This window comes from Colossoma macropomum, unplaced genomic scaffold (genome assembly GCF_904425465.1).
Source record: "Colossoma macropomum unplaced genomic scaffold, Colossoma_macropomum, whole genome shotgun sequence".
Classification (NCBI taxonomy): domain Eukaryota; kingdom Metazoa; phylum Chordata; class Actinopteri; order Characiformes; family Serrasalmidae; genus Colossoma; species Colossoma macropomum.
Window position 1 is genome coordinate 33,799,659 of NW_023494790.1, and position 288,358 is coordinate 34,088,016.

Here is a 288,358-nt window from a genome sequence, read left to right on the forward strand (position 1 = left end):
GAAAAAAACACACAAAACAAGAGGGTGCGAAATGATTCATTTTCCTACAGAAGTGTATGATAATCTAGTAACAAACTGTGGAGAGACATCTTTTATTTCGGCACTTAGAAAACAATCACAATGAATTTTGCGTCTTTATCCATAGAGAACAAAATTTACAAAGCCATTCAAACAGTCGTTTTTGGAGTCTTTTTTTAAGTCGTTTTGTTTTGTTTGTTCCTTTTTTTGAGTTTTCATTTTGTTTTTTGTAACTCAACTTCAAAAATTGAGAATATTCAAAATACACTTTTACTCACTTCGCTCTTTTTGTTATTTACAAATATTTACAAGAAGAAGAATCTGTTTTCGCTGATGTATTTTGTATGTGTATTAAAAATCTCTACTCGCCCTCCTTCCTTCTTTTTAACTTTGTTGCTGTTTTTTTTTTTTACACGTGATGCCCCCCACAAGTCTCACGGTCTCGTCCTCACCCTGTCGGGAACAAAAACCAAAAAAGCCTCAGATGGACGTGCTGTGGGTGGGCTCAATGGCTTCTGGGATGGGTCCTCCTGGTACCGGCGGGTAGGACATTGGCATGGGTGTCTTGGCGGGGCTCTGCCGGAAGAGCCCCCCGTTGGGGGCCCTGTGTTTGCATTGGATGGAGGGCATGGTGGAGCTGCTGAGCGGCAGGGGCAGTGTGCTGCCAGGCCCCGGCGCCAGAGTCCGGCCCACCCCATGGGCCTGCTCCGGGAGGAAGGTGCTCACAGACAGAGCTGTGCCCGGGAAGTCCCGGCCAGCCTCCCGTGCCTGGCTGGGCTGCATGCTGCCGATGTCCAGGGCAGAGATCTCGATAGATGGGCCGGGGATCTGCTTGTGCGCCATGTCCTCGTCCATAAGACTGTTCATACGCCGATGCACCTGCTCCAGGTTCACCTCCTTGTCCTGGAGAGGGCGAGAGAAGAGAGAGAGGGGGGAGAGAGGGAGGGACAGAGAGGCTGAGATCGGCTGGTCCTGCTGCACGGCTGTTTTGCTTTCATTTGCTTTTGTTTTCTGAAGCTCCATGCAACTCATTTCATACTCTTGCTGCTTTCGGATTTTTGTTTTTTTAAAGTCCTTAATGAACGGCCAATCGGAATCATCCTGGGCAGGATAAGATTTGATTGAGGGGATGGTATAGAATGTGCACCTTGAAATCAAATTTGGCCAGTGGACGTCTTAAACACGTCTTAAAGCTGAGTGAGGCCTAGCGGTCAGTACAGAATGGGAAACTGAGATAACACTGGAGCCAAACTGCATCGATAATAAAAGCCATAAAATTAACAGGAATTCTCGTGAAGGCCAGGAAAGCAGTACATTTGAGCGGAATGTTCTCCGGGACGTTTTGCCGAATACTAGCATGCACCAGTGATTCCAGAACATGACTTTATGCTTGGTTGCACATCACAAGGACAAGTAGGCATAGATGTCCCTTCTACAATCCATGCATGCAATTCTTTAGCTTATTCTACTATGATTTACCAAGCATTGTGCCTGATTTGAGTAACTAACCTACTCTTATGTACAATTTGATCAGTGGTTCATGATTATTCTTTTGTGGTCAATTCCAAAATGTTGTTGAAGAACTTTTGGTAACGCTTTATTTGAAGATACATTGCATAGGAACCTCATAACACATGCACAAGCATTGAACAACATTAGTAAAAGTGGAAACAACGGTAACACTTGAAGGGTGTCTACATAACACATTCATAACACTTTACATAAACTTCACAACATGTTCATGAATGTTTAAATCAACATTCATTAAGCATACCTGTTTTGCATGACATTAATATGGACTACTGTCATTTTATTGACAGGCCTTTTTCAAAATAAAAGTTGTTTTGTATTATTTTCAGTGAAATGCCTCATTTCTGGAGAGCCAAAATAAAAAAAGACGTTGCTTTACCCCTTTGGTTGTTAAGTGCTTTAACATGCATTTAACATGTTTCACCTGTACTTTCAATTTCTTTTAGGAGCCTATCCCAACAGTCACTTGATGGAAGGCAGGATACTCCCTGGACAGGTCTGAAAATAATAGTTTTTAACAATAAAAAAATGAGGACTTTTATTTTGAAAAAGGTCTGTCAATGACATAGTAGTCCATATTAATGTCATGTAAAACATGTATGCTTTATGAATGTTGATTTAAACACTCATGAACCTGTTATGAAGTGTTAATGTAAGATCTTAAGAATGAGTTATGTAGACACCCTTCAAGTAAAGTGTTACCATGATTCCTTTGTGGTCAGTTCCAAAATGTTATTGAGGAACTTTTGGTAATGCTTTATTACATCGCATAACACATGCATAAGCATTGAATAACATTGAGTAAATGTGCTAAAATATTACTCCAGTAAAATAAATCCCCTGTTTTGTATTTCTACTTGAATGCAAAAGCACATGTACGTAGTATCAAAGGTAAAAGTTCTTTGAGTTATGACTGTTTTGTTGATTACACTGATCAGGCATAACATTATGACCACCTCCTTGTTTCTACGCTCATTGTCCATTTTATCAGCTCCACTTACTATATAGGTGCACTTTGTAGTTCTACAGTTACAGACTGTAGTCCATCTGTTTCTCTGCATACTTTGTTAGCCCCCTTTTACCCTGTACTTCAGTGGTCAGGACCCCCATGGACCCTCACAGAGCAGGTACTATTTGGGTGGTGGATCATTCTCAGCACTGATGTGGTGGTGGTGTGTTAGTGTGTGTTGTGCTGGTACGAGTGGATCAGACACAGCAGTGCTGCTGGAGTTTTTAAACACTGTGTCCACTCACTGTCCACTCTATTAGACACTCCTACCTTGTCAGTCCACCTTGTAGATGTAAAGTCAGAGACGATAGCTCATCTGCTGCTGCACAGTTTGTGTTGGTCATCCTCTAGTCCTTCATCAGTGGTCACATGACGCTGTTGGCTGGATATTTTTGGTTGGTGGACTATTCTCAGTCCAGCAGTGACACTGAGGTGTTTAAAAACTCCAGCAGCACTGCTGTGTCTGATCCACTCAGACCAGCACAACACACACTAACACACCACCACCACATCAGTGTTACTGCAGTGCTGGGAATGATCCACCACCCAAATAGTACCTGCTCTGTGAGGGTCCATGGGGATCCGGACCACTGAAGAACAGGGTAAAAGGGGGCTAACAAAGTATGCAGAGAAACAGATGGACTACAGTCTGTAACTGTAGAACTACAAAGTGCTCCTATATAGTAAGTGGAGCTGATAAAATGGACAATGAGCGTAGAAACAAGGAGGTGGTCATAATGTTATGCCTGATCTGTGTATTTTGATTTATGTTCTGCTAAGGAGAGCCATTTGGCTGCTGGCATGAAAAACCGAGTTAACTGTTCATGTCTGCAGCAACACAGGCCTATTTCTATTTGCACTTAAACTCAAATATAAATACATATATCTGCAAAATTCTCACGTTCCGTTACTTGTGATTGTTGCTTCATAAAAGTGTTGGAAATGAAACAAACATCTGTCACTTAGTTTACAATGCAATGTTATTTACCTTATAAAACCATTTGGCATGAACTTAACATATTTTATTAACATATTGCACTATAAGCATGCTATTCAATGTTTATATACGTATTATAAAGTGTCTATGAAGGTAGCCTTCAAAATATTACCTAATGCTCACTATTTAAATCATTCCACTAAAAGCATCCATTAAAACTGAACCTGCATCATCATGATAATGAATGTGTTGTAACACGCGCGTAGATGCTGACATAATTTGTTTTCTTCTGTACTAAGTAAGTAATGGCTCACAATTGGATCTGGGCATTAAATCACAGCTTTCTGTGTGAGTGTTTAAACGTCACTACTGAGCAGTGCTGGGCAGGACAGGGATAAACAAAACGACGACTCTATTTACACAGAAACCCTTTACAAGAAATTACGCTCTGCTTCTTAATTATTGCACAGGGAGGCGGAACGGCGAGGTAAGAGTTATGACGTTTGCACCTTTCCAGTAAACCAATCGCTTTTATAAAGAACACAAAGGCTACGCAGCTTGACTCCAGTCCATCTGAATCGAGGCGATCGTTTCTGTTACTGTCTCCTTGAGACATGAAAGCATCTTTAAACATTTACACTAAAGCACCACAGAGCCAGAATTACAGAGGCACAGCAGGGAGTAATCAAAACTCAGGGACAGGCAGTGGGAGTTAGACTGGGGATAACAAAGAGACCGAAATGGGGTAAATTAGTCAGCCGTGTCAGGATGAAGCAGATTTTTCATTATGAGGATCGCCGTTATTATGGAATGCACTTCTGATCTAATTCTGTTTGACTTATCTAATGGCAGGAGGAAGGGGATAAGGTGTTCTATTAGCCAAAGACGTACAATACCAGAAAGGTATTTGTTCATACAAGGAACAAGAGAGAAGCGCTGTCTGATGACTCACTACAGTTTTCGGGATTTCACAGACACAGCATCTAATTAAGACCCTGTTTGCTGTGAGGGTGTGGAAAAATACACAGTGCAATATTAAAAAGTACTTGTAATGCTCTTATTAAGTCTTAACAAACCAGTGGACGCTTATTACTGCTTTATTAAGCAAGAACTAGGACCAATTAACACCTTTTCAGGTGTGTTAACTATAAATCTGCATTTTTGCCATAGAATAGAGGGTCAGTTTGTCTTTATTTAGTGCTAATTGGCAATTTACTACTGAAGCACTGATAAGTGTCAAACATCTTTTGTTCATCAAGGTACAAACAATGTAAATGTTCCCTCAAAGATACAACAGTGGTCCAATTGTGCACCATAAGTAAAGTTTTCCCAGGTGAAATGTAGGTATTTAAATACATAATAAAATAAAAGCCTGGAGACGAGACGGGGTGTGTGGAGTCAATACAATTAAAATATAATTTCAAAGGATTATTGCACAATTACGTTCCCTGACTTAAGGTACTGAGATCCCTTGAGGGTACCACCCCAGTGACAAGAGGGGTACTGCCCCAGAGACAGTTTAGTACCTTTATTTCTGAGAATGTATGATGAAACTCAACGTTGGCTAAAGTGGAACTCTTTGCCTTAGAGTAAAGTTTGAGCTAATTGTTGATGTACTATTGCAATATTGATAAGAATCAAAAGAAAACAAAAAACGAGTGTTTTGATTCTGATGAAATGCAGTGTAACTAGTTGAATAAATCATTTATAAGTACACTCCATTTAAACCCAGTGCTCAGGTAAGGGTTGTGTACAAGATTATGATCTACAATTCATAAATAGAAGTGCTCTAGAATAAGCTTAATTCACCACAAGATATTGCTTGATAAAGTAGTAATAATAATATAATATAATGATAATAATAATAAGGTAGTAATTAGTAGCTAGTTAATTACCAGTTACTGACTTAATATGACTTAATAAGTCCGCTACACTGGTGTTACCAAAAAAAGCAGTTTTCTAAAACACCACATTGACTGTGTTTCGTTGGCGGCCATCGGCTTTTCTCCAAATTTTCTTAAGCAATACCTCATGACATATCAGTTAGATGGCACCACACAAATGATCTCAAATGCTGACCAATTTGGACAGCTTCTATGTTCAATCATTAGAAACCCCTATCTCATTAGTCCAGCCTATCTGATGCACAGCTTTTTGTATTAGAAGAGAACAGAATACTTTAATGTCCATTTAATTTACAGAAAATGTAAATTTCTCTTTAGTGCTGGCATATAGAAATAATTTGCAAACAAAACGCAATAAAAATGTAAGTGAAATGTAATTCAGCCCCTAATATGTAGAACAACATGCTCATTGCAAAAAGGAAGGAGAAAAAAATCAATAGTTCTGACCACAGAGCTGCTCTTGGCTGGGTATTTTTAGGTGGTGGACCACTTTTAACCCAGCAGCGAGACTGACGTGTGTATAAACACCAGTGTCTGGTACACCACTGTGCTGAGAATGACCCACCACCTAAATAACATATGATCAACAGCAGTCCTGTGGTCAGAAACTGACCAACGATGAAAGAGATAGAGAGGGGCTCACAAACAGATGGGCTATAATTTGTAAATCGCTGTTGTTGGAAGAAAACCTTGCATCTCCAAAATGGTAACTTTACAGGATAAGAAAAAAACATACTTTGCTTTTAATGTAAGTCAATGGAACCAGACTTTTTTCCCAAGTTATTTTGGGTCGTTTTTTAAGTCCATTCATCATGAAATTTACATACAATGTAAAGGGTAACAGGTGTTTTCAAACTATGTTAGAACTTGAAAAACATCAAAAAATGGAGATACAAGGTTTTCTTCCGACAACAGCAATACATACACCTATATAGAGGAAATATAAGGTAGGTGGAGCTAACAAGGTAGCCAGTGAGTGGACATACAAGGTAGGGGTTTTAATAAAGTGAACAGGCCTAGAACATTACTAATAATTAGCCATTCACCCTTAACACATAAGACGTCTATCAGTGACTTTACCCAATATTTCTGAGCTAGAATATTCAGCATGGATCAGCTATTTGACCTGAACGACTTGTTTTGGTGCTTTGTGCTCGAAGGGCCTGGCCTCCATTTAGCTTAAGCTCCTCATCGACCTAACGCTTCTTAAAATGCATGAAAAAAATACGACCTATCGTGCAGGTCACATTATTGGCACTTTTTTGGGATCCTCTAACAAAGTCGGTCCAGGTGTGTACATCACAATTGGATTTGAAAAGCTTTGGCTGTTGTCTTAGATAACGGCCTTGTTACAATATATTTATAATCTCGTTGCACTAGCAGGGCACTAACCAATTAATCCACATCTGTGTTTAATAATCCAAAATGTAATTTAATTACTGAAAGTTACACTAACTGAAAAGAAAATCTGGCGTGTCATATGGCCGACTAGGGTGGCAACGTAATATTAGATCAGTTTGACTGCAGTCATTTCATCAGTGTATAACCACATCAGCTAAATTCAATCTGGACGTCATGCAGGCCTAAATCCCACCATGAAGAGTGGGAGTCCGGAAAGCGTCCATCTACCGTAAGAGGCAGTGCTTTTTTACAGTCTCTTAGGTTTAAGATGTAAACTAGATGTTAAGTAGTGCAAAATCTACGAGGTACTAGGTAATTATTTTGAGTAGCATGATTTACAAGACAGTTTAACTACATTGCACTGAAAGGTTCTAGGTATAGTTCTAGGTATATCTAGGCAAGTGTGTGGTACAAACTCTAAAGTTCTTTTGAGTAAAATGGGGGTTAGTACAGGTTCTAGCTATTATGCAGAAAAACACAGTATGGTAAAATATCTTAAAATTGTATAATTACTTAGAGTAGCAATGGTAAGTACAACCAAACAAGCACCAAATTTCACTGTAAAATGTCATGTTTAAACAGAAGAGCAAAGTGAAAAATGCCAGTATGTTTGTTTTTACAAGCTTGATACTCCAGGTAATCAATATTTAACTCCACTCTTTATCAGCTTACTGGCTAGAACCTGTTGAGCATTGCACTGTAAATTACTTTGACTGGTCATTATCATTTTACCCAATATAATTCCACAACACTTTGGAGACTGTTCTCCACATATACCCATTGAGTACCTAGAACTCAAACTCACTGGGTAGAACTGTTGGGCGTTGAACTTATTTACAACATCTCAGAAATCACCATCATTTTACCCAAAATAATGAGCTAGAACTTTGGAGTTCGTATCACACACTTGCCCCTTCATACCTAGAACCTAGAAAGCATTACCCTATATTAGAGCAGCTAAGAAGCTGAAAGAAGCCAGGAGGCAAATGATTGATGTTAGATGGTTCCTAGACATTTCTAATGACCCCTCATTTTTTCCCCTCCCACGACCCCGTTCACAGTCGGCCCCTTCGGACAGCACGCAACGTATCAGATCTTACGAGCTCTATTCTGACCTGTGTCAATAGCCTCTGCTTCATCCCAGTCTCTCTCTCTCTCTGTCCAAATGTCCTTCCTCCCCTCCGATGAAGCAGTAGAAATATCATTATATCTCAATGGATCTGAAACCCTTGCCACTCTGTAATCCTTAGTAACCTGCACGAGATCATAAACATATCAAGAAAGAAATAAAATAAAAAATAAAAAAATAGTAAAGAGAAATTCAAACTGGTCACCATTGACATAGAATTGCAATAAGATGTCACACGGTTGCACTGCTGGGTGGGGGTGGGGGTGGGGGGGGGTAAATGACTGTTGGGGGTTCTGATTCAGGCTTATTTTTTGTGGCTCTTATTGCTTGGGGGGTACTAAACACACAGGCCCATGCAAGCATCCTCTTTGCTCACACTTTAGTTTATGGATCCACATCAAGTCTTCCCAGGCTATCGCATGCACTGTTTGCTGTCTCTAGAGCAAGGGGCACGGGTTTGAAAGGCTCAGACTCATCAGAAAGTGAAATGAGAGAGAAGAACCTTTTTTTTGCTGATTTGAACACATGGACAGATCAGCAAAACGGGCATTTTAATTGCCAATGTGAAGTGTCAATAATGAAGATAAAGAAGGTCTTAATGGAACAAAAAAAGGCATATGGAACATTCCTACCGGTGGGGAGTGAAAGTATTGGGCGACCATTCTCAAATCACTTCTTACAGTGAATTAGTTTTTTAGTTATTGGGATTTGAAAGAAGGTTTTTTAGACCCAGTTCATGTAGAATCTGGTGAATGTTACAGTCATATTAGCCAAAATGACTTTATGCTAATTCACTTTGCACCAAGATCCTGAAAAAAGTTGGAAATTACAGATATTGAAGTAGAAAACACAGAATATTCAAATACAGAATTGGAAAATTTTCAAGGGCCCAACAGAATTTAAGCATTTGTTTCAATGTAGTCAGAGCAGATCAGGTACAGAGACCCTAAAATGTTCCCCCAAAACCCAATAACATGCACTGTATTAGTAGTAAAAGCCACTCTGTCTCTGTCCCTGGCTTAGTGTGGGGGGAGGGGGGCATGGATGCGACAAAAACGGAATGACCTGCTCTTGGGTTTTTATCTTTAAAGATGGAAGGGACCAATTTTGATTTCAGCAGAGCACACCTATAACTGAGTGTACTGGAGCTCGACTAAGTCTGGGCTCGCGTCTGCGGCTGGATCCTTAAAGTAGAGTGTGGCAGTGTCGTCGCCCTGCGCGGGCCTCCTGGCCCTGTGCTCGGTCACCTCTTTGGGCTGCTCTTGCCGGCAGCGGTTGCTGCTCCACCACATCTCCAAGGCGGCCACCAGGCAGGCCAGCACCAGCCCGGCGGCCAAGATGCAGAAAACTCCAGCAAAGCTGTGCAGCTTAAGCGAGCGGCCGTCGGGCTGCGACCCCCAGTGGCCGCTCAGGTCGCAGCGGCCCGAGCGAGGCCACCATTTCTGCTTCAGCACATCAAGGTCGCCTTTCTCTTGCAGCTCCAGGATCCTGCGGGGAGGAGGGCAGCAAGAGAAGGGTATTGCGTTGTAGCATGGCAGCAGATGCTCAATGTGCCGGCCTACTAACCAGCAAGGTGAAAAGATCAACCATTGAAGTTTCAGGTTATGACCAGAATTCTGAAAAATGGAACCGGACCAGAACTAGTCTTGTGGCAGTGTTTCTCGCTAAAGCCTTGGACCTTGCACATTCCTCGCACGCTTATGACGTGACTTATGTCATTAGGTAATTATAAAGCCCTGCAGTTGGTGAATCAAGTGTACTTGTGCAGATAAGGCACTATGTAATGCATGGGTTCTCCATTGGTTGGTGGCCCAAGATGAGGTTCCATCTTTCAAAATTTCACCACAACCTTCCACTGCAAAAGCCCATCCAGCTAGTAGAATAAGCTTATATGTAAAAACAAGCTGTGCGACTATGTACCTTACTAGAGGAGGTTTCAGGCCCAGATGCTACTAGACATTAACATTTTGCTTGTTTCCCGTCATCAATCAAAGGTCTTTCATTGAAGCAACACACTGTTCTATTCCTTACTGCAGCCCAACTCTATGAAGGACTATGAAATTGTGAGAGCAATGTTTGATGTACAACATAACACACTCTTTGTCCTCGGGGGACACGATTTGTAACCAGCATTTGGAACCTGACGTGACGGCATTACGCCCCTTAGAAGCATTTAATCCCTCCTCCGGCTTAATTAAATGTCAACTTTTTGTAGTCGCTCACTGACGGAAATGAAAATGAAACAAACAGGAGTGGAATGTAAGGAAATGTTTAATTAGAGGCTTTAGAAAAACAGAGACCCTGACTGCAAGCTGTGCCACCATTATCAGCCTCCGCCCTGTGGGCAAGCCGCGCAGCCGCAGCAATTTCCGGGATGAAAAGAGGCACACGGTAAACCATGGGGGGGAGGAGGTGGGGGGTTGGTAGACAAATGGGAGCAGGATGGGAATGGAGGATGATGATGGGACAGAGATGGGGAAAGTAAGACGAATCCCTCTCTCTACAGAAGATGACATGCTGGTTCATGGGCCTATTAGCCCCCGAGCTGCCTCCTAGCTGTCCCCAAGGGAGTAAGCATGTGGCTTTGGCTGCTCTGGGGGCGCTAGGTGGAAGAACTCCTTTTACATTAATTTAGCATCGGCTTACTCCTCACAAATACTGCCTTATAGTTTATGAGGATGTCTTTATAGGTTTAGTGTGTCCAGGTTGCCAGGTAGAGGGTTTCTAGACATGGCGATGGGCCCTATTATTAATGCTAATATTTAGCCCTAAGACTAAGACTGAGACTAAGACTTTCCATCTTGCTCTATATATCATTTTATTTTGCAATAGTATATCTATATATCTTATTGTGTTTATGTCTTTGGCCTTATTTATCTTTATTTTCTTTTTTGTTTATGTCCTTGCTGTCAATTCTAGAGCTGCTAAATGTTTTTTCATTGGTTTTAAACAATAAATATCTATGTGTCTAGCAAAGCTAGTTGGGGCCAATTAGCGTGATAGTGTTATTCCTCTTAGCAAATTTCCCATTTTTGACTTAATTATTTCTTTTCACAGCAAAAAATGATATCTTGGCAAGTGAAATCATCTTGAATCTAATTGATACCTAATATTTCTAGTTTTGAGAATGTTATAAGAACTTATGTTTACACATATCTACATTGTTTTAAGTCATTCAACAAGTGAAAATGTTTAATTCTATTGAAAAATAATTTGCTTTTTGTCTTGAAATAAGCAAAAAGTCCAGAATTAAGTTAAATAATCTTATTGTATTCTTACAACAATTTCCTAATAAAAAATATCAGACATTTAAACTACGTCTAAGATATTTTCACTTGCCAATCTATATATTTTTTTTCAGTGTAGACCCACTTATTAGTGGCTAACCCAGTCATCTGTGTTACAACCGAATCTATCTATAGCAGCTAAAGTTACAAACTAAGCCAGAGTTCAGAACAGGTGGGAACTAAATAACAGTTTTTGATCAAGTTGTTTTACTTCTGTCTGCCTGCTGAAGATCATGATGTAATCAGACTGGATTACACTATTACATGCAATAATTAATGCCTGACTGGAGTCAAGATCTTAGTTTCCCTTCTCTCCTCTACAGCGCTAATCCTTACTGCTGTAATAAAGCTCACTATTCTTAGCCGCTGTGTCTGGTCATTGCGGACGGTCACAAAAGTGCTCCTTCCAACATTTTGAAGAAGTAATTGGGTAAGAACCTGTGGGGGTTGCATTGACATGCTATAATGGAGAAGTCTGGCGATCATTAAGACTCCGGTGAGGACCTGAGAGAGTTACGTAAGCCTTCGACGAACGGTAATCGCATGCGGTCTGTGTTGCAAGCTGTTGAGTCAGGCTAGGATATTCTGGATGGATCAATACGGAATACGTGAGAAGGCAGTCGAGAGATAAGGGCTGCTCTCCTGGTTCCTCAAATACAGACAGAAGCAATATGATTATGCAGTCTTAATTGGTTACAAGTGATTATGTGGAGATTTGTATAATCTGCCCGCATCTGTTATGTTCGCAAAGGGATCAATTTGTAATGGGTAAAAATCGGACCCATGAAACTGCAACTGATGAAACAAAGCTCTGCACTTAATGAAAAGTGGTGGCAATTTATAAGATATCCATACCTCCCTGTCATGTTCTACCAATTTAACCACTTGATTGAGGTTATTAAGATGCTTGTTGTTTATGAATGCATATTTCGAATGCCGCAAAAGACAGGAATCGTGTGATTGCTTCATCTTCCATCTGTTGCGAAAGTGCTTAAACATTTCTGGCAAAGCTGCAGTTATGCAGTAATTTGCTTGCATTGCACACGTTGTTTTCCACAGCCTTGTAAAACACTCTTCACCAGACCCTGTGCTAAACTCCTCTAAGTCGAATTCTGCTAATTATGATTTTTTTTCTGGGCCACCTGGACAATCAAAGCTATTGTCTATAAGCAGCTAATCTTGTCTGGAGCCCGGAATCTGGAGGTTAGATGTTAAGAATGGAGAAAAGAAGTGGGAGGAATGAAAGAAGGCATCAATGGTATAGTAATGCTGGCCGGGTAGATATTTACTTCTGAGAGAAGAGGTCTCTGTAAGGGCTGCCGTGCTGCAAGGCAATTCCGTAGCCCTTACTGCTCATGCTGTTGCCCGATACGGTGACGGTGCAGTCATCGTCCGTCAGTGCCGCATACTCCACCACCGCCATGTCCCACAGGAAGGCATATGGGCCTTTCTTTGCCTGTGGAATGAGACAACAAGCTGTTAATGCTATTATTAGCCAAGAATATGCTAAACATTTATTGGGGATTTTCATTCATTTTTCAAAATTTCAGCACTTTCAAAGGTTAAGATGTTAACAAAGTTATTCAGAGTGCTTTGATATGAAATTATCTCTTCTAGAGAAACTTTAACACAGTTGTTAACATGCATGGTAAAAGGAACCAGACCAGAAGCTACAGTGCTAAAAGCTATAGCAAAATTTAGGAACCAGCTTTTGTTTCTTTAATTTCCAGTCAATATGGCCATTATGTACAGTTTATTCATTTTTCAGCAAAGCGCAAAACATATTTAACAGAAAATTTACACATAATTAGCTGAACATAACATTGTTTTTAAGTATTTAGTCGTTCCACACATTGCTTTTTAATTCAGCTTCTTTTCAGGAGAATTGCTTTCAGTTTTTCAAACAAATCTGCAGGGAAATTTTTTCCTTTTCCAGTTCAGTCTTACAAGTTTGTTACATGTGCTTCTCACAGTCCGACTAACGCCGATTAAGGGTGGGCGGATCGATCCAAATATCGATTCCAACGTTGGTATTGGTATCGGATCGATACTAGCATGATGGGATTGATACTTCTCTCCTGTACGTTCAGTACGCTGCTCTCATTTCATCAAAAAGTAGACATGTCTGTGCAAATACTGCTCCTTTCACATCTTGCATGCACACTTTGTTCCTCCTCCCCTGCTGTTTTGTTGTCGTGCTGTCACGTGACGCAGCGGTGCTAAGAGCGACACTTGTAGGCTGCAGTCATTAGCAGAGAGAAAGAGGAGCATCGTGTGGAGATATTTTATGGCTGTAAATGAAAACCTTGCAAACCGTGATGTGTGTAAGAAGGATATTCTCCACCAATTTATGCAAACAAATGAAAAAACAGGAAACAGAGCTGCAAAGAAATGAAGAGAGGAGGAGAGAAATCCCTCAGACAGACCTAGCAATAGAGTCAGAGGTCACTGGCCTTTCAGAGAGGCAAAGATTATCCAGGAAGCTTATATAGTGGTATATTATATTACTGTTCCTGAACAAAATCCTCGAACTGAAAAATAATTTAAGTTTTAAAACATTTTGTTCTCCAGGAATAATTTTGTTAAAAACTCAAAAAAAGCCAGAGAAGTGCAATGAAAGAGAGAAACGGGTTTCTTATTATTTCATTAGAAGACCACAGGCCAAAGGAAAGAAAAATATTTTACAACATTCTTTGTTTTCCAGTAGTAAATTTGTGCAGAATTCATGTTTGCAAATTAAGTTCATTACAGTAATAAAAAAATATTTTTTTATTTGCCTAAAAACTTTGATGCCCTGGGTTTAAACATGAACATGATTAACCAATTAACAGTGAAAAGCAAAAAAAACACTTAGTGGTCATCAAAGTGTATTCAGATTTAGCATATTGATGATAGATTCAACTCATAAATCATGACACATTGCTCTCCCCTACATGAAAGTACATAAGCTGCTTTTATAAGTAGAAAGTATCGGTATCGGTGTCGGTATCGGTATACTAGCCCTATATTTACTTGGTATCGGATCGATACCATATTTTGCAGTATCGCACATCACTAATGCCATTCAGAAATCATGCCAATCTTACTCCACATTTCATAGGTCCGGTGTTCTAGAGGAAATCTTCTTCTTATTTGGCTGTTATCTTTTCTCAGTGAGGCTTCCTGATAGCTACATATCATGTTGAGTTGTCTTCTCAAAGTGGAAGGATAGACGTGAATGTTTTCAGATATGAAGCAAGAGTGGAAATTGATTTTCTCTTCTCTCTCAAAGATGAAAGCTTTAAGCATTCTTTATCTGATGGGGACAGTTTGGTGGTCTACTAGGTCTTGTTAGGAGTCCCATTTTCTCTATATCTTTCCTGATACTTCTGGGGTTTTTTTTCACTTATATTTCTTTGGCTTTCTCCTTCCTTATGCAGGTGGATCATTTAATATCTAATCTCCCGACAAATGAATAACATTACAGAAAGTCATTGCAAAAGTCAGAGTGAAGGGGTACGTGAGGCATTGTTCTAAAGCAAATTTGCATGCAAAGTTGCACCATGCATGCTGAACCCCCCACCCCTGTTAACCGGACATTTGTTGTACTGTTGCTGTTTGTTCGTTAGTTACAGATGTGTGTATCTGTTGACTCTGTGTTATTGTGTTGGAATGTGAGGTAGTATGTTAGTGTGGGGGTGTATCTGCACCAAAGAGAAGAGTTATATGGCTAGAAGTGACATTCCTCCTATTACAGCTGTTTTTCAGCAGCGCTGGGCTGGCAGTTTTTCCCTTGCTGCCTGTTCAATAAAAGAGCATTTGCCTGCAAGTGCAATGCCTCTTGCCTCTTCTTCTATGCCAACATCACACTATTATCAATATCACATATAATTACTCAGAAAACATGTTTGTTTGACTTTGGATAGTAAATAAAATTGCTATATTTGCATTGTTGACATTGGCAATGTGTGGATCCGTTAAATACTGAAAAAAGTAATATTGTAATTTTCTATTATGTATATGTTTTCAAATTTTTTCCTGATGCTGAGAAATGAATAATCTGTACATAATGGCCACATTTACTGGAAATGAAATAAACAAAGGTTGGTCTCTGACTTTTGCTACTAGTGCTTTTAGCACTGTAGCTTTTAGAGGTGTTAAACTTTTCAGATGTCTGGTTCCTATCACCACCACTATAAAAAAAAATCTGAGTTAGTTGTCCCACAGTGCACCACAATAAACCACTCTGAATGACTTTGTTTACACCTCAACAACTTGACTCTGCAGAACTTTTGAAAAGTGTGGCTTTAACAGCACTTATAAGTAATGCAAGCTAGCCGAGCCAGTTAGCATCACTAAACATCGAACGCAACATGGAAGTGAAGGGGGATAAATTATGGAGCCCTTTTTATGAATGTGCTGATCTTAGAAGCAAAACATTTCACTGCTGCCTCTGGAATGAAATGATTCCCAACAGTCGCATTCTCAGAGCACGTTTTCTACGCTACTGAAGGAGACCTTTATAGTAATTACAGTACAGGGTTTCAACCATTAGGACTGAGGTGGTGAAGTACGACTTAAGCAATTAACCTATCATGCTGGTGGTTGGAGGAAAAAGTGATCTCATGCAAGAAATCCGTTACACTGCAGTAGCTCTCAGATCAGAAAACTCTGTTTAGGCTTCCATTACTCAAGCTCATTATCCATTACAAGAAAACAGTTTTTCCTTGTGTTTGTCATCAAAAACTCTTTTGTTTTCTCTTTCGTTCGCTTGAACAAAGAGCACAACTACCCATTGTTTGAATCAAAAGCAGCTGTTGTCACATTAGTGGCCTGTATGTGAGGAAAGAAACGTTTTGTGCGAAACGGAAAAGGTGGCGAGACGAGCAGCACGACTGATTCTGCACTGAATTCTTAACATTCGCAAAGCTCAGTAAAAGTTCCGGCAGTCGTTGAAAAACAAACTGCTTAAAAATGATTACAGTCATTAAAATGCTGAAACTGTTCCTCACAATAATTGCCGTCAGAAGTTTGTTAAACAATGTGCGTCTGAGAAATGCGTCTTGTTCTTGTTTTTGTGGAGATTAACCAGTCTGCAGATTAACCTGTATAATTGACCGAGCTAGCATGCTACTCCAAGTTTTGAGTCACCGAATTTATTTGCTTAGGAGAACAGAATATTTGTTTGTTCAGACCTCATAACAGAGTTGTTAGAAGGGAGCCAGAGCAAATACATCCTAATCTTCTGACTCACTGATGCTGGCATCCATCATGCAGGTTAATGTAGATATAACAACAGTGACAACAAGCTGCTTTTCACTCTGTATAATGGTTCTGCATTAGAAAATTATCCAACAATACAGTTGCTGCTGTAGGAGGGGTCCTGAGGCTTGGTGCCCCACATGAAAATGAAGCATTCTATTGCACTCTGAGAATAAAATACAAGGACTTTTGCTAGAATGATTTAATTCACTGATCTGAGTTATAATGCCAACACAAGTCATGTGGAAGATTGTACTGCTTTCTAAGCATTTTGACTCATTATTAAACTATTGCTTACCATGCCAAGATCAAACAATCAATCTCCATATGAAACCCCTTCTTAACAGGTATTATAAACAGAGGCCATTCTAAAAAGTCTGATTACCACTTGAATTCTATTTGCTAAAAGTTTTATACTGGCTCCAAAAGGCATGTGATGCTTGGACCCCAAAGATTGCCGTTTGCAATGTAATTTGTAAACCAGCGTGCCTGGAGAGCCAGTGTCTTGCACAGTTTGGTGATTTTCTGGCTTAGACACACCTGATTCAACACAGCAGCTAATTTTCAGACTCCCTGTTGTAAACTGTCATGACAGTCCACAGAAATCAACACACTCTACATAAGATATGATTGTCTTGTTTGCAAATGATGATATTTTATATATATTAATCTTTTGAACTTTTGTTAAAAACTATTGAAAAAAGGAGTCGGAATATGCCAGTGAGGTTTTCTTCCAACAACAGCGAGAAATATATATATATATATATATATATATATATATATATATATATCGCTGTTGATGGAAGTAAACCTTGCATTTCCAAAATGGTAACTTTTCAGGAGAAGGAAAAAACATACTTCTAATTGAAGTCAATGGAAGCAAACTTTTTTCCAAGTAATTTTGAGCCATTTCTTTTGGTCCATTCATCATGAAATTTAAATTTACACAGAATATAAAAGGCAACATGCATTTTCAAATTATGTCAAAAACTGAAAAAAACACTGAAATGTTGTTCTTCCAACAACACGAATATATATATATATATATATTGGCAACATCCATTACGACGAGGAAAAGAGGATTCTTCATTATCTTGTTGGCAGCAGGACTCATCCCCCTACCCCAAAACCTCTTCAAGTCAACTCGATTCATGGAAGTGACATATTCATCACTGAAATGGGTGAATTGGTGCGTTTGCATGTATGCATTCATAGGGTCACTGTAGTTGACTTCTACCATGCTCCATCAGATGTCTTCACTATAACCATATCATCTCGCCACAAGTTGACCAACCATGTAGATTTAACGTGAAAAAAGACAGGCAGTGTTTTGGCGATACTGTGGTTCTCACTTTTAAGCCACACAGCATACCTTGCGGATGCCCTCTGATGGGCTGGAAACAGAATAGTCCTGGCCATTATTCTTGCTGATAGTCCTCCACAGCTCTGCATAAGTGCTGTCCTGCTCCAGGGGGTTGGTACCTTTGGCTCGGAAGTAGTCGTACACTGCTGAGTCCCGCACTGTGCCATAATCCAAGTCCATTTGTCTCGCCAAGTCCTGAAAAGTCCTGCAAGACAGACAAAAAGTGGAAAAATGGGTCAAAACAGTTGGATGAAGCTTGTTACCACAATGCTACCACTTATGCTTGGCCATAGTAGCTCAGCTGGAAAAAAGAGCAGCTAAGATGAAGGCCAAGGCCTCGTGGTGGCGGTGGTGTTGAAGACCAGGGGAAGAATGGCAGCGTGCAGTGTGAAGGTTTTCATATGGCAGATAGACTACAGCACACGATGACCTTTCAAAACCAGCACACAGAGTGAATGCAAAGCTAAAAAGATCAAGATGTTTTTATTCATTTATTCATCCTTTCCTTCTTCCTTTCTGCTGTCTACTGAATGACCATTCTTGCAATAGAAAGAAACCTTCAAAAATTGGGTTAGCACTGGATTAATGACCTCCAATCTAATTTCCACCTGCATAGAATACTGACAAGTCTGGCTGCAAAGTTTTTGACACAGTAAAGCTTTTTAATATTTTTGTGCCTTGCTTTCTTTTTTTCTAATGGAGAGATTTTTTTTAGCTAAAATATTTTATTGATTTTAGTTCAAACATGCTGTAAATTTAAATTAAATTTGAGCTTAAGGACTGAATGGCAGATGTACGTCTATTTGCTGCTTGTTTAGTTTTCTCTATCTCAATAAATGTGGCAGACATGGCAGTCCGAAAATGGATTGATTAACATAATTAATAAAATAGAAAGTTGAATCAACTCAAAAAGATCCAAACAAACTGTCACCTTTTTTTAAAAGTAATTCTAACACCAAATTTTTACAGTGAAAAACTTTTTTAAAACTTTTTTTTAGTGTTTAACTTTTCTTTTTACTTACAGTGACATCTGATTATCTGATGTGCTATGTCATTCCTGTATACACCCACTTTATTCGGTACACCTGCCTTGTATCGGCACTCATTGTCCATCTTATTAGGTCCAGTTACCATATAGGAACACTTAGTAGTTCTACAATTACAGACTGTAGTCCATCTATTTCTCTGCATAGTTTGTTAGCCCCCTTTCACCCTGTTCTTCAATGGTAAGAACCCCCACAGGACCCTACCAGAGCAGGTATTATTTGTGGATCATTCTCAGCACTGCAGTAACACTGACATGGTAGGTATACTTATAAGTAGCCAGAGAGTACACTCCTGGGCAAAAACAAAATGCGCCAAGCCCAAAATATAATGGGTTTTACTAATTGGTTTTGGCTGGTCCAAGTCCAAATTTAAACCCTATAGAGAATATTGGGTCTCACATTAAACACAAACTAGCTCGGCAATGTTTTTCAACTGTTTGAAACCACCAATATTGAGCCTTGGTTCCTCCCAAGGTTTCTTCCCCGGCTGTGAGGGAGTTCTTCCTTGCCATTGTCACCCCTGGCTTGCTCACCTGGAGGATTTACATTTCATGTTAAAGCTTTGTCTTTAATGGATTTCTGTGAAGCTGCTTTGTGACAACATCAGTTGTAAAAAGCGCTATACAAATAAATTTGACTTGACTTGACTTCACCAATATTGAGTGGAAAAATACTGACTATTCTTTCTGTAAAAGGTTGTCTGCAAAGTTGCACACAAAACAGAAGTGTTATCCAATATTAAGTTACTTTATCTATTTGTATAATGATTTGTTGTTAAGACTATTAATAGCTTAATGTTTCGCCATTTCAAGCTTGGCCCTATTATTTATGTTGCCCAGCAATGTACATGTTGTCACTATTACAAGATGTTCTTTAGAAATCTACACAGGTTACTTGTAGTATGCTGTATGCATCCTCTCTCATATGTAGAAACAGTGGACAGAATGGAGTCAAGTGCTCCAATATGAGTCTTGTCTACAGTGATGATAAGTCAGCTGAGTTTATAACACAGAGACAGCTTAAAGTGCCCATTAAGATCCGGCTGATCTAATTTAAGTTTGATGAAGGCATGCCTCATGAAGGAAATGTGAATATATCAAACACAACCATGCTATGTGTAGGGTAGATAAGGTTAAACGTAGGTTAGAGGTAAGACAGTTAACCCCTTACATGGCCAGGGCCAAAGTTTTATTACACACATCTATAAACTAAGAATAGCTCAACCAGTTTGCATTTAAGTCCTTGCAGTTACTGAATAATAAGCCATAGTATGTAATAGGCCTGAGAGTTTAAGGGGTTAAGGTTACGGGCAGCTAAATTTGGGGTAGGTCTATGTTATCTGTGGTGTAGTTAGGGTAGGTGGAGGTTATGTGCAGGGTAGGTCAAGTTGGGGAAAGGAGTAGGGGTAGGTAAAGGGTAAAATAGTTAAGGTTAGGGTAGATGTATGGGAAGATAAGTGTAGTTAAGTGTAGGGTAAGTTATTTGTAGGATAGTTAAGGTCAGGGGTAGATGTATTGGTAGACATGTAGGGCAGTTGAGGTTAATGGTTGGAAGTAGGGGTAGTTGTGGGTAGAGTAGTTAAACGTAGGGGCAGGTGTAGGGTAATTGAGGAATAGGAATTTAGGAATAGGTTGCAGCAGCATTGATGTATTCATCTACAGTTGTATGTGCACCAGACTCTATGTTATGTAACCCATAAGATTCCACTCAGACTCTAGCAAAATTGTCTAGGGTCCAGATCCCACTGCTCAACTCTTGATGAGCTGAATCCAGACCAGGCACAATCTCTAGCCCTCCTCACGTCGTGTCCAGATTTGGATTCGGAGGGTAACAGACAGGCCTGACTCATGCAGCATTGATCAACAGGACATGAAACAAAGTCACACACGAGTGAAGCAACAAAGAAGGGTTTTGACCTTATCTGCACTCAAAACAAGACAGTCCCCGTCTACTATATCAGTATCTGTTTCTGTGGTTCTGTATGTGCTCAGCATATTTGTATCCATATTTAGAAAGCAGCAGAGCTATTTAGATACATAGATAGCAGTAGATTATGCAGTCGCCACTGTCTCTAATGATTTCTAATGGTATTAAGCAGGCATTAAGTAAATGGAATTAATTCCATGTGCATGTTTGCCACCTACCATGACTTTCCAACACAGCAGAGTGTTTTCCTACTTGTCACTAACTGGCAGTATTTAACTCCATGGTGGCTTTTTAAACGTTACTGTAGAGTATGTTTCCCTTTCAAGAAGATAGGGACTAGATAGGGACTCTTAAGGCCTCAGCAGAGGGGCAGCTCTGAATTTAGAGTTATCGACGGACCACCCTGTCTTCCTGTTGCACTGTGAATAGTATAACCCACTTGGCATGAACTGAATTTTAAACTGTTCAGTACGCCTAATGGGACCGCTCATACATTTCTCCAAAATTCGTGGAAAGCAGCATGATTAGGCCGCCGCGGGGCCCATTCTCCAAAACAGCACCTCCATCAATAAAACAGGAGAACGACGGGAGAGAGCAGCACCATTCACGCTGCAGAACAGCCTAAACATCCTGGAGAGCGAGGGGGGAAAAAAGCTCCAGCAATTAAGGCTGAAACGAGATGAACGGCACATTAGCTCCATGCAAATGGCGGTGCGTGTCGGCCGGCAGAGGTGAGAGAGAAAAAAGAGGCCGGGTGTCCTGCTGAGGTTTTCACATTGTCTGAAATTCATTGGATGAAACAAAGAACAAGTGATTTTAAACAAGTGCAATTAAACAAAGAAATAGTGCAAGTTATACAAAGCCTTTTTAAAGAGCTAAAGAGTGCAATACAAGGAGATAGCTGGCCACTGTTCTCCCACTGAGAGAACAGTCAAAGCCAGAGAGGAGACTGTGGAGCCGGGCTGGGCCACTGCCTACTGGAGAACACGCCTGAGCTGCCCCAGATTAGCCGAGCGCTCTCCAGCGTTCTGAAAAGGTCTCGTGCTGGCATTTTAGCACCCTGGAGAGCGCTCGGTTGTTCTCAGGCATGTTTTCCAGTAGGCGGCAGCCCGGCCTATTGCCACAGTCTCCCATCTGGGCTTGCGCTATTTTGCACCAGCCAAGAGCCAACCAAAGGCAGAGCTTCACAACTATCCATGGTGAGCGCCTCTTCTCTTCATAGGGTGCAAAGTTGAAATGCTACCAAACCAAGGCTGAGCTGCAGCTGCACCTCGAGCTTCCAGACTCCTCCTACACTTCTCAACACTGTTTGCACTTTTATGTGGTTGTATTCAGCCCAGCAATGACCCACAGTCAAACTCCTGGACAAGTCCGTCTGGCCAACAGATGTGCGGTAGAGAAAACAACCAACAAATCAAGTCAATACATGCACACACAAAATCATTTCTGTAGCGAGAACTGTACACGTCTTTATAAATGTCTGTGTGGGTTTAGGTCAGCTGTCATGACAAGCTTATGTAAGTGTCATGTAGCCTTATGAACACTGCCCTACAGCAAAGTTTTAGCATAAATACATTTTTACATTAAAAATAAATGAATAAATGGCCCAACAAGAGTATCTATCTATCTTTGAATGTTTTTAATTATATTTACAGTTTTGTTTACCTAAAATAGCCATATGAAATTGTAAACCTAGCTGAAGCAAGAATTAATTAGGTAATAATTAAGACCCTGGAAGGCTTAACCCCTTAAAATCCCAGTCTTATAACACACTAAGTCTTATTATTCAGTAAATACCAGGACTTCTATGCAAAGTAGCTGAGCTATTCTTAGGTTATAGAAGTGTGTAATGTGTGTAACTTTGGGCCCTGGCCTTCTAAGTTGTTAAATTACCATGAAGGATAAAGTTAAATCACAAAAATGCCTTTGTGTACAACACATTAAAAACACAGCACTCAAAGCACAGTGTTTTTTTAGCACTGACTAGTTCGAAAATGCAGTTACTGAAAAAGTTTGCTGTTCATTTTCGAACACTAGGCACAGGAACTGCGAAAGCCATAGACACCAGGCATATATATCAGCACTAGTTTATTGAAAGCCATACAGAAGGTTGTCTAGCCATTTTCTTGTATAGTCAGCTTTTACCTGAGCAGAGCACATCTCTCTGAAGCACTGGAGAAAACTACACTCTAAGAAAGACTTTTATTTTAGTCATTGTCCTTAATAACATCATCTAGTGACTGAGCTTGGTTACAAATTCACAGGAAACAGGCCATAAACAAAAGGTTTACATGGTAATAGCTGGTTCAAGAGAACTTAGGTAGGATGCGGAAATCCCTGTTAAGAATAATGTCCATTTACTGTAAATCTAAACATGAAAATGTAAGTTTAGCATGTATAGAAAGATGATGGAGAAATCTATACACAGTTAGGGGAAATCAATTTTGTTGCTATAGCACACAAAGCAAAATCTGCAGAGAGACATTTTGCCCCACTATCAGTGCAAAACATCCTCTTGTCTGAGAAAAGAAGCCCTCAGTGCATCAGCTTGTCACAATGTATTATTTATGTGTAAAATAATTTCTAGGCTTTTATTATCAGAGGGCAAGATTAACAATATTATGTCATTAAAAGAGATTAATGCCTTTATCAATTTGTGTTAATGATTAATGATTAACAAACTATGACAAGACAAATTACAGAAAAACAAACATATGCCATGTCAATATTTTATTAAATGAACAATGATTACATAGCTATTAAATAGTTATGAATATTTCATTAAGATCATGATTAAGCTCTAACTAAATAATAATTTAGGGCAATACGCTTCTGAGGGTCTTTTACCTAAAAATGAAGGGGCTCCTTGCATAAATGGTCTAACTTTACATTTTCACAACAAAATAAGTCAAATCAAAAATTTCTTTTAAAGACAAATATATTGCTCTCTCCATATTTATTATATATAATATAATAATATTATATACCTATATACCTATATTTATTATTCAACTCAATTAAATATAAATGCTTAGATCACAGACGTCACTTCAGTGTGAAAAACTGGACAGACCAATTGGCCCCAAAAGGTTTCCGAAGGATTAAATCTCAAAAATGCTGTTATTTCGGAATTTCTGAGTTTGTTATTGCATAGCCATTCGGTACATTGTTGAGATCATCATCATTTGGTCAGGAGAAAAATTTAGAGGGGGATATCTTACTCTGGGGCACTTCTTTCCCAATACCCCAGATGAGAGCCCATCTTAAATACAGCAGTAGAGTTGGGGACCTACCGTATAGTGTTGTCCATGCGGGATACAGTGAGGTAGGCCGCCAAGTTGGCTGTGTAGGATGAGCACACGATCAGGGTAAAGAGCCACCAGCTGCCCATCACAATCCGCAAGGCCACCGAGCCCACCGCAGAGTCTCCACCTGGAGAGGTAGATAGCATACTTAGACCTCCAGCAAAAATGCTAATGTAGCTAACAACAGTTTAGCCATATGCAAAAGGGATTATGCTAACATGCATTTATTACTACCTGTATTGGTGTTTTGGGACTATGCTAATGTACATTCATTGCTAACAGCACCGGTGTCTTGGGATTTTCATTACTAGCTATATGGCTATGAGTGTTCCACCATCCACAGCATGACAAATCTATTTACGATTTATCTCAATGGTGGTTATGAGGTCTGAATATGCCAGGATGATGACAATGTCCAAAAAAAGTTGCATTGGTTTGAGAGTACCAATGTTCTATGGGTAGAGTGGTTTCAAATACATCAAATACATTCAACCACTGCTAATCCCTGTGGTGTCAACCAATTCATTGATGTATAGGCTAATACATACACCCAAGCTGGCATTAGTTTAACTCCTACAATGGCTGTCAAATGAAATTGTAAACAGTTACTCTACCCTTATTCAGCAAAAATTCAGATTTTTTTAGCCAGAGAAAAAGAGGCCAAGCCAGGTTTAGCTTGTCCCCATTTGAAACATCATGTCTGTCACTGGGGTAATCTCCATTGTAATCACAGTTACTATGGTTATATAGCTGCAATAAAGTAATCATTTTCCATGTTTTTTTTTTTTTTTCATTAAGGTAAAGACAATGTAAATGATCCATCAAAGGTACAAGAGTGGTTTGGTGGTCCGACTGTGTCCTTTATAAGTTTTACCCAGTTGAAAATTAAGTATTTATACCTTTTCATAACCTAATATTTTAAAACAGGACAATAAAATAAAAGAATTTCAATGGATTATGGTAGAATTATGTTCCCTGACTAAAGGTACTGAGATGTACCGTTGAGGGTCCCACCCCAGTGACATGAGGGGTACTGCCCCAGTGACAGTTTATTTCTGAAAGTGCAGTTCGCCGCACCTTCAAGATACACCATCAGAACGGGGTTCATATTTAAACCAGAAACATCTCACTCTGTAGATTATTGCAGCACTGCTGTAGGACACAAGTAGGTGTGTTTACAGATGCAGTGATGGTTATATTTTTCCAGAGTGTCCTTTTAAGTATACTGGGCCAAATTGTAGCCTACATTTGCTCCAAACGCTAAAATGCTGACAAAAGAGTCTGGTCCCCCAAATCACATACACTTGCAATGCACCTTGGCCTCAATTATTTTTTTCAATTCTGCTCATTCTAGTGAACCTACGTTAAATTAAACTGAATAATTTTCAATTTAATTGAACTCATTTCCCCTAGATACAAAAGATTTGTACATAATCCTGGCCCTGAACTCCTGAGACAACCCCCCCAAGAAACAATTGTGAGAGGAAGCCCCTTAAGGAAGGAATTAACTAATCAAAATATGATAATTACAACCCAGACATGCACCAGTGAATAATTCGTAAAAAATATGTGATTCCACATGGCTAACCTTTGTCTTCAGAGTAAGATGGAACAACTGCTGTGAAGAGCGAAACGCAGGCGCTATACTGGGCTCATTATCTAGCTCACAGATGCTAATTCCACCTGTCAAACTGAGTTCAGTAAAAGGATAAATGTCGAAAACTTGCGTTGAATTAGATGCAGAAGCCTCGCTGTGACTTGCTGTGTGGTTATGTATTCTCAGTAAGCTGAAACGGTGGCAAGCTAAGGACTAATGGGACAGCGCCCCTCCTGATTTAATCACTGGCTGTTTGGCATAAAAGCGTTCAGCGGACGTATGCCAGGCAGTAATAGATGCAGCTGGAGCATCGCGCCGTACTTGCTGAGCTAGTCATTTTATTGCATTTTGCCTTGCTTGGATCAGACCCAGAGCTTCCTTTCTTTCTCCACTCAAAGGCACCTCCAGCACACTCCTGGGTGGTTAACATGCATTAAACACCATCAGACTGCTCCACACATGTGTACCACACCCAGGAACAGACCACAATGCAGTGCCATTTTGAGCTGGAAAGCTAGACGCACATTAGAGGCGGATTGGCCCTCTGTAAAGTAAACAGCAGGGATAGTGCATCAATTATAATTAAGAAATTGCTCCTTAATGAACATAAAGAAGTCTACTCATTAGCCTGTTCATTATTAAGTGGTTATCTTACAGCTTCATTCAATTTGACCTTCTGGTACAAGTATGCCTATAATTGTTCGAAAGGAGGGGGACTCCTTTAAGGAAGGAGTAACCTGTACCTGTTAAGCTGTCTGACAGAGCTTTTCTGCCCTGTCAAAACATCCCCTGACGTCTTGATGTCACTACTAAGCCCATACGATCCTGCCGAAGGTGCCTGCAGAAGATTTGTACAGTTACCTTGCTGCATGAAGGCGCCGTACACAATCCATATAGCACTGTGCAAGGAGCTGGACATGGAGGGGGGCTGATGAGGTCCTGGAGGGTTCTGGGAGCGCAGAGACTGCATCCGGGTCAGCAGGAAGATCAGGACCCCAACCACAGGAATGGCCGCTGCAATGCAGGCCCACACGGCGAGGTCAAATGGCGCAAACAGCGAGAAGATGTTGATCTTTTCCTCAGGTTTGCGCATTAGGATCCCCACCGAGTAATCCATGTAGCGTTTGCTGAAGTCCACCACGTTCTCCCGCTCGGGCGTTATGGTGATGGCTGACACGGCCAGATCGGCCCTCTGCAGAGACAGAAACAGATTCACCTCAGTCAGCGGCAAGAGGAGTCCGAAAACCCCCCGGGACTCCCACATGGCGGAGGCCTATCTCGGTTTAAGGATTCCTAATTAATTAGACAGAAGGGGCATGATGCACCATCAGCTACTTTAAGCATAAATTTCTAATTACCCTCAGTGATTTCCATGCCAAATTGAGGTCTAAAACCTTATCATCCACCTTCTAATTGAGGTGCAAATACTAACAGAGGGATAGCAGAAAGCTACACTCATTCATGACTAATTTTACTTTGCATTCATAAACTGCCTGAGGGGACAACATCTTTCGCTCTGAAGTGCCTGAAGAACTCGCCTTGTTGATCAGTTCCCCAATCATGCCGTTCCACGAGCCATTGGGAAGCTGTGAGCCATACTTGCTGTCTGCCACCTGGTAGATGTCATATTTGAATCCCAGGATCTTGGCCAAGGCATCCAGGACATCGATGGAGAAGCCTTTGTACTTTTTGGGCTGCCCAAGAATGTTCTCTGCTACCATGACAAATGGATCCTCCTTTGGAGAGAAGATACTGATCGTTCGTCACAAACATCTTGTGCAGAATTTGCATAGTTATGACAACCACCTTGGTGTGATGTCCAAAGACTGAAGAATAGTACACCGATCAGGCGTAACGTTATGACCACCTCCTTGTTTCTACGCTCATTGTCCATTTTATCAGCTCCACTTACTCAATAGGTGCACTTTGTAGTTCTACAGTTACAGACTGTAGTCCATCTGTTTCTCTGCATACTTTGTTAGCCCCCTTTTACCCTGTTCTTCAGTGGTCAGGACCCCCATGGACCCTCACAGAGCAGGTACTATTTGGGTGGTGAATCATTCTCAGCCCTGCAGTGCTACACTGATGTGGTGGTGGTGTGTTAGTGTGTGTTGTGCTGGTACAAGTGGATCAGACACAGCAGTGCTGCTGGAGTTTTTAAACACTGTGTCCACTCACTGTCCACTCTATTAGACACTCCTACCTTGTCAGTCCACCTTACAGATGTAAAGTCAGAGACGATAGCTCATCTGCTGCACAGTTTGTGTTGGTCATCCTCTAGATTTTCATCAGTGGTCACAGGACGCTGCCCACAGGACGCTGTTGGCTGGATATTTTTGGTTGGTGGACTATTCTCAGTCCAGCAGTGACACTGAGGTATTTAAAAACTCCAGCAGCACTGCTGTGTCTGATCCACTCAGACCAGCGCAACACACACTAACACACCACCACCACGTCAGTGTTACTGCAGTGCTGAGAATGATCCACCACCCAAATAGTACCTGCTCTGTGAGGGTCCATGGGGGTCCTGACCACTGAAGAACAGGGTAAAAGGGGGCTAACAAAGTATGCAGAGAAACAGATGGACTACAGTCTGTAACTGTAGAACTACAAAGTGCACCTATATAGTAAGTGGAGCTGATAAAATGGACAATGAGCGTAGAAACAAGGAGGTGGTCATAACGTTATGCCTGATCAGTGTAATGATCGAAACTGAAAGCATTAGTTTGGACAGCATTAGAACTTATTATTTGAGATTGAAAAAATGTCTCTTACCAGCAGGGTCACCACTTTTACCGTCACCCCTTGCATGCCATTCTCAATCCGACTCTCCTTCAAGCTCCCGTTGAGGCCATGCACTGAGTCCCATGTGGCTAACTGCAAGAAATACAGATAAGGAAACAGCTCACCCAACCATCAGTCTGAATGTTTAGATAAGAGCTCTAAAATACTTTTTTTTACTCTGTTTTCTTTAGTCAGGTCCATTTCCACCCACTAGCTAGGTTCTCCCATCACATGATGCTACCAAACTGGGAAGGTAAAGGATAGCACATGCTTCCTCTAATGCCTGGATGAGACTGCTCAATATTTATGCCTTTCACGATGGTCACTATGTCAGATATAGACCATCATAGTACCATAAATTCTTGTCATGTCTCGTTTGAGAGACTGGAAACACTATAAGTTTGAGACCGATTAATCACTTGCGTAGGTTCATAGGTCATCAGGGAGGACATAGTGTCAGTCAGAAGTGCTATGTGTGATGTTGCCAGTTTTTTTTTATTCTGAAAAGAAAAAGAAAAGAAAGAAAAAACTCTTGTGGACCTGTTCTTGTGTGCCATGAAGAGGAGAGTATGGGCTGTCAATCCTTCAAAGAGAATGTGAGATAACAAATTTGTTAGCCCTTTAAATGGCCAGGGTCGAAAGTTTTATTACACCCTTTTATAACCTAAGAATAGTGTCTGTAGTTACTGAATAATAAGCTTTAGTGGGTAATGAGTCTGGGATTTTAAGGCATTAACATATTTTGAATGTATTTGTGTAACATGTTAACACATTCTTGTTTCTTGTCGTGTTTACGTATTCGCGCTAGAGAGCATTCTGTAATCCTACTGGTTAACATCAAGCAAGAGATGATGGCAGAAAAGTACATTTCTGACAGGCTAGACTTTTCGTTGGGGTGTTGTGGGGCGTTCCAGACACAACATTGTTGTTCTTCAATTATGTCGCACTACAAGACCTGTTCCTCATTCCCAAACCTCATATTTGGGCCTGGAAAAATTGTCGGCTGCGACAAAATCTTGTCAAAATGGGGCTGAATTTGTGTAGTCTGATCCCGGCATTAAAACATGTGAAACCAGCCACTGCACTGCTAATGCAACATCACTGGACAGATCAACACACTTTGAGGAGAAATCTGCTACATCACCCAACAGACACTTGCTTTGACTGGCATCGCTATGTGTGATGGGGGAGAGGGAAGACAATCCCTCCCGCCCAGAGATAGCAAGTTCATTTATGCTCACTTGGACTCCCAGTCACGGATGACTGTGGCAAAAACGGTCTTAATCTTAATCAACCTACAGGAAACGTGATGCTTTGAGAATCACAAACATCATTTCCGTCCTTCACTGTTCGTCAATGAAGCAAATTAACTGAAGCACATAACTCTTTTGTTGGCTGGGCACAATAAACCGACATCTTTCATTTTCTAGGAAGATTAATTTTAAGGATCCAGCAGATCTCAGGTTATGACAGACAAATGACACAACTCCTTCTTTTATGAACAGATATATATTTTTTTAACAAAATCACCATGGAAACCAGACTATAAAACCTTGCACTTCAAAGAAAGCCCTCGTCCCTCTGGATGTCTGGAAAACGTAGCCTGCTCTGCCCCGCAAACCAGAGGCTTGCTCACAAAAGTGCTGCCCTCCGCTGACTCGCTTCTTCCCCTGTTTCTTCCTCTATTTTAGTTGCGGCTGGTTCTCATTGTTCTATGTCTTTTTTTCTCCGTGACATGACAGGCAGTCTAATTGCAAAAGAACGAAAGCAGTCTGGGAGGCTGAAGACTGACATCTTTTCCTACTGGCCATGCCATGTTAGTGAGCTCAGCTTGATAGAGCGTGCTAAGTGCTAAAATGCTGGCTGCTATATTGGCGCTTCACAATCCCAGGCTTTGAATAATTTTCTTATTTCCCCAACCAGGTGTGTAACCCCAAACAGGTGTGTACTGCAAACACAGACCATGATACAGTCCAAAATGGCTTGCTCATCATGTGTGAGGATCGCAAGGCTTAAGTAGTTTTAAACGGATCGAGTGCGGAGTTTAATTAGATTACATTTAACCCATTAAAATAATCCATGTAAAGAAATCAATACCCAATCTCCACATTACGATACTGCAAGTGGCCCGTCTGCACTCGACATACTCAACTCTGTTAAATGATCCGATTCAGAAGATTAAGCTCTGTATGAATTCACCTCCAGAAACAAGGCATAATGAGGCTTAATCTCCAGCTCATAATAATGACACAGATTAACAACCGAGAACAGGCTAATTTAAATGCAGCACATGTATGATGTGAGTATTCTCCTTTGAGCTGTCTTGTTAGCGGTAAGTACGGATAATTCAGGCACACGGGCTCTGAATATCGCTCAGAGGTAATGAGAATGGAAAAATGAACATTTCCATTCACGTGTTTAGCCCTATGGTTAAGAACGTTTCTCTTTCTAGAAATGAAGGTGACAAAAAGGCTCATTTGCATGCCACAGAAGAACCACTGTTGATTGCCCAAAGAAAGAATAGTTCTTTAAAGAACCATTTTTGTATATCGCTGCTGTTGGAACAAAACCTCATATCTCAATTTTTGTTGTTTTTCAGTTTTTTGACAATTTGAAAACGCCTGTTGCTCTTTACATTGTGTGTAAATTTCGTGATGAATGAACCAAAAGAAATGGCCTGAAATTACTTGGAAAAATGTCTGGTTCCATTGACTTACATTAAAAATATAGTAGTTTTTTCCCATTTTGAAAAGGTTTTGTTCTGACAGCAGTGATGTGAGATGTGTGGGTGTGAAGAACCTTTTGAGTATGTAGCCTCTTTCTCTAGGCCCCATAGTGACCATTTTGAGAACAGAATTGAAACTGATGAATAATTTAAATCAACATAAATAAAATATTTACTACTCTGTAACTCTGTAAACAGATTACCTGCACTGTTAGCTTTCTGTGTGAAATATTGTGACTTTACATTGAGCTGCTAGCGAGCAATGAAGTATAAAAGCTTTCTTGATATAAAAAGTGCATGATTGCCACAACAAACACTTAAACAGTACGAACACACTTTCATAAATGTTGACTTGCTTGCTTACTTACAAAAACAAAAATCCAGCTTGCTTTTCTAAATCCTGTACATTTCCACTGAATTTGTTATATTCCATCAATGTTGATGAAAGAACAAAAATGCATAGTTCAACTTTGACTTCCAAAACAGGCAGAAATTTCATTATATGGTTGATAAGAAAAAGGGTTACAGATTGGTCCACAAAATGTAAACGTTCTGGAGCTGGGTTGCACCAGGCTTGCGTAAGTTTATACTTAAGTTTGAGCACAAAGTCTTTACTAAGTCCTTAGTTAACACAAGTTGGTGTCCCACTATACTTTTACTAAATTTGGTTGCATCACAAATCTGTAAGTCGTGTCTTAACGAGTATCAACTAACTAATGTTTAAGATTAAGTGACACTTATTAGTCCCACAACAGGGAAATTTCACCTCCACATTTAACCCATCCATGCAGTGAAACACCACATTACACGCACACTAGGGGGCAGTGAGCACACTTGCCTGCCCTATCCACAGCACCCAGGGAGCAGTTGGGGGTTAGGTGTCTTGCTGTTAGGAGTCATGTACTTTGGCTCAGGGGGTCGAACCAGTGACCTTCCGGTCACAGGGCTGGTTCCCTAACCTCCAGCCCACGACAGCCCCACAAATTAATTTGTTGAGGTGATGGAGTGTGAATGTACTGATTGGTGATCTGAGGAGTTACGGTATGGGTATGTCACTTTAACACGACTATAACATGTCCAGACCCAATCAGTAAATCAGTAAAACCATGGAAATACGATGGCAGATGTGAACAGGTTAAACCGAATAATTATCTACCACTGTCTGTTTATTCTTTAATATTTCCCTGAGAAAAGTACAAATATGTAGCTTTTTAAATGACGGTTTCTGGATAATCGACACAACAGCAGCCTCAGTTTAGACATTTGGGCAGCTGCTGAGTCTCTCTGAGCTGGAGCTGTGGGTGTTCGGTTTCATGCTTGGAGTTTAAACCAAGGCGATGATTAGAGCTGTAAGTAAAATGTGTATAGCATGTAGTTTTTAGCTTAGTTAACCAAAAAAGTAAGTAAGTAAGTAATAAAGTTTATTTATAGAGCGCTTTTTACAACCGGTGTTGTCACAAAGCAGCTTTACAAGGAAATGAGCATTACTGAAAGAAATCCGGGTCCGAGCCCCCATGAGCATCGCCAGTGGCAACAGTAGCAAGGAAAAACTCCCTAAGAGAAACAGGAAGAAACCTTGAGAGGAACCAACACTCAGAAGGGGAACCCATCCTCCTCTGGTTGACACCGGATAGTAAACATTGTTAGTATAAAGTATTATAGTACAAAAAGGTGGAGCAAACAATTAATTTGAATAGTTTAGTTCATGCAGCAGCAGCATCAGTGGGGTCAGGTTGTGGGGGTGAGGTCTGCACGGCGAGCAGTGTCACCCGAGTCACGTTTTTGGTCTTTTTGTGCTTTCTTTGTGCTTTTCGGATGGTTTCCCCAAAACTTACACCTGCTCAGGGGGAGGTGTAAATATTTAGTAACTACTAAGCTCAACGTTAAAACTAGTTTGTGGTGCAACCTGTTTTCATTTAGTAATGCATAAACCTGAACTTAGTAAACACTTACCTTACAACTAGCCTACATTTGAACTTACGCAAAGCTGGCGCAACCAGCCACTGGAGCTGGTTCTTACATTTTGTGAAGGTTCTTTAGACCATTATGAGACTGTTCCTGTTCTCTTTTTTTTAAAAAAGAAACAAAAGCAGTTCTTCTACACTCTTAAGACCGATGGGTTCTTTATTAAAGACAAACACTCAAAATTATTATTAACAAAATTATTTGAGTTAAACACTTAAAAAACCCTTTGCTTGATAAACGGGTTCTTTGCCTCATGAAGGGGTTTTTCAGATTGTTGGAGAATAAGCTGTAGATGGTTCTATATAGCACCTTTTTTGAAAAGGGTTCTAAATAGCACCAAAAAGGGTCCTTCTATTTTTATGATGTCAGGCTTGTTACAATAGAAGAACCCTCTTTGGTTCTATATATAGCACCTTTTTGAAAATGGTACCATATAGAACCATCCACAGCAATTCTATTTAACAATCAATCTGAAGAACTCTTTAATGATGTAAAATACCCTTTAATCATGCAAAGGGTTATTTGAGTGTTCATTGTTCTATAAGGAACCATTTCCTTTCCTAAAGAACCCTTGAAGAACCATCTTTTTAAGAGTATATAGTAATGCTCAAAGAACCTTTTGCAGCACCTTTCCTTTTCCAAAGACTGGGCTCCACTGCTTTTTATGACCATGATGTTCTATGATAGGGTACTGTGAGGTATTACTGATCATTATCATCTTGTAGACAGATCATAAACACACCTGCCTAAGGCCACAAAATACCATTTATCTAGCACATAATGTCCAGCCAAGGGATTCCTCCCCACCAGGGATTTCTTAATTACATGCATGAAGCCCTACTAGCACCTAGCCTGCTCTTCAGTCAGTCACAAGGCACTGGCAGAAACCACAATACTGAAAACTCTCATTTCCTTACTGAGCAACAGCCTAAAGTGAAAAAACTAAAGACAAATGACTTTTATAGAGGTACAGTGGTAAGAAGGCGTTCCGAGGCAGGCGCTATTAGCTTTCCCAAAAATGGAATCCAAAGCTGAAAAGTGCCACAAGCAGCATCTTCTCCACTGGCTTTTATTGCTGTTTGCTTTATTAAAGTACGACTATGAGCCGCGGATGACATAAAGCAATTTTTCACAGTGGAAGTGGCCTAGCAAATTGCTTTTACGTTCGGCTAATTGCTACGTTTGTCTAATGAAATTAGCATTCGCAAGCAGTGGCACAACAACAGCAGCGAGACTTAATAAAATTGTGTGTTTGTGTGTGATTGCAGATTGGAATTCTTTCTTTAACTCCCTGACAATTCTGAACATGGTCTTACTTGTTACACGCACCAAAGCTCATATATCATGGGTTCAGAGAAAACTTTCCAATTCAAGTGGCTTTTGGTCCACAGTTTGCTTTAATCTCCCTCCAGGCCTCTTCTCTTACGAGTACTGCTATTTGATATTGTGCTCCGCTCCTATTCTTCAAAAGACTTTGAGCAGAAATCCATAAGAGCTACTGCCTGTCATGTGCGTGAGGCAGAGAGCCACAAAAGCACATGATCTATAAAGCCAATGAACCAATGATCATCCTGTCGCGCTGCACTGTGATCCAACTGGCCGCCTCTACATCCATCCTTCACCGTCGTGTTCGGTGCCAAGGTCAACCTTTGGAAGCTGTGGGGTTAAACGCTATGAGGCAAGCCTGTCCTGTTCGTCACGAGAGCCCGTCAGCTTGGAGAGATGATCTAGAAGAGCCCGGGGCCGAGAGAGCAGGGCACCGATTCATCAGGCACTGTCAGATTTTTCCTCTTCGTGCCAAACTTTGCACTACAATGACAAATGAAATTGAGGGCTTGATGGATGGCCAACCTGAACAGAGACTTGAAGGAACTAAAGAGGGTGACATGCAGCTCAAAGAAAACACAAAAATATATCCTCTATTCCTTATCATGTCTTAGTGTTGAAGAATGAGTGATATATTTGTAAACAACCTAACATGATTGATTAGGTACTTATCACATTTGGATAAAAATAAATCTAGGAGTATTGATGCAGTTGTATTATATTACCCATGCGTATGTGCACTTTACAGGTGCACAGTTTGTGTTAACCATCCTCTAGCCCTGCATCAATGGTCAGTTCCTGACCACAGAGCAGCTGTTGGCTGGACATTATTTGGTGGCAGGCTATTCTCAACCTAGCATTGATAAAAACCCAGCAACACCTGGGGAACTTTTTATTGGACAGCCCCTAATATGCATTACCGGATGCTAGTGGAAATTTCTCTTCAGTCAATTCTGACCTGTCAGGGACATGCGCATCACCAGAAAGTTGGAAATCCTGTTAGTAAGTACTAATAAGAAAGCATCACATTCCATTAAGTCTTTATTTTGGGCTACATGTCTGGATTAGGCTAGCATAGATTAATTTTAGCCTACTGCACGCTTAGTGATTGATGATAAAATATCAATGGCAAAAATGAAGCAGTTGCATGATGTCACGTGCCAGCATTTTGATGACGTTTTCGTTTTTACAGTAGTCATGAGTGACAAATGCTTCAGGAGTGTTTCATATATGCTTCTAATGACATTGCAGCAAGGGGTAAAAAATAGACTTGAGGCTTTGAAAATGGCAATCACACCTCCATGCCATCATCATTTGCGTGACCACGCATGGCCACGCTGACTTGTAGTGATTACTGCTTCTGAACTCGTCTTCATAAAGCATTAGAGAGTTGGATGCTGATCTAGGTTCAGATTCCCCTCTTGACCTTACTGATAGGAGCAGATCTTTCATCAGAACTCCTATTATGAATAGCTTTCTGAACCCAAGCTCTGGTCTGAAATGCACTTTCCTTAACCATGCTCTTCTGGAATGCATGGTTATGGCAGTGACTTGTCTATCACTCTCGTCAGCATGCTACTACTACAGTATAGCAGTGATTGTAGCAGACCTATGTAGGGAGAATCATATATCCATGGCATACCATTATCCTACTCACTGTGCCAACAAACCCCTGAAGGAACCAACCTCTTTCTCTCATATATGTATCAATGACTCGTAGTCATTAAATGTGATTTTGAAAATTTGATTAAAACTTGCATAAAAATAGCATATCAAAAGTCTAATAAGCTCATTATAAAGAGAGGATCTCAATTAGAAAAAAACATATTATGTGGTAATTCTTTGGTGGAACTTTAATTTTTAGGCCATTAAGACAAGGAAAGTCAAAATTGCTCAAAACTGAATATTAAAACAAGGCATAACCATAAGCATTTTTACATTTTGTTTGATCAAAACTAATCAAAATGAAGTAATAACTTTCAGTAATTACGTTGACTTTTACAAATAATAATGCCTTAAGCCCTTTTCTGCCAAATGACAAAAAAAGGACCATCTGTGATTTTGTCTGCTTCTCTCTTTTATCTAATTCAGTATACAGAGAGGCTCTATGTAGTCATTGTTATGAAAAAGCCTCTGTTGAAATTAGACTGGGACCAAACCAAGGCTCTGTGTGCTTATCTAAGCTTGGGTACATCCTGATAAGTCCTAGTGTGTTTTAAATGGTGCACTGCAGGATTGCTATCTGCAAAAACATGCAGAATACACATGGAGCCTGTTATGCTTCCTTCCCTCATGTCCATCTTTATCTTGCTATCAGCCCAAAAGAGATTACATCCAACAGGCCCAGCTGTGATCCTGTCAGGTGATCCCCTATGGAGGGTCCATAGGGGAATGCCTGCGATGTGTCAGTGCCCCTCTGCATCCCCAAGTCCCTGTTTAAGGATTTCAAAGACAGTACACTGTGCACTTGAAATTTTAAGTCAGTGTTTTGTACAGCTTTTTAAAATTTTCTCAATTTAGTTTAGTCAACAGTGCACAAGTGTTTGCTTGACTGTCAGGAGCAAGGAGATCATGGATTTGAAATATGTTATAAGCACGAGAAGGAAGACCACCCCCCTCCCCAGGGGGTGGGGCATGGTTTGCCAGATGAGTTGTAGCCTGAGGGTGTGAACTGGCAATGGCATATTGGGTGGGGGAACCTGAGTAAAAATCCAACAAAAATTCAGTAAATTCAGCATATTAGGAGGCAACTATATTCACTTCCTAATGCAGAAGGCGGACTCCAAATTTCAAGACCTGAATACTTCATTCAAAGTGCAAACAACAAACTTGATCCACTTGTATGACATCTGCGAGATGATTATCTGGCATTGTCCGACAGATGGTTGGGTGCTGCGGTTGGTTTAATTCTGAAACTCTACAATATGCCTGCACTTCACAGTCACCATCCAGGCCTAACGGTCTGATTTTGAGAGTTCAAGCTAATCACTTCTCAGCTAAGAAATGACTCATAATCAATTTACAGAGCCATATGCGTACCACGCCACATGCTCCGTGCTCTTATGTTGACCCATTTTGCCAGTAATTACTGTTCATTCTATTACCACGAGGATACAGTATAAAGAAAAAATCCCTCTGTGACTGTGAAAAAAGGGGTCCGTCACACTATATTGCATTAGGAAACAAGATTCACAGCGCTCTGAGCTTGCGTCTTTTTCAGAAGTGAGATAAATTAGGGTAATTATGAGCCCGCTCATCAGCCCCTCTTAACAGGACTGTAACCACAGAAGAAGGTTAATGGTTGGGCAGGGAGAATGCTGAGAGCTCCACGGCTGCTGTCCCTCTCAGAGTCTCTGTTCGGTACAGCTCTCCAATTATTTCCTATAAACATCAGCTACTGGGATATGTGCTACACATGAGCACCATACTAAGCAACAAGGCACAGTCTGAGCAACTTCAGGTTTGTCAATGAGACTAGCCGCTGGTCAGCAGGGTGTTTTCAGTGAGGTAGTGCCTGGTAGAGGGTAAGAGTACAGTCTGAGCAAACAAGTACCTGCCATATTATATTTCACATTGACCTCTACTCTGGGTGAAGTTTACAGCAGAGATTTGATTGGGTACAGCTTATAGCAGAAAGCCTGTCTGACTGGATACAGCTTATATTAGAGGCCAAATCCACACCTGGCATTAACATGCACTTTGTGTGATCTGATTAAAAGTGGAGTCCAGTGGGGCTCAGAGATGCATTTATAATCTGATCACTCAAACCACCTTTGGACGTAGTTAGGGATGCATTTGACCATGTAACATTTGTGGTGTAAATGCTAAAGAGTCCTGAAAAGTCCCCAAGAGAAACAAAGTAATGCAATGAACTGCATCATCATCTTTCATCTAAGCTTGTACATGCGCCGGACCAAGGACTCCCTTCCTCCGGTCACAAAATCCAATCGTAAGAGGTCACTTGAGGTACATCTGAGACACACAGAAGCGTCAAGTGTAAACAGCTTTACATCTCGCTGTCCACTTGAGATCAGATCAATCGAGATGGATCTTATGAACAGGGCCAGAGAGCCTGTCTGATAGGTTATAGTCTACATCAAAAAGCCTGTCAGTTTTAGTGCAGCTTGCTGATCTTATCAATTCATTGCAGGGAGGCTGTCTGATTGGGCACAGCTTATGGCAGAAAGCCTGTCTGATTTGGTACAGTTCATCCAAAAAACAGCCTGTCTAGATGGGTAGAGTTTACAACAGACAGTCAGTTTGACTGTCTCACTGCAGAGATTGCATACAGTGCAATGCTGAGATCCCAAATGATTGGGTATAGTTGGCTGCAGAGGGCTCATATGTATTGGTACAGTTTTGTAGAGCTGTCTAAATGGAAATAGTTTACAGCAATGAGCCAACCTGATTGGGTATAGTTAACAGACAAAAGCCTGCATGACTGGGTAACATTAATGGCAGGAAGCCCATCTGACTTGGTGCAGGTTTGTACAGGGAGATTAACTCAAAAGTGGCCGCGAATATTCTGTAATAACTCTGGCTATGACGAAGCAATCTGAATAAACAACATGCAATGTGCTCCTCAGTATATGGAGCTTCAAACATGCTGGAATGCCCCTGTGTTGGAGCGATGAGGTAGGCGCCGGACAGCCATTTTGATGTTTAACCCCCGTTTACAACTTCCTAGAGCATGCCCCCAATACCCCTTCACTCAGTCACTCGACTTCTCATCGGGATGGTGGTGTACAGTATACAGTATGAAAGGAGCATAGCAGAAATTGAGTCCTTCTTCGGCAACAGGGTAATTTCAAAGGGGCTTTGGAGACCACGGTCACCGGATCTTCTTCCTGTGGGGTATGCTCAAAGGAAAAGTCTATCGGAACAAGCCTCACACTGTGGAAGATTTGAAGGAAAACATCCAACGTGAAACTGCTGCTATTCCCCCCGATATGCTTCCCGATACATTCAGGAATATGGAGCGCCATGTCGAAATGTGCCTGATAGAAAACGGAGATCACTTCCAGCATCGCATGTAATGCAGTCGATCACACATACGTCAAGGTATGTACCGTATTTTTTTGGTTCAGATTGCTTCATCCTAAAGGGATTTACAACAGAATATTCTGGGCCTCTTTCGAGTGAATCTCCCTGTAGAACCCATGTGATAGGGTACAGTTCATTAGGGAGGGACTTGTGTACAATTTACAGAGGAGCTCATGTCTTATTGGGTACTGTTTACTCATCTGAATAGGTACATTTCAAAAGAGAAACCCCTTCTTATTTGCTGCAGCTTTCTGTAGAACCCATTTGATTGAGCACAGTTCAATGTAGAGAGCCCATCTGATTAAGTACAATCTTGTAGAGGTACATAATTTTGATGTAGTTTAGGAAACTTGTCTGATTTGGTAGTTTTGTAGTGAGCCCATCTAGTTGGTCAAGATGTACTGCAGAGAGCCCATCTGACTGGGTACAGTTTACAAGTGTTGTAGTATTTGAGTTCAGTCTTGGTCTTGAGACCATAAATGAGCAGTCTTGGTCTCGACCTCTTTGAGACTCGGTCGGATAAGGTGGACTGATATTTTTGTCAAGTCTGATGCCTCCATCTGAGGTAACTAGAAGCTGAACTATTATTCAATATCAACAGAACTATACAGGAATAAACAGGACAAGACAGTCCTGTGTACTAAATTCTCTGCTGTGTGCCACTCTTCACACTGCATCGCTGATACACCTGCGCAGACACGTTGCTAGGACACAGACAGAAGCAGCGTGAGCAGGAAGACAAGCGAAACTGAAAGTTTCATATGACATATTAAGTAATATTAAGCTCATATGACATGTTATATATATAATATAATATATAATATACATTTAACTACAAACAAATTTCTTTTTTTTTCTGAAGAAAAAATCTTAATCTCGTCTCGGTATTGTCTTGGTTTCGGCAGTCCTGGTCTCGGTCTTGACTCAAAGTCAATTACTAAAAGTCATGACTCGGACTCGATGTGTCCCTTTCTCAGTCTTGACTTGGATCTAGTGGCCTTGACTACAACACTACAGTTTACTGCAGAAAGCCTATCTGATTTAAAGCAGTTTTGTAGAACCGTTTGATTGCGTGTAGTTTACAGTAGAGAGCCCGTCTGATTGGGTGCAAATTGCTGCTGACAGCTTGTCTGATTGTGAACAGTTTACATCAAAGACCCATTTGATTGGGTACACTTTACATCACAGAGCTCCTTGTATACTTTGTGTAATTTAAATCAGAGATCCCTTTCAATGGGTATAGTTTACATCCGTCTGATTGGGTAAAGTTCACTGAAGAGAGTCCTTCTTATTAGGTGCAGTTTACATCAGAGAACCTTTCTGTTTGGTTATGGTATATTACAAAGATCCCATCTGATTGGTTATGTTCATGTAGAGTATCCCAGGTGTAGTTTACATGACAAAGCCCACTTACTTTTGTTACAGTTTACTGCTGGGGTTCTGGGTTTAGCATGTGTAAAGCAACAAGACACATAACTCGCACCTCATTACATCTCTGTGCAGATCTGATGTAGGTTCCAAATTGGGAGACTTGATTCCATAGCAGTGACTTTCTACAGGCAATATTGCCTCCTGAAAATCAAGGCTACCCAGACTGGTAAATGCATACATTTAAAAAAAAAAAAGTCAGTCTGGCTAGGACGAGAACAGGGATGAGAAAATAACACCTCAATCTCCATTAAGTTTAATCTGCGAGCCGTTCTATCTGCTGGGGAGCGGTACTCAGAGAAAGTGCGAGGGCAGGAAGAAGGGCCTCCGCAAGTAAGTTGGAGAGATTGGAGATTGAGATAAGACAAGAGAGGATAACACATCAAGACAGACGGCCCGAGCGACTGAGGATATCTGTTCGCGGCCAGGCAGAAGTTTCCGGCTTTCCTTTAGCCTCTGAAAGGCTTCTAATTTAGCTAGGAGATGTAGTGAATGTGTCTGCGCTTTAGAACCATGACATATGTCAAATAAACAGCAGCAGTACTCATTTGTCTCCATAGCGAGCAGGGATGGAGTTGGCTGGATTAATGTCTTGTTGGGAGGCGCTGGCTAGGCCAGTAAGGCTGGGGCTCTAATAATGAACAACAACGAGGCTGAGTGCACTTGACGTGCCATTAGCTGTCTTTGCCTTTCATTACGGCTAATAAATGTGCCGGGCGTATGAGGGGACGCCGGTGCCCCTGTGGGAGAGAGTGTGTCTGTGTGCATGTGAGCTAAATGGCCATAGCTCTCAGGATCCTAATGGCCATAATGCGATACGCTGGGTTCATAATTCAAGTTGGGATGCTGGGTGATTAAATCTTCATTACCAGTGGACTGCTTCAGTTCGCTCTTCTGTAATTTACATTACTCTTTATTTTAAATGATAGATGGGACCCAAATCCTTGGTGGAAACAAAAACAAAAACACAGACAAAAAAGTGTCCAAGAAAAGAGAAGAAAAAGGGATTATGAAGGAACAGATTGAGATTTATGGAAGGTGCCTCTCATTGGGCTTAGCCACCCTGCTTGCCTGGTAACTACACAAAAATCACTCTTAACTTTGTTTCACAGAGCACGACCAGCTCTGAGTGCAACTTGTACCTGGGCCACCTACTCTAAACACTAATTCTGCCACAGCTGTGGACAAATGTGCTTCAAAATCCCTGGTGGGAGGACTTTCTGGTCAGAAACTGGTGGCAGGTTTACAGGGCGTGTTCAGCCTAGCGTGCTGCATGTCTCTGCATGAGCTCTGCAAAGAGTGGACAGGCACTGCTGTCCTCTCAGGAAGAACTGTTGACACAGCATGATATCTGCATGTCGTGCAGCCTTTGCTGCTTTGCACTGGGCTTGGACTACGAGGCCCACTGCACTGTCACCCCTCATCTTCAACAGAACAGGGAAAAGAGGGCAGTCCTGACAGGTGACCTTAAACCTCCTGATGCTCACTCATCACAATTAGTATTGTAACTACTTAGAGTGAGTGCAGGGGGGCAACCCCACTAGAGACCATGGCACTGGGGGCTCTCATACAGAAGGTGAGATTGTATAGATTGTACCCCCCCGTGATTTACAGAAAGATCCCATCCCTGCTACTTATAATGTATTTCATCCATGGTAACCATTTTTAAATAGATCCTTCACAGCCTACAGCATGATACATTAATTATGTATCATTTTTAAATCTTAAACAGTAGTCCAATGTAAACATTTAGGCTTAAGTTACATGCTAATGGGTGGAGTGGGATACCTTGAGAGCATCAACTTGTTTGAGACACAACAGTAGCGAGTAAACAAGCAATTTGCTTTTGTAATTCTAACTAATTTTTTATATGGTAAGGCACATTTAAGGTTCTAGTTACACCACTGATCACTAGAACTCTTTTAGCAGCTAATTAGCTGCTAGCCAGTAATACTTTTTGCATGTAGGACTACAATTCTGCAGCTTTTGTAGAAAGTTCAGCATGAGGTGTTGAAAAAGTTTGGCACTGCACCTGAAATGGCTTCACAAAATCTTTAGTTCTAATGCATTTTGAGTTTAGCTCTACTAGCAAAGCATCATGCACAACAGTTGCCTTCATGAAACGTGAAACATATCAGCGCAAGAGTTCATAAAGGCATTCGAGCTGGAGTCTTTTACTTCTTTTTCAATATAGTTTTCTGTTTGCTCCTAGGACTGCGCAGCCCTCCATAGATTCATATCTAAGAGGTTCTGAGATCCTAACTTTTGACAGCTAGTACTTTTTCTTGTTTATTTCAACATACCCGCTTTATGTCTTTTCCGAAGGTCTCGCTGAAGCTGGTGCCCAAAATCTCGAACTGAACATGCGAGTTGGATCCATTGTCCATAAAATCCATAACTCCAGTGAGCCCGGTAATACGACCCTACAGAGAAAGGAGAAATGAACAGGGCAGTTTAGATGCTTGAGGCTACCTCTTATGTCATGATTAGCTCATTACAAGCATCAGACAATGACCATGCTGAACACCATTTAAGCACTACTGTTTCAGTGAGTAGAATGACTGGAGAGGCTGAAGTTTCTGAGACCCATCTATCTATGCCAGGAACCTCCAGGGACAGATTAGAGGCTTTCTGCAGCTCTCTGTGCCTCACAGAACAAGAAAGAGGCATGAAATTGAAGAGCACACACAAGCCAGTGTGCTATCCCTGGAAGCTCAGAAAGCTCCTCAGGATGCAGAAATGGGGCAGTTGGGGCCAGTGTGAGAGCCCTTGGCTGACCCTGTCAGAAAAGCATGTGGGAGGACATAACCAGCTCTTGGTTCTCCTGCAATTTGTGCAGCCACAGGTGGTGTAGTAGGAGGAATTCAGGAAAAAAATAAGGTGCTGGTTTTGGGGGCGAAGCTGTTATTTGCATTTTGAACAGTCACATTTCTGAGTCCCTGATTTAAAGCTAAAGCTATGTATTTTTTTATTCTGCAAATTCAGTAGCATGTTACACTGAATCATTTAGTCTGATCTGTGCTCAGGACAAATACAAAAGGCAGGTGGCTAGGGTCAGGCACTGGGAGGAAATATCTGATTTCTGTACCTTCTGGATGGTCTCTAGCATGGACCAGCCTCCATTCCAGGGCTTGGTTGACTTCCGTATACAGTTCAGACTTGCCATGCTGTGCCACTTTCTGTCCTCCAGCTTCCTGTAGAAGGCGTTGGCAAGCATCAGCACACTGTCGTAGAGGTACAAATTGGACACCTGAAATTAATGGAACACAGGTGGTTGGCAAACATCACATTCAGTGGAAAAAGCTACAAACCTTGATTCAAAGAGTTTCTCTGGATTTGAGCTTATCCTAAATAGACTGATGTATAGTGAAAATGTGTATTGTTGTCTGATAAATCAGCCTTTCAGTTCTGTTTATGGAAACAATACATTGTGGAAAAAGAGTTCAAGAAAAAAGTGTAAGTTAGGGTTAGTCAAGTAAGTTCAAAAGTCAGGGTTTGTCATGGTATGAGGGTGTATAAACTGGTAACTTGCACAACTGTGAAGCCACCATTAACACTGAAAGATACACATTGTGGAACAACATATACTGCCTTCAAGACGACGTCTTTTTCAGCGAGGTCCATGATTATTTCAACATGACACTGCCAACACATTACAGGGAGCACAGGTGCTAGACTGGCCTCTCTGCAGTCCAGAACTGTCTCCTACTGAAAACATGTGGAGTGATATGAAGCACAAAATAACACATAAATAGCAAAGCATTTTGCATTCAAAGCTGGATCATTTGAAGTCTTCAGTCCCCAAAGGACTATGAAGTTTGTTAAAGGGGACCTATTCTGCTTTTCCAGATTTTCTTCAGTGTTATACAGATTTTTACTTGTAAACGGTCTGCACAGTTACAAAGCTCAAGTTCATGCCAGAAGGAGAAACTCTCTCCCACAGAAACCACTTTTTTCAGCTGCCTGAAACACCTTGTTGGAATTCCAGCCCTTTTCATTTGTTACAAAAGGACACAATCTCATAACACAATCCTTATTGCCTGCCTGCCAGCAAGCTTGGCATGCCCTCACACAATCCACAGCAACTACTGGAGGCCGAAAAGAGTTTGTTCGGTTCTATAGCTGTGTGAAGAAGACACTGACCTGACTTTCAGGATCAGACCCTGGCTTAAACTGTTGCAGCCGAACCACAGCAGTGTTTACAGCTGTTCAGGAGAGAAGGTTCTGTCTGTAGACTGCAAGACTGGGGCAGAACGCATAGGAGCAGAACTGCTCTGGCAGTTGACCGATCAAAACAGAGTGAGTGAGCCAACCAATCAGGGCACATTGGGCTCATTGAGCTCTAACATAGCTTTTCAGACAGACATGTACAGTAAAAATAATGTTCTTATGGAACACTGAATCATGTAAATCTATTCTAGTAAATCCCAAAAATAAAATTATGAACATTGAAAATGAGCATAATAGATCACCTTTAAAAGGAAAGGTGATGTAACACAGTGGTAAACATACCTGTCTGAACCTTTATGGAACATGTAATATCCTTTGTAATGCCTTTAGTAAGCCTTAACAGTCCAGAAGTTGGTTGTTAACTGGCTGCTTATTATTGCTTTATTTAGTATTAACTAACGTAAATTAAGCATTATCTATAGCACTTTTATTTGTGTATTATACATCATAATCTTCTGCATAACCATTCCTTGACCATCAGGTCAATACCTCAGTAGTAAATCAGCAATTACCTCTTAAAACAAACAGATCCCTATTTTAAAGCACTCGCACGCTTTGGGGTCATCATTTAAACTTAAGAAAGTGCTAATTCACTCTATTGCTTAATAAAGTTGTAATGAGCAGCCAGTTAATTACCTTTACTGCCTTGTTAAAAATTGAGAGCATTACAATCACATAGTTCATTATTAAGCACATTTTGTGTAGATTTAATGCTCAGGTAAAAGTAATGTGAAAGGTTATCATGATTAGGATATATAGTGCACAAATAAAAGTGCTCTGGAAATTGCTTCACTTTAGTTACTGCTTAATAAAGTAGTAATAGGCAGCTAGTAAATTAGTTGTTATTGGCTTCATAAGTTAAATGGACACCTAAAATTTTGTGCATAAGATTATGATTTATACTACACAAAAGAATAGGGTTTGAAAAATGCTTTACTCTAGTTATTGCTTAATAAAGTAGTAATAGGCAGCTAGTTAATTAGTTGTTATTGGCTTCATAAGTTAAATAGACACCTAAAATTTTGTGCATAAGATTAAGATTTATACTACACAAAAGAATAGGGTTTGAAAAATGCTTTACTCTAGTCATTGCTTAATAAAGTAGCCGGTTAATTACCTGTTAATGGCTTGATACGTTAGTTACCAGCAATTTGCACTTAAATAATGTGAAGAAGATTATATAATGTGTACAACACAACTAGAAGTGCTTTGTAAAATGCTTAATACACACTGCTTGTAATAACATGCAACCACTTAATTGTTATTGACCTGAGAATGCTTAATACGGAATATAATACACACCTTAAATGTTGTGCATAAAGGTTATGATGTAAAATACACAAATAAAGGTGCAATGTAAAATGCTGAAGTCACCCCTACGAGTACTGATAATGAGTAGTTGTAAAGTAATAATGAGTAGTCAGTTATCTACCCACAGGTTTGTTAACGCTTAATAAGAGCAATATAAATGTGTTATAATGCCCCGATAAAGAACTGTGACCACTGATGTTTGTCTAAATATATAATACAGGAATAATCACAGCAAACTGCTAAAAAACAAAACAAGACCACATATAGCTACCCAGACAAAACATCCTTGGCAGTGTTTGTGTCATCCACTATCTTTATGTGTCTTGTTTTGAACTGTTTTACTGTGTGGGTGTCGTTCTGACTGGGTTTACAGTCCTGAGGTTGTGATACTTTTATGGGGACAGGATGTATGTGGATGTCTGAAAAGCAGGGACATGGCTGTCTGGCGGCACTGATGTCAAATCTGGATACTGCCTTCTAAATAATGGCCCAAATGAGACCCAAACGCACACACACACACACACACACATATAAATATCCACACAAACACTACATGAGTAGCACATTCCTCTAAAATCTGACACAACACATAACAGCTCCCAAGACCAGATGTGTGTCTAGAGCCAAAATAAATCAAGCGCTATAAAATCCAGCAAGATGCTCGGATGCACTCCGACATGCAGGCAGGCCTCAGACAGCTGTGGCTGTTCAGTCCGGGGAGACGTCTTACAGTGGCATTGTGTCATTAATGCATCACATCATGTTCACTGACAGTACCTCATTTCTGCTTAGGCTCATGTGCGCATACAGCCCACACTGTTAGAAGAAGAAAAAAAAATATCCTAGGACTATTTTGAGATCCTTCAGTGTGCTCCTATAAGGGAACCCTTTTTTTATGAGTGGTTATGAATAGCGTAAGAAGGTTAAGGAGGTTTTAAGCTTGTGTTATAACATCAATGGAACAACTAGAAAGCCAGTAATATTATAATAAAATTCAACCTTAGAGACTGAAGGTCATCTTTTGCCATGCACAGTTTGTAACAGCTATCAGTGGTCAGTTTCTGACAACAGAGCCACTCTAATCCTAGCGGTGACATTTATGTGTGTAGAAACATCAGCAGCACCACAACATCAACATACATTTGTACAGGCACCAAACATATGTTAGTGTCTCTGCTCTGCAGAGAAAGGACCACCACCTGAATAATATCTGGACAACAGAGGTCCAGTGGTTAGAAATTATGATGAATGGGGTAGAGGGGAGCTGATATATTTGCACATGGCCACAGACAGGATAGGTAGAACTCATAGAGTGGCCAGTTAGTGGAAGTACACGATAGATGTTTCTAATAAAGTGGCCAGTCAGTATGTGAAAGTACCAGGTAGGTGGCCAGTGAGTGGACATTCTATTAAAATTCTATATCTGCAAATTCTACGTCTAATTCTATTCAAAATTTCTTTTAAAATGGCCAGTAAGAAGAAACACAAAAAAGTGGTTTCAAATAAAGTGGCCAGTGAGTGGACATACAAGGTAGATGTTTCTGTTAAAGTGGTCAGTGAGAGGACCTAAAGGGCTGAGGTTTCTAATAAAGTGGCTAGTCAAGGGAAGTCAAAGGAAGGTGTTTCTAATAAAGTGGCCACTGTGTGGAAGTACAAGGTAGATGTTCCTTATGAAGTGGCTAGTGAGTGGACATACAAAGAATAGAAGAAATTCTATAAAACTGGTCGGTAAGAGGAAACAGAAGAAAGTGGTTTCCAATAAAGTGGCCAGTGAGTAGATGTACAAGGTAGGCGTTTCTATTAAAGTGGTCAGTGAGTAGATGTACAAGGTAGGCGTTTCTATTAAAGTGGTCAGTGAGTAGATGTACAAGGCTGGGGTTTCTAATAAAGTGGCTAGTCAATGTAGGTCGAAGACAGGTGTTTCTAATAAAGCGGCCACTGAGTGGAAGTACAAGGTAGGTGTTTCTAATAAAGTGGCCACTGAGTGGAAGTACAAGGTAGGTGTTTCTAATAAAGTGGATGGCGATTTTATGAATAGCTCGATGAGATTTGAATGTGCGACCGGTTAACTAGAGAAAACCATCTGAGGGCCATAAATGGCTGCTTCTAGAACCTCAAGGCTCCATTAATAACCCTTCATAAAACCCTGAGAATGTCCAGACTGAGGATTACTATAGAGAATGTGACAGCATGATATATATGGCAGTGCTGTGATTACAGATTAAATTGCATGTTAGAAGATTTTAGTACCTTTCACTAATTAGTGTGGGACATTAAACTGGGTTAGGAATGGAATAGCTTCATTCCTCAGTCGTAAGCAAATCTCAGAGTGCAGCAGAGCTTACCAGAATGGTACACTGATCTTAACCTTGATCTGAGTGAGAACATGCATGATGAGGTAATAAGGGTGGGTTTTATTCTATATGGCTGAGAGCAGGAGTGGAGAAGCAGCTCCTACGGTAGGGTTAAATAGACAGCTGGCACTTGTAGGCTAAGACACTGCTGAGGCAGCATTTTCTGGAGATATTGGGAGATGGGGCAGAAAGGCTGAAAACTAAATCTATTGTTCTCAGACTCAATTCGAAGCACTATTTTCAATGGGTGGAAAAAAAAAAGAAAAAACAGACAAATGCTACCTGACACAGTGCCCTTTCCGCTGCTACCTGTCAGTCACTCTTTGAGTTCATGTATAAAACATTGTTGTTGTCCTCATTATCCAGCAATGACAACATGAGATGAACTGTGTGGTTGATGGTGAATAGTATTTGGCAGGTTGCTGATACAACTTGCAGTCCACCATATTGTTGACATTAGTAGAAGTAGGCCAGGTTGAAATTTGCCTTTGGCATTTTCTGCCTCTGACCAGCAAGAGACAAATGCAAAAAAAATGCAAAGCGACAAAGATCAACAAGGGTAATCTGTTGATCTATGGCAGGCTTGGTAACATCCTCAGGGAGCTTGTTTTGTTGAAGCTGCAAATTTGCCAATGAAATGCTGATAGCATCACGACCTCCGTGAACCAGAGGCTCTGTTGTCCTGAAGGTGGTCTAACATCAGAGAGCGCTTAACCCTCTTTTGCATGAATTATTGAAAAGCAATCATGCTGGAGGAGTTGATGCGAAGCACCACCATCTGTTCTCCATGATGGAAAGAGGGAGTTCAGGTTGGCTCAGGGAATTTCCAGAGGCAGAAGCTTGGGTCGTTGCTTCCAAAAACGGGATGAAGTCAACGCAAATTGTGCAATTATTGTAGAAAAACTGCTCTAACTGCTAATTCTGATGTAAGACAATCATGGAATTTGGCAGCAACAGTGATGATCAAAAATCACACTCAAAAAACTGGTGTATAATAACATTTTAGACCTATTCTAGATGTGGATTTTAATTGGCCCCCGGCTTTTGTTTTACAGTTTTTTTTAATCGGCCCGCCAGCCAGTAGCCAGTATGTTGCAGTTCTTCCTTTCACCTGATGGTGGCAGCTGATCAGACCTGTAGCTTCATTTACTGAACTTCATTTAGTCAAGACTACAGACATAAAGCTCAAACTAAACACTCAGAACTGGCAATCTTGGCGTGATGGAAAACTTCTTATCAGAGCAAATTCAGTAGTTCAGTAAATATTAACCCTTTAAGGTTGAACAACAATGTGGCTAAGCTGTGTTTATGTGATATGTAAAGAACGTTATCTAACAAAACCAGAAATGTATAGAATTTTGTTTAGTTTGTATCACAAAGTATATTTTTCAACACGTTAACATGTGAATAAGAATATGATTAATACAACAGACATGTTGTATTGTTACTCTTAAACCATTTAATTATTTTTTATAAGCGCTTCTCAATCCAAACTGTTCTGAATGAACGATCCAACAAAAAAAAAGCCTTATGCATCTTTCATGTAGTGATAGGAAACACAGTAGCTCAGTTTCTATGCACTGGTGTTTTGAAAACATAATATTTTGAATAGTTTGTGAATAATAGTTCAGCCCTCACATATTTTGACACAGTACCATCTGGCCCTCTTTGAAGTTTGGACACCCCTGCCCAAGCCAATGGAAGAGCTAGCTTAAATGTTTCAAGACCTCGTTGGTTCCCAACCAAAACTTATCAATGAAATAAGAGTATTGCTGCAATACTTATTCAAATACAACAAGCATTATGATTCTACTAAAAAATTAACTAAAAGTTACATTTTTTTTTTTGGGTTCCCAGAAATCATTAGGACTTCTCTGAGAGCCTAGAAGTCCCTCAGGATTCCCTACTGGGCAGCAATCACTACAGTCTTTTTAATAAATGACATTATCTTTTTACACATAGGAATATTCACTATATGGACAAAAAATATTGGGACACCTACACATTACACCTATGGGAGCTTTTATGATGTCCCATTCTAAATCCATGGGCATTAATATAGATTTGGTCCCCACTTTGCAATTATAACAGCTTTTACTTTTCTGAGAAGCTTTCTATATGATTTTGGAAAGTGTCTGTGGCAATTTTTACACATTCATCCAGAAGAGCATTTGTGAGGTCAGACACTGATGTTGGACCCATTCTTTCACAAATGTTTGTAAAGGCAGACTGCATGGCTTGGTGCTTGATTTTATACACCAGTGGAAAATGGGACTAAATAAAACTCCTGAATTCAATGATGAAGAAGTGTGTCCCAATACTTTTGTCCATATAGTGTATTAAGATTACTGTGCAGATACTTTTCTGAAATAAGTTAGTCTTGGAACAGCAAATTCTTCAGGTTTCATCATGTGTTTTTGAAACCTATATATTTCCAGCCTTCAGTTTCATCATCTTCACTAAAATATGCAGTGTTGTTTTGAGCTGTGGTTCTGGCATGAGAAGAATCACTGCAGATCACACCTCACTGAGCAAGGTCTGTTTCAGCAAACCTGGTTTTATAATGCCTGATTACGCATCTGTATACCCTCTGGCCTCAAGATGTCAAACCAATATTAGTGTGCTCCTGACAATGTGGTTTTTTTTTTTATTAAGGGCTGCCAATAATTGAATTTGGTTGCCTCTGAGGCTTGTGCAGGCTCACATTTAACGAAACAACATGGGCCCCAAGACTGACACTTGTGGGACTCCCTGAGGATTCTCAAAGTGACAGCGCATCGATGGGAACTGACCTCTAGTGACTGCAAGTAGCCCTCCTGGGGGTCGCAGAGCAGGGAGGAGATGCGATGGCTGTTCCTCATACAGCTCACACTGCTGTCTCTCCACAACGGAAAAATCTGCCGGATGACTGTCATCCTTCCCAAGGCACTGTGGGCCAGCTCCATGATTTCGGTGTCACTGATCTCCTACACAAGACAGAAACAGACAGATAGATAAATTGACTCTGAGAGATAGAGAATGTTCTTGGCTTGTTGGGGGAAATTTATTCATGCCATTACATAAATTTCTTAACAGGTGATCATGAATTTGCAACTGCACAAGCGATTGTGTATTCTGTTCATTTTAATGTTATTCGCATTGTCATAAAACTGAATAGACGATGAAATTTTCAAGATCGTGCATGACGATAATGCACACATTTCCATTTTAATATCATCTATGCAGAGACAATTATTGTTAATGCTCCTGTTCTTGCTTCAGTAATTAGCTTGATATAAAGAGAACTGGAGCTCATGGTGGTTATAAACTCTCATCATGAGCCTGCTTTGGCCCAAAGTGAGCACTAGTGTCCAATATAAAGGCCAGGCCACAAAAGGCAGAGATGGCATAATGATTTCAACAAATTGCAGCAAGGCTTGAAGAACAGACAGGGGAAAATCAATACGCATATCATTTTTTCTCGCATATCTGTCAGAGAAGGACAGCGGCAGGGTTGTTAGAGCAAAACATATTTTTAAAGCAATATGACAGATATGTCAATTAAAGACTTTACAAAGTGTTTTGCAAGATGGGGAACATCTGAGGAAAACTCTGGATCAAGGACAAACCTCACTTTTGGTCGGTGCCCTATGAGGGTCCCCACAGCACCGATTTAGACCCTTTTCATGTTTAGATTCAATACAGAGGGGGGCATAATAGTAGGTAAAACATTACAGCATTGGCAACATTTTAAACGAGAATGTAAAAGGACTCACATAATGTTAAGTCCTCATTAAAGTATTTATCTTATTTTTTAATAGAAGACATTGTTCACTTGGTGGAGCAGTTTACATCTTCAGAGATGAGGAACTTTGACAAGGTCTACAAGCTTATTTTCCAGAATTACCTACAGGGCTACAAAGTAGGGATCCCATGACAAGTTACCCAAGAAAGTGAGCGGATGTTGTTTACTAGAATATAGTAACTGTTGTGCCTGTTGGGAGGTAAGTCAACAGACGTTTTTGTTGTATTATAGGTGAAGATGTTTGTATGGGGGGCAGGGGGACGTGTTCTCTTCAATATTTGTAGGGGGATGAACTGTTGCCCTTATAATTTGCATTGAACACATTCAGACTTTGGTTCCACCCTGTGCAACTCCTGGAGAGACCAACCCCTATCAAGGAGTTCCAGCGCTGACACTGTGGGTGGAGGTGAGCCCAAATATATCTAGTTGGTACCCCTCAACCTCCCGCACAAGCTCTGGCTCCTTCACTCCCATTGAGGTTACATTCCACGTACGTAAGAGCCAGTTTCTGCCGCAGGGGTCTATGCCACCAAGGGCCTCCCTGCCATCTCCCACTGCCTATACAGCACTGCACCAGTCCCCCATGCTAGACCTTGCAGGTAGTGGGTCCACATGGTCCCCCCACGTTGCCTTTTTGGGCTGAGCCCGGCTGGGTAACGTGGGCTGCCCAGACACCAGGCGCACGCCAGGGAACACTAACCTCAGGCCTGGCTCCAGGGGTAGGTCCCAGTAACCCTCTCCCGGGCAGGGTATGCGGTTTTCTGCGTAACTTTAACATGGAGGGTACTGGGGTTTTTGGATCAAGTTAGTCTGGGTCTTCACTCCAGACCTGTTCACCTTGGGAGAGCCTGCCAGGAGCATATTGCTCCAGATGACTTAGCTCTGAAGATCCCTAGACCACGCGAGCCCTTTTGCCATGGCAAGGCCCAGATTTGCTTTTTAACAGTGTGCTGTGCCTTAGTATGCACTAAGCCTGGGATTTTAAGAGGCCTAAAAGACTAAAGCTGTGGCCTGGTTTGTTAGCTTCCTGGCTAGTTTAATATCCAGTAGCTTTATTTACTTTGTTATAAACCTAGAACAAGCTTCTACATCTAAGATGTACTTCTGTGACACCTACCTATGCCTAACTAACCTTTCCGGATGTCCAGATAATCTGGTTTTGAGTTCCTTTTTCTTATGCTTGGTTGGTACCTCTAACTGGACGTTAAAATGTCTGGCTGAGTCTCACTCTAAAGGGATGAGCAGTCGTACGGTCACCATTTGAAATTTCTTTTCAGTGTGTCTTTTGCTGTTTTTTTGCATTCGCTGTGTTTGCAGCTGTTCTGTGTTGTGTGGGCAGGAGGTTGGGCATACAGAGCTAGTCTAACATTTGTAATTCCCAAAGAAAAGCTTGTAGCCCTTGTCAAGCTTGCTTCTCTCCTCTTGTGCTCCTCTCTGAAAACCTGCTCCAAATGAGCTAAATATTTCTTGGAGAAAAACTAGTCCTTTATATTCTCGTTCCTAAATTCTACCACGGCTGTAATGTTTTCTCTACTACGATGACTTTTACTGCTTCAAATCTGGAAGTGTGAAAAGGGTTTCTTGGCCACTACAAGTCAGTTGCAGCTCATCCTAAACCACCCTGACCCTATACCACCTCCTAGCAGCAGCTCTTCTGGATCTCAATCTTGCCTACGTTTCGCTCTGCCCTTTTCTGCCTTGCGTCAGAGTTTATTGGAAAGAGGGCTCTGCCAGCTCTTACGCAATCTCGACTCACCCTAATAGACGCAAATAGCTATTTTTAAAGCCTCTTTTAAGGAGCATGGAGAAGAGAAGAGTCAGAATCAATATAAGGCATCCCTTCTGACTAGAAATTTACATATATTTACATACATATATTTACTACAAGATTATATAGAGGATGTTTGTTGTACAATTGCATGTACACTTCACATGAGCTAACATCAGGATTGTGCTGTAATACACATAAAAAGAAGCAATAAAGCCAGTGTGACACAAATAGAACATGTCATGGGAGGGATGTCAATATTAACATGTTAATGCATGAAAAATGTGTTAATGCCACTGATTTTTTAAGCTGTTAACACATTTTCCTAGTTTAACCCTTAAAATTACTTTCAAGTTACATCCAACTAAATATCTTCGACCATAAGTCATAAATCTAAACCTCGTTCTAATCCTAACTCTAACCTTAACCTCAACCCAAAACCTAACCCAACCCTCACCCTGGTCCAAATATTTACTATAACCCCACCACTGTTTAGAATCAACTGAGTTATAGATAGTTTGTTAACTACTTGAACGTCTGTAGATAATCTATAGGGTACTATAGTGGACTATCCCAGTAAAGTGAGACCATGCCCTGCACGTTGCTATGATACAATCCATGTTTGCAGCCATCTCATTAAAACACAGCTTTTAAATGGCTTTCAAAGTGAGACCTTCAGCACTTTCAGTGGACTATGCTGGACATTTCTCACTGGAGACCTATGGATAAATCAAAGAGCAGCAAACTAACAAAAGCAACAAGAATCTATGAACTGTATTAAGAGAAGCAGAAAATGCAGCCAACTTCTAAGACTGAACTTTGGAAAAAATATTCCCTGCAGATTTCTTGGAAAAACTGAAAGGTGTGTTCACATAATTACAATAATATTACTGAATTAAGCCTTTTGTGTCCAATTTATATAGCTATAACATAATGCAGTGCTTTTTAAATGGGGAAAAACTTACTTTTGGTGCAAACTTGAGTGATTAATTGCGATTAACTACATAAAATAATTCATTCTTCACTACAATGGTTTTAGCCATACAGATAATGATTAAAGAGAGCACGCCTGGTGAAGCTCCATGGCCTTTTTAAACTCAGCTATAACTGGACTTCAAGGGGACAGTTTGTGCATGTGAAGCATTCCTCTTGATGCCCTTGATCTTCCCCCTTATCCTTATTTGGCTTTTCACATTTTCTGAGAGGTAATAGGGACAGTTGAGATGACACTTTGCAAATAAGTTAAGCAAAACAGCTCCGTTAATGAAATATTCATTGGCAAAATGCCGTTCAGCCATTATTGATGACCTCAGCTTGTGCGCAGCCAAGTTTTACAGTAGAAGGGAAATGGTGGACTGCAAGGCCCAGTTGACCCAGGGAGATGGAAAGCAAGACATATTACTTTTCCCGCCCCACGGTTATTAGGTAGAGATAACAGGTAGCGGACTGACCTAGAAAAGGTGCCAAAGTTAACATCCTTTTCCCATTTAAAGCCATTTGGATGTGTGTCCTCTCAAATTCCCCCAGCGTTAGTGGGATTGAGAGATCTGCGCGTTCACACTAAAAGCCTGCCAGTGTTTTCTCCGCACCAAGGGGCTTGCGATGCCCCTCTTAATTTCACACCCTGTTGTTTCAAACATCCGTGGGCAGAGGGGGTAGGGTGTGCAGGAAAGTGTTCAGTCAAGACAAGCTGAACAGCATGTCTCAAAAAGCAGGCAAGCTTGGATGAAGTGACCAGGGTAGAAAGTGACCAGGCCTGGTCTGATTTAAACAACATGCAGAGTCAAGATCTATCACATAGAACATTTTGTGTAAAACTTTGACCACTTTAACTTGTTTAAATCTGCCACCAGAGAAGTGTCACAGACTCACATCACTCTATGAGTTGTGTGAGTCTGTATTGAGCTGCTAGCGAGCAATGAAGGGTTTTAATTGGACTAAGCTTAGATCACCTAAGAGAGCTTCCAAACATATTTTACCATCACTGGTGTTGTATGAATATGGTGTAACACCAGTGACTGTGACCTCAGTGACATTCTGGTTAAAACTGGGAATTTTGTAAATTCACTGACTCATCGTTGGTCAGGTGACCTTGTGCAACTATTTGAAATCAGTAATAAAAATGATGTATGTCATTATTTTGACTAAATTTGAATTACCCATCCATTAAAGCACATAACACCAGTGACACATAGCAGTTATGTGCTGCCTGATAAGCAATATTATTAATACATTAATGAAATATAGTGAGCAAGTGTGACTCGCCCTGTCCTGCCTTGAGCTGCTTCCTCTCTGATGAGCCTCGACCCAAAGAAGCAGTTTAATAGAGCTGAAAATACTGAGTTAAAATGCAATATGAGTCCTGATAACACCAGTGACCACAATCTCTGTGACAAATGAATTTTTAAAATTAAATACATATTTTTAAATGTAGTGTAAAATTAATGACATAAAAAGGAAACATGAATCTGTTTTATTAAATTCCAAAGTTAAACCTCTTAAAAATACAGTTTTATATTAAAAATGGTTTCTCAAATGTTGAAAATTGGTTTTGTGATGAGCTGTTTTACAGATGCAGAGTGTCTATGAAACAGGATAAAATCAAAGAAATCACAAGGGAAATGTATTAATTAATCTTAGATCAACTGTGTAAATGTACATACCAACTTTTGGAGCTGTGTCTAATATTTTAAGCATCTTTTTAAGCCCTGTAACCTTCGTGACATGGTTTTTCCCTCCAAATGGAAAATGACACTTCTGCCCTGTTGCAAATACACCAGAAATTAAAATTGTATTCATACTTCAATTGATGGCCATTGTTTACAGACTAGTGTGGATTGCTAAGTGTTTCAGGAGATCTGAAATCCAGTTATGGACTGGCACATTCCTGACAAATGAATTAAGGATTCTCTCTGTTGTTTGCTACAATGCTTGTATGTAGAAATAAAAAGAGCCATATCAAAGCAACCATGAGATTCTTTGAAGTACCTTCGGGCTTGAAATACAAATAAAACTGTCTTTCTACAACTAATGATAATAATACACCATGGACAGTTCAGTTCTGAGAGGATGGAAGATGTTTTTAGCTTGACAGCAATACAGCAGTGATGCAAGCCCTACGTAGGAAGCAAGCACTTTACGACTTATAGAGTGCACTACATAAGAAGTGAGCTACTGTCTTAACTAAGGACTGTATTTCAGTGGAAAAAAGCTATTGTTTTTATATATTATGGAGTGCACTACAGAGGGAGTGAGCTAATGTACTAGCTATCTTTTACACTTGATGGAGTGCACTACTAAGTGATTTATGTAACACCTTACGGAGTGCCTACATAGGAAGCAAGGGACTTATAGGGTGCACTATATACATAGGGAACAAACTAATGTCTTAATTCTGCAAAGCAGGCAGTCCATTTCTTTCTCACCTTATGAAGTGCACTATATATGGAACAGGATAATGTCTTAAGTGTTGAGTGCACTACATAGGGAGCAAGCTATTTTTACACCATATAGGGTACACTAGATCATTTCTTAACTACTGAGTGCTCTACAGAGAAAGGAAGCACTTGGCTTAACTAGGAAGTGCACTATATAAGGAGCAATCCATTTTTTCTACATCTTATGGAGTGCACTAAATAGGGAGCAAGCTAATGTCTTAACTATGGATGTGTACTGTATAGGGGGTATTTGGCCTAACCAGGGTGTGCACTACATAAGGAGCAAGGTATTGTCTTGTACACCTTAAAGGTACTACAATGAAAAAATGGCTCATCAATCCAACCTAAAAATTAGCTCAAGTAGTAACAATTAAATTAACTAGTTTAATTCAACCTAAATAAATAGCTTGAATAAGGAATTCTTTCAATCTGAGTTGAATAAACAAGAATCCGGCCGGACACCAATGGATGATTGTCTGTCGAGCTGTCCTGCTACCCGCTTCATGCCAGTTGCCCACGCCCCAGTCACCGCCACTTGCCCAGCTACTGCCACTTGCCTTGGACTAGCTGCCCACCCCACACTGGAGTTTTCATGGACTCTAACTACTACTACTACTATTAATATCAATAGTATAATAATTTTGTAGGTAGTTTGACCAGAGGAGGATGGGTCCCCCCTTGTGAGCCTTGGTTCCTCCCAAGGTTTCTTCCCCAGCTCTGAGGGAGTTTTTCCTTGCCACTGTCGCCCCTGGCTTGCTCACCTGGAGGATTTACAGTTCATGTTGAAACTTTGTCCTTAATGGATTTCTGTGAAGCTGCTTTGTGACAACATCAGTTGTAAAAAGCGCTATACAAATAAAATTGACTTTGAAATTTGACTTTGACACTTCCAAAAATGTTGTCTTTGGAAAGTGTTATTGGCATCAAATTCAAAATGGGCATGTAATTTCAAAAAAACAATAAAATTTCTCAGTTTCAACATTTGATTTGTTGTCTTAGTTCTATTTCCAATGAAATATAGGGTTTAAATGATTTGCACATCATTGAATTTTGTTTTTATTTACATTTTTCATAGCATCCCAGCTTTTTTGGTAATGGAGTTGTACATGAAGTCACTTTTTTAGGTTGAACTGACAAGCCATTTGTACAGAGTACATAGGGAGCAAGCTAATTATTTTGGCCTTGGTCCTGCAACCTTGGGACCTTCTCTACTGGAAATGAGATGGAGCAGATGAGCAAAACATAAAAACCCCAGCTATCAGCCATCATAGAGAAAAAGCATGGCTCAAGGAGGAGCTTAGAGGCCACTGAAACATTTAATATTCACTAAGCAATGCTAAGCCTTTGACTGAACAAGAGGAATCTCTGCAACACAGCCCATATCTTGACACTTAGCAATGGTAAAGGCTGGCCAGTGGTGACCCTTTACTCCTTCTCATTAATACATAATGGGCACCAAACCCTGAATAAATCATGAGAACCAGAGATTCAAGGCCACACAATATTAGTTCTGAATCATATAGAACAGGCAATCTGTGCCAAGTGTTCTCGGAAAGTGCATATATGAATATATAACAGGCGCATATAGCGCACCCCAGCATGCATGACTCATAACTGTAATCTTGTAAAGCTAGCGCAAACAAAAACAGTGTGTTTCAGGGACAGCATTTGTAAAGTTGACAGCAGGCGAGCTGAGCGTTGCAAAGTAAATGTGCTCACATAAGATCAATTAAACGCCATCTGCTCATGTATAATTTTCTCTGCATGCAAGATGATTAGTAAGTGTAGTAATCATCTTTTACACCTTACGGAGTGCACTACATAGGGAGCGAGCTAATATCTCGACTTTGGACTGTACTACATAGGGAACGAGCAGTTTCTCTAACAACTTACACTGGAAACAAGCAGAGGTCTTAACTATGGAGTGCACTACACAAAAAGCCAGCATTTTCTTATGCATTTTATGTGGTGCATTACATTGGGAGCAAGGCAACATCTTAACTACGGAGTGCATCACACAAGAAGCAAGACCTTGAATTCACTATGCACTGCACTGAAGAGGGTGTAAGCAATTTCTTTTGCACTTTAAAGGGCGCAATGCATAGGGAGAAAGATACTACCTTAACTAGGGCGTGCACTACATGGGAAACAAGCTAATGTCTTAATTACAGTGTGCACTACTTAGTAAGCTTAGTAAGCTAACATCTTAAGAGTGGAGTGCACTACATGTGGAGCACGCTAAGGAGTGGACTAAATAGGAAGCAGGCTAATGTCTTACCTGTAGAGTGCACTACATAGGGACCAAGGGAGCACGTGCTTGTCTTAACTATGGAGTGCACTGCTTAGGGAGCAAGTTAATTTCTTAACTATGGAGTGCACTACATGAGGAGCAAGCTAGTGTCCTAACCAATGAGTGCACTACATAGGAAGCAGACTAATGTCTTACCTGTAGAGTGCACTACATAGGGACCAACTAAGGACAATGGATTGCACTACATAGGGAAAATGCTAACGTCCTAACTATTGAGTGCACTATGTAGGGAGCAGTTTAATGTCTTAACCATGGAGTGCACTAAATGAGGAGCAATCTAGTGTCTTAACTAAGGAGTGCACTACATAGAAAGCAGGGTAATATCTCACCTACAGAGTGCACTACATAAGGACCAAGCTAATGTCTTAAGTTTGGAGGGCACCACATAATGAGCAAGTGCTTGACTTAACTATGGATTGCACCGAATAGGGAGAATGCTAACGTCCTAACTATGGTGTGCACTAAACAGAGTGCAAGTTGATGCCTTAAGCATGGAGTGCACTACATAGGGAGCCAGCTAATGTCTTCACTATGAAGTGTTCCACAAATGGAGCAAGCCATTTCTTTTACACCTTATGAAGGCCACTAATAGGGAGCAAGCTTGTGTCTTAACAATAGGGTGTACTACATAGAGAGAAATCTATGGCTTTAACTTGGAGTGCACTATATAAGAAGCAAGATAATATGTACTAAAGGGAACTACATAAGCAGCAAGGACATGTCTTAACTATGGAGTGCTTCACATAGGGAGCAAGCTAATGTCTTTATTATTAAGTGCACTACATAGGGAGCGAATGCTTTTCTTAAGTAGGGACTGTGCTACTGAGAGAGCAAGCTACTGCATCAACTATGGAGTATACTAGGGAGCAAGATAATGTCTTAGTGATGGAGTACACTACACAGGAAGCAGTCTAATGTCTTAACCATGAAGTGCACTAGAAAGGGAGCAGGTTAACGTATTAACTATGGAGAACACTACACATGCAAAAAAGCTTTTGTCTTTAACAAATTTAAGACGTCTTCTTGCAGGGTGTGCATTTAATTTTAAGCTCTGACTCAGGACCAGTTTGCACATGTTGGCACTGTGCCCTGTTGTCAGCCTGACACTGCTCTGAGTGAGCTAAAACAGTGGTCTGACAACCGCTTGTTTCTGATAGTGCAGTCTTCAGGGAGTTGGTGAAAGAGATTTTGACTGACTGGCAACGGCACACTTAACGTTGCCTGCCTGCCTTGTCACATCCCTTCACAACTTCCCTCTGCAAGGCGCTTCAGCTACGGGAGGGAGGCGGGACATGCATGTAATGCCTTAATGGGGAACTTCACTGATTTTGCAAAATTTGTGCCTAATTAAATGGTTGAGATGTAAACAAAGTAAATCAGAGTTGTTCCAGAGAAACTTACAGAGTCGGAATTGTTCACAGTGGTGGTGATAGGAACCAGACATCCACCCCTAAAAGCTCCCTCACAGAAAGCTATTACATGAAATGGTTATGACTGCCTGATGTCGGATAAACTGTTTTATCAGAGGGTTTTGACCTAAAACATACTTTTAAAATACATTTTTGATGGAGAGGTGCACTGTGAGGGCGTTGTGAGGCAAAATAGTCCCAAAAGAAAACATATGTTGTCAGATTTTCCATTATTTTATGATCATCAGCATTCCAAATAAAAGCTGGTGAATAATGGTTAATAATAAATTGCTATATTTGTGTTATAGACATCATAACTCCTGGTTCCATTCAACCTTAATTATCTCAATCATTTAAGTATGTCCAAAGTTCCCTTTAAAGATGATGGTATAACAAGGAATGCCCAAACATTTTGACCTGGTAACATTATTTGGAGCGGTCATTTGTAGATGATTAATAAACTCTTAGCAAAGTATCAATAACACATCAACAACATATCAGTGTAGTAGCAGTAGTGAAGGATCTGAATACTTTGAAGTAAACGTCTTGAAGATGTGCTGTTGATACATTACTTACATTAATGATGTGTTGTTAATATGTTACATGAAGTAGACCAAATATGGTACTTCCATTAAGTAAAACCTAACCTTACACAGCACCTCACTCTGGCCCTAATCCTAACCCTAACCTTAACCTCAACCCAAAACCTAATCCTAACTCTCACCCTCACCCTAATGCTAACACTAACTATAATCTTAGCCCAAAACTTAATCCTTCCTCTCATCCTGGCCCTAATCCTAATCCTAACCTTAACCTCAACCCAAAACCTAATCCTCACCCTCACACTGGCCCTAATCCTAAAACTAACCTTAACATTAACCCAAAACCTAATTCCTAACTCTCATCCTGGCCCTAATCCTAACGCTTACCTTAACCTCAACCCAAAACCTAATGCTAACCATCACCCTGGCACTAATCTTAACATTAACTATAATCTCAACCCAAAACCTAATCCTAATCCTCACCCTGGCCTTAATCCTAATCCTAACCTTAAATTCAACCCAAAACCTAATTCCTAACCCTGGCCTTAACCCTAACACTAACTTTAAACTCAATTCAAAACCTAATCCTATCCCTCACACTGGTCCTAATCCTAATCCTAACCTTAACCTCAACCCAAAACCTAATCCTATCTCTCACCCTGGCCCTAATCCTAATTTAACCAAACCCTAATCCAGTTAAACTCCAGGTACAGAATGGTGTCAGTGTGTCTGTAACAGCTTGTTGAGGGTGTTGAGACGGTCAGTATTAAACCTGTTACATGTTCAGTCGCTTCTCAGGTTAAACATCTACATATTTGACTTTAGATGCTAAATGAAAAACAACTGAATTCCACAGACTATAAACAATTTTTTACACAGTTAATTAAAAATCTATTCATAATCCACTGAATGCATTCAGAAGCTTCACTGCTGCTACATCATTGATATGTTGTTCACAAGTTACTGAGAGTTTGTTTTCATCCAAAAAGTACCACTCAAAATAAAGGGTCCCCAATTTCTATGGATTTCTGTAATATTAATACTAAAATACTCCAAAAAGATCTCACTTGCTAATAACTAAATTTACTTATCATTTCTTATTTTCACTCACAATGCAGCTCAAATGTCTAAGTTATAATGAGATGCTGAAGCTGGCCTGGTGATGGACACCCAGAGCATGGTGTCTTTCCACACGTTTGCTAACAAGGTGTGATCGGGAGCCACAACACCGCCTGCCCGTAAGCACACATATTCCCTTTTCCACAGAATTGATCGTTTGGCTGTAAGAAAACACTCTCAGACAGAAAAATGACAAGGCAATCATGCTGCCTCTGACATCACTGGGCCATTTTCCCGTGCTTTCTGCCAGCAGCGGAGCACCGAGCGCCGCTTTGCCTTTTCCCGCGTAATGCGCGGCAGTCTCGCGTGTCAGGACACGTTTTCTTCCTGAATCTTGCGGTTTTCTCTGACGCTGGGCCATCACACAGCATCAATTTGCACACCATCAAATGGAGACATTACAGTAATAACAAGAAGAGCATTCACGGTCACACACGCCGTAAAGAACTGTCCGTTACTTGACAGGTATTCACAGCAAAAGAGCAGGGCATGAACAGAAAACATCTGTACTGCACACAGACTGAGGAGGAGGATGGAAAAAGAGAGTGAGGGGGGGGGTGAGACAGGGTGAGGAGGAGAGAGAGAAATACAGAGAGAATGGGAAAAAGAGAGGGAGAGAGAGAGGGACAGAGAGAGACAAAAAATAGAGAGAGGGAAAGGGGGAGAGAGAATGGAAAAGAGCGAGAGAGGAAGAGAGAGAGAGATCGAAAAAGAGAGAGGGAGAAAGGAGGAGAGAGAGAGAGAAGGGTGAGAAAGGAGGAGGGGGAGAGAGTGAAAGAGAGCGAGAGGGACAGAGAGAGGAGGAGAGAAAAATAGAGAAAGAGAGAGAGAGAGAAGAGATGAGAGAAGAGAGCAAAGACAGAGGGAAAGAGTGATAAGAGAAATAAATAAAAAATGAAAAGAAATAGCTAGAGAGAGAGAGATAAAGAGGGCGAGCAGGTGAAAAAGACAGACAGACAGTGAAAGAGACGGGAAGTGGAGAGAGAGAGATACAGAGAGAATGAGAAAGAGAGAGAAGGGGACAGAGGGAAGGAGAGAAAGAAAGAAAGAAAGAAAAGAAAGAAAGAAAGAAAGAAAGAAAGAAAGAAAGAAAGAAAGGGGGCATAAGGTAAGATAAAAAAAGGAAGACAGAAAGAGAGAGAGGGAGGAAGAGAGACAAAGAGAAAAAGAAATTCAGAGAGGGGAAGGACAGAGGGGGAGAGATAAAAGGAAGAAAGAAAGAAAGAAAGAAAGAGAGAGAGAGAGAGAGAGAGAGAGAGAGAGAGAGAAACAGAGGGGGAGCCGAAAACAGGGGGCGACAAAGAAAGACAGAAGAAGAAAAAGAGAGTGGGGGGTTGAGGCATGATAGGGCTGGAGAAGAGAAGAGCAGAGAAAGCAGAAAGCAGTTCTCTTACCTCATTCACAAACACCCAGTGGCTGTCTTTAGAGGCCAGGTTTGTCTCCACAGCCTGGAGAGAGAGAGAGAGAGAGAGAGAGAGAGACTGAGTGAGTGAGTAGGAGTACAGCGTCTCCTGTCAGGCCTGTCTATGCTGTGTCACAGTGTGTGCTGTAGCTCAGTAGGGCAGGGGCTGCAGTGTTACGCTGCATTAAAATAGACTTCATTTGTTGAGGCTGTTTTTTTGTGCACATTCCCACTGAGCTGCTAAACGTGACATTCACACAGGAGTCACGGCGTGACCCGCTGCAGAGCCGAACACGCTCTCGGTAAAGACGCTGCACGCTTGTGTGAGGCACTGAAGTTACTGTGGATTTGATGCTGAAAGGCCCCAGTCATCTGTGTTAAAGTCAACCTGAATTCAAAATAGACCTTTTCATCGTGTTCCTGCTCATGTTAAGCACAATTCATCACATTGTTTCAAAGAAAAAATTATTGTTTTCCCATAATCTTCAATCAGAATGTAGTGATATTTCCCCACCTGAAACATTATGCTTCACCCCCCACCACTTCCACCTATCCTGGAGGGAAAACGCTCAGCAAGCTCAGAGAGCCTCCCTGATACCATCACTCAGAAATATATAACGGCATGGAAATTGACTTCATTCCCACGTGACCTGCCTAATAATTTGTGGGTGGGATTAATTTTGAAGTACGGTGGTCACTGCACGTAAACAGCCAACTAGTCGCCGGCTCGGGTGGGGTTGGTGGGTGGATCAGCGGTTTACATTTGGACAATTATTGGCTGCTTGTAGAAGCGAGAAAAACAGGTTAGTATTTCTCACAAGCTGCAAAATGCATGAGGCTAAAGAACATCCAGTAAATGACTTCCGCATAAAATCTTACTGATGTTTTTGTCCACAACAGCTGTTTTTGGCTTTATAACCTGTGTCCCAGTTTGCCTCAACATCTATCTTGGCTTTAATTTCATTTCAGCTGATGTGTAGATGTCTAATAGAGTAATCAGCTAATAATATAATCCTGACACAGATAAAAATAATATTAGTAGCAACGTGAATTGAGCTTTAATCTGCAATGCATACAATGGGAGGGTGTATAATTCAGTATTTGTACATACTAGAAAAAAATTAAACACAATCTGTGGAGATTATCGTTGTTTCTTTTTCATAAAGAAAACCAGTTTAGATAGTATGGGTTTTGCATAAAGTGCTAAAATATAATTGTTGCCATTTGGCAACAGCAGCTGATATTGGAAGTGAAATCTGTTCTGCATACAATGGGAGCAAATTAATCAATTTCCATTGAACACATGACACTCATTAGCCAGTTTACATGCAGCCTGATAATCCATTAATAATCCGACTATTAGATCAATTGGAATAGAAGACGTCCATGGAAACACCTCAGTCAGAACAGTCTAGTCTGATTGAGGCCATTTGGAATACAACTTCTACGAGGTGGGTAATCCTGTAAATAATCTGTTAAACAGAAGAATAATATCCGTGTAAACGCCTGTATCTGATTACATTCCCTATCGGAAAGTTTAAGTCCGTTCTGATCATGTTCGTCACGTCATAGTGAAAGTTTATACCGTTCAACATGGCGGAGCAGAAACTGGTCTGCAGGGGAGACGAAGTTTATGCTCTGATCTTTAAAAGACGGCGGTGGGACGGACGTCCAGCTTATGTGTCTCAGAACACGACGTCTTCCTCTCGGCCTTCTTTAATAAGGACATGTGAAGGACTTTTCCTCAGTCTGACATCATTTTAAAGTGATTAGAAACACAAGCGTGGCAGCTGAAAACTCAGGTATCACACTAATGGTCCTCTCACTCTGACTGGACTCACGTGATGCTTGTTGTCATGGTAACGTCTACACTAAGTGGTACTCTACACATGCATTTTCCATCAGATTGTTGAGTAGAGTACATATAAACACCTCAGTTTTAATCTATAATTGGAATGTATTCAATCGGATTGACACAAATATTTGCATGTAAACACAGACATTGTGTGATGCCATGTGTAAGTTCATATTGTTTTGTTTAGGCCTAAAAATATGTAAAATGTTTACTTCTCGTTTGCAACATTGAAACATTTATTTTGCAGCTGAGTGTGTGGAGGTACGATGGGTCTGGAGGCTGTTGCACAGACACATTCTACACTGGTGAATTACAGCAAACATAAGTGAGAGTGGTTGATGTCCATAGGCGTAGCCCAAAGTAGGCAGGTATGGGATGGCATGGCATGTGGTCGAACTGGCCATGCGAACAAAAATGGTGCTAGGTTTTGCTGGGGGCAGGGTGGTGGGCAAGAACTTGATTTTGGGGGTGCAGGCGGACGTGATTAGCGGTTGAATTGGGCGAGTGCAGGCATCAATAATCAGGCCCGTGCAGACCAATACGTTGCCATATGGCAACTATGACTTTTGCCATTTTTGTGCCTGACTTCAATATAAAAGTCATTTCCTTTCTTTTCTTTTGGGAAACTGAAGGTTTTATAAGTAACATGGTATGTATCTGACCATGTATCTGGCCTTCCTGTTGCAGTCCATACTTCTTTTTTTCACACACATCACATGGTGAGGACCCAAGCACTCTAAAATGTTGTGTATGCTTCAATATTCTTACAACTTCAAGAAAGAAAAGTTGAAACAATCTGCGAGCGGTTTACTTTTTCATGAATTAAAACAGTTTCTATTTTATGGGCTTTACATAAAACATTAAGATCTAATTGTTGCCAAATGGCAACATAGGACAATATAACGGCAATCTACAAGGCACAAAATGAGAGTGTGTAAATTTCAATATTCCCACACAAATTCAAGGCAGGGGTTATAAAAACGTTTACTTTTCTATTAATAAAACCAGTTTAGATTGTGTGGATTTTGTATAAAATGCCAAAATATACTTGTTGCCATATGGCAACAGCAGGTGACAATGGAACCGTAACGTGCACTGCATACAACATGAACAAATGAATCCATTTCCGTGGGCCACACAGGACACTGCTATTTTCTCATTACTTTTTGCATTCCTTGTTGATGGTTTTATGAAGCTAACATGCATATTTGGCTGATATGCATGATTTTTCATGCCTAAAAGATTATGGCAGTGTGTTGGTTTATCCCCACTGTATGCATTGCAGATTACAGTTCCGTTGCATGCTGTTGCCATATGGTAACAAAATGCAAGCACCTTAATTTCTTTTAAAATTTCTATTAATTAATGAAAAATCATTGCACATTTAATTCACACAAAGTCAGGCTGTAAAAACACATTAGGACACCAAAACAACAAGGCCGCACACAAAACTTATGCTTGTAGAACAGCTGCATAGTCAGTGGCCCAATCAGGTGGCCATGGATCGCAACACATGAGTGAGTCCAGATGGTCTTCAATGGTACCTCATTTGCTCTTCTTACAATAGACAATGTAGATGATTGACTTCCAGCACAAACACTTTGCTATGTCTTTGATTTCTGCTGCTCGGTGTCCACAAAGCCTTCAGTTACGTGTCCAGCAGATTAACCATGATGGCAAATCAGCCAACACTTTAGTTAAACTCTGTAAAATGTGGACCACATGCAAATCAGTTTTTTATGATGTTACAGGTCAAAATGTTCTATGTTGAAATACTCAGCCTTATGAATAGCACACTGTAACTCTAGTAATTCACCACTTCAGTAATATCTAACTGCATGAACATGTAAAAAGTCTATATTTGACCTACCCTTTTTTTGCTATGAGTACTTTAATGTACAAAAAATGTACGTAACTCTGAAATGCATTAGTCTCTCTTGTAGGTTTTTACCAGCTGGAGTCCAACTGAGTTCACATCTCATCGATCCTATTATGATAGCAAAGCACATAATGTTCCATTTAAGCATATATTATCACAGGATTCATATTAAATCATGATAAGAAAGATGTGGTATGAATTCTGCAGTAGATCTCTCTCCACAAGGCAGCACTTATACTATGGTATATAATGTTATATCAGGTAATCTTAGCCATTCAAAAAGTTCCACTGAATGGCTCCATTCAAGTCATTTCTTTCAATTCCATTACCACACAACTCTTATTCATTTATTTCAGGTGTTTCATTCAGTCCCATTGCCACAGGTATATAAAATCAAGCACATTGCCATGCAGTCTGCCTTTACAAACATGTTTGAAAGAATGGGTCATCCTAAAGAGCTCAATGAATTCAAGACTGGTACTGTAATAGGATGCCACTGTTGTAACAAGTCAGTTCGCGACATTTCTTCCCTTCTAGATATTCCACAATTAACTGTGAGTGGTGTTATTGAAAAGTGGAAGTGTTTAGGACACAGCAACTCAGCCATGAAGTGTCAGACCACGTAAAGTTACAGAGTGGGTCACTGAGTGCTGAGGAGCAGAGTGCATAAAAGAGTTCCAAACCTCCTCTGGCTTTAACATCAGCAGAAAAACTGTGCACTGCCATGAGTTTCCATGGCCGAGCAGCTGCATACAAGCCTTACATCACCAAGATTACTACCAACATTACATGCTTGACTACATTGTACCAGCTGCAAAGTTTGGTGAAGGAGGGATAATGCTATGGGGTTGTTTTTCAGGGGTTGGCCTAGAACCCTTAGTTCCTGTGAGGGGGAATCTTAATGCTTCAGCAGATCAAGACATTTTGGACAATTATATGCTTTCAACTTTGTGGGAACAGTTTGGGGAAGAACCTTTTCTGTTCCAGCATGACTGAGCCCTGTTGCACAAAGCTAGGTCCATAAAGGCCTGGCTGGGTGAGTTTGGTGTGGAAGAACTTGACTAGCCCTCACAGAGCCCTGACTTCAACCCCATCGAACACCTCTGGGATGAACTAGAACAGAGACTTGAGCCAGGCCTTTTCGTCAAACATCAGTGTCTGACCTCACAAATCTTCTGGACACTCTCCAACATCTTGTAGAAAGCTTTCCAGAAGCCGTTATAGCTGCAAAGGGGGAGCAACTCCATAGTAATGCCTATTTACAATGGTGGGATGTCATAAAACCTCCTGTGGGTATAACATATAGGTGTGCATATATGGCCTCAAACTGATGAGGCTGAAGGATACATTGCTGTGCCATAGAATACACCATAACATGACAAATAACATATTAGGTGTTAGGCTTGAATACCTTAAGTTTAAAAATAGTGTAATTTTATTTTGCCAAAAAATTAGCATTTTACTGAATATTATGCCAAAACAATACAATTTCATTTTGAATTAGTTGGTATAGTGAAAGACGTGGGTCAGGCACAGCGTCCCGCTCTGCTCAAGGCCTGACGACAATAGGTGGTAGGACAGCATGCTCTTATCTGCATCTTATTCATACTTCTGCTAGCCTTGGGGCTAGAAAAAGAGCTCTTTGTGCCAGCCCGCCATCTGGGACCTGAACCTCAGTTCACTGTCTTTACCATTGTACTCAATTCAGTTTTATTTGAATAGCACTGTCTACAATAGACACTGTTCCAAAACAGCTTTCTATAAGTGTTAGTCCAGACTCCAAATAAGTATTACTGAAGGCAACACTGGTAAGAAAATCTCCCTAAGAGCATGAAGAAGAATCACTGAGAAGAACCAAGACTCAAAATGAAAAACTCCCTAAAAACATGAGAAAGAAGCATAGAGAGGAACCGAGGCCTCTTTTACATTGTATTGGCCAAAGGTTCAAAGCACGGTGAGGAATTGTTCCAATGGCTTTTCATCACCGTTTAGCATGGCATGCTTACAAACTACGCTCAGAATTGTACGGGTGGGATGGCGTCATGATGTCACTATTCGCAGATTGGTTCTATGTTTAAGTCACTTTTGTGCCAAAGCAGTTTCGGACAGACAGAAAGCCAAAATTAAAACTTGTATTGTAGTGTTTGGAGCTGTGACCCGCTTGCTATGTGAATGCTAATTTAGCTACCAAGCTAAAAGTGCCACACACCACAGTACAGGTTCAAATCCAACTAACTTGTGTGCCGCTGATGCAAGTGTAGATGATGAAAACCTTAGGCCTGAGAGAGCTCGAGTGACTGGTGTTGGAATGCCAGAAAGTCGAAACTGAACCTGTTCTGTGGTGTTCTGAGCTGTAACATGCTAGCTAAGCTAATGATAACTTAGTTACCAGGCTAAAAGTGCCACAAATCACAGTACAGACCTGGTTCTACCAAACAGATGTTTAGATGACACCTGTTTAGAGAATAAAGATTCGTATCTGAGAAAGAAGTTGAGTGACTGGTGTTGACATACGACATCAAAAGTTTTTTGAAGTGTATTTGTTAGACTGTTAGCTGTCACTGAGCCACTGTTGCGCATAGTATTTATTCAGTATTTCCTGGACCTGATTTAGCAGCACAGCAGATGGAATAAGAAAACGTAATTGACCTCATGAGACAAGATCGTGGTGGGACAGAATGGCACGATACAGCCTTGGGTACCATTTGGTTCTACAGTTTACAGGGAAGATTACAAGTCCTACACCTCCCCTTCCACAATGCATTATGTTTCCGCACATCTACAGTACTTTTCTGTTGACAGTTGATTTGATTCATTACTCCTTCAAAGCACTGACAAAGGTCTTACAGCACCAGAGCTCATGGGAAGCAGAGCCTGATCTCTGATTTTTCATCCCAGCACAGTCTTTTTCCAAGAGCCAGCGGAGGGGAAAGCCAGCGAGCGAATCAAAGCAAATCAGCCCGGTCCCTGAGCCCCCCTCGCTGGGGCTCTGTAATTTGGACCGAGCGGTAGTGGCTGCCAGTTCCTTTGTAGCACTCATGGCTGCAGACGAATGGCTGTGATTTTTGGAGTGTGCCAGAGTGGCAGACCCATGGGAGGCCAGCAGGGGGGGACAGGGGGTCGGTGCAGCTCGGGCAATGGATCTGACAGCCATTAACAAGGCAGGGATCAGGGATTGACCTGCCCCAACGTCCAGGGGATCTGTTGCTTTTAACATAGGAGGCAAAAACTGGGAGCATAGTCCTTCGGTGTGCTGGGGAGTTGTAAGGGTTGCTTGGCTTCTACAAAGAGAGGTCAATCCACACAGATTGGCAAGCTTTCTCTGCTTTCTCTTCATCCCTCCATCTCCCTCACTCTGCTGTGTAAACTGACAGGGCGAGTACAAAGCCCAGCTGGCTCAGGTACCCCCAGTCTCAAGACTCTTTTCTTTAAACGGCGGCACCTGAGGAATACCGAAGCAAATATTAAAATCACCCAATTAAAAGTGTTGCGCTGCACTTGGGATTTTTTTTCCAGCATCTTTAAATTCGCACTAGAGACAGCACAGATGGGGAAAAAAAGACCTGGGAAAAGAATTACGCCCTATTCTACTGCTTCTAAGCTTGGAAACGAAGACAGCCGTCTTGCTTTCTGTCAAGCGCTTTGCTGTTTAATGCATCGGATCACCAGTGCAAGACATATGATATGTCATTCCATGTCAAGACAGTGATAACAAGACAGTCAGCCTTTGTCTCGTCTTTGATTAATTGCTTCTGATAATGAAGCTGTACAGTGTAAAAAGATGCCTGCTGTCACTTTTCTTCATGTTTCAATACTGCACCGAATATGTCAGTCGCCTAGGTAAATCAAATAAGCCAGCATTTAAAGCTATATTTAGGGATCATCTGCAATCAATGATATATTGAGACCATGCTTGTTCAAGGAGAGAAGCCCATCTGCAGGAATTGGTGAGTGTTCAATCAATGGAGAGACACTGAATATGTCTTACTTTGCCCAAATCGTCCAATCACTATGGAAAAGACCTTCATCTCACATTGCAAATAAAGCCACTTGACCCCAAGCTTCACAATATAGAGAATATCTATCAAAATGATTGCAAATTAAACTCTCTGTCCACTAGATTAGAACTTGTACGTCCAGAGAGACTGAAGCCCATTTGCACAACTTAGCCATTTTCTAGACAAAGCGTATTGGTCTAGTCCAGTGTATTGGTCCAGACTTGGAGGGTCAGAGCAGTGCAGAGTTTAACATTCTATTTTAATTAACAGTGTTAGAAGAGGGAAAACATTCATCTTTGCAGAGTTGTGACCCTCAAGGACCAGAGCTGGACTCTAGTCCTTCATCTAGCCCTGGACAAATGTTTTTTGGGAGGTGGAGTAGCAAGTACCAGGGGTATGATTGGGCCCAGCAGGCTTAGGCCTACCCACTTTTGTAATCAACCCCCTCAAATGACTGCCCAAATGTATTAAAGCCTTATGAACAGGTACAAAACACAAATGGAAAGGCACTTGTTATTTATATATTTCATATCTGAAATTCCATTTTTGGCATCAACCAATCAAAATCCCAGTTTAACTAATAACCATGACTGTGAAGTTTCGAATGCTAAACTTCACTCCCTAATGAGCCGCCTACACTTTCTCCCAGCTCCCAGCTGAAGTTTTCTGCACTAAACCTGGGCACTTCTTATTATATTATTATGATATTTATGAGTTTATGTAGTCCTGCATTAAAAGTTAGGCATCAGCATTTTGAGGATAAATGTTGGGAGGACCAGCAGATAGATTTAATGATTTGTACTGTATGAACAGTTTGTTTTCAGCACAAACGTAGCCAACCCAGATATCTAGCATTGGATAAATACAGTAACTAGTTATATGAATCTGAATATGGGACAATGATTAACTAGCTCATTAACATCAAAAGCATAAATGTCCAAATTGGCAGAATATTAAAGTTGTGTTGGTCATTTTGACTCCTGTGTGCAAAATTGAAGATATATATTTTTCTGTTATGAGCTATAAGCTTTGTATGTTCTGCCTGACTAGCAGGCCAGTGTTCCTACTTAAAGTTTTTCCTATTGCAGTGTTTGAACAACATTTGGCCTCAACTGTGATTACACTTCATTTTTCCAGTCTAAGATTGGATTTTTGACCCTTTGATAAGGCACACTGATAACACTTACGCCCTGCTACACATCACTGACATAACCATGCCATAAACAGGTAATGACATTTGCCATGTGCTGTAATGATTTGTCATAGTAATATAGTAATAGTAATAGGCATAGCCCAAAGTAATGGACCATAATAATAGTCATAGTACATAGTCATGTTATCATTGCCAGTAATTATTATGATAGATGTTTCAATGTTTGGCATTGGTTATAGCATGGCTATGTCAATCTTATGTAGCAGAGTTTAAGTAAACTGTTATGACATGCCTTTTGCATGAAGTCAAGAAGACCATTTGATTACTTTACTAATGTGTGGCAAAAAACAAGTTACCACCAGAAGATCCTCTTCTCCAGAGCTCATGGTAAGAGAGTGTCTCTAAGCAACTGAATTGCTGTTTTATTATTTGTACCAAAGCAATGTAACATTGTTGTGCAATATTTATCTTGCATGTTTAAAATAGCCTTATGAAATAATGACAGTCTGTATGTTTTCGCTTAGTATTAATATATATAAACCTTGCCAATGGTTTGCCAATGACGATTTACATGATGGATGTCATGATACTCTGGCTGTTGACGTTCCATACATTACAAAGCTTAAACAAAGGCACCAGAGTAACACAAAGCCTCATTAAATACACCTGTGATATGTGAGGAATGTTGGCCCTTATGAAACCTGCATTCTATGTCTATGTCTTTTTTTATATTCTGAGCCATGAAAACACTCAGAGCCACTAGAAAGATTGCGCCATACAATCCTCAGTCTTGAATTAACTCTTCATTGGCATCCTTTTTATGTCAAGCTGGATGAAAACTGGGCCTGAGCATGTTGCATAACGCTGTGGTCGGAAGAAAACCTCGTATCTCCATTTCTGATGTTTTTCTGTTTTTGACAAAATTTGAAAATGCCTGTTGTCCTTTATATTGTGTGCAAATTTCATGATGAATGAACTCAAAGAAATGACCCAAAATGGCTTGGGAGAAAGTCTGGTTCCATTGACTTACATTAAAAGTAAAGAAGTTTTTTCCTTCTCCTGTAAAGTTACCATTTTGGAGATACAAGGTTTTCTTCCGACAACAGTGATATATAGTGCGTACTGCCACCAGGAACACTGCAAGCAGGACTGCTGCAGCTCCCTCAGCACTGCTTGAATTCTCAGCAACTTAAAACACCTTCCCACATCCCTATGTGTGACTTCCACCATAAAAAAACAACAGATCAATATGACAGACATCGCAGAAAGAAAATGCAATAGCAACATGATCTGTTTTTATTTCTCCTCTGAGATTTCTGAATTAAACCTAGAAAGATATTGATACTGAATTTCCACAGAACGAGTACCTGCCATGTCGCTGTGATGTACACCGCAGAGAGCAGTGGCACGTCCTATTTTAAAATGATTACCTGAAGTTTTCCATTCACCGGACTGCGGGACCCGCACGCATTCCATTACTGAATTTTCATATGTGCCGCGGACGTGCTGATCAAGTTCTTATGAAAGCATTAAAGGGACTGACTCGAGGCATCACAGGTCTGAATTGGATTTTCCGTACCACGTTTCCAATACCAGCTGGTATAGTCCTGTCCAATTCCCAGCAGTGCCTTGTAAAGTTACAGTAGTGGTCCTGTTACTATGGTAACAGGTGGCGGTGGGGTTGGTGAGTAGTGGCAATGTGCGTGTTTGTGAGGATTGCCCAGGATTGCGGGAGCTTCTTTGATGCCAGAACAACAGAAGGCCAAGAGTGTGTAATGGTAAATGAAGAAGGTACTGTTATGCAACAAAGGCAGTTCACAATTAGGGTAAGCACAGCTATAATGCACAGGACACTACTTTGGACAAGATGGTATTCCAGTGCTCCACAACAGTGTTTTGTGCAGTCAGTGTGGACATTGTGACCTGTTCGGGACAGCTATGATATTCAGCTGATGCCCAGTCAAAAGCAGCCGCTAAAACAGGAAAAGACCTATACAAAGCCTTGTCTTCTAGTTGAGCACTATTGTAATACATCTACCATCCACTCTATGCCACCTACACTATATAAGTGTACAATTGCAGACTGTAGCCCAACTGTTGCACAATTATCAGCCTCCCTGTACCCACTTATGTATTTGTCGTTTTCTGACCATAGGTCCACTGTTATCCAGATATTCTTTGGGTGGTTCTTAGCACACTGATATGACAGTGGTCATGTGTGTGGTGCTGGTATGAGTGTTTTGAGAGTTTGAGAGGTTACCAAGGAAAAAATGTGATATAGTCAACATTTTCGACAAGTGGGCAAAAACATGTGTGGCGTACACCAAGAGAACTGTACAGGCCTGAATGCTTGACCCCTACAGTGAGGCTCTTTTATACTGTGCAGGCTACTTTGCTAGACCACTTGTGTCCTTAGACCAGGGGTCAGCAACCCAAATGTTAAGAAGAGCCATTTTGTCCTTTCAACAAAAATCAAAGCACCTTGGGAGCCACAACAATTTATGTCAATGTTACCATCTTGGCTGTAAATATGTCTCAGTATGTGCTGATGTACTAGTATAGGATGAAAATATAAAACAAATAAAAACGCAGACTTACTTTGCTCTGCTTTAAGCTTTTGCCCAGCTAGAGCAGCATTTCTCGCATCTCCAGCAGGAAACTTTTCCAGAAAAGTGGAATAATTTCTTGTAGAATGTCTCTCAATGTTCAACTTTTTAGTAGGGCTGAAGTCACTTCTCATTCACCAGGTTCTTGTTTGAATTTTCCCATTCCACCTTAAATAGTGCCTGAAGCACCAGAATGTAACTGCTGCACTATTTAAGGTGGAATGGGAAAATTCGAATGAGAAATTGACTTTAGCTTTGTAACTTTTTAGTGTTTGACATTTTGTTTCTGCAATTCAAACATATCAGGAAACCAGCTGAGTGCTTCTAAATGCAAATAAGTCCATTCATCTCCAAATGATCAATGTTCGTCTTAAATTTGTCTCTTTGCCTTTTTGTTAGCTACTAGCTAGGCAAGACTGTTGTGTGCGTTGCTATGGTGACCAGCAGTCTGCGTGCCGACCTTAAGGGTTAAAGTGTGAATGAGCTGATATTGGCTACATTAACTCCAGTGTTTAAGACCATTTATTGTTAAACTCTGTTTGAACGATCAGCAGAGCTTTATTTTACTGCATCGGAGGATTATTTTATTTTTACCTGAAAATCTAATTCTGCTGTGGAGCAACAGGACAGTAAAATAGCTGTATTTGGCTCCGAAGTCACATGTTGCAGAGCCCTGCCTTAGACGGAAGGGTCACTGCAAATCAATCCATAGTTATTCTGACTGATCTTTTTTAATCTTTGATGACACATTTCTATTCTGGTCTCTTCATAGTCACCAGATCTCAACCCAATTAAAAATCTGTGGGAGATTTTGGAATGATGGGTTAGAACACACTGACCACCATCATTAAAATTATTTGGCACAGTTTCAGAGATTTGCAGAATCTACCCAGCCTGTGGTGGCCCAACGCTTTACTAAGACACTTTAGGTTGGTTTTCCTGTAATTTTTCATGTCTGTAAATCCAGATAGACATCAGGGTAAGGGTAAATCTATCTCATAATAAAATATTTCTGTCTTGGTTTCATTTAGGTTGACAGTGCTTCCAACCACAGGGCACAATTGGTCACTGAATGGTTTGATGAGTATGAAAATTCTGTAAATTGTATGTTATGGCCTCTGTAGTCCCCAGATCTTAACCCAGTGGGAAACGTATGGGAGATTTTGGATTGACTGCCCACCACCATCATGATAACACCAACTGAGGAAATATCGTTTGGAAGAACATTGTTCCATCCTTTCACACACTTGTAGAATCTATGCCAAGGTGCACTGAAGCCATTCCCAGCCTGTGTTGGCCCAACACCTCATTGAGACACTTCATGTGGGTTTTCCTTTAATTTGTCACTTGTCTGTAACTCCAGACGGACACATTGTACTTCTTACGGTTACCGCCACTGAGGGGACACCACTAAGCCTAATAAGTCATGGGCTTCCTCTGCCAGAGGATTTAATTTTCTTTCTCTTCATGCCCTATCCATGTACTCATCCTTCACTGGATTAATGAACACAACTAATGTCTGGGAAATGTCAGGACGGAAATATTAAAAATTCATATGACATTACTATCTGGTGAGGCTTTGATGTTTTTGGAAGACTGAAAAAAAAAACCCTCATCCTCAGAATATTAATTTAGTCTATTACAAGTAGTTAGATCCCTAGAAAGGTGAACTTGGCAAAGTTAGCTGGGACAGAGGCTTGTATGTAAAGGAATAAGAACTATATGACCATTTGAATGAAATTGGAAAATCAATTTAGTGCATTTAATGTTACAACCTAGCCTGTAATATTAGGAAATAATGAATATATAGCAGATTCTCTCTCACACAACCCACAGTGTATGCTCCAAAAGCTGCTCCTCTTAGCTGTGTGAAAAGGCCACATGTGATTTTATGAGCATTCAGCACTCAGGTCACTGGCTGGAAGTCTCTGTGGTCCGTAAAGGGGTCAGCAAGGGAGAGGATACAAGAACAGAGGTAGTCATAAGAAGCCTTTCGCCATTTAAAAATCAAGCACAGCTTGGAGAAATGGATTCAGAGCGTCGAGCGTATGGAGGGTTTTCATAGTTGCATTGCATTCAAAATGTCATATTCAACAAAAAGCTGGACTGTGGAAAACCTTAATAGTGAATTCTGACAAGTTTTGACACTCTGGGGTCCATGAATGTGTCTGCGCATCAAATTTGATGTATGTGTGTCTCTATCTGCATGATAATACAGAACAAAATTACGGTTCATTTCCTGAATCTGTAGAGTCGCCCGGTCTGTTCCATGTTATCATGAGATCATACGTGACTCACATCCAGAGTTAAGAGGCTGTAAAGAGGGGTTGAAATATACATCATCTGCCTCTCACTGTGTGTAATTGGTGGATTCATATGTCCATCTACATTTTGTGTAAAACTGACCAATGGGCACTCAGGAAATCAATATGGACTTACTTATCATGTCTGAAACCCTCCATTACTCATTCAGCCGACATCAGAGACACGTGAAATGGTGTGCAAAGAGTTTACAGCTGCTGAAGTTGCTGCAGCAGTTTTGGAAAGTGACTGCTCTTTTATTGAACACAGCAGTGGTGGAGAACTGCCACTCAGCATGCTTAGACACCAGCAAGGTTGCTGCTTATGTAAACTGAAACAGAAGCTAATTTTCCTATTAAAATGCTAAACATACTGCAGAATATCGTATCTGTTTTATTTGAAAAATGAGGGTTAATCACAGTGTTAATTGGTTGGTGTTCAAAAGCCAGATGGTGTTATCAGACCAGTTACCAGCTCCTTAACTCTCTTCACACAAAGCCACAGATGGGAATGAGGCCGATAACTTGATGCCTCCAGACATCAGTGAACATCAGAAGTAGTGATGAAGATATTGGAGCATTTTGATTCGAAACATATGAGGATCACTTATATGCAAGTGCCATTAATGATGTATTTAAGAAGATATGCAAAAATGAAGAAAATGCCTTTGGACCCCAGAAGGTTAAACCAGATGTCTTCAAACTAGGACCTGGATTTTGTAATAACCAGTAGGTACAACACTAGGTGGCCAACCAGTTACATCTACAGTTTGTTTAAAGACTAGTTTTGACAAAAGACCTGACTAGAAACTGGTTTCAGGGTTATGTGAAGACCACTTTTCTAAACAATGCAGAATGAACGCACTGAACTAGATGGTTGTTTGGAGTCTGATGAATCACTCAATCTAAGTACTTTTTTCATTCTCTGGTATTTGACCATGAACAAAAGATTGCATACAAAGAGGAACAGAACTTTACACATCACAATCCCTTAAAAGAGGGCAATGAAAAGCCACACTGGTCAGTTATCTCTGTGGTTTGTTACATACACACCATTTGGCAATGTCAGTTATGCTCTCAGATGGCTCTTCTGATGTTCACTGATGTCTGGAGGCATCAAGTTATCAGCCTCATTCCCTTCTGTGGCTTTGTGTGAAGAGAGTTAAGGGACTGGTAACTGATCTGATAACACCGTCTGGCTTTTGAACACCAACCAATTAACACTGTGATTAACCCTCATTTTTTAAGTAAAACAGATACGATATTCTGCAGTTTATTTAGCATTTTAATAGGAAAATTAGCTTCTGTTTCAGTTTACATAAGCAGCAACCTTGTTGGTGTCTATATCATGCTGAGTGGCAGTTCTCCACCACTGCTGTGTTCAATAAAAGAGCATTCACTTAAAGTGCTGTTTCCCATGTCATCTTCTTTGCCAAATCCAAAATATATTTATTTTAATTATTAGCAGTGATTATACCATTGTGTTCCTAGCAGTAAAAGCTTGGACTTTGCTTAATTGCTCTTTAAGTACACTAAGTGAGGATGTGTGCCTTTTACTGACCAGATTTAAGGAAGAAGTCGAGCCATTCACCCACAACAGCACAAACCAGCACAAACCAACATTTAGTAGAGCTATTTTCAGTGTTAAAACTACAAGGTGGCTGTGAGGTTGAGGACAATGTCTTGGAACAGAAGGGAAGTGGATAAAACTTCAAACTCCCTTGTATTTTTAAGAGTTTCCACAAAACTGTTTGACCGGTCCCAATCTGTTGCAGATATCTAGAGGCATTTAAAGCCTTTCTGCCTCTCAGAATCCAGTTTTTCCTACTGGGAAACATTAAAGAGCAGTTTTTCAAGAAGTTATTCGGTCAGATTTTGGCTCTTTGTTGGGTTTAAATCCATGAAACTGCTGATAAAATGGACAGATTGCTGGATTTATTTGCTCTCAAAGCTAAAAGGGGGAATTTTAGAAAGAAAAACTGTCCCTGGAGCATCCTCAGCAGGGGGGACTTGCTCCTTTCCTTTGCCTGCTTGAGACTTGACCGAAGTTGTCCTGGCTGGTGGAGTGATGAAGGCGAAGCTGCTCACATGAACTTGTGCACTTTCTGCGTCCTCTGCGGACTCTGGCCAGCCCCTGCCCATCCTTCCTGAGGCCTGGACTGGGATGACCATGGTGCAGCGCTCTGAGTCACAGGCTCCAGACTGACACCCAGAGGACTTGGAGGTGTTATCTCAGCACTGATGGCAAGCAAGCAAGCAACCAGGAGCCACTCAGCTCCTGCGGCAGGCGCGAACAAGGCGTGAACGAGTCAACACATGCAGTCCTTCCCTCTTGCAAGGGCTCTTTACACTTGATGCTTTGTCGCTGGCACACTTTAGCCAAGCTTCTAGGACACATTTACAGTGACAGATACCTGAGCTGTTCCTGTTTAAGTTCAGTTTGCTGGTATGCTGAAGCTGGTATTAATCGAGGAAGAGTAAAATTGACCACTGACAAAATAGTGATCTCTACCTCTCAGTCAATCAGAACCATCTCTAATAAAGTTAATGAAGAAACATTAAATAATGATGTCATCATTTGTATTAAACTTTGTTAAAGACCTCATTTACAAGATAATGAGTCCCCCTCAGCATGAGCTGCTTATCCTTCTGGGTCGCGGGGGTGTTGGAGCCTATCCTAGTGATCTACTGCGACCGTATCTGGATTAAGCAGTTTCAGTTGATGATGATGTCATCATATATTTATCTATACAATGATTATTTTTCATTTGAGATCTAAAGATTGAGCCGGACCTTCTTTTTGAGACTACGTGTGTGACATTTTGGACGCATGCCATGGTCCAAAAAAACTCTTGGTAGAGTGCCTTTTTTCCCTCCTGACTCTGTAATGCTTCAGTGCAAACTGGAAGGGATGAGGAATGAGAATGTGTTTTGGGATATCCCAAACAAATAGGCAACAAAGCCATGAGCCACTGTGGAAAAATATTATCAGGCCAGCAAATACAAGCCTGTCTAATCCTACCCATCACACACATACCTGAGGTCCAACCTCTGCCAAACTTTGCTGTGCCTTCCTATCTATTTCATCCACAACAATACATATTTCCAATTACTCTTAGACTAGAGACCCCCATTCCTTCTTTATCAGGCCTTTCTCCTCACAGGGACATCAGAGGACCTCATGAGCCATATCGCATCTGATGGCTGTTTGGTTCGGGGCTGAAGTCTGACCTGCCTCCTATCACACAGTCACACATGAGTCACTTTTCATGGCCTGGGGAACGATGGTAGTAAAAGACTGCTTAGTTCCAATTAATGCTACGCAGTGATGAGCTGGCTGCTGCAGTTCAGTGGATAAAGCGACCCCTTGAGCAAGACCACCAGGACATGATAGGACCATTGCTTATAACAGACACCTAAATGATCACACATGAGAGAAGAAAGATTATCGATTTGAGATTACTGAATAAGAGATATCGTGAACAGACTAAGGGATCCGAGGATTACAGTGAGCCACCGGGCATTGGGGAAAACAGCGGGAAAACATGATGAAACAACTGTCATAACAGTCAAATTCATCAATGGTGCAAAACTCTGCAAAAGCTACAAACCTCTTAAGTTTGGCTAGGTTGTTTGTTTCAGAACATTTGCTCTTCTAAGAGTCACCACATGAGTAAATAAAAGGACATGACTAAAAAGGTTTTCCAAGGGCTGCTATCAACACTACAAACTTGATAACAAAGCTATTTTCCCCCAATTTTGTCATCATCTAATTCCACCCACTAGTTAGGATCCCGCAATCACACAATACCACCAGCACTAAGAGGGTGAAGGCTAGCAGAGGCTTCCTCCGAGACCTGTGAAGCGCCACTGCATCTTTTCGAGCTGCTGCTCACGCAACATCATCGGACAGCCGAACGCGCTTGGAGGAAAGTGCCAATTGTGCTCTCTTGGACTCCCAGCCATGGATGGCTGTAGCATCACCAGGGATCAAACGCGTGATCTCCCGATAATAGGGCCAACACTTAGATGGTTGTGCCACTCAGGAGCCTATAAAGACAATTTAATGGTAGTTCAGCTTAGGACTGGAGTCTAAACAAAAGAGTTGTCTCTGTTTTTGCTCAATACTGTTACATATTTTGAAAAATATATGTAAATATATTTCCTTTGCACACTGTTAGAAATAAAGGTTCTGTGTGGATATATTTTTTGTTCATCAAGGTACAAACAACATAAATGTTCCCTCAAAAGGTACAACAGTGGTTTTAAGGTCCGATTGTGAACCTCAAATAAGTTTTTCTAGATGAAAAGTACGAATTTGTACCTTTTCATAACCGAATGTTTTAAAACAGAACAATAGAATAAAAAGCCTGGAGACGAGACGGGGGGTGTGGAGTCAGTACAGCTTAGAAAATATCATTTCAGTGGATTATGGTTCAGTTATGTTCTCTGACTAAAGGTACTGAGATGAACCCTTGAGGGCACCACTCCAGTGACAAGAGGGGGACTGCCCCAGTGACAGTTTTGTACCTTTATTTTTAAGAGTGAAATGAGAGAAAGCCAGGCTTGGACAGAAAATAGAGCTGCCCAAAACTCTATTACCTGCCCAAAGCAGCACTGAATTAACGCAGATGCTCCAACCAGGACAAGCCATTTCAAGCAGAGTGATACAAAAGCAAAATGACAAAAAACAATAAAACGCACCCTTTTTTGTTTCTGTCTAACATGAATTAGCACACTGAGTGACTCGGGAAAGAAAAAGGCTCAGACCGCAAAAAACATGTTCACAATAACCCAGTAACCAGCTCTAATTCAGAGATAAATAGAGTTACTGCAGCCTCTAATGCTCACAAGATAATAGACTTCATGGAAGAATACGTTACTGAGACGTTGTCATTACCGGGCCAGACTGCTTACAGGTTTGTACAATGAGCGCCATTGTGCCGCACACCATTTCCATGAAATATCACCGCTGAAGGACAAGCAAGTACAGCGTGGCTGTGGCTGTGTCTCTGCTTTAATAATTCACTATGACTACTCAGCAATTCATGTTGTCTACAGGAGCAAAGTAGGTCCCTCCAAGCTGGACAAGGGAGGACTGATTAAATATGCTGGTGTGGTCAGACTCTCGCTCCGCTCGGGGTTTTAGCAGTAACCCTTTTGCACGAAGCTGAAGCAGCTGGATTGAAGTTACAGAACAAGTGAAACGACAAAGCTCAAAAAGTGAAAGAAGAAGCTATTTATTCATGCAGAATAAAACTCTAAGCTGTAACAAAGCAATTAATCTGATTTATTTCCTTGTTGCAGGATAAGTCAAAACAAAATATCACCAGTAGACTGGGTACAGCTAATCGTCGTGGTGGGATTAGTTCATATAACTCATTAAGTCACAGTTTGCATACAGGAGGCCCTTTTTCCACAAGAAAGGTCAGAATTATGCACTTATTCCTCTTCAGTCTGGGATACATAGAGAAATTATTACAGTTTTTACTAGAGCTACCAAATAAAACAACTAATGAATTGTGATAAATTGCATTATTGTGTGCAATTCATCACGAATAATTGCATTTGTCCTAAAATTTTACCCTAAAGAAAGATCTTACAACATTTTCTTAGAGCAAAATGAATAATAACTTCATCAGAAATAATTTTTTAGACTAAACCACTGAGAGCAGCTGGCCAGCTGGACTTCAGCCTGCACCATTCTGGATGGTTTGAAGGGTCTAACTGAGAAAAAAAATGCATTAAAAATTGTGTTGCTAATGATTTATGATGTTAAAATGTGCTCCACCTGTCGTTACCATGTTGTTAATGTGTTATTAATGCTTTATTGAGCATTAACTTTGACAGACCTAATATTTATACTGCAAAAACGGTATCTTGTCAAGTGAAATGATCTTAAATTTAGTGGAGGTATCTAACTTTTCCTATTTTGAGATGGTTGTGCACTTATTATGAGGTTATCTAACTTATTTCCAGATTTTTTTGGTCATTATCTCAGAATACTGGCAGATAATTTTGCTGCAAGCACAATTAACCAAGCACAATTAAAACAAGCACAATTATCTGCCAATATAGTGAGGTAATTGTACTTGATAAAATTACTGAAAACAAGCAAAAAAAATCTAGAAAGATGTTAAATAATCTTACATTAAGCTTACAACAATCTCAACAGGAGAAATCTTAGATTTTTTGACTATATTTAAGATAATTTTACTTCACAAGATCAATTTTTTGCAGTGCAACCTTCTCTAATAAAACAACAAAATCCCAATTTAGCACTGTTCCTTTCTTTACACCAATGATTCACTGTCCAGTGTCATTTTTTTTAGATTTTCTGCTCCTGAGTATGTCTGCTGAGTCAGAAGAAGCACAGTTCTGAGTGCAGTCTCACAGAGTAGAACCAATTGATTCTCAATCAGAGACAGTGGCTGTGGCATTTTATTTACAGAGAAGCATGGCTTTGAATATAGAACAATGCAACGAAGCAAGACTGCAATTTATCTCTTCCTCCAGAACACAGTGTAGACTAGTGCAGGCGCTGTGGGCTAGCCGTAGGCCCGGCCAGGGCCTGCACTCCACTGCAGATCAAGGAAGACCTCATCATTTACATGCAGAAAGCGCATCTACTGACTCTACATAATAACAGAGAAGATATAGATCACAAATGCAATTTGATTTGCTGCGAGAATGAGTGTCTCTGCAGACTGTCCGAACAAACTACTCCATTTAGTTCCAGCCAGAACTAAACATATCATTTTTTTTGCATTTATTTTAAAGGATGAATTCTCCGGCTGATCGGACGTGCTGCACATGAGAAACTATTATATGGTAAGTTCTCTGGGAAAAAGCTTCTCGCAACCAAATAAGAATGCAGATAATACAATCTGAATAGATTCAAATACGAGTAGGCAATGCACCACCGGTTTCATTTCATTTCTTTTTTTAACTGTGATCTGATTTGGGGATCTGATTTGTGAGCTTGCGGTTCACTCACTCTTTAGAACCAGGTTATGATACAGAAGACCCCGCAAACTCTGCTTGCTTGTGTGCATTTGTCTCTCTTCTTTTCTGTAATCTAATCTGATCTCTGTACTTCTAACCACAACTAAACACAGCATTACTGATCTCCAAATGAATCCCACAGTTATACACCAACTGCTCTGCTAACCAGACCAAAACACAGCCTTATTAATCTCCAGAATAATCCCACAGCTCCAAACCAACCAGACGTCAATGCTACTTTATCAATCTGCTAAATAATTCCATAGTTCTACATCAACTGTATGGTTACAAAGCCTTAAACAAAAGTAAAATTAAAATAACTCCACCGTTCTGTACCAACAGTCCTGTTAACCAGCCCTAAACACAACCTTATTAATCTTCAAATAATCCTATTGTTGGAGTTGCCAAATTGGCATTATAACACTCCAAAATAATCCCACAGTTCTGTATCAACTAGAGCTAAACACACTATTATTATTCTCCAAAATAATCCCATAGTTCTACACCAGACCTGAACCTAGTCTCCAATATATTCCCATTCACATAGCACAGCTTTGTTGATTGCAAAATAATCCCATAGTTTTATACAGAATATCTTTTAAAAATAATTATAGTTCTGCACCAAACTGTCCAGATGATCAGCATTCGTATTAGTCTTCATTAGTTTCATCCACTCCACACAGCTTTGTTAAATGTCCAAAATAATCCATAGTCTATATCCACAGTCCTTCTAACCAGACATAAACATGGCTTAATTAACGTCCAATAATCCCATTGTTCTATATCCACAGCCCTGCTAACCACTTTTAAACACAGCTTTATTAATCTCCAAAATAATCCATAGTCTATATCCACAGACTAACCAGACTTAAACATGGCTTTATTAATCCCCAAAATAATCCTACAGTTTTATATCCACAGTCCTGCTAACTTGATTTAAATAGTTTTATTAATCTCCAAAATAATCCCATAACTCTACATCCACAGCCCTACTAAACAGATTTAAATACAGATTTATTAATCTCTAAAATAATCCCATTGTTCTATATCCACAGTTCTGCTAACCAGACTTAAACACGGCTTTGTTAATCTCCAAAATAATCCCATAGTTTTAAATCCACAGTGTTGCTAACCAGTCAAACACAGCTTTATTAATCTCCAAGATAATCCCATAGTTCTAAATCCACAGTGTTGCTAACCAGTCAAACACAGCTTTATTAATCTCCAAGATAATCCCATAGTTCTAAATCCACAGTGTTGCTAACCAGTCTTAAATGTAGCTTTATTAATTCCCAAAATAATCCTATAGTTTTATACCCACAGTCCTGCTAACCACACTTAAACAAGGCTTTATTAATCCCCAAAATAATCCTATAGTTTTATATCCACAGTCCTGCTAACTTGATTTAAATAGTTTTATTAATCTCCAAAATGATCCCATAACTCTACATCCACAGCCCTACTAAACAGATTTAAATACAGATTTATTAATCTCTAAAATAATCCCATTGTTCTATATCCACAGTTCTGCTAACCAGAGTTAAACACGGCTTTGTTAATCTCCAAAATAATCCCATAGTTCTACATCCTCATTCCTGCTGAAAAGACCTAAACACAGACCTAAGAACTCCAAAATAATTTCATAGTTCTATAGTAACCGTCCTGCTTACCTGCTTTAAACACAGCTTTAATAATTTCAATAATAATCTCATAGTTATGAACCAACCAGACTTAAACAGAGCTTTATTAATCTCTAAAATAATCCTATAATAATTCTGTCGTATGTTATACATCACATCGATGTAGCAGACCTCCACGAATTCACTCCTGTCTTCTCTTAACCAAATGAATTAGCAGCATTGAATTATGATCCTAAATTACATGCACAAAAACTTGATTTGCAAGCTAAATTAAACTGAACCACAACCTCGACCTTGTTGAGTGAGTACTTGCAAAAAGAAACACGCTTTCATGCTGAGATTGATCAATGAGAATAAAATGTCTGAAACACAAATAGAACGTGCTTCATTTTGCTGCTGAGGTTAAGGTGAAGTAAAATGTTCACACACTGTAGTTTTGTAGGTTTAGTTAAGGGTTAAAGACAGAGGAAGTGGCTGCATCCGTGTGACCTGCCTGCTGATGATATGATATGGGCCCTGTCAGTACCCAGGAGGGCTCCACTGTCTCCAGAAAACACGTACACCCACGTTCCCCATCGAGGCCACCGGAAGGGCCTGTCACGGACACTACTCTCCGCTCGGTTTGGGAAGGAAAAGTAGCAATTTCGCACGACAGCGTGACAATGTGACAGCTGGTACAATGCCAAAGCTTCCTCTCGCGCCGCACCGCAGCTTTCCTCCAGCCAGCTGCTGCGTCTCACAGGGACACCGGTCCCTCTAGTGCTCACGTCGTCTTCTGAACCGTTCTGCAGTAATCACACTTTTTTCTTCCTTTATCTACCGCAAAATCTCCCGGTGATGGAGAGTAATCTGACTCATGCTTCCCTTCACACGGTGTGGTTTGTCTTCTCTCATTAAGTGGAGGCAATGCCACTCAAGATGGCACGATACCACTTCTCCTTTTCAATTCTGATACCAAGCCGGACACTGAAGCCTTGAGTATCAGCTGATGTAATGTAGGGGCTGAAGTAAGTTGCAAATATGAAGTGGTTTTATTAGGGGCAGTCATCAACACTCATTGTCCATATAACAGGCAGGGGTCATCACACAAGCAGGCAATAGCAAAGGCAGATCCATACTTGAAAAACCAGAGAGATAAGCAAGGGTCAGAACAAGAAAACAATACAAATGAAAAGGGCTCGGAACTCAGGTGGGAAACAAAGAGACTTCGCAACCACGGAAACAAACCAACAGGTATAAATGGAAGTCTTAAGCTCAATCCCATTTCTTATTTTCACCCCTACCCCTTGTTTTCGAGTGTTACCTTGTCCCTTGGAACTGAGGTAGTGGTTGAAATCTTCCTCTATGAAATGGGACCCTCAAATAAAAAAGAGCATTACTTCATTAACAGCTACTAGCGCTGCTCTGTAGGCGACCCTGCCAGTCTGCAGTGATAGCAGAGGAGGGTAAAGTTCAGCTCCTCACTGCTGGGCTTTAGTTACATTTAGGGCATCATATGCCTTCAAAGAGGGGGCAATTATTTATTATTACCCACCACTAATTCTTCAGGTAGGAGTGTTTGAAAAACTATTAATGCTTTGAGGTGGAGTATCACGTCTGTATTTATTAGCCTCTAAATCAGGGCAATTCTTTATTACAGTGAAGAGGAGGTCCCAATTGTTGCATGGCGTATTTGCGTGATGCATGCTGGGTATTATAGTGAGGGAACTTGATGGAGGTAAACAAACTGGATGAAAAATATACAACATTGCAAATTCTGTCACTCTAATGAGGATGAGGTTACAGAATATTACATAACAAATAACATAATAAATGCAAGTTTTGAGGCAAAATGCCCCCTTTAAAGATTTTTGTACCTGGTCCATGACAAGTTGAACACAATAAGTAAGTAGGTAAGCACTGATACTTAGTATCAGCTCAGGGCAATCTCTTACTCCACATGTAAGCTGTCGGAGTTATTTCTCTTACATTTCAGAAAGACTTGCCATTGTTCGACTCAGGGGGCCTGAAGCAAAGGATTCATTTCCCCCCAGAAGCCATTAAGAGAGTTTTTTTTTGATCTGAAAGTTATAAGTTCTGCTATTTCACAAACTGCAAAAAACAGAGTCAGGAGAGAGAGAGAGAGAGAGAGAGAGAGAGAGAGAGAGAGAGAGAGAGAGAGAGGGAACGTATTTATTACAGTGAGTTAGCACCCAGTGTAGCGGCCCTGATTGAATGGCCGCAACTGAGGTGTTAAACTCAGGGGGACAGAAATGAACCGAGCAACAGTGGCGAGAGGAAGAGAGAGAGACAGAGAGCCAGAGATGAAGACTGACCTCAATTATAGTATGCAGATGCAAGGGACCTCACTGAGCCTGTACAGTGAAAGGTGGAGAGTCAGGTGTCCTCCATCAGGGGCTTCATTCCACCAGTATAATCACACAGAGGCATACAGAGGCTGTTCTCTACCAGCGACACTGGAAAGTGCGTCTTAGCTTGTTATTGTCCTCAGGGATTGACTTGAAGTGGGGCTGACATGCAATACAGTGGCTCAAAGCTAGAATGGACAAAGGATGGGGGGATGGTAATGATCGACTATTAACTATTAACCTGCGAAGAACCAACTGTTTGACCAATGCTGTTAGTTAAAAAGTTAGTTTTATTTCTTTTCCAATAAGCAACAGTTTTATTATTTGAATAGGTGGGTGTTTTTGAATGGTATACATGCTACAAGGAGCAGTTTTACAAGTCAAGTCAAGCTTTATGTAAATAGCGCTTTTTACAACAGGTGTGGTCACAAAACAGCTTTACAGAAAAGTCAAGTTCAAGCCCCAAATGAGCATCGCCAAGGGCAACAGTGGCAAGGAAAGAAATCAAAAGGAAGAAACCTTGAGGGAAGGGCAAGACTCAAAAAGGAGCCCTTGAAAAAAGGCTTTTGGGACCACTTTTTGAGTGGCTGAAAGTAAAAAAAAAAAAAGTTTTAGTCAAATTCATTAGAATACATCTTTAATCTTTATGATGATGCAGGTTTGTTGTAACAGTAGCCATTACTGTGTCACACATTTTACACATTGGGAGTGAGAATGATCACAGTTAAGATGTTCTACAGGCTAGTAGTTAAGGATAAATTAGTTTTGAGCTGTGTATGCTTTATAACTGGCACTACAGCAGAGCTGTTAAGTCACTCACTTTGCACATAGGAGACTTGAATGTCCTTGAAATTGCACGACTGCTCTGATGTTAGGCACAGCTTTAGGTTCCAGCAATCTAACTACAAACCTGTTTCCAAACAATAACATTTGTCAATATAAAATAGAAAAGAATTTGAGGATTTCATCATCTATAGTACATAATATCATTAAAAGAATCAGAGAATTCAGAGAAATCTCTGCTTGCAAGGGGCCAAAAGCCAATTTTGGCTGGCCATGATCTTAGGGCCCTTAGACAGTATTAAAAACAGACATAATTCTGCAGTGGAAATCACTGCATGAGCTTAGGAACACTTCCAAAAACCATTGTCTGTGAACACAGTTCATCACTGCATCCACAAATGCAAGTTAAAACACTATCATGCAAAAACGAAACCATGTATGAATCTAAAAGAATCCAGAAACACTGCCACCTTCTCTGGGCACAAGCTTATTTAAGATGGGTTGAGGTGAAGTAGAAAAGATAAAAAGCACCTAGCTTGTTATCAGCGTACAGTTCAAAGGCCAGCATCAATGATGGTATAGGGGTGCATTAGTACATATGGCATGGGTGACATGCACATCTGTGAATTAATTAACGCTGAACAGTATATACAGGCTTTAGCAACATATGCTGCCATCCAGATGATGTCTTTTTCAGGGAAGGCCTTGCTTCTTTCAGCAAGACAAGGTCAAGTCCCATTCTGCACATATTACAACAGCATGGCTCTGTATTAAAAGAGTCTGGACGCTAAACTGGCCTGCCTGCAGTCCAGATCTGTCACCCATTGAAAACATTTGGCAGATTATGACATGAAAATTAAGACAAAGGAGACCCCGAACTCTTAGACAGATGAAATTCTATATCAAGCCAGAATGGGAAAACATTTCACTTTCAAAACTACAGCAGTCTCCTCAGTTTCCAAATGCTTACAGAGTTGTTAAAAAAAGAGATGATGTAACACAGTGGTAAACAGGCCCCTGTCCCAACTTTTTTTGGAATGTGTTGTTGGCATCAAATTAAAAATGGGCATATATTTTTCAAAAAGCAATAAAATTTCTCAGCTAACATTTCAGACCTTGTCTTCATACTATTTTCAATTGCACAATGTCTCAACCTTTTTGGGGAAATGGGGTAGTACATGTTCCAGCAGTCTATCACAAAGACACTAAAAGCATGATTAACTGTGCAGCACTACAATGAAAGAAGGCATTTCTGTGTGGAGAAAACTCCATCCTAAATCTATCAAACAAAAACTGTGACACCAAGTCTCAACACTAAACATGTCCATTGCGAAACCCATCTGTCAACACGTCAACAGTCAATTTTGCTCACCACATGCAAAAAAGATTTCAAATGAGTCAGATTGACGACAACCACCAAATCAACATACCAACCAAATGGTGACATCAAGGCCTCAACACTAAGTATGATAATTGGAAATGCAGCTGTGAGGCAACTCCATTCCAACATTTCCACCGACAACATTTGTGTCCAGCACAAATGTACCAGTATCCTGAGTCTGACTGCGCAGTGATTACAACAGTTTGAGTGGGCTGTCAGATCTGTGAAAATGGGTGAACTGCCAGATATTCCTTAAGGCTCAAATTAGGCCATAAACATACTTCACGAAATTGCTTCAAGCACAAACATGGTTTAGTGGACGACAGAATTATGAACGTTGCAGCAAGGGCTACTATAGCCTGGCCAAACTATCTCGCACTATCAGTGTGGTTTCATCCAGTGAGCTGTCAGAGCAGAACTAGTTTGCTCATACAAACATACACTTTCTGTATGTGGACACCTGATCATTACACCTATATGAGTTTGTTGGACATCCTATTCTAAAACCATGTACATCAGTTTGGAGTTGCCCCATCCCCTTTGCAGCTATAACAGCTTCCACTTTTCTGGGAATTTGTGCTCATTCGGTCAAAAGAGCACTTGTGAGGTCAGACAATGATGTTGGATGAGAGGGCCTGGCTCAGTGGGACACCCAGATGCTACTCTAGGTGCTACTCTCACCCAGAGGTATGATGAGCTGAGATAATTCAGAAGGGTTTTGTCATTTAAAAAAAAAAAAAAAACAAGGGAGCTAGAAAGCGTAGGTGGTGTTAGAGTGGTCAGAACACTATACTCGGTCAGGTAAAGAAAGTGTGGACATCTATTTCTTGACAGAAATATTGTTCATTCAAAAGTGTATGCATATTTATACCAATGTTCTCTCCCACAAGGCTTTATATCCAGAGCTCAGACTGAAAAAGAGCCATCAGAGCCATCCCTCTTCTCCATACTTCTCCACTTCATACCAAAGGTGTTCAGTGGGGTTGAGGTCAGGTCTCTGTGCAGGTCACTGGAGTTCCACCACAACAAAACTCTTGCCACTATCCGGAACCCACAGCATTATATCTCCTCCACCAAACTTTACTGTTGACAATATGCAATCCAGGAGGTAGCAATCTCCTGGTATCCGCTAAACCCAGATTTATCAATCTGACTGTCGTAAAGGCTGCCAGACATTAATCACTCCAGAGAACATGTTTCCACTGCACTAGAGTCCAGTGCCGGTGCTCCAGCCAGAGCTTGGAAATTTGTGCGTAGTGTTCTTAGGCTTGTGTGCACCTGCTCGGCCATGAAAACCTATTTTACGAAGCTCTCTTTGCACGGTTCTTGTACTGAAGTTGCTTCCAGAGACAGTCTGAAACTCTGTAGTGAGTGACGCAACAGAAGACCAACATTTGTCAATGACAGTCCAACAATCTGCTGCTTCGTTGCTGAGCTGTGGTTCCTCCTAGACACTTCCATTTCATAATAATTGCACTTACAGTTGACCAGACAGATCTAGCAGTGCAGCAATTTCATACACAGCCTTGGGGCTTAGGTGGCATCCAATGACAGTGCTTTTTTTTAGCCACTGAGTGCTTCAGTATGACCCCTTCTACTGCCAGTGTTTGTCTATGGAGACACCTGTTAACAACGGGTGTAGCTGAAGCACCTGAACTCAATACTTAGGAAAACGTTTGGCCATATTATGTATATCATCACCTTTTTATTCAAATAGAGCAGATAAAGCAGCACAGCTGTGGCTCTTGCAATAACAGTAGATTCTCTAATATGTCCTCTAGTGCCCCCTTGAGTACTAAATGTTTTAACTGCCATTGTAACATGGGAAAGCACTCTGATTCTATACACAAGGACCATGTGTTTGCAAGAGCCGATCACTGACATTTGCGTCTTTACGTTGAGCATGTTTCTGGCCTAAGAGTACGATGTAACATGGGCCTCCTTTGAATATTCCCCTCTCAGCCACCTCCGCCATGTAAGTAATCAAGATGTAAAAGTTTTAATCTCTTTTCTACTCAAGGATAATCAATCACATAGATAAATACTGGCACCTTTCTGACACTGTGACTCATCATGGCATTTCTGTGCATCCAGAGAAGCGAATCCATCGCCTGGGAGACCATTACAGGAGCAGGCAGGGCCCTATTAAGACTGGAGGCTGTATGATTGAATATAATGGGCCATTGATCCTGCGACAACAAAACGGAGTGCGCGCGAAGAAAAAGGTGGGGCCAAACAATCCGTCGTCGCTCTTTGTTAAAGAACAACAGCAAAACGAGGTGGGAGAGGCCGAAAGCAGATTCGAAAAACAACAACAACAAAGCGCGGGAGCTTGGCGTGACTAGCGTGCAGATCTCTAAGCAATTTCTGATCCTCGGCAGAAATTAAGGCCCACAAACCCTGGCATTGACATGTCCATTCAGAAAGCCTTGAAAATAACTACCTTCTCTAACCATCAAACCCTCTTCTGGCTTCATACCCTTCGATTACTGGCCTTTTTTTTTTTCCTCTTTCTTCCCTCAATCGAGCCGTTGCGTCCTCTGCTTCATGCTGCCCCTGCCACTTTGGGGAAGAGGCTGGAGTTTCAATTTGCATGTACAAACAACTTGTTGTGATGTTCTATTAAAAAGGTGCGATGTAATTCAAATGCTTCTTAGTATGTATGCAGCTCCTATCTCGCTCAACCCCTCTGGGGTCTCATTACTGGAGTAATACAGCTGTCACTCAAGCTCTCTCTCTCTCTTTCTACCTCTCTCTCTCCCTCTCTGCCATGTCAGTCTGCCTCCTGACCCACAGAAACATGAGCAGAGCTCCTCAAACACCTATGAGCGAGAGAGACAGCATGAGCAGAGGAATACTAATTTTAGATCTAATCTGGCTTTAATGACACATTAAAGTATAACCAAGGTAGGAGTCGAGGTGGCCACACTGTGTGGAGCTTCACAAATATATTTGGACCCACTATAGCCTGGAACCATCTGGCTCCAAACACAGGCTGGATATACCATGAATTAAGCAGGATGCAGTACCACAAGCTAGGTTCTAGACCAGGAGTTGGCAAGCAAAATGTTAAGAAGAGCCATTTTGTCCTCTCAACAAATAGCAAATCACCTTGAGAGCCACAATATTTTATGTCCATTTAAAAATCTTTGCTGTAAATATGTCTCAGTATGTGCTGATGTACTAGAATAGGCTAAAAATATGATATAAACAAAAACGCAGACTACCTTTGCTCTGTTTTAAGCCAAATCTGTCATATTTGGCTGTGAATATGGTTTTGTACACTTCTAATTGGTTGTAAATGTGTTAGAATGTGTGATTATTGGTTAGGAAACTGTTATATTTGGTTATATTATCATACAAAAACTGTACATTAGATGGTGAAATACTGGTGTATACTAATGTGTCTATTGTGTATATGTGTACATATATATATATATATATATATATATATATATATATATATATATTCTTTTTTGTATATTTAAGTACTGCATGGGGCTATAATGAATATATTGCCTATTTCAAATAGTTTATGAATGTGTCAGAATTGGTAATGATTGATTATGAATTTATTAAAATTTGCTTTGACTGACTGGTTATAAATCTGTTAGAATTGTTTGGGAATGTGTTACAATTGTTCATGATTGTTTATGAACATGTAGCTGGCAAAGATTCATTGATAATGAATTGCTTACAATTAGTTTTCATTGCCAGGTTATAAATCTGTTATATTTGGTTGGTTATGAATGTATTGTAACTTTACAACTGATCGGTTTTGAATTTGTTAAAGTTAGTTTTGATTGACTTCTATGAAGCATCCATTAAAATTGGCTATGGGCGTTATGAGGTTGTCATAATTAGTTTGATTTAGTTTGATGTATTAAAATTCTGATTGTTATGAATCCATTATAATTGGCATATGCATGTTATGAACTTTTTCTAATTAGTTTTAGTTGACTAGTTACAATGCAACATTCATTTTAGTTACACAAGACTTTCCAAAGTGATGATGCAACCAAATTTAATTAAATCATAGTTTGAAACAAAGGATTTAATAAAACTTTAAGCACAAACATAACAATCTCAAGCATAACCAGTTCCAACACGCAGTATTTTAATCATGTCCAGACATGCTTTACAAACAGCTCTGATATCCCTCCCCTGGATGTTCCTCACTGTCTGGTAGTGCTCCTATCAGAAGACCTCAGTGAGGCTACAGTTCACTCAGCTTAGGTAGGTAATGGAGGACTTGTACTTAATCTTACTTCGGTGTCCCTTAGGAGTGATTCTGGCTGTTCGAACAATGCTTGTGGAGCTATCTGAGGGGTGGGGGTGGGGGGTGGGTGTGGTGCCAGCTCAGTGGGACACCCAGATGCTACTCTAGGTGCTACTCTCACCCAGAGGTATGATGAACTGAGGTAATTCAGAAGTGTTTTGTCACTTTAAAAAAAAAAAACAAGGGAGCTCGAAAGCGTAGGTTGTGTTAGAGTGGTCAGAACACTATACTCGGTCAGGTAAAGAAAGTGTGGACATCTATTTCTTGACAGAAATATTGTTCATTCAAAAGTGTATGCATATTTATACCAATGTTCTCTCCCACTAGGCTTTATATCCAGAGCTCAGACTGAAAAAGAGCCATCAGAGCCATCTCTCTTCTCCGAAACTGCAGTATAAAGGACTTCGCATAGCAGACAGCAAAACCATATCCTATTGCTTGGCAAGGCAAACTAAAACGCTGAATAGTTTGAATGACAAGGGTGAGGAAAAACATGATTAAAGCTTATATTTGAGATCACTTATTTCTCCATTAGTATGATTAATGTGGCCAGCTTATGTCTCAGGCAGGGCACCAGCGTGAAAAATGACGCAATTAGCCCTTTTTGAATAGGGAAGGAAAAACGAGGCTCAAGACAGCACAGCAGAGATACACTCACAGCGAGTTTGGGAGGGGAAAATAATGATGCTCTTCCTTTCTTACTTACATTTTTCTTTTATTTCGCTATCTCATCCTCAGATAAAGGCATACATAGACTTACACACCACCTCAACGCAGCAAAGCTGTGTAATGCTTTAACATTACAGGCCATCTTTTGGCCACAGAGGCCATTTTCATCGTTTTACTTTATTTTCTACAGCATGTTAAGCTTCCTACAGAACGACAGTACGAGCAAGTCCTGATAAATTCACTGTAAAACAGAAATAAAGCACCAGTCCCCTGGAAATGTAGAACACCAACCTTCTTCTAGTTCTCTATTTGGTCCATTGAACATCAGTGTGCAAACCAAATAACTGTAATCTGAATATTTGCAGACAAACAGGCTGGCGGGATTGCTTTCCCACTCCATTACACACACCTAAGACACACCTTTCCAACTGGAAATGCCACACGTCGCCCTCTGGATCATTGTTCCTGTCCATTTTGTTGGAGTTGGGGTGAAAAAAAAATGTCTAATCTTAACACAGTTTCAGCACCAGGTGATGGTCAACACGTATAGTGAATGACCTTTTAGGTGAGATTGGAGGCTGCTGGCCATCGCATCAAACTGACGCTAATAGTTATTGCGATAATGAACCTATCAGGTTAGCGGGGTGCCTCAGGGGTATATACTAATCCAACCAAGAGAGATTACACATTTAGGACACTAGAATATTAGAGATGTCAGAAAACTCTCACACATTCTAGGGCAGGGGTCACCAGCATTTCTCCTGGAGATGTACTTTCTAACCTGCATCTAACATGCCCACCTACCCTCCCCCTCCCCCCCACCAACCAACCTAACACTAATGTATCTGATTCAGTCGGCCAAGGACTTGTGAAGAGCTTAATTAGCCAGAGCAGGTGGCTGGAAATAAACTTCAATGTAGGGTCGCAACTAGCAATCATTTCCATCTTACACCAATAAGAGTCCTTGGGCTAGACTCCTAACGTTACATTGGTCTTTCTATGTAACACAGTTAAATTACTGTATAATACATTTACTAACTATTATATAATAATGCTGCTAATAGGCTATAAATCACTGAATGGTTTGGACCCAGAAAACATCTCTGATATGTTTGAGGAATATAAACCAAGAAGTCTCTTAGATCCATGGATTTAAGACAGCTAATCAAGCCCAGAGTCCAAACTAAACACGGTGAGGCAGTGTATAGCTATTATGCTGCATATAACTGGAACAAACTGCCAGAAGATCTTAGATGTTTCTCAAATGCAGCAATTTTAAATCCAGGGTTAATACATTTCGCTTTTCATGTGCCTATTATTCAGCTCTATAACGTGCATTCTGTTCTTGTACTTTACTCTTAATAAGCTCATTTTAATAACACAAGTCGTTAGTTTTAAATCCATTTTAGGTTTTTATTCTACATTTGTTGTCTGTGACTCTCATATAAAACCAAATGGCAAGAAAACATAAACTTCAATGGATAATAATAATCAATGGATTATGGTACAATTATGTTCCTTGACTAAAGGTTCTGAAAAGTAGCCTTGACAGATTCATACCTTTTTTTTCTGAGAGTATAGGCTTTGTTATGCAATGGGAAACATGCACAGGTACTCAACAGGGGTACAGATAGTTCTGGATTTTGGATATTGTATCGTACAAAATGACAGTTAATGTTACCCAAGTTTCTGCCCAAAAAATCAACATGATCACACTTAACATGCAATAATGTTAAAGTGACACATTTCCATATTTTTGACTTTTGACTCTTTTGGTCAACCCAATGTGTGATGTAACGTTAGACAAGGAGTGTAAGTGTTGTTGACTCATCGCCATATTTAACCGCTTAATCCAGGAAGAGCCACGGCAACAGTTGGGAGAGCAGAGAATCCCAGAGAACCCTGTCCGCTGCAACTTCCTCCAGCTCATTGCGAGGGACTCTGAACCGCTCCCAGGCCAACTTGGATATAATCCCTCCAGCGCATCCTAGGATGACCATGGGGGCTCATCCCAGTAGGCCATGCCTGGTACACCACCAGCAGGAGGCATCCAGTGGGCACCCTGGTCAGATGCCCGAACCAACAAGATTTATGGCCAACTATTTTTTATTGTCAACATTACCAGTTTAATGGATTTACTGTTGGAGCCCTACACCACGGCAAGGCATATCTCCATGACTAGGGTTAGTGATCACGGCTCACGTCACTGATAGCCGCATTTACAGCATACATACCCTGTCCATTTCGCCTCGGAAAGAAACTGTAGGTTATGAGTAATGCCTCTCATGAGCAGCGTTGAATCCTTTGCATCGGAGGCATTATCACCATGAGCGGAATAATGGCCGTGCTTTCGAAATCTCATTTTATAGGAGCTGCTGAATTAGAAGCTATCTTTCTGTCCTTGAGAGTGGGCATTAAATCCATTTGCCCATTTTCCTGCTGTTGAATATGTAATATCTCTCCGCTGCTTTTTGTTGATTTTAACCATCAGAATGTCTTGGCTTTGTTCTTCCTAATGACGGCTGTTAGCTGCATTTTTTCCCTCGCTCGTTCCTCTCAAGCGCTCTCTGAAAGAATGGAATATTTGAACAGAAGTGAAACTTCAATTCAGAGGCAGTTTCCATTTTAGTCACAGACTCCACCGTGTAAAAAATTGCTTACTCTCATTCTGTTCCACCCAAAACTGGTGTTATATTGTTTTGCGGTGGAAAATATTACATCTGCTTTGATAAAAAATTGCGACTCAGTGCTGGACACTTTTCTGTTTCATTAATTCTCAGCAAACAGATCTTCTATCGCAGTGGCTATGGTCAAATCATAAAATGTTGTCAAAACCCAAACTGCAACTATGTTAATTGAATTTTTTTCCCCTTTCCAAGCAGTGAGTAAACGCTGAGAGTGGGGAGAATCCCAGGGTAATGCTCTCCTGCTGATGCTATACTGGGGTTAATTTGCTGGAAAGCGGCAGAGTTAGTGGAGTAGAAAAGTGCAGTGCATCTCTATCGGACTCTGCACCAAGCCCACACCAACCACATGGCCAGCGAGGGAGAGAGATGGAAGAAGATGTCCAGGACAAACTCCACCTGACGTTTACTTTCCGTACCCAGCTCTGGGACTTATTCCACCCAGATTTATTGCACACACTGCCACCCAACTTAGAACTGCCATCATTCTTTTAGTTTTAATGCCAGGAACTTATGTCAACTGTGCTCACACTGGCACTATTGCTTGTCTGCAAGTGACTCGTCCATGCTTATCTAATAGAGAGCTTGCTCCTGTCTTGCTAATTGCATTAAGCGTAGCCTAAACACCTCTGGAGGAAAATCTCCAAAATAAACATCACATCCGATTATTTGATCTTTCACTCACTTCTCCGAACAAGAGATTACCAGTCAGATTCCCAAAGAACAGATTAGCACATGCGTTTGTTCAGTCGCACTCTTAAAAATAACAGGGCCTAAAAGGTTCTTGGAAGATGAAACACTTTTGGCTCCCTGAAGAACCTTTCAGTGGATGGACCTTTAAAGGAAAGGTGATCTGCCACAACTGGGCATCGTCCTTTGAGTCAACAGCTTTCTGTTCTTTCATTAAGTACAACTTCAAAACTGTTGTCCACGTGATCTACCATATGTTAAATAGAGTAAATAGGCTCCCGAGTGGCGCAACCGTCTAAGCGTTGGCCCTATCATCAGGAGATCGCGAGTTCGATCCCTGGTGATGCTACAGCCGTCCGTAGCCGGGAGTCCGAGAGAGCACAATTGGCCTCGCTCTCTCTGGGTGGGTAGGATGGCCCCTCCTTCTCCCCCCATCACTCAGCGCAGGCGTCTGTTAGCTGACGTAACAGATCTGGCGGTTGGCGCTTTCCTCCAAGCACGTTGGCTGTTCGAAAAGAAGTGGTGGTTGGCTTCACAGGTCTCGGAGGAAGCCTGTGTTAGCCTTCGCCCTCCTAGCATTGATAGTATCGTGTGATTGGGGGAGTCCTAACTAGCAGGTGGAATTGGCGACGACTAAATTGGGAGATAATTGGGTTAAAATCTATTAAAAAATAGAGTAATCAGATATTAAGGGGCAGATCTACTGACATTGTGTGCATTTTGGTATTAAAAAGTGTCTCTCGTGATCTTCTTTATAGGCATAACAGCCCTTTCCCAATATTTGGTAACACTATTTCAAGAAACACATATTGGGGAGTTATCAATATTATTCTTCATAAAAACCCACATTAGACACTTCTAAATGGTTTATTTGCCATGCATTAAGCTTTATTATTCATGACATGTATAAGTGCATAATTAGATATCTGTAATGTGAAAAGCAGTAATAATTGCATTAGTTGTAATAACACAATAAACACTTCACTAAGACCTTGTTATGCAAATTCCTGAGCATGAATCAATCTCAAATTTACATCTTATTAGTGTATGATTGGAGACATTTTATTCCTTTCATCAATTTAGGTTCTAAATTGCATCAAATTACTTCTGGACTTGCATTAGAGCTAATAAGAGTTTGTTAAATCATTAATACTTCCATATAATAATGGGTAGTTTTAGTCATCACTAATTAGAGACTAAACTATTTTTTAAGTCAGTTTGCCTCGCAAATTAAATACCTATCCATGAGATTTTGATTGCAAATCACATTGAAAGTCTTCCATCCACGACACATTTGGTGGATAAAATGATTTGAATATAACTTTTTAAACTGTTTTTGATGAACAAATAGCCAATAAGTGATCTTTACTTGATGATGAAGTGACTTGTATATCACTTTTTAGCATCTAGTTAGTGATGACTAATGTTTAACTTTGGAATATGGAAATCATTTAAAAGTACTGAACTCTTATTAGCTATGAAGCTATGTTTACTTCGAATCTAGAATCTATTGGATCAAATTCTGCCAATTTATACATAAATAAGTGTGTATAATCATTTGCATGGAAAATCTTATTAGATAACCCCCCAGTTGGCCAAGCCCAGCGGCAAACTGTTGACAGACTGTGCCTCTGTAAATCTGCCCACTATTCTCTATTTGTCACTGAGTTTAGAACCAACAGGTTTTCTGTTCCTTTACCAAGTATAGATAAAAGCATTCAAATTGATGCCAACCAAAGATGCAGACAGTGATTAGGTTGAACAATGTGGGTGTTACTGTTTCCCTGTCCTGGTTCCATCCCCTCCAGTCGCAGCCTTAGTTCTGTCTACACATTAGAGTTACCACCTGTTTCTATGTGTTTCTTAGTGTTTCTTGTCTTGTCTATATTGTGAGTTAGCCTTATGTTTCTCTGTGTCTTTGTCTGGTCTTGTGCATAACCCTGTGTGTATGTTCACATCTGAGTTTCCTTCTAGCGAGCCCAGCAAAGACTGATCACAGAGGATGTACCCCATCTGCAGAAGGGATATGAACTAGTTTATAGGCTCCAGTTCCTCCAGGCATGGATTTCTCCTGTGGCAGGTAATGGTTTGTTCCTTGTTGTGGAGGAAAATTTAGAGGGGGGCTATGTTACACAAACATGAGCCCTTGTGTTGCCAGGCAGCTGGACCCCAGCTCCTCAATGGAGAGCGCTGGCGGGGACATAGTGGCCGTGAGGCTTGCCTTTGCTGTGGCTTCACCCAACCTCCTTCAACTAGCCAGGAAAAATTTGGCTAGCAAGGAAGGCCAGTTCCCCCTCATGTTCGGAAAAGTTATATTAGACAGCGCAGCCATGCTTTCGCAAAGCATCAGGTAAAGTGCAGCCCCAGTGCTGGCCACTTGTGCAGTGGTGCTTCTATAGCATCACTTTTAACACTTTTATTTCGAAGAGTGTAGAGCACTTATTGTCCTATGGTAGGGTCAGCTGATTCAGTATGGTAGGGTCAGCTGATTCAGTCGGTAGTGGAGAGGCAGGGAGCCCTGTAGTAAGGAGCATTGATGGTGAGAAGGATGTAGGGATAAAGAGGATGAATGTGCCTTTTTCAGGGAAGCTGGGGCTGGATGAGCGAGGCTGCTCTGTGAGGAGCCGCGGCAGCTTAGAGCTGTGACGAAGCATTGGATCAGAGGCTCAGCTGGCGGCACGGTGGGGGGCTCGCGCTCCATGCTCCGCAAGACGTCTGCGAAGCACGGCACTGTGAGAGCTGGACACCCCGGGGGAGTGAGAGAGAGAGAGAGAGAGGGAGAGAAAGCAGAATATAGCCTAAGCTACAGGTTGGATATATGTGATCCCATCTGTCTTTCTCTCATCTCTATCAATGAGTTTTCCTCTCACGCTTCCACCAGACTCCAATTCCTTAATTCCAGCCCCATGCATATGCACTAATGCTTACTGTTTCTCAACAGAGAAGACACTATGTCTCCACTGCTTCTAAATCCACCGCAATAAACACCAACAAAGCCATCTGGCAGCTGCTTTAGCTGTACTATTGACGATATGTATCAGAGGTATTGGGAAAACGATAATACGGAATACAAAGCCTCTTCCTTTTTCCTACAGCACAGAACGAAGCATTAGCCCCTCAGTGGAGCTAATCTCGTCACTAAATGCGAATTAATGGAACGGGCTGTGAAAATAAAGCTATCGGCGTGAAATCGACACCGATGAAATTGCATAAGCCAGCCAAGTGTTTCTGTTTCCTCTCCAACCGCCGGTTGCTATGACGAACGGGCCGGCTGCGCGGCAGAACGAGCCCTTGGGGGGGGAAAGGTAAGTCGGCAGAAGTAGAAACCAAAGCTCCGGCATCAGCTACACCATATCTGACAACAGGATTAGATTCTTTTTTACACTGAGCCGATATTGCTGCCTGTAATGGGATTTAGAGAATTATGCAGAGGAGAAAAGACCCTTGTACTGTAATCCTTAAGGCTAGAGGCGTACAATAGCCAAAAAACAGACACAAATCTCAGGTCACACCTTTATAATGAGGAACACAGTAGTACTGACTAACGAGCTCAAGAGAAACGAGCCCCTCAGTTTCTTCACAAAAATGTTAAGGAAAAACAGGCAAATTTTCCAATTTATTAGAAAACCCGGTAACTTTCTATGAATGTCACGTTTGTAAGCATCTAAACACATTCATAACATGTTATAATGCACTTATAAGGCATCATAAACATGGCTATAAATATTTATAAAAATGCAATACACGTTATAGCCATATTTATTATGCATTATGAATTGTTAACATAATGCATTATAAGTACTGATCATAACAAATTATAAGAGCTCACAAGTCGTATTTGTCCGCTCTACGTAAAGTGAAGCATATTGTACTAAAGCCTCCTCCAGTGTTAAGAGTGAGGCTACAAGTTGAAGTATTTACTGAAGGATTTACTGAAACACTAAAACATACACAATAAAGCACATTACAGGCTTCAAATGTCAGATTGTAAACTAGTGCTGCCATTAATAGTGTTTTACTGAATGTGGGAAAGTCAATGTACACCACCGTTAGCTTGGCACTAACTTAACACTGCTTGTAATGCATTATAATAACAATTCAGTGTAATTCCTTTTTATAAATATTCAAAACTATGTTTATAGTGCCTTATGAATGCATTATAACATGATATACATGCATTTATAGATCCCACTGTACAGGGGTACAAGTACAGACCGTGGTCCATCTGTTGCTGTGATATTCATTAGCAGCTCTCTACTCCATGCATCATTGGTCAGGTTTTGACCACAGGATCACTGATCAACTGCTTGACCCATCACATGCTGTCTAATATCAGCTACATTTTCATGCAAAGTTTGAATACACCTGGTCAAATTACATATCACATACATATTCAGTCAGGTGAAAAGATGTTAACACATCCTCAACAGTGAACAAGCTTATATAAGGCAAAATACGGCATTTTTCTGCAAATGTTTTGTACACGTTTTCTGTTTTTTTTTTGTTTTTTTTTTGCTGAGTTTAACATCATGGAAAAAACAAAACATGAAATATAAAATGTGCAGTAGCGTTTGCACAGGCAACTATTTATTTTTTTCAATATGTTAAATTTACTAAATAAATAGAAATAGATGAATAGATGATTCTGGTTGCTCAGAGGCGACGCAAGAGAGCATGCAAACCTGGTAGCTAGCATTGGCATATGTGTTTAGCAATTTTCACTGACCAATCAGTAGTCTGTAGCATTAACACCTTTTGGTATCGGCTTAGCTCGCTTTGGTATCGGCTTAACTCACTTGGATAGAGGTGGTAGCAAAAATAGTACAATGCAGTGGAAGAGTGGCTAGTAGTAGTAGTAGTAGTAGTAGTAGTAGTAATAGCAGTAGCAGTTGTCGTAGCCATAGTCATAGCAGTAGTAATAGACATAATAGTAATAGTTGTCGTCATAGTACTAGAAACAATTATAGTAGTCATTGTCACAGTCATTGTAGTAGTAGTAGTATTAAAAGTAGTTTTAGTAGTAGTAGTAGTAGTACTAGTCATAGCCATAGTAATAGTAGTAGCTACTACCTGGTAGCTAGGATTAGCATACGCTTTTAGCAATTTTCTCTGACCAATCAGTAGTCCGTAGCATTTACATCAACTTTTGGTATCGGCTTAGCTCGCTTTAGTATTGGCTTAACTCACTTAGCTGGACAGAGGTGGTACCAAAAATAGTACCTGGTACCAGGTACCAGATTTGCCTAGTGGAATACCAAAAAAGAGAGTACAGTCAAGTCAAATTGAGGCTGTACAATGCAGTGGAAGAGTGGCTAGTTGTAGTAGTAGTAGTAGTAATAGTAGTAATAAATGCAGTAGCAGTGTTCATAGCCATAGTCATAGCAGTAGTAGTATTAGTAGTAGTATAAGTAATAGTCATAGTAGTAGTAATAGTTGTAGTAGTCATAGAAGTATTACTAGTAGTAATAGCAGCAGTAGTAGTAAAAAATAGTCATAATAAGTAATAATAATAATAAAAAATAGTAATTGTAGCAGTAGTAGTCGTAATCATAGTCATAGTAGTAGTAGTAGTCTTACTAGTAATAATAATTGTAGCAGTTATTGTCACAGTCATTGTAGTAGTAGTAGTATTAATAGTAGTAATAGTAGTAGCATTAGTAGTCGTAGCAGAAATAGTAGTAGTAGTTGCATGATATGTTGCAAAGTGTTTATTTATTGATAAAACAATGGCTGGTGAGAAATTTGAGTGGTTACTAAAATTTGTCAAGTGGACTAAAAAGTTCATTAGCCACCCTGCTAAACCAATCAACCATTTCCTTTAACACTACAGGTCAAATAACTGTCAAATTTATTATTATTTATTATTATTAACACAGTAAGACTCACTATATTCATCAAGTATATTAATGACTGGTTTATAGTGGCAGAAGAACTGCTAATAAATATTGACTAAGGTGCGATTAGGTGAGTAATATGTGGCTCCTTAGAGACACAAACCAAACCTGCCCTGCTAGTGGCACTAAGATAATTTAAGGCGAGACCCCTGGTTTACAGTCTCTAACTGTACACTGGCAAGGTGAAGCTACAAGTAAGTGGTTTCTAATAAGGTGGCCAGTGAAGGTATTGCTTTTTTGTATTAAGACAAATAACCACAGCACAAATGAAGGCGTTATAGCATTAGTTACTGAAGTGGACATAAGGTCAGCAAGAACTCTCTTCAGTTTTATTTTTGCCATGTTATAAATCGGATTTCATACTAAATTTCTGCACTTTGTTAAGAGGTGCAGCATTCATTGTATTTGTGTTCATGTGGGCAGTATAAGTAGAAGAACCTGCAATGACCAGCAGAACCACAGAAGGATGAGGACTTAGTGTTTTGGACACAGATCAGATGGTAATGTAGCAAACTTTTGGTCTCACATTGGCTGTAGATGTGGGAGTTAGTGGTCAAGTGCACCTACGTGCTCAGCCACAGCGGGGCTCTGCGCTGCTTCTAGGAAACGAGCATGGGTCCTGCTAATGGGTGGGAGGCAGGGGACGTTTGGAGGACTGAGAAAAGAAAAACAATTTTCCTATTGCGTGCAACAGACTTGAAAAAATGTCATTACTGTTGTTCTCTCTCCAGCTGTAGTAATAAGCCATCGCCAGCTCTAAGCCTCCCCCGCCCCCAAAAGGGCTGAGAATGGGAGTCCTGGTTCCCCCCGACGGCAACATGGATGTTGTTTTGTGCGGCAGGCTAGATCAACCATGGCTGAAGGTAAAAGGGGCAAGTTCATGCAAGACATCCACCACCCAAGGGCACAAGTGTTCTCTTGTGACCAGTCCTCTCAGTTAGGTGCGAACAAGAAAGCACACGTGCAATGCAAAGTGCAACTGGCTCCACCAGGGCCTTAACCAGGAATGAGCGGTCAGTATACTGATTTTAGATGTCCTCAATGTGCATTTACAAGGGCATGGAGATGTACAAGTATGGTACGTCAGCACAGAGACAGAGGAAAATAGTAAACAGTAAGGATGGGTGGTCCCATTGATTTTCTTAACTCAATACAATGGCAAATATCCCAATACCAATAGTATCTAAAGACTTTTTGTGTACTTAAAAAAGTAAAATTTGTAACTTCTATAGTGAATATTAACAATGTAATTACCTTTTTTTAATTTTATATAGTACTGTGCAAAAATTTAGAAACTATCATTCATCTGTTTCATTTCCAATCAAAATTGACAAGCCATTAAGCACATTCTCAAGAGATACTTCTGAGGATATTACACATAAGGGCCCCACTTTATTTGGAAATACATACATTGCAAAAAAGTTTGCTTAAAATCAAGAAATAAACGCTGAATTGGAGGAGAAAATGATTGAATACGTAAAATTATCGGTCCATGTGGCAAAACCATTTCACTTGTCAAGAAATCTTAAAAAAGGTTGGTTAAAAGATAGACATAAGTAGGCTTTGAGAAATATTCAAAAGTAACAGTAATAAATTAAATATGCTAAATATCAGGAAACAATTCAATTATTATTTAATTCATTTTAGCACACCGAGAAAAAAGGCCAAGGAGCAAAAGAATAAAGCACTTTTTAAAGTGGAAACGATTTCATACTAGTTGAATATGATTATGCTGTTACTCGAAATAAGTTCATCTTGAATGAGGTCGGCCTAAACCCATATTTAATTTAAAACTAGTCCTTGATCTCAGAGCAGACAACTTAAAACAGGAACCTGATTTCACTGAAATCACAACGAGGACTGCAAGTGAAATTTCCCTCAGCATTTCTTGACAAGTGAACAGAGAGAGAGAGAGAGAGAGAGAGAGAGAGAGAGAGAGAGAGAGGACATTGGACCACTGAAGGACAAAAAAAAATTCTACTGTTTAAACATCAGAGAAAAAAAAAACGTTTTGAAATGAATAAAATAAAACTGGATAACAGTTAAAAAAAACCTCAGCAGAGGAAACTGTAAAAAAACTGGACATGTGATTCTTAAATCAAGCAACTGAACTTGATTTTGTGTCATTTAGTCTCAAGTTGCTGCTCTTTCTAATCTGGCTTGTTTTACCAGTAAATGACTCAATTTTAAGATTTTCTGATTAATTGAGGCATATTCATGATTCATTTATGAATATACCAGAAATCCGAAGTTATGAAGTAGTTAATAACTTTTAAAACAAGATAATTAATCTCATTATTGCAAATCTAAAATTTTAAACACTGGCAAGCTACGTGTTGTTGAAAATGAATGGGAGTCTATGTGAGGAACAAGGGATGAAAAAATGACAGTGAAGTTGATAAGACTGTGCAGTAGAATTTGAGGTCCTTACTGTGTGCATGTATTTTGGTGGTTGTTGGGCAACAAATTAGTAGAGTTTGTGTGGAGAAATGAGGGATGGAAAAAAAAATGACAAACGAGATGAGTGTGGGTCAGAACAACATTGAATTTGTGCCCGGGGTCTGAGCCTGAGATAGTATATGCGAAACGGTGTCTTTCGGTCAGGCAGAAGTCCAGTAGACTGTTGTGTAACTTTTTACCCTATTCAGAAAAAAAATTCTGAATTTAACGAAGATTGTACAAAAACCGTGCACCTGAATCACACAATCAGACCAGACAATCTGGAGCTGGAACAGTGTTGATATCTCGAAAACTACGGGACAAGTTAAGCGGCAAAAATCCATCAGAAAAATAAGAATGACAGAGAAGAATAATTTAAAATGAAGAACAATGCAGTTGTGCTTTATTTTGCAATGTGCAACCATAATTAAGTTTGAATCACATACACCGATCAGGCATAACATTATGACCACCCCCTTGTTTCTACACTCACTGTCCATTTTATCAGCTCCACTTACTATATAGGTGCACTTTGTAGTTCTACAGTTACAGACTGTAGTCCATCTGTTTCTCTGCATACTTTGTTAGCCCCCTTTTACCCTGTTCTTCAGTGGTCAGGACCCTCCATGGACCCTCACAGAGCAGGTACTATTTGGGTGGTGGATCATTCCCAGCACTGCAGTAACACTGACGTGGTGGTGGTGTGTTAGTGTGTGTTGTGCTGGTCTGAGTGGATCAGACACAGCAGCGCTGCTGGAGTTTTCAAACACCTCAGTGTCACTGCTGGACTGAGAATAGTCCACCAACCAAAAATATCCAGCCAACAGCGTCCTGTGACCACTGATGAAGGACTAGAGGATGACCAACACAAACTGTGCAGCAGCAGATGAGCTATCGTCTCTGACTTTACATCTACAAGGTGGACTGACAAGGTAGGAGTGACTAATAGAGTGGACAGTGAGTGGACACAGTGTTTAAAAACTCCAGCAGCACTGCTGTGTCTGATCCACTCGTACCAGCACAACACACACTAACACACCACCACCCACAACGTCAGTGTTACTGCAGTGCTGAGAATGATCCACCACCCAAATAGTACCTGCTCTGTAAGGGTCCATGGGGGTCCTGGCCACTGAAGAACAGGGTAAAAGGGGGCTAACAAAGTACACAGAGAAACAGATGGACTACAGTCTGTAACTGTAGAACTACAAAGTGCCTGATTGGTGTATATTTCTGTATAAATGATCATAATTGGCCTCCACAGTTGAACACAACTCTGAAAGCAAACAGAGGGGAATTCTTTAGAACAGTTGCTGAAAAGCTGCAGATCCTGAAGTGCTCGAAATCAGGAGCCGACCTGATTCACACAGATTTGTGTCGAGACAAACAGACTAGGTTTTACTGTGCTATCTTCATCCCAGCAGCGAAGAGGCTTAGCAGTGTTAAAAAAGCGACAGGGAGCATTCTTTCATATTTAACGGAGTAATCTTAAGTGTCTACATTAGATAAGAGTGGGTTTTCAGCAAAGAGAACGGAAAAAGAAAAATCAAATATCCCCCAGAGAGAGCATCGGGAGACGAGCCCCGGGGCTTCATTAGAGATCAAATATGTCAGCCGTCGCAAACTCTATCTTTAATACCTCTCCTCGTCCCTCCGAGTCGGAAGCCGCTCTATTTCTCAGATGGATATTTTTCCACACTGTCGTGTTGCGGTGACTCCAACGCACAGCATGGCTCTATCTATTTCTCCGACAGCGTTAACGGCAGAGCTCTGAACCAGGCTCTTAGGGAAGTGGAGGAGGTTTCAATCACACTTTCAAATGAGTTTCAACACCTGCTCTCGTCTCTTCAAGAAGGAAGGCCTCGGACTGAACGAGTGGTCAGTTTTGCCTGCGATATTAGCTGGTGCTACATGCGGTGAGGCAGGAAGATTGGTTTCAAAACCTAGAGGTGGATGAAACACAGGTTTTTCAAGCCTGGCTAGCTTCAAAATCTAAATCAAGGCTCAGCAGGCAGATAGAATTTGAGGCTAGAATGGAGTCAGAACTGCTATTATCTCGAGATCTATGTGAATGAGCTTAGGGAAAAGGAGCTTCGGTGCCTGATCTTGCACAGTCTTTACAGCTGTCAAGTACAATAGTTTAGAGAAAGTGCTTTAGCAAGAAAAGAAACGATGGAAATTAAGGCTGTCGTCATTGATGATACGAGCAGTTGAATAATCGACTTATTATTTTGACCTTTTTTGAATGCCAAACAATAAAAGTGGGCCTAACTGAATGATGATGTGTTGTGCAGCACTGTTTAAAGATTTCAATCAGGCTCTGTTTCTTACTTCAAGAAGCAAAAATATACATTATCAAGGTATCTGCAGGTATCAGCAAACTCAATTCAATTCTTTTATAGGTGTTTTAAATGCTACTTAGAAATTTCTTTGCAAAATACTTTTTAATGCTGCTTTGAGCCATTTCATGAACTTATTATAGCTGTGTGTATCATTATATAGCAGTGTTTAATACAGAAATATTCACCTTTTTAAGAAGCCTGAGTCCCACCGCTACAATAGTGCTCATTTCTTTTAGCACATCTATGGGAATTTCAATGTTATAAGCTAGATGTGTTGATATTACTTAGTCCAGCTCTGATTAAATATGGATTTTTGAAGCATTTGAAGCTTGAAGCATTGAAACAACAGCATAACTGGAGAGTCTTAAATGTGCTAAATATTTGCTTTATAACATACACTCTTTATCATCCTCAGTGGTTTTGGAAAATTGCTGGGTTAAACAGCAATAACTGGTAACAGTTACTACAAATCCTGTATTCATAATGCATCCTAAAATTATAGGCATTACTGTTTGGCATGATTTTGGGGTTATTCTTAAGGAGTGGAAATCTGAATGTCCTCCCTCATTTAAAATATAGCTTTCTGATATAGTTTCTTGTATATACCTGGAGAAATTATGATGTATAAATACAGGTTTAATCAAGAAGTATAAAAAGGTTTCCAGATTTTCACTGGCTTTTTCATTTCTTTTTTGTTATTTGGCTTTGTTTTAGCTTTTTTTGGGAGGGTGGCAGGATAGTTCTCTAAACTACTGTACTTGAGAGCTGTATCTAAACAAAATATTAAAAAAAAAAACACTGTAAATGTGTTTATAAGGCATTATATGGCACACATAATACCTTATAAAACCAAGCAGAAGCTTGTATAATTACTCTTAAGTGGATAAAGCAAAAGTTTATGACTTCATGAAGTCAGATTTCATAATTCATTATAACATCTATTTATAAGAACAGCATATACAGTAATGTTATACAGCACTATACATCTTTTATAAGTGATGTGAGATAATTAAATTAAACTGTTAATACAGGACATACAACTTGGTCATTTGCAGCTGTCATTTACTGTTGTTATCTACTGGCTAACATGCAGCTGCTCTTATTTAGCTTTGGTTGCTAAGTGCTAACAGCTTGTTATATATATATATATATATATATATATATATATATATATATATATATATATATATAATAGTATGTTATAGTGCATTACAACATGTTTACAATGTTCTTATGGACTGATATTATAATGCATTATGAAACCTGACAAGTTGTATAGTCTTCTCTTTAAGTTTTAAACATGTCACTATAATTACTTAAAGCAGAAACACAAACTTACAATAAGCATTTAAAGGCATTGTGTATGCTATATAATGCCTTTTAAATGCATGTATGAAGCATTACAAATACAGGATTCAAAGGAAGTGTTACCCAATCTTAACTGGGACAGGTGCTCACAGTTAAAAAGGGGCCAAATGGATCAAGATAAAAATTTAAAAAGCATAACCTCTTTAACTTTAGCCAAAACTGATAGATAAGCAACATATAATGAGACATTTTCCAAGAGACCATATTATTTTACACAATTACATTGACATTTATCAAAATTTAAACTTCTTCTTTTGATAAAAGCCTCAAGTGTTTACAGAAAAAGTCAAAAAGGGAACTTCGGACATTCAGGGGCATCCAGAGACATTCTAAGACCATCTAATGAGACTCAGTTTAACGGGTTAAGAATCGACTAGAAGTCCTGTTAAAAAGCACATATGAAAAGTTTGAAATATATGATTGTATCATGATATGAAAAGAAAATAAACACTTTATAGACACTATGGTTGGATTAGCTCTAGTTACTGCTGACAATATAGTAAAGAACCTGTTAATTAGCAGCTATTAGCTTGTTAAATTAGTCACCATTGGCTTGATAAGACTTAATGCAGTTATGACAATGGACACCTAAAATATTGTGCAGAATATCAAGCTGCATAATACACAAATAAAAGCGCTTAATTCGCCCTAATTGCTGTTTAACTCAGTACTAATGCGCAGCCAGTTAATCAGCCATTACTGGCTTGATTATTTAGTTACTAGCAATTAGCTTGTTCAGGCTTAATAAGCTTGTGGATGCCAAAAATGTTGTGCAAAAGAATATGCTGTGTATAAAATCATTTGCATACAATACAATGCATGTAATTCATAATGATTCAATGCATACTTCACCCTTGTTATTGCTTAATATAGCACTAATGAGCAGCCAATTAATTACCCATTATTAACTTGATAGAGCATAATAAGGGCCTGTACTGAAGTGTTTATTATTATTTGCAATAGAAATTGATTTAAAACCACAACCTCAGATGTTACTTGACTATTATTTATCTTGACCTAGTAACACTTAAGGTGGAGCTGCGCTCTACATCATATATCCCATAATTCCACACTTTTTATGTCGAAATAATGCCAAGGTCACGTCCATCTACTGCTCAATCCATTCCATCCAGCTCGGTCCAGCAAACATTCCACTACTAGCCTTCTCAAGAGGTCACTGGACAAGCTATTGGAGAAGCTCATATTTATCTTCCGGTGACCTTTTAAAGAACAAGGGTCGGGCCAGTGCAGACTTCACAGGAGTGCAGAACTTTCTGCTCCCAAATGGAAGTTCGATTAGCATTATTCAGAAAGATACAGTAGAGAAAAGAGAGCAAGAGCGTAGATAGAGAAAATCTTCTTTTGCACTGCTTATCTGGAAAGCCGTGTTCTCTCTCTCAGACTGAGGAAAGTAGGTTCATCTCCAGCGAGCATATTTAGCAAAAACTCCAAGCAGTGGTGTTTGCCTGATAGAAAAGAGTGTCATCATTAGCACAGCATGCTTTTCTTTCTTATTAATAAATAATTTGCCCAGTTCTTTGTTTCACAATATCTTATTTTAGCATGGCAGAGTCCTTGAGAACCAGGTGAGTGATGTTTCCATGGAACCTAACTGGCCTAGAGAAATATTAGTTAAATGCTGTTATTAGTCTGGAGTGCAATAACTGCACAAACAGATAAGCTCATTGGACAAAAAATGAATCACCTTGTGTGTTTAAGACGGTAGTAACTTCAGGCTCCTGCAGATGCCGCTGCACAAGGATGATCAGGCTATGAATACCTGCGGAGTGTGCGACGAGATTCATGGATTGAGAAAAGGTGACAGTAAATTTGAACCACAGTGTCTACATTGAGCTGCTGGACAACCAGGTTTTGCCTTTTGCTCATCATCTTACAGGGAACACAACATTCCTATCCCTGTATTCCAAAATGACAGTTCTCACGTTCACAGGGCTGCAAAAATGACCGACTGGCATGAACATTCGGGAGCATTCACCCATCTGGACTGGCCCACAAAATTCCCAGATTTGAATTCTCTTGAAAATCTGTGGAACTACCTGGAACAGGGACACCGGGGAAGGCATCCACGAAATCTGGCCAAACTGCGCAATTCTTTGATGCAATAGTGGCTGAACATGGAGGAACTACATGCTATTAGGTACGTTTCAGTTACAGGTGACATTTTTTTTGTCCAGTGAGCTGACTTTGGATCTTTTTTTTGAGATGTGGCTTATCTTAATTATACGGAGCCCTGATGGGGACAGAAGTAAAAAAAAAATCAATTAATTCAAGTGAATGTTTTGCAGTTCGTTCACACAATTTCTTTTCTTCGTGGTCATGATTTCTTAATTTGTTCCCCCATGATTAAGAATTCAATCGCTCGTTTTCTTTTAATCGTTTCTTTGTGGGTACATTTTTTTTTTTAATTTGTAATCACAATTTTCTAATTCATTGTCGCATTTTCTTTTATTCATGCTCATGGTTTCTTTTTTCTTTAACGCATTGTCATTCCCAAACAAAATAAATGTAGCTGATCCAGACTGCTAACAGCTCCCTGAGACTGTCTGATGGGTTTTGATGTGTTAAACTGATGAAATAATGGACAGAGACGCTCATTAGGATTGATTCTGATTTGGGTGCGTTATGAAGACACTGTAGCTGCTCTTCACAATGGCCCACAGATTCATCAGTGCAGCTGCAGTTTGGCGGTGAAATGAAGGAAGACAATAAACTACAACCACAATCTTCACTAAACTGCACTTTCTGATGATTATATTTAACAGAGATATATAAGCAGCGCATGATTAAAAGAAAACGAGAGAACGAATTGTCAACCGTGGGAGCGAATTAAGAAATTGTGACCACGAATGAAAGAAAATGTGCACAAACTGCGAAATGTTCACGCAAATTAATTTTTCTTTTCACCTCTGTCCCCTCCGGGTCTCTGTAAAATGAATAAAAAATGAATAAAACATTCATGTAGTCTAAGCTCTTTAAGCATTTCACTACTGTGCCTACCACATTAGCAAATTCATCACATTTAGCTGCTGAATGTACCAACAGGAGCAAATAAGCACAGCTTATTCGGTGCCTTGTTGTTCTCGGGGAACATGGCATTTTCAAAACGACCTCAGAGCACAAGAGGTGGTCAAACTGAGAAACAGTCTGAATAGTTTGCAAGGCTGGATGAAAGACCACCTCATGTAAAGGTGGGCTTTGGGGCCGGGGGGATTCAGCTCTTTCTCAACTTTTTCATAAGCCAGGCGATGTGTTAGCACAGAGAAAGGCTGACAGGGCGTAAAATACAGAGAAACCCACTCTGCCTCTATCCCCTAGAATCTCCATCGTTTCCACTATTGATGAACTGCTGACCAGTATCCACAAGCACACATGGCCATGCCGAGATTTGTAGCTGCTATGGACCTTATTTATTCAAATAATATGTACTATACACTTAAAATGATGGTTCTTCAAGGGTTCTTGAATAAAGACAATGGTTCAATATACAACCTTTGTGAAAAGGGCTCTATATAGCACCAAAAAGGGTTCTGCAAATGTTACTACACACTTAAATAAGATGGTTCTTCAAGAGTTTCTTGAGTAAAGAAAATGGTTCTGTATAGAACACTCACAGAACCCTTTGCATGATTAAAGGGCTCTTTGCATTGATCAAGAATGTGCTGTAGATGGTTCTATATCAATTTTTTTTTTTGAAAAATGTTCTATGTAGCACCAAAAAGGGTTCTTCTATCATAACATGTGTGACATCGCACATATCTAAAAGTTATGGTTCTACAAGATCTCTTTAGTAAGAAAATGGTTCTGTATTGACCCATGAACACTCAAAGAACCCTTTGCATGATTAAAGGGTTCTTTGCATTATGAAAGGTTGCTTCAGATTGATGGAGAATGTGCTATAGATGGTTCTACATAAAACCTTTTTTACATACTTAAAAATGATGGTTCTTCAAGGGTTCTTTAGTAAAGAAAATGGTTCTGTATAGAACCATAAACACTCAAAGAACCCTTTGCATGATTAAAGGGTTCTTTGCATCGTGAAAGCGTTCTTCAGACTGATGGAGAAAGTGTTGCAGATGGTTCTATATAGGAGCTTTTTGAAAAGGGTTCCATGTAGCACCAAAAAGGGTTCTTCTATTGTTATGATGTCAGTCTTGTGCCAGTAGAAGAACTCTTTTTGGTGCTATAAAGAACCCTTTTCAAAAAGCTCTTATACAGAACCATCTACAACACTTTCTCTATCAGTCTGAAAAAAAAAAAACATTTCACCATGCAAAATAACATTTAAGCATGCAAACGGTTCTAAATAGACCATCTTACTTTCCTAAAAACCTCTGAAGAACCATCTTTTTGAAGTGTGTGCTGCTCATCTGGTAGTGTCATATTTTGCTGGTCTACCAGGTCTCCCAGGTTGTCAGGAGCCTCATTTTCTCTGCAGATTTTGATCGTTTTCTGAACACCAGATTTGAAAACTCTTGTCTTTTCACTTTTATTTTGCCTTCCTCCTTCCTCATGGAAATAGATTATCTTATATCTGATCTCCCCAGAATATCATTGGAAAATGTGTGACTGGACACTAAATAAATGAAGGGTGGTCTCTTTCTTTTGCACCATCCTGTAGTGTTACATTTAGTGTAATCTTTGTAGAGACCACCAAATCATCTTTATGCTAAATACCTTCCTTTTAGTCTTTATCTGTAAGAACACAGAACAATGGCATCAAATAGACACTGAGATCTCACATTCAGGAAAGGAAGTGTCGCAGATTCTTCTGTATGAGAGAGAGAGAGAGAGAGAGAGAGTGAGAGTGTGTGTGTGTGTGTGTGTGTGTGTGTGTGTGTGCGGTCACTGGCATGGAAAAGGAAGGAAAGCGAAGCGGAATGTTGATGGCTTTGCTGCATTAGCATTCGCCCTACGTCCCTGTCTCTCATAATGAAGACTTCTGCAGTGGCCAGTCAATGGCAACATAACAAACAGCAGACCGCATTGGAATAGTAAGCGAGGCGAAGAATTCTGACCTCACCTCACTGGGGAGTGAGGCAACTGAGGACAGGCCCATTAATGGAGATGCCAGGAAAAAATTGATTAAATTTTGTTGTTGTTGTTGTTGTTGTTCCCATCAGATCAACTCTGCACCAGGAATTAGAAGTGACTTCAGAAACCACGGCTACTGCTCTGAACCTCAGGCCATCATTGGGACATACACTCAAAAATAAATGTGCCAGAAAGGGTTTTCTGGAGCAGTGGCTCAGAAGAAGCCTTCAATGGATGGTTCTTCAATGAGTCGTTTCTGAGTCTGAAGAGCCTATTTTAAAGTTTAAAGAAGCTCCACACAGTGTAAAGATTCAACACCAATCAAATCATACAACCAGTCCAAGAGTGAACATAACATTGTTCCACTTGTTCCAGAACTGCATGTGTAGATGTTTGTTTCATAGGTTTAATATTGGTATAAATGAATAAACGTCAATAAAAAGCATTTCCTCGAAGCTATAATATTTCGTTTCCTTGGGCCACACAACATGACTTTGTAAATGACTCAAAATGATATATTTTTAATATTTGTAAAAAGGCTACTGAGCTTATCACGGCACAATCAAGGTTACTTGGGGTCTTCTTTATAGCGCAACATCCTCTTTCGTAAAAGCATGTCTGAGTAAAAGTCTTTCATTGTCGGTTGTGCCATGCAACATTTGAGGAAACAGAGTTTTTTTAACAGTTAAATACTTTTAATACACCCTATTTAACATGCTATATTATGATTTGAAAGATTTCAAACAGAAAATCCTACCAAACTATTTTACTTAGAATTTTACAGAACTAAATGACCTCTTTTAATAGTTAACCTAAATATGTTGTCACACCACCTGACATTTTTAGACTTTGGGAGATGCAAATAGCTACTACTTTTATTTTGAAGCACTATTGCGGAACAATATTACTTACAGTATGTCCTGTATTTACTGAATTATTTTACAGGAAAAGGGTCATTCCAGCCAAAATTAAAAAAAAAATAAATAACCATCTTTTGTAAACATGCCTACTTGCCTTATAAAGTGGTGCCTTAATGTTTGAGAGTGAGTTTTTCAAGGGTTAAAGGCTAGAAACCCCCACCAACCACCCTCCACCACACCTTCTGATGATGTATTTTGAAGGTAAGGGGAACTTTTGGAAAAAAAAAAAAAGTTGTTTTGGGGCAGATTTTTTCCTTTAGCTAACTAATTAAGAAGCAAGTCAAATAGCTAACCATACACTGGGGGGTGGGATTCCCAATTGCTGCATTACTTATCTGCATAGTGCATGCTGGGATTTGTATTGAGAGAACACTGGTGGATGAAAACACAAAAATGATTAATCCCAGACTTATTACATACTAAGGCTTATTATTCAGTAACTACAGGGAATGTAAACTGGCTGAGCTATTCTTAGGTTATAGAAGTGTGTAATAAAATGGGCTCTGGCCATTTAAGGGACTAAATTCATGAATTCTGTCAAAACGGTGAGTCTATGGCTTCAGAATATTACTGGACAGGACAAATAACATATTGAATGCTAGTTTGCGGTGGGCCCTGGCCATTTAAGGGGTAAAGATGAACCCATTGCTATGGTTCATATAAGGGTATATATATGTTGATATGGTAATATGTCGACCCTTAATTGCATTTTCAAAATCTGTGATATGTATCACCAAATTTAGTTTTTTGCTGAAGTCTGATAAGTTGGAACAGACATAGAGCACAAGCACTGCCACATTTAAATTATTCATATTTTATATATGAATATATATTCATCATAATCACAATGAAACACAGTGAAAGTACAATGATTTTTATACAGCATTTTATGCTGTGCAATAAAACTTTCTGGCCATTTAAGACGTTAATTCATGGATTCTGTCAAACCGATGAATCCAAGGCTTCAGAATATTACTTGGCATGACAAATAACATATTGAATGCTAGTTTTAGGTTGGAATGCTTCCTTAATCGAATTGCCCCACCGTCTGCCCTGGGCCAAAGAGCCACCTTGGGCCTCTTCCCTCAGCCCAAACATATGAGGAACATAATAGATCAATTTGCTGAGAAGATCAGGCACCAAATTGCCTGGTGTAGTTGAAGACTCAAAGTGCTGAGAATACTGGGTGAAACCTGGACATGAGTTAATTAAGGAAAAGAATCAGCGATGCGAGAATAACAGCAAACGAGTTGTTTTAAGTCCGACTATGAAAGATTCTTGTGGCTCAGTGACAGATTTGGTTTGGACTATATATGTTATGCTCAGTGGACCCAGTGGGTGATCTTTACTAATTCAGATTAACTGGCAGGGGTCTGACATTCTCTCTCCAGGCACGTAACGACCTTGAAAATCTTTATGGGCTCATTAATTTCAGCAGATCATGCAGTACAGATAGATATGAGCGATAAGGGTACTAGGGTCCTCCTCATGTTGGCGATTCAGGTGTCAATCAAGAGGAAGCTGCCTCTGATTCAAATTTAGTCAGGGATGACTGGCACAGGACAGCAGACTAGACTCTATAAAGCATGGGGGCCTTGCTCAGTGCACCAGGTTTGCCAATTTGCTAAAACTCGAGCCAAGCAAAATTCACTTTTCCATGCGAGGCGGCAACTCATCTTCATTGACAGTACCTATATAAAGCTCTCACTCCCTTTCTTTACAATCCCAGCAGAAAGAAAGCATCTGACGTATCTCAAGGTGGAGAGGTAAATGCTGATTTATCAGTCAGATGTTCGGTAAACGTCCTTGCCCGTCGTGACTGGGCTGCCGTGCCTCTAAAGTGATGATGAAGGGCTCAAGGCAGAGTGTGGGAACCGGGACACAATCAGAGCCCTTTCCTTTACCAGTTTCTACTCCCAGAGCTTGGATTTGGAAAGCAGGGCATCGTGCTAAAGTCTGTGAATGGAGATAATGACATATTCTGTCATTTATTAATGTAAGATTAAATGAAGAGTTCAACGTCATCCTTTAAAAAAATGAGCTGAATTTTGTGAATTAGGCTCAATCCCATTTCTTATTTTTACCCCGACTTCTTGTTTTCGAATGTCATCTTTCCCCTTGGAACTGAGTTACAGGGGTAGTGGTTGAAATCTCCCCTTTGAAATGGGACCCTCAAATAAAAAGAGCATTACTTCATTAACAGCTACTAGCGCTGCTCTGTAGGCGACGCTGCCAGTCTGCAGTGATAGCAGAGGAGGGTAAAGTTCAGCTCCTCACTGCTGGGCTTCAGTTACATTTAGAGCATCATATGCCTTCAAAGAGGAGGGGCTGCGACAGTTATTTATTATCACCCACCCCTAATTCTTTGGTAAAATGAAGCTATTTGCCAGCTTCTTTCAAATTTTCCTGTTACATTCTGGCATCTCAGGCATCAGAAATGCCTTTTAAGGTGGAACAGGAAATTTATCTAACTAGCAACTGAGAAATCAGGATTCTACTAGTGATTTTTGTGCTTGTTATGGAGAAAAGGACCATAATACATTGAAACAATAGTATTAAAGACAATACAACGGTTATCGGAATTTTTGACGGAGAAAATACTCACATTTGTGGGTTTGTTTGGTCGCTTGCACAGCCATCTTGCCAGTTTTTCTCATGACACTTCATTCGGAGTGTGTCTCTGAAAAATCTCCATTTGGAGGGCCATGTAGCCCTAACACTTCTCTCCGTCCCTCTATCTCAACAAAAATCTGCACACCCTACCCCCAGGTGTAAATGCGTAAAGCAGAGGGGTAGGGCTAAGTGGTAGGGGCAAGGGGTGAAATGGGATTGGGCCATCATTCTTAACATTCTTCACTCATTCTTAGTGCATTCTGAAGCCTAAATCTGTTTTCGAGTCAAGTTTTTCTGCAATGAACCATTTCACATCGAACCACTCTAAGTGAGTTTACATCTAAATGATTGAGGCATGCATCAAAATTGGTGGAAAAGCAGAGCTAAGACTTGTTGGTCTTTATCAGAGGTTGCTGGTCTCACACGAGGTTTAAATATCTAAGGTATGGGGGTAGGGCAGTTCAATACTTTTATGGTACAGACTAAATTACTTCAATTACAAAACATTCTGTTATTCAATACCACATATCAATACCTACATAGTCATTCTTAGCATTGACAATAATCATGACTGTTCCACAATCTAGCATGTTGATCTAAATTACATTGTAAATGCATATCAATGAAGTCAACACTTGTTGGTTAATCTACGATACATTGAGGTTTGTAAATACACCCATTTCCAGTATCTCAAACCCATTTCTGGTTTAAGTCACACCTACTTTCCATTGTTACATGGTATCAAAAGCAGTATTGTTCAGGAATTAGCTGAGTCAAGGTATCGGGATTGATATCTATATTGAAGAATTCTGAACCATGCCAAGCCCCATATAGCAGAAAGAAAGTTAATATTCACTTTTTAGCAAAACACAGGCAAAGACTGGATTGGCATGAAAGCAGAGCCGCTTGAAACTGGCATACCTATTCTAGTTGTCCAGCTACAATTTATGCTGTCAAATTAAAAGTCTCTTGCATTAAATATTGAGTGAGATATGTTGTTCCAGTCTACCCACAGTTCAGGTCTATGAATAAAACTGTGCACGACAGTCATACAGCACTTTAATTGGGACCAGATTGCTTCCCCGACCTCCGACCTCTTCAAAACAGCAACCGTGTGTCACTTTTGCTATGGGCTATCCAACACTCCAGTGCAGAAAGTATTACATTAGACAGGCCAAGAACATCTTCTCCATGCTAATACGATGTCTGTCTTAACCTACCATTCCACTGTGCCCAATCCAATCTGTCCAGCCAGAACTCTATTACAAAAAACACTTCAAATTTTCTAGTATGTAATATTTTCCTTTCCTGCTGCCTCTTCAGCTCTCCATGTCTAGCTGATTAATGTGATTTATTACATGATTTTTCAGACGTCAGTAGACGTGGACATGGCCTTTGAACAGTGAACAGCGATGCTCTTTCCAATGTATGTGGTTTTTATGTATGTGGCAGTTTTTATGCCACAACCATTGCAGTCAAGCTTTGTAGACTGTATCTACCATTGCAGTCTTAGAAGTACATACCAGTGCAGTCAATTGCAGCTTTGGAAACATCTACCATTGCGTGCACCTTTAGAAACATCCACAGTTACAATCAATGGCAGCTTTGAAAAACATCTACTATTGCAGTCAGTTGCGGGTTTAGAAACATCTACAATTGCAGCAAATTGCAGCTTTAGAAACATCTACCATTGCAGTCATTTGCAGCTTTAGAAACACATACCACTGTAGTCAATTGCTGCTTTAGAAATATCCACCATTGCAGTCAATTGCAGCTTTAGAAACATCTGCAATTGCAGTCATTTGCAGCTTCAGAAATGTACACCACTGTAGTCAATTGCTGCTTTAGAAACATCCACCATTGCAGTCAATTGCAGCTTTAGAAACATCTACCACAGCAGTGAACTGTTGCATTAGAAACATTTACCATTGCAGTCAATGGCACCCTAAGAAACATGCACCACTGCAGTAGATATCAGCTTTAGAAACATCTACCACTCCAGCCAGCTTTAGATACATCCACCATTGCAGTCAATGACAGCTTTAAAAACATCTACCATTGCAGTCAATGGCAGCCTAAGAAACATATACCACTGCAGTCAAAAAAAAAGCTTTAGAATCATCTACAACTGCAGTCAATGGCAGCTTTAAAAACATCTACCATTGCAGTTAACTGCAGGTTTAAGAAAATCTACCATTGCAGTCAGTTGCAGCTATAGAAACCACAACTACTGCAGTCATTTGCAGTTTTATAGACCACAGTCATGGCTGTCATTTGCAGTTTAATAAACCAAAACCACTGTGGTTAATTACAGTTTTAGAAATCATGACCATCGCAGTCTGACGCAGCTTTATAATCTACAATCACTGCAGGCTATGAAGCATCGCTGACTCTCCTTTCAGAACACCATGGAACTAAAATTATAGCAAATGTCAGCTTCGCCTGGCAAAATGCACTTTTCTTTTCCAAACCGGCCTTTACTGGCAGAGAGAGCATGAGGAGAATTACACTGACATCAGCTCGTACACCGTATGAGACCTGTAACACCCACTAGCCAAGCCTGGATTAGTTCACGTCCCCAGCTCTGCGTCAGAACATGTGCAGGTCATTACATTCTCATCCTTCCTGAAACAGATGCCAGATTCAATCATTCCCTCTTCTGCCTCACTACCTGCCCCAATATGACTGGCTTGTCCTGGCCACTCTCTCATTCTCTCTCTCTCCTCCCTCCCTCTATTTTTTGTCTCTCGTCCTCTGCCTCTCAACACTCCAGTCTTGCTGATTTCGCAGCCCCGTATTCGAGGGAACACCCATGACGTGGATGAGGTGGACATTCGACCAATGGACAATTTGCAGCAGGATGTCGGTCACTGCAGCCAAGCGCACCATTTTGTCCCTTCTCCTACGAGACAGCTTGCACCATATGCTCACCCACGGTGTTCCAAAAGGCGACTTCTGAAAAAAGGGGAGGTTTCAATGCTCCTCATTGCTTCCGAGCTAGGAAGTGAAACCTCTGCAGGAGCCCATGGAGCATGTGGCCTTTTTTCACTGCTTTAGCTATGAATGGTCTCAGGGATCAAAACACACAAAAGGTACCATCCAACCTTCTTCTCCATGTGTCCCTGCAGGGAACCTTAATGGACAATCCATGAATGAGCTTGAGTCATTGACAGCCCCCACTGTGCCATGGTGTTAAGCAGACGGATACTGGCATGTGACCGGCAGCACTTTCCCTGACCCCTTCCTCCTGTCACCAGACACTAGGCAAGGCTACAAAAGAAACGCCAGATTATGGGTGCAGGGTGGGCGGGGTCCAAGCTCCGGGTAGGGTTTGCCCTTTCAGGCTAATCTGGACGAGCTGCTCCGGCTGGATCCCTGATCTGAGGCATTACCAGGGAGACAGCAAAACTGGCCATAGATCAGTTTAAAAGGGCAAATGGAGAGGCGACTCAGAATTTATAAAGGGGATTAGAGAGCCTTTACATCTCGTGTGGTATTTACCGGATTTTCTCATCCATTCATTTGCAGCAAATTCAAATCTGGCCTTTGCTGACAACAGGTTGTATGTACAAGCGTAGTCACGGGAGAGAAGTCTCTGCATGGGTGTTTCATGTGTATGTGTGAGCACATGTGGACACGTGTAAACACCCACACTGTGGTGGAAAGATGCCGACAACATGCTATCTATAATGCATACATGTTTTTCATACAGTATGCATGAGAGTACAGGCTGTAATCACAGCTTATTATATGCACTTGTATAAAGATTGCATTCTTGCAAAGCTAATTTAAGAGACAAATTGAAGAAATCTCTTCAGTCTTTGAGTCTTTCCTGCATACATTTGGTTCTATCGGTTCATATATGGGTGTCTCTATGGTAAATGTGCAATAAAGCACCTCCCTCCCATCTCTTCACACTAGTCATCATCTCGTCTGCTCTGCCGTCATCTCATCTCCCAGGACACTAGCAGCCGGCTTCCATAAATAAATAAACAAGGCCCAAAAAGCGCGTACCACACGTCAAGTGCTCTCAATTGGGCCGATAAAGGGCATCGCTTCCCATTATGACTGACATGTTTACTGCCTTGAATATACAAAACCTGATGAAGTGGCGGCTAAGAATAGTGGCGGGCAGGTTTACACGAGCCGTGGCGCCATGTAGAGGTGACCTTGACGTGCTGTTTGAATGTGCAGCCTACAGTATGGGCTGCCTACCCATCACCACTCACTGTCCAGTTTTGCTCCATGGCTGAGAAAAGTGGCATCTGTGCAGTACTGTGAGTTGTACTGCAGGGGTCAGTGTTAGGTCCAATCTTGTTGTGCCAGGCTAATGTGTGTTTGGTCTTCCACTGGACAGTGTTGGTTGTGGACTGCATGGCAAGGAGAAATCTGAAGTACTTACTGAGAGATATATAGTATTTCCATTTTCCCTTGTAGTTAAAAGAACTAATGATGTTATCATCATTACAGATAATTGCTGAACATTATCTTTAATGATAATACAACAAGAGATTATTGTGATAATGCAATAGTTACACCAAATAAGGAACAATAACACTATATATAGAATGCTTTAACTATGTGTAACTGAGGTTTTTCATAATTTATCTTTTATTTTTATTACAGTCCGTCCACACAGACATGTTCATAAAAGAAAAAAATTCCCCCAATCCCACAGACAGAACCACCGCATCCGTCACAGCTTAGCACAGTATCCTTGTAATATCTGCTGTAAGGTTTATAGTTGCCTGTTTGCTTCAGCACCATCTCTTATCAGAACTATAATAACAACCATAAGAAATGTCCCAGGGCATAAATCAGTGGGGAGTCCCAGAGTTAGTAAGTTATTGGTAATATATTTTGTTATCAGTTGGAATGAGGCTTCCAGTCGTCAGTAAAACAAATAACAGCAAATGTCAGGTCATATGTTGCGGTTAAAACCACAATAAACACCCTTTAGACATTCCTAATTGTCTTGATTTTGTTGTCATTTTCTCAAGCTTTGAAGGGAACAGCTAAAAGAGAAATTTATTTATAGTAGCATTTTTCCACCAATGAGTAGGCATTTCATATTAGCACCAGTACTAATTCTATAAACTATTTCTCTCCAAGCCATTTGACAATATCTTTTTTTAACTACGACTGGAAACCCTGAGACTTATATAGTGCAAACGTCAGAGATCACCTTTCATATAGTTAGTTTCCATTCAAAACAGCCAGTAAGCTAATCCTTTTTCAAGACATACTTCTGATTTGATTACATAAATGTAAAATACATAAATGCTGTTTGCTTAAAGTAGTGGAAACTAAACCAATATAGAAGTAAAAAAAAAACAGGAACATCCAAAAGTGGAGCTCAAAAAATGATCGAAGAGACATAAAATTGGACCTGGTAGACCACCAAAACCATCCCCTCACTTAAAGCTTTTGGGAGAGAGGAGAAAATCAAGCTCAGATCTGAAAAAACTCCACATCCATCCTTCCACTGTGAGAAGACAACACAGTGCTATGGGTCTGAAAGGATGTGTAGTTGTCAAGAAGCCCTTATTGAGGAAAAGACACACAAAGAAGCTGCTGGCATCCTTAGAACAATAGACTGTCCAGAGCTCAACATCACTGAATGTGTTTGAGATTACTGGGGTCAAGCTAAAATAACTTCTAAGACTGAACTTTAGAGGTGTGGCTGTAGATTTCTTTGAAAAACTGAAAGCAAATCTACCGACAAGAATGGAAGCTGTAATAAAGACAAAGAGGGACATGTTTTGATATTATTTTCATGTTGTATTTCATTGTCGAGGCTTCTGTGTAATTATTTTGTACTTGTAATGCCCATCTTGTTCTTGCAATGTCCATTCTGACTGGAAATTAAATAAAGGGTGGTCTCTGACTTTTCCACAGTACTGGATGCCAAAGTTTGTGAGAAATAAGAATGTGGTGAGTTCATCAGACCCAATGCCATGCCACTTCAATGGCAGTTTCGCGGCTGAGAATGGTCCATGACTGAAATAATATCTGGTCAATGGTTGTCCTGTGGACAGAAACTGACAAATGATGAATGGGGTAGAGGGTGCCTGACAAATTGTGCTTGACAACAGATGGGCTTCAGTCTGCAACTGTGTACCTATATAATAGCCCTCTGACGTAGATGGACCACCTTAAGACTGATGTGTTAGACATGTTACGGATTGTGGTTTGAGAAATACGAACATGGTCAGTTTATCGGTTCCTTGACAAGCTATGTAGCTTATTACCAATGTGTCTTCTGCCATGTGTTGGCCTGTCATGCTGGCAAAAAGGCATGAGTGACCTTGTACCTTGTGGCCTGTGTCCACTCTATGTTCAAGGCCAGGCAACATGAGAAAGTGACAGGGAGACTGAATGTGCCTGTCCTTTAGTTTTGTGAGCATACCTCTGGACAGGTGATTTGGTCCAGAGAGAAGGAGAAAGATGGAGAATTGAGCAGGAAGGGGTAAATAAAGGAATGAGAAAGGTATTTGTGCATGCAGGAGAAAGAGAGAGCAAGCGAGAGAGGGAGGGTATGGGGAGGCAGAAAGAAAGAGGTGAAGACGAGGCGGCAGACAGAGATAGATGATCTGTTGGCAGGGGCCATTTTCTGGGAGAATAGGACCAGGTAATGGAACAGGGGTGATACATAATAAGGTCAAGGAAAGAAGGGCCAGCGAGAGGGACATCTCTGCCCACGCCGGACCGATAAGAGAGGACAGCTAACTAGATAAACTCTGTACCACGCTGGCTCGTTCCCTGACACTCTTGATGTGACCTCCAACCCTCGCTTGTGTTCTGGAGCCATGGTAAGTCTGACCCGACTTGACTGTCGCAAATAAGTAGCTCTGAAGCCGAAGAATGCTAAGAAGAAGTCTGATTCACAGCACTTGCTATTCAGTCAGAGCTGGACATCAACCTTCGGCAGGTACTTAACGATCATGTTCTGGGCCATTTACCGGCCAAAAGTCAATAACTGTTTATCAAGGGGCTGATTAGCGTACCACTGCAGTTGCTCAAAGAATCACTTCACATAGAAATGCTCACAGGATCTAAACAGTAAAAAAGTATCTTGAAAACTGTATCTATACTCCAAAGAAGGAACAGGGCACATGCAGACATCAGCAGTGTGATCTCCACAGTGTTTTGGGAACTGTCCAGACTCCGAGAAGGGCATAACTGTGGCTGAGTGAGCATGGGGTGGCAGTCACCTGCCTACACCCTATGCAGAGGAGAAGGCCTAGTAAATCATAAGAGCTCCATCTGACAGGACTTGCTGTAGCGTGGCAGCCTCTGTGCTTATACAGCACCATGAGGACACCTTTCCTGCAAGTTTTCAAAACTGATCTAGGATTGGCTCCCAAAGCTTGATCACTCGAAAGATTTAGAAATGGTCTCAAGAGAATATAGGAGTAAGTTTGGCTAACAAAAACTACTGTTTTGAGAGTTAACCACCCACATAATATGTAGATAACAGAGGTCCTGTGGTCAGAAACCGACCAATGATGAATTGGGTGAATGATAAATTGTGCATCAGCAGATGGACCACAGTCTATTCTTGCAAATCTCTATAAACCTGAACAATCTGGTTCAATTGCCATGGGAATTTGATTTTTAGTCATAAAACAGTTAAAAGTAGACCTACCAGTAGACTGGAGAAAGTGAGTGGGATTTTTACTTTAGGGAAAAAAAAAGTATGTGGTCACTGTTCAGCTCTATAGCAACCTATAAGGTCCAGTGGTATGGAAAGGTTTCGCCACACAAGGTCACATAATTTTTTTTGTTGATTTTCCAAGTGAGCATATCCTCCACATAAGATGCACATTTTAATGCATAATTATTGTTTATTCACTGAATTAAACTTATTGGGGGGCAGGGGGGGGGGCATAAAATGTGGCCTGTGCAAAAGTCATGGCACATTGTCTAATATACGTGGAGTAAAAACCTGCAGCCACACCGGCCCTTTGTGCATAAGATTAGACACCCCTGCTCTAGATGAACCTCATAAAGTGGCCAGTGAGTGGCCACATTTAGGGTGCCCAAAATTATTGTCTTGGGTAACCAAAGTGAAATGTTTTTGGTAGGCTGAGGACCAAAAAGACAAAGTTGTTGGCTAGCAACTTGTTAGCTTAATGCTTTCATTCATTGCCAGTATACATATTCTTTTAATGAACCAATGGTTTCCTTACATATGAGGACCTTTTAATTTAACTAAAAGATATTCTTCAGATTAGTGGTCTTTAAAGCTCCTCTTGTCCATGTACCACTGTTATACTCTATTAGCTTGGACATGCTAGTTATATATGTGTTGTTATAGCTGTGTTGCAGTGAATGACAATTGTATAGTGTCCAATGTGTTTTGTTACTAAAATAAGAAGTTGTATAAATATATATTATCTCATTTGCTGAGGGAATAAGTTGTTAGGCAACATTCTGGTGAACCAAATCTAACGGGCCAACTTCAGCCCATAAGCCCCACTTCGGGCAGCCCTGCTTTAGAACAACAGGCCTCATTCACCAAATGTTCTTAAGAAGAAATTTAGGAAGAAGAACAAACTTAGGAAGATATAGGTGAACGAGGCCCAATGAGCATTGGATATTTTAAGGTTTGTGGTTCAACAAATTTGAATGTGGTGGTTTGTTATCTACATATCAAGTCCAGAGAGCGGAAGGTACAAGGTAAGTGTCTGAGTTGCTAAAGTTGAGTGCTGCTGTAAGCAATAGCTGTCTGTCTCTCGAACGTGCAGTTCCAAAGGTGTGTAACCTCATTTCCAAGGCAGGTATCCATTCAGCCTCAGCACTTAATTGAGTAATTTAAATCCTCTTATCTACCTCTCTGGACCACGATAAGCAGGTGTTTGGCTGTTACACCAGCAGGGGAGAGAAAAACAGCCGTACTCATTTTCTTGAGGTACTGACTTTTCAGTATCATTAAGCCACGGCAATGTTCTAGTACTAAGTTTGAACATCAGAGGTCAAGAGTTTAACCTCTGCTCACAAAAAGCTCAGTTTTCACTGAGAATAAGGGTATGATTTTCCTCACATAGGTCAGATAATGATGACCTGTGCTGCGCTCGACTCAAAAGTAGGAGGTTGCAGTTGAGAATTACATCGTTTTTGATGTGCATTCGAGCTAGACTGTGGGAAAGACATGAGTGCCTCAATGAAATCGAATGCTGCTGGAAACAAATTAGCCAGCTAACAGAAGTAATATGAGTGATAACTATAATGTATAACTGCATATCTGTACATCTCAAAAGGTCAAAGTCACTGTATGGTCTCGTACAGAGATAAACATAGTGGGAAGTTAAGTTCATTGCCAACCCACAGCTGTTCTGAGGTGTGCTGAGTACTTGTTACTGCTGACTGGGTAGTCTTAGGCCCAATCCTATTTCTTATCTTTATCCCTACCCCTTGTTTTCGAGTGTCACTTTGCCCCTTGGAGCTGAGTTATAAGGAGTAGTGGTTGAAATCTTCCCCTACAAAATGGGACCCTCAAATAAATTACTTCATTAACAGGCTACTAGCGGTGCTCTGTAGGCGACCCTGCAAGTCTGCAGTGATAGCAGAGGAGGGTAAAGTTCAGCAACCTCACTGCTGGGCTTCAGTTAACTTTAGGGAATCACATGCCTTCAAAGAGGCAGAACAGTGCAACAGTTATTTATCGTCCACCCCTAATTCTTCGATGATATGAAGCTCAAGTCTATTATTCGCCAGCTTCTTTTTCGAATTTTTCCGTTCCACCTGAAATGGAGCAGCAGTTCTGATGTCTGAGGCCCCCGAATGTAACTGCTGCACCATTTAAGGTGGAATGAGAAATTTAGCCAGCTAGCTACCAAGACATCAGCTACTAATAGCGATTTTCTGGCGCTTGTTATGAAGAAAAGGATCATAATACATTGAAATGACATTAAACTAAGATAATACAGTGGTTATCGTAATTTTTAACAGAGAAAATTCTCACATTTGTGGGTTTCTTTGGTCGCTTGTGCGGCCATCTTGCCGGTTTTTCTTTTTTTCTCATAACACTGTGTTTGGAGTGAGTCTCTGAAAAACCTCCATTTAAAGGGCCATGTAGCCTAACACTAACACCTTGCCCTACCCCTCTATCTCAACAAAAATCGGGACACCCTACCCCTAAGTGCAAAAAGGAGGGCTAAGGGCTAAGTGGTAGGGGTGAGGGGTGAAATGAGTTTAGGCCTTAGTTTGCATAGACTAAGGCCTGGCCCATTGTGCCATCATGCTAGTTACAGCCATGGGGTATTTGACTGCCATATCTATAATAACAGGTCATAATAAATAACAGTCAATGCATGGTGAATACACCATTAAGAAGTGTCTAATTTGGGCTTTACTGAACAAGGTTTATCAAATGCCCAGTAAAAGTGTCGATTTCTTTGATTTTTCCTAGTCAGAGGTCAGAAATTCTTAGTTACGAGCATCAGTCGAATTCTGCATTATTGCCATGAGTCAAACTGCTCTCATCGTTCCTGTGTATAAGCGAAAACACTGTTATTTAACTCACTCACTACAATGCCGCCTTACAAATTTAGATCAAATTATAGTGTGAGCAAGTTAATGGGCAGGTGCACTGATGTCCATTCTCAACTTGCAGTTGGAATGTAGCTTGGCCTCCACTCAACGTAAGTGCCTGCAAGGAGCTTAACACAATGCTTTCATGACTCACATTAATGTTTGATATTTTTTTCCCAGAAATTCTCAATGTTTAAATACCTTTCCTTTCACTGCTGCTAAATGCATGCATTGAATGCATGTACTACAGTACAATGAAACGGAAAGCTGAAGTGGAAATTTAACTGGAAAGGGAAAAAAAATAAGAATACTACATAAATTAAGCAACTATTCTAACTATTCATTCATTTACATAGTTAAGTGGTACTCAGGTTGACCTATACAATGACCATAAGGCAAGGACAAGTATTTTGGGTCACATTAATTAGCCAGATGTATATACTACTCAGGTCTGGGTATTGGGTTCATGACTCTACTTCAGGTTTGTTACTGTTTTCTGTGTGTGTGTATATATATTGGCTTCTATTTACTGGCCATATGCCACCTTGACCTTGTACAGTGGACTGAAATTCATTCTAAAGACTGGATTATACTTAATATTGAGCTTTCTCTGAACTTGTACACATTGTAAACCTTGGAACATGTGATGGTCTTAAGCTTAGGTCAGTTATATTGTTTCAGTTTATTAAAAAAAATCACAATCGTTCAGTTTGTAACTGTTGCAGATTTACTAAAACAGAAGCGAATTACTGTCCACCCACAGTTTTTGCTGGAGGGCAGGGCTAATTTAGCAGGTTATCCAACTTTCATGCAAATGAACAAGGTGTGACTTTGTAATCAGCATATGGTTGCCCAAGAGGTATTTGGACACTTCAGAATACTTTGCCAAACAGAAAATGGTTTGTTTAAAATAATTGCCACTTGGTTTGACATTTTATTTCCCAACACAATGAGCTAATTTTTTAATTATGGCATAAATGTCAAAATATTTTTGGGGTCAGCGCAACATGAACATCTGGATTTGCTTATGCACTTTCTTTTTTTTTTTACAATGGAAGCCCATTTCTGCCAGTTTTATAATCCCTACTCTATTTCTTGTAGCATTATGTTTAGACTTATTATGTCAAAAATGTTTTTTTTTTTGACCACTTTTTATCTCAAAATTTTGTTGCTTATTTAATATTTTGACTAAGTAGACCTGCACCAATATAATGACTTATTATGCCAAAGTAAAGACTTTGAATGAGCAAACAATGTATTGCCTTATGCCAATCTTTTCTCACTAGCAATCTTTCTTGTTTTAATTATCATATTTTTATCTTACTGTTTCCACTTTATTATTCAAATTATTTTGTTTATTCATTCTGATTCTTTCAATGCCTTCAGCCACACTGTAAACTTTCAGAGCTTAATTAAATGAATGAATTCATATCAATTTATTATGCCCTTCACTTGGCACAAATAGCTCCCCATTGGGAGTCACCAAATAGTGTCAAATGCTAATAGCCACTACATGCTATTGTACCTGAGCCTAGAACAGATGTGGATAATTCATAAATATTAATGCATATTGGTTACTTGCATTGAAAGCAATGCATTTTCTACCCCAGGGGTCTTTTATTCTGCACAGAACTGAATGAAAAACTTTTCCTCAGCTTATATTACACACTTTGCCCTTTTTGTCTAAGAATAATGCCTAAATTTAATTATCCTGGACAGGCCATTAAGCCTTGCAGGCTCAGCAATAGCCACTTATTTCACTGGCACCTAGACGTTATTGCCCTTCAGATCAAGACCGGATGTAATGTTAGCAAGATTGCGAGAACTTGGCTGCACTGATGTTAAAGTCCACTAACATTCTGGCAATGTTTTTAATCGAAATGTGATACAGGTCAATAGCATTGCACGTTGTTGTTCATTCCTACTGCCAATACTGGCAGACTATTTATCGCTCATTTTGACAAGAGAACATAAATATTAATTAATATGTGTATGTACAAATGTATCTGCACTGATCAGGCATAACATTATGACCACCTCCTTGTTTCTACGCTTATTGTCCATTTTATCAGCTCCACTTATTATATAGGTGCACTTTGTAGTTCTACAGTTACAGACTGTAGTCCATCTGTTTCTCTGCATACTTTGTTAGCCCCCTTTTACCCTATGTACAGTTCTGTGCAAAAGTCAGAGACACCACACTCATTTATTTAATTCCTGATCAAAAGTCAAAACAGGTATTATTATTATTACTAGGATTATGAAGAGCAGAAAACAGAACCAACTTCTAAGTCTGAAACTTTGAAAGCAAATCTGGAAGCTCTAATAAAGGTTTTATTTATGCTGAAAAAAAAATGATTATACAATTTATAGGCTGTTTTGACTTTATTAAATTAAATAAACTAAGGGTGGTCTCTGACTTTAAGCAGTACTGTATACATGCCAGCTTGTTGATAATAACTGAGCCTATTTATATTGTATTTCTTCTTTTATTTGGATTATATAATATGACTACATTGATGTTTTACTCTTTTATAAAACACTAACCCATTAACTGCAGTTCATAACCATTTTTATTGATATCATGTAAAAATATTATATGAAAGTACTATAGCATGCGCTCAAATGTGGTTTAAGTAAGCACTTATAAACACACTTGCAGATAGCAAATCCCCTCGACAAGTCCTGCCCTGACTAACCATTTCACCATGACCAGAACCTTCTGGGATAATGACATTCAGACTGATGCAATCAGTGTCCGAGTCGAGCGGAGGTGATTTGCATTCTGAAGGGGCTCAATTGGGGAGCCCCATTTTGTTTTAATCACTACGGGGAGAGTTTTCTCTGTGCTTAAAATTCCACCTGGAAAACCCAATCGGACGTGCTTAATTACCCATGCCCTCGCCGGCTTGTCCCAGAGGAGGACAGCGAGGGAGGGGTGGCAGTGATGAATGCTGGGGAAGGCGGGCGTGAGGTGCCATGCAGGCACGGTTCTCAAAGTGCTGGACTCCCACTGATAAGAATGAAGGGTACTGACTCCAGGATACTGAGGGAGGCCTCAATGAGGTATAATTTATCAACATATAAAACAATCAAACCACTGTTTTGATGCATGAATCAATGCAGGAAATCATAAAAAGTCACTGATGGAAATTCTACTTTTTGCCAGCTTGGTCAGAGATGAAGTTGTACGCTATTCAGTCAGACTTTGAAATACATTATAAAGTTTTCAATGTCCATATACAGTACTGTCCAAAAAGCTTAATTTATTGAATTTTCAGCCAAAATAATGGCAGTTTGATATAAAATAATCCACTTGCAGGGGAAACACACACACATTTTATTAAGCCGCTTATCCTCCTGAGTTGCAGGGGGTGCTAGAGTCTATCCCAGCAGGGGGGGAAACACCCTGGACATGCTGACTGGCCAGTCCATCATAGGGCAGACACACAGACACATACATTCACACAGAGGGGCAATTTAGCATCTTCAGTTGGCCTGACTGCATGTCTTTGGACCTCAGACACGGGTAGAACATGCAAACTCCACACAGAAAGGACCCTGGTCACCCAGCCTGGGCATCAAACCCAGGCCCTTCTTGCTATGAGGCGACAGCTACCCTCCCAGGGAAAAGCCAAAGGAAAATAACCTAACAAACAAACCAAAAACAACTTCCAAAACTAGAGTTCAAAAAAGGTTAAAAGCCACAGGAAATGGGATTCCTAACAACCACCGGCAAGACCTGGTAGACGAGCAAAACTGCCCCCACCAGATAAACAGGATTTCATCTTTGAGCACGAAGAGCAAATCAAGCTGCTTCAGACCTGACATCATCAACATCCATCCTTCCACTGTAAGAAGACAACTCAGCGCTATGTGTCTGAAAGGATGTGTGGCTGTCAAGAAGGTTTTACTGAGACAAAAAAGAAGAAATCAAACAAAGAAGCTGCTGGTGTTCACAGAACGATGGTCGGACCACCCCAGTCCAGACCTCAACATCACTTAATGCAGATAACTTGGATTGTGAGAAGCAGAAAATGCAACCAACTTCTAAGACTGAACTTTGGAGGTCTGGAAAAATATCCCTGCTAAAACGAAATCAAGTCTTGTGTCTATTGGCCAAGGCTAATCAAGGGTGGTCTCTGACTTCTACACAGTACTGCATTGGACATGATACTACAGTAAAATGCCCAAACCAAAGGATTATTTTAGTTTGGAGTAGTTATACAGTGACAGAAATCTCATGGCTTAGAGGAGTTTATGGCTTTGCCACCCAAACAAGCCCGGTTGGGTGCCTCGCTCTTAATCCCTTTGTGTTTGCAGGTTAAGCCGCTGCTCAGTAACACCACAGGGCTTGGAAGGGTTTCGCCTCGTCAGCACTCTGATTTTTGAATTCTGGTTCCACAGCTGCTGCTAACGTGCTGCCATATTGGCTTTTATTAGACACTTAAAGTAGATGACAGCTATTCTTCGGCTGTTGGGGGAGGCATGGTGCTCGGAGTTGAGTACACGATGTGGCTTAATCGCATCACCTTTCATTGATTACTTATGACGAGCCCTAACGCCTGCCGAGCAGTTTATCGCTTTACTGCTGTCTGATTCAAAAGGGTGTTTTTAATGGGAGGGAAAGTGGGTCAAGTTTTGACTGGGTCAGTGTGTGGAAGCTAATAGAGGTGGGAGACAAAAGTGATACAATGTAGCATTGCCATAGTTTGAATGAAACAATAATATGAATATATCCATGCCTATCTATCTATCTATCTATCTATCTATGTACATATACATATGTATATGTTTATATAGGTTCAAGTATCAATACATGGACCATTCTGCTGATTAGTTCAATCTGCAGCCTCACAGTAAAAAGAAACATATAAAAACAAAATAAATAAATAAATAAAACAAAATTAAGAAAACTATTAAGTATTGCAACCTTAGATATTTACAAGTATTATTTACAGGGTAATTTCTATTGGCTGTTCCAAAAATGAACTAAATTTATACTTGTGAAAATAATACTCAATTTTTTTCAACTTTTAATTTTTAAGCTCTTTTTGATTTCTTTTAAAGTGACGTTGAAAGATTAGGTTCATCATGAGTTTAATTTTTAAATAAGAAAACTTTCTTCTTTATTCAAAAAATGCTGTCCCACATTTTCATGTCACTACCGAAACAAAAAGAGTTTTGTTTCATGGGTGGGGCCTTATTTTAGCCACACCCCTGCACTGCAGAGCAGGAAGTGAGACTGCATCCCTGTCCCTGACCACATGGTAAGCAGTTAGATCCCATTGTTTTGAAGTAAATGTGTCCCACAGTCTGAAAATCAGTGTGGAACATTAAGAACTGTCCCTACTGAAACACAGATTTTTGCAATCAGTAAATATGTTTAATAAAAAGCATTATGATTTTATGTGTGTACAACCGTTTAATTCTGTGTTTGCTTGTCATGTACTGGCTAGCATTTGTCACCACTGAAACAGCTACTACTGAAACATTTGGCAAAGTTTTGTTAGTGTTATGACTGTTTTGTTAATGACACAATGCTTCATCATTTGTTTTAATAAAAGAAATATAAGTAAGACATAGCAAAAGGATTGTCATCACAGTCTTTCAACTAATTCAGTATAATGATTCATATATATTTTTATTATTACCCAAATTTTACCCGTAATTTAACTGCGGCGAAACCCACCTGCTAGTTAAGGTTCCCTCTATCCCAGCTGAAAGTTTCACAAGCTTCCTGTGAGTTATGTGAAGCGCCACTTAATCTTTTCAAAATGTTGCTAATACAATGTGATTGAACAGCTTAACATGCTCAAAATATTAATTCTGTTACATCAGCTGACGGTAGCTTCAATAAAAAGACTGAAGTGTAAGCCTTTTTAGATAAAAGAAACTAAGTTTTGTTTAAAACGTATCATTTGCAGCAACTAATCCCAATTTTTTGCAATCCCAAATCTCAGTAGAATAATACTGTGGCTCCAGCATCATAATACCATCATATCGGTTCAGCCTCTTTTCCATCTCACTGCTAGAATCTAATGTGAGTGTTTGTTTCCAAGCGCCACACACCAGTATCTCTCACGTTGCTATCCCCGTTTAAGATTAGTGGTGTCAGGCGTGTGAGTGACAGCCGTGTCTTTTATCAGTGGCACATCCAACAGCAATACAAATAGCATATCTCTCCACATGACAAATGACCCCATTCACAAGACCCACATCCGTCTCCCATCTGCACCAAGGTGAATGGCATACAAATGCCATCACAAAGAGGCCAACGTATCCTTCAAAACCTTAATAGATCAGAATCAACTTTCCACCCCCCGCCGTCATTGTCCTCCATGTCACGACAACAGGGCTGTACTGTACTCCTTCCGTCAGCCTTTGACCACTTCCCCACTGCTCAACCACCGCACCGTTCCGCATTCGGGCGCCGTAGTGCCAAAGCTAGGCTCATTAGCAGTCCAATTGAAAGTGACGGGGTGGTATCTTAGCGCAAATGACAACGTCACACCTTGTAAAACAAGAACGCAGGATTAAAGGATTTTAAGACAGGACACTTCCTGCTGTCTCATCCCACTCATGCTGGTGTTAATCATTGTTAATCATGGGGATTTGCTTCTCGTCAAATAAGTCCTTGCCAAAAGAACAGGACGGCATCACTAATTAGGCAGCCGTAGCACAGAACATTGGGCAGTGTGAAGTTTTACGAGGAGTTTAACGTGTTAGAGGAAAGGGCATCATACACAAGGTCAGAGGAGGCTGTAATGGGTAATGTGATGATGAAGATGAGTCATGTATAATGTAATAAGTGATAATGCTTTGCTCTTCTTTTGCAGATATAAGTGCGGGAGAAACCCGGGCTGAACAAAAATAAGTTCACATTGTTCATTTTCCATTTATAAAGAACGTCAACTGAGTTTATAGTCTGCTTGGAAGTTGCATGCAAGTTTTAACTCTTCTTTTCAAAGTGTCAACAGTATTATTAATGCATTTTTGAAGTTTGGGATTATTCATGCAGAACAGAGAGAGATGATGAAGCAAAATAGCCCTTAGCTATTTAAACAAAATACTTAAGTATGCCATGCAAATTTTGGGAAACTCACATATTGCCACTGTCTAAAACCAAACAAAAAGTATCTTGCCATTTTTTATTTTTCTATGTCTTTTGAGCACAAGATTTCTTGATTAATGGGCCAAACGAAAGCTCCAAAGTAACTTGGAATTAAATTTCTTTACACTAATTTACACTAAAAGTTGAGAATATTTTTGACTTATCCTGTAAAGTTACTGATTTGGAGATACTTGTTTTTCTTTTGGACCATTTTTGCAAAGATATATTGCTGAACTGAGACAGCACGCATCATGCTTTTGTATGGGCAAAATGCATATTAACCACTTTCAAGATCACAATAGGGCACAAATGTTGTCTAATCTTGAAGGTAAACATTCAATTAAAATCCCAAAATGGTCAGCCAGTTTCTTTTTAAACTGCTTCACTGCCACTGACAGCAAAACTCAACCATTGCTGACACTCTGGCCAAAATGAATAATGGAACCGTTACTACATCTGCTGTAAACGTATCTACTCACCTCCTACCGTGGCTCTCCAGTAGCCTCTAGAGCAGGGGTCAGACGCATGCAGCTCTTTTACTGTCCTGTTGCGGCTCCACAGCAGAATTCGATTTGTAGGTAAAAATAAAATAATCCTCCTTTACAGTAAAATAAAGCTCTGCTGATCGTTCAACACAGTTTTAAAAGCTGGTATTAAAAGCTGGAGTTAATTTAGAACTGCTAATTCACCTTTAACCCTGAAGATTGGTGCGCAGACTGCCGGTCACCATAGCAACACAGACATCATGCTTAGCTAGTAGCTAACGAAAAGGCAAAGAGAAAGCTTTAAGATGAACTTATTTTCGTTTATAATCACTCCAGCTGGTGTCCTGATACGTTTAATCTGCAACAAGAAACTGAAGTCAGCTTCTCGTTCACCAGCTTCTTGTTCGAATTTTCCCATTCCACCTTAAATGGTGCAGCAGTTACATTCTGGCACCTCAGGCACCATTTAAGGTGGAACCAGAAATAGATGTTGGTGAATTAGAAGCTGACTTCACCCTTGTGAAAAGTTGAACGCTGAGAACACTGACTTTTGCATAAAAAGTTTCCTGCCAGAGATGTGAGAAAAGCGGTTACAGCTGAGCTAAAGCTTAAAGCAGAGCAAAGTGAGTTATGTTTTCATTTATATCATCTTTTTTTTAGCCTATGCTAGTAGCACATACTCAGACATTTACAGCCAAGATGGTAAAAAGAACATAAAATGTTGTGGCTGAAAGGACAAAATCTTAACATTTGGTTGCCAACCCCTAATCTAGAGTGATAGTTTCTAAAGGCTAGAAAAAAACCTTCTGAAGATGGGAGGAGCATTGAAAAGCTAATGGATTCCTCAAACAGCGGAAATGACTTCTCAGGTGAGGAGCCTGACAGGGCTGACTGGTGTCGATTTAGCGCTAAATAAAGATCAAACTGCTGTGTTCTCTACTATTTTGTTTGACAAGTAACATTAATATTAGCTTGGTTGTATTTGTTGGGGCGGCACGGTGGTGCAGTGGGTAGCGCTGTCGCCTCACAGCAAGAATGGCCTGGGTTCGATTCCCGGCCGGGCGACCAGGGTCATTTCTGTGTGGAGTTTGCATGTTCTCCCCGTGTCTGCGTGGGTTTCCTCCGGGTACTCCGGTTTCCTCCCACAGTCCAAAGACATGCAGTCAGGCTGATCGGACGTGCTAAAATTGCCCCTAGGTGTGAGTGTGTGACTGTGTATGTCTGTCTGTCTGTCTGCCCTGTGATGGACTGGCGACCTGTCCAGGGTGTATCCTGCCTTCCGCCCAATGACCGCTGGGATAGGCTCCAGCGCCCCACCGCGACCCAGAAGGATAAGCGGTTTAGATGATGTATGTATGTATGTATGTATTTGTTGGCCTGTAGATCAGTGGTTAGGCTAGCAGTCAGGATTGGCTGCCACCACATGAATCCCAAAAAGTTGAAGAATGTATTTGTGTAATGCATGCTGGGCACTGTAGCTAGAAAACGTTGATGAATAAAACCTGAAAATGAAATAAAATTGTGAATTATGTTAAACCGAAGAGACTGAGGGATACAATGCAGCTGAACATAGAACAGAACTCTAGTTTTAGGCCAGAACACTAATTTAAGCAGCCATTTAAAAGGCCCCTAAAATTAGGACCTCTAGTATATGTGGACCATCAAAACAACTGGGGAGATTGTGATGGCCAAGCGAATGAGGAGAAATGGGTGAAGAAGTGTTTTATGGATGTGTAGAGAAAGTGTTAGGCCGCTTCACTTCTAAAAGTGAAAGAAGAAAAACATGTTTACAAGCAACAGCCCCTTAAAAGCAACAATTTGTACATTGGGAAATGCCAAGAGCAAATCCATTGTAGGAAAGAATCCACTGCCATTACTCAGAACTAAGATTTAGTCATCTATGTACTGTACCACTGCATGACAGCTGAGAGAGTTTTGTGGAGTATATAATTAGAACCCAAAACTTCAACCATCTCACTTTAGGCCAAATGAAAGTAGGCATCCACTCCAGTTCTTACTGGATGATCTGACCTCTGGTGATCCCTAACACATTCCTGTTTGGAAACCACCAGACTAACTGATGCAATCATGGGCAATAATATGAGCTCACTGGCCAGCAGCCAGAGTCCAGGTAAGTCAGAAGAACTCCACTGATTTTTTTAAAATGGGCGTAATTCAGTTGGTGTGATGTAAACAAAGTTTTTCAGAGTGGTTTGATATAAAAGGGAACCTTGCATAAAATAATGTTTCAGGCATCAGGCAGCGCATTCATAATCATTTCCTGTAATAACTTTTAGTGAGGGAGCTTTATGAGGCATTAAACTCTTCAGACACCTGGTTCCTATCAGCACAACAATTCTGACTCAGTAAGTTACAACTCAACCATTCAATTTTCCAGAAATTTTGAAACAGTGGTGGGGATTTGATTGCACAATTTCTCACTTACCCTGGATGTAGTTGATTACCCAAGACATGTTTGGAGTCCAAATTTTGCTTCTTTAGCTTAGATATGGAGTGACGAGGCTAACATTGTTAACAAGCACAAGAACTCAATAGTCACCTAAACAGCCCAAATTGTTTCTGTAAAAATACATCACTAAAACTTCTTTCAAACTCCTCAAACTGTGTCCAGCTCTACATTAAGATCGTGCAGATTTGGTGATGCGGTTTAGGATACAGTGTGCCTTACTGTAAACTATAAGAATAAACAAAATTGCAAGTAGCCACTTTAGACAGCAGGGTCTGTATTCACAAATCACCACAGGAGTCGGAGTGCTAATCTGGAATCAATCGTAAATATGGAACAATCTGAAAAAATTACAGAGCCCTGCTGGTGACATTCCATATAAATAAAAATAATGCATGGCCACGACTTATTAAAGCAAGATCCTTATGCATGGCCACAACTTGGTCAGGAATGGGAATGAGATCCTAATGCATGGCCACGACTTAAGGTAAGGTGTGGGAACGAGATCATGCCTTACTAAGTCGTGGCCAGGCATTATTTTTATTTATACAGGATGTCACCAGCGGGGCTCCATACCCTGCTGGTGACATCCCATATAAATAATGCGTAACCACAACTTAGTAAGGCATGGGAATGAGATAATTAAGCCTTGACCACATCTTAACAGGGCATGATCTTGTTCCCATGCCTTACTAAGTCGTGGCCATGCATTAGGATCTCATTCCCATGCATTAATACGGCATGGTCAAGCATTATTTTTATTTATACAGGATGTAACCAACAGGGCTCAAAAAATAAATAAATAAATAAATTATATATATATACACACACACACACACACACACACACACATATATATATATATATATATATATATATATATTTCTCTTTAATGTTCTGCTCAACCATTTGGTAGAGCATATTTTGACATTTGGTAGACGTGAATATTTTTAAAATTAAAAAAAACAAAAAAAACAAAAAAGAAACAACACATATGATTTAGATCAGTTTCAAAGGACAATAATTTAAAAAGGGGGGAAAGTGGAGACTAAATAAATAAACTACAAGTTTAAACAGCTTATCTCATTCATATTGGTGCAATAGCAGTAGCCAATCAAAAATCAGCACCGTCTGAGAAAAAAAGAAAAAAAGAAAAAAAACACGAAAACGGGTGGAGAAAAGTGAGAAAAACGCAGCAGAGTGTTCGAGAAAACAGCCAGCCTACCGTGAGCTATCAAAACGTTTCTTTGTTGGAGAACTTTGGTAATACTGTGCTTACTGAGTCTGTTTAGCCGTCGGACAGAGGGTCTTATTACCGATTTAAATCCCTTTTCGAGCTGTAAACTCACTCTAGTGACGAGCTTTTACTCGAGGCTCGGGACTTTCCACTCGGTTATCTGGCTAGGTTAGCCGCCATGGAGCTGCAGAGTAGAGTGTATTAACGCCGTGATTCAGAGAAACTTGCACAGTTGGACTGAATAGCAAAGCCACTCATGTCGTCTCAGTGTGTAGTTAACAGCGAGAGTCGAGAGGGAGTTCGGAAACAGTGAAACTAACAGAGTTGGACTGACAGAACTCCCGTTTTCACGACGAGCTTCCTGCGGCGTAGAGGATCCTTCTTCACGAGGGGCGGAGGGCAAAGATGGCTGCCGCTCGCTGGCTGAGCTGAGGGGCGACGGTGCTGCGCTGATGCTGCTGTGCTGACAGAACTGCGGGAGGACTCGAAGGTTAGATTAACACTACAATTACAGGTACTGGGATTTATGTATTTCCTCAGTTTTCTCAGTGAGCTAAGGGGATAGGGTTCTTTTCCAGTTTGGCCACAATGCACCCTAGCCACGTTCAGGCCTGCAGCTGTTTTGTTTTGTTTTGTTTTGTTTGGCAGCTGCTTAGACATACTAAAACGCCCATACTAGCTTGGTACAACACATTTTGATTTTTCCACATAGTGATGGTTTTGCATTGAAAAACTAAGATCTGCGGAATTTACCTTTTGTCTGTGCTGAAATTGAGAGCCAAGTATTTCATGGATTTTCTTATATGCTGAGAGTTGGTACTACAAGAAATTAACCCGGTAACACTTTATTCGGATGGTCCACTGTAGATGCTTTCTAAATGCTCAGTATATCTTTAAGTAACATTGAACTAAACATCTATTAAATTCAACTGAACATTAAGTTGAGAGTGGAAGGTTCTATTAAATTAGTCCCTAATCCTAAACCTAACCCTAACCTCAGGGCAAAACCTACACCTACTATGAAACCCAACCCTAATGTTGTTTATAATCACCAGTATTACCAGAAAATTTGTAGGGGACCGTCAAAATAAAATGTGACCATTAACTCCTAACATAAAAATTTCCTAATGTTTTTCTACTAAACTGTTGGGTTTCATATTGATGATTATCGGTACTAATATCTGTTTATTATTACTATTTTTACTATTATTATTACAAAGACTTGGTTGAGGGTTAAGCTGGAATACACAGGAAGCCAGATAAAGAGTTTCATTCCTTAAACTACAAACGAACCCAACACCCACCTTTATGTAATACTAAAAATCAGGGCCTTTTCTCAGGATCAGCCCTGCTTTGTGAATACCAGCCCTGATGTTAATTGAAATGGCTAAGGTTTGTTCATTTTTATGGGTCAGAGTAAGTCATACTCTGCTCTAAACTACAGTGGCAAGTCTGTGCCACCTTATTGAAGACCTGGATGTGCTTTGAGTGGTTTGAGAGAAGTTATGGTGATGTATTGTAACAGAAATAATTTGGGCTATGGGTCACTGTTGAGTTTTAGTGTTTGTTAGTAACGTTAGACTCGCCGCTACAGATTTAAACTAAAGAAGCAAACTTTATTGTTTTGGCAGTTTGAAAAGAAAGGATAAAATTTCAACTACACTGATGTTGTGGAACCCCACTGCGACCCAGAAGGATAAGCGGTTTAGATGATGTATGTATGTATGTATGTATGATGTTGTGTATTATTACTAAGCATATATTTACATTTACATAAAGATGTACAGCACTAAAAACTGCCTTATCAGAGTCTGATCAATTTGAAACATGCATTCCCCAACAGAGCCGCACTTCGGTATCCTTTTCAGCCTTTATCATGCAAGGCTCAGCGTCCAAATTGAGTCAATTAATTTCAGAGTGTTTTTCTATTGACTTGTGGATGAGACCAATCACCCCTGACTTCCACATGCTGAGTGTGTTTTGAGCAAATTATTAGTTTACATCTAAGCCCACTGAACCACTAGAGCGGTAATTACAAATCTCATGGGGGCAGAGGGGGGCTATTTGGTCAATTGCACAGATACGTTAAACACCACAAAGAACAATGCAAACAAACAAGCAGCACGAATCTCTGGTTCTTTGACATCATAAAGCAGTTAAATATAGCTTTAATTTTTTAGCACACAGCATTTGGAGTAGGTTCCAGCATCCTGAAGTGAATTCATGAGGATCGGCTTACAGCTCACTGTCGCTATTATGTTGCGTCTCCTCAATGTGGCCTTAAAGTTGGAAGTTGGAAGAAGTATCTGAGAAAAATTTTCCCCTCTCTCTCTCTCACTCTTTTTTTTTTTTGCCCACTGAGTGTCAGCCCATCCATCATCTTCTGAGCTGCGTGATATCTGATGATCCTCTCTCGGTCTCCCCCAGAGACAGCAGCATCGGTCTGGCCCCTCCTCCTCTGTCTCTGGCTGGGAAAGAACGGAGAAGCGGCTGGCAAAATGAAAACTGACGGAACGTCCGCAAAGAGTCCACTCCTGGATATGCACACAAACTCACTGACACCTCGCTGTAGGGTGTGGGGTCTCGTTTCATCCTTTCCCCACCACTTCTGAGAGCGAGGTGTCAGTGAGTAGAGGATATTCTGGAGAAAATGAGAGTGAATGCCAGAGAGCTGAGAAGAGGAACAGACTCTTGTAGAAGGTGACAGCATCGACGACTGTAAACATAGAAAAATCAGGTGCTCAAATATTTGCCCCAAAATTGTGTTCATACCACTTATCAGACAGTGTTGTAGATCAGTGACTAGGGGGCTGGGAGAAGGAGAAATGAGCTCAGGCTTTTAATGCCAAAAGGCTTACCGTGTCTGGCTGGTTATGTACCAGAAAGAGCTTAGAGTCTAAAAAGAGGACCCAAATTAAAATAATAACCAGGGTCATCCTGACCCCAGCCTTTTGCCCCTAGTCTGAGTCCACCAACGTGCCGATACAGAGCCAGATAATATATTTGAATTATCTTAGGTAACTCAACTGCACAGAAAGAGCTGACTGATATGTCGGTTGGCCAATAACATCAGCGGATACTCTTTTATTGCTACGGGCAAGAATGTCACCATTGACATGGTAAAAAATGAACAGTTCTCTCTAATACAACACTGCGATTTGAACATGTAATTTCTCCATGACAGGACAAAACTTGGTTGTGCCACTGGGGAACTAGGAATGTAAACCACTTTCAGTTTTACTGTATAACAGAAATACAGGCTGAATTGGTACATTTGAACTCAAAACAAATGCAAGTAATAAAAACTGTAAAATGTTCCACGTATTCAAACCTATCAAACGAAAAAATATATAGTCCACTAGTCAGCACAGTGGGCAGCAAACTAGTTGAGGACAGTGCCTGAAATACAGCAGTGGTAAAAACTGCAGTGAACAGGCAGGAGGTGAGAACAAAAATCAGTTTTTCTGCTAAGCACAAAGCCCAGAGCACTCTATTAGTGTGGAAATACTATATGAAATGAAACTAGTTCCACTGTAAGCTTTGTAAAACTGTGCTGAAACACAGGTTATCTGGGTAGATTTTGAGAACCGCCATCTCTGACAGGAAAGCGCCGTTTGGCTAACATGCAAATTGACTAGTCACAAGATGTTTAGCATGACATCTATGTTACAAAAACACATTTTTGTTTGCAGAAAACTGGTCAGTTGCACAAGGATGTTTCGTTTACTTGCTACCTCCAACTTTAAAGAAAATTCTGAAATAACCTAAAATGCTTTCTGGTTCAGCGAATAGATATCACAAACTTAAAGGCTTATTAGTGAGTAGAGATGCAGCTGCTTGCTACTAGCATTTAGCTTGATAAACAGTCCTTTGTTTCCCATTGGACTGATAAAACCAGTAAACAGAAGTGTGGATAGTCAAAATCAGTGTAAATGTTATGTGAGAGCTTGGATTCTGAGAGCTATGGTGATTTTAGCATGCAGTTTACATCAGACTGTCTGTGCACCTGTGTGCCAGAGGCTGAAACTTAATGAAATACGATTAAAAACCCTTCTGCAGTGCACATCTCACACCTCAAACAACTAAGCTACTAAGAAGATACTGTTCATAGATATCTGGAACATGTCATTTAACATGGTGAGGATGATTGTTGACTACTTTTTGAATGACTAGTAAAAATTAGTAGTTGTGCAACCCCTAATGATTTATAAAGCATAATGTCAACATTTCATAATGCATAATAAACATGGCTACCTGTAAAGTGGAATACATTTTTATAAATATTTACAGTCCTATTTATAATACTATGAATGAATTATGGCATGTTATAAATTCATCCTTTTTTTTTTTTTATTTTGTTAGCAGTCACATCATTAATGAAAAGCATGGTTTAACTAAAACTACTGAGGTATAATATTAGAAAAAAAAAGATTATACCAGCCAGTATGATCAGTTATTGTTATTTTTAGCCCCTGTAACACCATTCCACTCATATCAAACCACTAACTAACTGAAAAAATGTGTTTGCATCCATCACATTAGAAAGATTAACACCATTACGGTCAACAATGGCCATGCATTTGGTAACTATCAGTTGTGAAAATATAAAATGCTGAGTATAAAAGTATTCTTACATAACATTAAAGTGAAATATGCGAATATATAAACTTGGTCTGTACCTCGTGCACTTCTAGGTTCAAGTACAGCTCGGCTTGACCCACCATCCTTCAAGAAACATGGAAGACAAGCCTCAAGACTCGTCTCTGTCCTGGCAACCAGGTGATGGAACTTCTACAGGTTGTCCAAACAGGGCAGTCATGGGCTGGAGGTTGGGGAACCAGCCTTGTGGCCGGAAGGTCGCCGGTTCGATCCCCTGCGCCGACAGTACTGAGATGACTGAGGTGCCCTTGAGCAAGGCGCCTAACCCCCAACTGCTCCCCGGGTGCCGTGTGCTCGCTGCCCTTAGTGTGTGTGTTCACTAGTGTGTACATGGTGTTTCACTGCACAGATGGGTGAGAATGCGGAGGTGAAATTTCCCCACTGTGGGACTAGTAAGGCTCACTTAATCTAATCTAATCTAAAAACAGTAGATTCTTCAAATGCTGACTGAAGACCCATCTCCTTGTGAAGCATTTAAATGAGCACTAATATACCTGTTTGTACTAGCTGGGATATATTCTCTGAGTAGACAGCTGAGTACTATTCATTGATAATCAGTCCTGCTGTCCTAAGTGCTTATGCTCAAATTCTCCTGTAAAGCTGGGTCATTTTACTGAGAAGCCAGTACACCTGTCCTTTAGTCCTCATCTGTTATCATTGCCACTGACTGTCAAAACAGAAACTTCACCTGTGAAGAGCAGACTGGAGTCAGGAGCGCAGCACACCAAGGGTTCTACAGCTCAATGCATTCTAGTGCTCCATGAGTCTGATGTAGAGATAAAAAAAAAAACTGGATAAATAGGCAGGTTACGTCATGTAACAGGAAACTGGTCAGAGTTGGCACAACATCTTATACATGATCAATGGAGGTGTTACATAATGTCCCTCAATGCCTTGAAGAAAAGCCCTCTTCTTTTTAAGCCGTTCACAAGTTTAATGCCAGAATCTCACTTTAAGTTTAAATCCAGATCCGGTGCTGTTAGTTAGGAATGCAACAAGGATGAAACGTCTCTGCTATGATATCGTCACTAGCTAAAAAAAACAGCTTAAATGGCTAGCAAGAGGAGAATCGCAACTTGGAAGTAAATGCCAAAGATACAGAAACTGCCCTGAAAGTTTGAATCTCACTTTTGAGCAGAGGCTATTAATATTTCAATGCAGGGTTATTAAAAGCCTCAAACTCCTTCAACAGCCGGGCGTAGAAAATAGACAAGTGCACTGAAGGGAAGCGTAATCTTCAGCGATGGGGTCTAAATAAAAGACAACCTTGTGAAAACATCCACAGATCCTGAAAATCTTTGGGACTTCAAAAAGAGTTGAAGGAGCTGGGGGTTAATCCACAAAGATTGTTCTGATCACCGCGTGTGTCTACTTAAGGATGAGTGGCGCATGCCCGGTGGTTGGCTTTTCATTTACAAGAATGCTTCAGTTTGTCCCTTTAGGAGACTCAGAACAACTGGAGCGACGCTTAACGCTTGGCAGGGACATCGCAGCTGTTGTGTACACTGTGAACAACTACATAAGTGTTTGCACATGCATGTGTATTTGTAAGTGATAAAGAGAGAAAAGGACATACTGGAAAGGGAAAAGGACTGTCAGTGGGATGTCCAGGCATGCAGGAGGTATTATCCCCGTTTCTATCTGTTCGGCCTCTTCACAATCTTCTTCTCAGTTTAATGCTCTCAACAGGAGGTGGCAAGAAAAGCTCGGCAGATGCTTGCAGGTGTGCCGCAAATCATGCCTGTAAACACAAGTCAATTGAGCATCTCCATTCTACCTGTCTCTGCCTTTTCAAATGCCTTAGCAGGATGTGGCAAAGCTGCAGAGCTCCATGGAATTGGTCCTGGACCATCGGAGAAAATCTCTGAAATCTTGTTGTTAATTCACATTTACCCAGTTTTCTCCTAAATTTAGTCATGGAAAATTCCTTCCAGATAGCCAGCACCCTCCTACTAAGCCGGGATGGTGAAGGCTTGCACATGTTTCCTCCAAGACATCATCACATCTTTTCCAGCTGCTGCAAATGCAACATCATTTGACAGCTCAACGTGTTCGGAAGAGACCCAGAGGAAAATTTTATTGCTCAAATGTTGTTCTTTGATGGATGTGGAGACTTAATGGTGATTCTCCTAAAATTCTTGGTGTGACTTTACTCAGATCTGCATGTTATGTATGAAACTGGTGCGCAATTTAAGTGCACCGTTTATAGATTGTATACATGAAAAAATGCAAACTGCATTTGAGGGAAGACTGAGCAAAACATGGCAGGCCCACAAAATCCACACTATCAAAAATAAAGGTACAAAACTTTCACTGGGGTGGTACCCTCAAGGGTACATCTCAGTACCTTTAGTCAGGGAACAAAACTGTAACATAATCCATTGAAATTATATTTTCTAAGTTGTATTGACTCCACACACCCTGTCTTGTCTGCCGGCTTTTTATTTTATTGAAAAGGCTTATTTAAGGTGCACAGCTGGACCTTAAAACCACTGTTGTACATTTTGAGGAAACATATTACATTGTTTTTACCTTGATGAACGAAAAATGTACCTGCACAGCAACTTTATTTCTAGCAGTGCACGGGTGGAGATGCGGATTGGAGGTGCGACTGATACATATTAATCAACTAAAGTTTGAACAATGACCGGTTTTAGATGGATTTTTGTTTCGAAACTGTGAATCAATCTGTGAATTAGCAATTTGGTGTTTCAAAAGCATGTTTATTTAACAGTAGCAGCAGCCACAGTGACTTGCTCCACTAAAGTTTTAGTAGACAGACTACTAAACAGACTAGTCTAGAAGTTATCAAGATGTTTTTCTCAGGAGAAATATCTGAGCAGCAGGAGAGACTCAAGCAAAAGTCTCCCTTGTCTTTCTATCTCATTTCTTTGTTGTATAGGGAGAATCTAGAAAGACATTAGGTGGATCTCCTTTGATCTTTCTTTCTTGTGGGGAACTTTAACTGCCATTTCTGTTACTTGAGAGGACAAATGCCAGCATTCACTAGCACTGGGCTGAGTGATGAGAGGAGAGGGAGGATCATCTTAGTCGCCCAGAGAGAGTGAGGACAATTATCCTCAACACCAAATGACGGATGACTGTGGCATCATGGTCTCCTGACGATAGGCTCAATGCTTATCCACTCAGGATCCTAAGAGTTCCACATGTTTTGACGACAAAGAAAAGCAGCAGTGACATCATTTGGGGACCTGGGAATGCACCCCTTTTGTTTCAGTGGGAGTTTATGAGGGACATTCAGTGCAAGTTTAACACGCAAGTCACGTAAGAAGATTTGCACTCGTACTACTCTACAGAGAAACTTCCATAACAGTGTTCTAAAGAAAACACACGAGAGGATGTAGATGGAAACAGACCCGTGATATACAATGGACCGGAAAACTTTTCGGACATTTGTGCCATACTTATAAATGTATTAAGTTCACTGGGTTCAGAAACAAAATGTCAACTCAAGAGGCATTTATTTTCAACAGGCCATTCCAAGACTCTCATTTTCTTTTTGGCAAAGTGTTCTTTCAAAATGTGCCTTGATGCAACTGCAATACGCATTCATGATGCGTATGAAATTAACATTCTGTTTACTTAGACTTTAGCTAATCTTGCAACCTGCACACAGGACTGCCCACAAATTATGCACTAGTGAGGGACAGGGTTTAAAAGGCACAGAGATTAAGCGATTGCTGTGCTAATAAATGAAGTTACTGAACTGAGCGGAATATGGAATCTCTGCCCACATTCTGCATGTTCCTTCCTCAAATAAGTGTGCATATGATGTTCTACCATGCATTCTGCCCATAAACCATGCATTTGTCCTTGTGCCACAGTTTTGTACAGCACACATGGGCAGAATGCATCCAGTTTGCACCTGAACTGGTGCAAAAGGCTTAGTATATCAGGCCTTGGTTGTCTGGTATATAGAAAGCTATTTTGGCAATATCTCTACAGGGATTATAGGGAGCAAGGAATTGTGAAGGAAAAGCTACAACTGCCAAACTCCCCCCGCCTCAGCTTAACTGGTCAATGAGGGCCCATCTATAATGGGTAGCCTATAGGCCCTTACACAAAGCAGGACAAAACACATCATTACACAGCTGTAGCATCCACCGCTGTCCACTCAGCATATAGATGCATTTATTTTTCAGCAGTGTCCAACACCAGCCATCATTTCTGGTAGCTGCCCACTGAGGGACGCATATCTAGGTCACATATGATGACCCTTTTCAAATTCCTTGATCAAAGGACTTCCAAGAGCAGGATTATGGTGTCCCGCATTTCATAGATGCATCAGTCCTGGGAGAGACTAGCCCAAATCGCGGAAATGATCATGATGGATTTCACATGAATGAAAGCACAAGAAAAGCTATAGCAGCTGGACCCAGCCCTAGGCCTAAGCTTAACTTTACAGACTTTTTCATTCAGATGTGGTGTAACAGGCTGAGAGGAATAAAAGAGTTTTACAAAAAAAAAAAAAAATTATGTAGATTTTAATATTGGTAATGTAATGAAATCTCCTAAAGCCAACATACTAAGCTTTTTGTGTCGGCTTCAAGTGCATTCTGCCTGCATGTTATGTATAGATATGGATATTGATATAAGATATTACAGGTGTGACTGATTACATGTTCCACTCAGTCTACTGAATTTGAGCAAGTAACGGTTTTGTATAGATTTTTCTTTGAAAACAATCTGTAAATTAGCAGCTTAGTTGTCCAAAAGCATGTTTATTTAACAGTAGCAGACACAGTGGCTAGATGGAAGAACTAAAGTTGTGCTGAAAGAATATTTACCAAGTGAAAATCAACGTACCAACAGAATAACACTGCTTAAACTCTCTGAACTAGATATGTGTGTAAAAGACACAGCACAAAATATGCTGTGATGCAACCGCAATACGCTCTATTTTTGTTAGCCCAAGTAGAAGTACACCCAAAGAGAGTTTATGGGAAGCCTGGCCACTTCCTACCAAAAAGCATGACTGTGAAATGCTAGAGGGCGCTCGTGAGTGAGTTCTCAATGAATGGGAGAGAATGGAGCTAAACATCTAAATGTTTCTAGACATTTAAGCGCGGACTTCCTTTTTTTGTCTAAAGCAGAAGAATATATTACATTTAAAAAATCTAAGAAAAAATATAGAATCTTTGTCTTTGTCTTAGAGTTACTGCACTGAGTGCTGATTGGTTAGTGTGCTGACCAGCTCGTCGGCTTAGTGAAGTAATCTAAAGTCACTAATGTCATGAATGTACAAAAGACACTGTTTAAAAAGTCCTAGAATTGGTGTTCAAAAGTTTTAAAAAATATGACAGCAGTGTTGAAATATTTTATGCTGTTCTATGTTTAATATTGGTGTGTTTTTCTGTATAAGAATGAAGAAGCATTTACGAAATACTACTAGTACAAGAGCTTCATAGGAGCCCATTATTTTAGGGCTCGCTCAGAAGCACATTAGTTGATTATAGCCAATAATGGTGACATTTTTCATGGTCAAAAACTAAATTGGGAATTCAAATGGTGATTATGTTTGGCAAAGGGATCCTAATCCTTGCCAAAGGATTAGTGGATGTCTAGTTGGTCATATTACAACCACAGTGTAAGTCTGATAGATCAAGTTTTTAGCATAAACCTGCTGCTAAACACATCAAGTACGTCTCATCTGGAAATCAGCAACCTAAAGAAATGAATCTCAATGAGCAATGAATCTCTTTTATTGAGTCAGTCTAGTGAATCTTTTGTACCTTGGAAAAGAAAGACTTATACCTTAATGTCCGTAGTAGTTCAGAAATGTATAAGAATAGCTTTTTTTAGACAAACAGTCTTTGTTTCATTGTGACTGCTAACTGCTTAGCTTGCCAACACTACTTGCTAGAGGGGCTTATTTGAAAGATGGACTGTTCTGAAAAAACAAACAATAAGAGGCATGGCGCCCAATGAGAGTCTACTATAGTATTTCCAAAATTAAAACTGGCATCCATTATCAAGACTACCCATAACGTGATGTAAATGTGTCACTACAGTAACATCTCGGTGCAGTCTTGGAAAGTCTTCTTCTGTGGTCTCTGTCATTTGTACTGCAGTGCAGAGTTTCTAGCTCACTGGTAGACAGCAGAACAGGGCAACAGTGAAACTGGGTGGCACGGTAACTGCAAACCGACCTAGACATCTCTTTCCAGAAGAGCTTGAGCTGCATCTCTGAGCTCATCAGGATGGCCTGTCATGGCTGACAGCAGAAACAAGACAGCTGGCTCGTTTTTTCTAAAGGCCAAAGCGTAGCCTGTCTCACATGCCCCCCCAGTGACTCGCCCAGATATGGGAAGAAAACACTCATACGCACAGGGAGGAAAAAAAGCAAGAAAAAGAAAAAAAAAGAAGTAAGGTGCACTCAGTTACTGAAGCGAATGGAGATGGTAGAGGTCAAGATTCACAAATAGTAGTCCATGTTTGTTCGTGTTTATCCATTGTCTAAGAGTACAGGGTGTATCTACCAGTATTTTTCTTTTTCATACAGTTATGCGGACACTAAGCTTCACTTTAACGTTCTTTATAAATTAGGTTGTCCATACTTTGGTACTCAAAAAGAGGACATGGCTGGTAGGAGGTGGCACAGGGCAGAGAGTAGAAGACAAATGTCAATGTGAAAGCAAAGCCAAATCCTCAGCATTTTAGGCAGTTTTGAAATCCAAGCTGGAAGCATTTTTTAGGTCCCAAAAAGAGGACATGTCCCGGAGGTTGTATGGTCACCGTTTATTAATACTGTCCTATAAATACTGTGAAATGTTTGCTTCCTGTATTTTCCAAATTTTTGCCTAGTGCACTATATTTAACTGTAATGAAAGGTATCTCTAACTTAAGGCTTCAGCATACTTTTTGCAGAGACAAAATTTGCCTGGCTTCAGCGAACTGTGATGTAATTGCAGAGAAAACGAACAACTGCAGACGTTTCATGGAGGCTTCGTTTGCTGTGTCACGCACATGGCAGCTAGGCAAATTTCCCGGATGAAGATGCTATGAGACAAAGCCTGTGATTGGTCGGTAAAAGGCTACGTTCACATTACCAGGCTGAAGTGGCACAAATCCGATTTTTTGCCCTCATGTGACTCAGATCTGATGTCTTCAGGGCTGTGTGGACACGCAAATCTGATCTTTTCTAATCCAACCTGAGTCACTTTCATATGTGGTCCTAGATCGTATACGTATCCTATTCGTTGCCATGCAACCTTAATGTGAAGCTCAGATCGGAATTCATGTGTCCCACTGCCCATGCACCATCATTCAGCGTTACCATGGCAGCAGCACCTGTAAACGGTGGAAAAGCAGCATGTTACCTTTTTCGCCTTCGTCTAGCTCTAATAATAAACAGCTGAGACAGTTCAGAGTTAATTATCTTCGCAGTGAAGGTTCGTTCTGTTCGTTTGTTTGCTGATGATGCATGTGATTCATTCACGTGACGTTACTGAGTAGGATGTGCTCATGCGGGTCATTTCAGGATGCTGGTTCGTTCACATTAATGACAGATTTGAATCACTTACCTAAACAAGTGTGAACAATCGTGTCAGAGAGATCAGATTTGAGCAAAAAACCAGATTTAAGAGGAGTGCCATGAAACAAAGATTGACGACTTTGAGGAGTTTCGTTTCGCAAGAAGTATGCTAAGTGCTTTGGCAGACACACCAGTATTTCACTGAGAAACAAGCATTTGTTAAATAAACAATGAATACCTCCTAAATGTAAGATGTTAAGTGTAGTAAGCACCAAAACATATAGGTTATCTTACATTTAGGTTCACAAAAGGATGAGGCTGACGTTGGCTTCGTATTTGCCAGCTTCTTATTTGAGTTTTCCCATTTCACCTTAAATGGTGGCAGCATCGCCATAGTTAGAACTGTGATAGAATCGTTTTCCACCAGTCAACTTCTGATAAATTGTCATAACGTCACCTGTTGGCGTGGAGCAGGCAACACGAAACTGTGAAAAATATGCGAGCTTGTAAGCTCACGAAGGAGCTTTCGGTTTCGCGCAACCCTCGAGAATTTAATTTCTCAAGAAGTATGCTGAGGCCCTCAACCATACCTGATTGTTTATACTCGTCTGTATTCCTATTTATTTGATGATCTCTTGGTAAATGTCATTTATTACATGAGAGAGTAATGCAAACGATTACTTTTGGACTTAACAGCATCTTCTAACAGCTGCAGGTACAGCATCGTCCCACTCATTTCCCCAGACCAAACTAATTAGCAAGACCTCTAACTGGATTGGTTCATTTTCTTTGTGCTAATGTTCCATCTTATGATCAGCCAATAACAGCATGGAGGAACACTAATTACACCTCCATTAGATGTTGTCCCTCAGATTGTCCTTTGTCTTTTCATCCTCACCACACCAAGTTAAAAAAAATAAAAAAAAATAAAACAGTTCCAAACCAGCTGTCACCACCGCCTCATTTTCATACAACGATCAGTAGAGTCTCCAGCAGCGGGAGGAGTGCCGAACTAAAATTATCCATTCCAAAAATACGGTTGACCGAAAGCGTGACATATCCATATCCATATCCATATGCATGAGAGCTGCACTATTTCATTTTGACAGCGGCGGCTGGTGCGCAGCCAGGATGAGGGCTGGTGTCTGGCTGATGTCAGTACGACAGCGGGACGTTGGTCAGATGGAGCTCCATAAGAGCTTTATGGGGTGCTAAGTGATGTGCAATCTGAATGCAGTGAGGAGAAGAGAAGATCTAGATTGTGGGGGTCTGGTAGGGTCTAGAGAGTCTGGATTACAACCAAAAAAGGAAAAAATATATATATATTACCGGTACATTTTCTGTAAAATTAACAGATGATTCTGTGACTTATTTAATAAAAAAAATGTGTTAAATTACAGTACATATTCTGTGTATATACAGGACAATTCATTTACTTCATATAGGAAACAGTCCACAATTTTACAGTTTGTTATATTAAAAAAATCATTTACTTTCCTTCAACTCAAAAGCTCGTTGGTCTAAGTTTTCAAACGTCATTAAGTGACCACCTGTTTGTTGGAGTGAAAACCTACAGCCACACTGGCTCTCTGCGGCTAAGATTGGACACCCTTGCCCTGTATCCTCCACTAGAACCTGACCAATAATGGCTGGTATCAGCCATTATTGACAACCTGCAGATTTGGTGATATCAACAAAGATATTTCCGATAATATGCCAATAATCAGTGACTTTATTTTGGACGTGGCATCGGCAGGATTCAAACGTGATATTCTGACAATAGAGCAAAAGTTTGCCTACTATGAAGCCAGTTAGCAACTGCTAAGGTAGAAGGCACCATCTGTTTACTTTTATCACAGCAAGGCAAGCTGTACTGGTAAATACAAACACAAAACACCATCATGGTGAACAAAAGAAAAACATGTTAAATGCATCAGGTCCTATGCTTGAGCATGGGGATGAAAATAAGACAATAAGAGGTAATTAAGAGAAACTAAAAGCTCAAAGAATCCTGGGTAAACTTGTCCAAAGTGATGTATAAAAAACAGAATACATGAGGTAAAACCTCCATCAGAAAAAATTCTCTCAACAGAATTTATGACTGAGTTGCACTCTATGGTGATTCAGTTTGCTTTGTTGTTTGGATGTTCATACACTGTGCTCACAATAGTTAGCACAGTGTATGAACATATGTGTTCTTATAATGGAAATATATGTATGGGGTGGTAAAACGTGCCACTTATGAGGGTTCGATCTAGGAAGGTTGCTGGTTTGATCCCCTGAGCCGACAGTATGTGACTGAAGTGCCCTTGAGCAAGACACCTAACGCCCAACTGCTCCCTGGGCGCTGCGGATAGGGCTGCCCACTGCTCTGGGCAAGTGTGCTCACTGCCCCCTAGTGTTCATTAGTGTGTATGTGGTGTTTCACTGCATGGATGGGTCAAATGCAGAGGTGAAATTTCCCTGTTGTGGGACTAATAAGGGTCACTTAACTTTTCTGCCATGTTATTGTACTTTACATCCATAGGCTAATGATAAGTTGCATTCCCAAGGCATTTAATTGGTTTACATATAACCCAAACCCACATATATACTCATATAAACTCACATATAACCCAAAATGTCTTATGAGTATCCTCAGACATTCCAAGTGCTAACAAACTGCACCACATTCACTTGTACACAATAGATCAAGCGCACAGACCTGGTGGATGAAGACCTGGGCTCCACGAGGACTCAGCAGCAAAATGGCTCGTCTCAGTGTATCCCTGTAGCGGTTCAGCTCCTCTGTGCGCATGCTGGTGAACAGGCTGGAGAAAACGCCGCTGATGTTTCTATCTACCCTCTGTAGAGACACGTCGAGACCTTGTCTGGATGTCTGGTCCAAAAAGCCCTGCAGTCCACGGATATCTGTCGGTTGAAAAGCACAATGGTTAGACCAGGTTGGGTAAAGTTACACTCAGGTCAACTATAAAAACAACAGTAGATAAACAGTTAATGGACTGTAGTAATAGAATATTGCTGTTTCATCGTGAAATTTACACAAAATGTAAAAGCAACAGGCATTTTCAAATCATGTCAAAAACTGAAAAACACACAAGAAACCTACAGCCTCATATCTCTCTTTCTACACTTGCTTGACTCCAGAACATACAGGAGCTTATCTCACTTTCTTCAGAGGCACCTTGAAGACCCATCATAATGTAAGACCTGAGCTACTTCAAGCACAATGACTCCCTGGTGCAGTTCAGGTAATTACAGGCAGTGTGTGCTCCACTCTGGGCAGCGAACCACCTGCCAGGACTGTCTGCCAGGGAAGGGAAGAAAGCACAGGGACTGTGGGTAAATTTGCACCATCTCTCTTGTGTTCTTGAAAGCCTGTTACTCACTAGTGTCACATGTGGAGAGGTCCCTGTCGCAGGTTTTAATGACTCTCATCTACAGCCTGCTTGATTTTACATGTATGAATGATAATTTGTGTGGACGAGCCAAAGTGCCGCATTACTTCCTGACTGTGTACTCTGGCCTTCCCAACAAGCCGCGACTTCAAACACAACAGCGGAAGCTTCTAGTGAGGGAGGAGTTCTTTCAGACACCTGCAGAATATGGGGAATTATAATTAGGAGGGAAATATAGGTGGTTGAGACTGCACTCTAAGAGCGGTTTAAGAGTTCTTCAATTGCTCCTTCCTGGGCACTGTTCCTGTCTATTAGCCCAGACAGACACCTTGTAAAAAACCTGCTCCTGCCTGCCGAATCCACCTGTTTTTTTTTGTTTTTTTTTAAACCTTCCTTACTGCTTAGTGTCACTCCTCTGTCTTTGGAGAGTTGGAGTGGAAAAAAAGCAAGAAAGGAAGTAAGTCTTCACACAGAATGAATGGAGTGTCCCTATAAAAGTCAGCATTTTAAAACGTGGCGAGACGTTTGTGAGAACTGGAAACCAATTACCAAGCATACAATAAGACTTGTGCAGCGTAGCATACATCACTTAAAATGTCTGGATTTGCTTTCATGTTTGCATTCACCTTCTATGGTCTGCCCTGTGCTGCTACTCGGCCCCCTGCCCCATGACCCTAGTGTTTGTCTTTTTTGAAAACCAATAAATGGTCACTCTTGATTTCCCAGTATAAAAGTGATGATATTTACACATTGCCAAGGAAACGAATTCTGGCTTGACAAGTGCCCTAAATTTGGCCTACATTTTTAACACAAACACTCTCAGAGCTGAAATGACAAAGGCGTTATGTTATCACACTGAATTCAGTGTTAAGATGCCACTCAAAGCTTTGAATAGTACCAGATGACTCACTCAATAATGTCATTCCGCTGGTGCTATTGCACTATATGACCAATAACATGGCAACCATGAATCTACTTTGTGTAGTGCTTAAATTTTTGCTTTTTAGGCACAAGACTGCAGTTTGCATGGTTTACATCTCTAAAATACTATTTGAACTCACTGAATCCAAGATGCAGATTATGCAAAACTATGCTAGCATCTTTGTTGGCCCACTGCTCTCTCCTTCAAAAAGAACAAGCTGGTGTCTGAAACTTTGGGCAGGCTCAAAGATGCGAGTTATGCTTCGCCCCGCTGTGTTTCTCCTGGTTGTGCCAGCGGCAGTAAAGCGAGTGGTCCTGGTGGGCTAGTATGAGGCTTTCAGGCTTCAGCAACAGCTGCTCAGGCCCCACTGAAATTTAACTGTGGCGCTTAGGGGAGAGATCATAACAAGAGATAATCAAAGAGGAACGGAGGAGCAAATCCCATCAAACAAGCCCAATCTCTAGCCAGATATCCTGCCAGGAGTGGAAGAAGGGATTAGTGGAAGAAAAAGTGAAACGGTGATGCCTTGCCTGATGCACTTGGCTTCTGTTCTGGGCTTTCCATCCCTTTCTTTCTTTCTCTCTCACCTTCCTCTTTGTTCCTGGTGTTGTATCTATGTTTTCTTTTTTTTTTCTTATGTCTCTCCATCTCTTGCTATTCTCAAGGCACCGTGAGTCATAATGACCACAGTCACTCATTCGCTTTCTCTCTCTCTCTCTTTCTTTCCGTTCCTCTGCCACTTCCACTCTCTTTCTGTCCTCAGAAAGAGAGTGAGAGAGGGAGGATGATATAGAGATTGACGGGGCAAATATGGGTTGGTGTGCGATTCTGGTTGACAGAACGTCAGATGTGAAGCAAAACAGCAGAGCGAGGAACCCAGGTGAGGTACACACGATGCATACTGATCCCCTGGCCGGTGCATTTCCTTAACACTCAATCCCAGAAGCTCATGAATTAAGATGGCTCCTGTTTGACATGTGACAAGCATGCACGGCTCTTGCTCCCGGACATTTGTGCTGCCTCCAAATGAATATCAGCTAGTGCTGTTGTCGAGATCACTGGAACTGAGACTATGTCAAGACCAAGACTAGAACAAATAGAGTATGACTCAAGACCAGTACAGTTCCAGTCAAGAACAAGACTTCAGAATACACCGTAAATTTATTTTTAGAAGAAGACATATTGACAGTAATGTATTACTCTCATCAACCATATTTCCTTTTTTGAATATTATAAATATCCACATGCATATTAGGAGTTGAAAAGTAGCAGTTTTAATTTTTTTTAATTAAATATCAAAAATCCCAGGAAAAGAATCAACTGTATCACCAATAGGCTCCTCTAAAAACACATGCTATAAGTTGAACTACATACTTAAGGACTTAAGTGCTTCAGTTTGAGCTGTAAAGTATTAAACTCAGTGTTGGAAAGTGAATATATACCCCCATTAGCTTGGCACTAACCTAACACTGCAAAACCCCTAAAGACTGAATCCCATAGTTAGTTGAAATTATCATTATTGTAGTGGTAATCAGATAGTTATTAAGAAAAATGACACTTATGAAGTGAAAGTTTCTACTTTACAATTGGCTATACAGTGACATACACGATACGCCCAAAAGTTTGTAGACACCTGCTCATCCATTGTTTTTTTTGTTTTTTTTTTCTGAAATGAAGGGTACTAATAGGGTCTTGCTTTACTGCGGTAACAGCCTCTACTGTCCTAGCGTTATACTTTTATTTTTGAACATTGCTGTGAGGACTTGCTGAGGTCAGGTGCTGATGTTGGTTGATTAGTTCTGGACAACAAATGCAACTCCAGCTCATTCCAGAGGTATTGGACGGAGGCTCATTACTCCATAGAATGCAGTTCCACTACTTCACAGCCTGATGCTGGGGGCTCAGACTCGTGTGTGGCTGCTCCAGAACATTCTGTTGGTCAGTGCTTTATTATTGAGATTATAAAAGCCATGTACAATTGAGCAGCTATATCAGCAATTAGTGCACCTTATATTAGTTGAGTTAATTCATTAAAAGGAATATCAAAATACTTTTGGACATATAAAAGTCCTCCACGAACTCACTTGAATATCTCATGTTTTATTTGTTGTTGATACAGGTTATGCTAAGTAAGCTCTCATGCTGCCTGTACTGTAAATGTCTCTCCAGAATTCAATACAGGATGCTGTATAAAACTGTAAAAGAAATTAAAGTATCAAACTGGCTTGAATACAGTTTGTTATTGCAGAAATGCTAGAAATGATTGACAATAGTGGGTTTTCCATTCACCATTTTGTGAATTGAGAGTGTGCAAAAAAAGGATGTGAAAGCCCAAAGTTCATAAAAGCAATCAGATATTAGAAAAAAGTTTTTATGCTGAGATTAAGTGGAAAAGTTAGAATATTGCTAAAGCTAAAACATGGAAAAAAGTGATAGAAAAGGGTTTTTTTTTTCAAATAAACAATGATGTATCAAGCTGTTAGAAAGAAACAATTGGCCCTACAGATGGTCCAATCATGGTGCTTTCGATATTCTGAAATGACTAATCCAAAGCTCTGCACAATGTGCTCCCAGAATTGTGGTTCCTTTGCATTCCCAGATGCAAGGTGGATGTTGTCGGGGTGGCACAGAGATTTCAGCCCTCATTAGGTGGGTCATTACTTGTTTTGCCAAGTGTCTCTGAGCTGCAAACAATCATAAAAAGATGGCAAATGGCTGTAAAAATAATTCTATTTAAAGCAAAAACCGAGTTAAATCTCTCCATCTTGCTCATTTCAATGCAGCCCCTAATCAATGCAGCCTATGTCATGTAAAGTTCCTTCGCTTAATTGTCATAAATAGAAACACTTTTTTTCTGCTGAAATTTTGTAAATGCCCATAACAGTTGTAAAACGTTTGAATGAAAACCTGGCGAATGTGGTCTAGTCCAATCAGTACAGAGACCAGAAGTCAAGACCAAGACCAAATTAATGAATTATATTTTTATCAGGTAATTAATTTATACTTGATTTAAAATATAGGCGACTAACCTGGGTTAATTTCAGTTCTACAATATGACTTATGGAGGCGAATGATGATAAGGTAAAAGATATTTCCTTTCTTTTATTAATTTTTGTTTGTATATAATCAAACATTTTTATTTATTGACTGCTGAATGAGGAAAGTAGTGTTTTCCCTCTTATTAGCCACTTTATGTGTGAGTTTAATTTTTAGAGATTTAGATGTTGATATTTGATGTGTGTTGATGTACTATTACAGAGGCAAATTTTCAACACAATGTTTTTATGCCAACGCAATATTAAAAAGGCTGTAGTTATGGGCTTCCAAGTGGCGCAACCATCTAAGCGTTGTCTCCTAATAGGAGATTGCAAGTTCGAACCCTGGTGATGCTACAGCCATCCGTGGCCAGGAGTCCAAGAGAACACAGTTGGCCTTGCTCTCTGGGTGGGTAGGATGGCCCCCCTTCTTCCTCCATCACCCAATGCAATGCTAGTCAGCGCAGGCTTTCCAATGACATTGTGTTAGCAGCAGTTTGAAAATTGTAGCAGCTGGCTTCACAGGTCTTGGAGGAAGCCTGTGCTAGCCTTCGCCCTCCTAGCGCTGGTAGTATTGTGTGACTGGGGGAGTGCTAACTAGTGGGGAGAAAATTGGTGGAAAAAAAGGCTATTTGTTAGTTATTAGGCTAACTTATGTAAACATTAGCAAGCTTACTATGCAGTGTTTACCACTGAAGATAAAATATTAACAGCACATATTGGCTTGTTTTATAACAAACAAGGTTTCTGCTTCACTTTTTTTTCAGAGGTCACTCACGAGTGATATGTTGTGGGACTGTGTTTTGCCCATGCTTGCATGTGAAAAAATAGACTTGAAGCATATAACAAAAATTTGTGGACAAGTGCCTGTTGTTGCAGCCGCATTGAACAAGGAGCTTCTGGTTTAAAATGCTGTTCACTTTACATAGCTTTGCTCTCACAGAATAGAGAAAAATAAGAACAAAAATAAAGGAGGCATTTAACCTTACTCCCAGGCAAAAGCAGGAAACCCAACTTGAGTACTGTAACTCTAATATCAATTACTGCATTTTAACATGGTCTTGTACATGAACTGGTCAAAATGGATATGATGTTAAAGTGGGGTCTGTTATTTTCTCAAAGAATGAAGATGCAGCTGTGAAACTAAATGACCTTGAGCCATTTAAATCAATGCTGTGACCAAAGATACCACCCAACAACGGAATCGGAGCTCTGACTGCACTAAACCCTGCCTCTGCTCGTTCCAGATCGACAACCTCCTGGAAGATCTCACATGAAAGATGCCCCGCTGATGAGGAGGACATTTCCTGTAGTTTCTTGCCAGCGGCAGAACGCTGTGGATCTGCTGGCAGCCAAGCAGCATGCTAAACTTGGGGCTGGTGAAAGAGAAGGGCTGCAAGCCAGCGGAGGAAGGGGGGGATCAATCAGCGAGCGGGAGGCGTTTGCTCTTTCCTCTCTACTCTGGGGACACTGTGGGTTTGAATGCCGGAGGCCCCGACTTCCTTCGTCTCCATATTTTATAAACGAGCCTGCGTGTAATGCTGTTGCATGGAAAAACAACCAGCGCCATCACACAGAACACTAGACGCTTCACAATTAATTCCATTGACTAATCTGTGTGATGGATGCAGAGGTTGGTAAAGCATAGTCTTTGCACCGAAATCTTTGTTTTTTATTTGAAATGAGCGCTCAATTTAGCTGAAGACTTACTCAGGACTTGAGCAGGCGGTTGTTTATGGCCTACTGATGCGCATTGATTGCACCCAGGCAAATCAAAATAAATAGAAAAGAAGAAAGTGTTAAAGGCGACCTGAGATCTGACAGCTATACTGCAGCAATGTATTAGAAATTCCACAAGGGAATGTCTCGCTGACAGCTCATTTCACCGCTCTCCCGACAAAAGGCGCTGTTTTAATTACAATCGTCAACTTGCACGCAAACGCGAGTGTGCATTGCAATGTTTATTTCCATTTGAAGCAACCAAGCCCCAAATTATTATTCCCTTCATGAGCTGTCATGGCTGGAATTTATTCTTTTTTTCAGAACTGCAATGGTTTTATAATACCTGTCGTTCAACCTGAAGTTTGCTGAAGTGGCAACCGCAGAGAATATCAGCCAGTGCAAAGCATTTGTGAAATCATCTCAAAAATAACAAAAAATAGAAAGGGACACTCTGTTGGACATCTACATTTGCATAGGCTTTTTAAAATGCTTATCATGGCTTTTTCTTGCTATAAACAGTATAAGCAATTGCTTAGAGGCAAGTATACCCCTTTTTTTTCATTATTGTTTGCACTGATCGTGATATCGACAGGTAGGTATCTTAGAATTGTTTTGCTACAAAGAAAACTGAAATTGTGCAACTTTTTTAGAGTTACAAAAATATTCAAATATGGTGTCCATGTGCTGCTGCAAGCCACCATCTAAAGCTTGAAACAGTCACTTAAATGTTAGTGTTATTGGGTCTTAGAGAGACTGATGAATGAACCACCTCTAGCATCTGAGGAATGAGAGGTGCTGCTGTGAATGAGAGGTTCCGGTGGGTTCATTGTTCTCGGTGCCTTCTGTGCTCCCTAATCTGGAGCAGTGTAGCACGGGGTGTTTCTGAAACAGAAACACACAGTCCTGCGATGGACAATCTGTCAGGACCATCTGCCCTGAAGAGGGATGAGTCTGAGCCACTCATGTACTCGCGCTGTGATGTCATCTGTCTGTCTGCAGTGCTGTTTGGTTAGTGATACTGGCGGGAGGGGCGGAATGGAATGGGATGGTTCAAACTCTGAGATAGGACTTAATGGGGGGAGGGTGTGGACAGTCCAGACAAACCCTGAGACATGAGGGACGTTATACGTCAGAACAGGATGGTCTGAATCGTGGGATATGAGTTAGAGAGTCTCTTGAAGGTGGGGGTGGAGGGCAGGATGGTCCACACTCCTCTTAATGTCTGTTGTAAAGAATGGCATACACATGAAATTAAACTGAAGTGCCATTAAAATATATTTTCTTATGAGCCTAAAAAAAAATTTCATTAAATTGTAATTTTTAGAAGCCCCCCAGGGTTAGACCAAGTCTTAGCTCAACACATTTACCGGATACCCATGCTCTAAATAGTTCTGATCTGGATAATCAAATTTCTGGGATCTATTCCAATGGAACCATTTTGGGGTCAACTGATCAGTTTTTTGGCATGTATTACACTGATCCATGCATTTATATGAAGTTATATAAAATTTTTTAAAACTTCACAATAGAGGAGGTTTATAGGGGAGTAATTCAGCTGGTGTTGAAAAACATTTTTAGGAATGAAAACATAAGTCTAGACCTTTTGGGCAAGGCAATTACTGTTTACAAAGTTGATAATTGGTACTATTAGCATTTCTTTCCTCAGGTAGGGAACAGCAGACTATTATTTTTGTAAAAACAACAGTCTGCTGTTCCAGTTTATTTCCCTTAACTGTGAACTGAACTGCATGTCAGGCCAACCCTATGAATTAAGGTTTGTTGACTGCCCTTAATAAAGCATTACTAGGACTCCTCTCGTTCCCAAAGGGCTTTTATTAAGCGAACTCCAATAGAAGGACAAACCCTCTGGACATCATTTAAAGAACGGCAAATGTCACGGGAGTCATGTCAAGTTTAAGACGATACAGCACCATACAAAACTCCACTATAGAGCCAGCTGGCTGGCCTGAACCCAGTAAGTTCTAAAGAAGAGGGTGAGGGTTAATATTCCTGCTGTGCCAGATTAGACTGGTGGTAAGCCGCTGTGCTGCTGATCCCATCCGAGCATCCTGGAGCATTCGGTGAACTTTCGCCTGTGTCTTCCTCCCCACACTTTCATGTAGCCTCTGCTAACCTGCATGCTCTCTGACTGGCATGCGGCCACGCATAATAGGATTATGGAGGATTTAGATATCTGCTCTCTGGGTATTCCAGGTTACGTCACGTCCGTGAGAATTCAAACTTCCTTTTTTTCTGTTGAGAGGGAGATATAATGACTCCTTAGGCAGGCTGGCTGAGGGAAGTCCTGAGGGGACACTGAGACTTATTCATCAAAATTGCATATGGTCAAATGAGCGCACTGGTAGAAGTGCGTGTAAATGTCAGTGTGTAGTGTAACAGCCTGAAAAATGCCTGATTTGCAGTTAAATTATTGTCAACAATCTCCAGATTATCAGCAATAACAATAAAAATACAAAATAACAATGATAATAATGATAACTTTGCACATTAAAGTGAATGTGCTTCTTCTTTATGTGCACATGAATGAAACTATGCAACTTTTTAGAGAGTTTTGCTTTATGAGTAGATACAATACATGACTGCCTCCATAAAATACAAAACATAGCTCACGTAGAACAGTAGAAGCTCATATACTGCAATACTACATGAATTTCGGGCATGCTTCATGAAAATTGTGTTTATGAGGGCGTGCTGTTGCAAATGATATGTGAAAAGGTTACTAATGTGCAGGCACTTGTTTTCATGCACTGAAGTTAAATCATCAGTTGCACTCACATCACGCATTGTTTTGTCTCCTTAGGACAGTTTCCTGAACCAGACATGGAATTCAGGATGGTCAAATCTGCGCTCGTTTCTGTGCAACACTGATCCATAAGGGCCAGTGTATCCTGGAATGGACAGTGGGCCTTTTGCACCAGATTGCACTTTAGCAACATCAGGACAAAAAAAGTCTCTCCTTCTCTCTCTCAGGCTGCGACAATGCCCTTTAAAAAGTGGACAATGGCATTCTGTTGGCAGCGCATTTTGCTGCTCTGCAGCGCCGCAGCTGTTTCCTGTTTAAGATGCGGTGCTGCACCACCACGCTCAGGAGCAGCCTCCAGAAGAGCCCCAGCTCCGGCACGCGCTTAACAAACCCAGCCTTAAATGGCACGATCAGAAAATGTCACAACTTGACATATGGAAGTTGTGCTTTGCTTTCTCTTAATCAGTCTCTAAACACATATTAAAGAGCTTTGTAGTAGACGCAATTTGACTTGAAATGTCAAAACGTCAAACTAGACACATTTGCTTTTGACTGTAAATAGTGGTTTTGTGTACTGATTCATTGCATGTCACAAGACGCTTGCAGTAAAAAGTGTCAGTCACACAAGCACTCAACGTCTGATTACACTTCTGCGGATGATTACGAAGCGCAGCTTTTGATTGAGATGAGGCCCGACGGTGATGGCACCACTGGAAGCCATTAGCTGGGTGTCTCTTAAGGGAGTTTTATGCAGGTGCTGCTCTGTGGGCAGCCATCAAAGACAAGGAGCATACACGTAGTGGAGCATCTCCCTTTATGGAAAGATCTTTACCCACTTGGCAGAACATCGCAATCCCAAGTCACTCCTCAGAGCTCCCTGTGCAGAAAAGATTTGAGCAATACAAGGCCTTTCCTCTTCAATAGGACCGAGTGCAGCCAAAATTGCTCATAATGCCTCACATTCTCAGGATTGTCTTTTCCTTTTTTTTCAAGAGTTTCTTTTCTTTTTTTTGTCATTTACTTGAACAAGAGTGCAGGGGAAAGTAGTGGCACAGCGAAACGGTTTCAGCTGACACTTTACAAAGGCTGGTGTCAAAACACAGAGATGTTGTAAAGTGTAGTGCAGCTGTTGCACTGTACAAAACAGAAAAGGCAATTTTCTTGACCAGATACTTACCTTGTTGTTGTGATAATGTTTTTCCCCTTTACCACTAAACAAGCATGCCCAAGAAATTTGTATATTTTCTACTAGGGTCCGACCGAGTTTTTAACTGAAAATACTGGCTGATATGAATTTAGATTTTATTTTTATGCTCCAGCAGTTTTAGTTAAACAGTAAGTTACTAAAACAGTTAAAGATATCATAAAGTCACATTTGTTCAACTAAAATAAACAAACTTGGGTGGAGCTACCAAAAGTTCCAATTTTGGTTCCATAAGACTTTCATAACATCTGCCTTAGGCCTATATGGACAGCTTATTCCAACAAGTGTTAGTTGTTATAACATGTAACAGGTAATATGACATCAAAATTAGCAAAAGTAGCCTTTATGACAAATGAAGCTTGTTGGAATAAAATCTGCATAAATGTTAGTGTATGTTTGTCAGTTGTCATAAAAGGCTCATGTAGCCTTACAAATGCTGCCTTTCAGTAAAGTGTTACCAAAAGTTACTTTTTGGGGTTATAACACACTAAAGGTGAAGTTGGACATGAAGCTTTGGTCATGTTTGGTGTTCTGTTTTGAAATGTACTAATTCAGTATGCATTGCTGTAATATAGACAGCATCTCGTATTAGGTTCCCCAGTGCCACAACCACATAAGTTTTCGCTCTGTCGACAGAAGATCTCAAGTTCCCAGTGATGCTGCGACCAAAGAAGTCACTACTTATCGTTGCAACATTGGCAATAAAACCTTGGGTCATCTGTATCAGCCAACTAATCTATCACGCCCGAATTTCCCAAAAACCACTTCACGGTCACTCACTGGCTAATATAAGACATCACCATGATTCACACAGAATGGGAGTTGTCTGCAGGCCCCGCCAAGAGATGAAAGCCAGACTTAACAATTCTTCCAAATCTGAGCTTGAATCAGAAGAAAAGGCAAAATGTCCAAAGTGTGGGATTTGTCTCAGGGCTCCCACCAGTGTCCCAAGTGCCTGTCTTACAGTCTGCTTGCAGCACCAGCCTTTTTGCTGCCAGATGCTGCTCCTGCTGATGCATGCCACACAACGGGATTACAAACGTAGCGGCAAATCTCGGCGTAATCCGCCGAGGATTGGCTTCCTAGGAGCTCATATGTTGGCAGGCGGAGCCCACCTTGGCTTCACATGTTCATAATTCATTCACTTATACTGGTTTATTTTAGACGCAGATAACGGCATCCCTCTGATCCACCCCCAGGGTTCTTCGAAAGCACAAGCATTAAGAAGGGCCTTGAAGGCCTGGCTCAAATCAATGTATTATTCATGTTTAACACATCCAGTTCAGGCCAGTGAGTTGCTGAGCTTCCTTCCAGGAAACTCAACCCAGAGGCTTGGAGCTGTTTCACACAGGAGACAAATGCCAACTGTGTCCAAAGCACACAGCAGAAAGACCTGTTAGTCATAGAGAATGGCTAGCTGTCCATTGCCTCAATTCACTTCTTAAAAATGACGTTTGGATGGGTTTTATGGTCTGGGTGGCACTTTAGACGACTGGTAAAGGTTTGAAGGAAGAGTTTTTAGAACACTTTGTGCCAATCAGATTCTGTTCACACTATAGTCTTTGTTTAAAATTCAAACGGTAATTGACCACTATTACTATGGCTAACAATATATTGAAGGCCTATAAATAATTACTGACCAAGGCAGGTGTAGGATTGCATTATTGTCTCCTTCAATGTAAAGCACAGAGACTCATGCAAGCACTGAGTGTAGTTAAAAACATCTTTGTACTCGGTCCTTATTTGAAGCTGGTTATTTATTTTACAGCTCTTGTCCATTGGCTCACTGTCATGTTCACAGTATGTTCTGCAAATGCTCCAAGATTAAATTAGATATATGCTATAGGGCTCAATTATTTCTAATAAGTGTTTTTCTCTCGCAGCTTTCATCTTGCTTGCAACAAAAATGTCCATTTCAAACATAAAATAATAAAGTGCTCTTCATGTGTTGGCATCAAACTAAAGCCAGAGAGCCTGTGTATGACATCTGCAGCTAAAAATGCTGCAGCCATTGTGGACCAGTGCATTCACAGCAGTCTGTAACTAAGGACCTGGCATGAGTCATCAGCATGCGCAAGGGGAGGGACAGGCAGGAGCTCTCACATAGGGTGTGTGTGTGTTGGGGGGGGGCACAGAGAGAGAGCTTGCCTGAAGGATGCCTTTTCTTCTCCAGTCAGGAAGAAGACCACAGAGTGGCAGGCAAGTAGCTGTGTGTCTCTGGATTACTTCCAGATTGTAATCCCTTCTACTGGGTTTGAATATGTAGTACACCCGCTGGGATTACGTTGCGCTTGCTCCATGACTTAAAGGTCACAGGCATCAAGTTTTAAGCCACGAAAGCTGCTGCTGCTCCTCTGGGTGTGGGCTTAAATTTGCAGGCGATCAGCACTTGTCAAAATCTCTTGGGAGACACTAAAATTATGGCCACAGCTTTCAGGGAAGATGTTCTGGATCGAGATGAGGACTAGCATAAGACTAAACGACACTGGCAATACTTATTTTCTGTCCAAAACTGTTTTTACTCCAGCACTTGGTTATATGTTAGTCAAGAAAGCTGAGCTAAAGATATATACAGGGAGTTCTTGAGTGGTGCAGCTATCTAAGCCAGAGGCCACCAACCCTGGTCCTGGTGATCTGTCTTCTTAAAGAGACTAGTTTCAACCATAACCTGTCGCACCAGCTCCAACCTTTGCAGGTAAGCAGGTCTCCAGAAGGAGGGTTAGTGACCACTCAACTAGGCATTGGCCATATCACTGGGAGACTGCAAGTTAAATCCCTGGTAATGCCACAGCCACCTGTCAGCATAATTGGCCTTGTTCTCCTTGGGTGTTTAGGATCACTCCCCTATATTTACTCAGTGTTCTCCTCAAAATGTGTTGAGTTGTCCAATGATGCTGTATTAGCATCAGTTTGAAAAGATGCAGTGCTGCTTCATTTGTCACAGAGGAGACATATGCTGGCCTTCACCCCCCCCCCCAGCTTGGAAGCATCGGGTGACAGGGGAGACCTAACTAGCTAATGCAATGACAATGTCTAAATTCGAGCAAAACGTTCAACCTGTATGGGTCAAACTAAGTAAAGATCCCCAAGATAAGGTAGTACCTTATCTTCCTTAAAGCATTACACTGTGGTCTTGTTCACGTAGACCCATTAAAACATTGATGTAAGGGCTTATCAGCACATTTCTGTGTTTGGTAAAGACAAAAAAAAGACATTTTTGCTCCTTCAATCAAATCAAGGTGTAAATTCAACACAGTAGAAATTCATTTCTCACACAGCACTGTTTTTCCCATGTGGCTCCTGTCTTCCCGCCTCCAGGGCTACAGCACAGTAACCCTCCCACCCTTAGCAGCTGGGTGATGGATGCGCTGGAGAGACGCCTCATTGGCAAGAGCTCGAGCTATCGAACCTCCTCACCTGAGGAGGGACGCGTGATGGGTCCATCCATCCCTGAGCCGCAGCCACTGAACTGCAACCGAACACACGACGGCTTGAGTCCAGTCATCCACACACACTCCATGTGTCTGCTGATGGACTGAATCACAAAGTCAACAGGTACCGGGGATTTATAGACTGCGGTGACAGAACGCACTCTGAGAGTTATTGAGAATGTTTCTCTGGTTTACTTCATAGTGTAAAGCTCTATCTGATTTATTCAGATTCATGTGTTATCCAAAAAATGTGAAGTACCTTGGGTAACACAGAACCACTCGCATATGCGTAAAATGCTAGAGATGGATGACCACAAGGCATCAATCTGAACCATAGATATATGCATCTAGATTGCCGATAGGGGGTACACTACAGAAGCCACTGCTCCTGAGGCGCATCCTTCCTGGAAGCAAGTGATCCCCTTCATGTTGCAGTGATCTTTGCAGAATTGTAAAGATCTTTTTCATTATGGTGTGCATCACAATCAAGTATATTTTGGTTTGAAGAGAAGCACAACATTATGTTAGGCTCATGCATATGCATGCCCATACAGCCTGGTGTGGTATGCTGGCATGAGTTTGCTCAGCACAGTATTCAAACAGCACAAGACTTCCAGTCACACTTCACTGCTAAAAAATGCCAGACATCTGATGCCCTTCTGCAGTGAGAAGAGACTTTCATTGGGACTTCATTTGGCAACTGTCTAAGCCAGGGTTGGCAAACTGCAGTCCTGGGGGGGTGTCCAGCAGCTTGGTGATTTTCTTGCTCTTAACATCCCAACTAAACCTGGCTATTACCTGATTAGCTGAATCAGGTGCCTTTGAGAAGGAAAATCATCTAAATGTTCTGAACTGCACCCCTGGTCTAAGCGTTAGCCCTATCGTCACCCCTGTTAATGCCACATCTATTCATGGTTGGGAGTCCAAGAGATCATAATTGGCCTTGCCCTCTGGGTGAGTAATGACCCTCCCTCTCCCTCCGTCACTTAGTGTGATGCTAGCCAATGTGGGCATCTGTAACTGACAAGTATGTCAAGCTGTCCAATGACTACATTGGCAGCATTGGATGCAGTAGTGCTTTACATGACTTGGAAGAAGCATGTGCTAGCCTTCACCCTCCCTGCTTGGCATCATTGCTTGATAGGGGGAGACCTCGATAGTAGCCGTGACTAAACTGGGAAGAAAGATCATGCGACACATAGGAGGAAAACTTCTCAGGCCTATCAGTCCCCCACCCGCTGCCATTATTGCACAGCGTTTGTGGAGAGCATAATTATCATTTTTCCATTATCATAACGCGCCTCTTGAAGCTTGACACTGCTGATGCGCAAAGTCTGTTTTTGTCATTAAAGCTATCAGACACAATTATTAACTGAATGTGCTTGCAAATAAATTAGACAGTGCCCATTTCAGCAACATGCAAACTATCAGATCGACACACAGCCTGCCTCATTTATGTCATCCTGTAACACAGAAGCCAGAGGTAGCTGTCTGCACTCAGTGTGTTTATCGAGGCTACTCCACAACTCATAGTTTTAACAGGGGTCAGAACACAGGCAGACTACAATAATCCATAACCATGAACCAGAAACAGGTCAGGCTAAGATCCAAACCTGAAGAGAAATACAACAAATGTGGCTAAACTATGGTGAACACATCACAAACTTACATAGGTTGGATAGTGACTTTATATGCACTGATGAAATCACAAAGGACCAGGAGTATAAGTACAGACTATTTCAGAAAAGACTACAAGGTTCCAGAATGCGGCAAAAAGGCATTCTGGAGTGTGGTGGTCAAAATATTTTGGTGGCTTAAGAAGTAATTGATTTATCATCTAGCAGAACGCTGTAATTTGGCAAATGATAAATACATTTGGCCATTTTTCTTGAAATTGTAGGTTTTTCTTCTTTGGCAAAGCTGTAAATCACCTTCTCCTTGTCCATTTCAGCGTCCTTTTTCTATGTAGATAAAAACTGACATGGAAAGCGTGCCTGTGCACCCTCCATCTCATAAACATCTTTCAGATATCACTTTCAGACATCTGAATCTAAACTTGCCCTTTGCAGCTGTTTGAAGAGGAATTCCACCAATTTGTGGTTTGATTTGAAATGCTCAGTTTAAAAGAATAAATATTGTTCACAGTGGTGCTGATAGGAACCAGACGTCTGAAGAGTTTAATGCCTTGTTTGCCTGCCTGATGCCTGAGATATTGTTTTACAATACTTTAAGATAACATTTTGAGCTAAATTGTACGTTTTTGATCCATTCACAGCAAAAGAAAAAAAAAACACACAGACAAAACAGTCTCTAAAGAAAACAAATTTTGCATTCACTTCTATTTTATTATTATGACCATTACCAATAAAAGCTCAGAAAGCACCTGTAGGTTCACTGGTGAATTTAGAGAGCAAATAAAATGGCTATATTGTAAATATCACAACACCTGGTTCCTATCACCACCACTGGAAAGAAATAAGAGTTGGTAAGTTTGTCTATAATGAACTATTTCACATCAAACCAAACCTTTGTTTACATCTCAACTGTTTAATTATCCAAACATTTTGAAATGCCACTTTAAGAGACTGGTATGACTGAAGCTCATGCACCACTGCGGAGTAATGTGTGGTCAAAATATTTTGGATTTCAGATGTTAAACATCAGAAATCTGAAAATGTTTACTACATTAGTGATGTATATCTACAGCAGCCCCTTAGGGGTTGTGGGATGTCTGAAAAAGCTGTTGAACTGTTATAATTGCTGCCTTGGGTAGCTCTGTTTTTCCACAGAAGTAGGAAAAAAACTTCTTGAGATACAGGATTGATATGAATTAGTAATAAATGAATATGCATGATATAAATGGAAAAAAGTTTTCAAAAAATAGCCCAATTATTCTGCAATTACTTGTATTTGTCATATGATAATAAACACAAAATACAGTGATTATACCTAACCGTTCTAATTAGTGAATTCAGCTACTTGAGATGCACTCATTGCTGACACAGACATTCAGTTGCAAACACAGCTTGTATAATCTCCACAAAAAAGCATTGACCAGTAGAATGGGACACTCTGGAGCCTAAGGTCGCCATGACCATTGCAAAGCATTGGCTAGAGGAGTATAAAGCCTCCCAGCACTGGACTGTGGAGCAGTGGAACTGCATTCTCTGGAGCAATGGAGCGGCAACCAGTATCTTTGGGGTGAGTTAGAGTGATCCTAAACTAATCGTCCAACATTAGCACCTGAGCCTGCTAATGCTCTGAATGCAATCAAATCCTCACAGCAGTGTTCCAGTATCTAGTGTAAAGCCTTCCCAGAAGAGTAGATGCTGTTACAGTATTCGATTAATACTCTTGATTTCAGAAGAAATGCTGGAAGAGCAGGTGTCTACAAACTTTTGCAGTGTACTTTAAAATTTAGACACTGTAGTGGACCTGTGAGAACCTGATCGTGACCCCTCTACTGTCTAATTTTCACGCTCCGATTATAATAGTAATAAACTACAATAAAAATACAACAGAAATAATATGACAGGAATGTTAAAATTAAGAAATATAGTGAAAATGATATTTTATTTATTATTAAGTTTGTTTGTTATAGCTGTAGGAAGTCTCGTGAGCAAAGAAGTACAATAGCTTAAACATTTAATAGGTTTAAAAGTTCTGTAGATGCAGAAGTCTTGCAAACTGCAAGATTTTCTGTCTTGTATTCATTAAGTTTTTTAAAAAATGCTATTCATCCAGCTATCAGTGCTGGATGGCTTATCTAGAGTAGTGATATCATCTAGCACTACAGATATGTGTAGCTGTGTACATCATTTGTATACTTATGGAAAGTGACTTCACACGTCTTCATAATCTGACCCAGTGGCAGCATAAAGAAAAGTAAAATGGGCCAAGCACAGAGCCTTGTGGTACACCACAGTGGATATCATGCTTAGCTGAGACACCTTTTACCTATACTAACAAAATATCGTCTTCCAGTTAAATACATAGAAAACCAGTTGAACACGGTGTCAGAAAGACCGACAAAGTTGTCAGAGCATTTAAGAAGATACAATTTCTAATGCAGCAGCTGATCAGAAATACTGACACATCGCCTGCGTCAGCATTTGTTCTCAGATCATTTACTACTCTCACTAATGCTTATTCAGTGATATGATTTGATCTGATGCCAGACTTGAATTTTTCATGAATGCCATGTTAGCACTTTTAGCCACCATCTGCTTTTAGTATCTGTGAACACAATAAAGCACAAGCAGATATGCATGTTTGTGTTTCTTATCATGAAGGTTTCTTGCCATGAATTCCCTCCACCTGTATCTCACAATCATACTCTCAGCATTGAAGTGCCATGATTATTCCTGCAGAATTGGTCTTGTCTGCAGGCTTCATGCTGTGATCATGCAGGGAAAGGCGACTAGAACAAATTAGCTTTTCGATAGCAGTCAAAGGGCATTTCAAATTGCCGTAGTGTTTGAGTTCCTTCTCCCTCTCTCTCTCTCTCTCTCTCTCTCTCTCTCCACTTTCCTTGCTCTGGATTGTCATGAAAGAAGGACTTAATACAGCCTTTTGTGTTTGAATGCTAATTCCGACTGTCTATCTGGGTGTGCTCTGGGAGGCGAGCCAGCTGCATGTGCCACTCTCTGCACAGCGTCGCTCTCTCAGGTTTGATGGTGGAGATGGACAGATGGATGGAGGCTGGAGCCCATTAGAGGTGTAATAGATCTAAGCATAGCATGAAAAACCCCACCCACCCCCTCACCAGTTGCGCTACTCCAGAGGATGTGCCAAAGGACTTCATTCACGACAAGGCTTCGCATCAACTCCATTTGAATGCTAATGGCCCGAGAATTATTGTGATCTTGCGAGAAACCATGAAATGCCATTTCGGTTATTATACTGTGATTACAATTATGAAAGCATAACTGAATTGAGATACATTATGTACATTATGCTCAGCACTGAATTAACTCTTGCAGCGTTTATTCCAAGACCAAAAATCCAGCCTCTTACCAGGATTGTGCGCAATATACCATCGTCCAGTTGTGTCCCCATGCCGTTGCCGATTGCGTGGGGGCTTCTTGTTAAAATGTTAAAATGGCTAAAGCTTACTGTGTTAAGTTAGCCTATCGGCTACTGTTACTGTAGTCTACTGTTGTTACTAGTCAGTGCGACATTAGCACCAACTAGCTGCAGCTTTAGCAGTTTCTTTGCAGTGCTATAGAATGTCCTGAAGCAAGACAATAAATCAGAGGAGAGAAAAAAAAAATCACCCATAATTTATGCTCTGTTTCTGGCAGTAGTATGTCAAAATATTGATTCAGTGTCTAGAAATAATGACTTAGTATTTTGTAAAAATGATTTACAATATCTGAAAACTGACTTATTTTCTCAACATGCTATATTACCGTGTCAGAAAAAAATGACTTATTTTCTCAAAATATTGATAACTTTGAAATAATGACTTATGTCAAAATAATGACGTATTATCTCATAATAATGACTTATCCTGAAATGATCACTTTTTTGAAATTTAATAACTCATTTTTTTTAGGTCAACCTAATGTCTTAAAATAGTGACCATTTTAAGACATTAAGTCAATGTTTCATTAAAAAGTCATGATTTTGACATACTAATCAATATCTTGTGAAAATAACTGTAATATGCTTTCTTTCCTTGCCCTTGTCTGTGTCTGCTTTCCCCTTTTGTTTTCCTTCCCTCATTCCATATACCTTTGTTTGTTTTGGTTTCCTGCTCCTCCTTAGCTCCGCCCTTTTGCCACACCCCTCACTTGTGGCTTGTGTGTAACCCCACCCAGTAATTACTCCCAGGTGTTTCTTGTTTGCACAACCCATTAGTTATACTCCTAGTTTTTGTGTTGTGGTTGCTTGGCATTGTTTGTTCTATGTTCAGTTGTAGCTTTGTTGTCCTGTGGGGGGATTTCACAAAGCAGGATTTCTCAATTGCACCAGATAATTTAAGTCTACAGTCAAGTCTGTCCAGTAGGAAAGAGCTGAGGGACATTCCTATTGGACAATCTTCAACTTTAGGCTTATGTTTTCTGGCTAACTCAGAAATCTTGCTTGGTGTGATTTTCTTTGTGATTTGTTTGTTTGCAAATGATCTTGTTCTTTCTTTTACTTTTCCAGTCTCCACAGTTTAGCTTTGTTTTACTCTTTGTAGTTTTCTTAGTTTCTTTTTTTTTTCCTGTATTTTTCTACTTTGTTTTTTGCACATGCATCTAGCATTTTGAAATAGTAATTTAGTATGTATTCTGGCATCAAGGTAATATGTCACTAAGTCAATATTTTGAGAAAGTAAGCTATAATTGTGAGATACTAAATCAATATTTTGAGAAAATAATTCTGTCTATGCAGTTGATATTTTGACATACAGTGGCCTGATGCAGAAAAAGGAACAATAACATAAGAGATTACCTTGTGGGAAAATGTTATAGGATATTGACCACATATTACACAAAAAAGGACACAAAATAGACACAGCTGCTTTCTTTTTGTGCATCTTAAAGCCCCTGATGTTGCATTTTCTGAAATTTAACGAACTTTGTCCAACATAAAATCCATGGTGATTCCTAATATTTTTATCAATGTTCTCAAGCCACTTTCATGTGCTTGAACATGACCTAAGTCAAAACTCAGCGATACACTGGAACAGCTTGTCAAGATGCACAGAAATAACTGGTGTCTGGCCCAAATGCTAGCTGAAGTGTCCCGCAGGAAAACTGTAAGCCAAACACAGACATGTTGCCTAACACACAGCTATATATGGAGATTTTTGTACAGAATCTTTTCAGCAGCCAGTCTGCCATGCACACTTTATAACCCACAGTGGCTACATCACCCCACAGGGGAGAAATGAGGAAAATTATATATATACACCTCAGCTGGACTGTCTTAATCAGATTACTCACCATAAGCACAAGCATAAGAACTGGCCATGAGTTCCCTCACAAAACAGGGGAACCACAGGCTTGACTTAGTATATTTCCTTCACTGATCTATTAAGTTTGATGCATTATGTACACGCCGCAGGGAGTAGCTCTCTCTTTTCTTAACTGCCTGAAACACCTTATTGGAATTCCAGCTCTTTTCCTTTGTTACAAGAGAATCCAATCTTTTTACCCGCCAACCAGCAAGGTTGGCATGCCCTCATACAATTCACAGCAACTACTCCACTACTGGAGGCTGGGAAGAGTTTGTTCAGTTTTATAGCCATGTCAAGAAGATGCTGATCTGACTTTCAGGATCAGACTTTGGCTCAAACTGCTATGGAAGAAGCAACAGCACTGGAAAATAAGCCACAGCAGAGTTTACAGCTGCTCAGGAGAGAAGAGTCTGTCTGCAGACTGCAAGACAGGGGCGGAACATGTAGGAGCGGAACCACCCTGGCAGTTGAACAGTCAGAAAGGAATGAGCTGACCTATCTGACAACACTGTGCTAATCAGAAGGCAGGGCTTAAAGACACAGGAGCTCTAACATAGTGTTTCAGACTGAGGGTGAATAGAGATGTACATTATGAGAAAAATAATGTGCTTTGGAACATTGAAACATCTATTTTAGTAGATTCCAAATTATTGAAAATGAGCAAAATAGATCCCCTTTAAAATTGATCATCATTGGACAGATACTTAGTAGTGCTAATCCAGGTAGATATACTCTCCATTTATGCATTTTATAAATGTTTAGGTATCGCAATTGGCATAAGCAACAGCAGATATGTACATGAAAAATATCGGCATCAGCCCAGAATTCCCATATCGAAGCACCCCTAACAAGAACACAGTTCAAAGTACAGGAACAACAGTTACACAGAGATAATGTTTTGTCCTTTTGTTAATGATTCAGCTCATCATGAGTGGAGAAAGAACAGTTTGTGACTTATTGCAAGAATATCACAGTGAAGTATGATGGTGGGAGCATCATGATGTAGAATGCTTCTCTGCACACGGTACTGGGGGTCACATGTCATTAAAGGATAGATGGAGATAAATGGAGAGATATATTGGGAAATGTTATGGGAGAATTTAATCTCATTGGCCAAGAAAAACAGATGAAAACAGATGTTTCAAAAACCTCAAACAGCCAAAACAACTCATGGCTGGTTTCTAAAAGAGAAGGTAAAGGTGCTTGCATGGCCTAGCTAATCTCCAGCCTTGAATCTCATTGAAAATATATGGAAAATTTTCAAACTGCGAGTCCATCAGTGGGACCCTTGCAACCATTAGGAACTGAAGAGAAGATGATTAGCCAAGACTCAAAAGACATTGTGTGTAAATTTGAAGTGGATATATGCATTTGATGTATATTAAACATCAAAAACAAAAGTGTCTGAATACCTGTTTTCCCTCTTCCCTGTTAAACAGCCTCACTTTTGCAAGTATTTCCTCTCACACAGACTTGTTTAGGCTTAATGAGCAGAGTTTAATCTGAAGGAATCAGCTGAGTTTCATCCACTCCTTGAACCATTTTAATTCATCCGAAATGAATTCAAAGATACATCTCAACAGAAGTTTCTCTCCAAATATAAAGCATTATCATCAGTTATTAAAATCACTCAGTAATCCACGAGATCAGGCTAACTTCCAGTTTTTACTCACTGCTATCCATTAGCATGCTTGCACTAAAAATATCTCAAAGGTCTGCTGCTGCGTTTGTATTTACAAAGTGATGCAAAGTAAAGTCGTTTTGTCAATTAACAAAATGAATGATGAAAACTCATCCAACCGTAGTGATGCTAAGAGAAGCGGAAGCATGCGCTAATGCCTCTGGTTTCCACTACACTGCAGATGTGGCTCGGCTGTGCCGCTACATATAGAAGGGCACGTGCACATGGCTTAACGCTGTGACTTTGGTTCTAACTTCACTGAGCAGAAAACAGATTGTGGAGTGCAGCTGCCGAAACACTTGCAGCTGCTAATGCGTAGCAGTACAGGCTGGTTTGGTTTCCAAGCATGTGGGAGTTCACCTGGGCAAGCAGTACAGGTGAAAGTGCTGTAATAGTGAACACTGGCACCAACTAATTGACTTATATTTATGTATATTTATGGTATCAGTTCTGGATCCATTCTTGGGTCAATTAAAGATAGAATAGGTGATTTAATTGAACAAACATTTTGGTTTTATTTCTTCAGATGCTCTTTATGTTCGGTAGCAATCAATAAATCAAATGCTCTGACAATACAATGAAAATTCCTTATCTGTGGAGCCCAGAGGAGCGTAAAAAACCCACTGGACCAAATAAAATGATTGAATTGCCTACCTGACTGTCTTCCTACCGACACATATCCGCACATATACACAGCTGGAAAGTAGCAAGCTAGGTTCAGAAGAATGGCAGAGAAAGTTACCCTGGAACCTACAAAAGCTTGTATTGTTAAAAAAGAAAGAAAAGAAAGACAGAAGTAGAAAATGCAAAAAGACGTTGGACGAAGCAAGAGGTCAAACCAGAGTGAACATCATGTGGCTTTCCAGCGGTGTAGAAACCTGAGGGAGCTGAAAGGCCTGGAAAGGGATGCCAGAATTCCTATTTTTCTGTTGGACTGGTAATTATTTGGTTTTGTTAATGGGGGAATTTTCCTGACTAATGTAGCCAACGTAGCTAGCTACTTATGCAGCTACATTATGTATTAATCCAACGCTAATGTTAGCATGAAGCTGAAGTTAGGTTCTTATTCGCCAGCTTCTTGTTCGAATTTTCCCATTCCACCTTAAATGGCGCAGCACGTACATTCTGGGTAAGAAAGTAACTGCTGCACCATTTAAGGTGGAATGGGAAAATTCGAACAAGAAGATGAAAGATAGGAAGCTGACTTAGTATTAGCAGCCTCGTAGTATTAGCTAAGCTATAAGTGTAAGCTAGCTAGCTATGTTTATCTTGTATGCAGTCTGTGTGTGTATATGCTCAGTGAAGTCTGCATTGTAGTTTTGAGGAAGTGTCGTTTGATGGTATTTATCTTATGTTGGTCTATATTGGCTTGAACACTCCATCGCTCTCTGTCATGACTAATCAGGCTTTGCAGGTTCATGCATTTTGGGTAAGTGGCTCTGGAAGAGGGCTAAAAGTAGGGGGTGGGATTTTTTGGTAGCTTACACTACTTGGTTTCTACAAAATCACCTACTCCAGCTTTAATTAGCTCATAGAGACTCTTTTGAAACTTTCAAGTGCATAATATGTCTGCACCCCATAGCTGGAGCCGCACTGGTGTGGAGAATCACTTGCGCCAAAGGGGGTCTCCTCCGCCCTGTTTGAAAACCATTTCTGATTCATGAGGTGCGGGGAGAGTTGAATCATGTAAACCATCACGAGAGAATGATAATAGTGCAGTTTATTGTAATGGAGAGTCTAGCTGGACTCTGGAGGCCAGATGTGCGTATAAGCACAGGCACAAGATGTGCTCACAATGTGTCTGAAAATGACATTCGATTCACTAAATATGCGCAACTTTGCCAATGAAATGTTAGAATGCTACAAAAGGTAATTCGTCTTGCTCTCGTTATACAGGATGAACCCAAAGGCGATGAGTTCTTTCACCGTCTAGGCTTTTTTTCCCACTTTCAATAACAGAAAGTGACAATCAAAGCTCCACTTGCAAGAAGAACCATACTTGAGTACATCAATTATGTATGTGAAGTATATAATACTGAATGTACATATTTTATTCCATGAATTTTATGCAAATTCATCTAAAATATACTTTTCTGTGTTTTTCAAACACATTTTGTATTATACTTTAGCATGCTGTAAGGACATATACTTGAATGAATATATTTCTTGACACGCTGAAACATTTAAACAAAGGTATCTTTAATTGCTATCAACTTAAGTGTATTATTAAGAAGTATACTTTATAGCAATGACTTATAAAGAGTGATTTAGCACCTTTAGTTGCAATATAACAGACTAACTGTAATCTAATACAGGTATCAGTTAGTGTGTCTTAACAATTGCTCGAGTTAACTTCATTAACTATATTTCTGTTTCCTAACAGCCTTTGATCAAGTTTTAGTAGATGCTATCTTGATGGCAGCGTTCACACAGCTGCACCTCACTCAAAAACAGTATTTTTAACACAAATTCTGAATAAAGTATAGAATGACACATTTTTCCAAGCACAACGTGTAAACATAGCAGTAGCCTGCTTGACTGTTTCTCCAGTTTTGTGGAAACTCAGATGACCTGAGCTCCTTTTTTGTGTGGACTTCAAGCCCTTAGATGGCCAGGGGATGCCAGTGGGCCCACAGCTTTATTACACCCTTCTATAACCTATGAATAGCTCAGCCAATTTGCATTGAAGTCCCTGTAGTTGCTGTATAATAAGCCTTAGTATGTAGTATGCCTGGGATTTTAAGGGGTTAACCCCTAAGCCCAGTGCTGTAAAAGGTAGGCCTGGTTATTTAGCTGTGAGTTGCTATAGTAACTAGACTGTTCAATGTGTGGTCAGCAAGCATGCATTGTGTTTACAAATCTCATGTTTTTTTCTCTGTAGTTATGGGAGCTACAGTGAAGTAGGCTGGTTGGCTAGTTATTTGTTGCCATCCCCACTATAGAGATGTCTCTGAGGATTAATGCTGTCTCGTTGGCTCCTGCAAGATGCAAGAGTCTCTGCCCCAAAATAAAATTCTGGTTATGCCACTGATTTGCTGCCAATTGTAAAGGAAGTCTCCATATAAGACACCTTTGAGACAATTGATGCAAAACTGGCTAAACTGCTACATAAAATTGACATAACCATGCCAAAACATGTCATTGAATGTCATATTTTGTTCAGTAACATAAGTGTCATGTAACCATCACCGTTAATTGCCATTACAGATGCTATAGCGTTGGATATTTTGCCAGAATGGTAACGTGACTGTTATATTATTAAACATTATCTGTCATGTCAACTCATGACAACATATGATATCTGCTATGACATGTTTATGACATGGTTATGTTAGTGTTATGCAGCAAGGTTCAGGAAAAGTGTTACCCAAAAATGTTCGCATCTGGTCATTGAAAATATCCTACCTATTTTCATAAACTGCATATTTGGTCTTGTTTTGTATATAAAGTGGACTGAATGGGTCCAATTTGTGCCTGGAATTGGCACAAAAAGCTTAGTACATCAGGCCCTGAGGAGTTTCACTGAACTGGACACAATGATGAAACACAATTTCAGTGTCAAGATGTCAGAAGATACTGTAGAGCAGTCATCTGATCACTGATAACAAGGATTCAGGGTGTTTTATTTGAGAAACATTTTCATAGCAGTCAACGAAAGTTCACCCTTATCTGAGAGAGTGGCACAAAGTGCCTGGAAGAAGAATGTATATATATATATATATATAATATATATATATATATATATATATATATATATAAACTTTCCTTTCTTTATTCTCTCCCTTTCTTCCTCCAAAGAAGACTATTTTTAGAGTACTTTGACAGGACCTTCAGCCTCGAGCTCCTCACCGCCGCCTTGTGAAGAGGCTCAAACAATTAGCTGTCAGCCTCTCACTCTCTCCACCGCTCTCCTCGTAATCACAGGCCGGTCGGAGAGCTGCTCGTCTTTCCACTCATGCGATCTGCCACTATTGAAATGCCACTCGCTTCGAATGGCTTCAAAGTTCCCGCAAAAGTAATTTTGTAGTTTGCAATGAAAGGCGGCTGTTGAAAGTACAACTGTGGTATTCAGTCGAGACCAAACAGATACACTGATACTGCAAAGAAAGAGTCAGTAATAATTTACTGCACTTAGACCGCATAATAGAAATAACGAGCAAAGCAAAGGCAAACAAAAACACGCACTGTTTTCTATTGGCTTGCATTTATGTACAAAAACAAGAAATCTATGACTTATTTAAGACCAGTGTATATTCTCCACAGACCAACAACTATGAAAGCCTTTCATCAAAATTAGATATTTCATTCATTTTCTTTGTGTTCTCTAAGTGTCTATTATTTCGACAGCTGTTCAGCCTTTCCACAGTGGTGAGACAGTTTCTCATCTGAACCAACAAACATTTATGAGTTTCCATAAACTGCAAACAGCTGGGATGTTTGCCAGATGTCACAGAAGTTTTAATATCATAGCACTATCAGCAGCATCAGCGTGTAGCAAAAAAATAAAAAAAAATAAATAAAAATAAAGAAAAAAAAAACAGACTGGGCAAACTTCAGAAGTCCAGAAGCAATTTGTGATATCCTCCGTATCGTTGCGGCAAATAGCTCTCCTATGGGGTTTTAAAGCATCCGCCGCCGGCACTGGCCGCAGCCCAGATATGGTGCGTAATGGCGGATCCATGGACCTCACTAAGATTCATTTCCTCTGCAAACATCACGGTATCGCAGTTAATATGATTTTATCCTGGGCTTGGAGTTCTGATTTACGGGGTTGGGGGGAACCTTTTTATAGGCTCAAAGAACTTAACAAGGGGAGATCGCTGCAAGCCCAGAGCTGATTCACATCATTCCCATCTAGAGGATCCATATCCATAGCAGAGTTGGGGAACTCTGGTCCTGGAGAGTTGGATTTCTGCAAAGTTTGTGATTTCCCAGTTAGTTTCCAGGTTTAGCAGGCATGTTAGAACAAGAGAATCATCAAACTGTGCTCCAGCCCTTAGTTTCCCACCTCCACCATAGAGAACACCACATGACCTGTGTGGGACAACAAGGGAGGAACCAAGGTGGCTTTACCCTGCACCCTGCCACTGCATCACAGGTTTGCAGTCCAGACTCTTTCAAAGGCATTCTAGAGAGTCCCAGCAGAAAGGTCAAGGCTTTGTCATGTATGGTCATTCAGCTGTCCATTTTAATTAGTAGGGTCTTGGGATTTTGCAGGAGATTGTTTGCAAAACCAGAATTACCCACTACAAGTTCATATCTCTGAAATGAGACAGATGTGCAAAGTTGGTGGTGCGCTGCCCACCCCCTGGCCATTTCTCATGACAGGAAGCTTAACCTGATGCACTATTTAAATATTTCAGGTCCAGATTTCCCTTCCTTTGTGTTATTCCTTGAGTATTACTTCCGTTAGTGGTTAAGGCATAAGGTATAGTAGTTACTGTATAATAAGCCTTAAGATCGCTGAGTAAGAAGCCTAGAATTTATAAGTGACTAAACAATTTTTTGAGTTGAATTTTGAAGTTTTGGCAAGATAGCATGTTTTCTCTGGCCAAAACACAAAGCAGACAGTACACAAGACCCTAACGAACAACCCTTCAAAATTATGAATACTTATTTCTGTACATTTTAGGGTCAAACCAAGTCATTATATTTCCTTTTACATTCAACTTTTGGTCTTGGTGTCCATCACTGGGAAGAACTCTCAAAGAAGGACAGTTGAGGATAAACCCCACAACACCACCCTGCAACCTGATGCCTGCCAGTGTACATATTATGATGCAAGTGCTTATGGGCATGTTGCATGTTATTATGTTTTATATGTTTATACATAAGACATTTAGTGTTTGTTCAGAACAGTATCCTTACGGCAGATATACAGAATCTAGGCTGCTGATTGGCTGTGTAAATTACCTTATGTATGCATGTTGTTAACATCAGTACTTCTTGATTAGTCTGTAATCTATTGCCATCAGTAAAGATACCCTTTTCCAGCACCTCACGCTCATATCTGGTGTAAGCCATACCCACTTTGAGTTGCAGTTTGGAAAATGTTTGTAAAAAAAAGTGTAATTCAGAAATTGGTACTGAAGTCAAGAAGGTATTGGTGTGGGAATCGGTTTTATGCATGTTTTCACTCCCCGTTTTACCCCATATCTTTGCTTTCAAGCAAACAGTTACTCATTTTCTAGATGTTATTCATAGACAAAGGAGAGTCAAAGGCCATTGCACTGCTGCCTACTTTCGGAATCTTCCCTCTCCGTGGACACGACTGGGAAATGTTATGTAAAGTACATTAAAGCCGAACAAATCCTGCATTTTCATTACCATTCATTTAATATGCATTCTTTTTCAGAACTGGCCACAGGCTATAATCAGACAGTTTCAGTGTATGTTGACAGCACAGGCTGAGAAAAAAACTCCTTTAAAGAGATTCCGATATGAGCATGGCCCTAACTTCTGGAAAGACAAAGCAAAGCTGAAGCCTTTGACACACACACAAACTATCACTATAAATCTGGAGAACTGTTGCCAACAGAGACGCAGAGCGCAAACTTGCTGCAAGACCACGATTTAGATTGGAATTTCAGAAACATTAGGTATTAAAAAGTTTTGAACAAACTATTTTGAAAAGTCTCAAATGACCTCCTACACAAAGAGACACTTCTAAATAAAAGCTAGCCCCTGTATCGGCTCTGATAGGGCATTCTAACCCATGGCCATTAAGAGGACACATTCAGGTATACTTTGAAAATGCTTCTGCAAGGGGAAGGGTGTGAAAAAGCACAGTTTCTGTAAAAACAAGGTCCAGGAGACCAACACAGGAACAGAAAAAAGCTGTCTTACAAGTTTGATTTGTCTCACACTTAAGGCCTTAAAATGGAGAGGGTGAAAACTGGAGCCTCAGGAGGAGCTATTAGCAAGAGGACACTGAATCCTGCTGTAGCTGCACTATTGTCTTCAGCTCTAGCTCATTATACCTAGTCTTTCATTTTAGTTTCTTTGCAAAGTCTTCAGAGAGCCTGTCTACCCCAGCTCACTGCCCACTGACCCAACACTCATCATATCCTCATGAATTGACCTGCCCAACCTGGGGCCTGTCTCATGAAGTAGGTTTTCTTGCTTAGCCCGGTCACTTTGAGCTTAGTTTGATCTAACCCTGGATTTCTTTTTTTTTTTTGTCTCACTAACTTTTTATTGGGCTACGTCTCTATTGTAAATTATGCCACACTAACCTGCTCCAGTGCAGGTTAAGTTCTAAATTTAAGAACATAAAAAGCTCTTGGACCAATTAGGACAAGCTTCTGACTAATCAGGCACAGCCTTCTGAAAGAAGTGGACCTCTTATGTCCTTTTCTAGTCACTTTTTTGGCTTTGGTTTTGCTCATGCCATCAATCACTTGGAGAAAACGAATAATTCTACATAGATATTCAAAATGCACATCCATCATTACTCATTGCATTCATGTAGTTACTGATTACATTAATCAGTAGTGTTCCTTTCTCCTGTTATAAATGTTTATGTTCCATATATTTATGTAGTATTATTTCTTTGTTCATCTTTGAAACATAAGCAGCTGGACTCCTTATGTTTCATGTGATTGGTTGTTCATCATAAACATTATACATGAGGATTAGTCACAATTTCGAGTATCTAAACCTGAAGTACCTTCTATCTGCAGGCCCTCTAGTGGCCATACATTGGTGGGATGGAAATTGACTTGGATATTTTTTAATTAATATAATCAAAATATTTTCTTTAAACGTTGCCAAATTAAATAGGGCGCTGATAGCTGTTTGCAACTCAGTGTTGAGCTGCTAGGAAGCAATGAGGGATGAAAGGCAGGAAGTGAGAATCTTCTGCTGTGAATTCACATACAATTGAATTGTTTAGAAAGGTTCATCCCCTTAGAATTATCTGTGTTCTGAGCAGTTCTGAAATATTAAGCTTCAAATATTTTGCATTCCATATAGCAAAACAGGTATGTGGAACATTTCATACATGAAAATGACAGACACCCTGAATGTATTTAGGTAGAAACAATTAGTTTAGGTTTCCTTCAGGTTAGACAATGACCAGCTACTGTAACAAACTTTCCCAGCCAGTAAGTGTAGCAGGTCAATATAAAGGCAGTATTGTTTTTGACTCTAACAAAATATCTCATATTGGGAGAAAAAAGAAAAAGAAAAGATGGGTGAATGAATGAAATGAACATTGATGTTGTGATTAAGACCCCATCAATTTAAATGTGCACTATTTAATTACCTGTAAGGCTTAACATTTATAAAATTTAAAACAATCAGCCTTTTTAAAAAACTACAAGAAGACAGAGTTTCAGCAACGTTTTTCATGTTTCATAAAGTTTTATAAACTTTTCCTGCAGTCACTGAGCAGTGTGGCAACATGACAAAGAAGCAGAACCTAATTGGTCATTTTGTATGTATTCAAGGTGCTGATTGGCTCACAGACATAGCCTCATAGAACTAAGTTAGACTTTGACTTTGGAGAGAACCTTTTTGTTTTCTAGATAAAGTCCAAAAATACATACAGTAAAAAAAAAAATAAATAAATAAAAAAATCACATAATATCAAGAAGTTGTCCCAGAATAAGAATATTTAAATAACTCAATTTTGCCAAAAAAATGTCAGATAGAACCTTATAATTCCAAGGGGACAATTTGCTGACTTGTTCACTCACCTGCGAAGACAAAAAGCCAGTTCGTATCTGGTTTTGTAAATCATACACATTTCCACCGAAATCTTTTCCATTAACATTTTTGAAGAAAACAACGCCTGGTTCAACTGAGGGACCTCCTAAACCTGAAAATTGCATTTTGTGGCTAACAAATAAAGTAATTAACCACTGTCATGAAACAAATTAACTGCAGCTGCATTTGTTAGGCTTGAGAAAGTTACCCAGGAGCTCTAAGTTGAATGTCCTTTGTGAGACAGGGCTACAGATAACTTAACCATTGCTGACTGAAAGAAAGGACTCCAAACAAGTGTTGAAGAACCATTCACTGTGCAAGTTTAACTTGGGTTACATACTGCAATCAAGGCCTCAATGAGCTAGGACCAAATGGTGGCACAAAACCAAGCACTCTAACCACTGGACCACCACCAATATCCAATGCAACAACTCATGCCATTCCAAAAAAATCACTGATTCATGAACCAGAAGGGTCCAAATCTGCGAGAAGTCACTAAATACCAGTAAGACGTCAGCCAGACAGAGATTGCATTTTCTTGCCATGGTGGTGGCTGGTAAAAATATGTTGGCACTATGGACCCCATAAACCCTGTGGTCCAGACGTAAGCAATGTGAGTGTGGAGGAGAATTCAGTTGGGAGAAACTGCAACTGCAATATGTATCACATAAATACATCACTCCCTCAAGAGCAGTGCCATCCCACCATCTGTTGATGTCTTATTCATGCAAAGCATCGGAGACCAGAAGCAACAGGACACAATAATGAACCTTGGAGTTGCGCAGCAACCATAGAACCTTGCCGGGCCCTCTAGCCACCGATTGGTTTGCTCTCCATCTCTTCTTCTGTTTTCTTTTCATTCTAGGCAGCCTGGCCACAGAGCACGAAAGTAATCTGCTCACCTCGTGTCTTTCTGCACACTCATGAAACACTGTGACTTGGCCTAGTTCTCCAGGGAAGGTCTGGCATTCTCTGTAGGAGCGAATGAGAGAGGGGGAAGAAAAACGTGACATTTGACAGGCATCATCCCGTTTAAAATGCGGCTTCTTTAAAACTGACCACAGATCAGGTTCATGGTTTAGCTAGTAGTGCTTAAAGGTTTGAGCTGGAAGGAGAGAGGAAGGCAAAGGCAAATCAAGCTATCTGAAAATATCTAAGATGCCTTGCGGAAGCCATCATCAGTCACGTGTGTGAAGCACCATCTGCCGAAAGGCACGGTGGATAGTGTTGAGTCCAATACTGAGTAGAAGTAGAAATGCAGGCTTCCATTCCATTTCAGCACCGCATACCCATTGCTCGAGGTCAGTGTACAAAAATAAAGACATTTGGTTCCTTGTAGAACTAGAATCTCTGTTGGGTATGAGAAGTAACTCCGTATCAGCTGTCTAATTCCGATGCTGGGAATGCAAATGTCAGATTTGCATTCAATGATTCATGAGATACAATATGTGAGATTCCTATTACAGACCTGTGAACTGTTAGATGCAATAAATCTTTAAGCAGCCTGGGCTAACTTGCAAGGAATCACCTTTGTGATATGAGGAAGAGATGAGACGGAGATGTAAAAGCATCTCGAGATCTTTGGGGGTGTTGGAGGAAATTAGCAGCATAAATTTTCTCTTTCTTGTGCAGAGCTCTGCATGCAAATCTAAGGTATGGATTGGGCTGAGCGCTGAATAAGGTAGGAACATTTAGAAAAAGCCTAGAGCATCCAGAAGAGCTGAGAGTACTGAGATATGGTGTGTCCGAGGGATTAGACCTGTAGGCTTTAGTAGAGTGGACAGTGAGTTCGTTTTCATCATTACTGCCTGTACTGAGTCCATTTAGCTGTTAGCTCAGTTAATAATTCACCGCAGCCTGCCTCATGCTGATTTCTCTGAGGCGAAAGACTATGGGCACGGCCATGTACAATTCTTCCCTTCTACATTTGTCTGCATCCCTAGTCATCTCTGAATGTTCTCTAAACTAGAATTTAACATGGTATTTGTCATGTTTTGCTGCATTCTGTTGTGTAGCATTATAGCAAAGCATTGTATCCTTCAGCCTTGTACACTGTTTAATACAACATACAACCATTGGGAATCCCTGCGGTGTCAACTAATCGTGACTGCTAACCTAAACACTTATCTATAGGCTACTCCACACAACAAAGCTAGTATTAATGTAGCTCTTATCTCGGTTGTAGAACAACACAAACTAGCTTTTAAGATTAAGTGACCCTTATTAGTCCCACAATGGGGAAATTTCACCTCCACATTTGACCCATCCATGCAGTGAAACACCACATACACACTAGTGAATGCACACACACTAGGGGCCAGTGAACACACTCGCCTCGAGCAGTGGGCAGTCCTATCCACAGCGCCCTAGGAGCAGTTGGGGGTTAGGTGTCTTGCTCAAGGGCACTTCAGTCACATACTGTCGGCTCAGGGGATCAAACCGGCATCCTTCCTTTCACAGGGCTGGTTTCCTAACCTCCAGCCCATGACATTTTAGCTTGTTATCTTCCTCGTATGACAAGTCATTTCTTTCCTTTGAGGAATCCACTCTATCCATTGCGATGTTTTGAAGACAGTTATGACAGTTATGAGAAAGAGATATTTGGCTTCCTATCTTACATTAGCTTTCTGCCTTTCTTCTGCATTTGCCAGCTAACAATAAAAACTCTAGGCGAAATCAGTTGTAGTTTTTCAAAGTTAGTAGTTTAGTCCCACCTTCAAGGCACACCATCAGAAGGATGTTCTTTGAGTGTTTAAACCAGATATCTGGTAATCTCTTTTTAGAGAGTACTGCAGCACTGCTGCAGGAGGTGAATAGGTACATTTACAACAAATGTAGTTACATTTCTCATTTTGGCCATCTCTTTAACCTGTTCCCCTTTCAGCATAGCAGCTGTGAAATAACACCTCGCTGAGCTCACAATCAGAGGATCTTAAGGGCCACTGCAATACCGTGGACTCAGTTGTGCATCCTCTTAGCCATATTTCCACAGAGACACAGGCAAATCCTATTTCCAGACTCAGACAGCTCGATCCGTGGCAGCGGCAGAAGGCACGCTCTCGAGACTGCCTTCATCAGGCATGGATGAGAGGCAGACCTCTTTAAACCACTTACTTCTAGCCTGGTGCATCAGAAAAAAAGGCCAGGAGGCAGGAGGTGAAGGGGAAGGAGGGAAAAGTAGTGACCGTGTCCCTAATACTAGTCTAATGCCCAGACACTCGTCTAGAGGGTCATCACAGCTGAGGGGAGCTGGGCCTCAGCTCCCTGCCCATTACCCAGCTTGGGGTGATATGGCCTGGCTACGATAATGTCGGTGTCCCCAAAGCGCCAGAATCCCATTAAAATCCTCCCTGTTACCAGGAGCCTTCATCAAAGTGTTTCGCAGCACAAGTGCTGATCTGGGTTCGGTTTTGACGCATTTATCACAACGAATGAAACTGTGTGGAGAAGCACAAGCTGATTGCAGATAAGCCCGGGAGAAAGGGAATCCCAGGAGAGCTATAAAAGCCGCTCAAGATGAAGAGTGGGGGGGTTGGGGTTGGGGGGGGGAGTGGGAAAAGAAGAAAGAGACTGATATCCATTTATATGTGCTAGCTAGACACACTTAGAAAAATCTGTAACATTTTATTTAAAGGCTACTTATATGAGGACTTCATGACACATGCATAAGCATTGAATAACATATTCAAAAAGCAATCCTTGAGTATTTAAGAACAGCTTATGCTACTATTTGTACAGCAACAAAATGTGCTTGATGAAGCAAATAACACTGTATTGACATAAGAAGCCTCAAACTACAATAAGACAATAAATAATATGTGTTCCATTTACAGCAAAGTCATGAAGCATCATTCCTCATCAATGGGAAATAGATATATATAGAACTGATATTTGATATATGTTTTTCTTAACTACTGTCTTAAAAATAATTCTATATAGTTTTAAAAAGGTTCTTTGACTCATAACAATGGTGGAACCCTTTTAGTGCTATATAGAACCATTTTAAAAATATATACAACTTAAATATACAACTGTTTTTCATAATACAGAACCAAGAACCATTTGATCATGCATTATTAACATATTTCTCAGTGTATAATTCGTGTTATTGATTAATTTAATCATATTTTAGATTTTGCATGAATTTCTAGATGAAATTAGCATTGCAATAATAATCCAGTAGGACTACAATATGGTTCCTACAGATGTCCAGAAGGATTGCTATAGAATGGTCAATAGGATTCTGCTAGTCCAGTAGGATTCCCATAGATCTCCATCAGGATTGTTATAGGATGGTCAACAGGATTTCTGTAAGATGTGCAATAGGATTCCGATGTAATGTCTGGTACAATTCCTATAAGAATCCAGAAGGATTGCAATAGGATGGTCTGTAGGATTCCACCCGTCCAGAAGGCCTTTGCCTTTTAAGTTTCATTGCTTGGAAATTATGTGTCCATTGAGGCCCTTTATGTCAATACAGTGTGAATTACTTCATAAATATCTTATTACTGGCATAGTATTGCTTTATAAATATGTTATTAAATTCTTATGCATGTGTTATGAACATCTTATGTAGGGTACCTTCAAATAAAGTGCCACTGAAAAATTCAACGTATGATATTATTACTGAAGGTGAACAAGCTCAATGTTTCTTAAAGGGACCACAGACCGTGAGGCCAGATAAAAATGGTGGATCCGTACAGACTTTGACCCACGTCTTAGTATCAGACACAAGTAGCACAAAGAATTTCTTCACGACCACAACGCAAGGTTGCATTTAACATATCTCGCAAAAACTCGCTGCTTATAATTCTGCAACTGCTCAAGCACCATGAACAAATCTGTTCTATTCACTGCTTGCAGATGGTGAGATGTTTAAGGATGGACAGTGTGGCAAGAAACTGCTGTGCTCAGCTTTTCTCAAAGGGAAAAAAGTGAGGCAGAAATAAACACTTCCTTAATGAAGACAAATGTCACAACAAGTTGGGTTTCCTACTTCACTGTAGCTGGAGCTCGTCCTTCCCTGTTTGTTGGCTAAGACCTTCACAGGGTGACCAAGGGCGAGAGATCAATCAGTACAATCTCATGTCACAGTTCAGACAAGGTCTGCGCTAACACGGCCTTCCGGGGGAGTTCGATCTAGGAGGTGGATGTTCTCTATGCTTGAATCCTGGTCCATCTCTGAGAAATGACCTTGATGTAAAACATACTGAAACACTGTTATGCCATAGACTTCAGAACCCTGAAAGATACCATTCTGAAAACTCTCTCTGAGGTTTTAGAGGTTTTACAGGAGATCCAGATAAACAAAGGCAATGTACTGGCTGAGACTGACTGTTGCAATCTTTTGTTACCTGCCAGCAATATTGTTTGGTTTATTTTAACCAAGTGCAGATGAGCCAACATACTGTCAGACCAAATGTTTCATCACTGATTGATCTGTTTTTTTTCTGTCAGTTTTCAAAAGCTTTCATATATAGTCAGGTTTGCATTTGTTACTTTAATACCTTAAAATCTCAGGTTTGCTACATACTAGGCTTATTATTCAGTAACTACTGAGCTATTCTTAGGTTATAGAAGTGTGTGTGGTGTGTGTGTGTGCATATATAATGTGCCATTACTTTTGCTTAAGCCAACTTTTGGGTTAAATTCACTAAATAAACAGTCAGAGTCAGGGTGTGTCATTTTCAGTTACATGCTGTTGCCTATATATACAGCCTATATATAGGCTGGTGCCTATATATATATATAATTTCTTTTTTTAATATGATACATTTTGAGAAATTGTGCACTAAACTTTGTGTAAAAATGCCATTTTTAGGTAGAGTATCTATTCATTTACTTTCACTTGGTAAATAAATAATAATGGTGTTACATTAAAAAAATGGTTACCTTAAAATGTTGCACTAAATGAAAATAAAAAAAATGAAACCTAACAAAATAGAGAACAGGAAATGAGGAACACGGTAGGAACACAGTAAAAGCAAAAGTGATCCAGGGTAGGATGTAGTTATTTGGAAGAGATGAGGGTTTTGAGAAGATATCTGAATATGGATAATGTGTTAGACTGTCTGAAGTTTGTGTGAAGTGAGTGAGTTCCAGAGACAAGGAGCAATTCTAGAGAAGAATCGCTGTCCAGTGTGGTAGATATTTGATGGAGGACTGGTAAGCAGAACAGCTGAGGATGACCTAATGGAATGTGTGGGTTAATGAAGGAGATAATGATTAGACAAATAAGGAGAAGGAAGGCCATTGAGGGCTATGTATGTGAGCAAAAGAATTTGGAAATGTTTCTTATTAAATGGCCAGTGAGTGGAAGTACAGTGTAGTGTTTCTAATAAAGTGACTAGCAAGTCAAAATAGAAAGTAGATGCTTTAAAAAAGTGGCCAGTGAGTCGATGTAAATGGTAGATGTTTCTAATAAAGTGGCCAGCAATTGGAAGTACAACATAGGTATTTCTAATAAAGTGACCAGTGAGTGGAAGTACAAAGTAATGTTTCTAATAAAGTGGCCACTGAGTGGAAGTATGAGGCAGGGGTCTGTAATAATGTTGCCAGTGAGAGGAAGTGCAAGGTAGGTGTTTCTAATAAAGTGTCCAGTGAGTGGAAGCACAGTATTGCTATGTTTCAGATTTTTCAATGAATGAATATTTTAATCAGCCTTTTCACACCATGTGTCCTATTTATGGTGCAGGGCAGACGGGTGTTTATAACACTTTATATATGCATGTAATGCATATCCACAATCTTCATCTTCGGTGTAATATTTACACTTTATGAGACAGTTTCTTCAGGAATACTGCTCTCATTAACACACAGCCCTTCGTTTCCCCTCTTTTCCTCCAAGCATGCACTCACATGCACACATACACACACACACCGCCGGCCAATTAGGCAGCATAATGAGAGAAAACATCAAAGAAGCAGGCTGAGACCAGCACACAGAAGTACTATAACCAGGCCAAATATTGGAGCTGCAGGTGTCCACACAATATAACTCGCTAGTGCATTGAATGCTTAATTAGTAACAACAAACTGCCACCGTGAATCGTAAGAGCAGTCTGTATTCAAAAGGATCTGCTACTCAATTTTACTCAGTCACATCTTCTGTGATGTCTTTACATGGCCTTTATTGTGGGAACTAGAAAAGATTTCATCGTACCTTTATCTACAGAACTGTGAATAAGTCAGAGACGACCTGTTAATTTATTCTTTTCCAGTAAAGCTGCCATAAAGTATATAAAGAATATGTACCGATATATCAGAAGATACTGGATATACAATAATCTACAAAAGGAAGGAGAAAATCAAGTGATGAAACAGGAGTTTTCATAACCTGCATTCAAAAAATGATGAAAGGTTTCAGAGAAAATGGGCCTCCTAACAACCACCTGGAAGACCTCGTAGATACCAGAACTGTCCCCATCAGATAAACAGCGCTTAAAGCTTTCATCTTTGAGAGAGAGGAGAAAATCAAGCTGCTTCAGATCTGAAAACATCCACAGGTGTTTCTGTCCATCCTTCCACTGTGAGAAGACGACTCAGCGCTGTGGGTCTGAAAGGATGTGTAGCTGTTCAAGAAGAACCTCACTGAGAAAAGGAGACGGACAAAAGAGAAGAACATTTGCACAAGAACACAGAAACATAAGGTTTTATGGACTGATGAGGCTAAGTTTGTAATCAGCATTGCTTGGATAGGTGTGAACTTTGGAGGTGTGTCTGCAGATTTCTTTGAGAAACTGAAAGTGAGTCTCCTGAAAAGAATGGAAGCTGTAATAAAGGCAAAGAGTGGCAAAAAAACAAAAAATTGACATATTTAGTTGTTGAGGTGTTTTCTGTTAACTGTTAGTAATGTTTTTCTGCCTTTTTTGATGCTGAAAAATAAGTAACTGGAAATTAAACTATAAACATCAGTCTCTGACTTTTGTACAGCACTGTATGCATTTCTTTGGAACCTTCTAATGTGATCCTAGCATCTGCATTTACTAACAGCGACTTTGAAGAGCCTTCTTTCTGTCAAATGTACACGGAAATAGAGCGCAGTAAGGCCTCCATCGCTTACTTCAAGCTGTATTTCAAAGGATTTCTCATCTATAGAAAAAAAAACATGCCATTAACTTAACTTACTTAAATCACATGAATTAAGCATCTTTCCATTCCTCAGTCTTGAAAAGATCGTGAAGCATTCGGGACGAGAGTCGTCTTACGTGAATGAGCAAGTAACGAGTGTTTTGTCTCTCATAATTGCCTTAAAATATGCATGAGCTGTGAAGCGAATTTGAAAAAAACAAGTCAAAATTCCTATTAAGAAGCAACATGACAGAGGACTGAGGGGTGTCGTCTAACATGGCGGCAAGCAGGAACGCAGCATTCATTGCCACGTAATTAGATCAGAATTACTGAAAGCCGCTCGAAAAGAAAATTACCCCCAGCCCTCCCAAATTAGACGGGCTGCGTCTCTCCTGTAGAGAAGAAACGCATTAAATCTGTATGAGTGCAGTGCACACACATACAGCCAGGTTCATGTGAATCACGGGAGCAAGTAGAAGTACGAGGGCAGCACAATTAGCAATCATTTACGTCAGTGTCTTGATTTTCGCACATCTCCATTGTCCATTCCCAGCTCTGAGCAAATACAGATGCGAAATAGAGACGGTCATCTTTGATTGATCAAAGCAGAGCAGTGGTGCTCTGTGGGAGTCGGCAGAGGTGCGGAATCGGGTTGAGCGGACAGGCTTTGACTTTACTTATAGAGATTTACAACCCCAATTCCAAGTTGGGACGCTGTGCAGAATGTAAATGATAATAGAATGCAATGATCTGCAAATCATGTAAACTAAAGAAAAATAGGACAAAGACAACATATCAAATGTTGAAATTGAGAAATTTTATTGTCTTTTGAAAAATATATGCCCATTTTAAATGTGATGGCAACAACATGTTCCAAAAAAGTTGGGACGGGGGCCTGTTTACCACTGTGTTTCATCACCTCTTCTTTTAATAGCATTCTGTAAGCATTCAGGAACTGAGGAGACACTGCTGTAGTTTTGAAAGTGAAATGTTTCCCATTCTTGTTTGATGTAGGATTTCAGCAGCTCAACAGTTCGGGGTCTCCTTTGTCATATTTTTCATTTTATAATGTGCCAAATGTTTTCAAGTGGTGGCAGGTCTGGACTGCAGGCAGGCCAGTTTAACCCCCAGACTCTTTTAATACGGAGCCATGCTGTTGTAACACATGCAGAATGTGGTTTGACATAATCTTTCTGAAATAAGCAAGGACTTCCCTGAAAAAGACGTCATCTGGATGGCAGCATGTTGCCAAAACATGTATATATCATTTAGCATTAATGATACCTTCACAGATGTGCACATCACCCATGCCATGCGCATTAATGCACCCCAATGCCATCACAGATGCTGGCTTTTGAATTGTGCACTGATAAAAAGCTGAGTGGTCTTTAGCCCGAAGGACACATTGTCCATGATTTCCAAAAAGAATTTCAAATTTTGATTCGTCAGACCACAGGACACTTTTCCACTTCCCCTCAGTCCATCTTAAATGAGCCCAGAGAAGGTGGCAGCATTTCTGGATCCTGTTTATGTACGGTTTCTTCTTTGAGTTTTAGAGTTTTAATTTAGCATTTGTGAAGGCAGTGATAAACTGTGTTCACAGACAGTGATTTTCAGAAGTGTTCCTGAGCCCATGCAGTGATTTCCACTACAGAATCATGACTGATTTAATGCAGTGCCACCTGAAGACTGAAGATCATGGCCAGCAAATACTGGTTTTTGGCCTTGTCCCTTGCATACAGAAAATTTTCCATATTCTTTGAATCTTTTAATGTTATTATGTACTGTAGAAGATGAAAAGTTCTTTGCTACTTTATGTTGAGAAACATTATTCTTGAATTGTTGCAATATTTGATCATGCAAAATAGTGGTGAACCCATCCCCATCTTTCCCTCTGAAAGACTCAGCCTCTCTGAGATGCTCTTTTATACCCAATCATGTTACTGACTTGTTGCCAAACAACCACCAGGTGTTTTGGAATGTGTTGTTGGCATCAAACTCCAAATGGGCGTATATTTTTTAAAAAACAATAAATTTCTCAGTTTCAACATTTGTCTTTGTACTATTGTCAATGAAATAAAGGGGTTAAATGATTCGCACATCATTGCATTCTGTTTTTATTTACATTTTGCACAGCATCCCGATTTTTTTTGGAAATGGGGTTGTAATACAAGGCCTAGTTTTAATAGTCATGTAATCCAGTATGCATGCGGATTTTTCAAAATTCCCATCACATAATTTATTTCAGGGCATGAAAAAAAGCCCTGGGGTCTACAATGGCCCAGTCACTAAACTCATCAATATACATTGAACGTTTTGCCGAACGATACTTGCAAGTCTGAATCAGAAATAAAAGTTACTGAGTCAAGTTAACGAAATTGTCTTTAAACTGCTGCTAAGATGTATTTAATAATGCTCTCCCCAACTCAGACACAATATAAGTCACAGCATTTAATCTTGGTATGAGATTTATTACTTATCAGCATGGGTTTCATTTAGGAGAGTATCAGAACACATAAACCTTTCTCAATTGGGAGAGCATCTTAATATCATAACTCAAAGTGGGGTGGCTTTAGAACCGTACAGCCAGTACATATTTTGGACAAAGACTTACCCCTTCTAAGTCAAACACGCCTCACGGAGTACGCTTTGCTTATTTATCCACAGCTGGCATTAACATCAGGCCAGTGGGCATTGAGAGCCGCTACAGTAAGCAGTGCTTTGTTTTTGTGCCCAAGACTTGCAAGGCAGTTAGAGCTAAAAGCGACTCAAGAGTCTAACATGATTCCAACCACAGGCAACTATAGGATGACAGGATATGCCAAATTAAACAAATTCCAGAAAAGTATGGGGCATGTGGAGCACAACTGTAGGGAGCAACACTGCATGTACCTGGACTTGGTTTTCCACTTTGGAAACACTTGCAATGTGCCATTCAATCTCATTTCTCGGTGAAAAGCCTCACCTGGATGCCCCTAAAGATTTTAATTAATAGCGCCTCTTCACCTTCTCAAATTGTACTGATTTATGAACTCCAAGTCTGTTTCTGAGGGTTGTAATCCTGCCTTACGATCGTACTGGCATTCTTCCCCATCGTGTTCTACATTTATGTGTCCCACATAATCATAAGATCCTATAGATCTTCGCAGACTTTACCATTGTTCACTAAAGTATCCCATGGATATCCAGGGCTTCTGTTTAATTATTCTTGTCCTACTTGTTTCCAAATTGCACTATCAAAGGAGTGCTGTGTTCCCCACTTGTGTCATGGTTCCTCTCAGTGGTTCTTACTTATGGTTTTAGGGAGGTTTTCCAGTGGAAACTTGATTCTTCTTAGTGGTTCTTTTCCTGCTCTTGAGGAGTTTTTCCTGTGGAATCTTGATTCCTCTTAGTGGTTCTTCTTAATGCTCTTAGGGAGTTTTTCCTGTGGAGTCTTGGTTCCTCTCAGTGGTTCCTCATACTCCTAGGGAGGTTTTCCTAAGGGATCTCGATTCCTCTTAACGGTTCTTCCTGATACTCTTTGGGAGTTTCTGCTTTTGAGTCTTAGTTCCTCTCAGTGTGTCTTCTTCATGGTCTTTGAGAGTTTTTCCTTTTGATTTTAGGTTCCTCTCGGTGGTTCTTCTGAATGTTCCTAGCAAGTTTTTTCCTTAAAGGGTTTGTTTCTTCAGAAAAGCTCTTAGGGAGTTTTCCTGCCAGTGTCACCCTCAAATACAATTGCTGGAAGGCTAATATGGGACAGTATCTTTTGGAAAAAAGTGCAAGAAAAAAATTACAAACTTTATCCCACTTTGCCCAGGTGTTGTCTTATTGCCCTGAGTGGACCTGTGCAATAAGACACATAGAGGAACTGAACATCAAGATCAATGCTGTTTGCAGTGCTCAATCTATTTGTCATACAGATAGAAGACCACCAGAAAATGTGAAAAGAAAAGTGTGTCTGGAGCCAAATGGCAAATTTGGCATTGTCAGCTTCACAAAGACTTGCCTAGGGGCACAAATGTCCAGTGCTTTTCCGTTTTCAGACAAACAGCACTGAAGATGGCCTGCCTGTGTGGTTTGTGGTTGTGCATATTCTAAATGTGTGGTTGTGCATATTCTAAATAAAGTACAATATTGACTTTGTTGTGGGCTGTGCTAGAGGCATGGACTTTCTCCTTCTCTGTAAGGAAGCAGCTGTATCGGTAACAAGACTTTATCAGTAATAACACAGGTACTTTATGAAAACTATATGCCAACTCTTCATACCAGTGGGCAGCACAGGTCAGACCTCAATGCTGTGGGTGTTTTCTTTAGTTTTCACATATCTAGAGGTGATGATGCATAGAGCAAATTTACATTTCAGTAATGCTAAGAGCGCGCATGATTCGGGCCCCATGGGTAGAGGGAGATATTGCATGTGGTCCATAGAGCGGAACCCACTTTCTGGAGGAACTGAGCGAGGAAGCTTAAGAGACGCCGATGAAATTATGGCATGTGTGGGTTGCTTCGCGTGCGGAAGAAAATGATAGACTCTGACTATGAATGGGTGGGTGAACGGGAGCACGAGAGAGAGAGAGAGAGAGAGGGAGGAAAGAGAGGGCAAACTGAAAAAGAGGGTGAAGGCTTGAGATGGGAGGCCGTGCAGTAATCCATGGTCTCTCCTTAATCATAATCATTCAGCTGTCAGAGTGAGTCGGAGCAGAGGCCGCAACCGGACAGCCAGACCCAGGCCCCATCTGCTCCCAATAAACTCCTACAAAAGCCTTAATTTGAATAAATGTCCCTTTTCTCCTCGTCCTCTGCCAGTGTTTTCACTCGCTGGGGACCAGCACTGCCTATTTAATTGTCTTGCGCTGTGTGCCCACATAACGCTGTCTTTCCACAATGCATGCTAACGCTAAACCAAACCCGCTACATCAAAAAGAACCCTAACAACTGTCAAAAGCATTCAAAACTACAACTGATAAGGATGGTAAGGCAACAGGATATTGGCGATGATTAAAATGGGCCAATAATGATGCTTCAAAAGCGATGTTGGGAAAGAGAACAAGAATTGAACGCATGGATGCCCCTAAATATCCAGCTTGACTAATCTAGATACTTTCCACCGTCCACAATAAACTGACAGCACACCCTTTTGCTATGACTACATGCATGCACTTTAAATTCTTCAATTATTTGAATGCTGCTATGAGACCTCAGTCTTTTCTTACAGCTTACAATTGACAATCATCACTCTGTTTTAATGGCCATCTATATTTATATGATGCCCATTCATATATATTGTTTTATTGTCCTGTTTAGTATTGTCATATATATGTATTGTTCTGTATATTTCTTGCCTTTATTTGTATTTATATTGTATATTCTGTGCTTGTTTCACAATGTCATATATCTGTCCACTATGTTGTCCTATGTAATGTGCTGCTGTTGCGTGTTGCACCATGAGGCCTGAAGAACGACAGTTCGTTCCAGAGCATATAAGTTATATCAATGAATGACAATAAGGACCACTTGACTTGCTTTAACTTAAGAACTGATAGAGGACTTATCTTAAACAGCTTGCTAAATAATAAATAATATGTACAAGTAATGACTTATTGCCTTTTGTTATTAAAAACTCATTATTATGAGGCATTAATGAGTCATTAATAAACGCATGCCACTCTGCTGGAGGTTTCCCAGCATGCGACATACCATCTGAGAAAAATTCTTAGGAAAAGCATTTGGAAAAGTGTCTTGATGGTTCAAATAAGCTGAAAATTATGAAACTTTAATACTATAAATTAATACTACTATAGCATCTATAGATGAATTCCAGAATGCCTTGACAAAAACAATGGAAAACTTCTCTTTTTTAGTATGTAAATGGACATAAGCAAGTATTTAAAAGTATGCATGACTTTGGAGCTCATTCACTCACTCGTGCACTTGTAGCAGTCCGAGGTTTCTCCACATGGTGGAGCTGTGATCAGACAAGTCACTTTAGTGTGCATCATTTACGAGGTCGAAACAGCTATGAACCCACACAAGAATGAGCTACTGAAGAGTTTCTTTCTTTCTTTCTTTCTTTCTTTCTTTCTTTCTTTCTTTCTCAGTTATAATCATTAATTCTCATTTTTAACCCTGAAGTCCTTAATTTCTGCCTTCTCCTTGCCAGTGTACAGTTAAAAATGTAGCCCAGCTATTGTCCCCTAAAGCTTCATCAGTTGTCCACAGAGATGATCTTGACCCCCAACAACACCAGTATCATACACTCGTATTATCACACAGACTCTGTGCCATGTGGTCCACCACCATGGCCCTCTGGTCAGAAATGATGAAAGATCAATGATTTAAAAAAATAACCGTGGTTTTCTTGTCAGAAACTGAGCAATGATGGACAGCACAGAGGGCAGCTGACAAACTGTATATGACATTAAAAGTGCTCCAGTTTGTATTTGCATACCTGTATAGTGGACTAACAAGGCCAGTTATGGTGTTAGAATAAAGTGGAAAGTGCATATAAAGTGCCCCATTCCTTTGTGTCCCACACATCCAGCCATATGTGCTGTCCATCAGCAGAGAGGCAGGACAGAATAGACTTCTCCACTGGGAGAAGCCGCACTCTCTTTCCTGCAGAGATTTGCTTCGACCTGTTCACAGGTGTGAAACAAACTGCTCCAATTTGGTTACAGGCCATAAAATGCACTTCTTTTCAGACTTGCAAATAGGTAAAAGAAAAGAAGTCCTATTTTTGATATGTCCACAGCTCTCAATTCACAAAACCTGCTGGTTAAAAGGAACACTTTGGCAAAAAAATCAAATAGCCCTCTTATGGCAGATGTTGATCAAGACATGTTAGGTTTCCAATTTCTCCTCCTTTATTTTAGCTATGTAGCTGACAAACACTAGAAATCAATAGTCACCCAAATCTTTAGCATGAATACATCCCTAAAACTTCCCTCAACCTGCTCAAACCATATCCAGGTTTTTATTAAAGTTGTGCAGACTTGTTGATGTGGTTAAGGTATAAGGATGCTAGATCCCCTTCACAGTTTCTGTTATCTCTATTTATGAACATATATCTTTGTGTGGAAATTCAAGATAAATGGTTATTTATACATAGAAGCAACAGAAAATGTGGGTCTAATCCCTGGCATCCATATGCGTGCATGCATACAATGGGGAGTTGGATCCTGTGGAGGGATGCAAAATTCACAGGTTTTCTAAATTGGCTGCAGTTTCAGCCATGCAGTGAAATTTTGTTTGTTTTTATCATTTACAGCAAGTCCTACTGTGGTCTAAATCACCTGGACAGGTCTGGACAACCTTAATAAAGACCTGGATGTGATTTAAGCAGGTTGAGAGAAGTTCTGGGGATGTTTTTCTGGGGGCGACTGTTGCATTCTAGTGTTTGTTAGCTACATTAGCTTCATAGCTCCAGTGCTAAACTAAGGAAACCTGGTGTCCAAGAAATATTTTGGCTGATCAACTACATCTGGGGTGAATGGAAAATTGTGTACATTTGATGTTTTTATGCGTATTAATCCTTTACATGTTTTAAATGGCATGAGGAAAGGTACAGAAAAAAAATATTAGAAATTAAGTCTTACTCTAAATGGAAAAATCTGCTTCTTACCCACACGGTGGCTGTACGTCAATTTTCCCAGATTAATTGGCATTTAAGAAATCAATATGCTAATGACTTAAAAGCATGCAAATTATAAATACGTATTTAGCTCTTCCCAGAGCCGTCGAACTGACTTTATACAATGAAAATTAGAGACATTCATAATGCTAATCAGCTTCAAGTCAATTGAAATGCAATAATCAGGAGAGACTGTTAACTAGATGATTACAATGAACAGTTTAACATACAAACAATAGAGTCAACAAATATCTGTAATTAGGGGGTGATATAACTATGCAAATAAGGATGTAGAAATTTTAATGTGCAGTAATCCACATCAATCTTTTGAACACATAGTTTAGTATTATTTAGTCCGTCCCTTTCTTCACTGGTCTGCTTTTGACCAGACATTGTTTGAGTGGTGGACTATTCTCACCAGTTACACCGATAGGGCACCACCAGGACCTTCTAGGCCTGACATAATTATTTTATAGAATCATCATGCTTGTATTAACTTATGTATTGTAGTTTAACTCTTATTTCATTGCTTTTGGTTGGAACAAAGGGGGTAAAATCTTGAAACGGCCAATGGAAAAGTGTCCCGTCAGATTTTTTTTCTCTGTGTTGTCTAGGTAGATCCAGCCAATTGAACTCTCTTATCGGTTAGGACTTCAGGAGCTGGACAGATTAACCACTAATATTATTAGGAAGTGATAGTGGAATCAACTAATTATGTTTTGATTTACAATGGGACCAGTTTTGTGAGAAAAAACGTCATTCTAGGGCAGCACTGCCCAAAGGGTGGCCAACGGGCTAAAGCTGCCCAATGAAGATGCTTGATTTAGCCCACCAGAGAATTTCCCTCATACCCAATGAGATTTATATATATAATTGAATCCTTATTTTCTTTAAAACTCAATTTGAAATCTACCTAATATAGTAATAATCTAGTATACCTTTTTGTACTTTTTGGCCCTCATCCCACCGTGAACATTGCAAGAAAAAAGTTTTGACACTCCTGCTCTACTCTACATCGCTGACTGAAGACAAGCTGTATGCTGATAATTTTGTTTCAGTTAGTTGTTAGGAATAGAAAATGCTGGTGGCTGCTTCTTGCTTCTTTACTGAGTCACTGAGAGTAAAGTCGCCAAAAAATGTCTCTAGAATGGCCCAAAAATGTTAGCTCAGTGCTAACATAGTACTAGAATCCCATCGGGGTACTAGCAATATCATAATTAGCATAGTCATAGTGGCTTTGTTTTCATTCCTGTCCAAGTTTTGACATTTGTACGCCTCTGTGGTTAGAAACCAATCATTAAGGAAGGGCTAGAAGACAGCTAGCACAAAATGTGCATCTACAGATGAGCTACAGATCAACTCAGTGGTCTCCAGCCCTGGTCCTGACAAGCTAAATTCCTTTTTGTTCCAACCTGGATCCAATAAGCTGGGCTGCCCCTTAATGAACACTAATACACCTGATCCAGTCAATGAGGGACTTGGGAAGAGGTTGATCAGCTGGACCAAGTGTGGCAAATTGTGTCTGAAACTAAGCTCTGCAAGAAGGTAGCCGTCCAGGACCAGGCCTGGAGACCACTTCTCTAACTGTACACCAACAGTGTGGAGGGAGGGCTTTCTATGACTGTACTGAACTGAAAGTGGACTGTATTACTCAGCACCCATACACATATCACAAATGCAGTAAAGCCAAACAACAGGAAACACAAACAACGCTTGCATGGTAACACTCTACGTTTGGCTGGAAGGGACACGCACGGCTATTCCGGACGGCTCCGCGTTTAATGCGTTTTGTAAAAATCCATAATGGAAATATTCAAAATCAGCATCCACAGCAGAAGGAGTGCATTTAGCCGGGACGAGCAGAGCCAGGACTGCTAATATGCTGTGTGGAAACTCATTAGAGGACACTGCAGGCAGTGAGGGAGTTCGCCATCGAGCTGTGCGCGATGGACAAACTGCCAACTTTACCCGCTGAAAGGGAAAAACAAGAAAAATGTAAGCCCATTAAATCTGACTCTCTGGAACAAAAAACCCCACTGCCCGGTGTGAGCGCACTGCAACAACCACCGCAACACAATGATGGTAGCCTGCTGACCACTACATTGAGCAAGTCACCAGCATAACTGCGTATTTATCCTGGAAAAACACTTTTAATGTTGTAACCGAGATCCACAGTGTGGGGCTTGTTGTATTAAACCAAACTAAAATGAATTCGCCTGAGGGTTTGTTTATGAACTGTAGCTGTTACTTTTTAGTAAAGGGGAACAAAAGTCTTTTTACATACACTAACTGGCCACTTCATTAAGTTCACTTCCTAATATCTACGCTCATTGTCCACTTTATCAGCTCCACTTACTGTAGAGGTGAACTTTGTAGTTGTACAATTACAGACTGTAGTCCATCTGTTTCTCTGTATCCACAGGACCCTCACAGAGCAGGTACTTTTTGGGTGGTGGGTCATTCTCAGCACTGCAGTAACACTGACGTGGTGGTGGTGTGTTAGTGTGTGTTGCGCTGGTCTGAGTGGATTAGACACAGCAGTGCTGCTGGAGTTTTTAAACTGAGATCCAAAAATATCCTGCCAACAGTGTCCTGTGACCACTGATGAAGGACTAGAGGATGACCAACACAAACTGTGCAGCAGCAGATGAGCTATCGTCTCTGACTTTACATCTGCAAGGTGGACTAACAAGGTAGGAGTGCCTAATAGAGTGGACAGTGAGTGGACACTGATCCACTCATACCAGTGCAACACACACTAACACGTCGGTGTCACTGCAGTGCTGAGAATGATCCACCACCCATTTAATACCTGCTCTGTGGTGGTCCTGTGGGGTCCTGACCATTGGACAACAGTGTAACAGAGTATCCAGAGAAACAGATGGACTACAGTCTGTAACTGTAGAACTATGAAGTGCACCTATATGTTAAGTGGAGCTTGAAATGCAATTTCATTATTATTCATTATTGCTAGGCATCACGGTATGTAATAGTCTGTAGCGTAGTATTACATCCTTCAGACTCATCAATTCAAAAGTCCTTTTTGTTTTTGTCCATCAATCTTATCTCACTACATTACCCAGCATGCATTATGCAAGTACGTTTGCTAGCATAGCTACTTATATAGAGACTAATGAATAAAGACTTGATATTGGGTTTCCTAACAATAGCTATCTGCATTAGCCAACTATTAGGGAAGGAAAAACAGCCAAGCCTCAAGTATCCCCCCAAAACATTTTTTTTTTCAAAGTTTTGTTCAGTTTTCAGTTTTGTTGTTTTTCAGTCTTCAGCCGTCATCAGAAAGGGGTGTTCCTAGTTTTAAGGCTAAAAAATCTTGCTCTACAGATCACTGCTGTAGGAGGTGACAAGGCATGTTTATAAAAGGTATTGGTTAATTTTTCACTTTGGCCATAGTGACCAGTCTACGCCCATAACAGCAGCACTAGTGTTAGCAACTGGAAGCAATGGGCCTCATTCACCAATATCCTCCTAATTTTATTCTCAAATTTGTTCTTGAAAAAAGGTCCTAAGAAAAAGTCAGATTCATGTTCTTAAACCGCAGAATTGTTTGCTCCTTTGTGCTCTTGACTGTGTCTAGATATTGTTCTCATATAAGAACGAATCCCAAATAAGAAAACATTGGTGAATGTTAGAATCTTCGTGAAAACTGCATAAGTGGGTTTTAAGTAGGATGTTCTTTTTAAGAACAGTTGGTGAATGAGGCCCAATGCCATGAAGATAGCTTAGCTAGTGACACGGACTCTGCAAATGTTGTTATAGAAAACAAGCTAACAGAAAAAAGCAATTTCTATATACTCTACTCCATTATAATGTAATCTCAGTGCTGTTGTTGCATTTATTTCATATGCAAGAAAGCTGACAATTCATAGATTTTTATTTTGTTTGTGCCACAAATTACCTTTTCGAACAAGAATAAATAATAAACAGGGATGTCACACCTCAGTCGTGTTAAAGCAAACCAGTAATGAGCACTTCCACAGCAATGTGAATTCTGAATGTGTGCATACGCTCACAGTGCATCCAACAATAAAAGCAGCATGGAGCTTCTTTTATGCAGTGATAGGAAACATGGTAGCAGACACAGAGCTCCAGTTCCACATGCTGATCCATTTTACTGTTCAAAGTATCATGTGAAATGATTCATTATAGAGACTCAGATTTCTTTACAGTGATGGTGAATGGAACCAGGGGTCACCATGTCTACAACACAAATATAGCTATTTTATTTACTATCAAAACCACCAGTGAACCTACACGTCTTCTGAGTTTTGATATGGGATGGTGATGAAGGTAAAATAGCAGTAATATAGCAGAAATTTGATTATCTTAACACTTTTTAAAAACACATTTTGGCCAAAACATTCTCAAAGCTATAGTCAGACACCAAGATGTTGCTTTTAGAGGCATCAAACACTTTCAACATCTGGTTCCTATCACCACCACTGTGAACCGTTCTGCCTCAGTTTCTCTAGAATGGAACATTTAACATCAATTGAATTGCTTTGTTTACAATGTTAAATGATTTAACTATGTAGAGTTTTTGAAAAATCGATGAAATTCTGTAAGGGGGCCACTGCCAAAGTCTCTGATCAATTTGATAGGGTTGAAGAAATCCTTATACATCCAAGGTCCAAAGCAACTTGGACTGTAAATCTTAAAAACTAAACAAATTAAAATACCAATAATAGCCATTAATTCAAAGGGGAAGGAAAGGAGGAATGGCAGTTTTATTAGGAGGATGATATTTCATCCCTTGGCATCCCCTCTCAAATCAAGCCCTGCTCCTGCTTAACTTCCATTCAATCATTGAAATACTGAATCTTCCCAGCACTAATTTTAACTTGGCTGTGGGCATGGTATGGCATAAAACACTCACAGTGCTACGTTTCAATCATTTGACTGGCCACCTTGTAAATTTGCATAGAGTGCCCCCCAAGTGCATCATAGTAGTAAAGCACCCTAACATTGAAAATGCCCTTCGCAACAAACCTGCACGAGCATTTCCTTTTCTCAGACAGCTTGTGCTGAATACTACACTTTCCTAAGTGGGGACATGAGTCTATCTGTTCCCCTCAACTGACCATCACTAGAAGCAGCGACCATTTCACCACAAATATTGTGAATATATAAAGACAGGCTGACAAGCAAATATTTATTTATTTGTTTCAATTCATTTCTAATCATATTCGCCAGCTGGCGGCTTGTCTAAACACGCAGATCTGATTACTTAAGAAAAAATGAGATGTGACTCAAACATCTACCTTGGCTCACCGTCCACTTTATAAAAAGCCCTGGTCTCGTAGCTCCACCTTGATGTGTACAGAGTTGTAGCCCATCTGCTGAAGCATAGCCATTCTTTAGCCCTTAATTAATGGTCAGTTTCCAACCACAGAGCCACTCCAGATTGGACATTTTATGCGTGTAAACATAACACTCCTACCAGCATCACACACAATACCTAGTCAGTAGCAGTGCTGTGCTGAGAATGGACCACCATCTATATAATTTCTGGACATCGGTGGCCCTGTGGTGAGAAACTGACCAGTGATGAATGGGCTAAAGAGAGCTAATAAACTGTGCGACAACAGTACTACAGTCTGTAATTGTACACTGATATAGTGGACCTGTCCAGTTGGTGTATCTATTAAAGTGGCCAGCAAATGGAAGCACTGTGCTAGCAGGAAGAAATAAAAACAAAGTCTAACTCACCAAGGAAAGCCCTGGTATATGTGTTGGTACAGTTTCAACACTACCCTGCCAAGTCTCTGTGTCTTTCCACATTAGCTGATTTCATGAAGAATTTATGAAGTTAATTATACTGGTTCTTAATATCGATCTCTACAGTGTCCAAATCAGGGCTCAACAGGAGAGTGGACTGGAAATAAGTGTGCCGTTCCTGCACCATAGGCCTCAGCACCACTAAGATTATTCCTGAAAGAATTATTATGGATGGACTAATCAGAACCTCAGTGATTAGCTTGGTAGTAAATTGCCCTATATTACCCATAACGCTGTTCCATAATATCAAACATGTTGTTCCATACTACCCAACATGCTGGCCCATAACACTAAATATGTTGTCCCATAATACCCAACATGTTGTCCCATATTACCCAACACACTGTTCCATAATATCAAACATGTTGTCCCATACTACCCAACATGCTGTGCCATAATAGCAAACATGTTGTTCCATACTACCCAACATGCTGGCCCATAACACTAAATATGTTGTCCCATAAAACGCAACATGCTGTCCCATAATACCAAACATGTTGTCCCATATTACCCAACACGCTGTTCCATAATATCAAACATGTTGTACCATATTGCCCAACAAACTCTCATACTACCCAACAACCTATCCCATACTACTCAACATGCTCATAATAATATGCTCTCACAATGCTTGGCATGCTGTCCTAATGTACTCAATACACTCTCTCATAATACCTAACAAGCTGTTAGACACATTGCCCAACACAGTGTCCCGTAATAGCCAACAAGTTGCCCTATATTGCCCAGCACAGAGTCCAGTTATAGCCAATATGCTGTTCTATATTACCCAACATGCTGTCAAATAATACCTAACATGCTGTCCCACATTACCCAACACACAGTCCTATTATAGCCAACATGCTGTCCCTTATTACCAAACATGTCCCACAATACCCAACACACTGTCCTATATTATGCAACATTCTGTCCTGTACTACCAACACACTGTAACATAATACCCAACACTGCGCCCCATAAGGTCTGTCCTATATGGTATTTCATTTTTCATTTGCTTTCTAGAAACTTAAACCAAAAAGCAGAAAGGGAAAGGAAGCTTCCTTGCTCTGCTCACCATAATCACTGTCGTAGAAAACAATGAACTTCTGCCAGCGGAGCTCGGCGACGAGCGTGAGCATGACATCACTGAGGCGCACAGGCGGGCGTGCGGCCAGTGTGTAGCGCTCCCCCTCCGGGCTGGGGTTGAACTGGCAGGCGGTGCGCGGTGAGCCGTCACCATTGCGCTGCACATACAGGTGTGGGATGTGCATGGCATCGGTCAGAGACTGCAGGGCACTAGCCGAGGCGCAGCCAGTGGAGGTCACCAGGGCCAGGATACCTTGCGTCATCAGCTCACAGGCTGCAGAGAGACAGAGAGAAAATCACTCAGACTGGATTTAACATCAACACATTAACATCAAGCATCATTCCTCTTTGTGAGATATTTCAGTGCCCGTTAAAGTGCGTCCTTGACAATAATCTCAAATATTAAGATATTGAAAGGATCATCAAAGACAGTGGAAAACATTCTGACTCTTAAATGTGGCAGATGAATGTGAACTTTGTTTTTTTCATTTGTGTGCATTTGTTAAAACTTACATAATGAACAAAAATAGCATCTGCGTCAAAGCTCTGCCTGTATGGACAGATGTTTTTATTGTGCAATGTTGTCTCCAAAGCATCCTGCACTTTTTTAAAAAAGTACATGCGTTCAGCAAATGCTCTGACTTACAATAGTAGGATAATGTAGTGTTCAGAGTCGAACCTAGTGACTCTATTTGGTGTAGCTCTGTCCCATCCTCCTCAACATGCTGTCCTATATTACCCAACACACTGTCCAATATTGCCCAACATGCTGTCCCATACTCTTCAACATACTATCCCATATTACCTTACAGACTGACCAATATTACCCAATCTGGTGTCCCATTCTCCTCAACATGCTGTCCCATATTACCCAACAGACTGTCCGATATTACCAACACACTGTCCCATACTATTTAACACATTGTCCAGTACTATTTAACACATTGTCCCATCATACTTAACACACTGTCCCATATTTCCCAAATGCTTTCACACAATGCATAACATGTTGTCTTATAATACTTAAAATGCTGTGCTATAATATCTAACACGTACACATACAATCCAACATGTTGTCCCATCATATTTAACATGCTGTCCTATGCTGCCCAACATGATGTCCCATTATGCTTAACATGCTATCTCGTATACCTAACATGCTATCCAATGATGTATCATAGTACCCAATTTACTGCTCACTAATCCCAAAATGCTGTCCTATAATACCGACATGCTATAATGCCTCATAGACTGTCTGATATTACCCCTGACAATACTACCCAACATACTATCCCATAATACCCAGCAATGCCCTGTATTACTCAATGTAATGTCTCATACTTCCAACTACTATACTACCAACCTAACCCTACACATTGTTGTGTAATAGCTAATACAGTGTCCTGTAATACCAACAGACATTCGTATATTACATGACACAGTGTCCCATACTACACAACATGCTATCCCATACTACTCAACATGCTGTCCCATAACACCTAACACACTGTCCACATGCTGTTGTCCCATATTACCAAACACACAGTCCCAAAATATCTAATATGTTGTCCCATATTACCAAACACACAGTTCCAAAATACCTAATATGTTGTCTCCTATTACCCAACATAAAGCCCCATAATACCTAATATCATCGTCATCATCATCATCGCTAACCGCTTAGTCCAGCTAGGGTCGCGGTAGCAGTTGGGAGAGCAGAGAATCCCAGACGACCCTGTCCCCCGCAACTTCCTCCAGCTCATTCCCAGGGACCCCAAGCCACTTCCAGGCCAAGCTGGAGATATAATCCCTCCAGCGCGTCCTAGGACGACCCCGGGGTCTTGTCCCGGTAGGCCATGCCTGATACACCCCCATCGGGAGGCGTCCAGGGGGCATCCGGATCAGATGCACGAACCACCTCAGCTGGCTCCTCTCAATGCGGAGGAGTAGCGGCTCTACTCCGAGCTCCTCCCGGATGGCCGAGCTCCTCACCCTATCAAATAGAGTGTAGCCCGCCACCCTGCAAAGAAAGCTCATTTCCGTCGCTTGTATTCGTGATCTCATTCTTTTGGTCATTACCCATAGCTCATGACCATAGGTGAGGGTCGGGATGTAGACCGACCGGGAAACAGAGAGCTTTGCCTTACGGCTCAGCTCCCTCCTCACCACAACAGTCCGGTACAGCGACTCACTCCTGAACAAGACCCCGAGATACTTAAACTCCTTCACCTGGGGCAAGTCCTTTCCCCTTACCTGGAGTGGGCAGGTAATACCTAATATATTTTCCAATATTACCCAACGTACAGCCCCATAATACCTAATACGTTTTGCCATGTTACCCAACATACAGCCCCATAATACCTAGTATGTTGTCCCATATTACCCAACACACCATTCCAGAATACCAACACACTGCCATATATTATTTATCAAATGATTCTGAATCCACCTTAAACAGAGCAGATTGATATGTAAAAAATGGATACTATAATCAGAATAAAAGAGTGAGTCCTGAAGAAACCATTAATGTTTAATGAGCAGTTTCTTCCGGAGCGGAGGCTGCATCCTCATCAAAATCTGAAAACCCCAGATGAAGCTACAGAAGCCAGGCGATTCTCTCCAGGCGTCAATAAACTCCCCAGTTCAGGACTCTGTGCCCTCCAGTGACCCGAGTTATTGTGTCAATTAACCTTTGCCCACTCAGAAACAGAGGCAGGGCTTGTGTTCCTTCTTAATGCCACTGTACTGTAAGTGGTAATGTAAAAAGCACTTAAGGCAATTGAAAGAGGGCCCTAATTTCAGCCTTTCAGTACATACAGCCAGTATCTCAGCTCACTCCAGCATGATTGCAGTGACCTTTAATGAAATCTTTCCGCGGTTCGGAGCAGACATGACACCTCTCTGGATTGCGTGTGTTCGTTACTCATGTACATTCGCATGCCTCTCAACGGCAGGGAGATAATTTCATCCTTGTGCTCTTTCACAGTTTGGTTTTAATTGTGTGGACTTTCTCAGCCTTCACGGTGGACCCTGTAAATCCTGCTTTTACAAGAATAGCCATGAGGATTTAAACGAATGCGGCTAATGATGCAGTAATTAAAGAGGCCTCGGCGGGTCCCTGCACAGACCACTCTTAGATCGATCCCCACACCCGCACACACATACATAGGAGGGAAACAAAGATGGAGAAATAAACAAACACACCTTTAAAATTGACTTTATACTTAAGAAACACATTTGAAGGTATTGACCACACCATAGAGCTTCTTTATTGAAATCCAATCAGGATACACCATTCCAGCATTTTGTCTTTCAGCATCAGAAATATCTCGCTTTATTCCAGATAACTTGCCTGATGGAAAACATCACAGACAGATCACCTCACCCCCTCTTTTTGCAATTATCGACTTTATGTCCCCTTGGGCCGAAGACACTGGCCTTAACAGTGCAATTGTAAGGGAAATCGCTTTTACTTAGCTTTCTAATGATTAGAGCCTTTGCATTTGTGCTCAAACACAAATCAAATTGAACCGTGGCCCTTTAAAATCTTAAGGAGCTCATGAAGAAGAAGGGGGGAAAAAATCTCCCAATGCTAAAAAAGTGGTCCCATGTGAGGCCTAAATAAATTACCAATGAAAGAGGAAGATAAATGCTCACTTTCTGATTGCTCATCACTTTTTTTGTGATTAAAGTTCTTTACTTGCTATGCGCTTCCATTATATGCCATAATGTCCAAGACAGGACCTCTTGGCCTCATCAGCACCCGTTGCTTTGGCACTTTCATTGAACTCTATGTTTGTTGATGTCAGCAATATCTAGACTTAATTCATGCTGGAACAAACTGGATCCAGGTCCAGCACCTCCCAGATTGGATCCACCACCTATTTTCCTTTCTCGGGCAGCTCATCCACATTTTAATTATATTCAGATGACAGTCTTACACAGTTGTATTAAGAAAGATCATAATAATATTTTTTACAAACAACTCCACACACATATCAGAACACAGGGTGGACAAGTAGCACACTATGTCACCTCCATCTACACAACTTTTGTTAAAGCATGCAAAGAGATAAACAGCAATAAAAACAACACAGGCACTGTTTATCACTCGCGAATGCACCACTGCTGCTGGGATGAGTAATGTTGAGTTAAACCACTGGCTTGTGACAGTAGAAATGCTGATTTGAATGGCCATGACAAATTTGCATGTGGGCCAAACTTTGAACTTTGTATCTGGTGGCCACCACAAAGTAGTTACTTAGCCGCAACTATGTGGCATCTATGAAACATGAGAAAAGGAAAAAATGAAACTGACATACACAAAATTCAGATTTTTTTTTGAGCAAAAATGTCCAACATGCAATTTTTCTGCTATTTTGATGTTTATGTGTTCAGATTTAAGATGCCACTTTCAGAGTTACTAAATACAGTATAAGTAACAGGATAACTGTTTGTAGTTATTGTATTTCTCTCATTTTTACGGTGTTTCTGGCAATGTTTATGGTAATACTTAAGGCGGAGTTACACCTGAGTTAGACCCTATGCAGCAGTGATGGTCTTGGAAGAGAATATTTTTTTTCCTTTCGAGCTTTGGCTTATTTGGAAGTCGAAATGCTTAACAGACAACTTAGAGTAATGGTTGTTGGTTACGCTGGAATTTTGATTGGTCAATTTCAAAAATAGTATTCATTTTGGATTTTTATTTGTGGTTTTGGTGTATTTATTTACACCAGCACCATTTACATTTACACCCACACCACTGCCTGACGCTTATTAACCCTGATAACATTAAGGTAAACTTCACTTTTTTTTTGAGACCTCATCCCTGCCCCATCAATCTGCCAGATCCATACACAGTTTTTTGGGACCTCATCATTTAAACCTACAACTAACTAGGCTAACTTCACAAGAAGGAGTGCATCAGTCATGAATTTTCATGGCTGTTTCTTACTCCAATTTCTTGTAACCAACTTGACCAATTTTTATTATTGTTATTTTTAATCTGAAGCTGTGTGGACTAAATAAAAACACACACTAGAACATTTCCAGTACTTTCTATTAGCCTAAGTCGCACTATAAATAACATTATTTGCTCTTTAATGGACCAAACTGACATTTTAGATTTGTAAATAAAAAATCAGCCTATTTCAATAACATGTTATATCAAAAGTAGAAGCTAACTGGCTGGTTAGCATGATAAGTCGTGTATAATTATGCTACAACATTTTGGTACAGGTGTAGCAATAGCATTCAAATAAAGTTGGAGTGCATTTAGCTGGGTCATATTATTTACGTCATAAAACTGCAGCACAGATTGGCCAAGAACAAAATATTAAATTGGCAGATTGCTGATTGCATGTTAGGGGCAAAAATCCTATGATTTTCTGCCAACTCTGATCATGCATCCATGTTTTCTAGCCGGTTCAACAGCTAAGCTATCAAGAGAACTGTGCTAACTTTGGACTGAATAAAGATAGAACTGCTGTTTCCTTTGCAACAGTGCTCGACAACTGAGGGAGGAGTTACACTAACAGCTTGGTTGTATTTGTTAGCATATAGGTCAACAGCTAGGCTAGCAGGCAGGATTAGTTGACACCACAGGGATTTTTTTATTAGTTTGGCCAAAATCATTGAAAAAATCCTGGCTGTATGTAAAGCAAAAAAGTGTTAATTTGTCCTGCAAACTCGTTCAAAACTCTAATGATTAAAGTTTGCTGTGGTTTCAAGAATCAAGAATGCAGCAATGGCTCATCTATCAAATAAGCTTGCTTGATAGTTCTTATGAATACAACGATCACTTTTTTTGACACTTGTACAGGATTGGTCAGGAAATCCTAACAATATACCTTCTGAAGAGTCTCTAAATGACCTAGCAGCGGCCTCCTAGCCACTGTAAGACAAAGACAAAGCTGATCCACCTCAGCTTTCAGTTGCTACCATCCCTGGAGATGTCTCGCTCTCAGACCAGCAGCAGAAGCGTCTCGGACTGTCGGCCTTCGGTGCAGCTCGTCTCAAAAGCTGAGAGGTCCTTGACCGCGTCGGCCAAGGACTAGAACCTCTGTGCAGTTTCCCATTAGAGTGTAATCAGCCGTCTAGACAGGGCTTTTATATCATATTACACACCTTTTAGCCTTGTCCTCCTTTAAAAGACGCTAATGCAGAGTACAAAACAGAATCAGCGCTAGCGTCGTTGGCTCATGCTCGGGCGATGGCGTGGATTTGACAGTGGCTGAAATTGAGGCTACTTCGATGAGCTGTCTGCACGTCAGGCAGTGTTGACGTAATCCTGTCTGGATTAGCAGAGGAGCTAGCCTGTAGCATTAGCCTGGGACTGCAATTTCTGCTTACTGCACTGCTGCTGCTGGACTGGGAGGCACATCCTCACTGAAGGTAAAAATCAATTAAAAAGAAAACGTGTTTAAGTGGCATCAACTTTTGACATGCCAGACAAGTCCGTCACAGTAAAAAGCTTTCAAAAGTGCAGATTAGCGAAGCGTCTAGCCCTGCACAGGAGCCGAGGTAAGGCTTGATTGTTTTTTTCTCTAATGCTATTTGTTGCCTTGCTGGTAAACATTAATTATATTCCGCTAATTGAGCATGGCATGAATCGCAACAAAACACACAAACACAGAAAGAACACAGCAAAGTATATGAGCAAACAGACCCAGAGGCAAGTTTATCGTTCCTTTTTTGAAGACATTTCTGCCTCTTTTCATTAACCGCTCGCTATGTGCATATGGGGGTCTCGAGCTTTTGCAGATATGCTCAGTGTTCCACTTTTTAACTTCTAAACTCTGAGATAAGTGCTTAGTATGGAACTTGAGTACACGGTTAACTGCATTCAAATACCGAAATCACCATTTGGCTATTTGTTAACGTTCTATTACGGACTAACTTTACAGAACTAACATTCAGTCAAATGCTTTTATGTTTTAACCTTTTAACTGTTGCCTGAAATGGCATACCCAAAGTAAAAGGGGGCGCTGTTCCCACATACTTTGGGCTACAGTCATGATCTTGGTCTCATTTGTAAGGTAACACTCTCAAGATTTTTTCAACCGTTGGAATAATTGTATGAGTTACCACCCCAGAGCAACAGAGGCTAGAACGAAGGAGTTTATTTCATAGATCGCTAAACTGATCTCTGACTCTTGCCGCGTTATCGAGACCACGTTTTGGGTTACGATGTCTCTGTGGAGAGATTTTGGTGAGGCTTTGAAGGTAAGAACCAACAAATTTGCTAATGTTTGCTCATTCAGTGCTCATGCTGTGAATAACAGATCATAAAATGGTTTGTAGTAATCGAATGCTGGGATTTCAAGTTTTCCAAGGTATATTGCATCATCACAATGCTGGATGATTTGGAAACCATGTCACAGATTTTGCAGGGCTTAAAAAGATGTTTAAAATATGAGGCACAGCTCCAAAAGTCTGTATGTACATTTACACAGTTGACCTAAGATTAAATAACACTTTTCTCTTCTGATTCTCTGATTTTTCTTTTTTACCCTGTTTCCATAGTCACTCTGCATCTGTAAAACAGCATGTCACAAAACCAGTTTTCAACATTTAAGAACGAATTTTAATATAAAATAATATTTTTTAGGAGGTTTTACTTAGGAATTTGTATAAAACAGATTCATGTTTACTTTTTATATCACTAACATTATAATACATTTAAAAATATGTATTTTATTTTAAAAATTCATTTGTCACAGAGATTGCAGTCACTGGTGTTATCAAGACTCTTATATTACCGTTTAACACAGTATTTTCAGCTCTATTTAACTGCTACTTTGGGTCAAGGCTCATCAGAGAGGAAGTATCTCAAGGCATAAGAAGGCGAGTCGCACTCGCTCACTATATTTCTTTAATATATTAATCATTCGGTAAATCAGGCAGCTCATAACTTCTATGTGTCACTGGTGTTATGTGCTTTAATGGCTGGGTAATTAAAACTTAGTCAAAATAATGACAAATTTCATCATTTTTATTACTGATTTTAAATACACAAGGTCACCTAACCAAGAATGAGTCAGCCAATTTACAAAATACTCAATTTTAACCACAATGTCACTGGAGTCACCGTCACTGGTGTTATACCATATTAATTATGATGATGTTTTAGATTATTTAGTTTTGGGATGAAAGAAATAGATTTTTTGAAAATGTATTCACCTGAATTCCCACTCCAAATGGAGATGACTCATATATAAAAAGCTGGTAGTGAAGGCTTTGACAGAAATGTGCTGGTACCAGTAAAGTGGTCTAGAAAATGTTAGGTATAGCTGTAAAGTTTGCCTGTATTTAAGACGAAAGCACTAATCAAACCTGGTTACTTTTACATGTGGAGGTAATTCCTGCTAGAATGATGGTCACCCATAATGATCATACTGGTTGACAAGCATACCAACATCCAAAACACAACATATGATCGCTGATAGAGTCAAACTTTGTATCCCCATTTTTGACGGTTTTCACTTTACTAAAATTCATGAAAAGAAATGGTCTGAAATGGCTTAGAATAAAATCTTAAAACCCACATTGAATGTTAAGAATGTTTTTTTCCTTCTTCTGGAAAGTTACTTCTTTACAAATGACATTTTGTTCTGACAGCAGCAATAAGTTCTATCATTTTAGATGCTTGTATGCTAGTCAACTTGCATGACTTGCTAAGCCAGTACCACAGCATAAAGCAGTTAAGCTGTTCTTGTTTCAGCAACATCAAATTCTCAAGCTAATGAGAGTGTTAAAGACACACTGCAGTTATTTAAGACAGATATAGATGATTAAATCAAATCGAGTAAATTAAATGAGTAAATTAAAAAAAAACATCAAACAACAAGGATGCAAAAACAAGAAAATAATCAACTTTAAAAAGAAAAGTATGGCTTTGTAGCTGCTACGCGTGGGCTGTAGCCCAAATGTTATGTGAAGCACCTGCTCTTGTTTTTATGTATTGTGTGCAGTAAATAAAGCATTTTTACTTGGTGTCTTGTTTGGTTTTGTTTTGTTTTTTTTGTTTTTTTTTCAATGTTCCTGCTTAAGAGCTCACCATTTTTCATTTGATTTTAAAAACCTTTTTCTGGATCTTTTGAGCACCCCACACATTTAGTTTGGTAGTTAAATGAAATGTTTAGACAGGTTTTATACTTGTGGGCAGCTGAATATATTGCATGTGGAACTTGGTGTGACAGCAATGAGTAAATCAAGTCCGTCCTCCCATTTCTGTAATTTATACTGAGATTTTTAAAACCTGTGCAAATCAGTCATGAACCTTACAAATGTCCTGTGGCAAAATGAAAATACCCCACCTGAGTAACACCTCCTGCCTTCCATTCTACAGACTAGGGTCTGATCCCACACTGTGTACCCTATGCCAATAACACTTGCCTACCTCTGTAAAAATGATCAAATATACACACACACACATACATTAGCTAAGCCGCTTATCCTCTTGGGTCGCGGGGGGTGCTGGAGCCTATCCCAACAGTCTTTGGGCAGAAGGCAGGAAATACACTGGACAGATTATGGTCAAATATAATTCTGTTCACTCAACTTAACATGAACATGCTGCCAAGGACGCATGATTAAAGATGTGATTGAGAAGGCTAACTGGCTGCAATTAGCAAGAACTAAAAACAGACACAGGAAGGTATTTTAAGTTGGGGGGGTGCTGAAATTTTAAGTGTATATGAGATGTGAACAATAATATTATGTAGAAATGTTTGCCTTCTTGTATATCAGAATGTGTCAGTGCTATGAGATGAGAGATAACAATATATGCATATAACTGACATATCAGACCATTGACACATATTACTGTCTCGTTCTGGGTGAACAGTATGCAGATGAACTGAGTAGCGACCAATCAGATTGTTGATCTGTGTGGTAGATTGAGTCAAGACCACTGGAACACACATCGAGCAGGAGATAGCATGCTTGATAAAATGTCCTTTTTGCTTCCAGTACCCTCCTGGGACATGGGAGGTGCTGGAGCCTATCACAGTGGTCAGTGGGCAGAAGGCAGGAAACACCCTGGACAGGGTAATTTAGCATCTTCAATTGGCCTCACTGCACGTCTTTGGACGGTGGGAGGAAATCCACACAGACTGTTGTAACATCATTCTCTGAATAGAAAAAACTTAAGGTAGACGACAAAGAGACATCCTGCAACATGACATGAGCATTTTGGCTAAGTATAGTCTAGTTAGCTGTCATGGCATCAAACATTAAGACATCTGGCCTGACTATTACCAGTACTGGTAACACAGTCATATAACGCTGTCATATGACTGAACATATTCTGTTATAACATTTTTATGGCATGGCTATTATGTAATACAGCAAAGTCCAAGTAAACTGTTACCTGCAAGGAACACACATTAAGTTCCCTGTTCCAGGAATGGTTTTGCTGCGTTTTCTAGCTAAAACTGTGTAAGAGAAGAGCAACTGGAGGAGGAGGAGTAGTACGTCTTGGAGCTTAAACTTCATAAATCAAATGAATTAGGGTCAGCGAGATTGAACCCTACACTTAATACCACCTGCCCTTGAATACTCACCCAACACCTTATTGTGAGCCTCCACATTATTCAAGTGAAAAATGATATCGGACCACACTCGACTGGCCTCTTGGCTGACCGAACAGCGAAGAGGAAAAACGCACAACAGTACTGTTCAGGCTGCTCAAACAGCAGAGACGATGCTGAAGTTGACAAACAGAACCAGCCAGGAAATCGACAGTAACAACACATCTAAAACAGGATCAGAAATAAACTCAAAAATATGAAATAAAAAGCGCTGCAGAGTGAGTGGAGCTGTACGGTATGAATTAATAACGCTGCTGTTAGAAATTAACAGTAGGATCAGGGCTGCTAATGATTGTGGCCTTCTCTGATTTGGTTTCGTATTTTACATCTTAATAGAGTGAGGAGAAACAAACACACTCGTGCCATCATCTCCCAAATGCTGGGATCATTAGCTTGAAAGGGAGCTGTCAGTGGCCTGTGTCATGATATGATTTTTTTATGCTGCAGCAGAAATGATGCATTAACCAGAGCTGAGCCAACCAGCAGGACTCATCCGTTACTAATCCACACATCCACATGTTTCCATCATTTACATATACAGGTGCACTCCTCTCCGAAGTACATAACTAGTAAAATGTTTGGACATGTTTGCTCATGGACTGCTTTTATTTGAATCATTTTTAAGCATTTTAGACGCATCAAAACTGTGAAATAACTGTCAAATGATGAATGCGATTAGTCATGATTCGCTACAAATACTTGAGATTAATCAGGATATTTAATGTAATTAATTGTGATTAATCACATTATTTTCCTCAATGAATCATGATCAATCACACTCTTTTAATCGTTTGACATTTTAAGCAATTGACATTTTTAGAATGTTGGCAAACAAATCAAAATTATGAATTAAATTTGTCTTCAAATGATTAAAGTGATATGATTAACCACCATCAATTACAATATTTTGTGTAGTCAATCGTGATTAATCACGGTTAATCACACTCTTTTGTTTAGTCATGATTAATCACATCAAAAATATGAAATGACTGACAAGTGATTAAAATAATGTGATTAATCATGATGAACTCAAAAAATGTGAATAATCGTCATGAATTACAATATTTAGCGTAGTTTATCATGATTAATCATGATTAATCAAACTATTTTGTTCAGTAATTACCAGAGAAAATGCATTTTTTTACATTATTTTATCATTATCAACATTACATCTAAAAATATAGTACAGATATAGATCGACTGGTTGTTCTGGATTTTAAATAAAATAATTTTAAAATAAAATAAATTTGCATTGCACCCCTGGTTTCCAACTGCAAAGAAAAAGTCAATGAATTTCTCTATAATATCTCTTAAATTTCACATCAAACCACTCTGAATACCTTGGTGGTGCCGATATTTTGAAAAATCTGTAAAAATTCCCCTTTAGGACACTGAAAAACATTTAGCGGTACTCTATATAAATGTGGCCCAATTGAGCTGATTCACTTTAAGACTTTTAATAGTCCATTTTAACGGCCACTCAAACCCCAATAAGTTAGAGGGTGCTCCCACTGCAGTCTTTAATAGGGTCCATTTGCTTAACCTCTGCTTCAGTGAACATGGTGTTTTGGTCTGTCAGTGAAATTGAGACGAGAATGAGGATCAATATTGGTCATGAGTGTTGGTAAACCTCACAACGTTCTAATTAAAAGCATCTGCTGAGTGGATTAGAGCAACACTCTATTGACAGGCCAGCAATTTTTCTACCATGTCAAACAGTTCACCACGCTAAATAGGCTTAAAAGGTTGATGCTTTCACCCTGTGGTCTGCTTTGTTGTTTGCCTGATAAACCATATTATTCAGCTACTGCAGAAAGCTTTGAAGACTAAACAGTCGGGTGAGTCACTCCTGAGCTGGAGATCATGAAGTGGCTGGACTTCATGCTGGTCGGACAGCATTGTTTTTAGATAGAATCTCTTGGGTTTCATCATTTAGTGTAGGTTAATACTAAATGGCTGTTCAGTATACTACATGTGTTTTTCTGAGCAGGCACATGGACCAAACTGAAAAAAGCAACATTTCTAAGCCAATATGAGAATATTTAGTGCGTGTTTCAGGTAAGGATAAAATACTGTAGCATCTCGCTGATGGTTTGCACCACCTTAGAACAAGTGTGGCCATAGAAGAGGTGTAGAGTAGGTGTGGTAATGCAGAGCGTCCACATGCACAGGCTTTTGGAAGGTGCCACTGCCAGTAGGAGAGACTTTAAATGCTGTAAATAAGTTGTTGTTGTTGTAGTTGGGGTGTGTTTATATGTTTATGTTATTTGTGTGGTATAGTGCTGGGTAGTGGGGTTAGTTGATGTGGTTATGTGGCTACCGTGGACTGGAGTTTATGACCTGCCACACTATCCTTGCCTTTTAGCAGTGCTGAGCAGTAGTTCTTCCTTGCTGCCTGTTCAATAAAAGAGCATTTGCCTTTAAAGCATTACATTTCCGGCATTTGGGAGACGCTCTAATCCAAAGCAACTTACGATTTGATAATTTTACATAGGTAGGCAGAGGTAGTGTTAGGAGTCTTGCCCAGTGACTCTTACTGGTATAGTGTCAGGTGCTTGTCCAGGTAGGGGATTGAACCCTAGGCTATAGCACAAAAGGGAGAGGTGTTACCCACTACACTATACCAACCAACAAAGCACAGTTTTTCTTGCATCATCTTCTACAATACTGTTCACTGAGAGAGTATAACCTTGCAACATAAGGTCAGCTGTGGACTGGGACATAGGGTTTGGTTTGACTTGGAGGGTCTGATGTAAGATCCAACACAGGTTATGTTATGTACTTCATTGATCCTACAAGGATCAATACATATGTAATTTTGCTGCCCAGTCTGGGGGCAGCACAGCATTGCCCTCAGAGCAGCACCACCTGGGACAGTGGAGGGGCAACTGGCTTGCCAAAGGGCACAACCAGGTATTCCCTAGGATTTGAACTTGCAACCTTCCAGTTGCTGCCAGCCACACAAGGTCCTAGTGCGGCTGTGAGGCCTAATGTGGAATCTTCTACATGCTCAGTATGTAACAATGAACGCTAAGGAGACCCAAACTGCCCTGCAGACACAGTTGACCTTAATTTTGGATCAAGATTGCAAGAGGAAAAGATCTAAGTGACTTTGAAAGAGGGTTCATTATTGTGGCATGGATGGCAGGACCATCAGTAACATAGGTTGTTCAAATGCCTAGTGCTTCAACAGGAACGGTGACTGAAGTGACATCTACATTTAGGTCTATGAGAAAAACATCATTAATTGAGAGTACAGTGGTGCTAAAACCATCAGCACTCTGTAGAGAACCATATTTTCCAAAAGTGGGTGAGTGCATGTGCAACATTCATCAAGAGGACTATACAGGCCTGAACGCTTGACCCCTACAGTGAGGGGCCTGCTAGCTTTGTTATACTATAGGGGTATTTTGCTGGTCCATTTGTCCCTTTAGAGGAAATGGCAACTGTGAATTAATACAAAATTATTCTGACTTTAAGCACATATGGGAGATTTTTGGCAAATGCATTAGACTTTTGAACACCACCTGAAGAAAAATTTTTTGGACGAGTGGTGTTCTTTAAGAAACTGAGGAACGAATACAGTCCTTTTGTGCACCCTCACTGAAATGGGTCCTTTACCAGAGTCTAAATCAGGAAAGAAAATATGGATTCAAACTGTAGCCATTACCCTAAGGGCATTGTCTTGATCTCAGATGAGGGCCAAGGGCAGACCTAAGCCTTGGCCAAAGGACAGTAGGGAAATAAAAGAGACTCATCTGTCTGCCAAATCTCTAGCAGGGAGGATACATGCGGTGACCATGATCTTCCAAGTGTGAGCTGAGCCCACCTCCCTCGAGAGTTCCTTCAGGAGAAATGGTGTGCTCACCATAAGCAGTACACAGGAGGATTTCAACCTCCACTAGATGCAGTGGACATGACAAGGGTTCCTAGTGTAGTTAAGCACATGTATTGTATTGAAGAGTTGCATGATCATCTGAACACCGGCCCTCTTTCCAGGAGATTGCGTGTGCAACGATTCAGCCACCATTGGAGATCATAATGCCTGTGTTAGCTAACGTAACAGATTCAACAGTTAGCATTCTATAGCTTTTTGAGGTAGTTTAACATGATGTGGTGACTCAGAGGAAGTACCTGCTTTGTCTCATGGGGCCAGTTGTGAACTCGTAATGAGCACTGGGGACAATTTCTTAAACTTTTGATGCTGATTTGCGATGAAAGGTACATCCTCTCTCAAACTTCCCCACATTTTCCACTAGTCTGTGCTCTTTTAATGTCTGGAGTACAATCACACAAGCAAAACAGGTTAGCTAGTGAAATGCTATCATTAGCTGGCAAAACTGATTTAGTTTTGTAACGTATTCTTCACACACTACACTATAAAAAAAGGTGCTAAACTGTCACTGGGACAGCACCTCTCTTGGGTGGTACCCTCAAGGGTACATCTCAATATCTTTAGTCAGGGAACATAATTGCACCATAATCCATTGAAATTATAATTTTTAAGCTGTATTGACTCCACACACCCGTCTCGCCTCGAGGCTTTTAATTTTACTGTTACAAAGACACAAATACACACTTTTCCACTGGGACAAACTTATTTAAGATACATAATTGGTACCTTTGAGGGAACATTTACATTGTTTGTACCTTGATGAACGAAAAATGTACCTCCATAGTAGCTTTATTTCTAACAGTGTAAATGCTTAATTGAAGTGTTTAGGCCAGACTTTTCAGCCATGCTAATCATGTTACTTCCATGGGCTGATGCCAGGTTTACTATTCATACGACAATGTTGACAAGTGCACCATCATCCCCTACTTTGAGCTCTGCCTTTACTTGATTGGTTTAGAGCTTTCACACTCAGTTTGATCCCACCCTAATAAGTCTGTGTTCCCACCCACATTTCCCGACAAATTTCTAGTAAACGATAGCCTTCGTCCTTGCAGCTTGGTAGAATCGGGAAAGCTTACCTAGTGGCTGGGATTGGCTATGACTAAACTGAGAACAAAATTATCTGTAGTCAATGTAAGTTATGTAGGTAATCTGATACTTTTTATGCTCGTTCTTTTTTCCCCTGGATGTTTCTCTGTTTAGTTGCCATTTTTTATAACCGCTCCACAACACTTTTCAATTGTGAATGCTGGATTTCTATCACAGGCTGAAAGCAGAACCCACCTGAACACCTTGCACTTCTGTCACCCAGCTTGTGCATTTTCTCACCTGGACCTGTTTGCTTGTTCCTGTATTCAAATCCCCTTCACGGAACGGTTGCTACGGAGCGGAAGAAGCAAGCGGCGGCTCTGATTACCGCAGCGCTGAATGGCCATTTGAATAGCTCGAGCTCTTCACGTTAATACGATAGCGAGATGAAACATCCCAGGCAGTGGCTCAGAGAATACGCCATTCACCTTTGCAGGGTCTTTTCTAGCGGGAGGACGCGGAGGAGGCTGCAACACCTGCAGGATGAAATCAAAGCTTCCAGAAGAGCACAATGTGGCAGCGAGACCACAAGCACCCGGCACTCGGCGTGAAAAGAGAAGCCGCATTGTGAAGTTCAGAGACGGTCACAAAAGCGACGGCTCTAATGAGTTCTTCGTCCACACAGTCGGCGAGCCTTCGTCGATACCAAAGCCTAATTAAGGCTATTAATTACATCTGCGACACTGCAGGGTTAAGAAAGGAAAAGTTCAAAATCGGCTCCGGCCGCTTTTGTTTGTCTCTCTTTCAGAGATGAGTTAATCATTTCGGGGGCTTGTAGTGTAATTAAAAGGGGGATGTTAAGAGAGCAAGAGCTGATAGGGATCTTTTACAAAGGGATGCTCTACAAAAGGACAAATACAAAGGGACAAAGATGATGCTTAACAAAGGGGCACATGTCAAACTCTTGTTCCAGACGCTCCACCCAAATGTTCTTCACAGGATGGCTGAATCTGCTGTTGGGTACATGTAGAAAATCTCCAAGTAGTTATGAGTAAAGTGGATCTATTCACATCTGTCTTCATTTAACATCTTTTCTTGTTGTGTTCAAATACAGACTTTTACTTAAAGGGTGTCTACATAACACATTAATAACATCTTACATAAACATTTCACAACATGTTTATGAATGTTTAAATCGACATTTATACAGCATACATATTTTACATGATATTAACATGGACCATTACGTAATTTTACTAAGAGACATTTCTGAAAAATAAAAGTCCTCATTTTTTATTTTGAAAAACCATATACTAATTTCAGTTGAAATGCCTCATTTCTGGACAGCCAAAATAAAAATGACCTCACTTTACCCCTGTGGTCATTAAGCAGTTTGCCACTTCTTTTTCATTTGTTTCTCCTTAAGCACTTGTATTTTACACTTTGTTATTCTTTACCCTTTTAATTCTGTCTTCTTTAAATTTTATTGTGTATATTGTTGAGAAAAGAACACCATAAAAAGATTCAGTCAAATGATTGTTCATAGCATGTTTATGAGTACTTTTCTGTCCATATACTAAAGAAACAAATAATTAAAAAGGAGTCAAAAGTATAGGTGAAACATGCCTGAGTGTCAAAGCACTTAATGACCAAAGGGATAAAGTGAGGCCACTTTTATTTTGGCTGTCCAGGAAAGAATGTTTTATTGAAAGACATACTTTTTCAAAAATAAAAACAAGGACTTTTATTTTGAAAAAAATATTTCTCAGCATAGAAGTCCATATTAATATAATGTAAAATGTGTACACTTTATAAATGTTGATTTAAACGTTCATGAACATGTTATGAAGTGTTTATGTAAAATGTTATGAATGTGTTACATAGACACCCTTTAAGTAAAGTGTTACCAACTTTAATAGGTAGCACCTTATACCTACATCATAACACATGCATAAGCATTGAACAAAGCATTTGTAAAGCAATATTTAAATGCTTATAAACAATTAATGCTATTTAATGCACAATGACATAAGCAGTTTCCAGCTAATGGGGCTTCTAGTTCAGAATATCAAATATCAGTTTTATATATTTCTACTTGATTTAAATTAACAAAGTATAGTTTTACAAGTGCCTTTGAATTCCCTGATTTGAAATTAGTTGTCATAACAGTGTTATAAATGAAACATATAGCCATCAATTTAATTAAAGATGTCACTGCATGTAATTTCTTTCATAAAATGTCTTATATCATCTTGAATTACTGACATAAGCTGATTATTCAGTCAACTATTGCTTTATAAATATGACATTTAATGCTTATGCACATGTTATGAAGTCCCTACATAGGTAGCCTTCAAAATAAAGTGTTTTTTAAAATTACGTCAACCAGATTTTGCAGCTGAAAACAAAAGAATCATCATGAACCACCGATCAAATTATGCATAAGAGTGTGTGTGTGAGTGAAGTCGGTAACACTTTTTTATTTGAAGGCTACCTACATAAGGACATCATAACATATACGTAAGCATTGAATAACATATTTATAAAGCAATGCTTGTGTATTTATAAACAGCTTATGCCAGCAATCGCAAGATACCATAAGTTGAAATAAATAGCACTGAATTGACGTAAGGGTTTTGTACTTTAACTCATGTAGAACTACATTCAACTGATATGAACTTCTAAACTAGGCCTTCCTTCTAAGTTGTCTTACTTGGAAATGGTGCTTTATAATAATGTTATAGATGGAACAAATGTCCATCACTTTAGTTAAAGACTTCATAGAATTTCTTATGTTATCTTGAAGTTATGAGCATAAGCTGGTCATAAATACTCATACTTCTTCATAGATATGTTATTCAGTGCATGTGTTATGTTATCCCTACGTAGGTAGCCTTCAAAATAAAGTGTTATTGAAATGACATCAACCAGATTTTGTAGCTGAAAACAAAAGAATCATCATGAACCAGTGATTAAATTATGCATAAGAATATAAGTGTGAGTGAAGTCGGTAACACTTTATTTGAAGGCTACCTAAATAAGGACATCATAACATATGCATAAGCATTGAATAATATAAATGATGCTTAATAATAGTGTTATAAATGGAACAGATGTCCATTAATTTAGTGTAAGGTCCCTTATGTCAATGCAATGTCATTTACTTCATAGAACATCTTATTTTGTCTTAAAGTTATGAGCATAAGCTGGTCATGAATACTTGAATATTGCTTCATAGATGTTATTCAGTGCTTATGCATGTGTTATGTAGTCCCTATGTAAGTAGCCTTTAAATAAAGCTTTATCTCTTGTGATGCAAGACATATTATCAGAAACATCTTGTCCTTTTTTTCTAATTCTGGACAAAAAATAAGACCAGAGCACTGAATTCCACCGGGACAGATTCCTATTAGCATGTGCAGTAGGCACTTGAGCAGTCTTTAGAGGCCCCCTTTCCTGTCTGGCTGGTCAGATAAGGGGACGGAGGTCAGAGAGTATCTGAAGACAAAACATTACATGTCAGCAACATGGAGATAAAGCTCTGCAGCATGGCCAAGCGCAGCTTGTGACAAAACTCTGAAGGGTGATTCTAAGGACAAGCTCACACACCCACACTCATACATACAACCACACAGGCCCAAAGCAACAGAAGTGCACACTGTTCCATGAGCATTTCTTTGGCGGCTCTTTCACAGAGGGGTCAGAGCGAGGGCGCATTCTTTGTCTCCGGCCGTCTTTGTCAGCTTGTGCACACTTGATCCCGACCGTGGCGACAAAACCGCAGTATCCACACCCCTGGCTCTTTTAGCTGGCCCTTGTCCACCACCCTAGAACCCACAACATTAAAGACTCCCGTCCTCTCAGAAGCTCTGACGCTCCATGGGAAATTAAACCCGTGCCACTCTGCCAGGGAACCGTCGCCTTTATGCGCTTTGCAAACCGTTTAAAAGGTGCCAGCTGCTGATAAAGCCCATGGCTCTACTGGCCTCGCCCCACTGGGTCACGTCATGCATGAGAAATCACTTCGTTTGCTTAAATCCATATGCACGACTACATATATGCACGTCAGGTTTCTTGTATAGGAACGAGAAAGAAAAAAAAAATATATATATTTTTAATTTGAGAGCTTTGGGTCATGGGGGATTTTTGTCAATTCATTTTTATTTTGTTTGTCTTGGTGGTGGGAATCCAACACAAGACTGGATTCTTGACAATAAACATTATTTTCAGGGAAAAGGTAGCAAATATTAACATTTGCATTTTCAAAAATTAAAAAAAGAACATTAATTAATTACTGAATTATCAACATCTTGATAGAATATTTGGAATGGAAAAAAAATAAAACCACTAGTGACATGATGTAACACCAGTCACACTGAAAACAGCATTAAACTGTAACACCAGTGACAACAACACAGAATACATACAAACATACATAGTGACACTATGAACAAAATTATGTAAAAAAAAATCTCCAAAAGTATTCAAATCAATACTTAATATATCAGAAACACTTCTGATGACACCAGTGACCAAAATATTTGTGACAAACATTTAAATATTTTAAAATGTTTATGGAAAATTGAAATGACGTTATAATTGCGCTACTTATAATTACGTGTTTACCTTAAATAAAGCATTGTTCAGCATAAAAAAAAATACTTTTCTTAATGTTTAAATTTGGTTGCCACAAAGCTTATTTTACATACTGAAACTACATTTGAAACCACACTTTTTATTTAAAAAAAAAAGGTGAGTAATTAATTGATTTATTTTTCTAAAGATTATTTGAATATAGACCAAACAAGGCATAGTTTGCATTTAAAGCATGTTTTTAACCCCAGCAACACCTGCCACCCTACAGATAATGATACATTCTTCATTAGCGAACAGTTGTAATAAGGCAGACTTCATGTTTCTCCAAGTGAATTATCTTAACAGCTGACAGGAAGAGGCACATCTTGTGGCCGACTCTGTATGCATCTCTCATTCTGTTTTAACGTTCCTCCCCTTCCCCCCTGAATATGCACGTCTGTCCACACGCTGAGCCAGTTCCATTGCTCATTTTAATGTCAAGCTGCAACGAGCACACATTTCACTGTTGTGTCTTTTATTAGCCCTTTTATAGGGCCTGTTCTTTCACTCTTATCACCTTGGACAGTCCTACATGCAGGTTCATGCTTTCCCGCCTCCGGTCCGCCCCACTGCAGCCACAGCGTATTCTCCCTGAGCATTTTATTTCAGCTCAGGGACAGGCATATGATTGACTTCTTAGAGCTGATTCTTTAATAATCTGGTATATCATCATGGTGGATCATATAAAAAAAATCCACCATTGCTTCCTTTGCAGCTGTCTGTCTGGGGGAGGGCCAGTGGTCATTTGGCAGGACAAACACTGCTGTCACCACTGCTCCACTGAGCCCATAATGGCCATCAGAGGGAGTAATGGGGTCATTAGCGGCACTCCAGATATTGGATCTGGGGTCAGCCAGGAGAAGGGGGCACGGGGGCCCAGCCGCTCGGTTGCCTCAACATGATATCCGTCATTAAAGAATACTTTGGCTGCAAGTCAGTTTTGCTGGAAATAGATCAATGTGCTGGACAGATTTCGAAGTCACGGCATTGATTTGTGTTCTTATGCAGAAACATGTCAGAATGGAATTTTCCACAGCTTTGATGTTTTACTGAACATGAACCTGCTTTAATGTGACTGACGTACTCAGATATACTGAGCTAATGACATGGAAAGTCCGTTTAATTCTGCATCTGTTCAGTGGGGAACCCTCAGGGCCTTCTAGGCCTAATGAGTCCTGGGAATTAAAAAAAAAACAAAAGCGCCTGTCATTTGCTGTTTTTTTTTATTATTATTATTATTATTTAAACTATGCAAACATTTTACTTCTACTTTTACTTAATTGCTAACGTCTGTCTGGAAACTTGCATTGGCCAATGCAAAATCAGTCCAATCACTACCTTTTCCCCATGGTATCGTCATTGAGACAGCAAAGTGAACTCTCCAATTAGTTAGGATTTTAGGAGCTGGACTGAAGGCCTTAAACATTGGATTAACTACCATCTAAATTAGGAAGAGACACAGGAATCAACCAATTGTGTTTTGATTTACAATAGATGGGACAAAATAAGTGAGAAAAAACATCATTCTACACCTTCTGGAAGTTCTAGGTGTCCCTGACTACGAATGTAATTAGTAGCCCAACCAGGTTTCAGTCAGTTGTTAGAAAAGTAAAAAAAAAAAAACAGTGCACCAACATTAGCTTAGCACTAACATACTGTTGGTATCTACTATTAGGGACCCTACCAATAATTAGCACCATATAGGTATTCTTTTTCTTTTTTTCTGATTAAACTTTAGCTTTTCTGGTCCAAACTAAAGGCCTAGTTATTGTTTGCCACTGTTAATAGACCACTAAAGTCATGCTTCAGCCTGTAGTTCATGTAACGCCCATATTAGGAACTCTGGGTCTGAATTTCTGTATAAAAAAAATTTATTAGATTTCCAAAAACTGTCATCCTGTTGTAAACAAGAAATGTTCCAAACCCAATTCCCAGTACATAATCTGAGTCAAGACATGAACAATGCTACATCATTGCTAATAGTAAGTTATCACTCCTTCTGAAATCACCATCATCATCATCATCTTAAACTGCTTAAACCAGACAGGGTCACAATAGCAGTTGGGAGAGCAGAGAATCCTAGATGACCCTGTCCCCCGCACCTTCCTCCAGCTCATTCCGGGGGGACCCCAAGCCTCTCCCAGGCCAACTTGGAGATACAATCCCTCCAGCAAGTCCTAGGACGACCTCAGGGCCTCGGCCCAGTTGGCCGTGTCTGGTAACAGACCACCGGGAGGTGGCCAGGGGGCGTGCTACAGAATGATGACGCAACTTCAGTGGTCTGTCAATGTTAAAGCTCCAAACCCATGAAAAACATCCCTAATGGTCAAACATGTAAAATCATCCAGACTGTGGTGGAACTAACTCCAATGTGCCATTTTGAGAGTTAAGGAATAACCAACAGCGTTACTTTCATCCTGAAGAACACTAATGGGAGCTCTGCCCTAATAGATCAACAGCAACATATCAAGCCTTCCATTAGAGACTTTCAGACTCAAAATATAGCTTTAGATGAAACCACAAGCAGTTTTTTTTTTCTTTCTTGCTATAATTAACAATTTGCCTGTCTCAGACATGTTTTGCCCTCTTCAGCGTTCCCTCAGCTGGCATCAAGCTTGAACAAAGTTGCAGTTCAAAGAAAAAAAAAAAAAATTGCACAGAATGCCTTCAGTTCTTCAGTAAGAAAGTAAACCGCGTTTATTTTTAGACTTGCTCCAGTAGAGGCAGAGCTGTCATAAACGAGTGTTAAAGGACTCCTGGTTGCTGATGATCCCTTATGGCTATAATTTATTAATACACACTGAAGTGGTCTGGAGGCAAAAGCAATAGGTAGGCATATGTTACTTATTGTTTGCCGTCGCCCAGGATCTCACGCTCTGCCTGAAGCTTAATGGACGCTCTTGAGTTAGCTGGTGGAAAGGGCTCAGCGTAGAACAGTGAAATCCATTAAAGAGATGGATTCTCACTCATCCCCATTGTAGTATTGATTAAAGGTTATAGAAGCACTGGCATTTGAAATTCATTTTGCCCTATTTTTTTTTCTGGAAGCGCTGCTGAGAATAGTCCAGTGTATTGGCAGCCCGTGACATTTGTTAAGTCAACGTCCCCTTTTCTTCAGCCTCAGCCTGACTCTTAAATGATCGGTGCTTTTTTTGTTGTTTCCAAAAGGAATCCCCCAAGTCCAGGGCACAGAACCTGGGTGTGAAGTGCACAGGGGTAGCTGTGCCATGTCTAGGCAAGAGCTCATTGAACTCAGCAGGTCTGCCAAGCAAACTTTCTAAATAGCTTTGTACTAAACTTTGCAAGGGTTGTGCCTCGTAACTTTGTATCGTTTGAGAAATCCCTGCTTTTAATGTCAAAAACTTTAGCGTTTGATGTCAAACTTCATCATGATGCAGCATTTTCACATAATGTGGAAAATCCGACCCAAGTTTGATCACACAGACATACACATCCATAGATTAGAGTAAGAAAGAAAGGCTTAATGCATTTTAGCTGAGTCTGTTCAACCAGCAGTTCCTGCACTCATGCATGCTAATCATCACACCAGACTGTTAAAGACAAGCAGAGAAGGAATACATGAGGACCAAAAATACAAATTAAGCATTTCAGCTTGTAAGGAGGCAACCACATTCTCTTTTTTTGCAGAGATGCAGTACTAAAAAGTTAAGAGAACTTCTGTCTAACTTTAAGGAAGTAGGGAATTATTTGGCTAAGCCAACTATTAACCACTAATTAGCATTATGCAAATGAGATGATTCAATGATGATCAGAAACTTACGTTCATTCTTAATTGTAATAGCATTTACGGTCAAATGAGGCCTACAAGCCTGGTCTCAAAATCTTGGGCATTACTTAGCAACATGCTCTTCTAAAGCAAGTTAGCAAGATACTAACCAGTAGCTATAGTTTGTTTGAGGTACACACCAGGTAAGCTCTTTATTAGCAATGTTTTGGGGGATTTTGCCCAATTTTGTTGTGGCCAGTTCAAGCCACTAGCAAACTCTACCCACTTCACTTGATGCCACCAAGCTGGGAGGCTGAACTAGCCCATGATTCCTCTCAGTCAAGTGAAGCACCATTGCATCTTTTCTCGGAAGAGAACGCTAACTTTTAAGGTTTCTACTGGAAGAAATACTTTGCCCACCAGTTTGATCCCTGGTGATCCCTGGGACAGCCCTCTTACCATCCCAGGGATCACCAAGGATCAAACAGATCTCCTGATGATAGGGTCAACACATTATTACCAATATTACCATTTTTGGGCAAAGTATTTCTTCCAGTAGAAACATTGAGAGAAGTCTCCTTACCAAGAAGGCTGAGGTTGTCTTGTGTAAGCCAAGCTATAGTGTAAAGTTTAGGTTCTGATCAATACCAGCCATCTTTTCTCCTGCTTATCTCCTCGAGAACAACATCAAGCATCAAGCTGAATCCTATCAAGGCTGTCAGGATAAGTTAAGGAATTTGAACAATGTTGAAAGAAGATTCTTTCACTGAGGAGTTCATAACCTGTCAATTACTTGCGGTGTAAATGGTAATTTGACAGCACGCCAAAGTCACTTACTCTGGAGATCCGCGGAAGCACATTACACCTTGGAGGCCCGTAAGCCTGTTGTATTGTGGAATAATTACCAGTAAGCAGCACTGAGAAGCAATGGGTGGAAATCTCTGAGGATTACAGGGCTGCCAAAGCCAGGGGCAGCTCTGTGTGGTCGGCGTAGCTTGACTTGCTGGTGCAGCATACGGTCCCATTTTGTCCTCAGAGAAAAGCTACTCTGATTTGAACAGTCATGCTGCACTGGAGTCTCTAAGGACAGACGCGGAGGTGCATGCTGACGCGTACCAGCCCTATTGGCATTGTAGGGGCGTTCTAGACTGCCCTGGTGATGAAAGACCATGAATAAGGTCTGAAGACATGTTGTTGGAACTGCATTGAACACAAGGGAATAAGCTCAAAGCCACGCTGCTATCGACCAAGGCTTTGTGCAGTAGTCAAGTACTCCATCCATTGTTGCTGTATCCTTGGTCTGTTTTTCGTGACCGTTTTGTGGACTTTATTACCCTTTATTGAGTCATCAACAAGACAGGAAAGGTACTGTGGAATGGCTATGTGTCTGACAGAAGACTTCAGAGGATGTGTAGGCCTTAACGTGGTACAGGCTTTACCCTTTTATTGCTCCCAGTAAAACATAAAGAAATTAGGTCAATTTCATGTGGTATTATATCAAATTTTATGTATACATTTTTGGGATTTTCATTGTTGCCCCCCTCTGCCGAATTTGGTCATTGCAAATTCCCACTCACAGGTTCACACAATGCCCCCAGACTTGGGTGGTAAAGGTTGAGTGCCTCCTGTTCTTGGACTTCTGACCACTGGCTATTGCATCTCTGGCATTCGAACTTCTGATCTCTCAGACATTTGAACACTCTGGAGTTTTGAAATTACATAAAGACTGAATGAAAACATATCAAAGTGTTCAGTTTCATGGCTCCCAAGTGGTGCCACTGTCTGAGTGCCCTATCATCAGGTGATCATGAGTTTGAATCCCATCAACACCACAGCCTTCTGTAGTCAGGAGTCCAAGAGGAGGTACCAATGTGAGAAACTCAGCCTTCACTTTCCCAGACTGAGGGCATCACATGATGGGGGGTCCTAGCCCGTGGGGGAGTTAACAATGACCAAATATGGGGAGGGGAAAAATGAAACAATTTCTACTCATAAGTAGGCAACCATATTCAATTTAAAGAAGTGGGATGTGGTTAAAAGGAATGAACAAATATATTATTGCTACTAAAAATGAAAGCCAGCTGCTAGCTACCCATTAGCATAATGCTCATGAGTCAATGGTCAGAAGTATTCATTCTTTCATTATAAACATTCAAATGAAGCCTTGTCTCACAATCTTGGGCCTTGCTTCCCAACAAACTCTTCTGCACAATAAATCTTAGATAATCTCATCCTGATCCACTTTGCATTCTTGTTTGAAACAAGGTTTAAAATCCATGTGTGTAATCGGGTAAATCTGACAACACAGGAAGTGAGCGACTGGCTCAGAGCTCCACAGCAGCAGATGGTTTCGCCGTTACTCGTTGCGACTGGGGCCAGGGTTTGGCTGATGAAGCTACGATACAGTAAGCTAATGTGATCAAGACCTCAGCCCGGCAAAAACGCAACAAGCGCCGACACCTCATTTCCCTTAATAAACATCACCCTTGTCCCTTGGCTGCACACTGCATGTGTGCCACTCGGTGTGGGTGGCTACGCTGGCCAAGGGTGCTCTGGAGACGATGAGGCGGCACACATGTACCCAATGAGCTGCCAAGTTCCTGTCACGCTGATGTGACTTAAATAAAAAAATAAATAAGTAAATAGCATGTAAAAAGCTTTGCTCCCCACTGTGATTGCATGCTTTGGCCTAAGCTTGTTTACTCAAGCTGCAGACGTGTTTCCAGACTTCCACACCAGCTCTGGGCAGGGCATTTGAGCGGACCGCTCTAATCCAAGTTAGCAGAAGAGTTAGGCAACATCTTGATAAGAGACAAACAGCTGGATATACAAAATGCTGACTTGATAGTGAATAAAATAGCTCACTGTGATTGTCACATGAATAGGCTACTAAATCAGGTGGGTGGTAAGACCTGGGATAGTTATGTCCGATTCACGAATGCAACATTCCTATTTTTTTCTTTTCAACAAATCAGCCAGATCAGTTGAGAAACTAGCACTCCTAGCTGTCTCAAACCACCAATTAATGGTTTCCTGTACATATATGAACACGACAAACCAGCTGAGACCCCACTAAACCTCCAGGCGTTCCAGTAAGGTTTGTTTGTGGTTTGTTTTATGGTCCAATTGATTTGTGCATTGTGAAAATAAAACAGCCCACGTCCTCTTTGCATTTTTGCTTTATGGTTAAAGAACCTCCAAGCTTACTGCACAACCACAGCCACGGTCCTCCAGTACTTATCGAGTAAAACTAATTACGAGAGCAGCTGCCTGGGGGTTTGTGTGATGTTGTGAAGAGGCAGCAGTACCAAAATATAAAAGCGAGAAGAAGTACCGAGGTCCATTTAAAAAGAAGTGTGTGCCAAATCCGAGAGCCAGTGCAGCGGATTCTGACCGAGCTGAACCTCATCAGTTCTTGAACGTGCTTGCACGCAACTCACTCACTCAGCTGAACTGGTGAGATGAGCTGGTTTCTGCCAAAAAAACCTCAAAAGAAGCGATCCCATAGCACACTGTGGCCTTATGAAGGCAGTGAGGCTGATAACAGGAACAGGAAAACATGAACGTGTCATTTAAAATGAGTCAAAAGGGTAGAATGTTGCAAGGTAAAATTAAAGCAACCAGGTTGAAACAGTCTTTTGTTCCTGCTACTATAAATATATTTAACAGTCAAATGGAATGTGGTTTGAAATTTTAGGCTTGGCTACAATTTTGTTATCAGAAGTATTTTTGTAATTTTTTTGTGGTAGGTTCACATTATTCGTATAATGGAGGGGTCGATACAATCATAAATTTCAGAGTATGTGCTGGGTGCAACACTTAATGCAGACAAAAATGTGCTTTATATATAGCATTTATTCACCTGGTCCTATGCTATGTATAAGCTTAGAAGAACACAGTTGTTACACAGACATGCAGCATTTATTCATTGAAGTTGCTTAAAAAAGACCACATATTTGACCACCCTGAACCTACTCCCTGCCCGATTGACGAAACTGATGCATGATGTCTAAACAAGCGTTGATTGGAGTGCAATTGAAAAATGAGCTTCGGTGCGTGAAAACAAGTGCATGCACACTGGTGTCTTAAGTGTATATCATTAGCAAGGAACTTGCCACAGTTTGCCTTCATAAACATACATGATTCATATGAAACACACTGTAATTCATGCAAATGTTTTGACAGTGAGCCAATAAAAGGAAAGCATTCAGTAGGCCAATGAGGCAGTGGACATCATAGGTGGAGTTTGGGGTCAAGAGGGTCTGGCTCTCAATCTCCATTCTAGTTCATCCTAAAGTGTTGGATGGGGTTGAGGTCAGGGCTCTGTGAGGGCCAGTCGAGTTCATCCACAACTCACCCAGCCATGCCTTTATGGACTTGTGTCTTTCACAAATGTGTGTAAAAGCAGACCGCATGGCTAGGTGCTTGATTTTATACCCCTGTGGTAATGAGACAGAATGAAACACCTAAATTCAGTGATTAAGAGGTGTGTCCCAATACTTTTGTCCCTATAGTGCATATATAGTGCATATATATATATATATATATATATAGGCATTTCTCCTGTATACAGTTATAGCTTAACTTTTTACTTTTTCTTTTTTTAATCACACCGAATGAAGTAATAATTCATTTTCATTCTTGTGTACAACAAAATATGGTTGGGTTAGATGAGGGCCCCCAAGTATGATGTCGCTTAGGTCCCCCTCAATGTTCAGAAATGCCCCTGATGCACTAAAATAAACAGTTTGAAAGACTTTCTATCACCAGTGGCTGTGACATATGTGCCTGATATCATGTTTCCTTACAGTTGCTTGGCTAGAGCATATGTCAGGGTCGGGTAAACATGAACCCTCGTATTCAAAGGATAGATATACCATGACCTTCCACCAACATAAAAACCCAGTGGCAGACAAAACACGGCCCCTTAAAAAGGCCACAGTCCCTTAAAAAAAGGCCAGAATCTTTCGACTGAGAGGTTTTCCTGCAGGCTAGAATGTTCAGACAAGGTATTTTTGCAAAGCCAATCAAAGCTGTGATGCTGATCTGTCCACCATGCTGCAGTTTGTTCCATAGCTACTGCTAACACATTCCGAACCTCTCCCATGCCCAGGGCCTGCAGACTATTCACAGCACTGTGTGCAATCAAATCGAAAAGTGCATCCCACTGGTCATATCTGAATCAGCCGGCTGATGGAGGATGCGAGTTATAACAACATTTTCTCAGTTCCGCACTCATTTCAAAAAGCGACACGCTTTGAAAGCAGGTGACTGTCGTCTCATGAAGCGCAGTGTCTTATGAGTTTATTTTAGCTCTCAAGGAAGTAAAACAAGTAAAAGGCCTTGAGAAATGAAAGGGGAGCTAAAATAGAGCAGCATTTGTCATAATCCTTCCGAGTAAACAACATGAGAGATCTTCTCCCCTTGCCTGATAAATGGCTAACGGTGTCATCAATTTGTTTGATCCTGTGCTCACACAGAGAGCGCTGCACCCCAAACCCCCACCCTTCCCCGCCGCCAGCTCCGAGTGTGTTTGCACACTGCTGTCACGAGCCGGCGTGTTTCTCTGACTTAATAAGAGCAAGCAATACGGTGGCTAATGAGAGTCCCCGTCATTGCAGAACAAGATAAATGTGTCCACGCTTTTGCGGCAGAGTGGTGGCAAACTCCAAACTACATTCTCCTTTTGTCTAAACCGAGGACTGGAGCGACGCCCTTGTTAAATACAACTCCAGCTACAATAACAGCCTCTTTAGTGAGTCATTAACTAGTTAGCTGGAAATACTACACACTTCACACAGAACTACAAACAGAAATATGACTAATGTGAACATAATCTTATACGGTAACAGCATCATTAACTATGTTTACATCCATGCAAAAGCCCAATTAGGTTGTAAGTCTAAGAAACTAGACCAAACCAAGAGTTGCATAGAAGACCACTTCACTTACATTTGCATTAACATGCACATCAGCATAGTCTTACTTAACAATATGAAACGCCCCTTTCATGAGGCACCTATACTATACAAAAGTCAGGGACCACCCTTCATTTATAACATGTAAACATATAGTTAACGGAACATTTCATAGTAGTCGCAAAAACTAGTTGTAATGTGTATTTTTTCAGTATGTAGTGTGTCCATACTTAACCTTTATTACAGCTCTCATTGTTTTCAGGAGACTCGCTTTTAGTCTCTCAAAGAATTAACAGCCACACCTCCAAAGTTCTTCGAAGTTGGGGTGGTCAGTCCATTGTTCTGAGAACACCAGCAGCTTCTTTGTTTGATCTGTCTGTCTCCTTTTCTCAGTGAGGTTCTTCTCGACAGCTGCACATCCTTTCAGACCCATAGCTCTGAGTCGTCTTCTCACAGTGGAAGGATGGATGTGGATGTTTTCAGATCTGAAGCAGCTTGATTTTCTCCTCTTTCTCAAAGATGAAAGTGCTGTTTTCCTGATGGGGACAGTTTTGGTGTCTGCCAGGCCTTCCAGGTGGTTGTTAGGAGGCCCATTTGTCTATATCTTTCAAGAATTAACTTGTAGTTAATGGCCTTTTTGAATGGAAATGAAAAAAAGATTTACATACCCATCTATCCTGAACAGTCCAGCCAGCATTGGCCTGGACCATATGTTGTAACTGGGCAGGATTACGGCAACTCTGATAGAATGAACATTTCTGATATAAGTAACCAGTTGTTTTTGTACCACAGTCCGAAACACTGAATGAGCGATGTCCCACTAATTTTTTGAACCAGTTGTTTCCAATAAACCAATCAAAATAAAAGTCTAACTTCCTGCATTATATACACAATGTTTACATCCATGTGTTGCTTCATATCTTAAAAGAAATCCACAGAATCCAACATCATCCACATCAAGTTGTTCACTCCCCATCCACTTTATTCGAAACCCCCAACTTCCCTCACTGGCCACTTTATGAACTCAGCCTACCTTACAGATCCACTGTATTGGCGTACAATTACAGACTGTAGCCTATCTGTTGCTTCAGTTCAGCCCCCCCTCTACCCCATTCATCAGTTGTCAGTTTCTGACCACAAGACCACTGTTGACCAGTCTGGATCATTCTCATAATAGTACTGACACTGATTTTTTAGCATGGCAACAGATGGGCTGCAACAGCAAGATGTACTGATGGTTTATGTAATGGCTATAAAGCTGCGTTCCTGTTTTGATTTTGTTTTGAAACACATCAGACACACCTGATGACGTCTATGTCATGAATCTCTGAGATCACTGAATCAAATGTTTAATGGTCTTAGAAATACCAGCCTATTTATTCGCAGCAGCCATGGCAGACTGCGGGAGATATGAGAATGACTGACCTTGAGAGGCATGGGGGAAACATTTACTGCATAATGGAAACTAGAATCTAATGGGAAAATGGAGCAGAAATGTTATTCCAGCCCCACAAGGAAGCCAGGACTTTCTCAGGTTTGAGCAAAGATACCAGGGCAAATTCCAACACACAGGTTGTAACAATGACAGGCTTACAGCGCCGTCATTCATTAAAGAAGAAAATAATTAAGACCGGAGTCTCAGAAGACTCAACGTTATGTTTTCCCTGATCACCTGCCACTCAGAGCTGTCAACAAATGCTAAATTAAGACATCAACATTCAGTAATAACTCCCATTCCAGCCTCCTGAAAATCCTTCTTTTTAAACTTCCAAGTGCTTTTCAGTCTCCTACATAATTTAAAGTACTGGTCAAAAGCTTGCAGCAATTTAGGACCCAAAAGTTTTGCAAAGTTCATGTCAATCGATCACATCTCAGTTTCCTGACTTCAGAGTATATCATGCCAGGTACTTTGTTCTTGAAAATGTCATCGGCAAATGATGCGTGAATGAAAACAATCCAAATCTTAAATCTAGCATTTGCAATGCAGCCATATTTACAACATCAGGCCTACTGGCTCGCAATGTCAGTTCTAGTTCCTAAAGGTATTCGATGGGGTTGAGGTCAGGGCTTTGTATGGGCCAGCCACACCAAACTCACCCAGCCAGGCCTTTATGGACCTTGCTTTGTGCCCTGGGGCTCAGTCATGCTGGAACAGAAAAGGCTGTTCCCCAACCTGTTCACACAAAGTTGGAAGCATATAATTGTCCAGAATGTCTTGGTCTGCTGAAGCATTAAGATTTCCCTTCACTGGAACTAAGGGTTCTAGACCAACCTCACCTAAACACCTAAACATCAACAACCCCATTATCCCTCCTCCACCAAACTTTAAAGTTGGCACAATGCAGTCAGGCAGGTAACGTTCTCCTGGCCTTCACCAAACCCAGATTCATCCATCAGACTGACAGATAGAGAAGTGTGATTCATCACTCCACAGAATACGTTTCCACTGCTCCAGAGTCCAGTGGTGGCGCTTTACACCACTCCATCCGATGCTTGGCATTGTGCTTGGTGATGTAAGGCTTGCATGCAGCTGTTCAGCCATGGAAACCCATGCTATGAAGCTCCTGGTGCAGTTCTTGTGCTGATGTTGATGCCAGAGGAAGACGAAACACTTGAACTTCTTGATTAAGAAGTGTGTCCCAATACTTTTGTCCATATTGTACCACACACTTAGCTGAGTAATACTTAACAAACAAAATGTAGACATCCCTTCAGGTCTAAATGTATGACCAGAAAGCACCGTGTTGTGTGCTGAGACTTATTAGAAGGATTCATTAAGTTTAAGAAAAGCTCCAAATGCCGAATTTGCTCTAAAATGAATCACAGTTCAGCGACTCTTCATCATAATGCTGTGTGTCTCAGTACTCTGAATCTTGTGTTTACTCAGTCTCTGCAATTAAGAATGACAGATGGGGCTTTGGTTTGACAGTGGAAAGGGGTGCAGACGGTGTGTGATTTCTTAGTTTTAGCTTCGCTAAGCTTAAACGCTGGGAGCAAACATGCTAGCAGACTTCAAAGCCCTGTTACTGTCAATGTAGGCACTGTTTCGCAGAAGTGAGTATGTCCCAAAAATACTGACTAGGTTATCACTGTTTCAGAGAACTCCTTCTTGGAGGAATACATCACACAAAAATGCTAATATTGCTAACAGTGAATAAAAGCTGCTGGAGTCCAGTTAGCATGAATTGCCTGAACCTCCGTTTGGTTTAATACAGTATTACCACAGCTTGGGGGGCTTTCTGGGCATTCTGGCCCAAAATTAGCATGTAATAGGATTCTGTAGCGCAGCATTGAATCCTTCAGTCACATCAGTCTGACACTTTTTACAATTTTGAGTTTTCACCCATCAGTGTTTTCTCACTACAATACCCAGCATAATATAATAACAGTGTAAAATACAAATGTACCTGTATACTTTATGAATTTTGACTTAAACATTCATGAGCATGTTATAGACTGTTATGCAAGATGTTATGAATGTGTAATGTAGACATTCTTCAAGTAAAGTGTCACCAAAATCTCTACAGCACATCTGTAGCAGGCAAGCACTGTGGCCAAGGTTTTCCTTCAGTGGTAATCTGCTACTCAGTGGCTAAAGCTCAATTCAAAGGCCCAATCCTTTTTCTGATTTTTACCCCCACCCCTTGGTTCGAGTGTCATCTTGCCCCTTGGAACTGAGTTACAAGGGGTAGTGGTAGAAATCTTCCCCTATGAAATGTGACCCTCATATAAATGAACATTACTTCATTAACAGCTACTAGCGCTGCTCTGTAGGCGACCCTGCCAGTCTGCAGTGACAGCAGAGGAGGGTAAAGTTCAGCTCCTCACTGCTGGGCTTTAGTTACATTTAGGGCATTGTATGCCTTCAAAGAGGGGGGCAATTCTTTATTATCGCCTACCCCTAATTATTCGGTGAAGCTTAAGTCAGCTATTCGCCAGCTTCTTATTCAAATTTTTCCGTTCCACATTAAATAGTGCAGCAGTTACATTCTGGCAGCTCAGGCGTCAGAAATACTGCACCATTTAAGGTGGAACAGGAAATTTAGCTAGCTACCTACTGAGACATCCGCATATTATTAGTGATTTTTTTATGCTTGTTATGAAGAAAAGGACCATAATACATTGGAATGACATTAAACTAAGATAATACAGTGGTTATCATGATTTTTTAATGGAGAAAATTCTCACATTTGTGGGTTTATTTGGTCGCTAGCGCAGCCGTCTTGTCCGTTTTTCTTTTTTTCCCTCATAACACTGTTTGGAGTGAGTCTCTGAAAAACCTCCATTTGGAGGGTCATGTAGTCCTAACACTTCACCCTACCCCTCTATCTCAACAAACATCAGGACACCCTACCCCTAGGCATGAACACGCAAAACCAAGGGGTAAGGGCTAAGTGGTAGGGGCGAGGGGTTAAATGGGATTGGGCCAAAGTCATGTATGAGCAAGTAAGCAGCGTTCATAGAAGCACTGGAGCAAATGAAGACCAGGCACAGAATCTTTGAATCTAAGAGTGTTTTTCTTTCAACTGAAACAGTTAATCGAGGTCTATTTTTCATCTTTTCCTTCCTTGTAATAAAAAAGAACACCCTAACAAAACCTGTTCACCACAGCCACAGCGGAAGGCATCATGATTGCTTCATTTTCCCTACGCTATACAGTTAGAGCAGATATATTTCAATCAGCTGTGCTTGCCCCATTATCTGAATGCAGGGCCTGATTGGAAAATGATGTATGGTGAAATGATCCATTCCACTGCATTCACATTTGAGTGGGACATGATCAGTGTTTTGGGTGCGTAATCAAGCATGATGCAATGGTCTAGACACTCCACTAGTGCCCGAGGACAGGCAAACCTTTGCTTGCGAGGTCTGTTTCGATTGCTTTGAATTATCCTTGCGCAGCGACAGAATTTGCGAAAAGAAACATTTGTCTAGATCAATTTCAGTGCTTGAAAAATTTTGAGGAAATAAGTGAAGCTATTAGAGACGGAAGAATTCAACACTCAGAGAAAACACTGAAGCACTCAATAAACAAGACCTCAATGTACTGGTCAATAGGCTCTATTAAATAAAACAATGGCCTCTTAACAGTCCACAGAATGACTAAGACCTGACCTACACTCATTATTCAGAGTGGTTTGGTGTGAAATGACTCAGAATCGTTCACAGTGGTGGTGACATGAACCAGACGTCCAAAGCATTTAAAAGCTCCCTTATTACATATAATTCATTAAATATATTGTTTAAAAAATGGCTAAATTTGTGCTGTAGACATTGCAACATCTGGTTCCTACCATTAAAGGGTGGTTTTTTTTAAAAAATTCTTTATAATTATAGTTCTAAATTATAAACAAAGTCATTCAGAGTGGTTTGGTATGAAATGCTCTGTTCTAGAGAAACTTACAGAGTCAGAATTATTCACAGTGGTGGTGATAGGAACCAGACGTCCACCTCTGAAAGCTCCCTCACAGAAAGTTACTACATGAAATGGTTATAAATGCATTGTCTGATGTCTGAGACACTGTTTTATGATTTGTTTAGCCTCAAATGTACTTTTTACACCAATACATCCATGGAGGAGGTACATGCAGGGTGTTCTAAGGCAAAATATCCCCCCCAAAAAAACATATTATTTTAGGTTTATGACTATTTTACCATCAACATTACATAGAAAAACTCAGACTTGGATAGTAAATAAAATGGCTATATCTGTGCTGCAGTCATGGCGACCCCTGGTTCCTATCCAATGAACCATTTCACATCAAACTACTCTAAATGGCTCTGTTTACATCGCAACTGAATTATGCAGAAATTATGGAATTCCCCTTTATACACTTGCCTGTCTTTTGGACCGAAGACTGTCACAGTGTAACTCTGTAGCCGATAACTAAGAGTTAGAATCATCAAACCCACCAAACTGGAGCCCACAGAGAGAAAACAAAATCACGGTCTCATTTGAAACCCCTGCTCTAGTCTGTCTGTCCTTTTGCCTTCAGTTCTTTTCCCCAGGGTCAGGTGTTGAAGGGCTCTGAGGCACCAGCACCTAATTAATGGAATGTTATTTGAGTGCTGACATTTTGTCTTGATGCAGGACCCAGAGGCAGTGCATCACAACAGCCAAGAACAGGGAGACTGTGTTCATCCTATGTGGACTTCAGTGGTAGCCATCTGTACTGCACTGTATGCTGAGGCCCACTTCCTGTTTGCTAGGGATGACTTCATCCATGGCTATGGGCTCAAACAGCTCGAAGGGGCCTAACACTAGAGTTTAATGTTATTTGCTGTGATATATAATATTCTTTAGCTCAGAATTGGATCCTTCAGCCTCATCAGTTTGACAGAATTCACTGTTGTTTTCATGTTTTCATCAATGTTCTCTCACTACAATACCCAACATGCGTCAAGCAATCACATCATATGACCACTGGGAATCCCTGTGGTGTCAACCAAGCCTGACTGCTAGCCTAGCCAATGATCTACAGCTAAGCAAGCATTAGTGTAACTTTTACCTCAGTCGTTGAACAAAACAAAGAGTACAGCAATTCTGTCTTTATTCAGAAAATGGACAATTTTTTACCCTTTTAGCTAGAGAAAAGAAGCTGAGGTGAGCTATACGGATAACTAGCCAGCTTGCTAACTTTAGCTTTTAGCTTGTTTATCTGGTAAGTCATTACAGTGAGGAGAGTACTCAAATAACAGAGATGACTGGTCAGATAAACAAGCCAAGCTGAGGTAAGATATCCAGATAACTAGCTTGCCTGCAAACTTTAGCCTTTAGCTTGTTTATCTGATAAGTCATTTCTGTTGTTTGAATACTCTCCTCACTCTAATGATGATTTGAAGACACAGTTATACAGCTTCAGTAAGATATTTAGCTTCCTAGCTGTAATATTAGCTATTTGATATACTTCTACATCCACAAACCATCATAAAAAAGAGCCCCCCATCACTAGTGGGGGTTTTCCTAGTCTTTAAACCAAGGAGTCTCGCTCCTGAAGCTACTGCAGTACACTGAATAAGCATGTTTACAATGTTAATTCTTTCATGTTGGCTTAAAACCAGTATTTTGGTTAGACTTTAGAGCAAAAGATAGTTCAGACCGCTCTCAGCTGTGGTTATCATGACTCAGAAAGACTACAGAACCTATACAACCTCCAACTATTTTAATCTGCCTCAGAAATCCAGTAACAAACTTCTATTGACTGGTCATTCAGTCTCCCTAAGTTTGTGTATTGCTGTAGGTTTTAACGTTCCTAGGACCAAAATTAAATCCGTGTCTATGACTCAAAAAAGGGAATCTATCAAAACGTTATTTTCAACCTTCAATAGAAAAAAAACTGGCCCTCATTATTTGTAACATTTATTACTGAGAATCTCACTCGAGCTCATTAATCATTATCAGTGTTACCATTATCCTATTCACTCCTCAATAACTGTTATCAGGCTTGTTTGTCCTATGGTGTTCACATAATCATGGTTTGCACTCAGAGCAAATCAAAGTGCTTTGTTCTTTGAACGCTCAGCCGTGGCACTACGCGATGTCTCACAACGGTAGACTGGCGTTGCCCACTGTCCAGATCAATCATCCTGAACCCAAATGGGGAGAATAAACAACACCCCTTTTCCAGAGTAGTAGACAGTCCAACCCATTACACATTTAGCATTCACTGAGCATCCGTGTCCTATTAACGTTTGCACACAACAGCGGCTCAGAAGCACTAATGGCTTTGGGGAAAACGCCCTTGAATATCCATGAGATCCCTGCCTCGGCAGGGCCCACGTTAGCTGGCAGTCAGATAGGCTGTCCCCAAAAAAGGGAGTCGGGACTCTGGAGGGCAATGTTGATTTTCCGTTTATAGGTATCAGCCAAATCTTGCAGATATTTAGTGGCAGACATCTCTGTTGTGAGGATAATGTGGCCCATTCATGAGCAATGACACACCCGACTCAAAAAGGCCCAAAAAGTGAGGGACACTTTAGACCATTTGGGAGGGAAAGAGGGTGGGCATTACAATGAAATGGTCATAGGAACCAGGAATATCAAAAGTTGAATTCCTATAAAAGTTCCCTCACAAACGGTCACCTGGCTGGGGCACTCCTTGCTATGAGGTGACAGCACTACCCATTGCACCACCATGCTGATAAAGAGAAAGCCACAAACACAGTCCAGGGTCAAACATGGAAATGCAAAACAACAACGACAAAGCAAAAGGGCAAAAGCAAAAACGGGTCAGGAAAAGGTGAAAACGTCATACATGGACAGTCAGCAATACAGAGAACGCTTGGTACGCAACTGGAGATTTTGGCAATACTTCGCAATAGACTAAACTAAAGCCTGGGCTTATTTACTACCATACTGATTATATGTAATGACAAACAGATGAGACACTGGAACTCCAGGGATGTGGAGCTAAGAAAAAAAATGCATTAGCTAACAGAGATGAGGGCGGAGACATAGGTTCCTCCAGAGACTCATGGGAGTTGTAGTTCTCTTCACAGTCCATGGATACTACAGAATCTGCTGGTTGCAAAGAACAGACAGAAGGAGCGTCCTTGGCAGTAGGCCTGACAGTTCCATTAATCACCACCATAAAGAAATCTGAGTCACTACAATGGGCCATTTCACTCCAAACCACTCTGAATGAATTACATCTCAAAAATTTAATGATGCAGCAATTTGGAAAAATCAGTGGAGTTTCCTTTTACTGTGACTCAAACATAAGCCAGGGAAATGCAAGCATCCCTTTACAAAAAGCCTTAACTTTCTAATAGGAGAAAGAAGAGAAGGTTAACAGAATGAAAATAGAGAGGGATGAATGGAATGGGTGAGATTGCCAAAGCATACAGGTATCCAAAACTCATCCGGTGTTTAAGTAAAGTAATATTAAAACAAGAGTGGGAAAGTGAACATTCAAGCTTGGCACTAATATAACACTGAAAACCCCATAGAGAGGCTAGTAGAAACTGCAGTGGTGGTAATTTCTGGTATAAACCGGCAACAAAGAGGTGAAAAAACACATAGCCTTGTCTGTTTTTAGATCATTGCTGTCGCTGTCTGAGTGATGGTTAATTTATGGCCATGCATAAAGAGGGTGTCACCAGCAGAGGGCGATAACATTGGTTAACTGATTTGCATATTGCGACATGGATTCGTACTCCAGTACTGATCTATATCATGCACATATATAACAGAGTTGGCCCAGAGGGGGGCGCTGGAGAAGGTGGAACTGTCCGCGACAATGATGCTGTTTTGACAATTTGTATCATTTATTATTTATTAAGCCAACAGACTGCTGAGAATTCTGGGAAGCTCCGTCCCTAACAAAACGACATTTACATTATCAGACTTATTAGGTTTTGCAGCATTCCAAAGAGAATTTGCAATCATACTGTCTCATGTTAGTCAGTTAACCAAAATAATGATAATCGGTCGAGCCATACTGTACTGCACACAAAGGAAGGCTGGTGGCTTCATAAAATACAGCTAAGCAAACTCTGCTAATCTTGTGGTTGTAATTATGGGAGGCTGAGCTTAGCGATGGATCTTGGATCAGAAGCGTTCACCGTTTTGTTGCCAATGGTCTGGTACAGCCAGTGCTTCACTACCCTGGGGCCAGGACGGGCTGAATGGTGCCCGAGTGAGATTTTAGCATGGAAAGGAAGTAGCGATGGTGCAAACATCGCCTGTCAACAATGGGATTTTGGGCAGCTTTGGTCTGTTTTTGATTTGATGGCAGTTTAGACAAACACAGCAGGGCATAATCACTCAATCTGAATTGCTGACCATTACTGTATGTACAGTGGATAATGGAAACAGGACTGCAGAATGGTCTGATTGGGAGCCTGACTCAAACTCTTACTGAAATGTAACTCAGAATAGTGAATTTGGGTTTCACATAGGAGCTTATATTTTTACCAGGCAATAGTTCACTGCTTCTCATTCCAACTGGCCAGCAAATGGACCACTGGTATAAATACTGTTGGCGTAAGAACTGATGTCTGTTTATCCCTATAATCAATAACACAGCTTATTCATGCTAACCATTTTCAAATGGATCCTTCACAACCTGCAATTTGATGTATTCAATATCATTTATAGCTCAAAAATCTGAAACACAAGATCTAACTAAGATTTAGGCTGGCATTAGATGCTAGTGGGTGGAGCATGAAAACAAGCAAATTACAATGCCATTTTTTATTGAAATGAATTTTTATTCCCTGGGCAGCACATTCAGTTTTATTGCCAGTCGGACTGCTTTGTCAATGAGGCACAATACAGGACAGCCAGTCAAAAGAGAACTTATTTACATGTATAAGTCTTAAAGGCACAGTAACATAAACAGCATTTTTAATTTTAAGAGATAGAGAGTTGGAAAATGGTTATGTAAAAATGAATTATGGGACATAAAACCACATAAATGTTATAAGACGACCTCAGGAGGAAAAAACAATGCAAAGAAAGTAGGATATGGGCTCTATAAAGTTTTAAAACATAAGGTATATTCCCCAATAATCTTCTGTTTTGAATTAATTGTTTTTGTGATGTCACAAAAATGCATTTACATACATCCACCAACTGAACCAACATCAGTTTAGGCCCATCTATTAATGCTAAAGGGTAACACTATTTGGACAGTCCATTTAAGATGCTTTCTAGATACTTAATTTATAACCCCATTTCCAAAAAAAGTTGGGAGGCTCTGCAGAATGTAAATAAAAATACAGTGCAATGAAAAGCAAATCACGTAAACCAGATTTTAAAGGAAAATACTACAAAGACAAACAATCAAATGATGAAACTGAGACAATTTATTGTTTTTTGAGAATATATGCCCATTTTGAATTTAATGCCAACAACACGTTCCAAAAAAGTCGGGATGGGGGCCTGTTTACCACTGTGTTTCATCACCTCGTCTTTAACAACACTCTGCAAGCATTTGGAAACTGAGGAGACACTGCTGTAGTTTTGAAAGTGAAATGTTTTCCCATTCTTGTTTGATATAGGATTACAGCTGCTCAACAGTTCAGGGGCTAATTTGTCATATTTTTCATTTCATAATGTGCCAAATGTTATCAGTGGTGGCAGGTCTGGACTGCAGACAGGCCAGTTTAGCACCTGGACTCTTTTAATACAGAGCAATGCTGTTGTAATACATGCAGAATGTGGTTTGACATTGTCTCGCTGAAATAATCAAGGCCTTCCCTGAAAAAGACGTCATCTGGATGGCAGCATATGTTGCCAAAGCATATATATATATATCATTCAGCATTAATGGTGTCTTCACAGATGTGCACATCACCCATGCCATGCGCACTAATGCAGCCCTATACCATCATATTTACTGGCTTTTGAACTGTATGCTGATAACAAGCTGAGTGGTCTTAAGCCTGGTGGACACAGTGTCCATGATTTCCAAAAAGAATTTCAAATGTTGATTTGTCGGACAACAGGACACTTTTCCACTTCACCTCAGTCAATTTTAAATGAGCTCAGGCCCAGAGAAGGTGGCAGCATTTCTGGATCCTGTTTATATTTGATTTCTTCTTTGCGTTTTAGAGTTTTAACTTGCATTTATGGATGCAGCGACAAACTGTTTTCACAGACTGTGATTTTCAGAAGTGTTTCTGAGCCCATGCAGTGATTTCCACTACAGAATTATGTCTGTTTTTAATGCAGTGCTGCCTGAGAGCCCAAAGATCACGGCCAGCAAATACTGTTTTTTGGCCTTGTCCCTTGCATACAGAGATTTCAGCAGATTCTCTAATTGTTTTTATGTTATTATGTACTGTAGATGATGAAAAGCAAAATGTCTTTGTTGTTTTACGTTGAGAAAAATTATTTTTGAACTGTTGCATTATTTGCTCATGTAGTCTTTCACAGAGTGGTGAACCCCTCCCCATTTTTACTTCTGAAAGGTTTAGCCTCTCTGGGATGCTTTTTTATACCCAATCATGTTACTGACCTTTTGCCACCAGGTGCTTTTTTTTAGCATTACACAACTTTACCAGTCATTTGTTGCCCCCGTCCCAACTTTTTTGCAATGTGTTGTTTGCATCAAATTCAAAATGGGCAAATATTATTCAAAAAACTATAAAATTTTTCAATTTCAACATTTAATAATTTGTCTTTCTACTATTTTCAATGAAATATAGGGTTTAAATGATTGACACATCATTGCATTTTGTTTTAATTTACATTTTGCACAGCTTCCCAACTTTTTTGGAAATGGGGTTGTACTTTCAATTTACATTCAATTAATTATCGACTAAATTGACCATAATTTTCTTCAGCTCTAAACCTGGCTCTAATCCTAACCCTATCCTTAACCTCAACCCAAAACATAAACCCAGCCCTTACCGTGGTCCGAGCACTAACCATGGTCCAAATCCTAACCCTAACCCCACCACTGTTTAGAATCAACTAAGTTTTAAAACATAGTTTGTTAACAATTTTAACATCATGTAGATAATCCACAAGGAACTATGGTGGACTATCCCAGTAAAGTGAGACCTGCTGATGTTATAAGGAGTGTTTCATCCCAGACTGCTTTTTAAATGAGGTAAAATACAGGACAGCCAATCAGAACAGAGTCATTTACAAATACCAGTCTTAAAGGCACAGAACTAGAACAGCTTTAGTTCTAATGGATGAAGAGAGGTTGGAAAATGGACATGAAAAATGAATTGTGACTGTTTTTGTTACATGAAGCCACAGAAATATCTTAAGTGGACCTCATGGGGAAAAAGAAAAGACTATTGGACACCATTAATATAAGAATGGACAGCTTGCTTCACACAACATATTTCAAAGTGGCCACTAAATTAAATGATACTAAGCCCATCTGATAGTCACAGTAACGACTCACTCAGTGCTCACACAGTTCTGAGCTTCTGCTAATGTCACCCGCAAGCAAGCGACACCTTCAAAGATCGTGGAGCGGCGCTCAGCAGTGATTACATTATTGAAAAGTGACACTAGAAAGCAATTAAATCCTCAGTGATATTTTCAGAATGGATTTTTGTTTTCCAATTAGCCGAGCTGAATGGAGAACCGAGCGCCCGAACAAAGCATTTTAATAGCGGCCTGACAAAAGGAGCACTTCTTAATCCACCATCTTCGAGCGAGCGTTCTGAAAGAAGGCAGTAAATAAATCTCCCCTTTCTGTTTTTCACATCCAAGTTGGTCCTAATTTAGATAGAGCCCTCCGAGACACACAACCTGTTCACTTGAGGTGTCAGATACTCTCCTAATTAAGTCATTCAGTAACACAATGCAGCCGTAATTAGTGATTAGCAGCCTTTTATACTTTTCAAAACATATCCCTTTTGTGTTGTCCTAGTGTGCAAGGACTTTTTTGACTAATGGCACATTTCAGAGAATGTGCTGTATATTAACTGAGTATATTGAGTGCTAATTACACAGTAATAAACACACCTCTGTAAGTGTTATTCTCACCAATGGGCTGCTTATAATTAAACGGATAGCAATAATTAAGAATAATGAAATATCCTAAAGGAGTAATATTACACATGAATTCATTTGGTACTGATTAGGTTTCGGCTCGGGCAGAGAATGCAGCTTTATAATTATTTATAGAATTGTTCATAAAGCTGCAGAGTCGGCACCCCCCCTTCCTGACCCCCCTCAACCCCAGGGATGAGAATTTCCAGCACAAATTAAAGCTGGTTTTAGAGTGCAAATGTGGAGGATCCCCTGTGAGAGTGTACTATAGGCTTAAAATGGAGTTGTAGTCTGGCCTAGTGTGTAGTAAAGCTCAAATAATATATTTTTTTTATGTATTAATTTATTTTAACTGACTGAAAAATGAATAATGTGCTTAATTGCTGTTTTGACTGGGAATTGAATAAATGAAGTGGTCTCTGACTTTTGCACAGTACTGTAAATCTTTGTCGATATAGAAATAATATCAATAAATTTAAATAATATTGCAGTGGGTAGAGCTGCTAAGACTTTTTTTGTTTATTTTTTTCAATACTTTTCTGCATTTTTTAGCAGTTCTCTTCATAAAAATGTTTGTATGTGTATGTTATAACATGTTCTCATTTTTTAAATCGTGTTTGTTATTTTATTTATGATGGTGTTTTGGGTTCTTATTCATCAGTTCAATCTTTAAGATAGTTAAATATGGGTTAACTCACATTAAGATGCCCAGTAGCATGAAAAATGGAAGCTTTAGTGAAAGTTCTGCCAGGAAGACTCTAATGCTACGTCATTGATTCATTCATTCATTACTCCTGGCCAATCACGGGCCAACACTTGTCTTTAAAATGACTCGACTTGCGTACCTATTGTGCTGCTTTCAGGTGCCTATGTTTTGACATTCCTCTCCTTCCTCCCCACCACTACCAGTTGGGTCCCTGTCTGGTTGTCTAGGGTGTAGGCTACACCCCTGACGTCTCTATCCGGCAGGGTCAGCGAAGGTCTCAGTACTCGAGGACCTGGACCGAGGATGGGGCCTACGCCAAAGACTCTTTCATTTCTTCTGAATTGTTATCTTTCAACTTGTAAAACCCCACTGAGGATATAAAAATTCTTCTCCTTCATTCTTGCCTCCTTAGTCTTTCTGGCAGAACTAAAGTTCACCCAATTGTCAGGTGATCATGAGTTGGGATATTTTCACCAATACCGATAAAACAGGTCATCAATATCACTGATGTTATCGGCCAATCAATATATTGGTCATTCTCTAGTACATAGCCATTTGGTAAACTTGTTTTCACTATGCGGTCACCGCTAGCATGCAGCAATCCGTGAATATGAATATAATGCTGTTGTCAGAAGAAAACCTTGTATATCAATTTTTTGTCATATTTCAGTTTTTGGTATAATGTGAAAATGCCTGTTACCCTTTACATTGTGTGTAAATTTCCTCATGAATGGACCAAAAGAAACGGCCCAAAATGACTTGGAAAAAAGTCTGGTTCCATTGACTTACATTAAAAGTTAAGGATGTTTTTCCTTCTCCTGTAAATCTGTCATTTTGAAGATATGGGGTTTTCTTCCGACAACAGCGATAAGCATATGTAAGCATATAAATATGCTCTATGTAACTGGCCAAAATTGTAATGTCTGTAGCTTTATAAAAGTGTTGTATCTTGGCTGTTGAAGCAAAAGTCTATAATGAACTTTTTTTTTGACTACATTATTCAAACCCACTAAAATCCTCCGAAATATTCTCATTAATCCCTTAAAATCCAGGTCTTATTACATACTAAGACTTATTATTCAGTAGCTACAGGGACTTCAATGCAAGCTGGCTGAGCTATTCTTAGATTATAGAAGCGTGTGATAAAGGTTTGGGCCCGCAGGTGGGCCCTGGTCATTTAAGGGCACAATTCAGCTGTAGATCATGAAATTCAGTGGTGAAATAATGGAGATATTCCAGTTTTAATCCGTACTTTATTCAGGCTGAAGGATAGAAGGGGAGTCTGCTGAGTGTCCTTACTGTACATAGTGAACAACAAAGCACTTTCTGCTTTGCCTTCAAGTTAAACTTTAACATTCAGTGGTCAAGAGAGGAGGACATCTAAACTCAAAAACAGATGGCCTGCTGCATTATTCATTTGTGAGGAAAAAACTGGAAAATGCTAAAAGTTCACGTAATTTTGTATAAACAGCTCCACCACATAATTTCCACTGGACAACTTCAGTTATAGTGTGAACCTTGTTTCTATTAACAGCTCCAGAATATCTGGATAATCCACAGTTACCTCTGAAAAACTGGGTTTGATACATTCACTGCAAAACATTCACTGCAAAAAATGGTATCTTGTCAAGTGAAAATTTAGTTGATATATCTACTATTTCCCATTTTGAGATGATGGTGCACTTATTATAAGATTATCTAGCTTATTCCTAGACATTTTTCACATTTGTTTTAAGTCATTTTATTAAATAAAATTATCTCACTGTACTGGCAGATAATTTTGCTGGTTTAAAGCACATTTCTAAAAACAAGCTCAATTATCCTCCAATATAATGAGATAAATTTACTTAATAAAATTACTTAAAACAAGTAAAAATAAGGTACGTAATCTTAAATTAAGCTTACAAGAATCTCAACAGGAGAAATATTAGATTTCTTGGCTATTTTTAAGATCATTTTATTTGACAAGATATTATATTCTGCAGTGTTTCTCAGGAAACATCTAAATTTCATCTATATATCTAATATGTATTATTTTGAGATTGTTGTAAGAATATTATAAGATTATTCAGCGTTTTTCTTAAGTACCTTTATCTAGAGAAGGTGTCATCTTTTGTTGGCAGATTATTGTACTTGTTTTAAGACATACTGTACATAATTTTTTAAAGGTTTTAAACAGAATAAGACAATTTCGCAAGATAAAATGACTTGAAAGCATGTAAAATATCTAGAAATAAGGTAATCAAATAAAATCCTTACAATCTCAAAATGAAAAATATTAAACATGTCAAATAAATTTAAGATACATACATATATATATATATATATATATATATATATATATATATATATATATATATATATATATAATTATTTGTATAATTATTCTTTGGCTGCACTTTGTAAGTTTTGAGGATTTGGGGACCTCTCTGGTGGAAATGTGTAACTGCATGCAACATGCATTTGTAGCCTAGGTTGTGCTTCGGCCTTATTTCTAGAGCAGATGAATCTGATGATTGAAAGAGAATTCAAAGAGAACTCAGTCAAAACTTGATGAAGGACATGTCTTGTGAGAATGTGAGTAAATGATCTACTATAGTCATCATAACGTCATCAGTATAAAGTTGATTTTGCATTTGAGACCTAAACATTGAGCCGGACCTTCTTTTTAAGTCTGTGCATGCGAGGTTAATCCATAAAAATGCACGATGTAGTGTGAAAAACTCCCAAATTGACACCTCAGACTTTTAAATGATTATTTTAGGCTTTACAGGGCAACAAATTTAAATATGTTATTCACAGCATGACATATTTTAGCCTGCTTTTATCCTCCTGACTCAGTAATGATACTTCTTATGGAAAAAACGTGTCTTATCGGGGCCCTTGGAGTCGGCCTCATCCTCCCCGCCTCACAAGAACAACCGCAAGTCTTTTTTTTTTTTTCCTTTAGCAGTGAACACACAGTTCTTTTTTCCTAATTGCTAAATTGATTTAATTCAGCGAGGGACTGGAAGAGAAAGTTTAATATGTGAGCTTCATGCGCGATGGTGGCGCAGGTAATAAGCTGTATCTAAGCATCTCCTAATCGAGGAAGTCTCAGTCGGCTTTTGCCTCTGCTCGCTGACTGGGAGCCATCAGCTCCATTAAACAAATTACCGCTCTGGCTTCAGACTTGACATGATCTAGCTTTCTGCTGCAGTGTCTGTCAAGCCCATGCTTCCTCTTGTGATCGGTGTGGTGGAACCCAGAGGGGGCGGGGCGAGGGGGGGGGCATCTCAATACAGAAAAAGGAGACTGCAGGAGAGAAGCTTCCTTCCTTTGCAATTAGCCATGCGGTGCTATTTTATGCTTTGATTAGAAGGAAAGCTAAAACAGACCCTTGCAGTGAGGGCCTGTTTTGTACTGACATCTGACAGCGTTCCATTAAAGCGCAGACGGCAGTCGTAGTAGGAGTGAGTGTACTAGCATGCTAATGCTAAACATCCCGTCAGAGTAACAGTGGCGCGCTTGGCAACGTTGCCCGTAGAAAACAAGCTCTCGGCAGTCGTGACAAACCTGCCAGTCCTCATATACTGTAATACAAAGAGATGAAAGGCTAATTTGGTGACTAGCAGAGCAAAATGCATGGCCAATCAATGGAGCTTCGAAAGCCAAGGCCCTCGCGTCAGCATCCGAGCACTGAGAGCAGGCTGGAAAATATCATTTAGCGCTATGAATTCTCTACTGCATGGGTAGATAGGCATGCTATGCATTCGCCTTCTATCTAATGGTATAATCTTAGTGCTGTTGGACTGATTCAGCAAAACTAATCTAGAGAAATAAGCTACTTTGAAAACTGACTTTTGCACTTTTGCTTACTATGCCTACATTAAATGAGATTTGGCAAGCCGTGTGAGACGATAGCATTACTGAACAGATATGATAGGGCACGATTCTTTCTTACTCCTATATCTTGCACATTACATGCATGCATATTGTAAGAACAGAGACTATGTGGCCAAAAGTATGCAGACACCTGACAATCACACCTATGTGAGCTTGCTGAACATCCTATTGAGACAAAAGCATCATCCACTCATCTGGAAAGGCTTTCCACAAGATTTTGGAGTGTGTCTGTGGAAATTTGTGCACATTCAGTCAAAAGAGCATTTGTGAGGTGATGTTGGACAGGAAGGCCTGGCTCACAATCAACACTCCAGTTCATCCCCAAAGTGTTCAGTGGGGTTGAAGTCAGGACTCCATGCAGGCCAGTCAAATTCCTCCACACCAAACTCACCCAACCATGCCTTTATGGAGCTTGTTTTGTGCACTAGGGCTCAGGCATGGGGGAACAGGAAAGGGTCTTCCCCAAACTGTTGCCATAATGTTGGAAGCATATAATTGTCTAAAATGTCTTTGTGTGCTGTTGCATTAACATCACCCTTCACTGGAACTAAGGGGCTCAAACCCTGAAAAACAGCCCCAGCCCATTATCCCTCCTCCACCAAACTTTACTACTGGCACTGTGCATTCCATCAGGTTGGGTTATCCTGGCATCTGCCAAACTTAGACTCATCTGTTAGACTGTCAGATAGTAAAGCATGATTCATCACTCCAGAAAACACGTTTGCACTGCTGTAGAGTCCAGTGGCAGCATGTTTTACACCACTCCAGCCGATGCTTGGCATTGCACATAGTGATCTTAGGCTTGTTTGCAGCTGCTCGGCCATGGAAACCCATTTCTTGAAGCCCCTGACATACAGTTCTTGTGCCGATGTTGCTTCCAGAGCCAGTGGAGGACATCTCCACAGAGTGTTTTGGCTTTGTGGCCAAGCTGCTGTTGCTCCTAGACGTTTCCATTTCGCAGCAATAGCACTTGCAGTTGACCTGGACAGATTTAGCAAGGCAAATTCACTTGACAGTGCCACATTTAAAGTCACTGAGCTCTTCAGTAGCGCCACTCTTCATTTATGGAGATTGCATGGCTATGTGCTTGATTTTATACACCTGTTAGTAATGGGTGTAGTTGAAATACCTGTACTCAATGATTAGGAGGGGTGTTTACATATATCTGGCCATATAGTGTAGAGAAACTTGCCACATAACACTGTCCTAAACCTATCATATGTTATGTTATGTTACTGGACATACTCTTTCATGAAAACTCAGCACATGACATGATTATGGCATGGTTATGTATGTCTTAAATAGGAGTGGTTAAGTAAAGTTTTATACAATATAGCTATAGAGGGCTGTCTTTTTGGTCCTGCATATGTTGACCCAAACTCACACTAACCTTGGCACAACCCCATTCCCCCACCCTTTCACCAGTAGATGGTCTCTGATCTCTCTGATCTAACCCTCTCTTTCCCAAGCTCTCGTCACCATATCAGTCCTCCAAACAGCCTGACATCCATCAGGCAGTGAAGGGTGTAACAGAGGGCTTCATTATCCCAACCCCACTCATCTTTATTTCATGGCTGGCAGACACAAGAGGGCCAGGGTGCTAGCATATGAAAGGGTGAATTTCCGCATGAATTATTTTTGTGACTATAGCGCCCGAGGTGCTGGGTATACCACACAATTCCCAGTTCACTCGCCCAGGCTACAGCTACCCTGCAGGCTAGAACATGGCGCTTGTAGCTGATGCTAAGTCTGATGACACATCATGCAGAAAAACTAATCCCACCTTGAAGTAAACCTGGTTTTAACTGTAATCAGACAACTGATCCGGTTTGCTGTTACAGAGTAAAGACCATGTTTATATTTTGCCTTTGAAAAAGCAATTATTTCATGCCTCATTGCAGAATTGGAGTAATTAGGAACAATATGTGACTGACGGTGTTTGATGTATGTGAATGGGGACGACTAATCTTTAGCTATGGGTGCAGTTTTGTGGGACCGGACGTGATCTTTAAAGACAGTGTCTGGGGTCAACCTTGAGAAGTTTTGGACTAAGTATTGGTGGGGACATAGCTTTATTTGTGAACAAAGTGACTGCAAATTTTCTAATCCAATCCAACAACTGATGAAGGTGGAACTCAAAGTAGTGGCTGAGAGTATGTTGATCAGCACTGCTGGATGGACACAATCCCATTGTTAGCTTATGGACATAACAGTTAACATGGCTGAAAAGTCCCCCAGAAACTCCAAACAAGCATGTAGATATGCACCCTGTGTGCATGGAATACATTACATTAATACACTTCAAATAAAATAATTAAGAAATAAATATTCGCTCTTACAAGAGAGAAACAGTTCCGTTAGCTAACAATAGCATTTCGCTAGCTATCTTGTTTTGCTTCTGTTATTGATTGATGAAAAAATAGACTTGAGGAATTTGTGGGTGGGTGTTAGGGGGGTGTACCTTTGTTAGCAACAGATTTTGCTGCCTTCCAGCACCGAAGGTTTAACAAGTTGCTGCTAGATGTATATTCTTGCTATGAGGTTAGGTCTCGTCCCACAAGACTACTTTTCAGTGCCTGTGTTTCTGATTAAATCAACATCGGTTTTATCCAACACTGCTGATCTCTTTTGGCCTCTACTCAATATAAAATGGAACACGTAGTTTATCATGATGTAAACATAGCACTAGAGCTGACCATTCTCTCTTTAACCCCTTACCAAGCCATGGTTACGCCGGCAGGCCCATCGTTTTATTACACACTTCTATAACCAAAAAAAAAACTCCATTAGTTTGCATTGAAGTCCCTGTAGTTAATGAATAATTAGCCTTAGTATGTAATAAGCCTGGAATGTTAGGGGGTTAAAAAGACTTCAGAGCTGGTGATACGGCCTAGGTATTGTTCAAGATTGTTCAAGACAGATACCTTGACTTTGATACCAATTCCTGGATATTTTTTCCGATACATGATTTAAAAAAAAATAACTAAAAGTGGGTATTTTTCAATCCCGAAATGAGTGTGAGGAGTTGGACATGGGTATATTTACTGACCAGCATTGCTGGATAATCAAGAAGTACCAATGGTAGTTATAAGCCTACAAAATACAATTTAGACAGCTAATTAGGAGTCTAGATTTTGGAACATGCTTGACATGACAAGACTCACTACTTAGGTATTGAAATGTGGTACTGAATGACATGAAATTTTTCAATATTCAGTAGTTTTGCAGCAATTCGGACAGTTCAGTGGAGGTTTTGCATTTCAATACCCGGCCCTAAGCACGATCACAATACTTGCATTGTACTGGGATATTTCTTTACTATACTTGATACGTATCGTGATATTAAGCTTTTTTGAGGTTTTCAAGCAAGTCCTCTTGAATGCACCAGCAAAATTGTTGGCCCATTTAAAAATGGCTATGCAAATTGGTATAATGGGCTGCCACCCAATTGGCTCTTTGTTAACATGCAGTTTATGGGATTCCTCTATGAGGCTCTCTATGACTGATCTTCTTAATGATACATGCATTTGCTCAGTATTCTTATGTATCAGGATAATGGCCATATTGCCCACCTCTACTGTGAATTTGTACACGCTGTGCGACTTTTCAAAGGCAAGATAGGCGAGCCTCATGCCCCTAAAGCTCTGCAGTCACATTCCGCCTCAAGTGATATTTTGACTCGACACAGATAAGGGCTCTAAATCCAGCTTCACTTGACGCCAATATAAATTTTATCCTAAAAGTAATCTTGGAACCCAGAAGCTCTTGACAGTCTCAGGAGACCCAAACAACTCGATTGATATTCTGGAGCAATTACCTGAGTGGCTCATTCCCCCATCACCACCACCCCACCCCCTACATAACTCCTCTATCTCAAAGACGAAAGCTCAGCAAAGGACCAAAGTGCTGAACATAGTGGGGACCAAGAGTGAAAGGCTATAGCCTATACACAATGCTAGCAGCTGGTGCTGCAACTAAGTACTATTATCTTAATTGATTAGTTGGTCTATTATTATTAGTTGGTCTATTATTATTAGTTGGTCTATTATTATTAGTTGATCTATTTCAGAATAAATTAAAACTTAAAAAGCTTCTGTGTAGTCGATTACATCATGTAACGAAATTTGAATTTACAGATTACACACTAACAGTCATCAGCTGTGCCAGACATGGAGGCTTAAAGCATCTTATCACAGGAAAAATGGCAATAAACATGCGTGCGATGTCTCTGTTTTTAAAAAATATACATGTTTTTATTAGTCCACATTCAAATACTGAACATTTTTTTGAAGAGTTTTAAAAAATCTCATTGAACTAAAAAAACTGAGCTAGACTGTATGCATTAGTGTAAAAGCAGTTTAGACCGACAGTTTCAAACAGCAGCTCATCATTTCAGCCAGCACTGCTTATTCTATCTAGCAGACAGTGATGCTCTGTTTCCTTTTACTTTTGACTGAGATTTAAAAAGATGTTAGTCTCTCAGTATGTTGGGTTTTGTTGTGGATGCAGTGTATATTCTCCTGCATACTTGTGCCTGATGGCCACACTTGCCTGCTGACCTCGGTTTTACATATCGCTCAGGAAACTGTCTTTTCAGATGATGTTAAAGTGTCTTCATAGTTTTTCACTGATTTGGATTGTACTGCAGTCTCCGTTATCTGGTCCATGGGGGTCCTGACCACTGAAGAACAGGGTAAAAGGGGGCTAACAAAGTATGCAGAGAAACAGATGGACTACAGTCTGTAACTGTAGAACTACAAAGTGCACCTATACAGTAAGTGGAGCTGATAAAATGGACAATGAATGTGGAAACAAGGAGGTGGTCATAATCTTATCGGTGTATATTAACATTAAAACACAAAAGCACCATTATTAACGGGAATTACACATGTGGACACTTTGTAGATACAAACTTTATTCTATTAGACTTTATCACCTCATGTAATGTCTAAAAATTGGGCAGGCCATGTCCCTACCCACCAACCACACCCCCTCGAATTAGCACCAATGTTGATGCCACACACATTCTGACCAGCTTGCTCTCTTTCTCACCCACTGTTACTCTTATTACCTGTTTTAACAGCCAGCTTTCTCACAGACATCCAAATTGCAAAGCGCAATGTCAATCAAACCAACAAAGCAAGTCAAATTACTAAGATCCACGTCTGCAGCTGTCTTGTCCAATTGCCGCTTTACTCCCTAACTCACTCCCTCTCTTAGTCGTTTCATATATCTTAGGACCTGTTCACACTTGCTATTAACTTCTGTCTGGAAGGATCTGGTCATAAGTGGACAGGGAGATCCATCGAATGTATCTCTAGTGAGAGTGTGATTGAATTTCGTGTCTGGAGGAAGGGTGCCATCGCATTTAATATATCGGTCTCACATCGCATTTGTTATCAGACAAAAATGTCTCACGAGTTCTTGTCCATGTGCGAACTGTTGCAAACTATTATATCGTCTGGAGCGATGAGACAATTCACAAGCAAACGGGAGAGATGAAGAAAGAAGCTATGCAGCTGCGTTTGTCTCAGATGGGTTTGAGGAGCTGATTAGATGGTCTCTCTCTGCTGCCAAGTATGCATTTATCATTCACACTACCAGAGGAGTCCCTGACCATCTCTGAGGGTGGTCAGAGTGATTGGATCACACTGACACATTGGATATACGTGTACTTGGCGTCATCCACTTATAACTAGATCGCTCAACATGCATCTGTAAATGGACGACTGCCTTATAGTGGGCCATTCAAGGGTATTCTGAAAATGTGCCAGGTCATTAAAAACCGTAATGCTTTCCAATAAAAAAAAATCTTCAATGTTGTTATGTTGCCTAGCAACCATACCCTACTGTTAACTACATTGCTTGGCAGAAGAACTGGTTATTGCATTAAGGCACTTGAGGCTGCGCATTACAGTGGTTTTACTGTGGTCTAAAATCACAGTCACACAAGGCTTCTTGTGGCTTATTGCTACGGATGCATGATATCATATCAATATCAGCAAATAATTGTAAAAAAAATTTATTGACATTGGGCTAGGGTCTAGATTCCACTGACAGTTCAAACCAATATTGAAAGGTGTATTTAATGTACTCAAAAAAATCTGAATTGATAGGTGATGCTGGAGTACTGCCCTAAAATGTTTGCATTTCATTTGTTTTACTGCACTTCCAAACACTCTGGAAATTAATGTTACAGTATCTCTGTAATGCTAATGCTAATCCAGGTGATTCTAGACCCAATTTGTACATTTTATAAGATGTTTACTCGTCGGCAGATATGCACTGGAAAATATCAGATATAGGCATTGGCCAACAATACCCTTATCAGTGCATTGCTACTTATTATTTTAAAAAGACATATACAAACCCAAGAGCAGCATGGTTGTGAAATTGCGGTGGATATTGTCCTAGTTATTGTCACAAAATGTATGTCACAAAACCAAGTTGCTACGTTTTTATCTACTAGGACTTACTACTTTTTATTTACATCTTCTTTTTGGTTTATGTCATTTGGTTTGGTGTCAAATGTAGTACAGTATGTCATTTCCTGCTTTGGTCCAGACCAAGGGAACTGAGCTTATAGTTATTGTTATAGTTATAAACCCAACTTTTACTACAGTAATTCCTCTGCAATGCAAACAGATGCTATTTAACTGGTATGTCGAGAGCACATAATGAATAAACAAAAGCTTAATTCCATAACATTGTAGTCACGCAAAAAAATGCCCAACAAATGACCTTGCAAACCATTTTTTAGATCATGACAGGGGGCTTTTGTTCACAAGAGAGGTAAACGATGAGTCTAAGTGAGATTACTTTGATTGTGAGAAGCTGTAAATGAACCAACTTCTAAGACTGAACTTTGGAGGTGTGGCTGCAGATTTCATTGAGAAACTGAAAGTGAGTCTCCTGAAAAGAATGGAAGCTGTAATAAAGGTAAAAGGTGGGCACGCTAAATACTGAAAATTTTGAAATGATGTTTAGTCATTAAAGCTCTGGTAATTTTCTGTAAATATATGAAACAAATATTTTTCTAAGTTTTCTGCTTTTTTCCTAATGCCGAAAAAGTAATAACGGTAACACTTTCTATGAATGTCACCTTTGTAAGCATCTATAAACACAATCATAACATGTTATAATGCATTCATAAGATATTATAAACATAGCTATAAATATTTATAAAAATGCATTATACATTATAGCCATGTTTATTATGCATTATGAATTGTTAGCATAATACATTATAAGTACTGATCACAACAAGTTATAAGAGCTCATAAGTCGTATTTGTCCGCTCTAAGTAAAGTGAAGTGTACTGTACTAAAGCCTCCTCCAGTGTTAAGAGTGAGGCTTCAAGTTGAAGTATTTACTGAAGGATTTACTGAAACACTAAAACATACACAGTAAAGCTCATTACAGGCTTCAAATGTCAGAGTTTAAACTAGTGCTGGCATCAGTGCTTTACCCAATGTGGAAAAGGTAATGTTCACCACCGTTAGCTTGGTATTTGTCTTTACTTTACGCTCTCCAAGCTGGGACTGACTTCTTTGGCACTGAAATTATAATATGTTATTAACACTATTTATAATGCATTATATTAACAATTCATAATGTATAATAAACATGGCTTTAAAGTGTAATTCAGTGTAATTCTTTTTTGTAAATATTTATAACCACGTTTATAATGCCTTATGAATACATTATAACATGTTATAAATGTGTTTATAGATGCTTACAAATGCGACATTCATAGAAAGTGTTACCTTATACTTATTGATGGTTCTCTAACTTATATAGATTATAATATAGCAGAAAATCCTGGAAAAACCACTAGGCCCAAGAGAGACAGCAAGGCTCCAAAACCACTCCAGTAAAAGCTATACAAGCACTGAACATGTTTTCATATGACTCATCATTCTTTATGTTTATTATATATGGTCCTTTTTTGTCCTATCCTGAATGAGGCTGTCCGTCAAGCTCAGTGAAGTCATTGTCCTAACAGTGTATTTTAAATAGCAGTTGCTTTCTCTGAATCTGAATACCAACTGCATGTACCTAAAAATATACAAGAAAGAGGCTGTTTACTGAAAAAGCCCCAAATGCTACATGTTGATGCTTTATTCCTTATGCATATTGCATATCGTCATGCGAAACCGCCCATTTTGCATTTTTTTCAACATATCGAGGGGCCTTTCTCAGCGGCTAATTGCAAAGCTAACAGGCTCTCAGGCACCGCCGAGGCCATCACAGCCACCACATTGACAGCTTGGGAGCCAATTACCAATACACAGCTTTAGTGGAGGGCTTCAAGATCGATAGATTTCTCCATCTGATCTCACCCCAGACACCAGCTCCTGACTAAAATGGTAGCTGCTAGATCCCATCGACAGGCAGATGCAGGCTCGTCCTGAGGGACGGATAACCTGTATCTTAAACACATCAGGAAACTCTGTGTGAATCATTTTCTCTACAGTAAACAATGCTAACTCAAGGGCTATAGCTTTAAAAGATAACTAGAAGGTGTTAGCCTTTATGCTAATTATAAGGATTTAGCCTTCGATGCTAGCCATTGTGCTTTATCTTACTTTTGAAAAATGTGGGAAGCCCTTTCTCAAGCAACAAAACTTGGAAAGCTATAAGACTGTCGCCCAGACTATGGGGCCTTTTGAAGGATCCCCAAAAGTGTCCCCCCAAAACAGAGCATGACGGAGACGAAGAGGACGCGGCTCGGCTGAAGAGGCCACTGGCCATATTGAAGCCAAGCCTTGGCTGCCATCATTGCATGTGTCCCTCCCTGTGGCCTTGTCCAGGCGTTTCCCCGCCATCTGTGCAGCCTCTGGTCCACAGTTATCTCCAGGATTACTGGATGAACATGGACTTCTAGGACATCCACTACAGCCACAGATTCTTTGACCACAACATCTACGACTGTACTTTAGCACTGATTGATGTCGTGGAGATCCCAAGATTGGTCATTTGTCACTTTCATGAATGATTATCAATGCCGACAACGCCTGCCTTGTAGTTCCACTCACTGGCCACACATATTGAGTTAACCCATTCAGAGATATTGGTTATATGCCAAATAGGGCTACTTAGATCCACTATAACAACAGCAAACTCTTTCCCTATCCTTTCATTTGATGTCACTACAAAGCTGAGGCTAGATTCTTATTCGTCGGCTTCTTGCTCCAGAATGTAACGACTGCCCCATTTAGGGTGGAATGGAAAATTTGAATAAAAACTGGTGAATAGGTGCCAACTTGCGCCTCGTCCACTTTGTGAGCTCCATCAACCTTATAGGTCAACTACGCAAGTACAGACTGTCCCCCATCACTTATGATGCACACTGCTAGGTGATGAGTGGTGTATGAGTCAAATAATATAAAGTCAAGAGCAGCTCAGTGGTCAGACACTGACCATTGATGAAGGGTTAGATATTGGCTAACACAAACTACTGTACACCAGCAAGATGGAGCTACCAGGGAGATTTATTTTCCAATAAAGTGGACAGTGAATGTATACTGAATGACCCCTTATTGTTGCTTTAGCACACAAAGGCTGCTCTTGATAACAAACTTTGGCTACATTTTAGTGTAGGGCATTTTTCATGAGGCTACATGACACCTACATGGCTAAGCTTGGTTATAACAGCTGACATAAACCTACAGAAACATTAGACTTAGCTTGGCCTATATCAGAGTGACACAGTGCTGATGATGTAACATAGCTTAAATCTTACCCCAGATTATCATCACCCCAGAAATCATGGTCATTTCCCCTGCACGTTTCAAAAGGCCAACCTTAAAGAAGACCACCTGGCTAGAGGTCCCCAGGTAATTTAAGTTTGAGACCCCTGCTGTACTGTATATCCACAGCCAGGGCCGGCGCCAGCTATAAGTGGAATAGGCAATGGCATAGGGCCTCAGCAATCATCAGTGTTCTGCATCGACGAAAAGACTAAATGATTATTGAGCGAACCAGTTACCCATAAGGCACCTCCCCTGAAACCTCCTCTGACATCACACTGAGCATGAAGTTACTATGGAGTGAATGTATGGAGAGTGAGAGGCAAGTTAGTAGAGAGCTATTATTGTAATTTGCTCCCTCACTGGTTCTAACAACCACTAGAAACACAATAAAGGAACCCTTTTTGGTGCTATACAGAACCATTTTTTCTTTAGTAAGGAACCCTTGAGGAACCATCATTTTTAAGAGTCAACACACTTAAATAAATGGTTCTTCAAAAGGTTCTTTAGTAAGGAAAATGTTTCTTTACAGAGCCATGAACACTTAAAGAACCCTTTGCATGATTAAAGGCATCTTCAGATTGGTGGAGAATGTGCTGTAGATGGTTCTATATAAAACCTTACTGAAAAGGGTTCTTTATAGCACCAAAAATGGTTCTTTTATTATTATGAGCTTGACATACAGAACCCTTTTGTTCAATATAGAACCATCTATAGCACATTCTCCATTAATTTGAACCATTTTTTAGTAAGGAACCCTTGAGGAACCATCATTTTTAAGAGTGAACACTTATAATAAACAAATAAATGGTTCTTCAAAAGGTCCTTTAGTAAGGAACATGTTTCTATACAGAGCCATGAACACTTAAAGAACCCTTTGCATGATTAAAGGCATCTTCAGATTGATTGAGAATGTGCTGTAGATGGTTCTATATAGAACCTTTTTGAAAAGTGGTTCTCTTATTGTTACGAGCTTGACTTTGAATACAGAACCCTTTTGTTCAGGATAATACCATCTACAGCACATTCTCCATCAATCTGAAGAAGAACCATTTAAAGATGCAAAGAAACCTGGCTGTGGTTGTGTCCATGGTTCTATATAGAACCATTTTCTTTACTAAGGAACCCCTGAAGAACCATCATTTTTTAAGAGCGTACTTGACTACTATGACATCAAACATCACGACTGGGGCTGTTATGATCATAATATTTCAGCTGATGATTAATTGCCATGTAAATAACTAATTGAATTTCTTGTCGTTTCTTGTTCTTGGTTTGCAGATATTACAAGACAAACCTAACTATAATTTTGTGTAACTGCAGACATTTGTGTGGGTGTCTAAGCTACGAAGTAAACATACCTAGCAAGGAAGGTGGCTAATTAGCCAATTAGGCCACTTTAAGGTTGTGTGTAGCTCTGCGTGACTCTACATGCTCTTTATGAGATTGAAAATATAGGCCAAAAAATCCACTTGCTCTGTTTTGCATGCAAAAACATTGAAAGTAGCTTCATGAACATCAGTAAATAAACAAACATCACTCAGCACTGCCCTCTAAACATGTTAGAGAACCAGGTTCGACATAAGAATGATTTTTCATACTCATATTTCCAGTGATATCTCAATGAATTTACTACTTTCTTTTAATTACACTGATTTGCCTCAACCCAACACAGCCAGTACACATTTTGCTTGTTGCAGCATAATAAGGCTGTGAAAATAACAACTGTGGAAAATGACTGCAGTGAACCTAAATAATTGCAGTCATCTCAAATAGTTGCGGTTAGGCAATTACATAATAATGATGACAGGCTTAATTACAACATTTACAGGTAATAGTAACCACTGACCGCTCATGCGAGCGTGTGACATTTGCCATGATATATTTATGGCACGGTTGGGTCAATATTATGTATAACAATGCATTTTTTCATTTTCTTTGAATAACCCACTAAGGTAGACCCCTCTGGGGTCGACAAACATGCTAGCACATCTAATTTAATGTTTTAGTTGTTTCTATTAATTTCATTGTGATAATACAGGGCAGAAATACAGTTCGAACAGTTCCTGAATCTGAAGAGTTGCCCCTTCCATTCCACCTTAACGCGGGATCGTATATGACACACATTCAGAGTTATGAGCCAATGAAGGCAAGTTGAGACACACCATCTGCCTCTCACTGTGCGTAACTGGTGGATTTGTGTGTCTGTCTATACTTTGCGTGAAACTGACCAATGGACAATGGTCAGGAAGGCATGAAGGACTTACCCTTCATGTCGAAAACACTTCATTTAGTTGTCCTGGACACAGATGCCAGTGGTGTGTAAAAAGTCCGCTGCCGCCGAAGTTGCTGCAGCCAGTTTTGGGAATTAGCAATGAGGAAAACGTTCATCTACTAATTTATTCATACGTTCCACTAATTTTGTGAGCCTAAGACTTTGGTAAACCCATTTCAAGCACCAAAACAATTAGATCACATGGGTAAAGCTTTGTTTTCACAAGAGATATTAAGAATTAAAAAACAGATTTCATTTTATTTGGGTGGATTTTGGGCCCACTGTTTTCTGTACAAGGTCAAAAGGGCCTCACGGCAGAGAGAGCTGAGGTTCTTCTGAACATTTTGATATATAATATGTGGGTATCGTTCACATGCAAGTGCGTTTAAAGGTGAATATAAGAATACATGCTTAAAAAAGTAAAAAAATCAAGAAAATGCTCTCAGACCCCGGAGGGTTAACAGGTTATTCAAATAAGAATGCTAAGATGAGTGTAAAATCTTGTGTAAGGCTTCATATAGTCTAGAGCCGTCTCTGGCCCCAGCACACAATTTCCCCATCCCACACCAGCGCTGACCCCCATGCTCTTGTATAATTCATCATACGCTGTTGTAGCCCTCACGTTGCTGGTTTTCTGTTAGCGCAGTGCTGAGGGAGAATGCGCATGCTGGTTTGCACCGAGTTGAGGCCGCGACTCCTGAACTCTGGAGTCACGCCAGGATACTTCACCCTTAATCCCACACGGACGTTTGCTGTAACCAGCCGGGCTCGAGGCCTTAATGTATACAGAAAGGATTCTGTAAGTGTAGATGAATTCGAAATAGACGCTTTCCTACCAGGAGGCCAAATCGCATGAGCTACAGTCATACTTCTGTTACTGAAAGCCTGTGAAGGACTGCTTGTCTGTGCATATGAGGGAGATAGAGAGAGCGTACCGTGTGTGTAATGCGCCTCATGCCAAACAACCTGCCGTAAGGCTGCGTATTTCTGGCTGTGGAAACTTGGCTGCATCTCCGGAGCAAATTGCAGATACACATTCATGAAAGATGTGCGAGCGTTTTTTGCAGCGTACCAACTGTGATTTTCTCTTTTTTTTCCTTCCCTGTCAGAGCTGACAATGGGGACTCGTCCAAGCGATCACGACAGCTGTTAACTTGCTTCACGAGAGCGTACATTTGCAATGATTGCTGTTGATGTTGCATATTTGAGATACCGCGCAACTCTTCCGTGCCCTGGGACGCGCGGGAATACAGCACACAGGCTACGGGTCTCGTGAAATGTGTCCAGTAGACTAGTGCAGTAAATGCATTCCAGGGAAGTGCACCTGTTTGGGATGACATGACAGCCTGTCACAATTTGATGAATGTCGCCTTGAACATATCATGACAGAGTTTTATAGAGAACCGCTTATGGAGGGGATGTGGAATGTTAAAATAAAAAGTTTGGGACCTGTTTTATGTTACATGCCACTAATAACTGTGTAGTTATGCATGCAATGCATGCAACAACAACGTAACTACTGGCAATGAATTCACTGTTATAGATGGATTACAGTAGCACAGCTTATGTAAATACACAGATAAATCCACTCCAATTTGTACTCATGTGATTACACAAGAATATCTTCATATCAGCATATTTGCTCTAATGTAATCACACATGCGTAATTGGGTGGAGTGCTGTTATCCAATAAGATGTTTCTGATTGGTAGAGGAGGTGTGTAATTACCTACATTAATACCAGTTTTCCTAACATTTAGCTTGCTGTAGTGTTATGCTTGTGTTATAACATGGTAAGCAAACCGAAGTTCTGGTTTTAAACTGTTTTGTGGCCATAAAGTTAGCAATGAGTGAAAGCATAAGGTTGGTGTTTCTAATAAAGTGGACATTTGCGTGGAAATGCAAGGTAGGTGTTTCTAATAAAGTGGCCAGTGAGTAGAAGCAGGAGGTAGGTGTTTCTAACAAAGTGGCCATTGAGTAGAGGCATAAGGTAGGTGTTTCTAATAAAGTGGCCAGTGAGTGGAAGTACAAATTGGCTGTTTTCAATAAAGCGGCCAGAGAGTAGAAGCACTAAGTAGGTGTTTCTGATAAAGTGGCCAGTTGGTAGAAGCACAAGTTATCATTGATCACGTTTATCACATTTATTGTCACATCACCTTTACACAGGTGCGAAGATGAGTGAAAATCTTGTGTATATATTTAAAGTTTAATTATATATATATATATATATATATATATATGTATATATATATATATATATATATATATATATATATACAGTAGGTGTTTCTAATAAAGTGGCCAGTGAGTGGAAGTAAAAGATAGGGGTTTCTAACCATTAGATATGTTGCTGTTGGGGTGGGCCTAAATCTATTTGGCCTAACATATTTTGTAGAAGGCCTATGAATGTATTAATGAATGTCTTAATTATTATATTAAAATATGAATATATTTAAAGCACAGGATGGAAACAGTTTATGTTCCTTATTTGACCGTTTCATGTAGTATTTCAACCCTGTAAGCCAATAATAATGTAAGCTGCAATGTCTTTTTGATACATTCGTTTTTGTTGATTTGTGAAATTCTACAGTTTACTTGCTACAGCAGCATTACTGTAAAATAAAGTGGTAAAGTTGGTTTCACGCTCGCAAATTCAAATTTCTTTCCTCACTAGCTTTCAAACAAAGGGTAAAAAAGGTGAATATGTGTAAATTATTACTGCCCGCAACTAAGAGAGTCAGCTGCTATGTGATTTCGACTGATATCAACACTGTTTTAATTGCAACATGCTGATTTATGAGGGAATGTTGACAAAATACATTCAAATAGTCCAGCCATAAGTGGTAATCATTGGGGTCAAAGCACAACACACTCATATGGAGTAATATGGAGACTTATGAGACACTTATCTGCCATGTCATATCATGGTTATGTCAATGCAATGTAGAAGAATTTGGCCAGAAAACAAATGACAGTGAATCTTTTTGCTGGGCAGAGTTTTTAGTAGGATAACACTATAATGACTGTTCATAAGGGGTCATAAAAGAACGTGTTTGCCAAAATTTGTCTGACCTTCTGACCTTGGAATAGTACACAAAGGATTTGTAACAAATAAGTCAAAATGCAGAACAATTTCCCACATAAATGTTATTTTCTCATATTTAAGTCTCAGAGGTCCCAACAAGGCTCGGTTTTCATTCACATTTTCTCCCAGAGGACGATGCCTCCAGGCACTGCCCCCCAAGGTTTCTGAACTTGTCACCCTTTTCATGGCTCATGAGTTTGCATGCCTGACAGCAGGAACTAAACCAAAAGAGAACCGCGAGCTCTGAATCAGCTCTGAACCCACAGTGCGAGAAAAGAGCTAAGCTGCTCCATTGCCCAACTGAGCGTGTGGGCACCGGGCGTAAATCCCACCGATAGCAGGTTTGCTAAAAGCAACAAGACGTCTCCCTCGCCCCAAACGTGACACCAGCAGATTGTATGACAACACAAGCCATCTATTCTCCCCGGAGCGAGCTGATGGAACACGACGTTTTAATTCAGTGGGGTTCAAAGAGCGCACTCCTCAGCTCCTCGGCTGCCACGCTGCGTCCGTCTACTCTCGGTCCCCCGCATTATTTGGCAGAACAGGCTGGCAAAACAGCACAATCGGCGTAAAATGGGAAACTGCGCTCTGATTGGTCTGCCTCTTTGCACCTCGCCCTGTGCTGCTCAGTTAATTCATGGTTTTGACTGACACTGGACTCTTTAGAAGCTCATAGTGGCCAAGCTGCTATAATGCATTGAAACAATAGCAGCATTCAAGTGCTTCCAACATGGGATTTCTACTTTAAAATGCTTCCATCTGCTGGTTTATAATGAAGATATTAACCCTTAAAAAGTGGCTGTATCTGCCTAATCTTCTCCTTTACAAATCCATTGTTTTCCAACTGCATACACATTTTTCTACAAATTCCAAATATATATCACATAATCAAACTTATTATTCTCAACGCCTAACAAACACACTTTTATTGTCACTCTGGTTAAGTACATTAATTATGTGTGAGAGCTAATTAGAGTACATTTAGTTAAAATTATCATGTGCCATAAGTTGTTATGACAATTAATTAATACTGAACAAACTTTGTCATGACAACTTATGTTGGCACATGACATCTGACATAATATTTATGGCCTGCATATGTTGACTCTGCATCAGGGTGCAAAAAGAAATGTTACGATACAAAAATCTGTCTAATATGGTATAATACACCAATCAGGCATAACATTATGACCACCTCCTTGTTTCTGCGCTTATTGTCCATTTTATCAGCTCCACTTACTATATAGGAGCACTTTGTAGTTCTACAGTTACAGACTGTAGTCCATCTGTTTCTCTGCATACTTTGTTAGCCCCCTTTCACCCTGTTCTTCAGTGGTCAGGACCCCCATGGACCCTGTTCAGTGGGATGCAAATTTGGCCTGATAAGTGGGCATGGGCAACATTAAGATGTTATAGCCTTCATACAATACTAGAACCACACAACAATAGCAGATTTAATACACAAACTAGGTAAACAAAGTATGCCGAATTACCATATTCATGTAAGCTAATGCTCTACAAGCAATATTATTACCAGGAATAACATGTGGATGCTTTGTAGTGTAGATAGATAATCACATAATGTTGATACATATTAAATGTAGTTAGCATTTCAACAACCATTCTATTTCCCCACAAAAACTATCTTGCATAATGTCAAAAATTGGAGTGGACATGCCCCCCCCCACCCAAATTTGCACCAAATGGCTATTCTACTTTGTTGTCTAAATTTAATTTGCCAGCCTCTTTTTACTAATCCTATTTATTTTGATGCACATATTTTTATGCATTTAGGTTGGAATGCTTGTCTATATAGAATTATAATCAATTAGTTGTGTTTGCCCCTGCGATGGACTGGCGACCTGTCCAGGGTGTATCCTGCCTTCCGCCCAATGACAGCTGGGATAGGCTCCAGCACCCCACCGCGACCCAGAAGGATAAGCGGTTTAGATGATGGATGGATGGATGGATGGATGGATAGTTGTGTTTGCATTATTTTACTTTAATAGCAACTGTTATGAAAACCCCCTCAGTCTTTTGACTCCGTCTATGGAGTATGATATAAGTATTGTGCATCCAACACTTCTGGCTGAGTTTTTCAAAGATATTATGCACTGAAACAAAGTGCAGTGCATCCATCAGTAAAGGCAGTAAGGAGCTTCTTTCCTACAGTGATAGGAAACACAGTAGCTCACAGAAAGCTCCATGGATATGCATGGATATCCAATGTACCAACTACTCTGGGGGCAGATTTTAATGAGTTAAAGTGAACAAGTATGTATTGCGAATGAAACTTTTGTTAAGTTAGCGTTAACCGCAGTGTCAGTTTTAAACCTTGTTCGCAACGAGTTACTCATCAGAAACTCTTGATTATTTACAGTTCCTTTCCTCTCGTAATTACAGCACTTTGGAAGATCGTTCACCTGTGAGTAATTGTGAAAATTTCCAAAAGCCCTTGAAGGTGGTATATGTATTTCTGGCTGCGTCTGTTGTTATGACTTTATGAGTGAGAGATTTCCTGAATAAGCAATACATCACTCAGCGCTGCAGCTTCAGCCAGCTCGAAAAGATTAACCTTTAAAGTCTGAATCTTGGATCGGCTCCGTTTGCCGGGCCTCTGTGGACCAATTTAAGCCTTCTAGCGCAACAGAGATGGAGCTTAAGAAATGCTAAAGCACCAAATAAGTGTTCTTTATTTATCTTTGCTGATTATGTTCCTCTAATAGATGTTAACAGTTGTTGTGTAACACCTGAGTGGGAAAACAGAACCATCAAATGTCCCATTTTTTCCATTATAGCATCATTATAACATAACTCTGCAGTATGTATGACATGTACATTGTTTTTTTGTAAATGTGTGCAAATCAGTTATAAATATTGTACAACTTTTGGCCTGAAGAAGGGCTTCCTTCAAATGCCCTGCAAGTCTCCAAACGAGGCTTAAAATATGACCGTACCCTTACTGTTCCTATAAACACAAGCCATAATTCCATCAAGCTAAAGAGTCTGAATCATAAAGAAAGAGAGATGTATGGAAGCCCATTTCTACCAAGTAGAGGAGGTTTTCTTTTCTTCACTCTTTCTGGGAGCATTATGTCACAACTTAGTGTCTCAAAAAAAATGACTCTTTATCTCAAACATTTCACTTAGTACCTCAAACAAATGACTTATTATCTTAATAAATGGACTTAGTATCTCAAAAATAATGACTTATTATCTCAAACATTTGACTTAGTATCTCAAAAAGATGACTTATCTCAAACATTTGATTTAGTGTCTCAAAATAATGACTTAGTATCTCAAAAGTATTACTTATTATCCCAAAAATTTGACTTAGTATCTCAGAAAATGACATTATCCTAAATATTGTACTTAATATTTAAAAAAAATAACATCTCAAAAATTTGATTTAGTATCTCAAAAATATTACTTATTATCCCAAACATTTGACTTAGTATCTCAAAAAATGACATCTTAGAAAGGTTGACTTAGTATCTCAAAATGTTGACTTATCTCAGAATAATTGCTTAATTTTCTTGAAGAATGCATTGACTATCTCAAAACAACTATTTATTTTCTTATTGCATTTGTCTTATTTCTATTGTATCTCAAAATAATGACTCAAAATAATATTCTCTAATTACAGACATGGTATTTTGAAATATCATAATATAATATTACAAAATATTACAAAATATTACAAAATTATAATAGTTATTTCTATTTAATTATTTTGTGAGAATTTAGTTATGAAAACAAATTTACAACATATAATGTTGATATAATGTCATTCAATTTTAAGGAAGTAAGTATATATCAACATACATATATATATTACATTTTTGAGTTTAAATCATAATAATAACAACTTAATATTTACAATTATTAGAGTTAATAAGTAGAATAATTAGTAGAATAATTACTGCTACCAGAAACCAACTTCCATTGCTGGGAGTCCAAAAAAGCATAATTATTCTGTCTCTTTCTTTCTCTTGGTGGATGATAGTCCCTCTTCTTCCCCATTAACTCAATGCTATGCTAGCCAACACAGATATCTGTTAGCTGATGTAACAAAATTAGCCGTTAGCGCTCTCCTCCAAGAGCGTTATGCTGTCCATTGACAGTGCGTAAGCAGCAGCTGGAATTAGCCATGAGAAAATTAGCCAAAGATCCCTCCAATATACCAGATCTACTGGTGCTGCACTTGTTGACCAGGGTTTGCGTTCTTGCCGCTAACACCCCTTGTTTGGGCTTTGGTAGGGAGGAATAACACGGAGCCGCCTGTGACAGGTGCTCATTACGATCCCTTAAGCGGCTGCATGTGTTTTGTTCCAGTGAAAGCTGCAGAGCAGGCAGACAGGCACAACAACACGAAGCATCTGATTAAGGAGGGCCGCGGAGCACCGATTCAGCACACATCAAAAGGTGGTCATCAAAGGGAAGCCGGGCATGGCAGTCGTGTCCGTCATATGTGATGAGGAGGGGAGCGGCGGGGGCCTTCTTTGTACCTTTTAGTCAGTTATCTTGGATGTAATGATTGTAATCCATCAATCAACACCAATAAAACTGAAAATAAATACCACTCTGTAATCAGTACTGATGACACATCACCCAGCATTAGCTATGGCAATTATATGTAGCACGCTGATAGCGCAGTGGACAAAGCAGGACGACAGTAATCAGCACCTCTCTCAGACTTCACAAACATGGGTCTAACATACAAGCTCAAGCCTCTGATTCACTCTGGCCCAATAAAGGACATCAACCTGACCTGCATGACCAGTCAGAAAGGCTCTAAATGAAGCAACACTGAAATGACCAGCTACCCAAAATCTCCTTGTCCAGCACAGCACTAATCCACTCTCAATAATGTGACAGCTGTGCTACGAAGCGTCCTACCATTTATTTACACCCATGAGCATTAAGGCTGCTGAAAAGCGGATTGGATTTCTGCAAACACACTAAATATTCCACTTATTATCTGGAAAAAGTTGCCAAAAACTCCATTCCTTGATTTGGACAGATGGAAATGAATTCTTTTTTCCTCCCGTCGGTAATTAGCGTGCAAAGATTTAGCCTTTGTCGACTGGGGATTGGAGTACGCTAGCATGGAGAGCAGCTAAAAAAACAGCAGTTCACTCTAGTAGCTTGTGGAGTCCAGAATGAATGACCAGCCGTGTTCAACAGTCCAGTGAATATGCTCTTAATGAACATACTCTTAGGCCACATAGCTTTTTTTTCCTCCTTCTCTGTTTCTGGCAGCATTATGCACATATTTTGACTTAATGTCTCAAAATAATGACATATTCTTTTTTTTTTTTTACTTAGTATCTAAATAATTATTTGTTTTCTCAAAATTTTGACTCGATATCTCAAAATAATGTGTTACTGTTTGAGATTTTGACTTATTAAGACAAATCTCTGACACGCCATGATGTCATCAAATTTCAAGAAAGTAAGTAATAAAAGATAATCTTTGATCCTAAGTCATCATTTCAACATAATAAATCAATTTTTTGAGAAACTAAGTCATTGTTTCAACATATCATGTCAAATTATTGAGAAAAAAGTCATTTTTCTGACACAGTATGTAGTTATTATAAGAGATAAGAAAATAAGTCATTCCTTTAAGATATTAAGTCACTGTTTTTTACAAATTAATTCACAATTTTGAGAAAACGTCATTATTTTAAGGCATTAAATCAGAATTTTGATGTAGCATCTCATTGACTGAGTAACTTGAAATAATGACTTATATTCTCTAAATATTGACTTAGCTTAGTATAGGTATGCTAGTTGTGCAGCATTTTAACCCAAGCTTGTCCTAATGGTAAAGCTAACAGCAGGAGGCCAGATGTCCCCTTTGGAGATCGAGGCCAAACTGACCGGTCCAGCAAGCGAGTGTCTCAGTCAACAGAGAAGCGAGTGTCGGAGCTAGCCGAACGCCGCTCAAGTGTTCGCAGTTCTGTCGATTCCAATTACAGCAGCCATGCGAGCTCTGCGGCCCTCATTAAACACAAAACACTGTGTGGACTAATTCCAGTTCTGGTGCTGTAACACTGGGAAGAGAAGAGAGGAGAGAGTGGGCGTCAAGGCTGGTTCTCCAAACTTAATTATATAAGCAAACTTCTCCAGAGAGGAGAGAGGCGCTCTCACATCTGAGAGCGAGAAAGATCCTAACGGTTAAAAGTTTGTTGCACATGCAGGTGCAACAGTGGGAGTGGGAGGCCGAATGAACCCTGAAACAGGTCTGTTTCTGTGGACCATAGTGTGGTCATTAAATACAGAGTGAGGTAAAGGATGATGTGGTGAGAGCAAAAAAAAAAAAAAGTGACTTTGGTCTTTCAGAGCACTGTGCTGCATAAACAGTGGAGCCCCCTACTGGGCTGGAGGAGGCTCACATGGTCAGTGGCTTGCAATCTGGCATGATAGATTAAGTCTTCAAATCCAGAACTTGGATCCAATTTCCAGTCCTGGATTTTTGTAATCACTGAATCTACTGAACTGTTGATGTAACTGATGAACTATCTGTGATTTTTGTGCACAATGATACATTTTAGTACAGTTTTAATTTATTTAATGAAAAGAAATCAAGCATTAAATACAAAATGTGTCAGACCACATTTTATGTTTTATTGTCCCCAATATATTAATCACAGTAATTGTGCAATACAATGTGCAGATGTGTGCTCTCTGTAGAGAATGTGTTAATTTATTCTCACTTGGAAAATCAACAAAACATATAATTTGACTAGGGGCTCCCAAACCTTTGCATAAAACTATATAAAAGTGCAAATGTTTCACAGAAATACCAAAATTTGATCTCTTCTTAATAAGCTTTTCCTTGCTAATAAGCACTTTTAGAATGATACACAAAATGGAGCTAGTCTTGTATAATGATACACGTCGATATATATATATATATATATATGATGGTGGCAACGTGCCCAGCAGTGCAGTTGTCATGCTTTGTTGGCGCTCACAGCCGTAAAACAAGAAACAAGTGTAAGCACTTGGTACCACTCTCTCGATGTAGTCTTGATCTTTTTTGTTGTCTTTTAGAAAAAAAAGAAAGTGATACATACATAATAGTGCATATATTTACACACATTTTAGCAGCCTAGCAACACCTTGGCAACCACCTGGGATACCATAGTATTGGCCCAGCTACACCCCAGCAACCACCTGAGATACCATAGCAATAGCCCAGCAACATCTCAGCAAGGGATACTATAGCAATCGCCTAGCAACCACCTGGGATACCATAGCAATGGCCCAGCAACACCCCAGCAACCACCTAGGATACCATAGTAATGGCCCAGCAACCACCTGGGATACCATAGCAATAGCCCAGCAAGACCTCAGCAAGGGATACCATAGCAATAGCCCAGCAACACCCCAGCAACTACCTGGGATACCATAGTAATGGCCCAGCAACACCCCAGCAACTACCTGGGATGCCATAGTAATGGCCCAGCAACACTCTAGCAACCACCTGGGATACCATAGTAATGGTCTAGTTTATATAGATTTTTGTCATATTTTTGTTTTTGTCATATTTTGTTATATTTTTGTTTTATGTTTACGTAGCTTTTTTGTCACATGTTTGTATTTTTTGGACAGATACTACATTTGAGGTTTGTATTTGCATCTGGATTAGATGTTCAAGAGTAAGAAAGAACGAAAGTGAAAAAAAAAAATATGGGGAAAAATGTTAAAACAGAAACAAGAAGTTGTAAAGGTAATGTTCTCTCTTTCTCTCTCTCTCTCTCTCTCTCTCTCTCTCTCTCTCTCTCTCTCTCTCTCTCTCTCTCTGAATGAAGCTCCTTCTTTTGCTTTGTGCATGTCTTTTCCTCCCGTCCTGATTTTTATTCACTCTGAATAGTGAATCTAGTGGGCACTTTTTTTCTCTCTACAAAGCAAAATGAAATGATGAAGTGGGAACATAACACTTTTATTTGTACCCACTGAATAGAGCAGCATGTAGAACAGCCATTGCTGACCCATTGTGAGGCCAAGCGTCAGTCTCTAAAAGTGACTGAAGAAAATGCACCCCAGTGCGTCTCCTCGGCAAAGCATTTCAGGTGATCTGACGGTGATTATCAGATTTCTTAAACTCAGCATTGAACACGAACTCAAAGACTACTCGTCTCAACCTGTGATTACTGTGCCTCTATCTCTCGGTCTCTCTCTCTCTCTCTTCTCTTGAAAGGAGCTTAAACAGTGTTTTTGCAAACAAGAGCAAATGAAAGCATGTTGTTCTCAGATATGTACCAGGACATGTTTGCTTGTTGATGGGAGAACACTAAGTGCATTTCCGAGGCCCGCAGGTACAGCATGTCAGATCCAGGTCATACCTTTACACCAGCAGAGAAAGCAGAGGGTTGGGGAAAGGAACTGTAGAGGCAAAGACGTCAGCCTCAACCTTTGGGTGATGTGTGATCTGAAAATAGCATTCCATCAAGCAATCTAGCGCCATGAAGAATACGTTAAAGAAAAAAGAAGAAAAAAATTCTCTAGGATCAGGAGGAAAAAACTGCGAGGAACTATGACCAGAAAGAATGTGAGGAACCACTGAGAGGAACCAAGAGTCAAAAGTAGAAACCCACTAAAAGCATGAGGAACCACTAAGAAGAACCAAGATTTAAAAGGAAACACTCCCTAATAGCATGAGGAACTACTAAGAGGAGTCAAAGATAGAAACTTGCTAAGAGCATGCGTGCAGAACCATTTAGAAGAACCAAGACTCAAATGGAGGAACCAAGACTCTAATGAAGAAACACTAAGAAGAACCAAGATTCAAAAGCAGAAACTCACTAAGAGCATGCACACAGAACCATTTAGAAGAACCAAGACTCAAGAGGAAAACCTCTCTAAGAGCATGAGGAAGGAACCACTGAGAGGAACCAAGACTCAATTAGAGGAACTCAAATAATGGAACACTGAGAGGAATCAAGACTTAAAAGCAGAAACTCACTAAGGGCGTGTATACAGAACCACTGAGAGGAACTAAGACTCAAAAGCAAAAACTCTCTAAAAGGATGGACACAGAACCACTTAGAAGAACCAAGACTCAATTAGAGGAACTCAAATGATGGAACACTGAGATGAATCAAGACTTAAAAGCAGAAACTCACTAAGGGCATGTATACAGAACCACTTAGAAGAACTAAAGTGGACTCCAGTGGAAAAATTCTCTGAGAACATATAGAAGGAACCACAGAAAGGAACCAAGACTCAAAACAGAAACTCCCTGAGAGCATGCACACAGAACCACTTAGAAAACCAAGGCTCAAGTGGAAAAGCTCTCTAAGAGCATGAAGATGGAACCACTGAGAGGAACCAAGGTTCAAAAAGAGAACCTCCCTGAAAGCATAAGGAAGAACCACTGAGAAGAACCAAGACTTAAAAAGAGACACTCCCTAAGAGCATGAAGAGTACTCAGTGAGAGGAACCAAGACTCAAAAGCAGAAACTCACATGCATGCAGAACCTTTTAGAAGAACCAAGACTGAAATGGAGGAACCGAGACTCAAATGAACACTAAGATGAACCAAGACTCAAAGGCAGAAACTCACCAAGGGCATGTATACAGAACCACTAAGAAGAACCAAGACTCAAGTGGAAAACTCTCTAGGAGTATGACTCAAAAAGAGAAACTCCCTGAGAGCATGAAGAAGAACCACCGAGAAGAACTAGAAGATTCTAATGGGGAACGCATTCTCCTCAGACAGTGTAGTTAGGACACAAGTATGAACAGTTTACAGGGAACATTAAGCAGAGAAACTGGGATTGTAGAGAAGGAAAGATCAGGGAGAAACATTTGCGACCCTGAAGAACCTCCAGGCTGTGTAAGACACATGCAGGATGGTAGACGTGAAACATGGTGAAGTTCAGTACGAGCATAAGACAACCTTCGGAAAGGGGTTACAATCATGAAGCTCATTACAGATGAGTGAGTCTCCAGACACTTTGGGCTGGAACACGGCTGTGGTGAGCAGGGGGTCAGATGTGGTTGGAATTACGATTCCAGCAGAGGAAATTAAAGCAGGTCACATCTTCCAGGCATCACAATGCTCAGCGTTCAGGTGTGGTTCTAAAAGCAGCACTAATTAAAGAGAAGAATTAATCTCCAGCTCCAGCGTTTCGGCGATTCGGCAAGTGGTGGAGCGGCGGAGCTGAAGCCTGATAAGAATGCAGACTGATACCCTTGAAATAGATGTTTGATACGTATCTGGGCTACTGAAGGAATTTCAAATAGAGCAGGTTATTAAAGGAGGTGAATTTCAGAAGCTGGCCGCTGTCCGCTCCCGCCGGACGGGCACCGTGGCCTTTGTTCGTTATCGGCTTATGTAAAGCTTTTGGAGTTTTTTGATAGACTGAAGCTCTGAGCACATTCAAATTAGGTACTATAGACAGAAGCATATAATTATGTTCCGTGAGAGAGAGAGAGAGAGAGAGAGAGAGAGAGAGAGGGAGACAGTTCCAGGCAGAGTGTAATTGGAGGTTTGAATGACAGGCATCTGGCTAGGAGAGGTGGCTATAATGTGATTACGGGTGCGCTCCCCATGGCTCCCTCTGGCATAATCCACTGCTCGCCATGCTGGAGTTCTCCGCAACCCCCACCACAGGGCACCATGCTTCCAGAGACCCCCTGACTACTGTGGATTCCATGCAGTTTGTCCAATTTATGAAAAGGAATATAAGCAGAGATACCAAATAATAAGACTCTGTGGTAACACTTCCTATAAATCCTGCATTCATATTGCATTATAAACGCATTTATAAGGCATTATATGGTACACACAATACCTTATAAAACCAGAGCTTGCTGTTAAGTAGTTGTAATACATGCATAACACTTTATGAAGCAAAATTATATGAATTCATAAAATCAGGTTCCATTATGCGTTTTATAAAATGGATAGTTTCTGTCCTAAAATCTGACTGGCTGAGCTGCATTGAAGCTGTTGCAAAATCCACAATATACGCACACCTATGACCACCTCACAGCAGCTGAACTTTGTATTACTGCGCCACAGCACGAAAAATCCTTGTGCAACTACGCGCGAAAGCCTGTCTGCGTAGCTCGAAGCGTCTGTGTTTGTGTCTTTGCGTGAAGTTTGTTTCAGGACTTAAGAAAAAACTTGCAAAGGTTCTTAAGACAAACACTAAGAAGTTCATAGGAATGTCCTTTGATTGAGGTTTGACATGTAAATATGTTAAATGTGCTACCTATCTGTAATAAAGCACTCTTGAATGTGGATATCAGTTGATTTTTTTTTTCTAAAAAAGAGATCAAAATTGGCTTTAAAATTCCAATTTCTCTGCTGCACTTCCACCCAGTGTGGCCATAAAAGCAGAAATCAACATAATATCCAATTACAGTGCGGACAAATCAGCCTATCTAATAGATAACTCTGGTCATCTGCTAAAGGCTGAGAGAGACAGTGCAGTCCGATCAGAGGGAGGTCCCCTTTTCGTCTTTTGCTGTCACATGTCTAATTTTTATTCCACTGTGTTAACGATCCTCTCACGCAGATCGTTTTTTTATCTCCTAAAAAACTCAAAACAGGGAGCTCAGCACCGATGACCAGGCCATGAACAGCAAACAATTAACTTGCTTGCCTCGGCCACACATCCCCACGTACACCTGGATCTCCTGCCTCGGGGGGAGGGGGGGGTTTAGGTATTGCTATCTGGTATTCCAATTACAGGAACAGTAATTAGAAAAAGAATTGTGGGGGTTTCAACAATTATGATATGAGCCTCAACCGGCTTCTACCACCGTTCCTTTAATTAACTCTGAAACGCTGCTCTGTCATTGGAAGAGAATTAAATGACTTCTAACCAAAGAGAACGCATGCATTTGCCTGCAGCTGACTGCAGCAATTGGCTGCCGAGTGGACCGGAGTGGTTGTGTGGTTCGCACAAGCTCTGTCCACTGCATTCCCTACTGATAGAGTTGCCACCTGTTCCTGGACGTCTCTTTACTCGATGAGGCCAGGGACACTGTCCATCTTGATGCCCAAGCACCCTTTTTTAAAATCTGGAAGATGTTTGGTGTAGGGATGTGCATTTTGCCTGAGTTTTAAGTATCCATAACAGAGACTAAACTATGCCTAGAATACATGTGTGGGGTTAATTTGGGAAGATAGGCACAATCCCATTTCACCCCTTGCTCCTACCACTTAGCCCTTATCTCTCTGTTTTGTGCATTTACACCTAGGGGTAGGGTGTCCCAATTTTTGTTGAGATAGAGGGGCAGGGCGAAGTGTTAGGGCTACATGGCCCACCAAAAGAGGTTTCTCAGAGGCTCACTCCAAACAGAATGTTATGAGAAAAAGAGAAAACCGTAAAACATTACAATAACCATCGTATTGAGTTTAATGTCATTTCAATGTATTATGGTCCTTTTCTTCATAAGAAGCACAGAAAATCTTGGTAACACTTTCTATGGATGTCACCTTTGTAAGCATCTATAAACACATTCATAACATGTTATAAATCATTCATAAGACATTATAAACATAGCTATAAATATTTATAAAAATGCATTATACGTTATAGCCATGTTTATTATGCATTATGAATTGTTAACATAATACATTATAAGTACTGATCATAACAATTTATAAGAGCTCATAAGTTGTATTTGTCCACTCTAAGTAAAGTGAAGCGTACTGTACTAAAGCCTCCTCCAGTGTTAAGAGTGAGGCTACAAGTTGAAGTATTTACTGAAGGATTTACTGAAACACTAAAACATTCACAGTAAAGCTCATTACAGGCTTCAAATGTCAGAGTTTAAACTAGAGCTGCCATCAGTGTTTTACCCGATGTGGGAAAGATAATGTACACCACCGTTAGCTTGGTATTTGTTTTTACTTCACTCTCTCCAAGCTGGGACTGACTTCTTTGGCACTGACATTATAACATGTTATTAACACTATTTATAATGCATTATATTAACACTTCATAATGTATAATAAACATGGCTATAAAGTGTAATTCAGTGTAATTCTTTTTTATAAATGTTTATAACCACGTTTATAATGCCTTATGAATACATTATAACATGTTATAAATGTGTTTATAGATGCTGACAAATGCGACATTCATAGAAAGTGTTACCAAAATCTCTAATAGTATGCTAATGTCTCGGTGGCTAGCTAACCTTCCCATTCCACCTGAAATAGACCAGCAGTTCTGATGCCTGAAGTGCTAGAATGTAACTGCTGCCACATTTAAGGTGGAACCTGAAAATTCCAACAATAAGTTGGCGAATATCTGACTTTAGCTTCATATCAGCGAAGAACTAGTGGTGGGCGATAATAAATAATTGCCCCCCTCTTTGAAGGCATATGATTCCCTAAATGTAACTAAAGCCCAGCAGTGAGGAGCTGAACTTTACCCTCCTCTGCTATCACTGCAGACTGGCAGGGTCGCCTACAGAGCAGCACTAGTAGCTGTTAATGAAGTGATGCTCTTTTTATTTGAGGGTCCCATTTCATAGAGGAAGATTTCAACCACTACCCCTATAACTCAGTTCCAAGGGGTTAGGGTGACACTCGAAAACAAGGGGTAGGGGTAAAAATAAGAAAAGGGGTTGGGATTGTACCACAGTTAGGCAAAATCTGCTACTAGCAAGGATACACCCCCTCTAGAACCCACCCCAAATATCTCTATTCCATGCTCTTTAACATCTAAGGTACAATGGAGAACATAAGCACATACGCATGTGAAAACATCTCTCTTTAATTTAGAATTTATCTTTTTTTATTTGATTTGCCAGTGCCTTGATTTGAATGTAATTCTCACAATTTCTTCTATTTTTCTAGAAAATCAACTTAACTGCTTTATTTTCTTTCAAAAGCCAAACCAGGGTCATGGGATGCAAACTAGCACAAGCTAGAAGCCCTATAAACATTGCAAGTGCTGCAGTTTATGTAACAAAGTTTATGTGTATTGGCCCTGTTAAATAAATAAGTGGTTTTATAAATGTAATCTGACTCAGGGTGCTCAAACTTTTGCCTAAAACTGTAAATACTGGATGTGGCCCATGATTGGGCTAGGTCAAAGTTGCTATCCTGGGAGGCTGAGATAGTTGTACCTCACCAAAAATTGGACAATGGTAGATGCAAAGTAACACAACTATTATACGATGTGACCAGCATGGCGTTTGTACAGTCTAAGGGGAAAAGAGCTCAAGTCCCGTCCCCTCTGAGGTGTACTTGTGCATGTTCTTGATGTAAACCAATCAGATCCATTGTTTGTACAGAAAAAATAGGCTTCATTGGATAAAAATACAGTCCACAAGTCATAAGAAACATTTAAAAATACTCAGATTCTTGAACATTTGTCCAGGAATGGAATTCATATAGGACGAGAGGCAACCCTGCATAGTGAATTGCTTATATTGGAAGGGACTGGAGTGGTACAGGAGCCATTTTTACTGGGAATCACCTCAATAATATCTCACTAGCTCTTGTAAATGACTG

The 288,358-nt window shown here is 40.2% G+C and overlaps 1 protein-coding gene across 1 annotated transcript; it reads right to left on the reverse strand.

The window, feature by feature from the left end:
• Positions 1–485: 485 nt before the first annotated feature.
• On the reverse strand, positions 486–211,164 carry grid1b (glutamate receptor, ionotropic, delta 1b). The gene is made up of 14 exons (XM_036573167.1): positions 210,888–211,164; positions 157,227–157,432; positions 64,624–64,677; positions 51,652–51,825; positions 44,053–44,214; positions 43,268–43,387; positions 28,469–28,570; positions 27,232–27,429; positions 26,555–26,885; positions 24,085–24,223; positions 17,829–18,024; positions 12,505–12,671; positions 9,176–9,416; positions 486–921 (listed from the first exon to the last, which is right to left on the reverse strand). The coding sequence occupies exons 1-14, from the start codon at positions 211,159–211,161 to the stop codon at positions 499–501; spliced, it is 2,787 nt and encodes a 928-aa protein (XP_036429060.1). The 5' UTR covers positions 211,162–211,164; the 3' UTR covers positions 486–498.
• Between the last annotated feature and the right edge of the window lie 77,194 nt (positions 211,165–288,358).

What these genes read in the sequence shown, in the direction of transcription:
- grid1b (XM_036573167.1), bottom strand. Translation starts at nt 211,161, where the DNA reads ATGACGCAAGGTATCCTGGCCCTGGTGACCTCCACTGGCTGCGCCTCG. An exon ending in CGGCGCCTTCATGCAGCAAG is followed by an intron (nt 24,224 to 26,554) that starts GTAACTGTACAA and finishes CTACCTCTCCAG; the next exon opens with GTGGAGACTCTGCGGTGGGC. An exon ending in AGAGACCTCTTCTCTCAGAA is followed by an intron (nt 9,417 to 12,504) that starts GTAAATATCTAC and finishes TCCTCCCCGCAG; the next exon opens with GATCCTGGAGCTGCAAGAGA.